The 271364-nt window shown below is 46.3% G+C and overlaps 4 protein-coding genes across 6 annotated transcripts; 2 read left to right on the top strand and 2 right to left on the bottom strand.

The window, feature by feature from the left end:
• Positions 1-20533: 20533 nt before the first annotated feature.
• TBC1D10A (TBC1 domain family member 10A) lies at positions 20534-65637 on the bottom strand. The gene is made up of 9 exons (XM_063144358.1): positions 65189-65637; positions 45267-45366; positions 33883-33990; positions 30999-31105; positions 29017-29131; positions 27542-27607; positions 26778-26967; positions 23862-24016; positions 20534-22844 (listed from the first exon to the last, which is right to left on the bottom strand). The coding sequence occupies exons 1-9, from the start codon at positions 65635-65637 to the stop codon at positions 22455-22457; spliced, it is 1680 nt and encodes a 559-aa protein (XP_063000428.1). The 3' UTR covers positions 20534-22454.
• A 10580-nt stretch (positions 65638-76217) lies between these two features.
• Positions 76218-103069, top strand: TMEM233 (transmembrane protein 233). The gene is made up of 3 exons (XM_063144353.1): positions 76218-76442; positions 92788-92922; positions 102977-103069. Exons 1-3 carry the CDS (start codon positions 76218-76220, stop codon positions 102986-102988), a joined length of 372 nt encoding a protein of 123 aa, XP_063000423.1. The 3' UTR covers positions 102989-103069.
• Positions 103070-116418: 13349 nt separating this feature from the next.
• Positions 116419-130358, top strand: PRKAB1 (protein kinase AMP-activated non-catalytic subunit beta 1). 3 transcript variants are annotated; one of them, XM_063143899.1, is made up of 8 exons: positions 116419-116486; positions 120855-121020; positions 122094-122260; positions 125186-125279; positions 126902-127016; positions 128618-128751; positions 128994-129062; positions 129144-130358. In XM_063143899.1, the coding sequence occupies exons 2-8, from the start codon at positions 120868-120870 to the stop codon at positions 129219-129221; spliced, it is 810 nt and encodes a 269-aa protein (XP_062999969.1). In that variant the 5' UTR covers positions 116419-116486; positions 120855-120867; the 3' UTR covers positions 129222-130358. The 3 variants fall into 3 exon arrangements, with proteins under 3 accessions (XP_062999969.1, XP_062999967.1, XP_062999968.1); XM_063143897.1 differs by having other exon boundaries at positions 120799-121020; XM_063143898.1 differs by lacking the exon at positions 116419-116486 and adding an exon at positions 116715-116731 and having other exon boundaries at positions 120799-121020.
• Positions 130359-134368: 4010 nt separating this feature from the next.
• CIT (citron rho-interacting serine/threonine kinase) lies at positions 134369-270600 on the bottom strand. Its single transcript, XM_063144223.1, has 47 exons — positions 270505-270600; positions 269507-269648; positions 266441-266613; positions 263035-263136; positions 260656-260798; positions 258401-258494; positions 253464-253667; positions 250745-250898; positions 243385-243565; positions 230352-230454; positions 229344-229487; positions 227818-227937; positions 226976-227146; positions 226193-226246; positions 223333-223386; positions 220669-220809; positions 219829-219954; positions 209803-209898; positions 205132-205248; positions 202848-202957; positions 200115-200289; positions 196775-196972; positions 192299-192352; positions 183355-183552; positions 176261-176454; positions 172176-172311; positions 171086-171190; positions 169062-169202; positions 168793-168900; positions 167477-167639; positions 167024-167188; positions 159898-160035; positions 156827-157007; positions 156527-156618; positions 154611-154715; positions 153353-153522; positions 151010-151090; positions 150681-150816; positions 149338-149477; positions 147513-147605; positions 144906-145014; positions 143464-143592; positions 140873-140953; positions 137539-137617; positions 137244-137420; positions 134959-135262; positions 134369-134614 (listed from the first exon to the last, which is right to left on the bottom strand). The coding sequence occupies exons 1-47, from the start codon at positions 270598-270600 to the stop codon at positions 134591-134593; spliced, it is 6201 nt and encodes a 2066-aa protein (XP_063000293.1). The 3' UTR covers positions 134369-134590.
• Between the last annotated feature and the right edge of the window lie 764 nt (positions 270601-271364).

Raw genomic sequence — 271364 nt, 5'->3', positions numbered from 1 at the left:
GGGGGTTGGATAAATTCCTGGAGAAGAAGGCTATCAATGGCTACTAGCCCTGATGGCCATGTGCTACCTCCAGTATCAGAGGCAGTAAGCCTGTGTGCATCAGTTGCTGGGGAGCATGGGTGGGAGGGTGCTGTTGCACCGTGTCCTGCTTGTGGGTTCCTGGCTGACAGCTGGTTGAGGGCCAGACCAGATGGACCCTCGGTCAGATCCAGCAGGACTCCTTAGGTTCTGATGCCCTGCGAATGCTGATTAGCCATTGAAGGATGGGATGTACATTTCAGAAATGAATGAAATAAATAAGTCATCTCCAGGTGTTTCCGTTGCAAACGGAGAGGAGGAAAAGTGGTTGAGTGGAAGAGAGCAATTGTTCCAACTATTTCAGGTTCTTTGAGACTATCTCTGAGTAAATGGACTGACGATGATGGCTTACCAACTTCCTTGTAACTCCAGAATTAAACAGGTCCGACGAGTATGAAAAACAGCAGCATATCGAGGTAATTTTAGACCCTGGGCTTAGTGGTTTTACAGGAGAGGGGATGTGGCTGTTTAGGTGGTAATGCAGCCCTTCCCCCAACACGATGCACTCTAAATGTGTTGGACTACAACTCCCATAATCCCCAGATAAATGCTGGCTGGAGGTTATGGGGGTTGTTGTCCAACACAAAAGGAGGGTGCTGGGTTAGGGAAGGCTGTGGTGAACCAGCCCTGCAGCTGCCTTTGGAGGTTCTCCTGCCCCAAAGACTTAGCCTGACGGCAGCACAGCTACGTAGGAAAAGAGTCACCTCTCTCGGTAAAGCCGAACAACGGAAAATTTCAGCCCTGTGGCCAAATTTTGTGGAAAGTTACAGCCAGTAGCGACAGGGCCGTTACAAACACAGGCATTGTGCAATTGCATAAAGAAGTAGCTACTATCTAAACTAAAGTTATATTTCCAGTAAAACCAGGTTATCAGCTATGTTGTATCTAAACCAAAGAAATGCCAGTCCCATTAACTCAAGAGGCAAAGACCATTGTTGTCTTTTAGTCTACTGCTGCATCAGTGCGTAACGAAGGTGTAGGGCCGGGATCTCTTCTCGATCCTCCCAGAGTGCAGGACACGGAATAATGGGCTCTAGTGACAGGAAGCCAGATTCCGGCTGGACATCAGGAAAAACATCCAGACTGTTAGAGCAGTTCGACAATGGAACCAGTTACCTAGGGAGGTTGTGGGCTCTCCCACACTAGAGGCATCCAAGAGGCAGCTGGACAACCATCTGTCAGGCATGCTTTAAGGTAGATTCCTGCATTGAGCAGGGGGTTGGACTCATGGCCTTATAGGCCCCTTCCAACTCTACTATTCTATGATTCTATGAATATACCTGATTTCCCCGACCTGGTGCCCTCCGGATGTGCTGGAATGTCACCTCTTAGTTTTAGAAGGCCCACTTACATTCTGCCGACATTCCACTGGCCACAGAAGGATCACTTGGACTGGCTGTGTTAACAATGAACCCCCCCCCCCAAAAAAAATACCGTATTTCTTCGATTCTAAGCCACACTTTCCCCCCCATATAAACATCTCTAAAACCAGGGTGCTTTTATTATTTCTTAGAATCAAAGCTTTTTTTTTTCCTGTTGGTGGTACTGAAATTAGTGTGCGTCTTACAATCAATGGCATCTTTATTGTTTTACTCTGTACAGCACCATGTACATTGATGGTGCTATATAAATAAATAAATAAATAAATAAATAAATAAATAAATAATAATAATCTTAGAATCGAAGAAATACGGTAGTATCTCCTCCAAACCCTTGCTAAGGTTTTGTGCCAGTTTTGTGCCGTCACCCACGAATGGGTACTGATACAGCGCATGTGGGGTTTTTTAGTACACACACACACACACACACACACACACACACACACAAGAAAAGGGTCATATCTCCTCCAAACCTGTGCCAAAGATCCCAAGTTTTGTGATTGGGATCACACATCCCAAGTTTTGTGCCACCACCAAAAGCGTGAAAATGACACGTCTGCAAGTGGATCCTGGCAAAGGGGGGGGGGAATCCAACCCCCACCCACTTATCACCTCCGAACCTAGGCCAAAGTTTTGTGCTAGTTTTCATGCTAGTTTTGCTTTCCACCCCATCAGGGCTGCTGCTACCATAGAGGCCACTCAGGCGGCTGCCTAGAGCGCCAAGCTAAGAGGGGCACCGGGCGCAACACAGCACACATGCACATTGGCTGTGAGCCAGCCCGGCCCGAGGATTCAGCTGGGCCTGGGTGGGCGAGATGGCGCCCCACGCCCGCCCAGCCGAAGAGAAGCCAGGGACGCTGGCGTGGGGGTGGGGCGGCTCCACGTTCGGACTTCCGGAACGCGCCCGGAAGCCTGAACGTGGAGCTGCCATCCCCACCCCAGCGTCCCTGGCCACCCCCACCCCCAGCACTGAAGAAGATGGGGAAGAAGAAGAAGAAAGAAGAAGCAAGAACCAAGCAACAGGTGGTGGAGAAGAAGAAAGAGAAGAAGTGAGTGGTAAGACTGAGGTGTGTGTGTGTGTGTGTGTGTGTGTGTGTGTGTGTGTGTGAGAGAGAGAGAGAGAGAGAGAGAGAGAGAGAGAGAGAATGAGAATGTATGGGTGAATGGGGTCTTTGAGTGAATGCATGTGTTCATGCATGTGTTTGTTTGGAGTGAGTGATGCTGAGTGTGTGTGTGTGCGCCATGTGTGTGAGTTGGGGGGATGATTTGGAGGTGATATTCCTATTAAATAATGCATTTTAGACCCATAGACATTCCTTGGCATGACGTATTTCTTGCACTTTAAAATAAATTTAGCAGTTTCAAGTTTTGTGCTTCTTATTTTTTCCAGGAAACCTATGTTCTTAAAAATCAAAGTTGGCATTTTGGGGGCGGGGGGGGGGGGGGCGGGGGGGTGGTGGCTGAAAGTAGCTCACCTTGCCTAGGGCGCAAAATAGTCTGGCACCGGCCCTGCACCCCATATATTTTTGGGAAGTAGTTGTATTTTAAAATTGCTTGCTTTTTCAAAAATCAGGGCTCCTTTTTCACCGATTCACCAAATGTTTGTCTCTCTCTCTGCACCCTGCAGCCCCTAAATGAAACAGCATCCATCACTGGGCATACAAAAGAGCATTCAAATCAGAATGCAGAAGTAAATGTTTGCAAGCTAAAAATAACAATAATGGCACAGAGAAAAGCATTTGGAGTTGTGCAACCTTGCCATTGATTATCTTATCTCTTCACTCGAAACACCTAATTATTAACTTGTTGGCCTCGTTGGCTGCGTGTTTCCAGATGGTCCCGGTTTATTTATACACGTGTTGTGTTTGCAAAAGACGCTCTGAGTGGCGTCACCCCATCTGACCCTCATCACACCCCTTCACGGTAAATTGGCTCGAGGGCGGGCGACTGGTCCATAGCTAAGCAGTGAGACTGAAAGCTAGGTGGGAATTCGAACCCAGAGCAAGTGCAACACACTGGCCCCATTCAGAAGATACCTTAAACCACGGCTTTAACCATACTGAATAAAGTAAAAAGCCTTATTCACTGTGGTTAAAGCCATGGTTTAAAGTGTCTTCTGAACACGGCCTGGCTTTCTGGCTTAACCACCATGGTTAAAGCCGTGGTTTAAGGTGTCTTCTGAACATGGCTTGGCTTTCTGGCTTAACCACCATGGTTAAAGCCGTGGTTTAAAGTGTCTTCTGAACATGGCCTGGCTTTCTGGCTTAACCACCATGGTTAAAGCCGTGGTTTAAAGTGTCTTCTGAACATGGCCTGGCTTTCTGGCTTAACCACCATGGTTAAAGCCGTGGTTTAAAGTGTCTTCTGAACATGGCCTGGCTTTCTGGCTTAACCACCATGGTTAAAGCCGTGGTTTAAAGTGTCTTCTGAACACGGCCTGGCTTTCTGGCTTAACCACCATGGTTAAAGCCGTGGTTTAAAGTGTCTTCTGAACATGGCCTGGCTTTCTGGCTTAACCACCATGGTTAAAGCCGTGGTTTAAGGTGTCTTCTGAATGGACCCACTATATCCCAGGTGTAGGGAGCCTTTTTCAATCCGAGGGTCAAATTCAATTTCAGAGAGGCTCTTGGCAGTCACACTCCAGTGGAAGGTAAAAGGGGTGGAGCCAAAAAAATCTGCATATTGTAGCTTCCTGTTCTTTTTGGCAGCAATCTAGCCTTCAGGGAGGCATTTTAACCTTTTAGAAAGGAAGAAAAATGACGATGACAACAACAACAACCTACCTCGCAAGGTTGTTGTGTGGATAACAACGAAGGAGGAAAAGAACCATATACACCGCTGTGGGTTCCTTGAAAGAGGAAAAATGGTGGGTTGTAAAGGCAATTATAAATAATAAATAAAATGAGATGTGGTTAAGGGAAAGTGTGCCTCTCCCACACTAGAGGCCTACAAGAGGCAGCTGGGCAGCCATCTGTCAGGAATGCTTTAGGGTCGATTCCTGCATTGAGCAGGGGGTTGGACTTGATGGTCTTGTAGGCCCCTTCCAATTCTGCTATTCTATGATTCTATGAAAGGTGCATGGGCCTCTGGTGAAGTCTAGAGGGCCGGATTGGGACCCCAGGAGGTCTCATCCCACAGATGCTCCATCCCAGCTCTATCCATAAAACCAGTTCACAGTGCTAATGAGAATCTGTAATTCATAGAATCGTAGAATAGTAGAGTTAAAAGGGGCCTACAAGGCCATCGAGTCCAAACCCCTGCTCAATGCAGAAATCCACCCTAAAGCATCCCTGACAGATGGCTGTCCAGCTATATCTTGAAGGCCTCTAGTGTGGGAGAGCCCCCCCCCCCAGGTCATTGCTTCCATTGTCATACTGCTCTAACTGCCAGGAAGTTTTTCCTGATGTCCAGCTGGAATCTGGCTTCCTGTAACTTGAGTCCATTATTCCGTGTCCTGCACTCTGGGAAGATCGAGAAGAGATCCTGGCCCTCCTAGATGCACTATAGGAGGCCTTGATTTGACCGACAATCCGTGCTCCGCCACAGGCATTATTGCACTTACTTTCAGTACACTTTTTCTTTTAATGTCTCTTAATCAAAGCTGGGTCTACTTTTCTGTGCTACCGAAATAAAAACCGAAGGCTGTCATCTTATGCACGCTTACCTGGGAGAAAGCCCCACTGAACACAGTCGGACTTATTTCCGAGTAAACGTGAAGTCAGGCTGAACGTTCTGTGCCAAGAAGAGCTAAATCCTGCAGCCTTTGTCAATGATGCAAAAACAGCTGAGAATGCAATTGCGTTTTTCTTGTTTTGCGTAAGAAGTTTGCAAAATGATGTTGGTTTGCAGGACTGTTATTTAGATACGTTTAACATTTCATGTTTGCCATGGTTCTCGCAGCGGGCTCACCCCTGAAAGATTTAATCAGCCAACCTTTTCGGTTTCTGTGGTTTACCAGGCGTTACACTGGCAGTTTCAAGCACGTCTCTGGGTGCTCGCAGGAATTTTTGAAAAAGAAAAGAAAAAAACCCTAACAATAAGATTCTTCAGAAGCTGGCATTACGTGCTTTTTCTGTAGCCCTGTGGAATTCAGGCATACACATTTGCCTGTTCATAGGTAAGGTGGCCAACTTCCAAAGAAAGAAAGAAAAAGGGCTCCAGTGCTTTAACTGGTACACGACAAGAGAAAATTCAGCCAATGGATGTTTTTACCGTCACTCTATCTCCATCAGGAAAAGTTATTCATGTTGAATTTCTGGCTGTGATACAGCGGGTTACAGGCACAACAGCCTGACAGCAGCGAAGAAATTGGCAATCCCAGGAACAGCAGCCCAAACTATAGAATCGGAAAGTTGGAGGGGAGCTCAGAGACCATCTAGTCCAACCCCCTGTGCAGACCAGCCCTGGCAGAGAGCCATCCAGCCGCTGCTGAAATACCTCCAGCGAAGGAGAACTCACCACCTCCCGAGGCAATCGGTCCCACTGCTGCACAGCTCCTACTCTTAGGATGTTTCTCCTAATGTTTAGCCAAAGTCTGCTTCCCTGCAATTTCCCCCTGTTGATTCTCGTCTGGCCCTCTGAAGCAGGAGAGAACGTCGGCTCCATCTTCTGCATGACAGCCCATCAGATATTTGAAGCCCGCTCTCATGTCTTCCTATTAAACTTCTGTTCTCCAGGTGCATCATAACCAGCTCTTTCAATTGTTCCTCAAATGGCTTGGTTTCCAGATCCCTCGCCATCCTGACTGCTCTTCTCTGGACCCACTCCAACAGAACTGGGTGTGGTACTCCAAATACAGCCTGACTAACACAGAATGGAGTGGAATTCTCTTAATGCAGCCCAAGATTGCATTCTCTTTCTTAGTTGCCGCATCACACTCCTAGGTTGTATTTAGCTTGTGATCCACTCAGGGCCGGTGCTACCATAGAGGCCACTCAGGCGGCCGCCTAGCGCGCCAAGCTAAGAGGGGCGCAGCGCAGCACTCATGCGCGTTGGCTGTGAGCCGGCCCGGCCCAAGGATTCAGCTGGGCCTGGGCGGGCGAGATGGCACCCCACGCCCATCCAGCCGAAGCGAAGCCAGGGACGCTGGGGTGAGGGTGGGGCGGCTCCACGTTCAGATTTCCAGAACGCGCCCAGAAGAGAGAGAGAGAGAGAGAGAATGTATGGGTGAATGGGGTGCACGGGGTCTTTGTGTGAATGCATGTGTTCATGCGTGTGTTTGTTTGGAGTGAGTGATGCTGAGTGTGTGTGTGCGCGCGTGTGTGAGTTGGGGGGGATGATTTGGAGGTGATATTCCTATTAAATAAAGCATTTTAGACCCATAGACGTTCCTTTCCAATTTGTTTGCTATAATTGGCATGACGTATTTCTTGCACTTTAAAGTAAATTTAGCAGTTTCAAGTTTTGTGCTTATTTTTTCCAGGAAACATCTGTTCTTAAAAATGAAAGTTGGCATTTTTGGGGGGTGGGAGTGAAAGTAACTCACCTTGCCTAGGGCGCAAAATAGTCTGGCACCGGCCCTGGATCCATTAAGGGTGCAATCCTGTGGATTTTTAGATAGAAAAAAAGCCTTACAGGACTTTTCCCAGTCTAAATATGCCTAGTATTGCATCCTAAGAAACTTAATAGGGTCAACTTGCGGTCTAAAATCTGACTAGGAGGCACCTTTTAATCTCACCATAGACACTGCTTTTTATATGAATGCATTTTCGGTTCTTGTGCATATTGTTCCTGTCAGTAGTCCGGATCACAGATCTCAGCATTCATTCACACACACCTGCCTTCCAGCATGCTATCAGATGTGGGACCCCTGGAGCAAATGACATCAACGCTGCAGCATCTGCCCCGTTTTTTTTAATTGCATTCCAGGCCACGACCCAAGCTGCAGGGTTTTGTTATTTTTTTACGGAGGAAGCTGTAAACGGCTTGGCCCTGATGTGCTAGGAAAGGGATCTTGCAGAGTTGGAAAAACTGAAAAGCAAGGTGCAACCAAAATGATCAAGGAAAGGACAGGACATTGTTTTGGGGAGGGGGGAGCCTAACACGGGGCGACATTTCCTGCTCCTGGTCATCTGGTGCAGTGTCAGCAGCACCCAAAACAATCAGCAGTTTTGCTGTTGAATTTTGATGACAAAGTGCTGCAGAGACTTAAAATGGACAGATTTGGTTTGTTTTCATGTTTTTAGCGCAGATTTTTTTCTGGCCACACCTCCAAAATCCAGCAGCACAGCAGTAGCAGAAATGCAAGCTGGGGTGGGGGCAGAAATTCCCCCCAGGACCTACTAGCATTGTCTACCCCTAACCACCTTAAGGGTCTATAAACTTATGAATGGGAAGGATAATGTTTTCACCCTCTCTCATAACAATTGTTCACGGGGGGGGGGGGGGGGAGAAGAGATTAACAGTAGATTTGGGAAAGAGCAAGTGCTTCCTTTGTGCACAAGGCAAAATTAACTTGTGGAATCCACCGGTACAAGTTAATAGCTTTTAAGCGGCTCTTTAAAAAAATGTACAGCCAATCCTACACATGTTTAGACAGTAAAGAAGACCTACAATTCCATGAAGCTGGAAACCAAAGGGGTCATACTGTGAAGCTGATTGGTGAGAGATTCAGGACAAATCAAAGGAAGGACTTCTTCACACAGCACACAGTTAAACTATGGAACTCACTACCACAAGATGGAGTGACAGCCACCAACTTGGATGGCTTTAAAAGGGGGTTGGATAAATTCCTGGAGGAGAAGGCTATCCATGGCTGCTAGCCCTGACGGCTAGGTACTACCTCCAGTGTCCGAGGCAGTAGGCCTAAGAGCCTCGTGTGGCGCAGAGCGGTAAAGCAGCAGTTTCTGCAGCTGAAACTCTCCCCACGGCCTGAGTTCGATCCCAGCGGAAGCTGGTTTCAGGCAGCCGGCTCGGGTTGACTCAGCCTTCCATCCTCCCAAGGTCGGTAAAATGAGTACCCAGTTAGCTGGGGAAAGGTAATAATGGCTGGGGAAGGCAACGGCAAACCACCCCGCTATAAGGCCTGCCAAGAAAACGTCAGTGAAAGCAGGCGTCCCTCCAAGAGTCAGTAATGACTCAGTGCTTGCACAAGAGGTTCCTTTCCTTCCAGGCCTATGTACATCTGGGGACCATGGGCAGGAGGGTGCTGTTGCACTCATGTCCTGCTTGTGGATTTTCCATCAACAGCTGGTTGGCCATATGTGAACAGAATGCTGGACTGAATGGACCCTTCGTCTGATCTAGCGGAGTTCTTATATTCTTACGTTAGCCAGGACAACTAAATAGTATCTCTACGCAAAGAGGCAGCCTAAACTCTGGGAAGCAGGTGCTTTGGGAAAACTAAAGCGGAAAGGGTATTATTGCATTCTTGCTCTGCTTGTGGGCTTGCCAAAGGCATTAAGATGTCCACTGTTGGAAACAGGTCACTGGGTAAGATGGACATTGGTTTGAACCAACGGGGCTATTACAATGTTCTTCTGCTCCTGTTTTTGGGTACTCCTGGCGGCACCTCCATGATGCTCTCGAAAGCTGGTACCTCCTAACACACATTCCTGGTTGTGTCTTTTTCCCTAATCCCTGCCAATCATTAATCATCCAGGGTAGGATGTTTAACCAAGATGGGTTACTTATTGCTTTCTCCTATCTTTGTAGCCTTATCCTTTTTCTATGATTAACCTGTACTGCATCTGGACCGCCGCCATCACGACACAATTCACTTCCTCAAGGTAAATAGACCATGAGCCGGCGTGGTGTAGTGGATAGGATGTTGGACTGCGATTCAAGAGAACTGGGTTCTAGTCTCCATTTGGCCATGAAGCTCACTGGGTGACCTTGGGTCTGTCACTGGCTCTCAGACTGACCTACCTCACAGGGTTGCTGTCAGGGTAAAATGGAGAGGTGGAGGACCATGAAAGCCATCTTGGATTCCTTGCAGGGGGGGGGGAGTCAAGAACGTAAGAAGAGCATGCTGGATGAGAGCAAGGGTCCATCAAGTTCAGCACTCTGTTCACACAGCAGCCAACCAGCTGTCAACCAGGAGCCCACGGGCAGGACACATGTGCAAAAGCACACTCCCACCCATGTTCCCCAGCAACTGGTGTACACAGGCTTGCTGCCTTGGTTACTGGAGGTAGCATATAGCCATCAGGAGTAGTAGCCATTGATAGCCTTCTCCTCCAGGAATTGGTCTAATCCTTTTTAAAGCCAAATTGGTGGCCATCACCACATCTTGTGATAGTGAGTTCCATAGTTTAACTACACGCCATCTGAAGAAGCATTTCCTTTGATCTGTCCTGAATCTCCCACCAATCAGCTTTATGGGATGACCCCTTTGGATTTGTGTTATGAGAGAGGGAGAAAAATTATGGGAGCAGGAGATGGGAATTAAATGCATGTATGTATAAATAAATAAATAAATGGTATGTGCTATAGTTGTGTCTGTCCCACAGAATGAGGATTACAGAATTCCGTTGCGGAACTCCACTGCAACATTCAGGGAAAGGCCAATTTCAAAGAATAACTGAGTTTTGGTCCATGTATTGGTTCAAAAGTGTGAGATTAGGGGAAGTTGCACTAAAATGCAAATGGAGCAAATTTCTTTCCCATGTGAGGAGACCAGAAAGAAGAAGGTTGCACCCGTCTAGACAAGAGAGGCGCAGTTTTGGACTTCAAGTCCCAGCATTCCTGGCCATTGGCCATGATGGCAGGGTCTTCTGGGAGTTGAAGTCCAAACAACTGGAAATCTACCTTCTGCCCACCCCTGGACTACAGTTTTTGCCAAAGAGACCGAAGGAACCAAATTCTTGCAAGCTTAAGAACCTAAGAAGAGCCCTTCTGGATCAGACCGAGGGTCCAGCTACTCCAGCACTCTGTTCACACAGTGGCCAAGCAGCTGTCGAACAGGGACCAACGAAGCAGGACATGGTGCAACAGCCCCCTCCCGCCCATGTTCCCCAGCAACTGGTGTACATAGGCTTACTGCCTCGAATACTGGAGGTAGCACACAGCCGTCAGGGCTAATACCCATTGATAGCCTTCTCCTCCTAACCCTGGCAAAGGCAAAAGCGACACAACTTGGCAAAAGGCTGGATATGGCAGACAAAGGAGAGAAAGGGAGGGGAGACAAAGATAAAACCAAGGTTACATCTTTGTTCAACAGGGTGGAGGGTTCCAAACAACTCCCTTGCCCTCCACGGCCCCGTTCAATAGATAGCTCACAACATCCTGGTTAATAGATCTCATGTTGGCCTTGGTGACTTATTTGGACTGAGATGAAGCAGTTCTGAAATGGGGGTGGGGGTGGGGGTCAGGAGGGCCTGAGAGAGGGAAGACCATCATTGGTTGCACCAAGAGAATTGAACCGCCCGGAGAGCTTCGGCGATTGGGCGGTATAAAAATGCAAATAAATAAATAAATAAATAAAACAGAGAGATTGATTATTATTTTTCCTCGCAGAGATTATGGTGGAGGATTAATACGTCTGTGGCGAGAGAATGTGTCTCAAACTGTTGTAAAAGAGTGCTTTATTTGTAACTAGCAAACCGACCCGGCTTCGCACGGGTGCAGATAGGGCGACATTTGATACAGCAAAGCCTTTGGGCTGAACGACGCAGCTGCCTGAGTGAAGCCATGCCTGCTGGTATCCCTAGACACAACCCCTGCCATGGTGCACACCTATATTTATTTTATATCCCACCTTTTTTCCTCCAAGGAACCCAAGGTGGTGCACATAATCCTCCTCCTCCCCATTTTATCCTCACAACAACCACCCTGTGAGGTAGGCTGGGCTGAGAGTCAAGACTGGCCCAAAGTCATCCAGTGAACTTCCATGGCTGAGTGGGGATTAGAACCCGGATCTCCCTACTCCCAGTCCGACACTGTAGCCACTGCACCACACTGACTCTATAGTCCCAGAGAGAGGGGTCTGTCCACTCCATTCCCCTGAGGGAAGGCGACCCACAGCAGGAGGTAGGGGACAGGCTTAAACTCCCCCAGTGAGTATGGATGTCGGAAAAGGCCACAACAGATCCAAATGAATTCAGATTTTTATGAAACCGACCTGCGGATTCCTCAGCGGACTGGCTTTTTCCGAGTCACGTGGATTCTGTGGACTGGGTTTTGTTTTTTTAGTGTTGGGGATGAATTGCACTAATTCGCATCAGTGCTGATGCATAGTAGCACTGATGTGAATTAGTGCCAGTAGAACAAAGTTCTGTTAAAAACAAACCCCCAATTCCAACAACGAATGGACAACAAACGAAAAGTGCTTGACAATCTGTGAAACGCAGATGGAATGGGTTTCTCGGAAACCATCACATCTTTACCAGGGAGTGCACCTCACCTGCTCATCACCGTCGTCCCCAGCTGCTCTTGTTCACCTGCGAGAGGCAGGTGAACAAGCTGGTTGCAATTGGGGGGGAGAGAGAATCAAGTCCAGGGGGGCTTTTGTCAGGGGTCCCCTGCTGGGGTGTGGGCCCTCAGCAGCTGCCCAACCATGCTGACTCTTGGCGCCAGCCTGCAGGCAAGGTCCCCACCCCCCTCTCCGCAACCTCCATAGATTAAGACCCGATGATTTCATTTTACAGAATGTTTGGTTCTCCAGCCAACAGAGAAGGATTGGGGAAAGAGCCCCCTCCCCACTGCCCCCCAGCAGGAAGAGGGAAATGACTTTGGTGACATGTCATCTCTGTACCCAGCTTCGCCCACCTCAACTAACAGCAGTGCAAAGATGAGATGAGAGCAGAGCAAGGAATTGTTGGCAGTGAGGCTTTGGGGGCAGAGGCCCAAGGCCCCTCTCAGCCGAATGAGCAGGAGTGGCCCCCAAAAACAGCAGGGCTGGCATGCCACAGTTTGAAGACTCCTTGCTCTTGGTCTTCCTCCTCCTCCTCTTCATTGCTACCCCTTGCTGGCTTGACAGGAGCCCAGCCGACCTGTCCTGCCCTGGCCAGGACTGCCACCCATGGCTGCGTCGTGCGCCGACGCCAGCCCTGCCCACGGGTCTTTCATCCCACCTGGGAGAAGCAAAACGTGCTCTGAGAATTCCCTCCTGCCCTCACATGTCCCCCGAGTAGAATGTCACCATGGACGCCCCGCTGCTCTGGATTAAGGATTAAAACATGAGCGGAATTTGTCCGGCGAGGGAGAGAAGGAGCCCTGGCGCACGTAAACGCCGCCACTTCAAAACAGAGGTCAGGGGCGAGAGGGCGAAAGCTGGTTCTTAATTTCCCATGGGGCCTAGGCCTGAAAACATAAGCATCGCCCAAACGGGAGTTGCTTTGAAGGCGTCCAGAACGGCTTTCCCTAATCGCGACTCACAAGAACGGGACCCGGACACAAAACGTCAGAAAGAAGTGGTGCCTGTGGCAATCTTCTCGGACCATTCGAGCCCCGGCACCTCTCGGTTTTATTAAAAATGATTACGGGGAAGTGGGGGGGGAGAGGTGTGACAGTCAGCATCTGCAAATGCAGATGTAGTTTAACACAATGAGGACTGGAAGCACGGCTTGATTAAAATGGGGGCAGGCTACCAGGGGGGCCCACTCTCAGTGAGTCAACCTTCTCACCATCAATGTGATCAGCTGCTGTTTCTGGTCTTCTTGCTCATCACGGCTACCACTTGCTCGCTTGACAGGCAGAGAGCCACGGAGCAACTAGGCCGGAACTGTCAGGGTTGGAAAATTTACCTACAGAGGGTTAAGCCCCTGGAAGAAGAAAAAATGGACTTTGCCACAATCTCTGGATCCACGATTCTCTACAGGTGTTACACATCATTACTGGACTGTAAAATGTCAAGGCCTCCTGTCTCAACTGTTAATTGAATAATTGGCTGATGAAACAGGGTGCAATACCTTGTATGAAAATGTATATAAAGTTGTACAGATGTAATGGTGGTGCGGGTGGATGCTGGATGGTGATATTTTGTATGCTGGATGATTTTGTACAGAAGACGTTATGTAGGGTGACCATATTTTGGAAACCAAAAAGGAGGACAACATGGTCGGCCCCCAAGGGGGCGTGTCCAGCACCAAGGGGGCGTGCCCACCCGAACATAGCCTTGGTCACATGTCTGATTTTACAGCACACATTTAAGACAAATCTGTTCTACAGAACATCTTGATGTTAAAATCACTGAAATAAAGAACAAGCGAGAGATTCAATGTATCTGAAATTAACTTCACTCACTCCTACTTTTGTAGCTTTTGCTGTACTTTGAAGCTTTTGCTATACTCTGTGTGTTACATTCTCCCCTTCCCTCAAATATCTTTTCTGACTGTATCTTCACTCATTGCAAGCTGCTGTTGTTGTTAACAGGGTTTGCTACTGTCTTTTGTTAATTTCATTTTTTTTAAAAAAAAAAAAAGCTTGTGTATAATTGTCACAAGTTTCTCTACTCTAACATTAGAGTGGGTGTTGTGGCAGTGAACACCACTTTGCCCATTCACACTTCTCACTTATATACATTAGCTTCTCAAGGCTTGTGCGTTGGCACCACTTCGCACATCCAGACTTTGAACTCCTGTCTACTTCCTGCACAAACATGCGACTCTGAGACCCTCTTCCTAATGCCCCGTGTTTCATGCCAGCACCATGGGGCTAAATTACAATAGATGTTTCTGGGTTGTCTGTGCAGCCCCTGTTGTCTCTCACTCTAAGTCATTGCAGACAAACCAAAGCCTCCAGCCTCAAACAATCTCTCTCTCCCCCACCCACCCCCCAAAGTCTCCCAATGGTCCAGCTAGGCTGCACACTTGTGGCTCGGGACATTGCTTATTGCAGGTTATTTCTTGGTCATGTTTGGTGACTCTTACATTATTATTATAATATCCCGCGTTTTGCCCAATTCTTTACAAACCTCTGCCACCAGCCGCCTCCACCTCCTCTCCTCTTGCACAACTTTGATGCACTCTTAAAACACTCTGCGTGGCAAGCCAGCCTCAGGGCCAAGCTACAGGTGCATCTGGGTTGCCTTCAGCCTCTCTCTGCTTTATGCCAGCCTGCCAACATTTCCAGCCTGAAATAATCCCCCACCCCCCTCTCTCTGCCAAAGTCTCCCAACGGTCCAGCCAGGCTGTGCACTTGGACCCTGTGGCTGGGGGTAGGGCAACAGCTCATAGCTTGGTTGTATCCAGTGACTCTTTAAAAAAAATAAAACTCCGCCAGCCGCCTCTGCCTGCACCAAAACTGGACTCTGAGACACTCTTAAAAAGGCTCTGTGTGGTACAGCAGCCTCTCAGGGCTCAGCTACAGCCATCTCTGAGTTGTGTCTTCAGTCCAACTCTGTCTCTAAGAGATATGCCAGCCAGCCAAAGCCACAAATCTATCTATTTTTCTCTGGTATGCACTTCAGATGTTCTGCATTGCATCCCAGCAGTGCAGTCAGAGCCTAGCTCACAAATGTACAAAGTGAAGTGGAAGGGAAGTGGTAGCGAAGCAAAGCAATGATATGCCAGGTTCCAACATTCACAGCAACAGGGCATCCGCAAAGAAGAGAGCCTCTCTCTCGACTGGCACCCTACTGTTGGTCGTGAGAGTTTTTCTCTAAAGATGACCCTCATCGCCCATGATGTGGAAATTTGAGAAAAATACCTCTGGCCCATTCTGTTTTGCCCTTTGGGCTGCTTTGACTGACCTCTCCTTTCCCGCATTTTGATTTGTGGATGCCTTGCCTCTGCTGAGCTCCAGGTACCCGACTGCCCACCAAATCTGCAACAGGAAAGGTGCCCTGCTTGTCCAGGACTTCTTACTTAAAGACTGGAGATCCCCTTAATGCCAAGGGCTGAAACTGCTCAATGTGCAACACTCCAAAGAGGAGGTTTGACAACCTGAGTTTGAAGGATATGGCTCCAGCAGTTTTAAAAAACAATAATTTTGAACTTTTAAAAAAATCCTAAAACTCAATGGATGAACAGATCTGATTCAAACTTGGCATGACTAAATCTCTCCTTAAGAGCTATCATGGTGCCAACTTTCAGCCCTTTATCTTTAAAAATGTCATTTTTAAAAAAGAATAATTTTAAAACTTCAAACTTTTTTTTAAAAAAATCCTAAAACTCAATGGATGAACAGATCTGTTTCAAACTTGGCATAGCTAAAGTCCTTGTTAAGAGCAATCATGGTGCCAAGTTTCATCTCTTTATCTTTAAAAATATTTTTTTTAAAAAAATTTAAATCCTCCAATTTTTTAAAAAAATCTAAAAATCTATGGATTAACGGATGTTTCAAATTAGGTATGGCTAAAGCTCTACCTAAAAGCTATCATGGTGCCCAGTTTCATCTCTTCATCTTTAAAAACGACGATTTAAAAAATAATAATTTTAAAACCTCAATTTTTAAAAAAAATCTAAAAAATCAATGGATGAACATATCTGTTTCAAATTAGGTATGACTAAAGCCCTACCCTAAGAGCTACCATTGTGCCAAGTTTCATGTCTTTATCTTTAAAAATGACAGAGTTATAAGCATTTTTGTTAATTCCCATTAGAGCTGCTCTTTGGCTGGGGTAGATTAGGAAAATCCGATTTCCTCTCCCCCTCCCGGATTTGTTACCAAAAACCCGGACAAATCCGGGCAAATCTGGTCATATGGTCACCCTACGTTATGCCTCAGTAAAAAATCTTTACTGAAGATACGCTATACGTGTTGTGAGTATATTTTCTTCTCTGAGGGGCAAGAGCGCAATATCCATACAGAAGAATCAAACACTGAAGCTGCTGTGTTACTGCTTAAATCTCTGCTAAAGTCAATTCCTGACAGGAACATCTCCTGCTCCTGCTTCTCACCACTGTCGTTGCCTTGGCCTGAGTGAGAAGCAGGTGGACATATAGGTTGCAATGGAGAAGAGGAGCAGCAACTCCTAGGAGCCTGGTCAGTAGGACCCTGGTGGGGTGTGGGCTCTCGGTAGATAACCAACCATGGTTATCTGGACAACCATCTGTCAAGTATGCTTTAGGGTGGATTCCTGCATTGAGCAGGGGGTTGGACTCGATGGCCTTATAGGCCCCTTCCAACTCCACTATTCGATGATTTTATGTCTACCTTCATTCGGATTCAATCCGGATTTCCCCCCCCTCCCGGATTTGTCATCAAAACCCTGGACAAATCTGGGCAAATCCGGTCATATGGTCACCCTACACAGTATTGTTCTCCTAAAGTATTAAAGTGTAAAGTCCTGCTAATTAAAACTATAGAAGTGGAGGAAACCGAAACCTGTCATGAAATCCACAATGGAGAGAAAATACATGTGGGCAAGTGGGATAACTGGACAGCCATCTGTCAAGTATGCTTTAGGGTGGATTCCTGCATTGAGCAGGGGTTTGGACTCGAGGGTCTTATACGCCCCTTCCAACTCCACTATTCGATGATTCTATGTCTACCTTCATTCACTTTGCATTTTCACACAGATTTACCTAATTTCCTACTTTCAAACCAATGTGCTAACCGAACCGCAAATTTAGCCTTCGAAATTCACCCTTCTCCAAAATTTGCAATGGAGTTCTCCGATCCAAAAATGCGTACAAAAAAAAAGAGGCATTAAGGAAAAGTGCATGCAAAAAATGGATGTAGTGAGATCAATGCTCAAAAATGCATGCTATTAGGATAAGGGCTTGCAAAAATACTTCTATTAGGCCAAGTTATGTACAAAGAAGCATGTATTAGGGAAATGCCTGCCAAAAGGCGTATTGATTTTCATAAGAAGATTTTTTTAAAAAGAAGTATCTCAAAGTTCAGGATGAATCGGATGACAGACTGGAAAAATTCTCAAAGTTCAGAATGAATCTAATTTAAGACTTGAAGAATGAGAAACGAAGAGGAGCTGAAATGGACAGCTTCATTCTTTCCTTTTTATTTTATTAGGATCACAAAGTTCTGAGCAATATTCACTATGTTGGGCAAAACCAGTGGGGAGGGGGAAAGAATGGGGCAGGTTGTATCCCGTAACACAGAGGTGGGGAACCTCAGGCCCAGGGGTCAAAACTGCCCCTCCCGCAGCCATCAAGCATATGAGATTTTCTTAGCTTTTGTGCAGTTTTCTCCCCATTTTAAAAAGTTTAAATTACTCCCGTAAGGCATAGTTATTCACCAATATTTCCTCCCAGGAGTGGGAATGGGGTGGAAAGGAAACTGAGGCACACTGCATCACATGCACACGTGTGCGTGCGCACATCTGCGAGTGTGTGCAAAACATTGTAAAAAAAAAATATCATCCCCAAATAGGGATAGAGATTTAGCAGGGACTAGTTAAAGGAAAAGGGGATTATCCCTTGTAAATAAAAGGCGGTTGGCGTGTATGCAAAAGGCCATGAAATGGAAGCAGATCCCAAGCATAGACAAGGTAAGAATGCTGATCCAATCACACAACAGCAGGAACTGCTGATTATGCGATCTTTCTAGCGACCTATGCTAATCTAACACCTCTTCGGGGAGAAATGTAAAGCCCTGATTAAATCAGAATTGCATAGAGGGGAATATGCTGATACATTCTGGTTTAGCAATATCACCCCTGGAGCCTTCCTTTGAAATCTTTTGATTGAACGGCTGTTTCAAGGAGAGCTGCAGAGGCTGCCATGGTGAATGTCATTATTCCCCCCCACACACAGCACAATTGCTCCGGCTATTGGGCGGTATAGAAATGTAATATATCAATAAATCCAAAATGGAAATGTCTGTCTTGTATTTTGATGCTACCTTTCCTCTAAAGCAGCCTTCCCCGACCTGGTCTCGTCCAACATCACCTAGACGCTGATGGGATCCAAGCTAGCAGCCGGTAACTGACCAAGAAAGGCCTTGGAGTTTGTGGTGGACATGTTTATGGTGGTGAGGCACCTCGAAAGATTTCCTGTTGAGGCAGTATGTAAATCCAAGGGGGTGGGGAGAGAGAAATAAAGAGAGGCGACAAAAGAGAAAGTGAGAAAAAGAGAATCAGAGAGAACAAGAGTCGGAGAGAGAGAGTCAGAGAGAGAGAAAGAGAGAAAGTCAGAGAAAGAGTCAGAAAGTCAGAGAGAGAGAGAGAAAGTCAGAGAAAGAGTCAGAAAGTCAGAGAGGGAGAGAGAGAAAGTCAGAGAAAGTCAGAGAGAGAGAAAGTCAGAGAGAGAGAAAGTCAGAGAGAGAGAGAGTCAGAAAGTCAGAGAGAAAGTCAGAGAGAGAGAGTCAGAGAGAAAGTCAGAGAGAGAGAGTCAGAAAGTCAGAGAGAGAGAGTCCGTCTTAAAGCTACGGAGTCCCTGGTAGTTCTTCCTATGAAGACTTCTGCCCAGGACGATGTGAGGGAACCCACCCCCTTCAACGACCATGCAAAACGGTGCACAAAATCTGCATTCAAAGAAAAATATATGCCTTCTCCAAGGATTGGTTTTGGCTGCCCTGGATGGAAGGGACTGAAATTCTTCTGACAGATGGTCTCCAAGTGCTCTGGGAGGACTCCGTAGAAAAGGTGCTTCTCCAGCCGAAGTCTGTCTTCCTCGGATTTTTCCAGCATCATAAATTTCTTCTGGCTACATCCAGAGGAGAAAAAGACCCAAGCAAAAATTAAGAAGGGGCGTTGTCTCTCATCATTTTGGGCTTGTTCTGCTTCAGGGAGAGATTGAAACGAATGGGAGACGCACAGTAGTCCAACTGCTCTTGGATCGTGCCCTTTGTAATGGCGTACTTGCTCATGCGCAGCTGCTACATGTTGATTTCAGGGTTTTGCCCTTTGTAACAATTTGGAACCAGGGGACCTAAAAAATCTCCTCCTCCCACATACTCTTACTCAAAAGTGTTCTCCTTTTTAGAGTACACCTAGCAAGTGAAGTGAAGTCAGATAGCTATTAAGTAGAGGGCCTTCTCAGTGGTGGCACCACAGCTGTGCAATAGCCTTCCTAGACAGGCTAGCCTGGTGCCTACATTGTGATATTTTCAGCACCAGATGAAGCCCTTTTTTATTCACCCAAGGCTTTTTAAACAACACGGGTCTGTAAAAATCTGGGCTTTCAATACATGATTTGTGATCCACTGTGTATCTCCCTAATTTATTTAATGTTCTCTCTGTTAAAAAGTGGAGTTTTTAATGTTGCATTTTAATGTCTGTGTTACTGTATTTTAATCTTTGTTTCTATGAGCTGCCCAGAGACCATATGTTATTTTTTTTGGGGGGGGGTGCTACACACTAAGAGAAATCTAATAAATAAAAACATTTTTCTTGCACAGGTATCCATTCATTTCAGGGCAGCTCTTGCGCAGGTGAACCATAACTTCACAACTAAAGTTATGCTACCAGCTAAAAGATGTTATCAGTGTAATAAGCTCCTCTCAAAAAGAGGCAACTCCTAGGCACTGTCAAAACATATGTTTAAAAGAAACATTAGCTGTATTGAACCCCCAGCATTTAGCCAAATTAAACATTCTCTTATTAAAGAGACATTGGGCCTGTTCAGACAACATGCTAAGCCATGGTTAGGCCGCTAACCCTTTTGCAGCAAATGTTAGTGAGCGGGTTTAAACCGTGGTTATGGAGCCACCATGGTTAGGAATGGTTCGCATGACATACCAAGCCTTAAGGTTTAGCTCAAAATGCTTAACCACCGTGGCTTAACGTGTCATCTGAACGTGGTCAATATGTCCTTGGGGGAGCTATACAATAACAGAAATCTAATAAATAAAACATTTTTCTTGCACAGCTATCCATTCATTTCAGGGAAGCTCTTGCACAGGTGAGCCCTAACTTCGTAACTAAAGGTATGCTACAGGCTAGAACACCTTGATTTTAAAACGGAAGGGGAAAGCGTGCAACTCACAAGCAAATTAGGTACCAAAAACCGTGAAATGTCAATATTTCTCCCTAGGATCAATCATCACTTGATGTGTAATGTCTCCCTCTAGCGGCCAGTCCTTAAAATGCAGAGTTGCTTGTTCTGTTTACATACGACCTTTCTTCCAAGGAGCTCAGGGTGGCACATGAACGGTTCTATCCATCCCCTTTTTAACCTCGCAACAACATAAAGCATTGCTTCAGCAACGGAGCGCCGACGGCAGGGGCTAGCCAGGCTGCCGCAAAACACCCTCCCTCCCACCTGGCATCCCTTAAGAGACAACGCAAACCATTTACATAATTCTGGTTTATTTCGCCTTTTGTACAAAACTATTTCAGCAACTGATTTTCTTTTCTTAAAACACACACACACACACGAAACCCACCCGTCAGTCACAGTCTGGTACTGTGAAGAGTCCCGTCCCCCACCCGTCCCCCCGGACATACACCCCTGCGTTGGCGCTGTGGGCCATCGGTAAAGTTGGCAGCAAGAAGTGGCATTGTGCTCCTCCCAGCCCCAATCCTAGATACTGTTGACAGGGCTGCAGGAGGGGGAAAGTATTCTTGAGCCTCCTTCATAAACCGCAGAGGATCCCAGATCTTTGCTTCGGATAGGGATGAAGCTGTTGGCAACCACCGCCTTCAAAATGGGGAAGGAAGGTCCAATCTCAGCTTGTAACAGGCTACAAAGAAGATGGGTGGTGGCAGGGCTGTGGAACCTGTGGTTTTATGGGTGGGGCCTGACAGTGAAGGGTGGCAGCAATCAGCCCCCTTTGCCCTCTGGCCGTTCAGGGCTCAACTTTCACTTCACCAACGGCGGGGGGGGGGGGCGAGTCCAACTCAGCATTGCTGCCATCACCTGAAGACTGGGAGGCCAAGCAACGAAAGTGACCTTTAGTGTCGGGAAACCGGCTGCTGTGGGGATGGGAGCCGGTGGAAAACCAGAGCAGAGGCGCCGACGGTCAGCTTGAGCCGGGACTCGCACCTAGGACAAGGCACGTCGGAACCCACACCCCACTGAAGCCAGTCCAAATGTCAGATTTCTGCAACGAAAGAAAAGCTGGTCCCGAAATGGATGAATTTAGTGATACAGCAACCTTCTCCCTATGTGACGCCCTCCCCCCCAAAAAAAGTTGGACTGCAACTCCCATCATCCCCAGTTCATGCTGGCAGGGGATGATAGCAGTCGGAGTCCAAGTCTTCTGGAGAGCGCCAGGCTGGGGGTGGTGGGGAAGGTTGTGATATAGCATTGTAAACATGACAATTTGGTCAAGAAAGCAAGAGTAGCTGCAGATACACCTCAGAGCTCTGCACTTTATGATCTCCGCCGTCGGCGGGAACATTCCTTGGGTGAGTTCTTCCTCTGCTATAGGGTATGTGTCATAATTGGCCGTGTGAGTAATAGGATGAAGGACAAATCCAGCAGGCCATCGGATTGTTCCCGTGTAAGGGGCAGGAAAAAATGGAAGCACCTGAGGAGGGGGGCTAGGCCCCTCCAAGCTTAAAGGATTGCCAAGGCCGACCCAGAGCAACGCAGAGTAACTGCCCTGCACCCAAGAAGCTCACCTGGAGAACGTAACTGTGAGGAACGAAGGCCTGGAAAGGCTAGCGGGAAAGTAACGTCAAACGGAGCAGCACAGCTGCCCCCCTGGATACAGGGCACGCCCTGAGCAGCCTTGATTGCACTAACAGAAGAGCCAGCGATTGCGTCAGGAGATCGAGGAATGAACGCGGCCCCGTCCACTGGGACAGAGGGGGACAGCGTGGGTGGAGCCAGCCGTCACCCCGGCTCCTGTTTATTCCCGGCAGAATGCTCGCCAGCCTGTGCCAAGCAGCATTTGCGAAGCGGGGGTGGTGCGTGCAGCACACACACACACACACAAAAAGCCCCTGTGTTTCTATACTCGCGAACTCCACGCTGAGAGTGCCACACCGCCACCGCGCACCCGTGAAGACTCCCCTGCAGCAGAGCTCGACAGCACGTTCGCTCTTCAGAACTCCCTACCCAAGACGCCAAAGGCGTATTCGGTTCCTTTCCCCTTGGCAACCGGGCGCGTGCGGGACACCGTGACGTGCGTCCCGAGTGCCCGCATGGAAACAGCAGATACCCCCAGCATCCCAGCTTCCTGCCCCTACCCTGGCACAGTCCGGCCGACAAGACCAACTGCGGGAGCAGGCCTGGGTGGGTGGCCTGGAATGTGCAATCGTGAGCTTTACAGGTAAGTGTCCTCGCTCTCCCGAGAGCTGAGGCTCTCCTTGGACTGGTGGCGGAGGAGGGAGGACTCCGGCAAAGTCTGAGATCCGTTTTCTTCGGGGATGGGCCCGTTGTCCAGGCTGCCCTTCCCTTGGCCCTCTTTCTTGACCCCCTTGGGCAGTTTGCTCTTGCGGCCCTTGGGCGAGAGGGTGGCGCCCGGGGGCAGGATGATGGAGGGGGAGGGCTCCAAGGCCTTGCGGGAGCAGGGCTCAGCGTCGCTGATGGCCTTGGCGCCGTGGAAGCGGGGAGGGGACTTGCACTGCGGCTCCCCGCGGGTCTCCTTCCACTTCTTCAGCTGGATCAGGTGCTCCCGCTCGATGTGACGCTCCGTCACCTGCAACTCTATGATCTGAAGTCAGAAGGAAAATGGCACATCCAGGACGCGCAACTCAAGCAAGGACGAGCGTGGAGGCGAGGGAGGCAAGGTCAGCCCTCGCCCCAAGCTGAAAGGCAACTTCTTCGCCGCCCCTGTCACTGCCATTCCGTAAACCCCTAGTCCACATCGGCTCCTGAGCACTGTTCACCTGTGACTCCAAGCCATGTGGGAGTAACGTGGTCAAGTGGGCACGGGGCCACACACAAAAGCCCTGCCCCCCCCCCCCCGAGAGCCCCCTCGGCTCAGCTTCCAAGCCGCGCGTGCGCAGTGCAAAGCTATGAAGACCCGAAGCGCGTTCAGGTGAATCCACTCAGAATGCCTCCCCTCCCCCGAGACCCCGCAGGATGGGAATCCCTGCTCTATTGGGGAGCAGTCACGAAGAAACTCCGGACTTTCAGCTGATGGCGCTTAGAACCGCCCTCCGGACGTTTGCGCATTGGGTAGGACATGTGGGGCCAGTTTGCATGGGGGGGGGTGTCAAGAGCACGGGGAGGCGAACTCCTGGCCTGCAGAGGGGCTCCCGCTTACTTCTGGAAGGCGCCTGAAAGCTCTTCCAAAATGAAATCTCAAAGAATTTGCCCACCCCTGCCGTGGGGTGATCTTGGACGGGTCACTCTGTCTTGTCTGCTTCACAGGGTTGTTTTGAGGATAAGATGAAATACTTATGCAGTCCTCCGCTCATGAGAGCAACGTACCAGTTACAAGTGTAATCTGGAAATTAAAGAACTTGCATTCCTGGATAAAAGATGCTTCCAGATGAAGCTTTTATCCTACAATTGCCCAGACTCCTTCACCCACTTTTATAAGATGGTGCTGATGTCGTCCATCACTTGTGCCGGCCCCGACGCCTACTACCTCGGGGGAACTGAGGCCGCCATCAGTGCTTAGAGCCGCACTGGTGAGAGCAGCCCTTTCAGGGTGACCTATTTACAGTCAAGTGGAGAGAGGACCCTCACCCCCTCCCCTCCCCACCCCTCCCCTCCATTTTACCTCTTGAACAAGGAAAGTCTCCTGCATGAACTTGGGGTTCAGCGCCCTCAGCCTCTCCATGGTCTCATACTGCCCCTGGCAGGACTTGAGCTTCTCGGAAGAACCCAGGGTGTGTTTCAGCAGCACCAGGCCCACGCGGAAGATAATCTTGACGCCTGGAAAGGCAGAGCCGGACACCAATGATGCCCCAGTGGGTGGGAAGCCCGTCAGGAGGCAAGTTATGAGTCAACCCAGCCACCTCCCCAACCCCAGGACCCTTGATGAAGTATCGTCTGGGGGCAGGAAGCCCCATTATGCCGAGAAAGCTGAGCAGATCTTGGCTTGGCAGCTGCCCATCCATCCATGCACTGAATGGCTCCAAGCTCCCCCCAAAAGGAAGAGCCGGATACAAGCTAATCAACAGTTCTGCACACAATCCCGTGCATGCGCTTGGGAGACAGGTCTTCCCTCTTCCTATCCCTGACGAAGACTGTAAGTGAAAGCAAAACATAGGTTGGCATGTAAGAACCAGCGTGGCAGAGCGGAAAGATGGAGGATCTCAAGCAGAAGCGCAAGAGCTCAGCTTCAAAGCCTATAGGGCAGGGATGGAGGAACATTTCAGCAAAGAGGTTCTCCATCCAGCCTGGCAGCTTCTTCCCCTGGCCACTGAATGGAAATGCTCTGATCTCTGACCCTCAGCTGATCAGAGGGATCTTTCTCAGTGCTTAATAGACAAGAGCACTCAACCCTGATCAGCGATAGAGGCTTTGCCCTGCAAAGAGAGGGCGGGGCCAGGGGAGGGAGCTGCTGAGTGATCCAGTCCTCCTTCCTGCTGAGGCTTGTCCTACAGAAGCCCATCCCTGCTTACTTCTGAGTGGACACGCAAGATTGTCCTGCTTATTTATGAGTAGACATACTACTTATGCTTACTTCTGAACAGATGTAAACAGGTAACAATGGGATCAGGGTGGGAGGATTTCAGGCCCCACGGACTTTCACCTGGGCTCCCGCTTACTTCTGGAAGGTGCCTGAAAGCTCTTCCAAAATTAAATCCAGCTCTCGGGCTCAAAGAATTTGCCCACCCCGATATGGGTGATCTTGGACTGGTCACTCTGTCTTGTCTGCTTCACAGGGTTGTTTTGAGGATAAGATGAAATACTTATGCAGTCCTCCGCTCATGAGAGCAACGTACCAGTTACAAATGTAATCTGGAAATTAAAGAACTTGCATTCCTGGATAAAAGATGCATCCAGATGAAGCTTTTATCCTACAATTGCCCAGACTCTTTCACCCACTTTTATAAGATGCTGCTGATGTCGTCCATCACTTGTGACTCTCCTGTTTTCTCCTCCCTCTTCTTTCATCGTTTTGCTTATTGGGGAAAAAAATTAAGGGGGAAAAGACAGAATAGGGGCACAAATGCCTTCTGACTGGAAGCACCTAAAGGTGCAGGTATGTCAACTGCCAGCAGGTGGCAGCATTTCAATAGGATTCAGCATCTCAAACCTACAAGTAGCGTTGTCGGAAGAATCCGTTACATAACCAAATGAGTTTGGATTTTTATGAATCTGACCCGTGGATTCCTCAGTCTTTTCCCCCTGTCGGGTAGGTTCTGTGGCCTTGTGGGCTGGAATTTTGTGCAAATTTCGTCATTTCGAATTTGCACATTTTGAGGGGAAATTGTGCATATGCACACGTGCGAATTTGCGAATTCGGAAACCAAAAAAACCAGATTCTGTTGATGGGTGAGCAATGGAATGAAAGATGGCCGACAATGACACAATCCGTACATTCCTACCTACGAGTAGGGATGTCGGAGGAATCCGTCCTGGAAGTGCAGCTTGCCAAGCTCCCATCAGCTTGGCCCCCTGGACTTGACCCCATGAGCTGGCCTGAGTCAACTGGCATCGAGTCGGGCCAGGCCGAGGATTTTCTGGTTTGTGTGTGTGTTTTTAAATAATAAATGGAAATTTGTGGAAATTGCAGCTGTAAATTTGCACAGGTTGCGGCAAATTGTGGCCACAATTGGCACGCCATTATATTTACAGGAAACAAACCTAAAAAAGTTCCCAGGTTTCGGGGGAAATCCACAGCTCGGCTTGCAAGTGAGAGCCACTGCAAAAATCCGACAAGCCCGAAAAGGGCCAGATTTCCCAGCGACGGACATTCCTACCCACGAATAGAAGAGGAAGGCCCGGAGCACGAGCAATATTTTGCCAGGCGCTCCAAATCTGGACCTTCCTGTTTGCAGGACTTGCCCAGCAGAGGGAGAAGCTGTGGGGAGAATAGAGAGAAGCACCCCAGACCTCAAAATGGGAAAGGCCCAAAGGAAACGGGGGCAACCCCGTTTGACCCTGCTCTTCAAACACCCTCCACATCGCACAAGTCTTCTGGGACGGGAAGCACCCCAAAGGGATGGTGGCAGCCCTTGCAGGACGGCCTCCTCAGGGTTCCAGGCTCACGAGCCTGGGGCGGGCACACGGGAAGACGCACGGTCACAGAGCGCCCCCTCGCCTCCCTCCACAGCCCCCTCAACTGACTAGGATTGCAAAGGAGCTCAGAACCCCAAGAAATCCACAATCTGAGAGGCTACTCTGTATAGACAAAGGAGGGAAATTGACATGGGAGCAGCATCCTTGGATGGAAGAATAGGAGGGAGCCATGGACCCCCTAAAAGAACTACGCAAGTGATGCATAAAGCCATCAGCCTGTCGGGGTCGTAACCAAGGATCCTGGGGCTGAATGCCCCTTTGATGGGATGAAATGTTTGCTTGAGGAGCCAGAGGCACAAGGACACGCTTTCAGGTGCTTACCCCTGCCCCCCCTCCCCCCGCCCAACGCAGCTAGCCTGCATACCCCACCGCCACCACACCCCGCTTAGGAGTGGCCACTTAGCGACGCCAACTTGAGCTGGCCGAGAGGGGGCCGGGCTGGTACCTTCGCAGAAGAACATGTCCCAGACCCGCAGCACGGAACTCCAGGGCAGGGTCCGGGAGAACGCGCACATGAACCACTCCGTCATGTACAGGATGGGGTCGATCTTCTGCTTGCTCAGGTGCTTGTAAGCCACGGGAGAGACCCGATGCAGCAGGGAGAAGAGGATCTCCCCGTCCAGTTGGATGGCCTCCTGCGTGGAGAGGGGGAAGGAACTCGGGTCAGGCTGGGAGCACAGAGGAAGGAAGGAAGGAAGGAAGGGGCCGCGGATGCCTTGGGATACCTGCCCCCTTCCTTTGCATCCATTCATCTCTCTCGGCCACGGGTGGGGAACCTCAGGCCTGGAGGCCAAATCCAGCCCTCCTAGAGTTCCCCAGGTCATATTCCCTTCCCCTAGCCAATCCCTTTACCCCCAGCATTTCTGCAGTTCACCCTGCCCCCCCCCCATTCTAAAAAAGTTGAAACACCTCTCCTAAGGCTTAATGACGGGCAGGAAGAGCTTTGAACTACAATAGGCTGGAGGTGGTGGGGTTTTTTTTTGTATTTTGCCCCAGCCGCTTTCCCCCCCCACCCCCCGGAATGTGGCCCCCAATAGCTTCCCCCAATTTGAACTCGGCACTCGGGCTGAACGAGGTTCCCACCCCTGCTCCAGGCGGAGTTGCCTTTTCGGCTCGTCGGTCCCCTCACAGGGTGACAACAGAACTTCCGTCCCAAAGGGGAGAGAGAGAAGGCCGCAGGACAACACTCTGGGGGCCCTTGTCACTCACCAGCTTCTCGCTGTAGTAGCCAGGAAGGTACTTCTCACAGATCTGCACAAGGCACCAAAAGGCTTGCTGATGGGCGGCGGGGGGGGGGGGGGGTAGAAAAACAAACAAAACCAAAGAGGATGTCATCTTAAAGCACAGGCCTGATCAGTGCAGCTTTCCCCTTCTCTGCCACTTTGGATGGGGAAAAGCTGCCTGGGGTGGAATTCTCCCTCCTGTGCACTTCTCCAGAGAGCTGCTTCCTAAACTTCATTCCCTCCCATGCAGGCAACAGCACAGAGAAGGCCTCAGGCGTACATACACTGGAAGTGGCAGCCGTGTTGGGCAGAGCAACCCCCACGCCCACCCTGGGGGCAGAAATCAGCAGGGATGAGCTGCTACAACGTGCCTTTGTACATTCACGTTTGGCGGGTGTCCTTTCAAGTGCCCCCGCTGCAGGTGTTCCAGCCGCTCCTTCCTGTCTCCCCCACCTTCCCCAAGCACCACTGATCAAACTCAGTGCCCCTTCCACCCATTTTAAAGATCGGGTTTTTCTTTTTAGACACAGAAAAAAGCCAAGAAATCCGATCTTGGGAGCTCCCCAGTCCTGCGTGGCTCAGCTCTTAGATGCCAAGTTGGGGAAGGCTGCCCTAGTGGGTAGGAAAGGTGTCCACTAGGGGTGTGCACAGACCCCCCGATCCTCTTCGCGTCCGATCTGCAAATTACGGATTGGGCCCGCTCCGCCCCGCCTCGATCCACCTAGGGGCTGCTCTGCTCCGCTGCGGAGCTCCGGCTCCGAATCGGAGCTCCACAGTGGTGGGGAGTGGCGCCAGGTAAGGCCCCCCTCCCTCCTCCCCCTTACCTGTGTCCGTCCCGGCCCATCCCAGCTTCACTAGAGCCTGCGGCTCAACCAGGCCTACGCTTCCTGGTTGAGCCGCGGGCTCTAGTGAAGCTGGGATGGGCCGGGACAGACGCAGGCAAGACCTCCCTCCCTCCTCTACCTTACCTGCATCCGTCCACGGTCCCGCGGCTGCTTCAACTGAGCCCGAGGACTCAACCAGGAAGACCAGTCCTCAGGCTCAGTTGAAGCAGCTGCGGGACCGCGGACAGATGCAGGTAAGACCCCCCCCTCCCCCTTACCTGACTCTGCCGCTGTCGCCACATGGGTGGCAGCAACAGCGGCAGGGCCAAGTAAACTCCCCTTACCTTTTTTGTGGAGCTCCAGATCAAGGCGAAGGATCCGCCTTCACCTCGATCCACTCCGCAATGCTCCGCGGCTCCCCCGATCCTCTTCGCCTCCACCTTAAGGGGAGGCGAAGCCCCCCGATCCGCTCCTCCGGTCCAAGGAGAAGCGGCGCACATCCCTAGTGTCCACCATGCAAGGCTGTCACCTCCTGGATAACGGCACCTCCAGAAACCCACCAAGGAAGAAGCTCAAGTCACCCCACCTTGCAAAAAAACCGCCCCCCAATGTAACAGCAGGATGAGACGCCGCCTACCTCTGCCGGCATGTGCATTAGCAGCACTGCAGCAATGGGAGCCTGAGCCTGGCAGTAGCCCTCCTCCGGCCGATAGAGCGTGTAGGCCTTCAGGACCCGGAACAAATCCTGCTGCCTGCAGAAAGAAGCACAGCCCACATCACGAAGGGGAGGGCTGAGGGAACGCAGGAGGAGAAGGGGCCCTGCCACGCACGGCTGGAGTTCAGGCCCTAGAACTGCATGCAAGGGTAGGAGAGCGGGCGCATGTGGCTGAGAAGGACTGAGCTGCTACTTAAGAAGGCCTGGATTCCAATCCCACCTCTGCCATGAACCCAGGAGGTAGGAAACGTGTGGCCCTCCACTGGATTTAGCCTACAACTCCCATCAGCACTAGATGGCACAGCCAATGACGGGAGTTGTAGGCGAAGACATGCGGAGGGTCACAAGTTGCCCACCCCGCCTTAAGCAAGCCACTGCCTCAGCACCACCCCATCGACAGTATCAAGGTGAGACAGACGTGTCTCACGGGGGTTGTTTTAAAGGCGATTGCTGCTGAAAGCGCTCTGGATGCTTGACGCCACTATTAAAAAGCCTTGTTTTTACAGCAAGTTTCAAGTTGGCCTAGCTGAATGAACCATGCATGCTAACCCGAAAGGATTCTTCTTCCGCTATTTAGGAAGGAGGTGCGCAGTACATACATACACGTGCAACGAAATATAAGCCAACTCAACAGTACCCTCTGGCATTAGGTACTGCCAAGCATATCTCTAGGGCTATACGAATGCCACGATTCCATGGGAGTACAGAAAAGGTGCAAAATCTGCTCCTGGGTGCAAAATCCAGCTTCTTAAGAAGCTTCAGTTGCTTCCAAGGCAATCACAAGAACTGTGGGTGGGAGTTCACACTTGTTTGGGTGTTGCGTGTTCAGAGGAGGGCAGCCAGGAGGATCAGGGGTCTGGAAACAAAGCCCTGTGAAGAGGGACTGAAAGAACTGGGCAGGTTTAGCCTGGAGAAGAGAAGATTGAGGGGAGACATGAGAGCACTCTTCAAATACTTCAAAGGTTGTCACACAGAGGAGGGCCAGGATCTCTTCTCGATCCTCCCAGAGTGCAGGACACGGAATAACGGGCTCAAGTTAAAGGAAGCCAGATTCCGGCTGGACATCAGGAAAAACGTCCTGGCTGTTAGAGCAGTACGACAATGGAATCAGTTACCTAGGGAGGTTGTGGGCTCTCCCACACTAGAGGCCTTCAAGAGGCAGCTGGACAAGCATCTGTCAGGCATGCTTTAGGGTGGATTCCTGCATTGAGCAGGGGGTTGGACTAGATGGCCTTGTAGGCCCCTTCCAACTCCGCTATTCTATGATTCTATGATTCTATTTCTTTTATTGTGTTTATAAGTGATTTATGTTATGTTTTCATTTAGATTTTGTTGCATTTTGTCGCCTTGAGTTGCCATTCCATTTTCGTATCCTTGAGAGCCGCCTTGAACTATAGGAGGATTGGCAGGCCATACATATTTTAAAGAAAGAAATGCAAACAGACGGACGGCAGCAGCTGACCTCACCCGTCTTCCGAAAGGCAAGAACCACCAGCATATTTGCCCCAGGTAGTACTTTTCCTCCCTGCCCCAGACAATGTCTTCCTCCACCACAAGTATGACGGTTATTTCAGACATGCCCAGAGCTGCAGGTTTTTTGTATGCCAGGCCTCCCTAGGTGGCCAAGGCAACTTCAATAGCTGGCAAGGAGTTTCCTTTTAGTCCTTCCCATGCGGCCAAGGGGGTTGAGTGGCACAGAGGTTGCAGGTGCCAATGATGCCATGCTAGGCAACCTGCAACAAACACCTAAAGGAAAGCATTGAAGCTGGCCAGGCGCCAAACCCCAACGGGCAGCACTGGGCTGCCTCCACAAACACGGATCAGCCTGAGTTCAGGAAAAGACTAGTGATTCCACAGTAATACACAGAGCAAGAGAGAAGATGGAGAGGTGACATCCGGCTTACCCGTGGCCTCCACGAGCAACAAACATTTCGTGGAATGGAAACTGCCTGTGGAGATCGCGCTCAATCACATCCAGCCACTTGGGGTCTCCCGGTGCCACGTCCAGCTCCTGCGGATCAGACAGAGGCATCACTCCAGGGGACAACAGACATTTTTAAAAAAATTAATCTCAGTAGGATAGTTTCCTGCCAAGTTCCAAAGCCATCCACTCTTGTTTGGAAGGGCCGTTTCAGCATGAACCGAAGGGGAGGCCTACAGGTCCCTGAGCAGAGCACAGTCGACGACTACCCAACAAGAGTGAAATAAGCAAAACGAAGACAGGCTCTCAAATGAGAGGGAGGTGCTGACATGCTAGGCTCAAGGTTAGAAGATTGAAACTCACGCCATACCTGAAGAGGAGCAAATATGCCGCCAATTTGACACCGGAACAGCTGAAACACAATATCCCAAACCTGGAGGGAGATACTAGCTACCAAAGAGATCGTACGCCAGGGATGGGCAACGGTCCTCCAGCCAGGTGTTTCGGCCTACACCCTTCCATCACAGACACCAGTGGAGGGTGGTGGCTCAGATGTCGGCAGGGTGGTGAATCCGCTCCAGGCTTCAGTCAGAACTCTAAGGGAGCTCCTTTTCATTCTCCCAGCATTTTAACAGTCTATAAATAAATTTTAACTTGGTGTTTTAAATTTGTGATTTTGCATTGCTGCTGTTTTTATCTGGTTGAGCTTTTATATTGCATTTTATATTATGGTTTTATGCTGTTGTTTTATACTTTGAATGTTTTCAATTTTTGTGAACCGCCCAGAGAGCTCCAGCTATTGGGCGGTATAGAAATGTAATAAAATAAATAAATAAATAAATAAAACAGCACATCAGCTGAACTCCAAATCCATGTTTGGGTGCGACATCCATGGAATTGGTTATATGTTAATACAGAGTGGGAGGCAGCCTTGTAGTGGACTTTGCCCTTGAGAGACCCTGAAAATGAGCTGTTAGGCTCAGACCAGGAGCCAAACCAGGACGTTAAATGTTAAACGGAGGTTAGCATTTAAATGTGAAAGGTTAAACCCAATGGCCAGGCGCTCGCTTCCCCCTCTCTGCCAGAAAGAACCTGGGACTGGAGAGCAGAAGAGAAGCACACCCTGGCTTCTGCCAGGAGACCCCGGGCCTAAAGAACAAGAGCAAACATACCAGCAAAGGAAGATCAGCCGGGTCTGAAGTGCATTTCAATGGCTGCTTATAGCTCACCGTCTTGCTCTGACCTCAAACAACTGATCTCCCTCCTCTTTCTTTCCCTTTCCATGTGTGCACCACCCTGAGAAGTCAGAACAGGGCTCTTTCTCTGTCTTTGTAAGCGCGTGCCACATGGGGAGACAAATTCCAGTCTGAAAAGCGGGATAAAAATGCTGCAAACCAATAATAAAATGTTGAATGCAGCTTTGCATTTAATGTGCACTTAAAAATGCAAACAGCAGCTTTAGGAGACTGATTTTCAACAGCACCTCACTGGGTTCGAGCCCACAGGACCGTCTAATCCACTATCCTGGATCAGACGGCCCTGTTTAACCAACCACTAGAAAGCTCACACACAGGCCAGGAAGGTAACCGCTTCCTCCATTCAGCCCCCAAATCTACTGTGCAGACATAGAAATGCCACACACCAGTTTTATTTATGCATCATGGACCTCTCCTTTGTGAACTGGTAAACCCTATCTAAGCTGGGGCAGGAAGTATATTGGGCAGACCTCTGTGTGGTTTGCAATGGGTGGGCAAGGTTTTCTGATTCCAGTCTTGGACTAATCGCTTCTCTCGCTGCGTTCCTCATATGAAAAAAAATATGAGTATTTGACCCATTCTTTGCTAGCTACTGGAATTCATTGTGGTAGAATCCCTGATCTGCAGAACTCAAATGTCGGGAGACATGATAGCACACTTCAAATACTTGAAAGGTTGTCACACAGAGGAGGGCCAGGATCTCAACTCGATCCTCCCAGAGGGCAGGACATGGAATAATGGGCTCAAGTGACAGGAAGCCAGATTCCGGTTGGACGTCTGGAAAAACTTCCTGTTAGAGCAGTACGACAATGGAACCAATTACCTAGGGAGGTTGTGGGCTCTCCCACACTAGAGTCATTCAAGAGGCAGCTGGACAACCCTCTGTCGGGGATGCTTTAGGGTGGATTCCTGCATTGAGCGGGGGTTTGGACTCAATGGCCTTACAGGCCCTCTTCCAACTCTACTATTCTATGATTCTAGGGTTGCCTTTGAGCATGCCATGTACGGCTCACGGGGGTGCTGTCCATCATTTATTTTTTTTACTTACATCCCACTTCTTGACTAGTCCTCGAAGTGGCTTTCAATCTTTAGAAAACACAGCAGATACAAGAGCCACAGGCTCAAAAAACCCCAAAAGTAAGTGAGACAACCAGCTCCAGAAGCCAACATATTCCTTCCCACAGGGCCAATTATGTCAGTTGATCTCATCTGACCCTGTTTTCTTTGGGGGGGGGGAGAGGGAAGGGGGGAGTCCAACAAGAACAGGCCCTGGTCTCCTCTTTGCCTGCCCACCTTGCTCTTTACAGTGCCCCTGCTGCCTGCCCTCCAGACTCTGCTATTTTGCACCTGGCTCTGATCAGTGGACCTCAAGGTTCTAGCAAAACAAAACAGTGCAGAAGCCTGAAGCCGGCTCAATCCCGCTTTAAGCTACTGACAGTCACCACATCACGTTGAAGCAAACTCCTTCCCCGTTGCGTAAAGGAGTGCTTCCTTCGATCTATTCTGAACTTGCTGGTGATTAGCTTTCGTGAACAGCACTGCATTCTCGGCCTGGGCAAAAAATTAAAAGCTCCCCCGTTCTTTCCTCCTCTCCACCGCGGAGTGTCTTACATCAAATTTTCCAGCGTTCTGCTCCAACTTGACTTTGCCTCCCGAGAGGTACTGCCATGCCCGGCCCCGCAGAGACGGTGGGATCCCCTTCTGGCATCTCAGCCGGATCTGAAAAGGCAGAGAAGCCATCACAGAGATGTGACTTAGCCGCGCACATGCGCACCCAGAACATATGATGAACACACACACACACACACAAAGAAAGAAAGCAGAGCGAGGGATGTCAGCGGGTGAACAAGGGAAGCTGGAGTCCCTTCCCTTACTTCTTTGTCCTCTTTTTGTTCTCTTAAATTCATTAGGAAAACGTACAAATGCATAGGAAATACTAACTTCCATATAATACGTAAGCTACAAAACAAAGCACAGTTCCTTGTAATTGACCTAGTAAGACGCTGACGCAAATGAGTATTTGTCAAAACATGACACCATTAGCAGCACCATTTAACGAATCACAGAGAGAATTTGATACGTGATCAGTCGCAGGTCTCTCTGTAACACAAGTGACTTGAGAACCTGCGACAGGCCTCAGAGAAGCAGTTATTTAGGACCCACATTTTATTTAACCACTCACTTTTGCCAGGCTTAGATTCCGCCAGGTGGAGTGCATAAATCGACAAGTGCAACATACTTAAATGTTTGATACAGGCTGCATTGGAAAATCACACCAAACTCTGGTTTAGCAAAATGTGAATGAGCCTAGCTTCGCCCTGGGCTCACACATTCCCCTCTCTTCCTCTGGCATGGCTGCAAAGTGGAGCTGAGAAGTTTCTGCTTCTACATCCAATTAAGTACAGCTTGCTGTCTTGTATGAACATCAGAAGTGCCCTGCTGTATCAGACCAAGAGTCCATCTAGTCCAGCACTCTGTTCACACAGTGGCCCACCAGCCATCGGACAGGGACTAACAAAGCAGGACGTGGTGCAACAGCACCCTCCCACCCATGTTCCCCAGCAACTGGTGCACACAGGCTTACTGCCTCGAATACTGGAGATAGATGACAACCATCAGGGCTAGTAGCCATTGATAGCCTTTGCCTCCAGGAATTTATCCAACCCCCTTTTAAAGCCATCCAAACTGGTGGCCATCACTACATCTTGTTAATCTATAGTCAGTTTCAAAACAAGTCAACTTCAATCTGTGGTTTACAAAGCCGGCTTATTTAAACTAACCATACTTAAGATTAACCACAGATTGGCCCCATTCAGAAGACACCTTAAACCATGGCTTTAACCACGGTGGTTAAGCCAGAAAGACAGGCCGTGTTCAGAAGACGCTTTGAACTATGGCTTTAACCACAGTGAATAAGGCTTTTTGCGTTATTCAGCATGGTTAAAGTCATGGTTTAAGGTGTCTTCTCAACAGGGGAGGGGGCATTGTTGAGTTCAGACAACACAGCAAGCTATGGTTAATCAAAAGTGGATGTGAAAGCTTCCAAACTCCTCCCAGCTGCAGAGTAGAAGTTTGTGTGTCTAGGCATGGGGGGGGGGATGACGCTAGGGTTGTTCACATTCCATTAAAGCAGGGGTGCACGTGGACCTTACCTGCTCCTAGCGTGGCTCCTGAAGCCAGCAGGGCCCCACGCAATGATCAGTGGGCTTCAGGAGAAAAAAATCGCCCAAGATCACTTCTTTTCTCACTGCTAGTAGGGGCAGAGAAACAGCAATCTCAGTGGCAATCTCTAGGGAATGGGAGTGCCATTGACATCTGCATCCTCCACAAATTTGACTGATCCCATTTAAAGCCCTCCAAGTTGGTGGCCATCACTACATCTTGTGGTAGCAAATTCCACAGCTGAACCGTGTGCTCTGTGAAGTAGTACTTTCTTTTACCTGTCCTGAACCCCACCCATCACTCAGCTTCACTGATTACTCCAGGTTACAGCATTATGAGAAAACTTCCCTCTACCCACTTTTTCCACACTGTACATCATTTTATACACCTGTCATTTTAGGCCCCTCTTATTTGCCTTTTTTTCTAAGCTAAAACGCCTCCTAAGGAAATGTTTCCATGTGAGAGAAAGCCAAGCTGATTAAGACATGTCAGAACTTGATCATCCGTCTAAAAGGGGAGGCAGGATTAGGGAAGTGTTTGAAATAGTGAAATGGTTGGACGTGGATCACAGCTTAAGTTGTTCAAGCTTTTCACGCATATAAGATGCAATATCATTTTATTATCTGTGTAATGTAATTATTACACTAGGCTTAATATAGGTTTTTAAAAATAAATAAAAAATGATCTAAGCCATCTTGTATCTCAGGCTTCCCCAACCTGGTGCCCTCCAGAGGCTATCAACTTCAACAACCATCAGCCCCAACCCACATGACCAATAGTCAGCAATGCTGGGGTGTGTGGCCAAAAACACCCAGCAGGCACCAGGTTGGAGAAGGCTGATGGAAATGATTTTGATAGAAAGGCAGGAGAGAGAGAGAGAGAGAGAGAGAGAGAGTGTATCTGTATCTATATCTATATATCAGTTTTTGCACATTTGGTCTCCAGAAGGCAAGAAATGGCAAAGTAGCATCTAAAAAAGAGCCAACATGTACACAATCACACTTGCTCTTCCTAAGAGAAATTACGTTCCTTGAACTATTAGAAATACAAGTTTGATCCTACTCTTGTTTTGCTGGGAATTTTCTTCAGATAGGCAACCTCTCTGGAATCCAGAAGTTCACCTAATCTGCTGACGGCTAGAAGGGGGGGAAAATCCCATCTTTTGCTGACAATTGTCTCAGTCAAGCAGACAAACTGGGCTTAAGAGAAGAGGGGAAATTCCTGGATCAAAGGAGGAGGCACTTAGCGGCCCACCCGACGGCTTAAGGCAGCCTTGCTAAATACTTCTCCTAATCCTCCTCTGCTATGGGATGGCTGTGGGCCCAAGCAGCTGTGTGAAAAAGTTGGAAGAACTTTTTTTTTAAAAAAGGCGTTTCATACTCCACATAATCAACAATTATGAGGCCAGCTGTGCTGTAGTGTTTCATCTCCTGCCCTCCACCCCTTTCAATGTTCTTAATAATCATGTTTTTACTTCCGAAGCCATCAGGGGTCCGATTTACCACTATTAAAATTAATGGGAAAGCGAAACAATTTATGGATTAGATTTGTACCCTGCCTTTCTACCAAGAAAAGCGACACTCAAGGTGCCCACCAAACACTTAGGCTAATCAGAGGGCATGTCTACACCAGCCCTATATCCTAGGATCATCCTGGGATCCTTCCTGTGCATCCAAATGCCACACAGGGGGTCCTGGGAGTAGGCAGGCATTCTCCTTCCATTTTCCTGGGATAACTCTTAGGTGTAGAAAGGGTCAGAGTCTGTTCTATAACCACCAACTTCTCAAATTAGGCTAGGAAAAGCTTTAGCTGTTTGCCTGTGCTATAAATTGCATTTTAATGTACTTATCCCATTTCTACCTTTAGAAAAAATAAATAAGCTGTGTGTAAAAAAGAAAGAAAAAAGAATCACACGAGTACTTTTTACCCTAGGGGATTAATTCTGATCCGAATTGGCTTTATCTTGACACAGGAGTTACTCTCATAATGTAAGTTTACAAAATTGTTTTCTTATTTGTAATGTTCTACTGCGGAATAAATCCTATTAGACGATTGGGGTGCATTGAAGCCCTTCCATTATTTACTACGTGCCCAAGGAATGGGTTTTTTTTCTACTTTCTCTTCTGCTGTGGGGTCCAATGTACTCAAATAATTTGCTTGCTAGACCACAGATGGACAGAACCTAGATCTCCAGATGTTTTGAATGTCAACTCCCAGCATTCCTGACCATTGGCCAGGCTGGCAGGGGCTTTTGGGAGTTGAAGTCCCAAACAACTGGAAATCTACATTCTGTGTTAGATTATGTTTTTAGAATACAATACCAATAAAATCTATTTCTTCTGTTTTAATTGGAGTCATTTTGAAATTAAATTATAACCTTTATTTCCAGCTAGGACTTTTCCAGGAGTCTGTTGTACCCCAATAGCAGATTGATGCTTTTAAAAAAAGTGGTTTAGGACTAAAGGATGTAGGAATTTGCACTTTATTTCTAAATAGAGGGTCTTTCTTACTTTGCCCACTGCCAGATGCGTACAGGTTACGCACAGGACCAAACTAGCGGAAGGATGCATTCAGGTGTGTCACAGGCACATTAGAGCTGTCCCCTAAGAAAATATAATGGGGTCCCTTCAGAAGGCACTCCAGTGGGGCAAGGCATGCTGGGATGTGGGCGGGAGAGGAAACAAATCGAGTCCGAGGCGACATTCATGGGAAGGAACCGGAAATTGCTGGGAAAGCGTAAGAGAAACGTGAAGCTCTGGGGAAGACTGAGGAGTCAGCAGTCTAGGCAGGGCCTTGTTTCTACAGTCCACGTCAACGAGAGGCAGCAGCAGACAGTTCGCTCTACGCTCCCCCACCCCTTCCTCTGATGTCTGTGGGAAAAGGCAGCTTTCACTGCAAACACCAAGGGCAGTTTTGGAGGCAAACGCCCGCTTCCTGCCAGGCAACACTCTCCCTTCATGATCTCTGTGCGTGTGTGTGTGTGTGTGTGTACACACAGACACACACACAAACAGAAGAAGCCAGGGACGCCACACACACTGAGGAACGGACGGCCTCGGCCTGCAGGAACGAGAGACAGCCTTTGGAAATCCTCTGGCGTGGGGGCCTGGAGGGAGCACCTCAAGCTCCCAGTTTCGGCCCACCCTGGCAGGCCACAGAGCTGACTGGGCTTGCCACGAGGCTGGCAGGCTGGCAGAACACGCACCAGCGGGGCGCCCTGCCAACTCTTCACTCTCGAAGGGGAAGTGCCTGGCGCGGTCTCAGAAACCGACATGGGAAACGGTCCGGAGCTCCAGCCGCGAGGCCTCCGTGCGCCACGCAACGCCTTTGGCACTGCACCCATGCCGAGGATTTAAGCAGGATTAGGCACAATTGACCCATGTTGCGGAGTCTGGCTGCCTCTACTTGCTGAATACAAGTTACTATGCAGAAAAACAGAGGCAGAGGAAAGGAAAAAATTGGAATAGGATATGCAAAACCTTTTTATATAGCCTATCCAAGCATTCCAGGCAAGACAGGTTTCTCGGTGGACATTCTTATGCAACTTTGTACTCTATCTCCCCCCACCCCCTGGCAAATTTTAAACAGAACAGGTGGGGGGGGGGAGCAAGGAGGTTCGGGTAGGCCTGTACTGCAAGTTAAGGAACACAGTGTCTATTTCAAAATTCAATACCTGAGACAAATACTAAAGCAACCTGGCTTCTTTTGCTTTTAAAACAAGTTGCTGGTCCCCATGGTTGCAGGGAAAAGAATAGAAACCAAGGAAGTTCCTGGACGGGCCTCCTGCACCCTGGAGTGGGGAGGCTGTGCCCTTCCAGGCATTGTTGGACTACAACTCCCATCAGCCCCAGCCAGCAGGGCCAATCGTCAGAGATGATGGGAGTTGGGATCTAACATCTTGGCGGTGCCAGGTTCCCCAGCCCCGCCATAGAAGCTACTGGTCTGCGCCCTACATGTTTGGGCAAGTCATACCAGTTGCATGTGTGCAAGCCAACACACTGGGTCTCTATCAGGTTGGTTCCACTTTCCCTGCGGTGGCACCAACCCGACTGTGGAATGCGCTCCCCTTAGAGGCCCGATTGGCGCCAACATTGATTTCATTTCGACGTCCAGTAAAAACATGGCTTTATAACAAAGCCTTTGATGGTTAAGCTCACTGGCACATTGTTTTAACTGTATCTATTGCTTTTAAATTACATATTGTTTTAACTTGGATCATGGTTTAATTTGTTTTTAACTATGTATATTTATTGTTTTATACTGTATGTTTTTATCTGTACGCCGCCCTGAGATCTTAGTGATATAGGGAGGGATATAACTATTTTAAATAAATAAATAAATAAATAAGTATTCGTTTTCTAGCTACATACACTTTTTTGGTATGGTTTTTATCCTTTCATGTTGCCCTGAGCGGGTTTTGCCCTTAAGGGCAGCCTAAAAATAATTTTAAGTGTTTAAAAACACTTCCCTCACTTGGATCATACCGGGGGGGGGGGGGAGGGTTCTTCAGCCTACTCCACTCCAATTCCTTTTGGGCTGTCTCAAAGCAGATTCTTCTCCTGCGTGTAAATGTAACTCAACCTTATTGTATGTTTCTCCAAGTGGGATTTGGTGTCTCCCTCCTCGTTGCTTTTCCACTGAGCGGTGTCAATGGTTTTCCAAAAGCGGGTGTCTACACGCCAGAAAGATTATAGCTACTTCTGCGGTCACAGACACCACACCATGCTCTGTGCTTAAATGGGGCTTCTGCAGCAGGCAGCTGCCAGCCAATGACTCCCTGGAGCAGAAAAACAGGCGTAGGCCTGCACCCCCACCCACCCCACCCACCCCAAAGCATTGGGAGCGCTCAAAACACTGACTGAGCAATGCTATCCAGCTTGGCGATTTCAGAGGCAGGAAGGAAACGGAGACAGGAGGAGCTGAACTGGATGCGGCTTGTCCAACCCAAGCTCCAGCGGATCGGAAATCAGATGGATTCTGGATCCAGCTCTGCAAAGGCGGAGGTGGGGGGGGAGGGAGGGAAGAGGACCCAAATGCACAGCAGAACAAGGACACCGGGGATTCCTGGGTACAGAAGCGGAGTAACCACAAAGACTGTATGTTTAAGCAAACCCAGCTTGTGGGGCCGAGGCCAGGCATGAAGGGGCTCCCCAGAAACAGGAAATTCTTAATCTAGCCACAGTTACTTTTGACGTATTTGATCTTGCTTTAGTATTTTAATTTCTATTTACTATTTTTCTAAGTTGGGCCACAAGAGAGAGACTGGAGGACCTACGAAGGATCTTATGGCTATGCTCTCCTGACGAAGTATCTTGATCCTTCGCAGTGTTCCCTGCACGCCTATGGATTTCTTGTGAGGTTGATCCACTACTCGAGAGAGCTTTATTACTGCCTACAGCTTCACTTGATCAGGAGTAAGCAGGCTGACCAAAAAGATTGCTGTGAACCAGGTGAACTACCATGAAAACAGTGGTTCTGTCCACACCACTATGAACACAGTGCCTCTGCCCACCAGCAATGCTAAACCATAATTTGGCATCTACATGAGCCACTTTGGGTTCTTGCTCTCCAATGCAGGCTAAGGCTTCTCTGTCCTCTCAGGAAGCTTAGGGTTATGTTTTCAGTATTTATTATCTACTAGTCTAGTCCCCGGGACGCAGCTTTAAGACTTACACCTCATGGCGGTTTTAGTTCCTCTATTTGTATTATTTATTTATTTAGAACATTTATATACCGCTCCCCATTGAAAAATTTCGGAGCGGTGTACAAGATAAAATGAAAATAAAAACAGAATAAAACAGTTAAAACAAAATTTAAAAGAAGCAAAAACAGATTCAAGGCTGCATATTAAAGAAAGGCTTCTTGGAATAAAGATGTTTTCAGGAGGCGCCGAAAGGAGTACAAGGTTGGCGCCTGCCTGACCTCCAGAGGCAGGAAATTCCACAAGAGGGGGGCCACCACACTGAAGGCTCTTCCCCTGGTGGACTCCAATCGGAGGATGGATCTATGTGGAACCACCAGGAGCAGGCCCTCGGATGACCTCAGTGACCGGGCAGGTTGGTAGGGGAGAAGACGCTCTCTCAGGTATCCTGGTCCCAAGTTGTTTAGGGCTTTGTACACAAGTACAAGAACCTTAAACCTGGCCCGGTAGTGAATAGGCAGCCAGCGCAGTTCCTTCAGCAGAGGAGTTATATTTGTATTCCATTTTATGCTGTGTTGCTATGTCTATTGATTTTATGCCATGTTTTAGTATTATGTTATTTTATCTATATTGTTTTATTATTTTGAATTGAACTACAACGCCTAGAGAAATCTATTTTATGAAGCACTGAAACAAATATAATAAAACCCAAGACTGCAGACCACAGAGCTTGAAGGCGATGTTTGGGTAGTTCAGATGGCAAACCATGGCTTGCATTAAACAAGAAGCAACTGAATATGAGCGCATTGAGGTGGGTGGGAGTTCATGACCTGCAGTATGTCTCCATTGTAAGAACAACGTTATGTCTCAATGAACCTAGTAGGTCTTAGACATTGTCTTCCCATCCCTTTCTATCATATGGGGATAATACGGTCATACCTGACAGGGCTATTTTCAGAACTGAGATAACCCAGAAGTGCTATATAAATGCTAAATAAATAACAGATCCCGCACAGAGAGAGGGGTGAGAGCCACTGATCTTGACAGGGATGGCATTTTTTTGCATGCATACACAGAATCGAGAGGCTGGCCTGAATCCAGAGACTGTTATCTTGGGATAAATCGACAGTATAAATGGGCCCCATTCGAAACAAAAGGACAACCTGGGATTCCCAGCCTGGGTATAGAAGGGAGTTGATTCAGAATAAGCACTGCTGATCCGACTGGATTCCTTTCCAAGTCTTGGCTGCAGACACAACAATTCCCAGCAAGGTCTGTGGGGTGGACAAGTGAGGGCAGTGCTAAGAGGACTTTGTGGACGCAGGCAGGCAGGGGAATACACCACAAACGCTGAACCCACATCCTGAGGAGCAGCAGGAAGCCTGTTGCAGACGGCAGCAGTTAAGGCTGCCTTCAGACAAGAAGCAGAGACACAGAAACACAGGTTGTGGCAAGGCAAGGCACAGCACCCCTCTGGTGATGCATCTTTATTACAGGCATATGCAACAAAGAACCTCAATTAAGCAAGAGGGCTGAAATGCAGAATTTTCTGCGTTGCTAGTCGAAAATGACCACCGGGTAACACGGATCAGCCAGCCCCAACCAGGAAAGCACACCCAAATACAGCATACTGATTTTGCTTCCCTCATAGGATTGATTCCTATTGCGAATGTTGCTTTTTAAAGCTGCGGGACGTTATGGCAAGGGCTGGGATGACACAGCAAAGGAAGGGTCAGTAGGAACAGTGGAACAAGCCAGGCGGTGATTCTGGACCCATTGGCCCCTGTGCTGCCATTCAACTGCTGGACAGGGTGGATTTTAGAACAAAGCAAAAACTATTTGCAAAGCACTTGCAAGTGTTCAAGGCTCATCACACGCACTGATATGAAGCCGAGAGAATGTGGTTTGCCTATGGCCACCTCATGAGCTCATAGCACAGGCGAGATTCAAACTGGTGACTCCCTCATCCATGTCTCTTAGCCAGTGTGCTACACCAGCTGTGGTTGTTTGTTTGATTTTATGGCGGATTTTGTTTTTAAGAACTAGCAAATGGATCCGGCTTTGGACAGGTTGGAATAGCCCTTAGTTTAACAGAGCAACGCCCTCAAGAAAGCTCACACAGTTGTCAAGAGTTGCACACATTGTGGCCGCCTGTCTGAGCGATGTCCGCTGGCACCCCTAGGCATGACCCCAGCTGTAGTGCACCCCTATAATTCCCCTGAGAGAGGGGTCTATCCACTCTATTCCCCTGAGGAGAGGCTGCCACAGGGAAGTCTGCCCCTACAGAATGAAAATATTACTGCCGCTTTCAACCGCAGAGACACAATTAAATTCATCAAATTTAATAAATGCATTTCAAAAACAAAATAACCCTGAGCTGCACAGCCCTGGGGGGCCTTTCGCATGCATGCCAAGTTTCAGGTGTCTACGTTTCACTTCCTTGGTGTTATAGCACTGACAGAGAGATACAAATCCTCTTTTATTATTATTATTAATAAGTTTGTTATGTTGAACATTGCTTTTTAAAAACAACTCGGTTTAATACGAAATCAGATTGCACTTTAAATTCGACACCTCTTAAAAACCCAATATGTGATCCATCACTGAATTAGACCTCGCTTTTTCTCCATAGACAAAAATAGGAAACTTCTGAGGCAATAATAATATGATGTAATAGATTGTGGATGGTACCAAAGTTGTGAATATTTGTAACAGCCCTCCTCAATCTAGCGCCTATGCTGGACTACAACTCCCATCACCCAGCCACACAAATACTGGGTATGTTGGCTGGGTATGATAGGTGTAATAGTCCAACACATCTGGAAGGCACCAGGTTAAGGAAGGCTGATTTAAACATGGCCATTTGTTTTTTAGGAAGTTTAGTTGGACATAAGTTTAGTTGGACATTTTGTTTTTCTGGCTTTTTAAAAGCTCATGCATTAGAGCATTTTGTTCCCAGCCTTTTGTATCTTACCTCTCACCAATCGTTCTATCAAAGAACCTGGGTCAAAGAAACAAAAAACCCACTTTTTTCACCCCGAGAAAGACATTTGTTTACAGGCATTTTGTTATTATATTTATCATCTACTGTAAGCTTTAAGGACACTAAAGAATGTAGTGGTATTGCTGCGAGTAAATTGCATTGCTAACAAAAATATTAATGTTATTAGCAGTTGAAAATTGTAGTAATACTGTTGCGTATAAATCTTAGTGCTATGGTAATGGTAAAACGCAAAGGTAATACATAAAATGTCACAGTAGTATTATTGGGAATAAATGTTATTGCTATGACTAAACCACGAACAAACCAACAAAAACAGTAATTACTAGTAGTTTTAAAAGGTCACTACTAGTATGCCAAAAGATGGATAATCTGCGACAGGCAGGAGACAACGCGTCACTCTTACAGGTGGGTATATATGCCTGCCCGAGACCTTAGATCTGTTGGAGGAGCCCTTCTCCGCATCCCACAAATGCAACGTATACGTTATGATGGGACAAGGGAGAGGGCCTTCTCCGCTGTGGCACCCCGACTGTGGAATGCCCTCCCCTTGGAGGCTCAATTCTGATTTTATTTCGACGCCAAGTAAAAACATGGCTTTTTAACAACGCCTTTGATGGTTAAACTCACTGGCACATTGTTTTAACTGTTTAATTGCTTTCACTGCTTTGAAATTATATATTGTTTCAACTTGTTCATGGTTTAATTTGTTTTTAACTCTGCATATTTATTGTTTTATACTGTATGCTTTTATCTGTACGCCACTCTGAGATCTTAATGATATAGGGCGGGATATAAATGTTTTAAATAAATAAATAAATTTAAATAAATAAATATGGGGATAGAGGGAAAGCGAGGTCTTAGCAATCGTTATGAAATTGTTCCGCGTCCCACCTAGACAGCTTCTGCGTCCCACTGGTTGAGATGACCACTACACTGGAGCACCATCACAGCTTGAGCCGACTTTAAGCCCAGTGTCTTTCAAACACTGTCTGCCTTCCGACACTCCAGCCTCAGCGCTCCCCAGCCACCGGGCAGCACGTAACACAGAGCAAAGCCGAATCATGCAAGAAGCCTTGCGCAGAAACAACGTCCATAAAGACGGAGAGAAGAATGACGTCGGAGCAGCCTGAGCCCACACGCTTTAGGAGCGAGAAGGTGAAATGGCAGCAGTGGCCGCCAGACCCTCACCTTTTTGTGCTTCTTCGCCATCCATTTGTCCCAGTTGTTAAGCATATCCAGCCACTTGGACTCCCTCTGCCTCAGCACCTCCAGGGGCACCTCCTCCAGCCTAGGAAGGAGAAGGAAACAGACCCGTTTACTTGACTGAAGAGAGTCATCCTCCATCCGAAACAAGCGTTGCTCTAGGGATACGCTAAACCAGCCATCTCCAGACAGGTCCCCTCCAGATACTGCTAGGCTCTATCAGCCACAGCCAGCATGGGCAACACTCAGGATGATAGCAGTTGTGGTCCAAAACATCCAGAGAGCACCAGATTGGGGAAGGATGGACTATGCTCTCTTTCCTGTTTGGCCTTAGGCCGATGCTGGCAGGCAGCATGCTGTTGATATTTATTTATTGATTACATTTACATACCGCCCCATAGCCGAAGCTCTCTGGGCGGTATACAACAGTTAAAAACAGTGAACATTAAAAGCAAATATACAAAAATTTTAAAACATAAAAACAGCAATATCATTTAAAACAGCGGTCCCCAACCTTTTTGGCACCAGGGACCGGTTTTGTGGAAGACAATTTTTCCACGGACTGGGGGTGGGGGGTTGAGGGGATGGTTTTGGGAAGCCACGCCCCCCGCCCCCCCCCTCCAGCATCCTGGCTTCACTTCGGCTGGGCAGGCAAGATGGCGCCCTGCACCCAGGTACGCTGGGGTGGGGGTGGGTGGGTGAAAGCAGCTCACCTGCGCGGCCTGGTTCCTAACAGGCCACAGACCGGTACTGGTCCGTGGCCCGGGGGTTGGGGACCCCTGATTTAAAACACTTCCTAGCCAAACAGAATAGATTCTCTCTCCAAAGGCATTGATTTAATCAGCACCTAGGTTATCGATTTCAGGCGATGCAGGAAGGAGATCTGGGAAGAGACCCAGATTGTACATACAGGATGTCCACCCCAATGTCACAGACCACCACCAGGGTCTCCAACGTGGTGCCCTTGAGGAGCGATGTGCCTACAGAACCTCTTTTGCTGCCTGCCAGGCTCCCTGACCCTTCTGATTTTTTATTTTATTTACAGTTTGGCTTGGTTTTTAATTAAGAAAGAATGTTTTACCTGGGAGGCTGGCCTCCAGCACCATCTTTATTTGGATTCAAAGGAGTGGTTTTGTGCTTCGGAGCTCAGATGCCACCCCTGCCTTGTGCTCGGTTTCTTGGGCAGGATAGTTTTCTTTTAGCCCCACCAGTTTGCCATCTGGGAAATGGGTGCTTCATCACTGGCCACGCCCACCATGGCAGCCATTTTGCAAAGGCACCCACAACACATAAAATTCCAGAGGTGCCCACTGACGCAAAATGGTTAGGTTCCTCTGTATCAGACTGCACACAAAAGCTTAGGGCACCACCATTTCCCAAACTTCCCTTCCCATAAATGATCTTTTGGAGGCACATATCACTTTTACACCCACAAAGGATTACTCTCAGAGTGCACAAGAGGGAGGCAAGCTGAAAGCATACAGAGATGCACGCCTGAACGCTGAGCAATTCTGGTGTGCCAGGAGCAGCTGAATGATCCAAGAAAACCAAGGCAGGAGGATATGATAGAACCGTTCTCCCCTCCAGCAGAGGAAACAAGGCCAAGAGCAGTGATTTACGCAGAGATATGTTGCACAGCCCCTTCGGTGTGCAGATAACCCTGAGTTCACAAAAGCCCCCCCGGTATCAGTTTATCATAGGGACGCAGCGGTGCACCCCACCAGCTTAGTGAGGACTGGCCGAGGGAAAGTGCAGCTGAGCGACGTCAGCAGGTTGAGAACGGGCTTGTGAGGGGAGAAAGTGGCCTACGAGGTAGGGAAAACGATCTAGAATAGGCAAGAGGTGAGAAGCACCAGGCTGAGGGGAAGGTGTATGTTAGAGACTAAGGAGGGCTGAGGGAAAGATGGCCAGGAAACAGTTAATTGGTTGCATTGATACGGTTTTAGCAACTAAACATTTCCCCGACCACAGAAGCCTTTCACAGTTTCTCCCCAATTAGTTTATCTATTATAATACTTTTATACCTCTTGACATCTTAAAAACTTAAAATGAAATGCAAGGTAACAAGATATTGTTAAATACTTAAATATTAAACTGTTAAAAACATTACAGCACCAAAAACAATAAAACAGGGCAGGAGCAGAGACCCTTACAAGCCATGAAAGCGTGTGTGAACAAGGGCGGTTTCAAGAGGCGTTTAAAACTAACCACCGGGTCCTGCCTCTCAAAACTCATGATGGAGGAGTATTTCCCCCATCCCCAAATGAGGAGCATCTCACAGAGACCAAGGGAGTACCGGATCTCCGCTTCTCCCAATTTCCCCGAGGGCTCATTTAATCTCTGTCCTGTCCTTACTTAAGGGAAGCTGAAGCAGGGGAGGGCAGAAGGTATATATCCTATACTGATGGGTCACCGGCCACCTTCTGGCACATCACCTAGTGGTTTGCTGGTCGCTGGGATCCTGGCAAAGATGGACTTTGGTCTAATTCAGCAATGTATTTACGTTCCTCACCAGGAGTGCAACCTCAGGAAAGGTTAACAAAGAAGACGCAAATAGAATACACACATTTTGCTCAGTTAAACACCCATTAATCTTTGTAATCCGCCCAGAGAGCTTCGGCTATGGGGCGGTATATAAATGTAATAAATAATAATGATGATGATAATAATAATAGGATTGTTGTTGTTATTATTATTAATGAATTTGTATACCGACCCATAGCCAAAACTCTCTGGGCAGTTTACATAATATTAAGACACTTTAAAAGAATATGCAAACATTAAAAACCACAAAAAACATACAATATACACATACATTTAAACCACTATAACAACTTTAAAAACTATGAGCCTAAAAAACAGACCCAGGCTCATTTCGTATTGTTAAATGCCTGGGAGAAGAAAAAAGTCTTGCTCTGGCATGGAAAAAATAGCAATGCCGGCGCCAGGCAGGCCTCATCAGGGAGATTGTTCCACAGCTGGGGGGGGCACCACAAAGAAGGCCCTCTCTCTTGTTGCTGTCCTCCGAGCTTCCCTCAGAGTAGGCACCTGGAGGAGGTCCTTAGATGTTGAACGCTATTTGGTTAACAGTAGCGTACCAGGTGCTGACTAAACCAGACTCTGCTTATATAATAGAGATAATATGCACACAAAGGTACCTAAAGAGTACCTTTAGAGTATCATCTAAAGCAGTGGTTCTCAACCTTCCTAATGCCGCGACCCTTTAATACAGTTCCTCATGTTGTGGTGACCCCCAAACATAAAATTATTTTCGTCGCTACTTCATAACTGTAATTTTGCTACTGTTATGAATCGTAATGTAAATATCTGATATGCAGGATGTATTTTCATTGTTACAAATTGAACATAATTAAAGCATAGTGATTAATCACAAAACAATATGTAATTATACATATTTGTCAACACGCCGGGCACTCGTATGTGGACGTATCTGCATGTGGGCGGACCCTCCTGGAGACGGATAGAGGAGCGGTGTCTCGGTTCCTAAGACCATCAGAAATATGTGTTTTCCGATGGTCTTAGGCGACCCCTGTGAAAGGGTCGTTCGACCCCCAAAGGGGTCGCGACCCACAGGTTGAGAACCGCTGGTCTAAAGGTACCTAAAGGTCTAAGTACCTTTAGACGATACTCTGCTTCTCTACATCTCCTATGCAGTTGTCACGGATCAAACGTCTTCTGCTGAAGAGATCTCTGAATCATTCTCTACCAATATGCAGATTAGGAATTTGCATGCTGAGAATGAAGCAGCAACATTAGGGTATATCCACCCTAATGACTTAACTGTTTTAATAATAATCTCTCTCCCCAGGGAATCCTGGGAATTGTGGTTTTGAGTATGCAGAGATTTGGGGGGTAAGCTGTGCCTCCCAAACCACAATTCCCAGGATTCCTTGGGGAAGTCTTAACTGTTAGAGTGGTATAAAGCCAACTTCAGCCATGATTCTGAGAGTGGGGTTGGAGGTCCTCAGGCTTTCAGTCTGCCCCCGTTTCCTTCAATGACACCTTGCATCATAAATTGAGATATGCAGGAGCTACAGCCCCTTCCATGCTACATGGTGCCATATGTGTGGGGCTTCCCACAAGTGAGCAAAGCCATGTTTAAGCAGTTACCCAGGCTAAGCAAGAAGGTAGCACTAGTTTATATACAGCAAATCAGCTGCAGGCAAAGCTTTTAGAAGCTGGGCCGGAAGATCAGGAGAAGGCAGGAAGCAGACAGAATGAACGTGCCTGCCTCAGAGCTAAGCCAAGCAGAGAAAGTGGGAACCAGCGGATGTGTACACTTATGGAATTGATAGCACTGAGAAAGCCACAGTCCAGTTCTCCCGTTCCCGGCCTCTCATAAATACAGAAGAGCAGCAGAAAGGAAAGGCCAGCACAGGCTACATTATGAAGCATCCTCATGTTTGGAAACAACCCACAGGATGCTTAGAGGAGGAAGCTGGCTCTGTACTGACAGTTCAATGGTTTCCTTTAAGCCAGGGGTGCAGGACCTCCGGCCCCGGGGCCAAATCCGGTCCTCCTGTAGTCTCAAGCTGGTCCGCTGGTATTCCCTAGATGGCCACACCCACAGGGATTTCTCATCTTTGGCACAGTTTTTCCCTATTCTAAAAGGTTGAAATGTTTCTCTTAAGGCTTAGTTACCGACAGTCAAAGCTTTAAGCGACGCTATGCTGGGATTTCTAGTATTTTGGCCCCACCCCACTGGAATGCAGCCCCCCACCTCCAAAATGGAATTCAGACCTTGGGATGAAAGAGGCCCAACACCGCTGCTTCAAGCAATGCAAAGTAACTCTGCAGCCAAGCTATACTGGACGAGCTCAGATTTCACACGCAGACCATTTCTTCAAGTTTACAAGGGCTACAATATGCACAGTTGGGCAAGGATGACTTCACACAGCATCCTCCAGGACTTGAGTCTCACTTTCCCCAAAGGGCATGACAAGAGGGGGAGCCTGGCAGAGGTCCTGCCGATGTAGCCGGCAGGACCGGCTACATCGGCAGCCGGGGGGGGGGGGGAGAGAGAACCCAGCACGACATGGCTGGGCAGGATACAGGAGATGATGCCTCGCTTCTTACCTCCAGTCACAGAACTGTTCTGGGAGAAAAGAGATGGGAAGAGTTCAGATCCTCCCATGGTTAGATTTGACTCACCCTCCACTGCCCCCCCTCCCCCTTTACAGGGAATCAGCAGTGACCTGATTTTGACACAGAAGCCTGCTGCTGTAACATCTCATTTGGCCTTAAATTGTCTCAGAAAACATACTTGAAATCCTCCCGAGAAGTGGAGATTTTTCCACGACATGGTTCCAATCCAGATGCCATCCCATGTGCCTCCAGCCATGAGGCAGCAGCCAAAACCTGTAGTCCAAAACATCTGGAGGGCACCAGGATGGGGAAAGCTGGTTTAATGTGAGTCCTTCAAGTGCTATATCCCAAGGTTTCTAGGAAGATTTTAAAGCAGCTTTCCCCAACCTGGTGCCTAACACATCTGGAGGCTTCCAGGTCAAGGAAGGCTGTTCTAAAGGTTTCCAGATTTTCCTGGCTCCTGTTGAGCACATAGTATCAAGCTCCAGAGCCTACATCGGCTGTTTTCTCAGTGTAAACTGAACGAGTGTTCCAGTATATTTACCTCTGAGGGGTCAGGCCTGTATATACGGGGCGGGGTGGGGTGAAGGAAGAGGCCTGAAATCTTTAATCCAAGACCACGGTTTCGTGTTTGGAACGGGATCAACTGCTTGAGGCTCTGCCTGAAGAAGCCTTTGTGTACCACTACGATCAGGCTAGACAACTAATCAGGAGTCCAGGGGGTGCTGGACAAGGTCCCCTTTGTTTTCATACAGGGGCTGGATGGAAAAAGCGCTGTGCAGAACTTCACAGAGCAGTCTGAAATCGGCAGGCACATATTCCCAGTGGCTTTCTGGCCGTCTGACGGAATTAGAGTAACTCTGGCTGCTCCCGGTCTCTTCAGCTCCATCTTTGCTGTCCTTTGGCCAGCAGGAAAAGATGTTCTTGTTCAGACATGCTTGGGCTTTTAAGCCAACGCTGAAGTAGGTTTTAACTTCACGGGTGTCATCGATTTCTTTTCTACGGATGCATTTTTAGCTGCTTTGCTTTTAAGTTTTAATTCCAATTTTGCATTTTATCTTGTATTTCACGGCTTGTCAGCCACCTTGAGCCCTATTTGTCATGGAAAGTGGCATATAAAATTTAACAAACAGCAGATGGCAAGATTGAATCTAAGCACATTGCTCCATGTGGGCTTAAACTGTGCCAACGCCATCAAAAGTGGCTGCCACAACACTCCTCCGTGCCTGCAGTGGTGGAGCTAAAGCTAACCTGGTTGACCCAGCCTTTAACCACCACTTCATCCCGCTGGAAAGAGAGCTAGAGCAGAGGCTATGGGACAAGAGTCAAGAAGCAGCAAAGTCACCATTTTACTTCTTGCCTCTGCCAGCCATTGGCCTCAGGCAAACCATTATTCTCTCAGCCTCAGTGCACACACTCTCACCTCTGCAATTCAGGAATAATAATGATCTACCTTATGAAGGGGATGCTGGACTGAATCTCCCCATAGGGTCGACGGGAGTTGCAGTCCAACAACATCTGAATGGCCACCAGTTGCCCACTGAATTAAGGTATTACAACAACTGGAAGAAGAGCACAGTCTGGTGTAGGCTGCCTGCGGTGGCAGGAAGAGGTATTTAATCCCGCATCTTCATCAGTAGGACAGCTAATCCTTTAATCCACCACAGTAGCATTCACGTGGGTTTGTGGTAAAGGTACATGGGATGTGAACGCGAAAAGGGCCTCCTTCGCTACTCATGTCCGGATTCATTTGCTTTAACTTTCCTGCAAGTAAGGAACCATATGTTTCTCATTTCCTCTCCTCCACCCCACCCACCCTAGATAACCATGCTGGGGCTAACCACCATTTGTTGGGCTCATGCATCTCTTTCTTTCCATTGCAGTTCATCGTTCGTCATATGGGGCAAGCTAAGAAAAAATGCCAACTCTCTCTCTGAAGAGATCTGAAGTCAGTTGTAGTATCCCCTCCAGAGAGTAGATTCACACACACCCTGATCAACCATGGTTAAGGGGTACATCAGCATAAACCCTAAGCATGATAAAATCAGCCAGGGTTGCCGCTTAATCCTGGATTTGAAATAAACATTTAACAGTTACGTCTGTGCCAGTCCACAGTCATGAAACCGGCAAGCCGACCGCCTGGTCTCCAAGGCAGGTAACTCAACTACGCTTGCCTGACCTTCCCAAGAACTTTAAGCTCACACATGTTGGTTTAATAATATACTCCTCATCAGGTTATAAACAGTTGGAGACACACAGCCTAGCACAACTGGCTCCATTCCAGGCTTGATTACCGGTTCCGGCCAAGGAGGCAGCCAAAACCAGACAGCCAAAAATCTGTGGATGTGGCAGAGGTTCTAGGAGCAGGGAGCCAAGCCAAGTTGCACAGGGAGCAGTGTCTTCATAAGTCACCCTCTTGCAGTGAGGCTACATCTAACAGAACCTGCACAGCTCAACTTTTTGCCAAAAAAGGAGACACAAGTCTGGAAACAAGCAATGCTGCCAAACCAGACCAGAATATAAACGGTGCACCCGGGAGGAAGCATTCCACAGATATCTAGCAGTCGGCCAGCTCTTTGTGCAAAGGGTGGGGCTGGACTGGCTGAGAACTCAGGAGTCTGGGACACAACTTTCCATCAGCAATTCAGTGTCTAAGGGCCAGCAATTCAGTGGAATTCCTGGAAAATCCAGCAGCTCTAACTGAAACTGAAGCTAAGCTGTAAACAAGGTAGCTTTCATTCCTGCCAAACCTCTTCCCAGTTGAAAGCCGCCTCAAAGTTTACAGCTCTTCAAAACCCAGGCTTCAGTTTCTGTTAGACCTGCTGAATATCCCTCGACTTGCCAGCCCTTGGACTGCTGATGGAAAATTGGCATCAGACCTTCCCTCCTTCTCCAGAAAAAAGAACCCAGCCACCTTCAAAACCAAGTCCAAATAGATAGGCCTTACAAGACACTTCCAGAAAGATGCTTAAGATTCAGCTCCTAGGCACAATGGCTACCCATGCTTTTCCCATTCAATGCAGGCATTTGCTTCACTTTGTAGAGCAGGGAAGATACCTCCATTTCTAATCTCGATCTTGAAAGAGAGTGATGTCCAAGCGGACTTTACTAGATGAAGAGGGTTTATTTAAGTTTTCATCCCATCCTTCTCCCAAGAATCTCAAGACTTCCTCCTTTTTAATCCTCCCATTCACACCAGTAACCTTGTGGCTGAGCGTGGATTTGAACCCAGGTCTCTCTAGACTAAATTCAACAAACTAGCTCTCCCTAAAGTGGTTTTGAATCGGCACAGACTACACATGGGTGGACTGAGAATGTCAAGTCAGAACCCACCTCTCTCCATACCACAACCCTTGCCTGGATGCAAGTAGCCACTTCCAACCAATGAAAATATCAAGGAAGGTGGGGGCTCAGGTGGCTAGCTTCAGCCGAGAACACTAAAAACAAACTTCCCCCAGAACATGTAGGCAACACCAAAACCACTCACCCACCCACGCCCACACCCACTTCACAACAGCTACAGATGCTCCCAGCAACTTGCTGTCTCTCCTGCAGGAGGGAGACACTGGAAGGAGCCAGATAAAAGCTGCTTCACAACAATACTCAAGCTGCAGGCACAGCAATGCACAGAAATCCTACACTCGGTTAGAAAACCAGTTCTGCAATAACCCAAAGTTGGCGTCACTTGCCAAAAATGGAAAAGCAAGATCCTGAAGCTTTTGACAGCTGCCACAGAAGCATGAACTGATTCATTCCTCACCTAAACCAGGAGATCCCCATTCTATTCCTCTTTGCTTAGCTGGTGAAGATCATTCTCCTGGCCAAATGCCCGATCCAGCCATGGATTTTCCCAATTTTCAAGGCTCAGCTGAAACCATATGCTCATCCCTAGCTTTTGCTGATGGTCGGGCCAGCTCAATTTTCACTGTGCCATCAAACACTAATGAACAAAGACAAAATTTGTCCAAGCATTTCTGTCGAGGTTATTCAGGGGTAAGACCTTGACTTCCTCAAGTTCTCTCAAACATCTTTTATGTACACCCGTGTGGGAGGAAAGCAAGGCAAGGTTCACCTGAAGCTAGCTAGCTAGCTAAACTCATCAGGATATATCCAGTACTTTAAATTGTGCATCAAGGTAATGCAAAAACAAACAACCAAAGTGAAATTTTGCTACACAATTCTGTGTAGCAAAAGATCTGTACAATTTTGTGGTGAAGCAGTGATTGGCTGAGCTGCCTTAATGTCACAGAAAGGCAAGGCAGGCAGCACAGTCTCTAGCTGCCATTGGTTCAGCTATTCTGTACTTTGAGGATGCAGAAAGGCCAAGGAAAGGAGGTGCAGAAGCAGTGCAGGCCGAAAAAATGGAAGCCTGAGAAAGGGAGGATGTAGGAAAGGACGAGGAAGCTCCAGAAAATCAGCTGAAGAGGTGAGAAATCACATTTGAAATCAGACAAGTCTTTGGCTGAAGGCCTTTGAGTGGATCAGGAACGTCACTGCCTATTCTTGGACAACAGGCCAACAGCACTATAAAGTCTAGAGCTCCCTTGGCCAGTGGCCTAATGAACCAGCTCCTATTAGCCGATCAATCTCAACCACAGCCATTGCAGACCGTGAATAGTTTTTTAATTGCAAGCCGGCTGGCGGCCACATTTAAAATGGACTTTGCCTTTTGCAGCGGCTTTGCTTGATTCCATCATCTTTAAAGTGTTGCAACTGGGCCAATGCTGGCATTGTGGGGTAAGAGTCAAAGAGAAAGAATGGTTAGGTCCCAAATATTATAGGGATGCTATAATTTAACTCTCCAACTATGACTCGGGAGATCTGGGTTCAAATCTGCACTCAGTCATGAAGCTCAGTGGGTGAACCCTAAGCTACCTTTTCCAAGGGTGTTGTGAGGATAAAATGGAGGCAAAGGGAGGACCTTGCATGCTGCCTTGAGCTCCTCAGAGGAAAGGTTAGATGTAAATTATTATTATAAACCGATTGCAGTTACAAAAGCCAAATTATCAAGACAATCAAGGTCTCTTGTTATTGTTCTAATAAATCAAGGCTTTAAAAGTCTGATCAACAGAACCTTGAATCAAGCCACTCTCTCGTATGCCTTTCCAGAAGACGGGGAACGGGGGGGGGACGGGGATGGGGACGGAGGGACCACATGCCAACAAACGTGAAGAAATATGAGAAATGTTTCAGCCTGGTGACCATCTGAGGTGGACTTATTCCAAACCAGATTTTCAGTTCACCCAGCTGCATATCGTCTACTCTTACTGGCACTGCTCTGCAGAATCTCAGGTAGACAGCAGATTTTTCCCATCACCTGCTAGCTACAGACTTTAACTGGAAAGCAAATCTCAAGACCTTCCATGAGCAAAGGAAGAGACACTAGTACAACACAATCTTTGTTTTCCCCTTAGCCTTCGCTAGGCTTAAGGGGTATGGCCGCCCTATCAACAGGACTTCTCCAAGGTATGACCCAGAGACCTCCCAAGGCCTAAATCACTTTCCCTTGACCCAGAGGCCAAGCAACAATTAGTTGCTAGAATCATAACCATCTAGACCAACCTTCCCCAACCTGGTACCATTGGCATGAGGGGTGGGAATTATGGGAGTTGTAGTCCAACACATCTGAAAGGTACCAGGTTGGGGAAGGCTGGTCTAGAGTAACAGGCCTGACAACCGGCCCCAAAACCAGAACGCTGGGATCTAGGAATACCATTTTCGTAGCCTTTTCTCATGAGCTAGGACACATCTTCCTTTGCCAATCTTGTCACCTGTCAATAGTCTTTCCCTAAATTAAGCTCAAGCTTTGCTATAACTTCCGACTAAAGCTTTTGCCCTCATTCCAACAGCTTGCCCTCGCAACCTGAACTTCCTTTCTTGATGGGCCCCACCTTCTCCGGCTCCTGCTTTCCTAGGCCCATGCTTCTCCCCCCCTCCCTGTTTCTCGTGGCCTATGATTTTGCACAGGGGGCGGGTGGGGCTGGGAGAGAAAACAGCTATTAATGCCCCAATGTCCCACTAATAATGTACTGGCTTTACTGCAATACTTTATAGCTTGGTTTTACAAAATGATCTTTGTCCTACTTTTTGAGCTATCAGACTGGCAGTATAAAAAAAATGGTAAAAGGAAAAAGGTCGGTTACACAGCTTACTTCACTGAATGGCTGGTCATGGTTGGAAACCAGAGTTCTGTTCCCAGCTGTACTACCAAGGGTGTATGTGATCACTTTTGCAATAACGCCCCAGCCCTGTTCAGCACAGTTTAAAGAGCCAGATGGCATTTTAATGTGGAATGAGAGAGGCCTTGTTTTGACCTAATTTTAAAATCTCATTTCGCTCCCCCCACATAACATCTCCCAATCCTCATCATCCTTTTAAAAAATAGCAGATGCATTAGGATACATCTTCCTCTGGTTTCTGCTTCCCGATAGGGAAGAGAGAATAAATCCAATCTAATAAATCCAATCTAAAGACATCTTATTTTCGCAATACGTACAAGTATTGCAAAAACATATGGGGAAGGACAAATCCCACAGATGCCCAGAATCTGAAATCTCACTCTGCTTCAGGGTACATGTACCTTCAGGGAGAGAGGTTTGCCCCACCATGAAGGTACATAGGTCTCAAAACTGGGGGCTGTACCTTTTGCAGACTACGCCTGACCTATTTCTGATAGAGAGACTTAGGAGACAGCAGATTCTAAGTTTCTGCCAAGGTGAGGCAGAGTTCTGCCTCAATACATTTGAGTCAACCTTTCTGCAGGCCTGTTTGACCAGTTTTAGTTCTATAAATGCCACTCACAGTGAAACAAAGACATTTTCCCCAGGTTTTCTTTTAATAGCTAATCGCTCAGGAAAGTCCTTTAATTGGGCACTGATGGTTAAAAGATATGTGTGCTTAGTTAAAAGAGCATTGATAGCTAGTGGCTATTAGTTACTGAGCACACACTCGCTGGAGAAACACTGTTTGGCAGTTAGAAAGGCAAGAAATGTATGCAAGAAGAATGGGCAAGCATGGCCCATGTGCTTTCAAAGGCCAGCGCCAGGTACTTGCCCTCCCTGCTGAGAAAGGAGGACAGCTCAATTAAAGGAGGTTTGGTGTGTGTGGTCCACTTGAGTCTCCTCACATTGCAAAAGTATTGCTGAATTTACCTAATTTATAATCTACAGCTTAGCAAAGAACAATGATTCCACCTCCACCCACCCTAAGCATACATCCTAGTTATAGACGAGTTCCCTGGTGTAGTTCATGGAAAGGCCAGAGAGACATGCATTAAGAATACTTTCAGTATACCTCTCAAAAATTCTTAATTTGGCCCCCTGTTCAAACTTCCAGCTGCTGAGGTCTTCCACAACTTTTCCCAGGCACCCATCCAAGCCGGATGCATTTGGTTTCTGTCACAACTGCATCTGTTCTTCCCTAATCTTTGTTTTTCTTGCTCCCTAGCCCCTTTGTCACTATCTTTCCTGGCAACAAAGATTCTTCGGACCAAAACAATATTTGAAGCGCAGAACCAGTCATCTGGAACAAGCATTGAACCCCTTCCAGCAGACAGACAGGATGTTACAGACTGTGGACTCTATGTTTTAAAATATATAACTATGGGAAGTCTTGATCCACGATGGCCAAAACTGTGCAACAACGGGGAACTTATTTGTGTGAGCTAGGCAAATTAAACTAATGGGCAATCTCTTTTTTGCAATTCTGCTAGCCATGGGAGAGGCACCACTGAGAAACTTGACTGTGTGCTCACTAGCTAACAGCCAGCAGCCATCAATGCATCTTCTAGCCAGCCATGGACATATAAAAAGGAATTCATCTAGCTATTAGTTAAAAATCTCCTGCGGCTTTTGTGATTTCACCAAGCATTGTTGGACACACTTTTTAAGCATATATTGGTAACCATAAAAGATAGAAATTTGGACTCTTTTATTATTAAACGGAAGCTGAGCTCTAGGAAACTCTTGCACAATCATGCCACACACCACCCTGGATACGGATTTGGTTAAGAAAATGATCACACAGCCGTCAAGCTTTCAATTGTTGGAGCTAAATTTCAGTTGCTGACCCTCTTTTCATTGCCAGGGCTCAAGCTTTCGAATGAAGCGCTAGTCAAGTGTCCCTCTGGACACATGCGATGTTCATGTCCCCTCAGTACTGGGAAGCTCAGGTTTGTCAACAGCCACTTGTCTGCGCGCCTGAGGCAGTAAGCGCTGGTCACCAAGCAAGGGAGCTTTGATCATGTTGAAGAGAGCTTGTTGCTGGGTTTTGTGTTGTTTCCTTTCAGGCTGTTGATGGGTAACAAGGAACTAACGTCAGTATTTGTTGGCCAAAAGAGGCCTATTAAACATTTGTAAGCCAATCAGGGTTGCAAACCAGTAAGGTTTGTGGAATTACTCACAAGACTGAGAGAGCTCAAGTCTCAGTTGCTCTTTTTACCAAGTCGGCAATTTCACTTGTAACTGCTACACCAGCAGGCTTGGGATGTTCAGAAATGAAAGAGTGCCACAGAGAAACAGAGTCTCCAATTAAAACACCATAACTGTTACAGAATCATGAAAGTAAGGTGGTTTCTTCTAGCCTTTGCAGCAGCAGAGAGAGACTCTGACCACCTGGGCCACACGATAAATGCTTCAAAAGCATTTCAGGAGTCACCAGAGGCCAAGGTTAAGATCAAAGGCAACATAGGCCCAGCAGTTTATTTTGTGCCTTTTGAATGGAACTTTAAACCCAATCAGGCAAGACATGCAAATTGCGATTGCATTGTTTTAGTTTTAAGACAGACTTCTGGAAAAAAAATCTTAGGAGTTTAAGATCCTCAGATACACATTTTGTGACTCAAAATAGGTTTCCTTATTTTAATAAGTCTTGTTTTTAATCAGGCTTTTAATCTCTCAGGGGCACTTTCTTTTGCACTGAAATCCGAGGCACGGATTGTACATTCAAGAGGATCCACACTGGCTTTCTTGATTACTTCGCACAACCATGGGCTGACATCCTCTTGCCGTTGCCCAGTTATCATTGCCTCTATGCCTCCTGCCTTCCCCTTCGCCCAGTCAGTCAGAACTCAGGGAAGAGTCTCTCTCAGCAATGACAACACTTCCGGGATTCTTACCTGACGTGGCAGCAGTACTGCTGACTGCACCAGGTAACCTGGACCAGGTAATCTCCACCCGCAGGACAACACCGCCGTGCTCGTATATTGACAGGGGAAGGAATCAACGTTGCATGCGAGTGGTGGACGCGTCCAACCCAGCGTGCCCCAGCAATATCCAATTTGAGACTCAGTACGCTGCCTTAAGGCTCAAACAACAAGGATTCGTTTCCCAGTTGTCCTTTCCTTCTAGGTGTGCTTTGTGCAATAACGCACCCTGTCAGGGAGGGAGGCTCCTGCCCTTGTTCATATGGTAAAACAACAAGAGGGACCAACTCTGGCACCAGCAGGCTAGAGAAGTGGTTGCTGGCTTTCTCCTTGGCTCGCACTTATCACCTTTGCTACATATTCCAGATACTCCTCCTGCATGTTACAAACTCTCTTGGCCTGACAAAGCCTCCCACAGACAGCGATGCTCGCTCTGTCTACACCCCCCACAACAGCTCTCTAAGCCTAAACCTCCACAGTTGGCTATCCGCAGGTGCCAAATATTAACTCCTTGGAGCAACTGCATTAATTCAAACAGGCCTCATAAACAATGTTAGTAGGAAATTATTTATTACGTTTCTATACCACCCCATAGCCAAAGCTCTCTGGGTGGTTCACATAAGATTAAAACAATTAAAAACAATATACAAAATTTTAAACCACAAAACATGCAACATATATCTAAAAACAACTATAAACAACTTTATAAACAACTATAAAAACAGATAGGATTTATAAAGCTCATCACATATTGCCTGGGGAAAGAGAAAAGTTTTAACCTGGAGCTGAAAAGATAGCAATGTTGGTACCAGGCGTGCCTCATCGGGGAGATCATTCCATAATTGGGGGGCCACCACAAAGAAGGCCCTCTCCTTTGTTTCTGTCTTCCAGGCCTCCCTCAGAGCACCCGAAGAAGGACCTCAGATGTTGAACGTAGTATATGGGGAGGTTCATGTCGGGAAAGGTGTTCCATCACTTTGCATCGGGCTCGGAAACATACAGGCAGCCAGTGCAAGTGGGCCAGAGTTGGAAAACTGAGCTTTATAGGAAACCTGACCACATTCCAAGATTCCTCCTCATTTCATGTGGGGCCATGGCAAAACCCAACAAGTCTGGAATGATCCTCAGGGTATGATCCTTAAATGAGGCTGGACATTTGCTCCCCCCCCCCCCCAGCTCTCCCACTCTTCTTTTGCATGGAGCAGCTAAGGAAGCCATGTATTTATTATTTTGAACACTCTACCACTCACATTAAAGAGGGGCATTGAAGGTGCCATGCCCAAGTTACCCCAAATTCCTGGAGTCAGAAGTACGCATGCTCTGCGTAAATTCTGTGTGCTCTACCAGCAGCCAGATGCAAAGGGTGCAGAAAGGGGTGTCCTGGAGTATGAAACACTGACAGAAAACCATTTTCTTACTCTTTTGTATGCTTTGGCTAGACTGTGTTTAAAGTGTTGAATGCTATATTTCAGAGTTAGGTCTGGATGTCATGCTGTCATGAATAGGTATCGTCCAACTAAAAAATAAGCATCCAGATGACTTTCAACAAGGAAGGTAGTAGCAGAGGTTTTTTGTTGCTAAGAAGATACAAAATTCTTTCTAGCTAACACATCCATTGATACCCTTGTGTGGAACATCAAGAGGCAGAGCATGGACACCTTTTAATATCTAATGGGCGAATAGGTTCAGGAGAGAAGAGATGAGCAAGACATTTTCTCCTTTCTCACCCCATCCTCAATGCTGACATGGTCAAGAGGTTTTGGATACAGGATCTAGTCCTATATTCTGCAGGCTCTGCGCTCCCTCACGTTAATAGGCCCAATGTAGGAGAGCTAATCTAAACGTATTAAAACAACAAACAAGAACTGTGTGTTTAAGCAGCAAGGCTACCCGCTCTCTCTCCCCCAGGCAGTGCCTCGCCCATTTTGTGAAACTCTTGTTATTTTTAATCCGCCCGCTAGCCTTCTGTTTGTCTGGAGGCTGCCTACTCCCTCCCTCCCAGGGCTGTGAATAACTCATCAATTTCACTTCTCCATTTCCAATAGCAAACGTGAAATTGACAAGCAAGGGTTTTGCAGGGGTGAGGGGACTCCTTTATGGCAAACCAGGACCCACTTCTCATCCCAGCCTTTTTAACAGGAGATCCACATTTAATCTTACATCTTTTTCCTTCTCTTCTGCTGCTGCTTGCCTCCTCATGCAGCCCAGCTAGAACTTTCACATGGTCTACTGATGTGGACGTGCCCAATAGCTGCCTTTTATTAGATTCCTTCATCCAACACTGGAGCATGCCTATTTTCTCATCTTAAATCTGCTTCTCTCCTGAAAAGCGGCATTTTAAAAAAGATGGAAAAGAAACCTGGGGCACCAACACTGAAAAAAGATTTGGAGTAGCTGCACAATGCTTGCTGATCAGTAGCAGTAGGATCCCTCTACCTGGAAGCAACCTCAATCCAGCTGAGGTCTATTTGTATCCCATCTATGACTGAGGTCTATTTGTATCCCAATTGAGATTAGGAAGGGAGGAAATAGGGAACAGATTCCAAGAAATACAAAGTGAAACACAGTTGTCGTGTCTGTGATGCAGCATACAAATTGCTTTACAATAATTGTCTGTGAGATAGGCTAGCTGAGAGATACAGACTTATCCAAGACAAATACCCATGGAATTTCATAACTCCAACAGGTATTTGAACCTGATCTTCAAGGCCTTGCACCAGATTGGCTCGGCCCACTGACTGGAACAAATTTCACTTCCGTGCCTGGAGGAGGACTCCCACCCACCCACCTAAGTCACAGGCTGAAACAACTGAAATTACAAAGCATAACTTAGAACAGATTTAAAAAATCCCACTGTGGGGAGAAAACAGGGCAAATTAATACTGGGTGGGATGGAGGGGCTCAAATGGTGATTTGGAGAGAACCTAGGGAACTAAATTGAGATTCCATGTGGGAAATTTGGATGGCAGGTGGGGATAGAAGACTCTCCCCCCTTTAGAAATCGCTTGACTTGGGGGTGGCGAACCACAGACCCCAGAACAGTCCCCAAGGCCACCACTCGACACTTTAAGGTATTGGAGGCTAAACTTTGCTCAATGCCAAACTGTAGGAAATCCAGCAGATGACAGAGCTCAGGATAGGTCCCTGGGCAGGCACAGAGGTTCCCATTCAAGGAGCATATCTAGGAATTAAGAACGCCCTAGCAGAGGGGTAATCGCTCCAAACTATGCAAAGCCAAGAATATCTTAAGAGGTTGTTGTGATTTCAAGAGACCCCACAGCAGGCCAATAGTGTCTTGCTCGCTCCCTTGCCCACCGTTTGGAGAATGAGATCAAGGCGCCCCAGAGAAGGGGGAAATTGACAGCCGAGACCCATGCCCCATCCTACAATTCTCCCCACTATGCTTCTCTCAGACAAAAGTCCCTCTTGGCCCCAGAACAGGGATTCTTCCAATACTGCCAAATGAGACGCCCTTCTTTGTGGTGGCCTCCCCAACTGTGGAACAATCTCCCTGACGAGACACACCTAGAGCCAAGATTGTTATCTTTTCAGCACCAGGTCAAGACTTTTCTCTTCTCCCAGGCATTTATCAATATGAAATGAGCCTGGGTCTGGATTTTTTAGGCTCACAGTTTTTAAAGTTACTATAGTGGTTTTAAATGTATGTGTATATTGTATATTGTGTTTTTGTGGTTTTTAATTTTTGTATATTGTTTTTAGTGTCTAAATATTATGTAAACCTCCTCGAGAGCTTCGGCTATGGGGTGGTATACAAATACAGTACCCTATTTCTTCGATTCTAAAATGCACTTTCCCCCCCATATAAACATCTCTAAAAACGGGGTGCGTCTTAGAATCGTGGGTGTGTCTTAGGGGTTTTATTTCTGTTGGTGGTACTGAAATTAGCGTGCGTCTTACAATCGATGGCGTCTTACAATCGAAAAAATACAGTACCACCACGGCACAGCAAGTTTGTGATACAAAATGCCTCTTGGTTTCTTGGGGGCTCTTAGGCCGTTTTGCTTCTGGAAGTGGTGGGTAGGCGGCCTCTTTTTTCCACCCTTCAAATGTTCGGAGGCCAAAGGGCCTTTAAGAGGAAGAAGTTCATCAGTTGCAACTCCTCCCATCACACTGCTGCTGCAGCAGCTGCCCTGGAGAAAATTTTGTTTTTTTCAATCCTCATTACAAAGTACTGACGAGCTTTTTTAAGGGCCTGAATCCAACAATCCCAAATCCACATCCTCTTTATTTCAGGGCCTAGCGCTCAACCCTCAAATCCCTTTCCAGAGTCAGAGCTCAGAACTGATGGCATGCAAAGTAAGAAAAAGAAAGGGTATCTGAGCATACAAAGAATGTCTATCCCTCTATGAAAGAGACCAGCGATGGGGCTTCCTACAGGCAGGCTAGAACAGAACCGCAACGCAATACTTTCTACCATGCTTAGATAAAGCAGGTCTCAAAATGCAGAAGAGTGTCCCTGCTCATAGTAAGAGTGACCTCACATCTGGGGTTACAGAAGCACCCCTCACCTCTCCCTTTCCCAGCCAGCCAGAGGCCACCCCACCTGTCTGGCCCAGTCACTCTCGGCTGCCAGGAGGCCTAAACCACCAAAGCAAGAGCACCCCTGCCCATGAGAAGAGCGTCTTGCACTCCTCACATCTGGGCTTGCAGAAAAATGCAGCTCTTCACTGTTTACCCTGCAAGACAATCCCTCATCCACCCCTTCCCCTTAGGGCCATCACTCTCAGACACAAAGAGATTCAAGTGCCCATAACAAAAGCGCCCATGCCCATGGTAAGAGTGCCCACCCACTCCCCTATATGGGGTTACAGAGCCTTACAGCCACTCCTGCCCAGGCCACCCACCCACCACTCCCAGAAACAAAGCCCAAGAGCTCTCAACAAACCAAGAGTATCCTTCCCCATAACAAGAGTGCCCATGCCCATGATAAGAGTACCCACCCACTGTCCAGCATGGTGTCACAGAGCCTCACCACCACGCTTGCCCGGGCCCGCAAGCCAGCCACTCCTAGAAATGAGGCAGCCAAAGAACCTCCAAGAAACCAAGAGTGCCCCTGCCCATGGCAAAAGTGCTCCTGCCCATGACAAGAGTACCCACCCACTCCCTAACATGGGGTTACAGAGCCTTACAGCCTCTCCTGCCCGGGCCACTCCCAGAAATGAGGCAGCCCAAGAGCCCCCAACAAAAAAAAAAGAGTGCCCCTGCCCATGGCAAAAGTGCTCCTGCCCATGACAAGAGTGCCCACCCACTCCCTAACATGGGGTTACAGAGCCTTACAGCCACTCCTGCCCAGGCCACTCCCAGAAATGAGGCAGCCCAAGAGCCCCCAACAAACCAAGAGTGCCCCTGCCCATAACAAGAGCGCCCACCCACTCCCTAACATGGGGTTACAGAGCCTTACAGCCACTCCTGCCCGGGCCACTCCCAGAAATGAGGCAGCCCAAGAGCCCCCACCAAACCAAGAGAGCCCCTGCCCATGCCAAGAGCGCCCACCCGCTCCCTAACATGGGTTTACAGCGCCTCACAGCCCCCTCCCGGCCACCCGCAAAGCAAATCACTCCCGGAAAGGAGGCGGCCCCAGCGCCGTTTAGACACCAAGAGCGCCCCTGCCCATAACAAGCGCGCGCCCGCCACTCACGGCGCCTCCTGCCCGGCTCCGTCGCCGCCGTCGGCCACCAGGAAGCCGAACTTGTCGACGCGCCGCTCGCCGTCGCTGCTGAGGCTGCCGCCGCCCAGCGAGCTCCGCGAGTCCATCTCGCCCGCCGCCCCCGACGCCGACGCCGCCTCGTCGTCGTCGTCGCCCTCAGCCAGCGGGGCGCGGGGCGCCGAGCCCATGCCGTTGGCGTGGACGCCGCCGGAGGCCGCCCGCCCGTCGCCGCCTCCCTCGCCCGCGCCGCGGCTCTTGGCCATGGCCGGCCCGCTCAGCAGCGACGGCGGGCCCGGGAAGGGAGACGAGGCGCCGCCATCGCCGCCCGCCGAGAATCGCCTCAGGAGCCGCTCCGGCCGGGCCGCCTCTGCCTCAGCCGCTCCCGCCACGCCCATTGGCTGAGCCGTCGCCCCCGAGGCCCGCCCCTGCGCCGCGGACATTGGCTCTCGGGCGCGTGAGTGACGCGCGCCGCCTCCGGCTCTGGAGGGGGCTGCTGCGCTTGAGCGAGAAAGCGAGCGGCAGCGACGCTGTTTGGCCGCTCGGGCTGCCAATCCAGGACTTCCGACCCGCCCTCTCCTTTACCTGCCAGCACACTCGGCCAATTGCGCGTTGCTTCTCCTCCTCCCGCCCCCTCCAACAAACTCCGCGTTGGGACTTTTCAGTTCAGTGGTGGCTGGTGGCTCTGATTGCAGCGGGGCTGTAAATCCATCCTGGGTTTCGGTCAGAACCAGCCAGGACTCTAAATTATCTATCTAAAGTAATGAAACTATTTTGAGGTGTAGGGTTCAGCACCTTGCATATCTCCATTAGAGTTTTGGCTGGTTCTGACTTAAACCCAGAATGAATTCACAGCCCCACCGCAATCGGAGCCACCAGCCACCACTGATTTAGTTTCAATTCCTCCCCGGGTGGCAAACTTTGGAGGAGAAACGCGCATTTTGCAATAGGGGGAGGGAGAGGAGGAGATTTTCCAGTGCTGCAGCTCTAGAACAGCTGCAGATCAAATTAATTCAACAGCATTTATTTATTATTGCTCTTGCAACATTTGGATGTATTTCCTACAGCTGTGAAATCTCCTGTGGCTATCTGGATGCTTATATATATTATGATGCATGGATATGTTTTATTATACGATCTCCCCTTTTTTCTTCCTTTTTTTCTTTTCTTTTGTGGCTCACCCCCTTTTTTGTTTTTTGTTTGCAAATAAAAATGTTGCTCCTTAGCAAAGCAGTGCATTTCGCCCCCTGGGATAGGGCGAGATCCACAGTGGATCCAAACGGCCCACCCTGTAATTGACATGGGAAATTCTACTAGCAGCATTAAGATGAATGGGAGCCATGCATCACCTACCCAAGTGTCACTGCGTTTTCTTCCCAGTAATAAGTCTAATTTAGGTATTCAAGGTTTAAGTGTAGAACAAATATAGACTTAACTGTTTTGGTTGTTCAGATAATTTACTACATTAGCATGAATTTTCGTGGGGTGCAACCCAATTCATCAGTTGCTGTAAATAGAGGCTTTGAGTCTAATCAGACATCAAGCAGAAGAAATTGAATAAACCTGTCAGTGAATACTTTAACCTCCATGGACAAACCATCAAGGACCTCAGCATGGCAGTTCTAAAGAAATTGAAATCAGGGCTCTTTCGTGGCTGAGTTCGGATGACACTCTAATCAACTGTGTGTGTGTGTAATAGGAACAGAATGGCAAACAACCATTGATTGGCGTATTCTCCAAACTCAGACTGTATCTAGTCTAGAGTGACCATATGAAAAGGAGGACAGGGCTCCTGTATCTTTAACAGTTGCATAGAAAAGGGAATTTCAGCAGGTATCATTTGTATATATGGAGAACCTGCTGAAATTCCCTCTTCATCACAACAGTTAAAGCTGCAGGAGCTATACTAGAGTGACCAGATTTAAAAGAGGGCAGGGCACCTGCAGCTTTAACTATTGTGATGAACAGGAAATTTCACCAGGTTTCCCATATATACAAACACCTGCTGAAATTTCCTTTTCTATGCAACTGTTAAATATACAGGAGCCCTGTCCTCCTTTTCATATGGTCACCCGAATTTATTCACTCTGGAGGGCAGGGCTCCTGCCACTTGAACTGTTGTGAGGAAAAAGGAATTTCACCAGTTGCTGCATGCATACCAATAACACCTGCTGTAATTCCCTTTTCTATGCAACTGGTAAAGATACAGGAGCCCGGTCCTCCTTTTCATATGGTCACCCTAATATAGGCTTACTGCATCTGAGGTAGCACATAGCCATCATGACTAGAAGCCATTGATAGCCTTCTCCAGGAATTCATCCAAGCCCTTTTTAAAGCCATCCAAATTGGTAGCCATCACTACATCTTGTGGTAGCGAATTCCATGGCTTAACTATGCGCTATGTGAAGAAGTACTTCCTTTTAGCCGAAACTCTCTCTAGGCAGTTTAAAACAGTTCATAAAATAATAAAATCTAGCATAAAGATATAAGTATACTAAATTTAAAACAATTTAGACACTAAAAACAGTTTCAATAGAACCCTAGACCTGTTTAGATGGCTGGCTTAAGTATCTCATCCAACCTTGTCCTCCTTTCCATATGGTCACCCTAACATAGCGGGAGTTAATGAACAGTATGTTTTGCCCTCAGACAACTAGCACCCGTAACGACATGGGCTTTACTCTAGTATTTCTATACTGCCCCATAGTTGAAGCTCTCTGGACAGTTAACTAGGGGTGTGCACGGACCCCCCACTCCGCTTCACTTTCAGATCCGCCATTTTCGGATCGGGCCGCTCCGCCCCGCCCCCACTCCGCCTGTGCCCACTCCGCTCCGCTCGGAGATCCGGATCCGGATCGGAGCTCCGTTCCCCACCCATAGGGGGGGGTTACCGGGCCCTGCCGTCATCGCCGCCCATGCGGCGACGGTGGGAGAGCCCGGTAAGGGACCAAGGGAGAGGGGGACCTTACCTGCCTCCATCCGCGGTCCGTCGCCGTCTTCAATTGAGCCCGCAGTTCCACCAGGAAGCCTGGGCCGCAAGCGGCCCAGACTTCCTGCTGGAACCACGGGCTCAATTGAAGACGTTGACGGACCGCGGACGGAGGCAGGTAAGGGAGAGGAGGGCCGGGGGGGGGGTGATTACCAGGCCCTGCCGCCGTCGCCGCATGGGCGACAGCGGCAGGGTCCGGTAAACCCCACTTACCTTTCCGGCGGAGCTCCGGATCGAGGCGAAGGATCCGCCTTCACCTCGATCCTCTTCGCCACGCTCCACCGACCCCCCAATCCTCTTCGCCTCCGCCTTAAGGGCAGGCGAAGCCCCCCGCTCCGCTCCTGCTTCTACGGTCCGATTAGAAGTGGAGCACATCCCTACAGTTAACCTATAAAGCCCTACATGGCTTGGGACCAGATTACCTGAAAGGCCATCTTCCCCCATACTAACCTGCCCAGGTTTTATGATCTTTAGGGAAGGGCCTTCTCTCTGTCCCGCAATACATGGGGCTGCCTTTGAAGTCGGTTCAGAAGCTGCAGCTTTTGCAAAATGCAAGAGCCAGATTGATAACAGGAACCAGAAGTTTCGAACATATAAGACCGATTCTGGCCCGCTTGCATTGGCTGCCTGTACATTTCTGAGCTGGTTCTAACCTGTAAAGCCTTACATGGCTCAGGACCACAATATCTGACGGAACGCCTCTTCCAATATGAATCTACCCATACCTAGGGTGACCATATGAAAAGGAGGACAGGGCTGCTGCATCATTAACAGTTGCATAGAAAAGGAAATTTCAGCAGGTGTCATTTGTATATATGGAGAACCTGGTGAAATTCCCTCTTCATCACAACAGTTAAAGCTGCAGGAGCTATACTAGAGTGACCAGATTTAAAAGAGGGCAGGGCACCTGCAGCTTTAACTGTTGTGATGAAGAGGAAATTTCACCAGCTTCTCCATATATACAAATGACACCTGCTGAAATGTACTTTTCAATACAACTGTTAAAGATACAGGAGCCCTGTTCTCCTTTTCATAAGGTCACTCTACCCGTACGCTATGCTCAACATCTAAGGTCCTCTGGGTGCCTACTCCGAGGGAAGCTCGGAGGATGGCAACAAGGGAGAGGGCCTTTTCAGTGGTGGCTCCCCAATTACGGAATGTTCTCCCCGACGAGGCTCGCCTGGCGCCAATGTTGTTATCTTTTCGGCACCAAGTCAAGACTTCTCTCTTCTCCCAGGCATTTAACAGCATATGTTGAGTTTTTAACTGACCCAAAATAGTTGTTTTACATGGATATTGTATGTAATCGGTTTTATGCTTTTATGGTTTTAAATTTTGTATATCAGTTTTTAATGTTCAGTGTTTTAATCTTTGTGAACCACCCAGAGAGCTTCAGCTATGGGGCAGTATATAGATGATGATGATGATGATGATGATGATGATAATAATAATAATAATAATAATAGGCCCATGTGGGCCTAATTCCAGTCTCTGAAATTACCTGCCACAGGAGGCAAGATTAGCTTCTTCTTTGCTATCCTTCCACCAGCAGGCAAATACGTTTTTATTCAGGCAGATCTGTGGCATGCAAAATGGCCAGGTCCCATTTCTTCCTTTTGCTGTGTTTTTAATCTGTTTTTAAGTTTTGTTTTAATGATGATACTGTTTTTCAAACTGTATTTTATTATTGTTAGCCGCCTCGAGTGCCATTTCTGGTGAAAAGGAGGGATGAAAAATCAAACAAATAAATAAATGTACCACCCGGATGACGGGCAGAAATTCAGCAGGAGAAACTTTTGCCCTACGTGCATCCTTCTTGGGGGAAAAGCGGCTATCCAAAGAAATGTTGCGAGATGCTGCCCCCTCCTGACTAAATGGTGCCCCGAAGGCCTGAAAGCTTGGAATATATTGTTGCACGTGTCTGATTTCCCTAAGCAGTGAGAAATTTACGGGCGTAGCAGTGGACGAAGAGTTAAACGGAACGCCATGGCATTTCTGTAATACTGGTATAACGCCCATGTCGTCATAGGGACTAGTAGTCCTGTCCCTTTCCCGCTTTCTTGCCCCCCAGTTCCTTCACCGCAGAGGGGATCATGAATAATACAAATGTGGACCAAGCATAGGGAAACCCCCCCTCTGAAATTTGCATATGCCACAGCCCCCCTCCCTCACTCGCCTGCCACGATTGGCTGGCTCTGCCTCGCTAGGGCCTGCCTTTGCACAATACTGATTGGCTAGGGTGACCCTATGAAAAGGCGGACAGGGCTCCTGTGTCTTTAACAGTTGTGTAGGAAAGGGAATTTCAACAGGTGTCATTTGTATATATGGAGAACCTGGTGAAATTTCCTCTTCATCACAACAGTTAAAGCTGCAGGAGCCCTGCCCTCTTTGGTATCTGGTCACTCTAGTATAGCTCCTGCAGCTTTAACTGCTGTGAAGAAGAGGGGATTTCACCAGGTGCTGCCATCATGCAAATGACACCTGCTGAAATTCCCTTTTTCTATAAAACTGTTAAATATACGGGAGGGTGACCATATGAAAAGGAGGACAGGGCTCCTGTATCTTTAACAGTTGCATAGAAAAGGGAATTTCAGCAGGTGTCATTTGTATATATGGAGAACCTGGTGAAATTCCCTCTTCAGCACAACAGTTAAAGTGCAGGAGCTATACTAGAGTGACCAGATTTAAAAGAGGGCAGGGCCCCTGCACCTTTAACTGTTGTGAAGAAGAGGAAATTTCACCAGGTTCTCCATCTATACAAAGAAATGACACCTGCTGAAATTCCCTTTTCAATATAACTGTTAAAGATACAGGAGCCCTGTCCTCCTTTTCATATGGTCACCCTACCCTTTCCATACGGTCATCCTAGATTGGCTGAGCAGGGCTGTCCATCATACTGCTGACAGAGAGGCTGCCCTGCCTGTTTGGCCCCAAGGCCATTAATTGCTATTAAAGCTTGAGCTTTTTACTAGGATGACCGTATGAAAAGGGCCACAGGGCTCCTGTATCTTTAAAAATTGCATAGAAAAGGGGATTTCAGCAGGTGTCATTTGTACATATGGAGAACCTGGTGTAATTCCCTCTTCATCACAACAGTTAAAGTTACAGGAGCCCTGCCATCTTTGGTATCTGGTCGAGAGGGCAGGGCTCCTGCAGCTTTAACTGTTGTCATGAAGAGGGAATTTCACCAGGTTCTTCATATATACAAATGACACCTGCTGAAATTCTCTTTTCTATGCAACTGTTAAAGGTAGAGGAGCCCTGTCCTCCTCTTCATATGGTCACCCTACACCTCTGCAATAAGCTGCCATCAGGAGTCCACCAAGCCCCATCCTTGCAGGCTTTTAAGAAGCCTGGTCCTCCTTTTCTTCTGTAGAAGAAAACCAGAACGACAGGTTTTCTTCCACAGCCCACCTGATCAGCTGAGCTGTGGTGAAAAGTGGATGGGGCGCCTGCAGGCTGCTGGGCTGCACAGCACACCTCCTGTGTACAGAACTGCAGCCTAAATGTAATGCCATTTTGCCCTGCGAAGTGCTGTTCCCACATGCAGATCACTGTTTGATGCTGCAGCCACATCTCCTGGTAAACATGTATGCATGAATCAGCTCACCCTGTTGTGTCTCTGTTCAGTAGCAAACCCTGGTTCATAATTTCTAGAAAAAGAGGTGTCCCACTTCAAATCTGTCTGGAACCAACAACCTGTGTACTGCCAGCCCTTCCGCCTAATTTCCTGATGTGCACGGACTCTCTGCTCTTATGCAGTCGCATAGGAAATGCACTGTGCATCTGCTTGGGTCATTTTCATTAGGGCTGTGCACGCCCTCCCCAAACTGCTTTGGATCCCGATCTGGACCTTCCGGATTGGGCCTGAACCATTTCAGGCCAATCCAGACCTCCCCTGATCTGCTCCGGAACCGGGCTTAGGAGGTCCAGATTGGCCCACTCCGGATCCGTAACGGAGTGGAGCACACCCCTAATTTTCATCTTATTTCATATATTTCAGGATTGAGCATGCAGAAGGTCCAAGATTCAATCCCTAGTATCTCCAGATACAAAAGAGGGCAGGGCTCCTGCAGCTTTAACTGTGGTGATGAAGAGGGAATTTCACCAGGTTCTGCACGCATACAAATGACACCTGCTGAAATTCCCTTTTCTATGCAACTGTTAAAGATACAGGAGCCTGGCCCTCCTTTTCATAGGGTCACCCTACCCCCACACCTCTGTAATAAGCTGCCAGCAGGGGTCTGCCAAGCCCCATTATTTATTTATTTATTTATTTATATAGCACCATCAATGTACATGGTGCTGTACAGAGTAAAATAGTAAATAGCAAGACCCTGCCGCATAGGCTTACATTCTAATAAAATCATAATAAAACACCCTGAAAACATGGAATTTTACTTTGGCCTTCCCTTGATATACTTGCTGGTGTTGCTGTTTTTACTGTGTTTTTATGACATCAGTTTTTATTGTGTTTTTATTGTGTTTTTATGACTACGTCAGTTTTTATAATGTGTCTTATTATTGGGAGGGCTCCTGCCCTGAAAGTCAGTCAAGAAATATATTGTTATTAATTATTATTGTTATTATTATTTAATAATAATATAGGGTGACCATATGGAAAGGAGGACAGGGCTCCTGTACTTTTAACAGTTTGATTGAAAAGGGAATTTCAGCAGGTGTTATTTGTATGCATGCAGTGCCTGGTGAAATTCCCTCTCCATCACAACAGTTAAAGCTGCAGGAGCCCTGCTGTCTTGACCAGATTCAAAAGAGGGCAAGGCTCCTGCAGCTTTAACTGTTGCAATGAAGAGGGAATTTCACCAGGTGCTGAATGCATACAAATAACACCTGCTGAAATTCCCTTTGCTATGCAACTGTTAAAGATAGATCAGCCCTGTCCTCCTTTCCATAGGGTCACCCTAAATAATAACAACAGAAGCAAGGCATGAAGACAATTTCACGCCTGTGTTCTATGCACCACATGGCCTCTAAAAATGGCTGTTCCACTTAGCGGCCAGAGGAGGGCGAGAAAGATGATGAGCTTATGGAGAGGAATTGTTGAAAGAGTTAGATACTCTTCACCTGCAAAAAAGCCGATTCAGAGGTGCTAAGTTTTATTTATTTGGTTTGATTTGTTCCCCCGCCTTTCTACCAAGAACAATGACACTCAAGGCAGCTTACAATCATAAATAAAACTGGATTCAAACCACGATAAAACGCATGCATTAAACACACAGTTCAAAACACAGCACTAAGGGAATAAAATTGCAAGGGATGTAGCATAGAATGAGGGAACAAATTTGCTTCCTGTGGCTCCGGTGGGTAGAACCCCAAACCAACCAGTTCAAACATCAAGAAAGGAAGGTGGGGAAGATTTGGACTAAACTTTAGGGAGAGCATCTTGATGTTAAGAGCCTGCTGTGTAGAGAAGAGTAGGCTGCCTCAGATTATTATTATTAATAATTATTATTATTATTATTTGCTTTTTCAGCTGGATTGTTATGTCTTAGGGATGCTGTAGCAACCAGGATTGAGCAGAAAGTAGATCTCTGGCTGCGTTGGACTTCAACGTCCAGCGTAGAGGTGTACAAAATTATGGATGGTGTGGAAAATGTGCATGGGGGGCATTTTTCCCCTTTCCCATAATACTAGAACCCAATGGGGTCATCCCTTGAATCTGATGGGTGGGAGATTCAGGACAGATCAAAGGAAGGACTTCTTCACAGTGCAGAGTTAAACTGTGGAACTCACTGCCACAGGATGGAGTGATGGCCACCCATTTGGATGGCTTTAAAAGGGGGTTGGATAAATTCCTGGAGGAGAAGGTTATGGCTACTAGTCCCAAAGGCTATGTGCTACCTCCACTATTGGAGGCAGTAAACCTATATACACCAGTTGCTGGGGAATATGGGTGGGAGTTTGCTGTTGCACCATGTCCTGCTTCGGTGGTCCCTGGTTGACAGCTGGTTGGCCACAGTGTGAACAGAGTGCTGGACTAGATGGACCCTCGGTCTGATCCAGCAGGGCTCTACTTATCCTTGCAGAACTAGCTGGGCTTTTCTCTAGAAAAGAGAATTTTCTTGCAATGCTATAGTTCGGTATCAGAGACAGTATACCCATATATACCAGTTGCTGGGGAACTTGGGTGGGAGGGCGCTGCTGCTGCTGCCGCCCCTTTGTCCTGCTTATGGGTTTCCCATGGGCAACTGGTTGGCCACTGTGCGAACAGAACTCTGCTGGACTAGACGCACCCTTGGCCTGGTCCCGCACGGTCACCAGCCTCCGCTGGCTGCATACAGTGGGGGCTGGACTCAGGGGCGGTGCTACCATAGAGGCCACTCAGGCGGCCGCCTAGAGCGCCAAGCTAAGAGGGGCGCCATGCAGTGCAGCACTCATGCGTGTTGTTGGCTGTGAACCAGCCAGGGCTGGCCTGAGGATTTAGCTGGGCCTGGGCGGGCGAGATGGCGCCCCGCGCCTGTCCAGCCAAAGTGAAGCCAGGGATGCTGGGGTGGGGGTGGGGCGGTTCCACATTCGGACTTCCGCCTGGAAGCCGCCCTCCCAGAGCCGGGAGGCTGCCACTGCCGGAAGAAGAGGCACGTGGCGAGCTTGACCCTGGCTCAAGCCAGCCTCTACCTTACTCCCGAGGAAAGGGCACCGGGTCGCCTCGCCTCTCTCCTCAAACAGGCCACGATGTCCAGGCAGGCGGGCAAGCGGGACTTCCTCTCCCTTCCCCCAGGAAAGCTAGGGACTTGTGGACTCCTCGCAAGGCAAACTCCTACTTCCCGATCCTGCGCGCGTGGATCAACGGGACTTGCATCCGAGAAAGCGTTGCACCAGGAGGCACCAGTGCGGCCCGATCCGCCTATGCCTCCTTACTCGTAAGCCTTATTCCCCCGAGTAAACGTGCGGAGGGGATCGGGACGCCAGGATGTATAGTGGGTTGCGTTCACACGGAAGTAAGTCCCGGTGAATTCCAGACGGCTCGGTCCCAAATCGAAGTGAGACAGTCCCAGCTCTCCACTCCGCGCACACGTTCGGACTTTCGCGCAATTTGGTTGGGGGATGCAAGTAGCTCGCCTTGCCTAGGGCGCAAAATAGTCTGGCACCGGCCCTGATGCCGTTTGGAGATCCCATCCAAAGGGATCCCATCCCAACAAAGATCCCATCTTTGTTGGGATGGAGATCCCATCCCAGCAAAGCCCTATGAAGAGAGACTGAAAGAACTGGGCATGTTTAGCCTGGAGAAGAGAAGACTGAGGGGAGGCGTGAGAGCACTCTTCAAATACTTAAAAGGTTGTCACACAGAGGAGGGCCAGGATCTCTTCCTGATCCTCCCAGAGTGCAGGACACGGAATATCGGGCTCAAGTTAAAGGAAGCCAGATTCCAGCTGGACATCAGGAAAAACTTCCTGACTGTTAGAGCAGTACGACAATGGAACCAGTTACCTAGGGAGGTTGTGGGCTCTCCCACACTCGAGGCATTCAGGAGGCAGCTGGACAACCATCTGTCAGGTGGATTCCTGCATTGAGCAGGGGGTTGGACTAGATGGCCTTGCAGACCCCTTCCAACATTGCTATTCTATGATCCCACCCCACCCAGCCTTTCCATCCCCCCGGCTGGCGCGCGGCCTTAAGGCGCCGGACCTCTCCCCTCCACGCCTTTCCGGAACCTGATTGGGCCGAAGCGTTCCGTGGGACGCGAAAGCGGGCGCCGTTCCCCCAATCAGACGCCTCCGCGCCCGCCCCCGGCCGGACCTGCCGCCACCGCCGCTCCCAGAGCTGGCTCAGTTCCTCGCGCCTCCTCGGCGTGGCCAGCAGCGCGTTCTCCTCTCCGAGCGCGAACCCTGAGCGTTGGCCCGGCGCGGGGAGGGCTCGCCTGGGGCTGCTGCGCCTTGGCCGCCTGGAGCCCGGAGGAGGAGGCGGCGGCGGCGGCATGAGCTGAGGTCCGGCGGGTCTCTCCCTCGCCGCGTCCGGCTGCCCAGCGCCTGCCCGCCCGCCCCGTCGAACTTGGCCCTGCCTCGCTCGGAGCTCATGGAGGGCTCCGCGTCGCCGCCGCCGCCCGCCTACTCGGACCTCAAGCTGGCCAAGAGCAGCAGCGGCAGCGCCGAATTCCAGCCCCACGGAGACGAGGAGACCCCGGGAGTGGAGGAGGGCGACATCCGCCGCGCGCCCAAGAACTACCTTTGGCTCAGCATCTTCTCCTGTTTCTGCCCTTCCTACCCCATCAACATCGTGGCCTTCGTCTTCTCAGTGATGGTGAGCCCCCCCGGGGGGGGCGTCTGCAGGGGGAGGCACCCCAGAGGGTGAGGGGGGAAGGGTGCGTGCCCCACCGGGACAGGGTTATAGGGTGACCCTATGGAAAGGAGGACCGGGCCCCTGGATCTTTCAAAGTTGTGTAGAAAAGGGGATTTCCGCAGGTGGCACTGGCATGCACGCAGCACCTGGTGGAATTCCCTCTTCATTGCAACAGTTAAAGCTGCAGGAGCCCTGCCCTCTTTGGGATCAGGTAGATAGCTAGCAATGGCCTCCAATTCTGTCTGCTCGTTGAAGGAATCAGATCTCCCCCCCCACACCCAATTTCCTGCTTTTGCGCAAATTTGCTCTTGTGAAAATGCTCACAAAATCTGCAACCCAATGTGCATATGCATGTTTCGCTTATGGGGAAATGTGCATTTTTTGGCTGGTGTTTTTTTTTAATTATTATTATTTTACATATTTTTTCTATGAAAAGGTTCCGGAAAGTAAACAAATAAAAAGACATACAAACACCAGTCTGCAAGGCTGCGGAATCAATGTGACTCACGCTTCGAGAGATACTGCTGTCTTTTGCATCTGGTCGGTCTAGCTAAAGAGGGCAGGATTCCTGCAGGTTTAACCGTTGTGATGAAAAGAGAAATTCACCAGGTGCTGCGTGCATGCAAATGACACCTGCTGAAATTTCCTTCACTACACAACCGTTAAAGATACAGGAGTCCTGTCTTCCTTTTCATGTGGTCACCTTAAGTTTATCGGAGACACCCCACCCCAGACTTTTGTGTTCCCCTGTCCCAACGGGGCTCTATGTTTGGGGTGAAGGGGGTGGCGACACTCTGTGTCTCCCCCATCCCCTTGGGGCGGAGAAATCCCCCCACAACCTGGATCCAATGTGCAGCATGCCACGGGAGTTTCTCCTGACACAATCTCAGCAGAATTTGGAATGTCCGGCCTGCCCTCTGCCCCAGTGAGCACCAGACACCACTGGTCACTGCAGGGTTATCGTTTGGTCTGGACCTTGGGGGGGTCAAAGTCCTGGGCCCCACAGCCCCGAAATGACACCCACAGAGTGGCAGGGAATGCAGGTGTCCGAAGCAAACTTGTTCCCCTAGTTGTCAGGGTGCAATGAGTTATGGGAATTTAAAATGCAGAACTGCACATGCTCAGAGTTTGTTTGGTTTGTTTATTTATTTATTAAAAAAATCAGGGTTAGCTGACAGTTTCATTGTTGTTTGATGTTCTAATGTATTGTGAATGCGGGAGCAGTTTTAAGGCATGGCTTGGTGGATAGAGAGGTGAGGGAGATGTGTTAGTTGGGTACTCACAGTAGAAGTAATATGCACGGCTATCTTAATGACCTATTTAGTCCAGGGTCTAAAACTACTCAGCTGCCACATTGCCCCAAATGGACCCCTCATGCCCCAGGGAAGGGGGTGGATCCTTTTTTGGAAGGACCCCTCCCCCTGACACGCACTCCCTGGAACACTTCTTTATGGAAGACCAAACCTTCCAAATTATCTCCTCCACGGTCTTTATATCCCAATCCACTGCGTGTTTGCTCAAAAGGAATACAAATGGGGCTTACTTCTGAGTAAGTGCGGATAGCATCGACGGCAACCCAATCTTCTGTTTCGTATTACTCTGAAGCAAGAGAGTTCATCAGGTGCTTAACTCTCTAGGAAGCGTGCCTAGGATTTCAGCTACGCAGCCTAGCAACCCTAATATTCTGAGTTTACTCGGGAATAAGCAGCAAAGAGTGCTTGGGCACCTTAAAGTCAAACACATTTATTTGGCCTTGAGGTTTTATAACCATTAGCCTCTTCGTCGGTTGCATGAAGAAATGAAATGAATAAATAAACCTCACATTGGCAGCTCCATATACAGAAACAAGTGGCAAGCGGAACTCGCTGCCTTCCCCGACTTGATTTGGACTACAACTCCCATCATCCCCAACCGGCGTGGCCCTTGCTGTACATCTTGAGGGCATCCGGTTGGGGAAGGCTCAGTGTGTAAGCTGTGTTTGGAATTGTAGCCTTTTGTCTGGAGTTTTGCATCTGTTATGTGGATTCTCTAGTGTGAACGCACTGCTTTATTCTTGCTGCCTTGTTCATCTCACGGTTTCTATGTTTCTGGATCTGTGTCCCCTTTAACTATTATCTCCTTTAGCATGAAACATCAAAATCTATTTGGTTCCCCCACCCCCACCCTAGAATGCTACCAACCAACCAGAACCAAGCCCAAAATGGTGGCTCAGGAGCAGGAAAATCAATTAGCCACTGCACCCCTATTAGCCATACAGACCTATGTGTGAGTCACCATAACAAAGGATTCTAACACATCATTCTGAAACTGACCAGTACAGCTGAGCTGCTCAAAAGCAACCAATTAGTATCCCTATTTTACAGAAGAGGAACACTGAGGCTGAGTGATATGCCAGAAGTCTTTAAAATCCCCTTGCTTTTGTTAAAGTCAGAAGCCCTTGGAGATCCACTGCAAATCTACTGGTAGATCCACATTATTGTTGTTGTTGTTGTTGTTGTTGTTGTTATTATTATTATTATTATTATTTTATTTATATAGCACCATCAGTGTACATGGTGCTGTACAGAGTAAGACAATGAAATAGCAAAACCCTGCCGCATAGGCTTACATTCTAATAAAATTGTACTAAAACAATAAGAAGGGGAAGAGAATGCACCAAACAGGCACAGGGTAGAGTAAAACTAACAGTATAAAAGTAAGATCAAATTCAAGTTTTAAAAGCTTTAGAAAAAAGAAAAGTTGTTAGCTGAGCTTTAAAAAGATCTATATTCTCCCCACCTTGCTGTACGGCACCTAACACGCTACAGTTAGGAATGTTAAAATAGTAAAAGCTGCACTGTGTGAGAGAGTCCCAAGACATTTTGGGTACCTGAGGCTGAAAACCTAAATGTTCCCTCCTCCCAGCCAAGGGTTAAAATACCAAATGCCCATGTGCACCCCCAAATCTGCTCCCCCCCCCCAGCCTTGCCCTGCTAAGTAATAGAACATATTCATTAACTTTAAATCAAAGCATGCTTATTTATTTATTCCTTCATTCCTTCATTCTGGTTTTATTCAATTTTAAACTTGTAGGTGTGCAATCCTATACATGTTTAGATATGGGTGGGGGAAGTCCTACAATTCCCATGGCTAGCTAGGGAATGCTGGGAGTTGTATTTATTTATTTATTTATTTATTTATTTATTTATTACGTTTTTATACCGCGCAATGGCCGAAGCTCTCTGGGCGGTTCACAAAAATTGTAGGACGTTTTTTCTGTCTAAACATGCATAGGATTGTGCCTTAAGGGTTTCATCTTCTCCTTTATGGTGTTGCATTTTAGGGTTTTCATTTTTGTGAACCAACCAGCTGTTAGGCAGTATAGAAATGTAATAAAGAAATAACTATTTTGGAGGTACAGTTGTGTACTTTCCTCTTCTTTGTGTACCAGTGTACACACATCAAGGGATGTGAATTCCACCCACCTGTGACCACTGCATGGACACCCTGATTTCCACTTGTTTAGGCGTGTTGCTAAACTTCTGCATTCGCACCCCACTTTGGGCACAGGAAGACCTCAGACCTGAAAGAGAAGCAATGTTCTGTAATATCTCTTTACTAAATAAAACATTTTTTCTTTCTTTGGAGAGGATTCTCAGAAGTGGGTATAAGGGGGCAGTCCTATACACATTTATTTGGGAATAAATCCTGTTGAGTTCAGTGGAAGTAAACATACATAGGATTGCACTGTAAATATGTATATTGTGTGTTGGGGGGGGGGAATACCATTTATTGCCTCCTTCCTAGAGCTCTTCTTTCTGTCCCTCTTTAAAAAACCTTTTGCCATCTGCTTGCAATACATCCAGCAGCATCATACTGCTGCTGTATTTTGGTGCGTGTCACTTTATAGACTTTTGCAAGTTTAGAGAGTCTCACACATAAGTCTCAGGCACAATCTAAAGGATAGGCAAGTGAGTCAACATGTAGCTGAATGAGGTCACATGTTTTAAAAAGTTCTGAAATTACTCCTCCTCCTCCGGCTGCATTCCCAACTTTGCATGCAATTTGCACTCGTCCCTCTATTCATAAAAATGAACACAAGATAGGTGGGGGAAACTGAACTGCTCTATTAGTTAATTAAAATGTTTAAATATAACATTTTTATTTATCCCCGATTGCCCGAAAGGGCAATTTGAAGCGACTAGTCCATAGTAAGGAATTATGAATGGCCATTGGAATCTGGAATGAAACTAAATTTAATTCTTGGGGATGGATTATTATTATTATTAGTAGTAGTAGTAGTAGTAGTAGTAGTAGTATCCCGCCTTTTGCCCAATGCTGGGCCTCAAGGTGGCCTTACAAAGTTTAAAATATACATGGGGGGGGGGGGGGAAACAAAACCATAAACATTTAAAATACACAACAAAATTATAAGACATTAACATAGACGGAGGGCCAGATTATTCTCCAAAGGCCTGCTGGAACAAACAAGTTTTAGCCTGCTTCCGAAAGCCCATCAAGGAGGGAGCCAGCCTAGCTTCCCTGGGAAGAGAGTTCCAGAGCACTGGAGCAGCCACCGAGAAGGCCCTCTCCCATGTTCCCACCAAGCACGCCTGTGAAGATGGCGGGACTGAAAGAAGGGCTTCCCCAGAAGATCTCAAAGCACGGGCAGGCTCATAAGGGAGAATACATTATTTCAAATAACCTGGACCTGAGCCATATAGGGCTTTATAGGTCATAACCAGCACTTTGAATTGTGCCTGGAAACAGACTGGAAGCCAGTGGAGCTGTTTTAACAGGGGAGTTGTGTGCTCCCTGTAACCTGTTTAGGTGTGGTACATCAGAGGAGGACAGAAAGTAAATCGCCAAATCTTTTGGACTTCAACTCCCAGCACTCCTGACCATTGGGCCATGCTGAAAGGGGCTTCTGGGAATTGAAGTTCGAAACATCTGGAGGTTTATCTTTTGGCCAGCCCTTTGGGAGATCTCTGGAAGCAGTTGAATGGGTTGGAAGATTTTTGAGATCCCTTCTTCTGGAGCTGAGGCAAGTAGGAGTTGACTCATTGACTTGGTTTGTACAATCATTGCAGCCCATTGTAGCTCAGTTCAGACAACATGTTAGTCAACGCTGTGTGAAAACTCCACTCACCCCATGTTGTGTGGGGAGAAGGGGGTTCTCCCCACACAACATGGTCTAACTCTACTGCTGCGTGACTGTGGGCTACCATGGAGTTGAGTAAACTCCACTGGGGCGTTTGGTTGACAGTTCCTCCACCCTCTCTCCTGCCCCGGTCCTCCAGATGGTATCCCATCAGCCATTGCTGCAAAAAAAAACCCAATCCTGGCAGCTCTCCTAGAGTGGCACTCACTCTTTTTGCCGCTCTTACCAGGGAACTCTGTAGTTGGGTGAGGAAGTAAATCTACCTCATAAACTTTCACCTGAACAGAGTGGTTCAAGATTTTTGAGTGCAATCCTATGCGTTGTTTAGACAGAAATAATCCTATAATTCCCAACATTTCCTGTCTTAACATGAGTACGATTGGTCCCTTAAATGGATAGCTAATTCGTGCTTATTCCTAATCGTACAGCAACACAAATCCTGGTGTAGCGATGAATTTTGACGTGTAGGCGCTCATGGTTACAGCCCTCATAGCCACACCTCTGGAGAGTCCCAAAATTTATTTCTTCTATTGTTACATTTAGATCCCGCCTTTTCTCCTCTTAAGGTTGGTGAGGCTGGGAGTCAGTGACTGGCCCAGAGTTTCCCAGTGAGCTTTACGGACAAGTGGGGACTAGAACCCGGGTCGCCTGGATCTCAGCCCAGCACTGTAACCACTACACCACACTGTCTATCGGCTTTGATAATCCATTGCAACAAACTAGCTCTTGCACTTTTCATCTTTTGTATAGCTAATGGGCCTTAATTGCCCATTAAAGCGAAGAGGCCAAGCCAGTGCAAAATACTTTGCATTACAACAGGGAAAAATGTAGAGGTGCTGAGAAAATTCATTCCTCCGCCCCCAGCTGCTGTGAAGATGCCAGTTCAGCTCAGAGGGAACATGGAATTCAGAGGAGGGGGTGGCTGTTCCGGCTACTAAAAATGTCCCACTGTTGTGTCCCTGTGAGCCCACTACACCACTGGGGTCCAAGGATCATGAAATGAAAGTGGCCGGTAATATTTCTGTGAACAATCCAAATGTCTGCAAAATGAAAATACCACCAGCCCTGTGCTATGGCCGTTGCTATGCATGGATTCCCTTTTGCCAACCCCGGTTTTTCACATCCCCTGTGACATCTGAAGGGGCCCGTCGTGTGGGGCAGGCAGGTGGGCGAGCTTTGGATTAGATGATATCATCCGTGCGAATTCTTCTTTGGGCGTTGCAGTTCAGGTGCCAAATGCACTTGGCAGTGTCCATTGCTTTTGCATATCCAAAGCTATGCTTTGGTAGTAGCCACAACATCCAGCAACAGTTCTGGGCTCCACAATTCAAGAAGGACGCAGACAAGCTGGAGCGTGTTCAAAGGAGGGCAACCAGGATGATCAGGGGTCTGGAAGCAAAGCCCTATGAAGGAAACTGGGCATGTTTAGCCTGGAGAAGAGAAGATTGAGGGGAGACATGAGAGCACTTTTCAAATACTTAAAAGGTTGTCACACAGAGGAGGGCCAGGATCTCTTCTCGATCCTCCCAGAGTGCAGGACACAGAATAACGGGCTCAAGTTAAAGGAAGCCAGATTCCAGCTGGACATCAGGAAAAACTTCCTGACTGTTAGAGTAGTACGACAATGGAACCAATGACATAGGGAGGTTGTGGGCTCTCCCACCCTAGAGGCCTTCAAGAGGCAGCTGGACAACCATCTGTCAGGGATGCTTTAGGGTGGATTCCTGCATTGAGCAGGGGGTTGGACTCGATGGCCTTGTAGGCCCCTTCCAACTCTGCTATTCTATGATTCTATGATCCAATGTGCAGCTCAGACAAGAAACTGTAGACACATGGAATCCATGAATTTAAACATTGTCCACGAACAGTAAGAGTTTCCCAGTTCACGCTGCAGCTGCTGTTGGCTCCAACGAACTTTATGCATGGAATTTCTGGGCAAATTAGTCACTATTACTACGATCCTATGTATCTCTACTCAGAAGTAGATAATGGGACTTACTCCCAGGTAGGGATGCACGGATGTTGTAAAATCTGTTCCATCTGCATTTCACAGATTTATGAGGTGTCTTTCATTCTGTTGTCTGCTCGTTTACGGAATCGTGTTTATTTCCAGTTTCCCAAATTTGTGCAAATACGCACTAGCGAAATGGGCAAATCCCTTCCAAATGGGCAAATCCCCCCCCCCCAATGGCACGTTTTCATGTTTTAGCCTACAGGGGAAATGCACATTTTCAGCAGTATTTTTTAAATGTTACTTATTTTTACACGAGTAAATTTGCTTTCAATTCCGGAAAGTAAAACACCCAGTTCACAGATTCCGTTGCTGATTTCTTCAGTATTGCTGTAAACCGCCCAGAGAGCTTCTGATCATCAAGCAATTCTTTTAATGTAACATTTTTTGAATCTGCGTTTTAAGTGCTTAGTGGTTATTGTTCTATGTGTATTTTAAAATGTGTGTATTTTCGACATCCTGGATAGGAGTGCAGCCTACCCTTTTACAAACTAATATAAGTCTGATAAATTTAACTGTGGATTTAAAAATACAGCATGTACAAAACGTAAGTTAAAGAACCACAGTGCCTCGAGATACAATGCTAGAAAACAACAGTTGTGCACACTTAGTCAATTAAAATCTAGAATTAATTAGAGTGGACAGCAACCACTGGAAAATATAGTTGAAAACTATACATCTCCCTACTGCAAGTTAATGAAATGGCTACACAATATACTTTAGTGATCTCCAATTAACCATAATGCATTTTGGAGGAAGCAATCTTAGGTGTAGGGTGTTTATGGTTTCTGAGCAGATGTATATTTATTTATTTTATTACATTTCTATACTGCCCCATAGCCGAAGCTCTCTGGGCGGTTTACAAAAGTTGAAAACAACAAACATTAAGAACAGATATACAGAATTTAAATGGCTGCTGAATGGAGCTTGATGCCTGTTATACAAGTGGTCTATGTATTTTTTGCACTTTTATTCAACCCTTTTCTCCAAAGAGGTTCTCCCATTTTTATTCTCTCAACAATCATGTGCAAGGTAGTACATCTGGTTGAGCTTTTATATTGTATTTTATATTATGGTTTTATACTGTTGTTTTATACTTTGATTGGTTTTAATTTTTGTGAACCGCCCAGAGAGCTCCAGCTATTGGGCGGTATAGAAATGCAATAAATAAGTAATAAATCAAGGTAGATCACAGAATCATAGAATTGTGAAGTTGGAAGGATCATCTACCAGCCTTTCTCAACCTGCGGCGCTCCAGATGTGTTGGACTGCATCTCCCAGAATGCCCCAGCCAGAGCTGGCTGGGGCATTCTGGGAGTTGTAGTCCAACACATCTGGAGCGCCCCAGGTTGAGAACCACTGATCTAGTCCAACCCTCTGCAATGTGCAGGAAAACCAGTTAAACCATCCATGAGAGGTGGCTGTCCAGCCTCTTCTTAAAAACCTCCAGAGATGGAGAACCCACAACCTTCATCGGGAAAATGTTCCACTGTTGTACAGAACTTACCATCCGAAAGTTTTCCTTATATTTAATCGGAATCTATGTCGCTGTAACTTATAGCCATTATTTTGAATCCTAATCCTTCTGTGGCCATAGAAAATGGTTCTTGACCTTCTTCCCTGTGGCACCCTTTCATGTACCCAAACACTGATAACATGTCTTCCTTCAATTTTCTTTTCTCTAAACTGAACATCCCAAGTTAGGCTGAACAAGACTGACTGGTCCTTGGTTACTCTGTGTGCTTTACTGCTCTGTGGTATCTTAAACCCACTTCTCTCTGGTTGAAGTCTAACCCTTTCTATTGCCTATGCCAGGGCTGGGCAATTTCTGGCCTTCCAGATGTTTTGGCCTACAACACCCATCAACCCTGGCCAACATGGGCCCTAACCGTGTGTGTTAGTCTGTTATTTTCTTGGCTCTATGTCCTGTTTGTATGGTTCACTTTATGTTTCAATCCAGAAATGGTCTCCCAACACAAACCTCTGTCCTGTACTTGAACCCAGGTCCTCCAGGATTGGGCCTAGTAAGGTACAGGTAGAGACCATCGGAGCCTGCTTCAGTTGGAACCCCCTCACAGGGCTAACAGCTTCACTCTGTGGGGAAGATGAAGGAGCTGTTGATCTGCCCCTGCATTGGGAGATGAGAGGATAGAGCAGGGCCTTCCCAACAGCCTGAACAGTCTCCTTAAATCCTTTTTATTTTCTCCCTCTTCCCTCCTCATCCCCTTTCCTTGTGTGTCATGTCTTTTTTAGAATGTAAGCCTGAGGGCAGGGACGGTCTTCTTTACTGATCAATTGTAACCCACTCTGAGAGCCTTTTTGGCTGAGGAGCGGGATAAAAATACTCTAAATAATAATAATAATAATAACAACAACAACAACAACGTCAGTGGAGGCTAGTGGCTCCAATTTTGGCAGGACTGTGGGATCATTCTGGGTTTTAGTCAGAAACAGCCAGAATGCTGAAGGAGCTATCCAAGGTGTTGAACGCTATCCCAAAATTCCAGTTGTGGCAAGCAACTGGCCCACCACACGTGAGGCTCCGCTGGGAAGAGGGGTAGGCAAAGGTGGTGGGGGGCAGGTTGGCAGCAGGCGGGGCCCATCAGCAGCACCATGCCAAGGGCCGCTACAGCCTGGCACGGGACCCGTGGCGGGATTGTGTGTGCTCCATGCTTTTCAGGCACAGTAGCAAGTAGCAGTGTGAAATAAATCAGCGCCTGTGATTGGCAGAATGCATGAAGCCTCTGGATTGGATGGGGTCAGGTATAAATATGAGGAATCTGCTCTACTTCCCTTTCTTGGCCTGCAGTGCGGTGCCCTCTGCCCTCCAGCATGGGCTGCTGATCTTGGGGGCACGGAGCTTGAGGGGACAGCCTTCCATGCTGACTTTGGGGGGTGTGTGTGGCTTGCCTGTGGTAGAGTCCAACTCTGACTTTATTCCCAGGGACTGCACCACATGGATTGACCAGCCCTTTCACCTGGTGGTCGTGATGTGTCTCGCGGCCCTGCGTCCTTTTTCTCGCTCCAGCCACCTTAACTGTGCGCTCTTGCGTGATGTGAACCCCTTTTCTGGCACGTGGGCAATGGGGATTTCGAAGTTTCAGAACGGGGACGGCGCCAGACTATTTTGCTCCCTAGACAAGGCGAGCTACTTGCACCCCACAAAAAATTGCCAACTTCAATTTTTAAGAACAGATGTTTTGCAGAAAAAATAAAAGCCACAAAACTTGAAACTGTTCAGTTTATTTTAAATTGCAAGAATAAGTAATAATCAATCTTTGTTTATCTTTTGCAAATACAAAAGAAAATGGTTTGGCACACAAATCGTTTTGAAGTCGGTATAATGCTAACCTCCGCCATTGGCAACACAACATTAAAACCTTTTACTTCACACACTTTTAAGTACTGCTCCCCTCTGAGGTCTGTGCCCTACGCGGCTGCGTAGTTTGCCTAATGGTAGCGCCGGCCCTGTTTCAGAACCCACTCACCCCACTTTACTTTTGCAAGAAAGCCATGGTCATATGGGGTTGAATTACCTTCTGCAGCAAATGTAATGCTCCCTCTCTCTCTCGCTATTGATTATAAATGTAGCAGGGTGGGAGGCGTGCGCGTGCGCATGTAGAGAAATGGAGACACTGAGCATCAGTTCCAAGAGAGTCCATTTAGCAAACCTAATGGACTCTGGTGCATTATTTAGGCTGTGGGAGAAAGGCCTGGATCTTTCGAAGCTCTGGGATACTGAGAGGTTTGGAGACTGGCCAGAGAAACAGAGGCACGTTCAGTCTGGGAACGGCAAGTTGATGGAGTGGAGACAGAAGGTACTGGCTAACAGGAGTGTCTTTTCTCCCCACCTCCCACCCCCCACCTCTGGGGAGCAAAAGCTTTCAAGCTACAAAGGTTCTTGAAGACTTCAGGAAGCACTGAGAGAGTTCCTTGATATTCATCTCTTTGATCTAACATGGCAAATGCTGTTTTCTTGCTCTGAGAATTAATGGCCCACAGTGCTTAGACACAGCAGCCTCGGATTAACCATTATTATTATTATTTATTGCATTTTTATACTGCTCAATAGCCGAAGCTCCCTGGGCGGTTCACAAAAACTAAAACAATTCAAAGTGTAAAACAAACAGTATAAAAACATGAAATAAAATACACATTAAAACGAATTAAAACATACCATACATGATTAAAACATCCTGAAAACATTCTAAAATTTCACTGGATAGGCCTGCCGGAATAGATCAGTCTTTATTGCTTTTTTAAATTCTAAAAGACTGTCAAGTTGACGAATCTCCTCTGGCAGGCTGTTCCACAGTCTGGGAGCAGCAGAAGAGAAGGTCCTCTGGGTAACAGTTGTCAATCTAGTTTTGATTGACTGAAATAGATTCTTCCCCGAGGACCTGAGTGTGCAGGACGCATTGTATGGGAGAAGGCGATCCTTGCACGTAGCCTGGACCCAAATCATGTAGGGCTTTAAAGGTGATAACCAACATTTTGTACTTCGTCCAGAAACTAATCGGCAGCCAGTGAAGAGATTTAAGCAATATAAGCACGTGCTTAGGGCACCAAGAGAAGGGGGCACCCCAGAGGACCGGTACCATAGCGGTAGCCATCTAATTTTAAGGAATTCCAGATTAAAAATCATTTTCAATAAATTTTTGCATTTGCATTCCCCCCCCCCTTATAACAGTTTTATTTTAAAAGGGCATAAACCAGTGATGAAAATTTGCACTTTTTTTTCTGTCGCCCTAGTTATAAGTACGTAATTGTCTTACATTGCGTGCTGGTATTTAGTGTTAAATAAATATTAAGAAACAATTTACATTTAATATGGTGGTGTGTTCTGGCGTCGGGGATGGCCTTGAAGAAAACTGAGTTTTTAATGTCTTATTTCACCTTCAGCACTTATTGAGTCTTAGGCCATTTCTACACCTGCCTTTTTGCCCAGGATCATCCCGGGATCATCCCTGTGCATCCAAATGACACATAGGGGATCCCAGGAGCAGACAGGGATGATCCCTCCATTTTCCTGGGATAATCCCTAGGTGTAGAAAGGGCCTTAATGTCTTGCCGGATAAGCAATGGAAGGGCCAAGAGGGGACCATTACTGGGCTGTGCTTAGGGCATCGGCTAGCTTTAATCCAGCCCTGAGAAACAGGCCAATTTCCATCAGCCACTACAGCAGCCTTCCTCAACCTAGGGCGCTCCAGATGTGTTGGACTGCACCTCCCAGAATGCCCCAGCCAGCTGGCTGGGGCATTCTGGGAGTTGTAGTCCAACACATCTGGAGCACCCCAGGTTGAGGAAGGCTGCACTACAGGGACGGCCGACTCCTCCATCTGCACCTGCTCTTTCAGGCTCTCCTCGTACCTTCTAGGAACGGGTACAGCCTTGTTTTGTCTGCACTTCATGCAAACATATTTGCGCTTCCTGAACCAAGCCGCAAGCCAAGACACGGCGACCCTTCTGTACTTCTCCGAATTTTGTGACGCACTTCTTCCATCCAACGCGGATATATTAAGGGAAAGCAAAGAGACATCGCAGTCATGAGAATAACGATCAAATGTACATTAGAGGAAGAAATTGCTTTCAAAAACGCATCCATTAGGGGCAATGCACGCACGAAAATGTGTCCAAACTTTTGTGCAGGCTTTGGATTCCTCCTCCCCGCAAACTGACGTGGAAACGGAATGAAACAAATTTAAGATTGGGTAAACGAGAAATTGAAATTGACAGATTTATTTATTTATTGCATTTTTATACCGCCCAATAGCCAAAGCGCTCTGGGCCGTTCACAAAAATTAAAACCATTCGAAGTATAAACATGATATAAAATACAATATAAAAGCACAACCAGGATAAAATCAGCAGTGCAGAAATACAAATTTAAAACAGCCAAGTTAAAAAATCAAATTTATAGACTGTTAAAATGCTGAGAGAATAAAAAGGTCTTCACCTGGCGTCTGAAAGAATATAGTGTACGTAGGTGCCAGGCAAACCTCCTTAGGGAGCTCATTCCACAGCCAGGGTGCTACTGCAGATTCATGCATTCCCCTACTCGGGGAATAGTGAAACTTCTGATCTGGATAGCACCCCTTTTCCTGTGCTAGATGGGACACAGGCCACCCCCAAAAAGCATGTCTAGGCTTTTCTACTTGGTGGACAGTAGAATCATAGAATAGTAGATTTGGAAGGGGCCTCTAAGGCTATTGAGTCCAACGCCCTGCTCAATGCAGGAATCCACCCTAAAGCATCCCTGACAGATGGTTGTCCAGCTGCCTCTTGAAGGCCTCTAGTGTGGGAGAGCCCACAACCTCCCTAGGTCACTGGTTCCATTGTCGTACTGCTCTAACAGTGAGGATGTTTTTCCTGATGTCCAGCTGGAATCTGGCTTCCTTTAACTTGAGCCCGTTATTCCGTGTCCTGCACTCTGGGAAGATCAAGAAGAGATCCCGCCCTTCCTCTGTGTGACAACCTTTTAAGTATTTAAAAGTACTGAAGTATTTTCCTTACACTCAGTAAAAGAATTGCATGGAAGTCTTGGCGGGGGGGGGGGGGGTTTCCTTCATTTTTCACCAACAGGGTGTCTGGCAGTCTCTTCAGTTGGCCAGACAGGCTGTGTCCTGTTCAACAGAAGAGCTGAGGGTGCCGATGTGGTGCAGCCCTTTCCCTTCCTTCGCGCCCCCTGATTGGCCTCCTCCAACGCCTACCCCCTCCCTGCTGTTGGGTGACCGCCTAATCACGTAGCTGTGCCAGGGGCCCGCCTTCACACAACACTGATTGGCCGAGCAAGGCTGTCTGTCATCCCACTTGGGGAGGGGCTGCCCTACCGGTTTGGCGGGAAGGAAATTAATTGCTATTAAAGCTCAAGCTTCAAACTTTTTTGAAGTTTCAACATTTTCTGCACATCTACGCTGCTCAAGCTTTAGACTACAACAAAAATGAGCAAAGAATACCTCATGTGATTCAGTTATTACTTTCTTTCTTTCTTTCTTTTTAAGGAAAATACTTCTGAAAATACATAATGGAAACCTGAGCCCCCACACCATGTCTCTTGAGGCCTCTGATTCAATTAACATTGTCTGGGACTCTCTCCTTTGTTCATGCAGTAGATTAGACTGCTGCCTGTATATTTAACCCATCTATCATCATGTCTCCTAATAGCAACCTCAGTTCTCTGAATGCCATTTTTTATGCACCAAAATGGCACCACCCACCCACAATACAGGAGGAAGCAGGAGGCTTGTGGGAAACCCAAGATTTGCATCAACATCATCATCATCATCATTATTATTATTATTATTATTCCACCTTTTCCCCAATACTGGGACTCAAGGTGGCTGTACAAAATAAAAAATGTACAGTTAAAAACGATAGAGATATAGAAAAATTAAAAATTTAAAAATATTTAAAATATGAATCATTTTTAAAAATCTAATATATAGACAATGCATAAACAGAGGTCCAGATTCCCCTCCCCTCAAAGGCCAGCTGGAACAGAAAAGTTTTAGGCTGCCTCCGGAAAGACACCAGGGAGGGTAGAAAAATATCTTTGGGAGGGGAACCTTTTGGGGGAAGACCTCGCCCAAACCCATCCCAATGAAGATTAAGCATGGAATGGTTGGCTGTGTTTTTTTGGGAGAGAAACAGAGAACAGGAAGGAAGGAAAATGAAATAGAGTGTCTGGAACAAGGGACTTCTGATGCTGCAACGTTTTGTTGCAGGACCCACTTGTTTTAGCGTAAACCCTACAGCTGCTTAAAGAACAGTCATTTTGAACAGCTTACAATATTCATCAATTGCCTACAGTCCAACTTCTGCTTTCTGGGATCTGACCCTGGTAAAATCATGGCTCCGCTTTTGTCTCAAACTTTGCCTTTTGGAAATGACTTGTTAAAATTTAGTTAGCGTACCTGTAGTTGTTATTTTCCTCAGATTTCCTCTTTCCCCATGCATGAGCTTCTAAGTTTCTAGTGCACATGCATGTGAGATGTGTATGCATGAGTAGTAAGGTTTTCCAGGGGTAGCTATGTTTCAGCAAAAACTTGATTGAGCTGTGTGGGAGCCACTCCATCCACAGATCTCTCAGTTTCCCTTTCCGAATGTCCCTGTTGATCAACATTGCACCCGCTCCACCTTTCCTTTCAAGTGGAATATTGCAAAATTCCACAGGTAGACTTGCACCATAGGGGTGTGCAAGGGGTGTGCCGGGTGTGCCCAGGCAATAAGCCAATTGTTTGGGAGCTCAAAGCGTGGTTTGGGTTCCAAAGTAGGGTTAGCACAAAACCATGGCTTGGTATGATGTGTGAACTGAGCTACAGAGAGGAGGGCTGCATTGAGCTGGGGGTTGGACTCGATGGCCTTAGAGGCCCCTTCCAACTTACTATTCTATGATACAGCATAAATAATTAAGACTTGCAGTTTAAAGATGGATTGAAAAACTGAAGATTTATTGGACTCTGCAGCAGCATTAAGATCCCTTTGATCTGTCTTGAACCTTCCACCAATTAGCTTCATGGGATGACACCATTGGCTTCTAATATTTTGAGAGAGGGAGACATGTATTTTATTGTTCACTTGTTCTGACATGTTGGTTATATGCTGTAATAAAGTGACTTGACTTGAAAACAGACAACAGTATGAAAACACAATATAGAAGTGTGTTTTTATATATACAAGCACAACCAGGATAAAACAAGGAGGAATGCAGAGATTTATACAGATTTAAAGTACAGATTTAAAACAGCAAAGTTAAAAGACTAAGATGCTACACTGTTAAAATACAGGGGAAACAAAAAGGTCTTTACCTGGCATCAAAAAGAGTATAATGTTGGTGTCAGGCGAACTTCTCTAGGGAGCTCATTCCACAGCTGGGGTGCCACAGCAGAGAAGGCCCTCCTCCTGGTAGTCACCTGCCTCACTTCCTTTGGCAAAGGCTCACGGAGAAGGACCCCTGAAGATGATCTTAGGGTCCGGGCAGGTACATACAGGAGGAGGTGTTCCTTCAGATAACCTGGCCCCAAGCCGTTTAAAGGCCCACACATGACAAAAGTTGTGTCTCCAGGAGAGTTGGGTTCCCCCACCCACCGGGAGAATGGTGATGTAGATTGGTTTACTTAACAATGGTTGCGGTTGCTTTGTTTTTCTTCCTGCAGGCCTTAAACAGTTACACTCAAGGAGACATAGACGGGTCAAAAAGACTGGGCCACACTGCGCTTCTGGTGGCCGTCGCGGCTATTCTGATAGGCCTTCTAATGATCGGGATCCTTTGTATAGTGCATTTCACTACGGTAAGTAAGATTTGATCCTTTCCGGTTCGACTTTTTATGAGCAAGTTAGGTTGCTGCCTTATACTGTGTCAGAACATTCCTGGATTGAGCTCAGTATTGCCTGTGCTGACTGGCAGCAACTCTTCTGGGTTTCAGACGCTTACGTTTCCCAGACCTACCTGGACATGACCATAGGCGTGCGCAGCACATTTCGTTAGGGTGTGCACCCAGGGAATGTTTTCTTAGAAAAGTGAACATTTATTGCCCCAGTGGGTGATTAGGCAGATGGCGCCCACCATGTGCCACAGCTTAAACAAGCCACTGTGGCTTGTTTAAGCTACAGTGATGGTGCAAACCGGGCCGTTATCACAATTAGCAACAGTTCCCTGTTGTCCTGTTTAACCCTACTGCCCCTGTTTTGGGAGAAGATGTTTCAGGTAATCAATCAGAATCAGATTCAGAACTAGAAGACGCAGCACCAGACACCAGCCAGCCTGTACCAGTGGGGGAGGAAGTTCTCACGGGCAATTCCCCAGCTGGGAGTTAGCCCTCTCCAGAGCTTGTCTCCTCAAGGCCAAATCCTACACACTCAGTGGGAAGTGAGCTTTCTTTTGGGGGTGAGCGTCCCCACAAGCTAGCTGATGCTAGGGTCCGCCGGAAGCTGTAACGCATGGGGCGGAATGAGGGTGTGAGAAAGTCGGTTCGATTACGCCAGAACCTGCCTCCACACCAGGCGCTCTGAAGTTACGGGCGTTTGGGAAGTGGCTTCCTATTCTTCTTGAACAGACAATTGTCTTGCTTAGTTTGCATAGTTTTGCCTAGGGGGACGTTTCCAAGAGGTTAGACTCTCTTCAGGTAGAAGAGACGTTTGTTGCTAATTAAAGGTTTGTAGATTACTTAGCAAGCCTCGTCATTTGCCTCCCATCGATGAAAGCAGGAGTGTTCCTGAGAAACACAACACCTGGCACAGAATGATACTGGCATCTATGGACTACCAGAGGCTAGAGCAGCCTTCCCCACACCTGGCACTTTCTGCATGGCCCCGTTCAGACAACACGCTAAACCATGCGGTTAAGCAGCATGGTTTAGCGTGTTGTCTGAATGGGCCCTGTATGTTGGATTGCTGCTCTCCATCATCCCCAACCAGGAGGCTTGTTGGACCAGGCCACTGGAGCCGATGGGAGATGAAGTCCAACACATTTTTTTAAAAAAAAACTTCTGCAATTTTCCCATCAGAAGCCAACTGAGCACAGCACTGATTGGCCAGCACCTGTGCAGGTGACAAGAACTGCCCTTTCTTTGGATCTTTGAAATAGTTCTGCCTTTTGTTCTTTTAGAGGGGTATTAAGATAGCACATGGTCAGAGAAATGGATGTTGTCGCAAGTCACAGGAGTTGCCAGATAAGCAGCGGTTAGAATCATCAATTAACAGTCCAAGGTCGGAATGCCAAAAGTGTCCGTCAGGAGGCAATGAAAACGGTACAGGTTTCAGGAACGCGCAGAAGAATAGTTGAGGTCTTTCCAGGGTCAGATATTGTCCAAACAAAGTCAAGGAGCTGGCAGATAAGTGACTGGAACAGAGCACCAAACAAGACCATTGCCTCCAGCAAACCTCCAGCATCAAAGGCTCACCTTATATTGTGCTGCTGATGCCTGAATGCGGCCAGCATTGCAGCTAGCTCCTGTGAAGGGCTCCTCCCCAAACTCTCCCAGGCTCAGCTGTTCTCTATCACAAATGGAGGCACAACGGATATATGCTCAACAGTGGGGCGAATCCCCCTTGGATAGCGCCCTTAGAGTTCTGCCTAAAACCCAGATGGAGGGCCTGATTTTTCTCCAAAGGCCTGCTGGAATAAAAAAGTTTTAGCCTGCCTCCGAAAGCCCATTAAGGAGGGAGCCAGCCTAGCTTCCCCGGGAAGAGAGTTCCAGAGCACCGGAGCAGCCACCGAGAAGGCCCTCTCCCATGTTCCCACCAAGCACGCCTGTGAAGAAGGTCGGACTGAAAGAAGGGCTTCCCCAGAAGATCTCAAAGCACGGGCAGGCACATAAGGGAGAATCCGGTCTTTCAAAGCCAGAGTCCTCTGGTCCAAACACAGCCGAGAGGCGTGCGCACCTACGGTTTTGTAAACCATGGCCTGCAAAGCCTCGAATAATCGTCTCAATGGTGCTGTTCTTATCTTTGATGCAGGATTATGGTGGCACATGATCCGTTGTCAAAATCTGTGTTTGTTTTTTATGCCTTATGAGCGTCTGCCTTTTTATTGCTGAACATCCCTAAAAGAAAAAAAAGCATTTTTTTTCCCAGCCAGAAGGAAGCCACCACAAAACATACCTACATCATTTCCAGGATGACACTTGAGGATCAAGGACAGTGTAGTGTAGTGGCTAGAGTGTTGGCCCAGGGGTCCGGAGATCTGGGTTCTAGTTTCCACTCAGCCATGGAAGTTCACTGGGTGACTTTGGGCCAGTCACAGACTCACAGGGTTGTTGCTGCCTTGAGTTCCTTGGAGGAGGAAAAGCGGATATAAATGCAATAAATAAATAAATAAATCCTCTGCTGCCCGGTCTCATCTTGGGTGCCGGACAACCTTAGCTGGTGGTTTGACATCAGCAACCTATCGTGCTAGCAGATTGAGTTACCAACTGTCCCAAACTCACACAGGGAGCAAAGAGAGGGAACGAGGCATGCCAACGCACATTGAGACGAGCATAAACTTTTGACCTCTCCTTGTTTTTTTCTCTCTTCCAACCAGAGCTCCCAAGAAGCAGAACGACCTCAAATAGTTAGGCCCGTTCACGTTAATCGGCTTCATTGCCAGATTAAACTAATACAAGTTTTAGTTTATTAATTGCAGGGGGGGCATTTTTAATCCGTAAAGTTTGCCAATTGGTTACAGGGTCTTCTCAGATGCAATAGGAAATGGGACGAGATTAGATTATCTTTCCTTCTGACGTTAAGGGTGCAATCCTATGCAAGTTTAGACAGAACAAAGTCCTACAACTAGTTGTAGGACTTTGTTCTGTCTAAACCTGCATAGGATTGTGCCCTAAGTGTTGTTGTTTGTTTAAATTAAATGAGCATCCTGCACTTTTGTGCACATTTAGTAAAAGTTTTGCTTATCAAATGTGAATATTTATCTCAAAAAGTACCCTAGACTGTGGTTTTGGCAGCCTTCATCCGATCATCCAATCATGGGTGGAACTGGGCATTTAAAAGGGATGTTCAAGAATTTCACTCCACTTGCGCAAGTGCGCATATGCGCACGTGTGCAACCCCTCCCCACAAATTTAAAAAAACTGTCCCTGCAGAATTAAAAAAAAAAGGCCAGTCTGCTGTGGAAAAACACAGATCAGATCTGTATAAATCCAAATTTGTTTGACTCTGTTGCAGATTTCACCAGCATACCTGTAGCTAATGCTGGTGGGCTTGCAGGTCATGCTGCTAATTTAACAAGGCTTCCCCAAGAAGGTAAAAATTGAAGGGATGGGCTGTGATGGATCTCATGGTTTGCAAGCAGAAGGTCCCAGGTTTGATCTCCTGGCATCTCCAGGTAGGATGGGAGATAGGATTGCGCCCCTGGTGACTCTGCTAGACCAGGCAAAGCTGGCTTCAGCCCACACCCTTGCAGCCAGGTTTGACTGAAGGCATATCTCAGATACTTGGAATCAGAGTTTCCCTCTGCAGCCAATTTCCCACTAGTGTCTGTTGCCTTCCATCGACCACCAAGCCGTGACGTGCCGACGCCTGAAGTGGAGGCCGCTGTGCCACAGCTCAAGGCAGCCCACTTTGCAGCAATATCGTCCCACTGTCAACAGCAGCACTTTCCCAGCGCCTCCTCTGGTCCCGAAAGTGCTTTCAAGCCGGAGAAACAGATCCGTCTTTTCATCACGAGTCATAAAATACTCTGTCCTGCAGCCGGTGAAATGAGGTCACGCCGGTGGAAGTGGTGGGATTGCTTCACATTCTCAGCGAACCCAGTCATGCAACACCGGGATAGCTTCAGAGCCTGCCTTATTTATTTATTTTATTACATTTATATACCGCCCTATAGCTGAAGCTCTCTGGGTGGTTTACAAAAGTTAAAAACAGTAAACATGAAAAACAAATATACAAAATTTAAAACCATCACATGCCTAAAAACAACAATATCCTTTTAAAACATGCCTTTTCTCAGCATCAAAAGAATCAAAGGTTTAACAATGACGAAACTTAATATCCTTTATGCAAACCAAGGCAGATTCACTTGCTTCCCTTCCAAGTTTATTTATTTATTACATTTATATCCCGCCTTTTTTCCTCCAAGGAACCCAAGGCGGCATACATAATCCTCCTCCTTTCCATGTTATCCTCACAACAACCCTGTGAGGTGGGTTGGGCTGAGAGTCTATGACTGGCCCAAAGTCACCCAGTGGGTTTCCATGGCCGAGTAGGGACTAGAACCCAGATCCTTTAACTCCCAGTCCAACACTCTAGCCACTACAGCACACTGACACAGTTCTCTCTAAAGTGGACATTTTTGTTTTTATTAGGATTGTGAAGGTTAAATTATTAATCTATTAAAGACATTTTAATTTATTGAAAAGGTCTCTCCGGTTAAACTGGCAGCAGATTTTAAATTTCTAAGAGAACAGTCCTATAGTCCCTAGACAGCCAAAGGATCATTCAGATTCCTGGATCTGAGGTCGGAGTCAGTGCTCCGACCTCGGACCCAGGAGTCCAATCCCCCCTCCACCTCACCTCCCAGTGGGCGTAGAAAAAACTGCACCGGCTGCTTCTCTGAGGTCACAAACACGACCTCAGAGACTAGGGAAAGGGGGCAGTTCTGTGGGCGGGCAGGGAGGGGTCGACATTTGAAAGTCACACCCCAAACCCGAAAAAGCAATTCGCAAATTTCGCAACTTTAGCAATGCACCATTTCCCACTTGAGCCTATGGGGAAATTTGCACAAATTTGGCTCTTTGTGTAAATGTGGACTCTTTGGGGTGCACCTTTTTGGTTTGATCATTTTGGTGTTCGTTTTGCACAATTTCCCTGGAAACGAACACTGGAAACGAGGCGAGCCGAATCTCAGCGAATCAGAGCAATTGTGAACACTGCTTGTTCGCCCATCCCTGGGTTCAGGTAGGATTGGTGTGGTGGAAGGAGGAGAAGTAAATGAAGGGTACTACTTTAGGCAATTGGTACTAAGTTCTTTGCAGGATCCGACTCTTGGCAGAGGTGCAGGGTTCCCGGTGATTTGGGTAATTGACTAAAATGGATGTAGGGTTGCCAACTGGCCAGAAAACAAGGACTCTGGGCTTGCTCTTGTGTCTTTAATGGCAGCTTGATGGGGAGAAATCTATAGAGAGAGGTTATTGCAGGATGGAGATCCGTTTGCTCGCTTGCTAACTTTGGCACAATTATTCTCTATGGGCCTCTCTCCTGGCTTGGGTATCTCTATGGCAAAACTTCACTTTGTATTAGGAGTTCGAGCGGAAAACTGATTCAGTTTGAGACCAGAAGTGCCTATGAGGACTGAGATGATATACGGCTCTGGTCAGGTCCATCCAAAGACATTCTGTTTCCTGATTCAAAGGGCAGTAGTAGGTACCTTTTCCCATTCTGTGTACAAAAGACTGAAGTGGCAGCTGAATCCACCCAGCAATGGGGCAGCATCTGCCCACCTCGGGGGGGGGGGGGCAATGGGCAGATTACATGGTACACAGAGCTCTGTCCACTCAGCACCTGCCACCAGAAGCAGCTGCCTCATTCTGTCTTATGGTAGGGCCGGCAATGACGTTAATCTGAAAGTACTGAAGCAGGAAGACAGGCAGGCATAAATACAGCTGTGATTCAAAAAAGCAGTGCGTTCGGTTATTGGCTCAGTTCAGACAACACAGTAGCCAATGCAGTGTGGAAACTCCACTCAACAGTTAAGTTTTTAGGACCCACACAACTGTTCTAACTCCGCCGTTGTGTGACTGTGGGCTACTGTGGAGTTGAGTCAATTCCATTGCAATGTTTGATTGACAGTACCTCTGCCCACTCTCCTCTCCCGGTCCTCCCGATGGTATCCCATCAGACATTGCTGCCAAAAAAAATAAAAATAAAAATCCCAGCAGCTCTCCTAGAGCAGCACTCACTCCTTTCGCCGCTCTTGCCAGGGAACTCTGTAGCCAATGGGAAAAGTCAACTCAACACAACGGAAAACTCCACGGAGCCCACAACATGGAGCACAACAGCGTGGATATTCTGCGTGGAGTGTTTTCCCAAAAAACTCCGCCGTGGGGTGGAGTTTTCCCGCCAGACCACACATTTCTCAATGGTGGTGTAAAAACTCCACAGTGGAGTTCTAAACTGAGCCATTGGCTTCAGACTTCCGCTTTCTGAGAGTCCTAGATTTCACCTTTTGCTCTAATGTTCCACTCAGGTGGTTGAGGGCCTACCAGTGTGGAAGAGAAACTGGGCCAAACCAAAATGAATGAGATCGTCGCTTCCACATACACAGGAGACTCCCTAGATACCCCAAAGTATGTAGGTTTTCGTTTTGAAAGAGAAACACATAATTTTAACCAAAAAATAATGACAAGGATCTGTGAGCTTCCAAGTCTTATGGAATGTTGAAAGCAGCTGAGCTTATAAATAGGATTAAAATAGAGTAACTCACCCTATTGCCTAGAGAGGAGACCTCTTGGTTCCTAAACCCTTCCACCCTTTTTTCCTTTTCCTCCTCCACCCCCCAGTCACGGGCTGGGAATTCAATGCAACACTATTTTGCAGGCTGCCAGGGTTTTTTCTTATCATTCCCCCATCATTATATTAATTATGGATATGTATTTGTATGTGTTAGTCACTTTGACACTGCTTTTTGCTGTAGGATAAAACACTTTTCATCAATAATAATAATAATAATAAAAATAATAATATGTAAAAGACAGCATGACTTGGCAATGCCTGTCATGTCCGTCTAGAAAAATGCCGTGAGTGAGAAATAATAATAATAATAATAATAATAATAATAATAATAATAATCCTAAAAATAATAGTGAAATGCTGCTGTGCTTAGCGTTGTGTGACCAATTCCTGTTGAATTACAGAATCTGGGAGGGGTCAGTGTTCTCCTTATTTATTCATTCATTCATTTGTATCCTGCCCTGTATCACTGGGATCTCAGGGCGGCAAATTAGAACAAGGTAAAACAGTAAATATGCACCGCTAAAAATGTATTAAATCATTGACAAACTAAAACCAGTAGAAAAGTTTAAAAGCAACAAGAACAATTAAAACAATTAAAACTACGTGCAGCCTTGGAGAATTTAGCCTTCGAAGGCTTTAATCAAAATCCATGTTTTAACTTGGCGTTGAAACAAAGGCAGCGTCGTCGGCAGTCGGGCCTCAAGGGGAGGGTATTCCACAAGCAGGGTGCCACAGCGGAGAAAGCCCTCTCCCTTCATTCTTGGTCTCTGAATTCAGTTCTCCTACGCACACTTGGGAGTGTTATAATCAGTGGGATTTGCTTCCAAGCAGAGGTGCTTAGATTTGGGCTTTAAGGAGCAACAGGTTTAAACCACAGCCAAAAGACTGTATATTATACATCAGGAGATATCTATATTTCTAGGGAGGAATGACCCGTTTCTCTAATTCACATCTTATTTTGTTCATTACGTTTCTATACTGCCCAATAGGCAGTGCTTTCTGGGGGCCTTGCTAGACAACGGGTTAGCCCGGTGCGAGGCCTGGGCTCGTCCCTGTGTGTCCAGATGACGCACAGGGGATCCCGGGCTCAGGCAGGGGACAAACCTCCCTGGTCCCGGGGTAACCGGCACCACTTGTGGCCCGGCATTTCCAGCGGTCTCGGGCTGAGCCACTGCATTTACTTGCAAGTAGCTGGGAAAAGCGGCGGCCATCAGGGCAGGGTGGGGAGATGGGGGGGGAACAGAGCCAGGGGGGATGGGGGGGGAATGGAGCCAGGGGGGATGGGGGGGAAATGGAGCCAGGGGGGATGGGGGGGAATCAGAGATCGCGGGTGGGGGGAGAATCAGAGATCGCAACTAGGGTGGGGAAATCAGGGGCAGGGGGAGCGGGGAACCCTTTTTTCAAAAAACCCACATGCCTACCTTAGTCGCTGGTGCGCTCCTGCGCACCCGGCCCCTTTAAGATATTAAACAAAATGGCTGATACGACGGGGCTTTCCTTTACCCTGTTGCGTCTCACGTGTGGATAGGAGCGACAGCCCGCACTGCTTCTAGCACGGGCTGGCCCCTCCACACGCCCGGATTTTCAGGTAGGTCTAGCAAGGCCCTGGGTGTTTTACAAAGATTAAAATCATAAAAATATATGATAATATTATATAAAACCATGATCTCAGCTTTCGGTGACCAACCAAGATAGAGATCTTGGGTTTGTGGTGGTCTGCCCGATGCAAATGTCATCCCAGAGTGCAGCTGCTGTAAAGAAGGCAAACTCCATGTGAGGCGTAATAAGAAAAGGAATTGAGGGGAAATCTGCCAGTATCATACATACGGCCTTTATACAAATCTAGGGTGTGACCACACTTGGAATACTGTGTACATTTCTTGTCACCGTACTTTTGTTTTTAAAGGTATTGTAGAGATGGAAAAGGTGCAGAAAAGGGCAATTAAAATGATCAAGGGGCTTGGAGCATCTCCCCTATGAAGGAAGGTTACAACAGCTGGGATTGTTTAGCTTGGAAAAAAGGAGGCTGAGGGGAGACCTGATAGAAGTGTACAAAATGATGCCTGGGGTAGAGAATGTGGATAGGGAGACATTTTTCTCCCTCTCTCAAAATGCTAGAACCCAAGGGGGTCATCCCATGAAGCTGACTGGTGGGAGATCCAGGACAAATAAAAGGAAGGACTTCTTCATACAGTGCATAGTTAAATTATGGAACTCACTACCACAAGACGTGGTGACGGCCACCCATTTGGATGGCTTTAAAAGACGGTTAGATAAATTCCAGGAGGAGAAGGCTATCAATGGCTACTAGCCCTGATGGCGATGTGCTACCTCCAGTATCAAAGGCAGTAAGCCTGTGTGAACCAGTTGCTGGGGAGCGTGGGTGGGAGAGTGCTGTTGCACCATGTCCTGCTTGTGGATTGCTGGTCGACAGCTGGTTGGCCACTGCGTGAACAGAATACTGGAGTGTTGGACTAGATCTGCCTTCCTCAACCAGGGGCGCTCCAGATGTGTTGGACTGCATCTCCAGGGCATTCTGGGAGTTGTAGTCCAACACATCTGCAGCGCCCCAGGTTGAGGAAGGCTGGACTAGATGGACCCTTGGTCTGATCCAGCATAATTCACCTTATATTGTTACATTTATAGTGCATAATCAGGGTTTATGGGTGTTGTAGTCCAAAGCTTCTAAGGGTACCAGGTCTCATACTCCTACTCTACATCCTTGCCTTTAGCAGCATCTTGAACCACAGACATCGCTTAATGATCTCTGCAGAATAAGCTCTTAAAAGCACAGGAGCAGGCCAGAGTGCTCCTTTCTTGTCAGCTGGCAATCCCAGTGGGACACCTTCAGTTCCTGAGGGACACCTTCTGCATTCTCAATTACCGCTCGCCCACGCTTTGCTGGTGCCACAAGGTCAAATATCAGTGTCTCCAGTAATGGCCCACGGCGTGCCTGATTGCTTCTCCCATGTGAAAGAGGGAAGGCTTTATGAAAACATTAAAAAAGAAAGGGAAAAACAACATCCCCAAAGCCATTAGCAAACAACAAGCCATTTCCTGACAATCAGGAATCCATTGATTTTTGATTTTTTTTTTTTTTTTTTTGAGATCCCCATGATGCATAATTCAGCGTTAACTGGCAAGGAGATGACAGCTGCCTATGGAAACTTAATGCTTTGATTCCAAAGTGCATCAAGCCACTAATGCAGTGGATTGTTTGTTTAATGGGAACAAGAACCATTAAATAATGTGTCCATTAGGCTTTAGGATGAATAATTTAAGTATGCAATCAAACTTTCTTCTCTCTCCCTCTCTCTCCCCCCTTCTCTCTTTCTGCGTTCCCCTCACCTCTCTTTGAACAAAACAAAACAAAAATCATTATTTTTAACGCTAATGCAGCACGCCTTCTGAAATACAAGACTTCGACGCGAAGGGTTTCCATCTTCAAACCTCTGGGAAAGGCCCAGGGGATCTCTGGTGAGGAAGAAGAAGAAGAAGAAGAAGAAGGGAAACAAGGAAAAAGAACAGATCCTGCAGTCCAGGCGGTTTGATTTAATCCTACGAGTCAACGCAAGTCGCCGATGAACGGACTGCTAGTTATCGCTGGTGCTGTGTGACGAGACGATCACCACCCAAAAAGAATATTTCTCAAGGAATGCTCTTAGAGGGCACCACTTCAGGTGCTCTTCCCTGCTCCCCCCAAGACCCGCCCCCCCCCACGGCTCCGTTTTGATGTATGTCTGCTTCCTCTGCCTGCAATGAAGGTGTTCGCACCCGTTTTTATGTGGGACGTCTCCCAGGCCAGAGCCGTTGTCCGGCAGGCTCAAGTTTCCGGATTGATGTCCGATGCCAGAGCTGAGCCGGAATGTGCTGGGCAACATGGGCGGCCTCCTGGTGACTTCTGGGTAAGCGGTGGTCCAAAAGGCCTCTCTCAGGACATGCGAGGAGGGTGCATCCGCACATGTCCAGGCACACGCACCCAACCTACCGCAGCTGCACTCACGTTCCTGCCTGTTCCTGAGATGGTTGCTCATTCTCAAACAGGACAGGGCGGAAAGCATGGCGCCGAGCAATGTTATGTTTCGAAGGCCCGAAGCCTCGACGCCCGTCCGTGAGTGACCGTGCTCCCCTTTCTTCCCTGCATTGACTTCCCTCCAGTCCAACTATAAGAAAAAAACCCTTCCCTTCCCTCGCAGGCTACTACGTAATTTCTTTTTCCTGCCGGAATGCGTTCCCGTCCTCCTATTACAGCATCCGTAATGCATCTGTATGTTCAATAGGGGCCTTGGCCCATTGTGAATGGTTCGGCGGCATGTGGGAGCCAGCGGACGATGCCTTGTCCCCGAAGTGAGGAATGAGTTAGGGTGGCGGTGGGGGCCAGCTCATGAGTCGGGGGACAATCTGGCCTGCTCCTGTGCCTTTAAGGATGACTTGCTCTGAAGACATCACCAGGCAGAGCATTTCCCAGCTTGGGGAATTAGTAAAACCACCCCCTAAGACACGGGTGTAAAATCTCAGGCCTGGGGGTCAAATCCAGCCCTCCTGAGGTCCTAACCAGCCTTCCAGAATTTGCCAGATGACCCCATACCCCATTTCCTGTGGCCACTCCCCCTTTCCCCCTGACTCCACCCCTCCAACCACTGGTCGTTTAGTGGCTTCCTGGCTTTTCTGCAGTTCCCCCCCCCCCCCATTTGAAAAGGTTGAGATGCCTCCACTAAAACTTAGTTACTGGCAGTAAGAGCTTTAAGCTACAATATGCTGGTATGTTTTCGTGTTTTGGCCCCGACCCATTTTGCCTTTGGCCACACCCACCACAGGAACGTGGCCGTCCCAGAAACAGAATTCAGCACCTGAGGGTGGCAGAAGTTCAACAGTCCTGCGCTGAGGACTTTGCACATCCGTCTAGCTGCTGATTAAGGCACAGCTTCAGCGGCCCCCTTGAAAAGTTGGCAACCTGGGGGCGGGGGCCGAAAATTGGGGAATGAATGTTTAATTAGGCTTGAGTCGGTGTTTGGGTACCATGGAGGAAACGTTGACCTCTCTCCCCTTCCTAACCGCACCGGATCCTGGAAAGTTTGATCCTATATGAGATGAGCAGGATTTTCCGGGGGCGGGGAGGGGAGGGTGTATTTCCAAGGGGGGAAATCTGAAAAGCGTTAACACCCCTTCCACTCAGTACCAAATACTTTTTAGGGGGATCTCAAGGTCACAATAAAAGCTCGCGAAGGAACGGAGGGTAATAACGAAAGCCCGCCTGGGTCTGATTGTGGTTTAGACGAAATTAAAGTCATGTTTGAAAAGTGGGGGAGGGAAAGAAAAATGCTCTCACACAATAAACTTGTGTCAGTTTGTACATTTCGTGGTTCAAATCGTTTCTGTGTTTCTGGGCGCTTTGCGAAATGAAGCGCTCTCCCACCTGCCTGACGCGGGAGAACTGGAAAACGTGCGTAAAGGAGCAACCGAAATGATCAAGGGATTGGAGAGCCTCCTCTGCAGGTGGGGTTTTGAAGATTGGGGCAGAAAAGGCGACCAAGGACGCAATCCTATGCATGCTTAGATAAGTCCTACAACTTTTTCCCAGTCTAAACATGCAATAAGTTTGCACCCAAATAGCATGAACTGATGTCTGTCCATTCAGATGTACGTCCCATTGAGTCCAATGAGTCTTCTGTGGCTGGTTGAGGGATGCTGGGCGTCGTAGTCCAACACATTTGGAAGGACTGGTTGGGGAAAGGACTGGTGACACCTGGCGGCTTGCCACATCCTGTCCCACCTGGATGGCGCTGGGCAGCATGAACACAAGGTCTTTGTCTTCGGCTGCTTTCTCCCAAGGCTTTTCCATCCTGGGGCCCTCCAGATGTGTTGGACTACAAACCCCATCATCCCCAACCAGCAAAGCCATGGCTGCAAAGGGCTCTTCGACCTCCTCCGAGCAAACAGAGGCTTGGCCAGAGTTCTCCCTTTCTTGGGAGTTGCTGGGTCCACACGATGTGCTAACCCACATTAGTTGGGGCTGTTCAGACAACATGCTAATCCCCACTCAGTGGCTGAGTGTGGGCTGCTTGTTGAAGTACGGCTTAGCGTGTTGTCTGAATGTCTGCCGGGCGGCTTCTTAACTATGCAGTGTGGCTTATTTTTCTCAAACAAGCCAGCTTGACAACCCATGGTTTGTTGTTGGATTGTTCAGGGTGATTAATAAACCACAGTGCATGGTTAACAAACCACCCTGGATTCAGACAACATGCTAGCCCATGGTTCAACAACAACCCTCACTCAGTGTGGGTTAGCGTGTTGCCTGACCAGTTTCAGAGGTTGAGAGTGGTTGGTGGTTGTACTGTGGGTTGTTGTGTTGTCTGAACACCGTGCATTTTCCGCAGGGTGGCTCATTAACCAGGCACCGCGATTTATTTTTCTCAAACAAGTCACCTTGCTTATTGTTGGGTTGTTCAGAGTAGTTAACAAGCCGCCCTGCGTGGTTAACAAGCCGCCCTGTGGAAAACGCACTGCATTCAGACAACACGATAACCCACAGTTCAACAACAACTCACACTCAACACGTTGTGCCTCTGTCTCCATTTGCACTAGGGAGAAGGGCGTTATGGAGCTCTTTGCCCAGTGACCTGGGGAGAGCCTCCTTTACGCTACAAGACAGATGTATTTCCATTTCACAGATGAGGATCTGAGGTCGAGAAAGAGCAAGTGCAAACCCTTCATGGCAGCAGGAGTCCTGTGGCTGTTTCGCATTGAGAATGTAACTGCTCTGCTCATTGATGACCCTTCTCCACGGAGCCCAAGACAACATACAGGATCCTCCTCCTTTCCATGTTATCCTCACAACAACCCTGCAGTGTAGGTTAAAAAGCAGCAACTGGCCCAAAGTCACCCAGAGTGGGGACTAGAACTCGAATCTCCCGAATCCTAGGCCAGTACTCTTAACTACTAGACCACGCTGGCTTTTATACTATGATTTCGCATTTCGACTTTTTGTAATGTCTGAATTTCAGTTACCTCAGGCTGCTGCAATCCTCAATGGAGTAAGCCCCATTGAACTCAATGGGACTTCTAAAGAGACACTTTTCGTTGTGACGAATTGATTTCAGAGGGTAGAGGTAGGCCTGGGAAGGCCCTGGTTCAAATACCCACTCAACCATGACACCCAGTGAGTGAACGCTGGGCCAGTCAATAACTCTCCACCTAGCCTACCTCACAGGGTTGATGTGAGGATGAACAGGGTAAAGGAGTGAGAACTATATATACCCCTGCCTGTGCTCCTTGGAAGAAAGGCTGGAGAAAGATCTAATAAAGAAACAAAATACCTCTTCCTATTTTTGGTTGAAGGCAACCAAAAGTGTGAATACCTGTGTTCCCATGCGTGGGCCCGGGGCTGTATTTTTGCTTCTGGCTTCAGCTGTCTTGTGACAGTTTCTCTCCCACCTCATTAAAAAAATAATCTCCTTCCGGGAGTGCCTGGGAGGGAGTGCTCCTTCCCAAGCACTCCCGGGCCATTCTCAGTGCCTGGAAGCCAAGTTCTCCCCTTCCTCCTCCTCCTCCTCCTCCTCCTTAAACACTTTACAGGCAGAGACAGATGGACATTGAAATCGCTGCCCTCAGCTCTTCCATGGGGTTAAGCATCTCCCAGGTCTCCGTGACAGCTGGCTTCTACAAAACAGCCGTGTGTGTGTAATCCTGATATGTAACTCTAGAGTGGGGTCTTCTAAATATAAGAGATGAGGGCCCGGTGGACATTTAAGCCACAGGCTGCAGACTTTTCCTCCGCTGAGCAAAGCTGCAAAGGATCACCAAGAAGACAAAGCTACAGGTGAAGCTCTTTCCACCCCTCCGCGGTGTTGCGCCCTCAGCACTTGCTTCTAGACATGGCGTTTACATCGTTATTTATTTATTTAAAACATTGATATCCCGCCCTATATCATTAAGATCTCAGGGCGTCACACAGATAAAAGCATACAGTATAAAACAGTGAATATACACAGCTAAAAACAAATTAAACCATCTTTAGCCTTTGGGGCTGTTCACACAACACGTTAACCCATACTCTGTTTTTTTTATTGTGAATATCAACAAACAGAAAATACGTCGTGGAAACCGTACACCAGACGTGTATATAGAATTATCGTTTCCATCGCCTGTACCGTTCCAAAAGAAAAAAGGGAGAGTTATACAAAGGTTTCAAGAAAAGCAGACCAGATATCCATATATTTATCCACTTGCAAGTTGCGTCTATTTAACACTCGTTCAAAAGTTGATAATGTTATTAGGTCCTTGATCCATTGCATTATGGGAGGTGTGAATTCATCCTTCCAATGTGATAATATAAGTTGTTTGGCTGTCATAAGGGCTCTGAAGATCCATCTGTGTAGACCAGGTGTTAATTTCCAAGAAGCTGGTAGGTAATTTAGGAGGAGATGCACATTATTCCATATTCTAGATTGTTTCAGTACAACGTTCATCCTTATTATAACCTCCTCCCAAAAGGAAGCAACTACTGGGCGTTGCCAAAACATATGAGTTGAAGAAGCATTAGATGCATTACATCTCCAACAGTTATGGAAGTTAGACAAACCCTTATTGAAAAGGCGTCATGGAGTCCAATAGACCCGAAACAAAAATAATTGCTGAATAAGACACAACCTAAGATCCATAGAAGCTTCAGATACAGATGCTAGAGCAACTGTCCATTGGTTAGGCAAAATAGGACACTCCAATTTTCTATGCCAATCTGGTCTTAAACTATGGGTATCATACCCATAGTGGTTTGTCGAGTGTGGATGGTTTGTTGAACCACAGGTTGTTTGTCAAACCGTGGGTTAGCTTGTTGTCTGAACCCAGGACCTTTTCCGCAGGGTGGTTTGTTAACTGTGTAGTGTTTTTTCGAACGAGCCACCTTGAGAAGCCGTGGTTGGTTGTTGGGTGGTGAACAAGCCACACTACGTAGTTAACAAGCCACCCTGTGGAAAACGTCCTGGCTTCAGATGTCACACTAACCCCCAGTTCAACAAACAACACACAGTTCAACTACTCAACCACTGAGTGTTGTGCCAACCCAGTTTTCGTGTGGCTTGTTTAGAAAGAAAGAAAGAAAGAAAGAAAGAAAGAAAGAAAGAAAGAAAGGGGAGGAAATGGATCAGGGCCATGGTGCGAGCAAATCATTAAATGACCCCACACATGCCACAAGTCAGATCTGGTTCAAGGGACCCTGTGCCTGCTACTCGTGAAACAAAAATCAGTAATGGAAGCACTAAAGACCTGGGTCATACCACATCTCAGCTGGCACTGAAACATGCGACGTCCATGCATTGTACATGTGCATTTCTGCGGGCATGTCTGCCGACAATGCCTCTGTTATGTTCAGGGCCGGCATTAGGAGCATCTTGTGAGTTCGCATGACACAAAGGAATTCATTGCCATGAGGTGTGGCGACGGCAGTCACCAGCTTAGGTAGCTTTTAAAAGAAAAAAGAAGGCGGCAAATTGACTTGAGAAGAGGTCTATCAGTGGCTATCAACTGTGATCACTACATCAAACTTCCATTTACTGGGGCAGTGTATCTCTGAGTGCCAGATGTGGGAGTGGAGTTCTGATGCCCCAATGCTCTACTGAAGCAGTTGGACCAAGGGCAAGAAAAAAGCAACTAAAATGAGCAAGAGGCTGAAGCATCTCCCCTAGAAGGGAAGGTTACGACAGCTGTGATTGTTTAGCTTGGGAGGGGAAGGAGGCTGAGGGGAGACATGGTTGAGGTGTACAAAATTAGGCATGGTGTGGACAAGGTGGATAGGGAGACATTTTTCTCCCTCTCTCAAAATATTAGAACCCAAGGGGATCATCCCATGAAGCTGATGGGTGGGAGATTCAGGACAGAGGAAAGGAAGGACTTCTTCACACAGTGTACAGTTAAACTATGGAACTCACTACCACAAGGTGTAGTGATGGCCACCCATTTGGGTGGCTTTAAAAGGGGCGTGGATCAATTCCTGGAGGAGAAGGCTATCCATGACTACTAGCCCTGATGGCTATGTGCTCCTGCCAGTATCAGGGGCAATAAGCTGATATACACCAGTTGCTGGGGAACACGGATGGGAGGGTGCTGTTACACCCATGTCCTGATTTTGGGTTCCTGGCCAACAGCTGTTTGGCCACTGTGTCAACAGAATACTGGAGTTGTTGGACCCTTGGTCTGATCCAGCAGGGCTCTTCTTGTGTTCCCAAGGGTCCAATCCAGCTGGGTTCTTCATACATTATTCTGTCCCAGCCTTCCCGAAGATGGTGCCCTCCAGCTGGGTTGAACTGCAACTCCCATCATCCCTGGGAGGGATAGGAACTGCAATCAACACATCTGGAAGGCACCACGCTGTTAGATTCTTTTCTATTCATGCAGTCTTTGGAAGGATTGTGCATGTTTTCCCATGTATCTTCTGTGTTCCAAATATGCATTAAATTCATCCTCCAGCTGCCTGTGTCCTATTCTGGTTCACCACCCCACACATCACATCGCATCACATGAGCATAGGAAGCTGCCTTCTACTGAGTCAAACCCATCTAGCCCATTATTGTCAGCACTGACTGGCAGCTAGGGATGCTAGAGAAATCTGCAACGGAACCAAATGAGTTTGAATTTCTATGCATCCGCCCCTTTGATTCTGCAACAGGCCAGCTTTTCCCGAGTCACACAGATTCTGCAGACTTGCGGACTTCTTTTTTTTACTTTCCAGAATTTTATGCAAATTTAGCCATAGAACAATTTGTAATTTATTTATTTTTTAAAAAAAACCTAGTTGAAAATGTGCATTTCCACCATAGGCTAAAGCATGAAAATGTGCATGGGATTTGTGCATCATGAAGGGGATTTGCGCATTGCGGTGGGATTTGCGCATTTTCGCAAGTGCGAACTTCTGCAACTGTGAATTTGCACAATTTTGGGAAATTGGGGAGGGGGGTGAAATCCAATTCCACCAATGACAGAACAAAAAGCACCTGAAAAATCTCCAAAACACAGATGGATGAAACATATTTTGTAAAATCTGAACATCCTCACAGGAGTCTTAGGCATGATTCTTTCCTGGTCTTATCTGGAGATGTCGGGGATCAAACCTAGGGCCTTCTGCGTGCCAAACAGGAGCTCTACCACTGAGCTACAGCCCCTCCACTCATAACTGTTGAAGCATAGCTCACATGGCTTGAGTGGATGAATGTTACTGGGCTGTACCATCTCAGACAGCTTCCCTACAGAGTGGGGGGCACACTTTGCGGAGACAACAGTAGCTTGCCTGGGCTGAGGCTCTTCTCCCTATCTCAGCTGGTTTTCTACGTAGGGGGAGATTTTGATATTGGAGAGCTTTCAGACAGGCAGTGCTTGCCCCTCTGGGCAGTGTGCAGTGGTCCGGTCCAGGGACAGTTTTTACCACCTCATCTGCTTACAGTTTTTCATGCAATACTCGGAGGAAGGCCAGCGTTCATCGTGCATTACCTGGGCGGCGTTACCTGTGCTTGGCTTCTGTTCAGAGGGCAGACAGCTGGAGATTGTTGGCATTTGGTAATATTTGGTTTACTGACCCATACACAAGGGAAATAGCATCAGCAGCAGATCTAACACCCTGTATAAATCCCCCATGGAGAGGTCTCTGCACCCCTAGAAGTCTTAGCTCAGCCCAGTGGCGGCAAGTGGATCCACTCTGGATTTCAGTCAGAACCGGTCTTCTGCACCTTGGGCAGCTCCTTTAGAGTCCTGAGTGGTTCTGACTGAAACCCAGAGTGGATTTATTTATTTATTTATTTATTGCATTTTTATACCGCCCAATAGCCGAAGCTCTCTGGGCAGTTCACAAAAATTAAAACCATTCAAAGCAAAAAACAAACAGGATAAAAACATGATATAAAATACAATATAAAAGCCCAACCAGGATAAAATCAGCAGCAGTGGAGAATTACAAATTCAAAATACAAATTTAAAACTGCCAAGTTAAAATTAAAGTTATAGACTGTTAAAATACTGAGAGAATAAAAAGGTCTTCACCTGGCGTCTGAAAGAATATAGTGTAAGTGCCAGGCGAACCTCCTTAGGGAGCTCATTCCACAGCTGGGGTGCCACAGCAGAGAAGGCCCTGCTCCTGGTAGCCACCTGCCTCACTTCCTTTGGCAGGGGCTCACGGAGAAGGACCCCTGAGGATGACCTTAGGGTCCGGGCAGGTACATATGGGAGGATACCAGATACATTTGCATTTCACCGTCTGTCTTCTCCAACTCAAAGATTAGGTAGGAATTGATGAGAAAGACCCTTCTCTCCATGAGACCCTGCCAGTCAGAATAATCAATTCTGGTCTGATCTTGTATAAGGCAGCTTCCTATTTATTGCACCATCTAGAAAGGACACTGGACGGATTAGATCGCTGCATCTCAGAATATACGGTGACATAAACTGTTCCTGGGATACCAAATCACCCCCTCTGTCCACTGAAGTGTGTGTTATGCACTTTGATCCTGGTCACTGAATTTAGCCTAAGGATGTCAGGCTGTGCTCTTCAAAGAACAAAACAAACAATTTATTTATTTTATTTTATTTATTACATTTTTATACCGCCCAATAGCCGAAGCTATGAGTAATAGCCGAAGCTAGAAACAAGCATGTTTCTAGTCCTTGTGATTATGAAGAAATGTGTAATGGCATGTGCGAAATGCCTGGTGGGATCTCACATGCCACAGGGTGGCTGAACAAGATCCCCAGGGTCAGAGGGCTTCCATGATCTGTATTGGCCATGTAGGAGATCTGGGGTAACGTCATAGTAAGATACTCAGCATGAGATCCTATGCATGTTTAGACAGAAAAAAGTCCGATGACTTTGGCTGCTGGGGCATGCTGGGACTTTTCTCTCCCTAAACTTGCACAGGATTGCACGCTAAGCCAGACTTCCCCCAGCCTGGTGCCCTCCAGATGTGTTGGACTACAACTCCTATCATTCTCATGCTGGCTGGGGATGCTGGGAGTTGTAGTCCAACACATCTGAAGGGCACCAGGCTGGGGGAAGGCTGGTATAGGCCTTTGCACCTCCCCATGAATAGCGGAAGCACAAACAGTTATGCAAAACAGTAGATATTTTCGGCTGCCTTATTGCTGCAGAAATCCTGTTTGAGCAGCAAGCCGGTTCTGGCAGAAGTTGCTTCCTGCTGTTCGCCTGCGACCCCAGTTCCCTTCTCCTCCTGAAATGACCCTCCAGCAAAACCTGGGGACAGCTGTGAACGGAGGGCTGGACTAGATGGACCCTCGGTCTGATCCACCAGGGCTCTTCTTACGCGCCAATGTTCGGTGGTGGTATCCCAGCTCTGGAACTCTCTTCTGGCAGAGATTCCATTGTTCCCCCACACTACCATCATTTTTTTGGTAAAGTGCTCTTTATTTCTGCAGGCTTTGATGGTAAAGGAAAGCATTTAATTCGTGTTGTTATTATTATTGTTTTGAAACTGATGATGGGTTTATTGTATTATTATTTGCAATTTTAATGTTGTCTATATGTGATGTGATTTCCTGGAGAAGAAGGCTGTGGCTACTAGTCCTAATGGCTATGTGCTACTTCCAATAGCACAGGCAGTAAGCCAGTGTGCACCAGTTGCTGGGGAACATGGGTGCTGTTGTCTATTTTGTGGGTTGCTGGTTCACGGCTGGTTGGCACTGTGCAAACAGAGTGCTGGACGAGGTGGGCCTTTGGTCTGACCCAGCAGGGCTCTTTTGATGTTCTTAATGTCGGAAGCCTCTAATTATATCTCGCCTCTCTCAATGCCAAATGGTGTCACAGAGGGAAGAGCCTCCGCCAGAAAGGCCATTGCCACTCGCCTTTCCTGCTCCACGTGGGTGCTCCTGTGCTGCTTGTAGGCGAGGCATTTGGAGGGGGTGGTGAAATATCATCTGGCCGCTTGGGAAGTCGTTAAACTGAGTCAACCAAAGAAAAGGAACAGCTCGTATTTAAAAGCCATCCCAGAGTTCCCAGGCTTACCGAAGTGTGATCTTGCAACATGCACGGCTTTTGTAACAGAACCTCTCCTCTTGCAACTGCCATCCAGTTCTAAAACGCAGCTGAGGCCTGTCCCTCGTGAAAATGACTTCCGGTGTCCCATTTCCCTCTGGGCCTATTGGCTGCAGTTTGCCTCTTCTACTAGCCCTGATAGGACAAGCATTAAAAACAACAACAAAAACAACCATATTTCAATGAAATATGGTCTCCTTTTCTCGATTACATCAATGGTACAGATGTGGCATCCAACTCTGGTTTAACAAATCTTCCTCTGACCACAGTAAATTGAAGGAAACAAGCTCAGTTCGGCATCTACAGAAATCGTGTTTATGTATTTATTAGAAACGCTGTCTGACTTGTATGTTTTTATATATATTTTTAACTTTTTTAAACCGCTTTGTTAAATAGAATTTAATAAATAAATAAATTAAAAAAAAAAAAAAAACACGTAGAGCAGGGATGCACAACCTTTCAACTCAAGGGCCGAATTCCATTTTGGAGATGGCTTCGGGGGCCACATTCCAGTGGTGGGCGGAGCCAAAGACAAAAAGGGTGGAGCCAAAATGCCAGTACCGTATTTCTTCGATTCTAAGACGCCATCAATTGTAAGACGCACACTAATTTCAGTAACACCAACAGAAAAAACACATTGATTCTAAGAAATAATAAACGCACCCGCGATTCTAAGACGCAGCCCGGTTTTAGAGATGTTTATATGGGGGGGAAAGTGTGTCTTAGAATCGAAGAAATAGGATATTTTAGCTTCAAGCTCTTACTGCCAGCAACCTTGTATTTGGAGAGGCATTGCAGCCTTACAGAACGAGGAGCAGGGGAAACTGTACCAGAACCAGGAACTCACCCAACGATTGGTCGTTTGAGAAAAGGGGGCAGGGCAGTGGAAGGGTGTGTGGCCATCTGGGGAATCCCAGGAGGGCCAGGTACGGTGCTTGGGTCTGAGGTTCCTCACCCCCTGATACAGAGCATTTCACACACATAGAAATGTGTAATTGTGCAAAGCAGCCTCTACTAGACATATACAATTGTGCAAAATTAAGACAAGAAGCCGTCACCCACACTATAAATAAAAGATGGCTCTCCCCACAACAACAAAATACCCAGTCTATCTCTTCCCCCACCCCCCAATAGATGTTCTGTGCCTTTAGCAGCTTTATGGCAGGCAGAAATTCAACAGGTGAAGTTTTTTTATTCTAGATTATAAGCCTCCTAGACTAGCACTTTGGCAGAAATGACACTGCATCTCTATTGAAGGAGGAGCTACAACTGTTGAAATTCTGCCTTCTGTGCAGTATTGTAGCATCCTTATCAAAATCTGTGGTGTGACCACAGTGTGTGCACGATTCTGGACCCCAAATCTCTAAAAGGACATTGTAGAGGTAAAAGCAAAAGCTGCAGAAAAGGCCAAGCAAAATTTTGAGTAGAGGTCTGAAATGCCGTGCTTAGAAGGGAAATCTAAACCGTTTAGGGCTTTTTTAGTTTAGAAAATAGATGCCTACAGGGCAGATGGGCCTAGAATTAGACAACTCCTATCATCCCCAGCTAGCACAACCATTGGCTGTGGAAGATTTAAGACACCACACATAAAGAGCATTGATGCAGAGGAGAAGTGGGGGCGGGAAACTGAGCTATAAGTCAGGAGATCCCTAGTTCAAGTTTTTCCTTCGCTGTACACTCACTAGGTGGCCTTAGGCAAGTCGCTCCTTCTCAGCCTCAACCTCAACCTCCCCAGCTGCAATATGGGGGATAACGATACTGATTTGTATGGATTGCAGCCATATCATGTATGTGAAGTGCTATACCAATGTTAAGCATTATCCCTGGAGAAGGCAATCCATGGCTACTAGCCCTGATGGTTATGTGCTACGTCCAGTATAAGAGGCAGTAAGCCTGTGTGTACCAGTTGCTGGGGAACATGGGTGGGAGGGTCCTGTTGCACCATGTCCTGCTTGTGGGTTGCCGGTTGACAGCTGGTTGACCACTGTGTGAACAGAGTGCTGGACTGGATGGACCCTCGGTCTAATCCAGGATGGCTCTTCTTATGTCCTTATAATCAGTTTATGAAAGTTGCTTTCTAAGATATGGTGATGGATACCAATTTGGATGGCTTTTAAAAAGGAGTTTAGACAAATTCATAGAAGATAAAGTCTACCAGTCAAGATGGTTAGTTCCAGGTTTATGCCACTGTTTGCTGGTCTCTTTATTCGTTACATTTATATTCAGCCTCTTCCTCCAAGAAGCCCAAGGCAGCTTACATGGTCCTCCTGCATGGCCCTGTGAGGTAGGTTAGGCTGAGAGCCAGTTAGCTTCATGTCCGAGTGGAGACCAGAACCCGGACTCCCAAGTTCCAGTCCAACACTCTAACCACTACACAACACTGGCTCTCAGTGTGGTGTAGTTGTTTTCTCAACAAACCTGAAATGGGTTAGGCTGGCAATATAATAAATGTGAGAGAGTTTCTGAGCATGTACAGAGTTCAGTTCTTCCCCCCCCCCTCCGTTGATATGAATCCCCACACATATGTAGTATTATTTAGGGCGCGAGGGACGGAAGGCGGTCAGAACCAGTGCAGAGCGGCTGCAATTCCCCTTGCAAGAACATCGAGCCGTGAGATGAAAGCGCAGGGGGCGGAAAAGCGATGCGGCCCCTTTAAATCCGGCCGGCAAAAGGGCGCCTCTGCCCCGCCCATCTGTTTCTACTCCACCCGCCCACCCACCCCTGCACGCGCATGCGCATGCGCATTAAGAACTAAGCGGCCCACTACGCCTCCGGGCCTGACCGGAACCGGAAGTACCTGCAGAGGCGGTTAGGGAGAAGGCGGAAGTAGCGGCGGTTGCTGAGGAAGCCCTGAGGCGAGAGTAGCGGAGCCAGTAGCCGGTGAGCCGGGACCGCGGGCGGGCCAGTCAGTTGCCCTCCTCCTCCTCCTCCTCCTCCTCCTCTTTCCGTGGCAGAAAGCGGCCGGCCGGGCCTCGCAGCCTTTTCCGCCTTAACGCGGGGCTCCTGAGCATGTGCAGAGTGTCATTCCCTCACGGGCGGCACTCTTTCCCCTCAGCGTTAACCCGCTGGAGGCGGAGTCCGAGGGCGGGGCTCCGGCTTCTTCACCCTCACAACAACCCCGCGAGGTAGGGCAGGGCAGGGCAGGGGGGAGAGGCTGAGGGGATGCGACGGGCCCAAGGTCGCCCCGGGGGCAGCCCGACCCCGGGTCCGCGACGGGGATTATTAGAGGTGAGCGGAAGGTCGTTCCCGGCGCCGCGAGGCGGAGCGTTTTCGCCTTCGGGACGTGGAGCCGGTGAGGGAAGCCCGGCATCGTCTCCCCCAGCCTTTGTGGGTGCCGTGTGAGCCAGACAGGGAGAGGGCTGGAAGCGGCGCGCGCGTGTGTGTGTGAATGGGGGCTTCCCCGTGTCAGCCCATTGCAGCAAAACCCGTCCAGGGCAGCTATAAAGGATTTGCGCCGGATGAGCTGCCCTGACGGACGTGGGGCTCCCCTGCCCCCCCTCTTTTCCTCATCCAACTGAAGCCCCCCAAGCAACCTTGGGCGGGTCTCCTCCTCTTAGCCTGACCTGCCTACCTCGTAGGGTTGTTGTGAGGGTAAGAAATCCTACAAAGACACTGATGAGTGGAGAGAACTGATTGTGTGTGTGGGGGGGGATCCCTCAAAAACTGAGCGGAAAGAGCTTCTGTGAGTGGGAAGGCAGATCAGAAGAACATCAGAAGTGCCCTGATGCTGGATCAGACCAAGGGTCCATCTAGTCCAGCACTCTGTTCACACAGAGGCCGACCAGCCATCGGCCAGGGACGAACAAGAAGGACACGGTGCCACAGCACCCTCACACCCATGTTCCCCAGCAACTGGCGAACACAGGCTTACTGCCTCGAATACTGGAGATCCTGCATCCAATGCTTTAATGTGGCCAAAGTTTTCCCGGGCTAGATGGATGAAGTGCTGTCCTCAGTTGGCAGATAATAATAAAAAACTGACCTCCTAATTTTTATTTTGCCATTCCTCCAAGGAGCTCAGGGTGATCCCACTTTCTGCCTGTTTTTGATAATGCTGTATTTATGTTGTAACCTTCTCCATGAGGGGAAGGCTACGCTATCTGGGATTGTTTAGCTTGGAAAAAAGGATGGTAAGGAAAGACAAAGGTGTACAAAATTATGCCTGGTGTGGAGAATGTGGATAGTTAGACACTTTTCTCCCTCTCCCATAATACTAGAACCCCGCGTATCACATCCCTTGAAGCTGATGGGTGGGAGATTCAGGACAGAAAAGGAAGGACGTCCTTCACACAGCACATAGTTAAACTGTGGAATTCGCTACCACAAGATGTGGCGATGGCCACCCATTTGGATGGCTTTAAAAGGGGCTTGGATAAATTCCTGGAGGAGAAGGCTATCAAGGGCTACTAGAACTGATGGCTGTGTGGCTCCTTGGGAGTCACTGGGTATGTTCTGTCCTCATTGAGTTGGTTTCTGTGTTTGTGTGTGTGTTCTTTAGTTTCTCTTTAAATATAAACATATAAGCTTCTGTATACCTGAGGGGTCCCCATGCAGAAACCGCTTATTTATTTTTGGGTTAGCCTTTTCACTACCAGATAGTTGCTCGACCACCTAAATAGACAATACACACACACACACACACACACACACACACCTGCGAGCACAGAGGAAAAACAGTGAGACCAAATGGCCATAAAAGGCAAGAAGTACTGTCTGTAATACTACTATGCAAAAGCAGTTGCCAGCAATAGAGACCGCATCTTTTTACCTGACAACTGGTGTAACACAGAGTGGAGGACAGGCAATTGCTGCCTGGATCCACTTGGAAGCAATGAGATGCCTGAAGCTAAGTGAGACAAGCTCCCTGCTCTTCTTTCGTATCTGGAAGTTGCCTGAAGTTACTCTTGGGGCATTGGAAGCAGGGAGCTCAGCACGAGAAGCAGGAAGCAGAAGCAACCTGAGAAGCAGGTTGACTCCCCTGCTTCTCAGGTGCTTCAAGAGTTTAGGATGATTTCAAACAAATCCCTTCCTCTGTCCTGAATCAGGAGGGGAACTGTCATTGGCGACCACAGATTTTGGCTGGTTACCAAGTGAACCAAGATGTGTGCACAGTGATCATTCACAACAGCTTTAAGAAGCGATAATTTCCCAGATTCGTTTTGCTAATTCAATGTACCACCTTCAGTGGGGCAGATAACTTCTAACTCTTACAACAACCCTGTAAAGTAGGCTGCTATTATCCCCATACTGCAGTTGAAGCTGAGAGATGGTGGTTTGTCTAGGACAAGGGTGGGAAACCTCAAGCCCAGGGTCCCAAGCTGGCAGTCTTGGGGTCCCAAACCAGGCCTCCGGGATGCTCCAGATGGCCACGCCTCCTTACCCTGGCCCCACCCCCTTTCCCACAACCACTGATTGATGTTTTCTCAGCTGTTGTGGAGTTTTTCCCTCCATTCTAAAATGTTGAAGTGCCTCCCTTAAGGCTTCATTACTGGCAGAAAACGCTCTAAGCTACAATATGCGGATGTTTTTTGTATGTTTGGTTCTGCTCCTTTTACTTTTGGTCCCACCCAGCTCCCAAGAACTTCTCCAAAACCGAAAGCGGCCCTCTGGCTGAAAGCGGTTCTCCAGCCCTGGTCTAGGCTGCCCAAGTGGGCTCACAGCTGAGGTGAGGTCTGAGCCTAGCGACTTCTCTTAGCCACTCTGCCACGAGTTGTAGGCGACTTTACCTACAGTGATAGGCTAAAGCAGTGGTTCCCAATTAGCTAAGTACTGCGGACCCCTTGTTTTTCAAATGCCAAGCCATGGGCCCCCTAACTTTTGAAAAAATTTTTATATCTATGGTAGTTACCTGTGCGAAGCAATTTTTTTGGAGAAAATAAGGGGTAGCCCCTAATCAAAGGATTTTAGGTATACTAAAAAACAGACCATAAAATTTGTGATATTTGTGAGATTACCACGCAAAATAACAACGATTTAGTTAGGAATATAAAGATGAATTTCATTTTACTAACGTCTGGTTTACAATTGAACAAATTATGACATGTCTAGCAGCTACTAAACCTAAATGCGATGGGGAGAAATTATGCCTCTTTTTGTCCCGAATAATCCCTTCCACATCCGGTTCAATATTTCCTACTTTTAATCTCAAATCTGGATCGACATCGAGCTGATTTCTATGTTTGTTCTTCATATAACAAAATGTCGAAAATGTTTGTTCACAAAGATATGTGGAACAAAAGGGAACTAGATGTTTCAAAGCTTTTTTACCTAACTTCTTATAATCGGGAAAAACCTTCACCCAGAATTGGTCCAGTCTATAGTCTTTGAAAAATGATTTCAATGAACCATCACAAGTCGCGTCAACAAGGGCATATCTTGCTCTTCCGCTGATAGAGTTGTTACTTTTACATCACCACATTCAAAAGGATTCCTTCTCCAGGAGTTTTCAGGATTAGGTGCAGGGAAGTCATCTCTGAAGCTAGCTGCTAAATCTCACAGGTGCTCAGTGATGTTATATTTTGCTTCTGGTAGGAATTCGTCATCAGTGGACTCCAGAAATGAATGGTGAATAGGTGAATGGTGCCGCGGACCCCCTGGGTGGGTTACGCGGACCCCCAATTGGGAACCACTGGGCTAAAGCACTTGGGATCCTTTCAGTTTAGGGGGGGAAAACAAACGTTTTCATCCTGCCCATCTTCAAAAGGTGACTAGCATTCCTGACTCTGGGGAAGAAGAAGTGAGGGAGGCCGAGAAGTGAGGGAGGCCAGTTGGATTCCCCCCACCCCCACCCCTAGGCTCACTGACATCATGACCCTGTGAGGAAGAGGGGGGAGCAGGGCCATCCCATCAGCTCTGCTGAACAGTCTCCTTAATTTCTTTTCCCCTCTTCCCCCCCACCCCAATCCCCTTTCCCTCCTGTTTCATGTCTTTTTTAGATTGTAAGCCTGAGGCCAGGGACTGTCTTCTTTACTGATTGATTGTAAGCTGCTCTGGGAGCCTTTTTTTTATTTTGCTGAGGTATGGGATAAAAATACTATAAATAAAGTTCTTCTCCCACACGTTTTGTCCTCGTGACCACCCTGTGTGGTAGCTTAGTTATTGCCGTTTTTCAGCCTTCCCCCCCCCCTTGTAATTCTCTTTCATTTCGAATGTTTATTAGAGCAGTGGCTGTTTGTTTATGTCAATTGTGCAGCGGCTGATTGTTTTGGAACGTAATTAATTGCGGTAATTGGTGGTGGCTGCCTTCAGAACCTAAGCAGCAATGGGGAACACAAGCAGCGAACGTGCTGGAGTGGAACGCCAGGGAGGCCATAAGACTCCTCGAAGAGACAGCTCTGGGAAGGATGGAGACAGGCCGAAGATCTTGATGGACAGCCCTGAAGACGCCGACTTGTTCCATTCTGAGGAAATAAAGGTAGATGTGAGCTTTGGCATTGGTCCTTGTAAGCTGGCAAAGCCTTGCAAAAAGCATTTACGCTTCCATATCGAAGGATATGAGGCGGCTCTAGTTTATGGTTTCAGAACCTTCTGGAAGCTCTAATGGCCATTTTGTTTACTGATTATAAATAGTGTCTGGAAATTATTACATCTGTGGTTTCTAATGTGGGTATTTATTGGATTTTACATACTGTAGAACAGGGGTAAGCAACATTTTTGGGCCTGTGGACACTACCCAAAAACGGTTGCCATGGGAGGTATGGCTAGTCACAGAGGGCAAGCAGCCTGCCCAAAAGGCTTGAGTCCAAGGCAGAGGTGGGGTCTGAGCCCCAACACACAAAACGACTCCTTTGAACCCACAGTTTTCAGTGCCAACAGAAACCTGTTTCACAGGCACTTCCTATTTCACTTACGTGTTGTGAACTACACACATTACAGCTGAAAACGCTCATGGATTTGAGGAGCAATTTTAAGTTAAGTTCACCCCACTGTTTCCCCCCCGTATTTTAGTTAAAACAGTAGCACGCTCTGCCACACCAAATGTTACTTCCATCAGTCCAGTACTGTCAACCCACTCTCCAGAGAATGAAGGCGAGAGAAAGGGAAGATAATGGTATGTAAGGTCCCTGCAAGGAAAAGTGAGCTGAGGGGGAATGAAATGGTTATGTATCTAGTCCTCATGAAGTTACAGAACCAAGGAGCAGCGTTAATCACTAAAAGCTCAGCGAAACAACATTGTTTTTACCATCCATCTAAAGGCCAGCAGCGAGGGAGCCATCTTAACCTCCCTGGCAAGGGTGCAGCTGCATTAAAGGCCCTGTCTCAAACCCCCACCATCCTCACCTGGACTTACAACTCCCATAATCCCTGACGATTGACCATGCTGCCTGGGGCATGGGTGTCCAAAACTTCCGGAGGGGACCAACTTGGCGTAAGCTGCTCTAGGAAGTGGAGCGCATAACAGGGCCTCAGAAGTCGCCAGGTGCCCTTTTGTTCATTTGTAATAATCATGATCAAGTTTCTTTATTGAGAAATGTCTGACGTTCCTAGGCTCCCATGGAGAAAGAAGAATTCCTGGCTTGGCAGCATGATGTGGAGGTGAATGATAAAGCTCCCACTCAAGCACGGCCAACTGTCTTTCGCTGGACCGGAGGTGGCAAGGAGGTTTTTTTATCCGGCTCTTTTAACAACTGGAGCAAGCTTCCACTTACACGGAGGTAAGCCTCTTTGCAGCTGGCTGTGTGAAACCTTCATGTGCGATCTTGGCAGCTCCAATTGCATTATTATGTAATGAGGATGTAGTTCAGCCGGGCCTCCATAATTCCTGCAATTCCTCCCAAGAATTGGAGGTGCAGGGGCCTACAAGGCCATCTAGTCCAACCCCCTGCTCAATGCATTGAGCAGGGGGTTGGACTATAGTATTGAACTTTGCTTTCAAAGCAGCAGGGCTGAATCTTACAAAACCCAACCGCTCGGGCCGTTGTATGCTTGCAAGCGTGTTAGGCAGTTGTTGTTTCTTTTTTTAAAATTGTGAATTTAACAAAACAGAACAGAAAATAACCCGTGAAAAAGAAACAAGCACTACATACATAGGAATGTCATAATTTTTTCATCACTTATTATTATTATTATTATATTATTATTATTATTATTATATTTATTTGTATAAATAAATGTATTTGTATAAATAAATAAACTATTCTATGATTCTATAAGTATGCTTTAGGGTGGATTCCTGCATTGAGCAGGGGGTTGGACTTGATGGCCTTATAGGCCCCTTCCAACTCTGCTATTCTATGATTCTATAAGTATCCCACCTTTTGCCCAATACTGGGCCTCACATATACCATTCATAAAAGAAGAAAAGGAGAGAGTTATGAATAGGTTTCTAGAATAATCATGAATAGGTTTCTAGACTAAATATCCATGTACTTACCCACTTGCAACATCCGTTCAAATGTTGATAGTGTTAAGTTCTCAGTCCATTGCATCATGGGAGGTGATGCTTATACAAATCTCTCACACGTTTTTCCAATAGCCAAAACTACGAGAACTGGAATCATTGATAAATTTGGGGGGGGGGGGGGGTTTGCAATCAGTCAAAAACACTTAACTGTGATCTATTCAAATGTTTTCAAAGCTTTACTTGGAAATGATTTTTATTTGAATACTTGTAAATATTTTAAGGCTTAAAATTTAAGACCTAACAGCTTAGTAGCATAATTCGAAGGGGAAAACTATCAACATAACAATTACAGTGCACCAAAATTTGTTACGTATGCATGTATGCTTCTAGGGATAATCACCTGGAAAGAGATAATTACGATTTTTAAACTGTCCAGTTTGGCTTTTGGGTCCATTCATTATGTTCCTAGTTTATTTTATGAAAGGATGCGTTTTTAGAAATGGAAGAATTTTCCATAAGGGAAAAAGTAGCAGCAGAAAAACTTCTGTTGTTAAACTGTTCACACCCTCTGTCACTGAATGCACCTCAGTTCTTGAGAGTTGTGTGTGTGTTTCTGCTTGCACCAGGTGATGTTGGCAGCTGAACTGCTTGGCGTGGTAAGAGCCGGAAACAGTTTTTGCTTAGGCCTGGCTCACCAGTATGTGGCCCAGTTCAGCTGTAACTGGAAGTCACGTGAAAGAGCCAAAACAAGCTTTGGGCGCTTTCCTTCTCTCCTGTTTTTCATGGCTGTGCGGGGATTAGAAGTTTTTGCCCCCGATTTTAAACAAGCCTCAGTTTCTGTGAAGTCCAAGCTCCAGGAACTGTGGTTTGTTGAAACTCGACTTCAGGCATGGGGATCATTCAACCCATGGGCCTCATCTGGCCTGCAAGGCTCCCTTGTCTTTGATCTATTTTTATTTAGTTTGTGTCTTGGCTGCTGCCAGACCCGGCTGCATGCTTTTCCCACGCTTAGGTCATTTGCAGAGTGGCTTCAAAGCACCAGCAGCCATGGGTTCATGAGGACCAGAAGCCCTGCTTTGTCTCAGCGGGGGTCTTTGCTAATCCTTGGCTTTTTGTAGCCCTGGTCATTCCTCGGCAGGGCTTGGAAGTAGCAGGGTAGAGAAAGCAAGATTACATCTTACTCTTCTCTGGTGCTACTGCTTGGTCACAGCTGAAAGCTACCTGCGGATGCTCCCATTTGGTCTAAACCTCAATATAGAGAATAATTCCCTGCTACGTTGGGGGGGTGGGGTTAAAATATCATTGGATTATAAATGAGTTTTACATTTACATTTCCCTCAAAAAAATGTTTTCAGCCTTCCTTCTGCATGGAGGCATTGTGGATATTTGAAAGCGTGTCTTTGGGTATTACTTGTGGCTCAGGCTTCTGGGTGGTATCCACGCTTAAGAGTAATTCAGACTGAACAGTGGGTGACATCTGATTGTGGGGGGCTGCAGGTATCTAAAAGCGTTACTCATTTATTTATTTACAATATTTATATACCACTCAATATCTAAAATAGATTCCAGAGTGATGTACATAGGTAAAAGAAACAGTAAAAGTATCCAGTATCAGAGGCAGAAAGCCTGTGCACACCAGTCGCTGGGGAACGTGGGTGGGTGAGGATGCTGTTGCACTTAGGTCCTGCTTGTGGGTCCCTGGCCACTGGCTGGTTGGCCACTGTGTGAACAGAGTGCTGGATTAGATGTATCCTTGGTCTGATCCAGCAGGGCTCCTCTTATCCTGGAGGTGGGCAGTTCTCTGGATCTGGGCTTTTCTTGCAAATAGTTCAGGACCAGGCAGACTTCAGGTTTGTGGAGTCTACTTTGTTTGTTTTTCTACTAGAAATGAGAGATCCACTATCTGGAGCCAGATACAAAAGACATACACTTACAATGAAAGAACTCTGAATCCCGGGGTTTATTTTGAGTATCAGAACTGAATGGAGCTCACAGTCCATTTATTCACTCCTGCTTACTCCATGCTTTCTTCATTTCAGCAGCATAGTTTAGGGCAGGAGCGAGTCGTTTTGCTGCTGCTGCTATTAAACAATCCCGACTCAGAAATCCGTCCTGAACTGCTTCAGTTCACCATGAGATCTACCAGCAGATCCCAATCTTCTTTCCACCCTCCTTTGTTGTATCAATCCATTTTAGAATAACGGATTACTTGTGTGTCTCTCTTTCTCATTCACAGCCACAAAAACTTTGTAGCCATCCTTGATCTCCCAGAAGGCGAACACCAGTATAAGTTCTATGTGGATGGTCAGTGGACACACGATCCGGCGGAGGTAACCTTGCCTTGCTCATCCGCTGCCGCTGTGTGTGTTGAACTGTAATTTTTATGTTTGTGTTTTTGTAATGTTGCAAGCTGCTTGCTTGGTGAGGACAGTGTGCCCTGAAAGGTGGGTTGAAAACGGGTGGCTAAAAGTGTGTCCTGCCTGGCACATTGACAAGCTTTGGACATGCAGGGTGAAAGTTCATCTGTGGCAGAGGTAGTGAAGCTGTGTTCCTCCTGCCTTGACTGTGCTGGCTGGAGCTGATGGGGACTAGAGTCCAACTGCGCTGATTCAGGCTGATAAATCTGTGATGACCTTTGCACACCTGAAGACATCCCTTGGACTCGCATCCTAAAGACTTTTGCTAGCATGTGTCAATCAGCTCCAACAATAAGTGACACAGCTAACTTTTCTTCCTGCGTTGAACATATGGACCAGTAGACTGATCCTCTTCTTGAATCCACCCACATCCTTGGCTTGGCAAAGCAAGGCCTGAGACTAGCGCTGCAGGCCATAGATCAGATGCGGGGAACCCCTCAGGCTTGTTTTGTGGGGGCCCCCAAAGTGCTGCACTTTTCCCCTTTAAAACAAGACACGCTGTCAGTGTGCTCTTTGTTTTAAATCAGTGGTTCCCAAACTTTTTCAGGTAACCGCCCCCTTGGTTCCACAAACTCATGCCCAGTGCCCCCTACCCTACACTATAAAAATCATTATTCAGAATAACGGTTTTCAACGACCCACTAAGGAAGATAACAATAAAATTCAAAACAGTAACAATTAATTGAATATTTATTCAAAATCCAATTACATTTTTTTTAGTTTATTCAATTAAACATAATTGATGAACTTGATCCAGTGATATCATCTTTTCAAAGTCTGATAGTCTTTTAGCAAGAATATTAGATATCACATTTAGTAACTAGGGTAGAGGACCTCACTATTCTGTCAATTCTTAATATGATGGATGGGCTTGATGAAGCGATACCAGTTTCCCAATGTGTGGTTTGAAGTCACTTAACATGAGTCTTAAATCACCACGTTTAGTAATCTGGTGTCGATTTCTTTGCTTGGAGAGAAGTAGGCAGACCACACTAAAACCACATTCCACCAAATATGATGTTGGAAATGCAACCAGGAGCTTCTGAATCATTCTCCATAGTGCAGGATAGCGATCAGAAATTTCCTTCTGTAACCAAAACTCCTGGTACGGAAAAGACCACCTTGAGTGCCCCCCCTGCTGCCTCTTTACCTCTTAACGCCCCCCTATGCAATCCCACCGCCCCCAAGGGGGCAGTACAGCCCCCTTTGGGAACCACTGTTTTAAATGATGAATTGTGCTCTTCTGGGAGCATGATTTGCCTTTAATCCAAGGATTGGTACCATGAGATTTTTTTTAATGAATTCTGTGGCGATCTTATGTGAGTGTCCCAGTGCAGATGGAGGGGGGGGGGAGAGGCAAAAATGGCCTCCCTGGACACTCCAGAGTTGCCCACCCCTGTTCTAGATAATAACAAACCTCAAAACTCCCAAAAGCTAAGCCATAAAGCCGGTGCCAAGGATGCTACATTCTGCAGTGAGCAGAGCTGTGTTGGTTCGTATTGTGTTTTCTAAGCTACCTGTCTGTTTCTTCTTAGCCTGTAGTAACCAGCCAGCTGGGGACTGTCAACAATGTTATTCAGGTGAAGAAAACAGACTTCGAAGTATTTGATGCTTTAATGGTGGACTCGCAAAAGTGTTCTGACATGTCTGGTAAAGTATCTGCAAAGTCTAAAAGGGTGAGGGGTGGGTGGGCTTTTGTCCCATACTTCTGTTTACCACCTTGAATGTGGGTACTGTGTAATCTGGGCTCCAGGATTTGGTGGTCAGGCCTCACTTCTTGAGGATGTGACATCGCTGAATACTGGTCATGTCCTGCCAGAGGCGATGTCCTGCACACAAGAGTTAACGCTACAGGACATTCGTCTTGTAGACTCGCTACATTTCCCTGGCTTGATCAAAAGACACGGGAGATCTTTCTGCAAAGTGCAGAGATGTCGTCTTTGCGTCGCCTTCCCCAACGGCAGGAGATGCATCGCTCGTGAACCCGGCGTAATTGAAGGCTAGGAGGCAGGCCGGTGGCCCTGTGTCAGCTGCCCACTTCCTGGGCAGCCCATGAACTCAGGGGGACCCGCAGGCAGTCTCTCTAGAGACTGCTCCCCTCACTTTACCTCTGGTGGCAAAAAAACGCTTGAGGGGCCTTTCCTGTCTTTTGCCCAGAGATTGGAAAAAGGAGAAGCGAGCTCTCAAGATGCTTTGTGAAATACAATATTTGCATCCTGAGATCTCGCTTCGCCTTTCTTCTGCCCTGGCTTGGATGCTCTACTCATTTTGTTTTCAGCCAGAGATTACCAGGGGTGGCACTGTGGGTAATTTCTGGCAGGAGAGGTGAGACAGGCCCATGCATCTGCCACTTGGCTACTTACCCTAGCAAAGCAGGAACTTACAAGGCCAGTCTGTTTCCACCATCAGCCTTCTTGGCTTTCAGTTCTACCTCAAACTCCCTTGCATTTTTTTTTTAAAAAAAAACACTATCTAGGGCAAAAAGGCGCTCTTTGGTTTAATTTCTTGACTGGCTCATAGGAGGGAGGGAGGCTTAATCCCTTTGCATGGAGCGTTCAGCTTCGTCAAATAGGTTGGCTCCCACAAGCTTCCCCAGTCCGCAGATTCCGTGTGACAGAATGGCCTTTCTGGCAGTCAGCAGGCATTCCAAAGGTAGGTTCATTGCCAGGGCTCGGCTGCCAAAGCCTGTTCAGATGCTACCTTCTAAGTGTCCCCAACATCTTGTGAACTGCCGAGAGTTATTATATTCAGCGGTATATAAATGCCACAAATAAACACTGTGCCCTCACACGTCATAGAATCATAGAATAGCAGAGCTGGAAGGGGCCTACAAGGCCACCGAGTCCAACCCCCTGCTCAATGCAGGAATCCACCCTAAAGCATCCCCGGCAGATGCTTGTCCAGCTGCCTCTTGAAGGCCTCAAGTGCTTCATTTGGCCCCGAGAAGCAGAAACCAATGCCGTGTTCTTACTCAGGGAGCTAAAGAGCTTTTCTTATGGGACTCCTCAAACTCCCAGAATTATTGTCAGACATTTTACCCATTCCTGGGTAACACAGGAACAGAAGCCTCGCTGAAATTCCGCTCATTCCTCGTTTTACATAGGTTCTGCCTGTCTGCTTTTGTTCTGGCTCAAAGCTTTATGTGAATCAAACTGCTGTTTGAAATGGGAAATAGTTGATAGTACTTTCTTTCCCCCCGAATAGGCCTTGGTTAAACCAGGTTAACATTTTCTCTTTCTCCCCCTGGGCAGAGCTGTCAAGTTCACCCCCTGGACCCTACCACCAGGACCCCTACATTTGTAAGCCTGAAGAGCGATTCAAGTCTCCCCCCATTCTTCCGCCACACCTACTGCAGGTCATCCTAAACAAAGACACTGGGATTTCGGTGAGTACAGAAAAGTGCATTCTTTAGCAATAGGCTGCAGGTCCAGTCAAAGCTCTTGCAGAAATCAAAACACCTGTCCTTGGAGACGATTGATGCGAAGAAAACAGGATGCCTGTGTATCTGGCAGGTGTGCAAGAAAGGTCCTCCTGTGAACCTGACTTTTTTTTGGTCTTGATTTAAAATTCCTAAAGAAATAGCTGGCTTACCTGTCTCTTCCTTGTCGTCCTCTTCCTTTTTTTTAGTGTGACCCCGCTCTGCTTCCTGAGCCTAACCATGTAATGTTGAATCACCTCTATGCGCTTTCCATCAAGGTAAGAGCAGTTCACGCTTGCCCCCTTTGCCTTTACTTTGAGGGTTCAGTCTGCTGATCTGTGTCCCCCTCTCTTCCCTAGGATGGGGTGATGGTGCTCAGTGCCACCCACCGTTACAAGAAGAAATATGTGACCACCTTGCTGTATAAGCCCATATGAATCACGACTGGGCACCCGGACTGACAAAGCAACTGAGGGAACCAACCCAACGTGTGCCCTTTGAAACAGTAGCAGACTTGCTGTCAAATCATCCTGGGTTTTTTAAATTTTTGTTTTATTTAAAAGAGCCCCAGTTCGTTGAATTGTTGCCCTGCGTGCTCTCTCTCTCTGGATAAGGTATACTCCGTTTTGCCAACGGAACGTGAACTGCTCTGCAATCCCTGCCTGCAAAAAATTGAGGACAGTCGAACCGCAGGGTACATTTAGCTAAGTGTGGGAGTGTTTTTTTTAAATCCTTGAATAGGTCACTTGGAATAGGCTACCGCTGCTGGTAGCAGGCACCCTTAATCATTATGTTCCCTAAGTAGCAGTGCTTTTTCATACGCCAATCGTTGTAAGAGAGCCTTTTCTGCTCTAGCTCTTTTTGAACTGAGATGCTATTATCACTTGTTCTTTATAACTTCTCCCCCACACCCAATAGTTGCCTCTGTAATCCAGATGTTTGCCACTCTTCATACTGCTGGCAAAGCTAATCCGCGTTTCTCACTTTCGTCAGAAAGTGCACTTGACTGTAACCGGCCCAGCAGAATTCGGTTGGTGGGTCTCGCGTGCCTAGTAGCAGAACATCAAAGTGGTTCGGCGAATCCCATGTTGCTGTAGGGCTTTGGCCCCTAGCTCACTGGCTCCTACTAGCCCATCCCCTGCCACTGTTAATCTCTTGGGAATAGCTTGTGGTCCGTCCGTCCCCTACAGCTATTCTAAATCATGGGAAGATCCATTATTTCTTCAGGGGGCAGAGGTAACAGCTGACCAAGGGACCAGCCCAGCTGTGAGTCTGTTGCCCACCTCTTTCCCCTCCCAGGCTGATGAATGTGTCAAGGCCCTAGGGGTTCCCAAGTCTCCTAAGGAGTGTGCCTTTTAGCCAACGGAGCCAACGTGGTTTTGCCCCCCGATTTCACAGCAATCCTCAGAAGCCTTCCAGCAGTCCTGTTGCTTTGAGTAGCTAAATGGGGGTATCACTATGCATATTTCAGAGTGCTTTGAGAAAAGTATTTCACATCCACTCTAATCTGTATCTGCTCTTATTATTGGTCCTCTTCAGAAATGAGTTTTTATAAATAAATATATGGAATAAAATAGGAGTGTTTCTTCTGCACTTTCCCATCCCCAAAAGGTACACGTCTTTTCCCCCACATGCAACCTGCGTTGCCTATGCCCCGCTGCGGTACAACACGGGAGAAACGTCTGCAGCTTAAGGCAAGTTTCTAAAACGTTAAGCATGTATTCGACAAGGTCAGGTTACAAATTGCTGGAGGCCAGCAAGATGCTCCTCGCTTAGCATGGGTAACTGTTCAAAGTGATAGCTACAGCCCAGACCACGCTTGTACACCAAACTACCAGCCGGCACATGTAACGGTAGCAACTATCAATGCTGTAACAGCTTTGGAAGCTCTTCCACAGAGCAGTCTTTTTCCATCCCATGGCTTTGAGCTTACCCACCCCAGAAGGTTTGACTATTCAAAGGGTGGACGGACAACAACACAGCAAAGGTTGTTCAAAGTGTAAAGTGATGCACTTCGGGGCAAAAAATAATAACCCAACATTTAAATTCACATGCACTGATGGAGTTGGAACAGATAAGTTTGATGAAAATGCAGACCAAGTGTGTGGCAGTTGTGGAAAAGTCTGGTTTTGCCACTGCCCCAGTGCCTCTACTTAGCCTTATATCCTGGCTCTGGTGGCTCCTAACATACGCTGAAAGCCTTGTGACCCTTTGTCAGGTAACAGCTCATAAGCCTTGGGGGTAGTTGAATGAGACTTCTAGTGATCAGGGATGAGCCTTCAGGGGCCTACGTCATCAGCTGTGCCCCCTTCCTATCAGTAGCAAAAGCCGAATTATGCATCGCTGCAACACTCCGGGAGTGTATAAACCGAGAAATGCCGATCTGCACCAAGCCCTGCTTATCCCAGCCTTCCTCCACCATTTTCACGGTACATTCCAGTACTCCTAGAGCTAGTGACGATAGGGTAAAGCGAGAGCAGTGTACCAAGGCTGAGAAAGAAGAGAAGGAGTGATTTTTGCCAGTTCCCAAGAACCATACTCTGATTTTTTAAAAAAAATCTCATCACGGACAGGACCGAAACAATGAGTCTTAAATAAGTATATTTTGTGCACAGTCAAAGAAAAATAAAGGAACATTTGTAAACAAGCTTGCAGTTCATTTATACATTCAAGATTAGGCACAACAGAAGTCAAAGCAGCTTGGTTTTTAATGCAGAGCATCACTATGAGCAAGATGTAGACCAAAGGGGGTGGAGGGGGGGGGGGGGTTGCTTACTGGTAACCTGCCCACAGCAGGCCAGGAGAAGGTTAGGTGCACAACTCCGCAGGAGAGCTCCTGCAAGCTGATCGTTTGTAATAGACACACACTATCCCTGTAGAAGAATACATCAGACCCTGTATAAACTGGCTTAATTTAAAAATAGAAGTATTTACATAGTAGTCTGAACTTGCATTCTCTTGCCTAGTGTTAACTTGTTTTGAGATGTAATTAGGTTTTATTTCTTTTTTTTAAAAAAAAAACTGAAGCTTTGGGGCGGAGGGTGTTACAGCACCAGGTAAGGAAAGGTAGTTGAACGCTTCCCCTGGTTATTCTAGGACACGGCTGCCGGAGTCGGCTTGCTCCTATCTGCCTGCCGAGACTGCTGGCTTGTTCAGCGTTTAAGAGGGACAGACGGCTTAATGATGGGTACGGTGAGCTTTATAACAGGCTGCCGGGTGCGGATGGTGACAGCTCAAAGTGTAACAGTTCCTGGTGCTGTGATTTCAGGCAGCCTTGTCCTACGTTAACGGGGAGCTCACTCACGTGTCTTCCGGTAACAACTGCTGCAGCTGAGCCCTTACAGAGCCGTTTATATTTCGTTTAAAATATTCAATATCCCACCTCTTTTTGCCTGACGACAGGCCTCCAAGATGGAAGACAAGAAGTGAAAATTAGTAGATAATAAATAGAAGATCCTCTTTTCGTTTTGTTTTAAAGGCAGGGGTGACTTATGAAGGCTGGGGAGGGGAGGTGTTGGGCAACGCCCCCCTCCCCACGTGCCTCAGATGTTGCTGCTCCTGTAGGAAGGAAAAGGTCACTGGATCATGCCAAGTCAGTAGAGTTAATTCATTTTTATTTGGTTACTGTTCAACAAGTTCAGTACTTTCCAGGTGGAGCGTGAACGACTCCGGTTGATTCTTCCCCTCACCTGCAATAATAGAAAGGCGATGAAGGCAAATTCTATTCTGTCATAATGCCTGAAGACCTCATTTATGCTAACAAGCTTCCGCTTGCGAATTTAACGTTACAATATTTCTTGACGGGATCCTGGGGAATTCGGGCGAGGCTCGTTTCCGTGGTGGCTGAAGACATCTTTCCACAACCACCGTTAAAACAAAGGGCTAGTGGTTGAAAAAAATGCACACTTTACAATAAAAAAGTAGAAACTGATTTGATTTCCTCTTTTTTTCTTCTTTTTTTTTACGAATATAAAGTTTCTTGTAAATATGTACAATCCTTTGAGCTATTCTATAGCAGGAAGCATTTCACAAACAAGACACAAGATATACACTCTCAGGACTCGACAAGCCGAGTTTTCAGGTCATGAGGGACTTTTCCATGAGTTGCAAAGACCTTAAATACCTTTCAGGACACCCAAACCCAGAGGCAGAAATCTCAGCATGTTTCCTGACAAACCATCTGATATAAAATAGCCCGATATGCAATAGACCAGACCCTGTTATCCACAAAAACCCTCCAGAAGGGCACTGATGAAGCAAAAGAGATTTAGGCACCTCTCCAGTAGGGCAGCACCAGCTGGCAAAAGGGACAAGCAGAAGAGAAGGGTGGCGTTGCTCTTGCCAGCTTGGAGAGAGAAAAATTGGCAGCTAAAGCAAATCGAACGGCCAAAGCCTAACTTGGAAAGTTTTTTTTTTAACCTGCGTGTTCAGCAGCACCCAGGAGTGAGAAGCGATAGAAGGCTTGCGGCTGGAGGCAAAAAGTGATGGAGGAGCGTTTGGAATTTGCCAAAGCTGTTTTAATTGCCTGTCTCTAGTGCCTAAGAGGGGTGTACAAAAAGTTACAGACCACACCACAACGTTTCTCTTGATTTCTTTTCTTTTTTGGCATGGGGAAGGTTTTCCTACTCCCGACTCTTACTTGTAAGGGGTTATTCGGACTGGCCGAGTGCCGCTGGCACGACAGCGACAAGGAGGCATCTCCTTAGCTTGGCCGTGCTGCAGCACAGTGGCACGTTTTGCCACAGGGTCCTGTCTAATGCTGGCTGGCGATGGAAATGGGCGTCGGGCCTCGAGAAGTTCTGTGGCCGTGGAATCAAGAACCATAGCTCGTTCTCCTTCAGTGCCAGTTTTCCCCAGTAAACAATGATGGTTATTGTTGCAGCATTATCTATAAAGGCTTCAGTTTAGTTAACACGGGAGGTACAAGATACAATATCGAGCAAAGCAACTGAAAAGGAGACCACAGCCGGGATGACGGTGGTGCCATGAGCATGCAAGGAACTGCCATGCAGAAAACCTGGGCGGGGCGAGGGGAGGGGCTACACCTCCGGACCGCTTGAGGGCAGAGGGAGAGAGGAGTGGATCGTGACCACATTCCGCGTGATCAAGGGATGTTTGGGGATAGTTTAAACAGGACATTCCCTTCCCCGTAACCCGGCTGACCACAGAGCTGCGCTTACAGCTATTTTTTTTTTTTTTAAAAAAATTGTCTTCTTCGTTTTTGGAATATTAAATCCCAAAAGGTTTTGGAAGCAGATGGACTGATTTGATCAGGGTTTATCTAAAGCTCTGCAGCTAGAAGCTGATGGATGCTGGGTACCGAGACACAGTCGCCGCGACCTCTGCTGGTGACAAGGGCCTTTCCAGCATCTTTTCCCCAAATGCTGATAGCCACACTTTTCAGACTTGGGTTAGATTCCCCATCTGACTTCATCAATGGGGCTGGTAAAAGGCTAAAAGCGAAGTATAAAAAGTTCATGAACTGCTTTGAAAGAGCAACGGTAGTACAAAGTGCCCGAAAAGGGATTTTGGGGGGGGGGAGGCGAGAGAGAGAGAGAGAGAGAGAGAAGAGAAGAGAAGAGAAGAGAATAAACCCAACTGCAGGAAGCTGTAGGAAAATAAACTGAGATGCAAAAACCATCCTCGCAAGCAACTTGAGTCCTGGTGGATTGGATCGTGTTGCCAGAAACATTCCGGGCCCAGTGCTATGGGTCGGGTTGCTGGGCAGCTACGAAGCGTGTGCGCCTCCTCAGTACATTTCCTGGGTTCTTCCTGCAGTTCAAGGTCAAGGGGAGGCTTGTGTAGCTTATACCGAAGACTGGTCCCAGACCTGTTATGGAAAGAAAAAGGACGCGAGCTTTAGGAGATGCCTAGAATAACAAGCATCGTTTTCAGCAGTGCTGGACTGAGATTTGCAACCTGTTCCAGTGGTGCAAGGAGGTGACTATTTTCAAAACGCTGAGCTCCACGGGACGTGCAAAAGGCTCCCCGGCGAGCTAGCGCACGGAGCTCCCTGGAAACGGGGCCCACGGAAGAGATTTTTCCGGCAGGGAGGGCAACATCGCCCACTTTGCGATTTCCTATCCAAGGTGACTTTACCCAGTGACAGAGCGGTTGTTTCTCTCCCCTGGAAACAGCGCAGGGTGGTTCGCCCGCCCCTTCCTTACGGCTTACCTTGTTGACTTGGGAGAGGGGAGTCCGCGCGCCCCCCACTTGCATCCGTCCCCTGCTGCTCTCCTCGAACAGCCTCCCAGGCGACCTTTCCCTGCGGGTGCTCAGGACCCGGCCGGGAGATTTCTCCCTCTCCAGCGGACGCCCAGGAGACTTGTCCCTGCGGAGTTCCGTCCTTCCCTCTCGGTAGCGGTGGGGTGTGCTTGGCTCCCGAGGGTGGCTCGGACCTTCCGGAGGCCCAGGGCTGGACGCAACCCGCTTGGTTATGTGCTCGTTATAGGTCGGGGGACCTCTCTTGTTTGGGCTGCTGTCATTCAAAAACAATGGACGCGGACAGCTGAGTGACAAAAACCTTAAAGTTACATGTTTATTTACAACAACACAACTCCCCTCCCCCCCCCACCTTGCTCTGCAAAGCCTGGCAGAATAAATGGCAGCCCTCTCAAGGAAGTTACTCGTCCCCTTCCTGGTGCCCGCCAAATGTGTTGGGCTGCAACGCCCCTCGTCCCCGCTGCCTCAACTTTTTCAACGGCTCAAGCCTAGGTAGCCTGACTTCCACCCTTTGCACTCCACTGAAACAGCCTTCGATGAAATTATAAAGCCAAACAAACAAAACACGAAGTCGCTGCAGGTCTCTCTACTTTGACCCGTCCGCTGCTTTTAACACCGCTGATCTCGGTCGCGTTCTTCCGCTTGGCATCCTCCACATCTCAGGGTTTCTGCAACTGTTCTTAGGTGGTTCTCTGTGTACCCACTGAATGCAACCTCCTCCAGGGTTTTCCTTGCCTTTCTGTTAGGGTTCCGCAGGGCTCTATTCAGGATCTCCTACTATCTTATAAACGCCAGGTGATCTTATTCATTCTCATAACTTCCGGTATTACTTTTATGGTGATGGCATCCAGCTCTACCTCCCCATACCACAGCAGCTTCTTCCTGATGGTCCTTCCTTGCTGTCTCATCACTGTCTTAACATCTTAACAACTCCATGTTTGAACTGATGACCTTTCCTCTTAAGCCTTCCTCTCATCAGCAACTCCCTTTGGCCAAGCACCCCCCCCCACACACACACACTCTGCAGAGCGCTAAGGGGGCCGTGGCGTCATCTTTTTGTGAACCGCCCGGAGAGCTCCGGCTATTGGGCAGTATAAAAATGTAATAAATAAATAAATCTTTTATTCCTTCCTCTCCTTTGCTCCCTATATCCAATCTGTCATCAAGCCCTGTACAACCCTGTAAACATCCATTCCTTCTGCTACATTACCTCAGCTAAAACTTGGGTCCATGCTCTGAGCATCCCTTGCCTTGACTGGAAACAAAGTCCTGCACTCTGGGAGGATCGAGAAGAGATCCTGGCCCTCCTCTGTGTGACAACCTTTTAAGTATTTGAAGAGTGCTCTCATGTCTCCCCTCAATCTTCTCTTCTCCAGGCTAAACATGCCCAGTTCTTTCAGTCTCTCTTCACAGGGCTTTGTTTCCAGGATGATCAGGGGTCTGGAAACAAAGCCCTATGAAGAGAGACTGAAAGAACTGGGCATGTTTTGCCTGGAGAAGAGAAGATTGAGGGGAGACATGAGAGCACTCTTCAAATACTTAAAAGGTTGTCACACAGAGGAGGGCCAGGATCTCTTCTCGATCCTCCCAGAGTGCAGGACACGGAATAACGGGATCAAGTTAAAGGAAGCCAGATTCCAGCTGGACATCAGGAAAAACTTCCTGACTGTTAGAGCAGTGCAACAATGGAATCAGCTAACTAGAGAGGTTGTGGACTCTCTCACACTAGATGCCTTCAAGAGGCAGCTGGACAGCCATCTGTGAAGTATGCTGTAGGGTGGATTCCGGCATTGAGCAGAGGGTTGGACTCGACGGCCTTATAGGCCCCTTCCAACTCTACTTCTCTATGATTCTATGACTACTGCTGCCTTATTTTGAAGGGCCTCCCCTGATCACGCATCAGTCGCAGTTGTCCCATAATTCTTCTTCTTCAAAAAAAGCACACACAAAAAACACCACTTGCCTCTCCCATCATTCTGTCCGTATGACTCTCCGTTCTGGTCTGCCAACTGTTTCCACATCCAATAAGAGATTCCTGGTCTTTGCTCAGCCATGACCCATTCTAATCAAAGCGCTACTTAACTATACGGAACTGCAAATGCTCCTGTCCTTGCCTGGTTACTGTGCTCCTGCCATTCCACCAGTTGCCAAATTTCAGAGCCCCCTGGGACTCTGCCTGCCTTCCCCCCGCCCTCCATGTACCCTGTCGGGGCTGTGTCAATAACCCTGCTTCCTACCTGCGTGTGGAGGATCCTCGGTGATGTTCATTGTTCGATTCTTTCACCAAATTCCCCTTGCAGCAAATGACTCTTAGCTTGTCCTGGTAGGAAGAGGCCAGGTAAATGGCTCCCGACGAAATCGCTGGCCCCAGGTAGCGAGGGCTGGGGATATCCAGGTGAGCTCGAGCTGGAGTGCTGGGTGGGAGGAGGGGGGGGAAGCGCGTGTTTAGAGCGGGGCGGCAGCCCTTGCAGCGAGGCCCAGGAGCAAGGCGGGCCTCCACAATTGCGGAAGGCGAGTGCTGAGCCCACTTACCCGAGGGAGGCACGGGCTTGAATCTCAATCACTTCCAGGGAGTTGAAGTGGGTCACAAAGAGGTACGGCTCCCTGTAGGCTACGACAGGGCCGGGAACAAAGAGGCAACGTTAGCAGGAACTAGGTAGCGAACACGCAAGAGGGGGAGGAGGGAGCAGGAGGGCTTCCAAAGGCCGTTCTGGACCCTTGGGGAGTGCCCCTCCCCTTGAAGCAAGGAGGGAGGTCCAAACGTGAGACTGACTCCTCTGAGGGACCCCTTGCTCTCCTGGACAGGAAGACCAAACACGGCGAGGTAAGCAAACAGAGGAACTCTCAAGAAAGGGAGTGGACAGGACAGCAGGAATTCCCCAGGGGTCCAATCTATCCCCCTCCACCATGGATGCAGCAAAGACAGGAGCCTGAAAACAAAATGGCCCCATGCAGAAACCAGTGGTGGGAAAGATGGCCATCGGAAGCCACCAAGGACAGGAATTTACTGCAAGACTATGGGATTAAAGGACATGTCCAGGGGGTATTCGTAAGTTTGTCAATTTAGATGTATTCAGACAACCACAACCACACCCGGTGCCATTTCAAGCTGATAACCCAGCCTTAAGGAAAGACCCAGCTAGAGGGACAAAGCAGACTGGAATAGACCCCCAACCCTAGCTAGGATGTGTCAGGAGGGGAACAGACACCCCTTTAAGGGAAGGATGCCATTGAGAAAACTAGAGGGCTGAGCTCTGTCTAGGCCCTGCTTTTCTGCTACTCGTTAGGGCTGGTGTGCGGGGACTGAATCTCCAACTCTTTTGAGGAAACTGTCTAGAGCATCCCTACCAACCTGGTGCCCTCCAAATGGGTTGGATGAAAACTCCCTGCTCAGCACAGCACATAATTTAACTCTGGAATTTACTACCACGAGATGTGGTGATGGCCACCAAGTTGGATGGCTTTAAAAGGGGACTGGACAAATTCCTGGAGAAGGCCATCAATGGCTACTAGTCCTGATGGCTATATGCTACCCTCCAGTGTCAGAGCCAGTAAGGCTGTATACACCAGTTGCTGGGGAACATGGGTGAGAGGATGCTGTTGCACTTATGTCCTGCTTGGGGTCCCCTGGTCCACAGCTGGTTGGCCACTGTGTGAACAGAGTGCTGGACTAGACGGAACCTCGGTCTGATCCAGCAGGGCTCTTCTTGTGTTATTATGTAAATAAAGATATTATTATTAGGTCGTCCAACCCCTTTGGAGGGTACCAGGTGCGGGGAAGCTGCCCTGGCTACTGATCCAAGGAGAGGGGTTCTCGCAAAGGCATTAGACGGCCCTTTGGAAGCCAGAGTGGGGGACAAAGCTTTTCTGTAATCGTAACATTCACAATATGATTGCAGGATGTTTGGCAATTATACAGGTGCAATTCTATTTCGAATCCAATTTGGGTTCTCAAGCATCCCCTTTTCTCTCACTCACATCCTGACCAAAAAGTGACCATGCATAGTTACAGAGCCGCTGACTCTATGCCCAAACCCCTCAGATTCTCCACTGGAGACCCAGTGTCTACGTGCAAAGATGGATTATGCAAATCTAAGAAGCAAACTAGCTCTGCCCCAGAAATGTTCTTCCATTTGCTTTCAGGTAATCCAATGGTTGAGGGGTGTGTGTGTGTGTGTGTGTGTGTGTGTGTGTGTGTGTCACTTACACTGGGATTGAGTTCCACAAATTTATTAATTTGTGGAACTCAGCCCCAGTTTTAAAGGGGAGGGCCTTAGATCCTTGGTCAGCAACCAGTTTTACAGAGGATTGATTTGAGGAATCCAAAACGGACCGCTAGCAATACCACTGCCAACACTTCCTCCACATCCTTCTCTTTTCTCTGGGAAAGCAACTGAGTGTGGGGCTGGGGCTGGGCCCCACAGAGTCCCCTCAAGTTACAGGAAGCCAGAATCCGGAAATAGGTACTGACTGTTGGAGCAGTACGACAATGGAATCAGTTGCCTGGTGAGGTTGTGGGCTCTCCCACACTGGAGGCCTTCAAGAGGCAGCTGGACAGCCATCTGCCAGATATGCTGTAGGGTGGATTCCTGCATTGAGCAGGGGGTTGGACTCGATGGCCTTGTAGGCCCCTTCCAACTCTGCTATTCTATGATCCCTCTTCTAAAGTGCCCCACCTTTTTGTGCTTGTACTGCCAAATATTATTTATTTATACCGCCCAATAGCCGAAGCTCTCTGGGCGGTTCTCAAAAATTAAAACCATGAGGAACATGATAAACAACCAATTCGGTTGTTTTATTATGCTCTTCATGGTTTTAATTTTTGTGAACCACCCAGAGAGCTTCGGCTATTGGGTGGTATAGAAATGAAATAAATAAATAAATAAAATAAATAAATAATTAAAAACCCAAATATTGTATTGGTTCCAGACAAGCACATGTCAGCACTGGCTAGGACTGCCCTCATTATTGGCATGCTTGAAGTGTTTGTGTGCACACATGCACCATTCATTCATTTGCACATTCCAACCACATGGAAAAGCAGCAAACTACCCATGGGGGGGAGAGAGTGATCTTCCCCTTCCTGGGAAGTTCCCTGCTGTGTGGTGATAAAGGGAGCTTCTTTCTCACCATAAAGCAGAGAAAAAGACCTTTCCTTGCCTGAGGAGAATAGGCAAGGCCTGTAGTGGAGGGGTTGGTGGGCCAGATAGAGAACCCCTGTGGGCCGTATCTGGCCCACGGGCTGGAGGTTCCCCATGCCTGATTAGGATATTATGAGATTTCTAGTATTACCAAACTATCCCTCTCTCTAAAAGGGATCTTTCGTGGTTGAATGTTTATCACTTCAGAAGTAAAACAGAGCCACACTCCATACTTGGGGTATGTATTCCCTATATATGCAAAAGTTTATAATTTAGAGCAGGGTGGGGGGAAAGAACACAGACATCTCAGAAAGGCCCTAAACATTTGAGGCCCTTGTCTCTCCTAGGTTAGTAGAGGCAAAATGGAGACAGGTTGTTAGGAGTGTTGTGGGGTGGATCAGGAAAGACTTGGATCCCTTCCACTGCTTAAAATGGGAGAAAAATTGTTCAAATAAAATAATAATAATCTGCAACTGACAGGAAAACACTGCTCTTCCCTCCCTTCTGCTTTGCTTTTGCCAGTCTAGCAGGGCTTTTGATGAGGACAGTTCTTCAACCTATAGATATTGGTTGAATATTACAATACCATTAACTTCTCTTTCCTGATAGGTTTTGCTTAATGTTACCTGATTCTACAAAAGAACGTCTACAACTCCCAGCATTTCAAAACACTTGGAACGAGATGTGAGCACAGCAACAACACAAGGAAGAAGTATAATCCTTACCAAACGCTAAAGGCAGACGGCTCCATTTCAGGTCATCCGAGCGACTGCGTCTCCCGTAAGAGTCTACGAAGACGCCAAACTCTGCAGGGAAAGAGAAAAACCTGAGTTGTTATTCTCAAGAGAAGAGGAAATAGGGAGACTGCCGGGAGACCAGAGTCCGGTTATTCTTAGTGGTGGCAATCTCCTTTTGAAAGGCTTATAGCAGCAGCTAAAGATGTAGATTCATTATCAAAACTAAGCACAGGGCTGGGCATTGCCAGCACCTGATATAATAGGGGTAGGCAATTACTTGGGCCTGTGGGCACATTTTGGAAATTTTAGAAACTCTCCTGGGCACAACCATAAAACGGTGCCAATGGCTACAGTCACAAAGGACAAGTAACCCACCCAGAGGCATTCATGGGACACCAAGACGGCAGCAGCTAAAGGCTCCCACTTCGCTTTGAAGCAATCCCAGCTGCCAGTAGGGAAATATTTTAATTTTTTTTTAAAAAAAATACAAATTGGGAGGAGTAGGATGTTTCTGTGGGCACCACATGGCCTAACCCTGCCCTAGAAAAGCCCATCTACTGCTCTGGGCTCTGGAGAAATGGCAGCTATTGATTAAGACATGCAAGGTCTCAAGAGACACAGAGTATTTAGGGACTTTATGCCTTGCCTTTCCAATAAACAGTGCTCAAGGCAGCTTACAGAAATTAAGAGCAGCAATACAAACCTTACAAACACAAAAATAACGAACCACCTACAACACCCCAAGAGAAGACATCAAGCCAAAGAACAGAACCAGAGAATGAATATCACTGAGATGTAAAGAACACAAGAAACGGGCTGGGTATTGCCTTTCTAGGAGGAGGGCTTTCTCCGCTGTGGCACCCCGGTTGTGGAACGAGCTCCCCAGAGAGGTCCGCCTGGCGCCTACACTATACTGCTCTCGTCGCCAGCTGAAGACCTTTTTATTCGCTCAGTATTTTAACACTTAATTTTAACTTAAATTTAAATTTTACTGTTCTGACTCTGTATTTTAATCTTATAATCAACTTTGCTGTGTGGTTTTATCCTGGTTGCGCTTTTTATACTGTATTTCGTAATTGTGTTTTTAACCTGTTGGATGTTTTTTGTGGTTTTAATTTTTGTGAACCGCCCAGAGAGCTTCGGCTATTGGGCGGTATAAAAATGTAATAAATAAATAAATAAATAAATAAATAAAAGGTACTGACACCCTGTTCAGACGACACGCTAAGCCACGGTGGACAAGCATTTTGAGCAAAACATTGGGCCTGTTCAGAAGACACCGTAAACCCTGCTGCTGGTTAAGGCTTTTGGTTAAGCAGCAGGGTTTAAGGCGTCTTGTACGATGCGTTTTGCTAAACCTTGACTAACCACAGTCAGACCGTCTGCAGCAGGGTTAGCAGCTCTAACCGCGGCGTAAAGCGTTGCTTGTGGTTAGTGCTAACCCCAGAGAACCGCAGTTTCACTAACCACAGAGCCCTGAAGTGTCATCTGAACAGGCTCATTATGGCTTAGCATGTCATGTGAACCATTCCTAACCATGGTTTAAACACGCTCACTAACCCTTTGCCTGCAGAAGGGTTAGCGGCCTAACCATGGTTTAGCATGTCATCTGAACAGGCCCACTGTTGAAAGATGGCTCTCCTTAGGTTCCCTAAGCTGCTCTCATTCTAATTCTAGTAAGAAAGGGAACGTTCCATAGAGTCACCTGCGGCACGGGGAAAGTAGCATCTCTGCCAAGCCTGCTTTCTTCAAAGGTTTGAGGCTGCTTTAAGCCAGCAGGGAGGCTCACCGCCAGAAAGGAAGCAAGCTGCATGGCACAATTTGAACTCTCCCAGGAGGCCACGGAGGGCCCTGCTCAGATCATCTGCTCTCCTCCCAAGAGCGCTCGTTCAACAAGGCCTCACTAGTGCTCTCCCCAACACAGGGGAGCAGTACAGTAAGGATGGAGGCCATGGGAAGACCCATCACGCACAGCAGGTGCGCCCAAGTGTGTCCCCTCTCACCTCTCGGAACAGCAGAAGGCGGGAGAGTGCCTTAGGAGCAGCTGGCAGAAGATCTCAGGACCGTGGTATCTGCCCAGCCTCACTGACTGCTGGCACCAGGCCTGTACCCTCAGCAATTCTATACACTCACACACAGATCATGTTTTCCAAGCCCATCTCCATCTACGGTGCCCTCAAAAGATGAGGAGGGGCCTGAAACACACTGAATTAACCCTTCGATTGCTGTCATCATCCCAATAGCTGAGTGGACACAAGGAGTTTAATAGTACCCAGAATGAAAAGGAAAGGGGGTGGAATCTTTACTCAGAAGAAGTAAGTGTTCTGGCAAGAGCCTCTCTCCTTTTTTGAATCTTACCAGGACACTACTGAGTACTAAAATGCTACAGCACCACACGTGACATAGCTAAAATAAGATTCTCTGTGCCTTGTTGCCAAAACCACTCTTCCCCACCGCAGGGATCACGTGCAACAAGCTGTGCTTGTGAAGCCAAGAGCAACGCAGCTATGCGTTGGACTGCAATTCCCATCATTCCTAGCCAGCGTGGCAAGTTTGGGGAAGGTTTGTGCTTGACTTACCATGAAAGCAAAGCAGATATTCCTCCCTCTGCCCGGTAGGATTCACCTGGATGATATTGATTGGGAAACTGTTGGTGGATGATGCAAAAACAGCAGAAGCTAAGGAATGGTCATTCTTGTCCAGGAATTCTGAAAAAAAAGAGAGAAAAAGATCAAGGGGAAAGAACCTGAGATCAGCACACCTTTCGTTTTAGCACAAGCAGGCCGCTGCCCTGGAAAGTCTCACAGCCTGCTTTCTATAACCTGCTCTACCTTCCCGACCTCGACCCTCAGTATGGCAGATGAAAACACAGAGATTTCCCCCTTCCCCGCAGTTGCGTGTGTATGGAAATCAATTTATTGAAGGCAACCAAATACAGGTTTTAGCCAATTACATACACAAAAGTAATACAAAGAGTATAAAAGTGGGTCGTATGCAAAAGAATAGATAAAATGTTATGCAAGGACTGTGCATTGAGAAAATAATCCCACGCTGGCGATCTCTGACCCTCTCTGAAAACCATTGTTAGAACAAAAGAGCAGATTTTCACGGGCTCCCCTTCTTCCTTGCTTGGTGAGGCAGCAACCTCCAGCAACAACTAGGTAGGAGATCACCAAAGGCCCTCTTGCCAGGGCACCCCCAGACCCAAACAGGCACACTTTGCCTGAGTGAAATCATTGCCCCCCATCAGTACAGCACAGGGTAAAACACAATCCAGCCAGCCAACCTTGACCCAATGCCAATGTTTTGCAAGAGCCTAGAGGAGGTGGTGGTGGGGCTTCTCCGGCGCTTTTTCCAGATCTGAGGAATTAGCTGTCAGAACAGATCTTAGAATCATAGAATAGCAGAGTTGGAAGGGACCCAAAAGGCCATCGAGTCCAACCCCCTGATCAATGCAGGAATCTACCCTAAAGCATCCCTGACAGATGGTTGTCCAGCTGCCTCTTGAAGGCCTCTAGTGTGGGAGAGCCCACAACCTCCCGAGGTAACTGATTCCATTGTTGTACTGCTCTAACAGTCAGGAAGTTTTTCCTGATGTCCAGCTGGAATCTGGCTTACTGTAACTTGAGCCCATTATTCCGTGTCCTGCACGCTGGGAGGATCGAGAGGAGATCCTGGCCCTCCTCTGTGTGACAACCTTTTAAGTATTTGAAGAGTGCTCTCATGGCTCCCCTCAATCTTCTCTTCTCCAGGCCAAACATGCCCAGTTCTTTCAGTCTCTCTTCATAGGGCTTTGTTTCCAGACCCCTGATCATCCTGGTTGCCCTCCTCTGAACACGCTCCAGCTTGTGGAGCCGAGAACTGGACGCAATACTCTAGATGAGGCCTAACCAGGGATAGAAAGGAAGAGTCCATCTGCTGGACCTCAGTAAAAAAGCTCTACTACAGACCTTTGACTGAGTCCCACTGCTTCTCCCGCAAGTATGACCCCTTAAAAGCAGTCTTAGGACGCGATTCTTACCTTCGAGGGTATACTGTTTCATCTCAATTTCATAAAACTTGTTTGTTCCAATGATGATGCTGTAACTGGTGAAATGAATACAGCTGCAGGGCTCCGAGGTTTCGATCTCCTGCAAGAGCAAAACCAGAAAGCACAGGCATCTAGGTTTAGAGTAGCCAGAGTCTGCTTCCTTACACAACACCCTCAGCATGGGTAGGCGGTCCTAGCAACCTTCACGGCTGCAGTCACATAATGCAACACAGATCTGGGATGTCTAGGCTTGGAAATGTGGCAGCTGCCTTTATTTATTGCATTTCTATAACGCCCAATAGCCGAAGCTCTCTGGGTGGTTCACAAAAATTCAGACCATTCAAAGTATAAGACAACAGTATAAAACCATAATATAAAATACAATATAAAAGCACAACCAGGATAAAATTAGCAGCAGTACAGAAATACAAATTTAAAACAGCAAAGTTAAAATTTATTTATAGTTAAAATACTGGAAGAATTAAAAAGGTCTTCACCTGGCATGTAAAAGAATATAGTGCAGGTGCCAGGTGAACCTCCTTAGGGAGCTCATTCCACAGCCGGGGTGCCACAGCAAAGAAGGCCCTCCTCCTGGTGGCCACCTGCCTCACTTCCTTTGGCAGGGGCTCATGGAGAAGGACCCCTGAGAATGATCTTAGGGTCTGGGCAGGTACATATGGGAGGATGCGTTCCTTCAGATAGCTTTAAATGTTAATACCAGCACTTTGAATTGGGCCCTTTGCTGAAGGCTCACTCGATCTCACCTTTAGAAGCATGTGTCCCGGTAAAGATGGCTAGTTACTGCTACAGGGATGAGAAGGCATTTAAGGCCTTGCTCTTTAGGAAGTAGTAGTGATCCAACTTGTCAAGATTTCAGTATCTTTGTTGAATTATTGTGCCCAGGACAGACTGGTGTCACTGAGGTATTACAAATGGAGTTGTCTCACCCATTCTTTTGGTAACACATTCAGGCCCAGAAGGCCTCATATGTGCTTCTGTGAATTTTAAGACTATATTCTTATGTACTCTACATGAGGTGACCATTGCTGGCGTGGCCTGCTGGGCCTAACCAATGCCTTGCATAAATTGAACGCCCTCCTCTGAAGCTGGATATTCAAGGGAACATCAGCTGTGGGCGCTGACTATCACAGATGCTTATCTACTATTACTGGTGTTCAAACCCCTAATCAGTTTCTGAGGAATCCTTGGGGTTGCTAAAAGCACATGTGAAATCCAGCAACTGAAAACCAGAAGAGACGATCCTATACAGACTGGCTGATATAGGGTAGGGTATAGAGCTCCAGCTGTTTTGGACTTCCGCTCCCAGCCTTCCTGACCATTGGCCATGCTGGCAAAGGCTTCTGGGAGTTGAAGTCCAAAACAATTGGGAGATCTTGGGATTGTGGTGGAAAAGCTCAATGAAAATGTCCACCCAGTGTGCAGCCGCTGTAAGGAAGGCAAACTCCATGTTAGGCATTATAAGAAAAGGAATTGAGAATAAAACAGCCAGTATCATACTGCCTTCATACAAATCTATGGTGCGACCACACTTGGAATACTGTGTGCAGTTCTGGTCACCTAAAAAAGGATATTATAGAGCTGGAAAAAGTGCAGAAAAGGGAAACTAAAAGGATCAAGGGGCTGAAACATCTCTCCTATGAGGGAAGGTTACACCAACTGGGATTGTTTAACTTGGAAAAAAGGAGGCTAAGGGGAGACATGATAGAGGTGTACAAAATGATGCCTGGTGTGGAGAATGTGGATAGGGAGACATTTTTCTCCCTCTCTCAAAATACTGGAACCCAAGGAGGTCAAGCTGATTGGTGGGAGATCTAGGACAAATCATAGAATCACAGAATAGCAGAGTTGGAAGGGGCCTACAAGGCCATCGAGTCCAACCCCCTGCTCAATGCAGGAATCCACCCTAAAGCATCCCTGACAGATGGGTGTCCAGCTGCCTCTTGAAGGCCTCTAGGAAGTACTTCTTCACATAGTGCATAGTTAAATTATGGAACTCACTACCACAGGATGTAGTGATGGCCACCAATTTGGATGGCTTTAAAAGGGGGTTGAATAAATTCCTGGAGGCAAAGGCTATCAATGGTTACTAGCCCTGATGGTTGTGTGCTATCTCCAGTATTCAAGGCAGTAAGCCTGTGTGCACCAGTTGCTGGGGAACATGGGTGGGAGGGTGCTGTGTTGCACCATGTCCTGCTTGTTCATCCCTGGCCGATGGCTGGTTGGCCACCGTGTGAACAGAGTGCTGGGCTAGATGGACCCTTGGTCTGATCCAGCAGGGCTCTTCTTATTATCTACCTTATGCCCACCCCTGATATAGGGTCACTATGAAGTGCCTCGTCTCAGCCTATCATTGCATGAAGCTGACGCATGAGGATGGGACACTCACTTTTACTGAGCAGTGATGATGCAAATGCAGGGGTGACAAATGGGCAGAGAAGGGAGCATGGCTGTGAGCTAAGGGAAGAGCAGCAGACCATCTGCCCTCAGGACCAGCAATCAACAGCCTCTCCGTGGTGGAACAGTATTGTAAACTTCTTAGTGACATTTATATACCGCTGAATAGAACCCAGGGCTTACCTTCCTGATGCAGAACTTACTGAGGCTCTCATTGTAGCGCAGAACGACCACCTTGTTGGGCATAGCTGCACAGATGCACAGCCCGTTCTCAATCTGCACGTGAAAGACGACAACCTGTTAGTCCCGTTTTGTAAAACTACGGGGAATATTTGCTACAAGGGAGGCAGCAGCAAACAAACCACACTGGTTGTTTTGTGGCTGTGTTAAACAGCATCTGCTTGTACACATAAAGGAAATATCTGCCTTTCGAGCAATTTCTTTAAAGTATTTACACAATCATTTATCAACTTTTGCCTCCAGTTCTCATTACATTGATCGTGTCTTTTATGTTGTATGTGTTCCAGCAAGTCCCCTTGTGTTTTTTTCTCTATCCAACCATAAAGCACTTTGCCATCGGTGTTACTGAGAATATTCTCTCTGGCTGGGTTCACACAATATGCTAACCCACCCAGTGTGGGTTGGTGTTGAACCGTGGGTTATTGCGTTATCTAAACACAGCACATTTTCTGCAGGGTGGGTTATCGGGTTGTCTGAATGCAGTACACTAAGCATGCAGTGTGGCTTTTTAACCACCCTGAACAACCCAACAACAAGCCATGGGTTCTCAAGGTGGCTTATTCGAGAGGAAACACCCCACACTGCATGGTTAACAAGCCACCATGTGGAAAACGTGCTGTGTTCAGACAATACGTTAACCCACACAGCAGAAAACACGCTGTATTCAGGAAACAACCCATGGTGGGTTAGCGTGTTGTGTGAACCCAGCTTTTGTGTACAAGCCAGTTCTCAGCATTGTCACACTCTAGAGTGAGCAGGAACAGGAAATCCCGAACGGTGTTATGTTGATAGGAGAATGCTTGACTTTCAATGGCTGGAGTCTCCGGAGGGCCACTGAAGGAAACTAGAAGGCTTACACACACACCGTCATGTCTCCACCCCCGCTTTATTTCCCCCCGTTATTGTTACTATTACTTCTAATCTGCATGATGCTTTGCAGAGTACAAGGGGCTATGTTCCTGCCCCAGGGACCTTACAATCTAGAATTTAACAGAGGGAGAGATAACAAGGGAAGGGGAGACAGGGAAGAAATAGCGGTTGTGTCCGTGATACATCCCTAGTCAGAGACGGAGGCCCAGGAAGGCATGAGAGCCAGGAGGCAGTGCCAAAGGCTTCATGGGGACAGCAGGTTTCGAGGAGGGATGCGGCATCATGCAGGTGTTCTGCCAGCCAGCTGCATGCATCTGGGGCAGCAAGGGAACAGGCACGAGTGGCCACAATTCACTGGCATGGGGGAAAGTCCCCGGTTCTCCAGGTAGGGGTAGGAAGGAATCCTGCCTGAAACCCCGGAGAACTGCTGCTGCTGCCAGTCAGTGTCAACAATATTGGGCTAGATGGACCAAGAGAGAAGGCATGTTCCTATATTCTATATTCCTAAAGTCAAGGGACACACGTTGAGGGCAAAATTTGCCTTCAGGTTTTAGCCCGGATGTTAAGGGGAAACCACGGGGCAGGGAGGCGGCAAATAAAACCTTTCACATAAGACCCACCGGCATCAGCATCAGATGACCCCCTCCCCCGATGAGCCTCAATCCCCTGTTCCACATGCACTGGAAAGGCAAAGATCCAAAGGTTCCCTCTGCTGGCTGTTTACTCAATCAACCTGTTTGGTTGTTTTATTGTATTGGTTTTATGTTGTCCACCGCCCTGACGAAGAGGCGGTATACAAACGTCAAATGCTCTCGCCTGGAAACTCATTTGACTATCATCACCAACGTTCTAGGGATTGCTCCACCAACAGGCTGAGCCAGAGCTTGGGAGGACCTACCTTGCCAGCAGCAAAAAGATGGCATCCTTTCACAGCCTCAAAAATGTTTGGCGAGACGTCAGGCTGTGCCGGCAGGTGGGACTGGGCTAGGGACTGCTTCACTTTCTTCACATCGACGAGACACAGAGCCCGCTCTTCACCTGAGGAAGGAACACCAGAAATGCTTCAAGGATCTCGTAACGCAGGCCTGGGCCACCTGTAGGCCACAACTGCCAGCATCCGTCAACATTGGCTGTGCCGGTTAAGCTGATGGGAGTTGTAGGGCAAAACATCTGGAGGGCCACAAGCAGCCCACGCTGGTCATAGAGTCAGAGGAGCAGATAAACGCCTCTGGTCAAGCTGAGGAGCAAAATAATACAGGCCAAAGCTCACACACACTCAAGCTGCACTGTATCATTATGATTTGGCTCCGAGAAACACTTTATGTCTATGCGGTAGAGGAACATGTTCTGTTCACTGAAAATGAGGATGTTTGATTAACCGAATCTGAAGACAATAAGAACATAAGAAGAGCCAGGCTGAATCAGACCGTGGGTCCATCTAGCCCAGCACTGTGAATACAGCGGCCAGCCAGCTGATCTCTTCTCAATCCTCCCAGACTGCAGGACATGGAATAATGGGCTCAAGTTACAGGAAGCCAGATTCCGGCTAGACATCAGGTACGACAGTGGAACCAATGACCTAGGGAGGTCGTGGCAGCTCCCACCCTAGAGACCTTCAAGAGGCAGCTGGACAACCATCTGTCAGGGATGCTTTGAGGTGGATCCCTGCACTGAGCAGGGGGTTGGACTCGATGGCCTTATAGGCCCCTTCCAACTCTACTATTCTATGATTCTATGACCAGGGACCCACAAACAGGACACAGTGCAACAGCACCCTCTCACCCATGTCCCCCAGCAACTGGTGTATATAGGCCAACTGCCTCTGATACTGGAGGTAGCACATAGCCATGATGCAAGGGGATCATTCAGGATGACGAAACTGCATATGCAGAGTTCTGTATTGTTAAATACAAAAGAATGACCACTAGCGAAAACTCACACATTTCAACCCGCTCTTCGGTGATAATGAGGGCTGCACGCAGATGGTAATTTCATGGGTGCAAAAAAGCCACACACACAGAATGCAATATTGGCCACAGAATTCATCACCATATAATTTCAGCTTTCTTTTGTTTTTGAAAGGAGCAAGTTTCTAGCCCATATAGTTGCCAAGGTATGTTTGAAAGGTCCCAGAAGCCAGGAGTTGCTGAATAAGATTTCCAGCAGTAAGAGAGGTGATGGGGGAGAAATTCACTAGCAGATAAACTTTTAAAAGCCAACAACTGCTTTCCTGAACTCTACCTGCTATCATGAGCAGTTTTTCCAGGTCCTTGATGAGGTGCACTTGGAAAACGGCACCGATCCCAGGGATGTGCGTCAAAGAGTTCTTCAGCACATTCAGGGCATACAGACCTTCCTCAGCACCCACCAGTACAACCTACAAAAGGGATTTAAAAATCCAATGGTCAAGAGCAATCAGAAGAAGCTGCACGGATGTTCAAAATAAAAATGCAGAGCACCAGCCGATGTAAGAAGAAAACATCACCCAAACCCTAAATAAATCCCATTTCCAGAAACCCAACTGCTTGTTGCCAAGTTTGGCAAAGCCACAGGTGACAGGCCACCATTACCTGGTCACTGAAGGGCAAGGTGCAGTTGATATCCAAACGGTCTTCTCCCTCTAGCTTCAGGAGAGAATTTCCAAGCAGCTTCTGTGCACGAGAGGGCAAGAGGAAGAAAGGGAGGATTAGCATGGCACACAGGAGTAGTGTGATATAAACTTATTTTCTTAATTCCAACAAGAAACTAGATTTGCCAAAAATGTCACCCAAAGTGGGCGAAAAAGGATGACTCATGCTCTGGATCTATTCTACTTTCAACAATCTGGGAATACACCTGTAACTGCACGGGTGTCCTGACTAGGCCTGTTTCTCTGAGGCTGGGGGAAGGAGTTTCAGGCGATCAACCACAATCAGATTCTGAAGCAGAAGAAATGGCACCAGAAACATAACAGCCTATAAGGGGAGTAGGGGAGGGGACTCTCACGGGCTCTTCACCAGCTGGGAATGAACCTTCGCCAGACTTTATTTCTGAAAACGTTAACAACACACAGTCCATGGGAAGTCAGTGTTCTTCAGAGGGGGAGGACACTTCAGGGCTAGCTGATCCCAGAGCAGGCTCAAACGGGCGGAGCTAAAAGAAGGCGAGAGAAGGTCGGCCCGGCTAGCTTCTCACCAAAAGCTTCTTCAGAACCAGCCTCCTTGAAATTAAAGCGTTCTAAGAAAAAGCTTTCCGTTTTTCTTGAAAAGACAATGGTCTCGCTTAGTTTGCATAGTTTTTCGCTTAGAGGAAAGTTCGTAGAAGTTAGACTCTCTTCAGGCGGGAAGAGGTGCTTATTGCCTGAATAAAGCTTTGTGGATTACGAGGCAGGCCTCTTCATTGTCTCCCAATAAGGCCGGAGGTTTTGAGAAACACGACAACGGCTACTAAAAAAAGAAGAAGATCAAGGGCATCCCCACTCCACCTTCTTCTTGGAAGGGCAGGATGGAAGAGCCCCTGGTGTGAAATCTGGGGCGCAGCTGTGCCCTGTGACAGCAACGCCCCACTCCGCAGAGGTAGAGGCACGCAAACACAGCGCTGTTTCCTCAGCTTAGCTGCTCTGGCACAGATTTGCTTTCCTCGGTACCCAGGGTCAGTTGTAAAGAAGTAGACTTTCTAGCTAGCACCAGAAGGCAGGTTATGTAGAAATGCACTACCGGAAGGCGTCGGTGCTGATTTTGTTCATTTAGAGCAGCCTTCCTCAACCTGGGGCGCTCCAGATGTGTTGGACTGCATCTCCCAGAATGCCCCAGCCAGCTGGCTGGGGCATTCTGGGAGTTGTAGTCCAACACATCTGGAGTGCCCCAGGTTGAGGAAGGCTGGTTTAGAGGGAGCTTTTGCATTCCTTCCGCTTTGCTCCTCACATGCAGACCCCAAATCTCAGGCTGATGGCCTCTTCATCCCTCCTCTCCTCCTAGGGGTCATGATGGCTATTTGTTTTTCTACCAACTGCCCTCAAGCAAGTTTAAATGTTTGCGCTCTGAGAAGGAGTGGAGATGGCTTTGGGAAATCGGCATCGAGCAGTTCCTTCAGATGCAAACCAAAAGAGCAGGATTCCCCAGAACCCGATCCAAAGAGAAGCTGCCGCGCGTGTCCAAAAGAGAGCGAATTTGCTTCCACAAGCAGCTTCTCCTCAAAAATGATGTGGGTCTGGATGCACCTGAAAAATCCAAGCTACTCCTTTAAAAAGCCCTTTACAGATGTTGTAGCTTAAACATCAGTTCTAGAAAACGGCAGAGCCGCCGTCTTACTTTAAATGGTGGCTCTCATCGAACACAGGTGGCCGCTGGACAGGTCAGGTAAGTTCCACGGGTGGCCTGGAGCACCAGCTCACCATCGCCCCAAAACAGCCCAAGGTGCTTTGGGCCTCTTCCTGCCCAAACTGGATTCAGACCGAAGGGGCCTGCTTCAGTTTAGGGTCTAGATTCAGATCTGGGGTGGTGTACAGCCCTAATGAAGAGCACCTGGATGGTGGCAGGGGATTGTATGTGGACAGGAAATAGGAAACGCCTACGTTCAAACAGTAGGAAGCGTTTTAGTCAATTTAAATTTAATTAAATTTCAACAACATAAAAAGTGCCCAAGTGCTTCTTCATCATCCCAATGCCTTTGCGCTAATTAGCCAGGATACAAGACGTGGGGTGGAGATGTCCTTCTTACTGAGTAAACCTGCCTGCACTGTTTTCCTTCCTTTATGGAAATTAAAGGAAAGGGGCTAAGGGAGCAACCCTATGCATGTTTAGACAGAGAGAAAAGAAGTCCCACAACTCTCAGCAGGCCCCAGCCAGCCATGCTGACCGGATCATGCTGGGAGTTGCAGGACCTTTTTTGTTTCTTTCTAAACATGCACAGGGCTGCAGCCTAAATATACTTACAGCATCAGCCTCCGCCTTTTCCCTGGAAACTCTTCCTCCAGCCACTATGGACTCCAGTGCGTTGACCCAACGCTGTTTATCGGGGAAGGTGGGGGCTAGCAAATAGAGGGTCCGGCCCGGCCAACACGTGGTATGCGGATGAGACTCCAGCTTTAAGATATATGGCACATCTAAGTCGTTGCCAAACAAAACACAAAACACACAAACGGGATTATGAAATGGTCTAAACTCTTTTGCTGGGCCGTTTCTCCTTTTAGAGAGAGAGCAAGAACGAGAGAGCGCACACGATCAGAACGCGAGCCTTTCACATTCGGAAGACAGATTCGCACAGGAAGTAACTGTCTAAACCAGCAGCGCTCCAACTGCTGGGCCCCCCACCCCCACCGCTCAGCTGACACGCTTTCAGAGCCCTGCGATGGCAAAACATCTGCAGAATTAGCACAAAGAAGGTATGCACATCAGAGTAAAACATATCCAGATCAGAAGAGCTTCATAAATAGGCACTCATCAAAGAGGAAAAGATGCTATTTTCGTACCCGAGCTTAGAGATTCCTCTGATCTCAAAGGAGGAACATGTTGTAATTGCCAAAAGGGGGGAGAGAGGCACTCTCTTGAATTAACGGTTATCATTTCTGCAAGTGCTGAGCAGACTACATTCCTCATAAACTCACTTATTCTTTATAAAGCCTTTATTTTGGCCCCTTAGTCCTCATCCTCAACTGAAATGAAATCTATGTATGTGTAATTGCATTACCCTTATCATCTTTGCCTCCCCTCTTTAACTCCGCTCCCACTGTTGAAATTGAGACCGTAAGCTCCACTGGGCCATGGCCTCTCTTTTCCGTCTACATGAAGTGCTGTGTCCAGAAGTTGGCACTAAATCATCGCCGTAGCTATGGGAAGACTAAACTCATTTGATCCAAACATAAAAGAGCATTTGGCCTTGCAGTTAAACCAAAGTCCCTGGTTTACTGGGCGGAAAAAGGAATGGCCGTATATAGCATGTACCCAAAAAGGCAGCATCTGGGACTAATTCCTGTGGAGGTTGGCTGTGTGAATTCAGACCAAGAGGTGGGCACAGATTTGGCGATGCACACCTCGGGGGATCTTTCCCCCTTGAATATTTTTGGCATGCTTCAGCTACAATCCTATCAATCCTCTTTTGGAGATGGTGCTCTGATGTGTAAAGCCCTCCCAGAAAGTGAGAGAGAAAGAACGTGGATGGTTAAGACATCCAATGGAATAGAATTTGTCTCACCTGTCTTAGCTGTATTTAAAAGCTCTGTTGCTCCCACTGCTCCGTGGACAGTAACATCGCCATCCGGAAGACACAGCTCAAACTCCTCCATGGGCCTTTGTCCAGCTTGGGCAAAGAGAAAAAGGACAAGTTGCTTACCTGTAACTGTGGTTCTTCGAGCGGTCATCTGTGCAGTCACACATATGGCTCTGCACCTGCACGGAGCCACCATCCAGAAGTTTCTATAGCTGATAGAGATTTTTGGCGGGAACCCTCCCCCAATGCTATACTACGCATGCGCAGAAGGGTTCCCGCCCAAATTCCCCAGTTCTATATAGACCGCCATTGCGGCAACATCGTGAGCGAGTTTCGCTTCTCGTCCAACAACTTGTATAGCTGTTTTCTTCTCTCTACTTCTAATTCTCTCTCAATCCAAAGGGAGAGGTGGGTAAGAAATAAATAAAAATATTATTATTGTTGTTATTATATCCCTTTTCCTCTCTTTCCTATAAAAGCTATAGAAACTTCCGGACGGTGGCTCCGTACAGGTGCAGAACCCATATGTGTGATGCACAGAGACCACGAAGAAGAACGAGAGACAAAGGTGAAGGGGAGATGAAAACGTATGTGAGAGAAAAAAGCAGAGAGAGATAGAGAGGGAGGGGGGAAATGGTAGAGGGAAAAGCCATTCCACACATTAGGCGTCATCTTAATGACACCCTAAGGACTTGGAACGAACATAAGACTAATAGCCAAGAATTGGAAAAATAGAAAACCAATTGTTATTAAAGAATGGTTTACTAAAGTGTGGCAAAATTGCACAATTATTGAAAATTAGTAAAGTAGTGAGGTTAAGAGATGGCAGACAACTGATCCCTAAATGTATAGAGGAATGGAAATCTTTTATTGATTATTGGAAAAATAATTATGATAGAGAAATTATTATATATTCTTGTTTTACTATATAATAAAACATTGCTTGGGAGATATGTGATATTCTGATCTTATGTACTATCTAATCTAAATCAGTTTACATTTAATATATTTTGGGATGTTTTGTGTAGTGTTATGAAAATTTTATTTATTTGATACAAAATTTACTTAATTTATTCTTAGATATTAATAGGTGTGTTATGCTGAGTGTGTTTTTGTTGAATAACTGAAATAATCAACAGGGTATAATGAATATGTTGTCTGGCTGTTGTATATCTTTTGTTGAAATAAATAAAGCACTAAAACCTGGAGAGAGAGAAAAAAGACTAATAGAACGTAGACAGGCATGATATTTGCTGTTGGGGCTTGAGGTGGAAAGGCTCAGGGGATTCCACAGTGAGAAGAACTGGCAGAGAAGCTTCCCTGAAAGGTGGCTGATTCACCACCCCTGATCTTCCTCACCTGTACTCAGCCACAGGGATGTATTGGGTGCATTGTTGGTTGTTGTAACGCAATGGCAACTAACGCCCCATATGTATGGCAAATGCACCCAGATTCCTTTGCTAATCTATGGGATTACATTGGAGGCACACAGTGGTCCATGTGCAACTGTAACCCCCACCTGGGTACCAATTCTGGCTTGTCGGAAGAGAGACAAGCTAGAGTTGTAGATTTGAACGTCATGCTGGACAGCTTCCCCGGTTGGTTTAACCACTCTTGCTGGCAGGAAAAACCAAGCGGGAGCAATTCAATCACATGAACCAACACAATGGTTCGTCGGGGCGAGGGGAAAAAAATCCTGAGTTACCATTGTGTGCGAACTGGGCCAGGCAGTCAGGTGCAGAAAGGCTACTTTGAGCAGAGGACATTTGAAGAGCAATGTACTAGAACATTAATCCATTTCCTGCTTCCACAAAGTTCAAAACGTTGTTCAGACAAAGGAATGCATTGAGGAAAGGCCATGTCAGAGAAGACAGCAAAGCGAGTCAGATAGAAGAGGTTACCTTCTCTTGCTTCTGTGTCATAAACAAGCACTTTAGTTCCTTCCAGAACTATATACTTCCTGTCCCAGCCCTGCTGCCCACGCTTATTATTTCTGAAAACACAGAAAAAGGACAAAACTGTATTAGAGGTTCCGTCAAAGCTTCTGGATTAGCGTGGTCAGCCAAGTCCCGTGGAATTTCACCAGCAACGAGAGGAACGGCCTCAGCGGATTCAGCCGAAGTCTATGGAGTGACTCCTCCTGCAGCAGCAGCGGCAGCAGCTCTGGGCTGGCATTTTAGCGCAGAGACTCACGTTTGTACCTTGACACCTTCATCCATCCTTCCAGCCGTAAACTGCTGCTCGGCTCCTTCAGCTGCAGCCCCGGAGAGTTCAATTTGTCCCGGCAGAAGGCCTCAGAGAAATGTGTGGCATATTCAGTAGGCAAGCCACATGTAGCTGGCAAGCAGGTGGAGCACTTGGGATGACACATCATCTGGCATTCTGTAGGGGGGGAACCCATTTAGAAACAACAATACAGCAAGACCGAAGCAATAATAATAATGCAAAACACAACACACACTCGCAAAACATTTAAATGCAGCAGAATACAGCAGCAGGTAATAGCCTAGAACAAAGCAGACCGTGCAACTTGGAAAGCCGATATGAGAAATGTCGTGATTATCAGGTGATAGGTGGATCAATGGCTAATTCTCACTTCATCTTTATTCTCCAAAATCAACAAAAAGTCTTGTAGCACCTTAACGTAATGGATTTATTTTTGCCACACGCTTTCGTGGGCACTGTCCACTTCATCAGACGCATGAGACGGACGCTCTCCACAAAATCTTCTGCCAGTATAAATTCATTGGCATTTAAGGCGCCACACGACTCTCTATTGTTTTTACTGCAACTGACTCACACAGCTGCAGCAGACTCATGTGGAAATTCTCCAAGATGAAATCCTCTGAATAAAGCTCACCAAGATTTACCTATAACATCTGAAGTCCATCTATAAAGACTGTTACTTTATTCTTCCGTAAGTGGGGGGATCATTATGGCATTATTGGCAAGTCATAGGGCATCAAGGCCTGAACAGGCTGTGTTTTTAGTCTCTCTTCGCAGGACTCCATTTTGTTTTTGCAGTGTAGGTGGGAAAGCACTGACTTGAAATGCAGATTGTGTGTCATGAAGTGCGAAACATTTTCCGGTAATTTGTGTATGTGTGTGGGGTGCTTTTTGTGGGTGTAGAAAGATGAACGAGGTAACTGAACTAAAAGAGAACAGGTACAGTTGCAGAAAAACAGAGGTTCTGCCCATTCAACTCCTGCCCCTCTCTAAATCAGGTAAATTTGACAAAGGCCAAAAACAAAACAAAAGAAACACTGCAACACATAGTCTGAGGTAAATGTATGCAAAGGGGGAAAATATAGTCTAAAGTAAATATATGCAAAGGCCAAATTTTTTTAAAAAAATAGTGTGAGGTAAATTTATTTATTTATTACATTTCTATACCACCCAATAGCAGAAGCTCTCTGGGCGGTTCACAAAAATTAAAACCATAGTAAGATAACCACCAGGTTAAAAGCACAAATACAAAATACAATATAAAAAGCACAGAGGGGGTGGGAATCATAGTCTGAGGTAAATATATGCAAAGGCCAAAAAATATATAGTCTGAGATAAATGTAGGCAAAGGCCAAAAAAAATTACCTTATGATCTGAGGTAAATGTATTGGATCAGCTATTGGGATGTTATGTGATGTTAAGACCTCAACTGTCCAGAAAGGGAGGTGTTTTTAAACTGTAAACATGTATATAAGGCTAAATTGGTAAGAAATTAATATTTATTTATTTACAAATATTTTTACCCCACTCTTCAGCTAAAAAAAACCAAGAGAGTTCCTGCCATTAGGCACACCATTCAGGAGACATTTCATAAAAAGAAAAACACACGAGGAGGAAAGGAGCAAACTCTGACACTATTTCTCCAAGTTGCAGTTGCTTCCATCTGGGATGGAAACAGTGTCAGGTAGGCAGATGGAATGGCTACTGCTAGATGAACAGGGAGGGACGAAGAGCTAACGGCAGCTGGTCTCTCAGTGCAGGTGAAGGAATGGGCCCTGCTCTTCTTCTCTCCTTGTGCTGCAGCAGAGTTAAGAGGAGAATCAAACACAACTGATTTCTCCAAAGAGCTGACAAAATAGCCTTCCTTCTCTCCCTCTGTTGCAGCCTCAATAGTCAAAACTGTCAGTGTGGTAACACTCTCACAGACCTGTTACTCTGTGTGTGTGTGTGTGTGAAAGAGAGAGAGAGAGAGAGAACAAGAACATGTGCAAGTCCTGCAAATTTACATGAGTGTCCATTTGTAGGAATGTAGAAACTAGTGTATTTTTGTGTTAGCTGAAGTACAATTAGCCCTCCTAACCCAAACAGGCTCTTCCCTGGGTAAGGATAAACTACGGTACTTGTGGAGAATGTAGATAGGGAAACATTTTTTCTCCTGCTCCCATAATACTAGAACCCAATGGGGTCATCCCATGAAGCTGATTGGTGGGAGATTCAGGACAGATCAAAGGAAGGACTTCTTCACACAGTGAAGAGATAAACTGTGGCATTTGCTACCACAAGATGTGGCGATGGCCACCCATTTGGATGGCTTTAAAAGGGGCTTGGATAAATTCCTGGAGAAGAAGGCTATCAATGGCTACTAGTCCTAAAGGCTATGTGCTACCTCCAGTATCTGAGGCAGTAAGCCTATATACACCAGTTGCTAGGGAACATGGGTGGGAGGTTGCTGTTGCACCTGTGGGTTCCTGGACGAGAGCTAGTTGGCCACTGTGTAAACAGTGTGCTGGACTAGATGGACCCTTGGTCTGATCCAGCAGGGCTCTTCTGATGTTCTTATAGCAGAGTGTTCCAAAGGTTGGGTGCCACCACTAAGCAGGCTTGTTTATGTTTTTTGTTCTTCTTATGTTCCCATCAGATGTGAAGGGGAGGAAGGTTTCAGGACGGTACTGTTTCTAGATCACTGGAGGCTGAACCTTTCTCACTGGATGGCCACAAATGCTGCCCAGATATTCAGTGGCAGGACATTTGTTTGAGGCACAGAGGATGGGGAAGGAGTCGCTGAGCAGGCCAGGCGGGCTTGTGACAGACGGGTCATGGCAAATTGTTCTCATTCCCTTCACTTACTGATTTATTTTCTTTCCCACCTTTCTACCAAAATATGGTGCTCAAGGTCTTTAAGAATAAAATCCAGACTGAAAGCAAAATCTTAATTAAAACAGAGCAGACAAACAAATACATTAAAAGCACATCCCAGATGGACTTATGGACACAGCATTTGACATTATTTTTCCCCCGCTCTTCTGTTCTCTCACGATATCCTTACCAAGGCATTTGGAGGCCTGCCGTCCAAAGTGCACAGTATCCAAGCAAACTGCACATTTTGTCGCTCTCATATTCAGCCCCACATTGAACCGGTGAGGAATATTATGATGCATCCGTTCTTTCAGGCGCCGATTAAATTCTGGAGGAAAGGAGCGAGTGGCAAAGCATTATTTTAAATAATGTATGTAAAAACATCAGCACTTCATTCCCCCTAGGTTGGATGATTTGGTACCCAGTCTAAAGACCTTAGGTGTGGCTGAACATGAAGAGGGAATTTTCCACTGCTCATTAAGCATATGCATATGCAAGGGGCCTAAGCATCTCCCCTACGAGGGAAGGTTATAACAGCTGGGATTGTTTAGCATGAAAAAAAGGAGGCTGAGGGGAGACGTGACGGAGGATTACAAAATGATGCATGGTGTGGAGAAGGTGGATAGGGAGACATTTTTCTCCCTCTCTCATTAAACTAGAATCCGGCATCATCCCATGAAGCTGATGGGTGGGAGATTGAGGACGGATCAAAGGAAGGACTTCTTCACACAGCGCATAGGTACATTATGGGATTCACTACCACAAGATGTAGTGATGGCCACCCATTTGGATGGCTTTAAAAAGGGGTTGGATAAATTCCTGGAGGAGAAGGCCATCAACGTTTACTAGCCCTGATGGCAATGTGCTACCTCCAGTATCGGAGGCAGTAAACCTATATGTGCACCAGTTGCTGGGGAACATGGGAAGGAGGGTGCTGTTGCACCGTGTCCTGCTTTGTTGGTCCCTGGTCGACAGCTGCTTGGCCACTGTGTGAACAGAGTGCTGGACTAGATGGACCCTTGGTCTGATCCAGCAGAGCTCTGCTGATGTTCTTATACCAACAGGAGTACATCGCCAATAGTGCCATTAAGATGAGAGTTTGGGGCTGAAGTACACCAGGGCTCCAGAAGTCCATACAACCCCAGAGTCTGAAACTACTTAACCACACCACTGTACACTGCTGATGGAGGCAGTGGAACAACAGTTGTAAGCTAACTGGAAAAACACGCATAATAAGGAGCACTGAGGAATCCAGAACGCTGCCTTATATCATGTCGGATTCATGGCCCATCTAGGCTAGCAATGTCCATCCTGATGGAGAGTGGAGCATTAGGAACCCCAAGAAGCTGTGTTATATTAAGTCACACTCTTTGGCTGAGTTTACACAACACCTAACCTGCGCAGTGTAGGTTGTTGTTGAACCATGGTTTAGTGTGTTGTCTGAATGCAGTGTTTTTTCCACCGGGTGGGTTATTCTGTTGTCTGAATGCAGCACATTTTTCTGTGGGAATGTTCATTGATCATGCTATGTGGCTTGTTAAACACTCTGAACAATTAACAACGAGCCATGGGTTCTCAAGGTGGCTTGTTGGAAAAAAATAAATAAACCACACTGCATGGTTAATAAGCCAAACACGCTGCGTTTAGACAACACAATAATCCATGGTGGGTTAGAGTGTTGTGTGAATCCAATCTTTGTCCATCTAGGCTAATATCATCCGTTCTGACAGGGAGTGGAGCATTCAGGTCCCCAGGACGCTGCCTCATATCAGGTCACGGTCTTTGTCCATCTGGGCCAGAATCGTCCATTCTGAGTGAATGGGGCTCTCCAGGGTCACAAGGAGAAAAAAATCTTTCCCATCACCTGTTCTCTGATTGTTTGAGCTGGAGATTGCAGAACTTGCACCTGGGACCTTCTGCAGGCAAAGCATTTGTTCTACCACTGAGCTATGGTCCCTCCCCATTTCATTCTCACATCTGCATGCACGGATAAGGGCGGCAGCCTGCACAGGTGAGCAGCGACACCTAAAACCAGCCCCTTAAACTTCAGCTCAAACAGGCCATGCCCCACGGAGAGATGACCGGATTTTGATACAATTCGCGATTTCAATACCAACACTGAATTATTATTCATTCAAAACCGTTTCTAGTTTGGCAGACAGATCATGTCATTCCTACAGCAGAAAAACAGTGTAGAAGTAACTGTTACATCAATGGGTATCGAACAGTACAAGCCAACGTGGAGTTAAAAAAAAAAGTGGGATGGTGAATTAACAGCAGGGCTTAAACGGCACTGCTGTTTAGCACTCGGTTTATACAGCGTTTAGCAGGAGAGCTAATATGTAGGAAGTATTCAGTCTTGGGGTGCACTGGAGTTAGCATCACAGGCCACCGGCTTCGTAATTTAAAGTTTGCAGATCAAATGATCATGATAATAATTAGCATTTCTATAGGCCTTTGAAGGTTCCCATAATTATCTCAGCATTCCTTATAAGGCTGTGTAAAGTAAGCCAGTATTAGCTCCATTTTGAAGATTGCGGGTGGGGTGGGTGGGTGATGGAGGCTAATGTGGAAAGCCTTTTCAAAAGCCGTAAAAGAGGTCAATGGCTGAGGAGAACTGGGCGCCTCCCAGATCTTCGCTCACACTCTTGGGCACAACAGTACAACAGCTCTAGACCACATGGCCGAATCACACGGACAAATACAAGGACAGACCTACGCTACCGGCAGACAAGCCGGACTTCCGACATTCATAAAAGGAAGACAACCACCATAGAGGGAACACTGAGAAGTACGAACATGTTAGAAAGCTGATACTCCTGTAGAGCGAAAAGGTCGGTAACGTAGGGTTTTTTAGGTGGCTTGAGGGTTAGCACCAATGACCCTGTTCAGACGATACGCTAAGCCATGGTGGTTAAGCGTTTCGAGCTCAACATGATGGCTTAGTGCATCGTGTGAACCATTCCTAACCATGGCGGCTACATAACCACGGTTTAAACATGCTCACTAACCATTTGCTGCAAAAGGGTCAGCGGCTTAGCCATGGCTTAGTGTGTCACCTGAACGAGCCCAATAGCTTTAAGTAACCTAGACAGAGCTTAGACTAGCTGAGGTGGGTGAGTTATTCTTTCTCCAGACGTTTTGGCTTGTTAGGGTGGCCAAAAGGACCCCCACTCAAAAGACCCCTTTTCTGGGGAAAGAGTACACCAAGCATTCAAAGGCTCTGCCACTATACCCATCCCTTCCCCCCTTCCATTAATAAAGAGTCATCGGAAATGCAGTTGGCAAGTTGATCAAGGTTGCTCTGCACTTTCTAACAGAACGAGTCCCCAATCTGTCTGGTCAAGGGTAACAACTTCCTAAACCACAGTTACCAGAGCCTTGGATCACCAGATTAGAGTTTCCATATTTCCAGACACTCTGGCGCACTGCTCCTTGTTATCACGAATAATCACCCCAACGGTCAGCAAAGTTAGCTTCGCCTGCCCTTGCATGGGGGTGCTTATCCGGTACAGTAAGTTACATAAACAGGGCATCGTTGTCACAATATTAGGTGTTGTTAGCTGTTAGAAATACTTTCATTTATGGAAAATGTAAAATTCTGCAATCAATAACGGATGGGAGGAGGGATGAGCCATGAGCTCGTCAGGAGGGGCAGGGGATGTTATAAAAGACGTTGGTTGTGGATGATGGGTAGAGAATCTTGCTTTTGATCCGTCGAGGGTGAGTTATTCTTTCTCTACACGTGTAGATCAAATGAAGTAGTCACTGCATCTGGACTTGTCTGGTTTTCCTGTTCCCTTCCTTTCCGGTTGGTTTTTTTACCCTAACAGGCTTACGACTCCTATCAGTCCTAGCCAGCTGAGCCAATACTGAGTGTTGATGGGAACTGTGTGCCAAAACATCTGCAATGCAGGTTGCCCACCCCTGTCTTAGGCCTAGATGCTGGCTCCAGGATCATAGGCAGCACCGCCTCTAAATACCATTGCTGGAAAATCACAGTGGGAGAGAGCTGTTGCCCTTGTATCATGCCTGTGACGGCCCATTGGGGCAACGGGTTGACGACTGTGGGGAATGGGATGCTGGCCAAGGTAGGCCTTGGGCCTGATCCAGCACGGCTCTTTTCCTGGAAAGTCAAGGGGAACTATGCAAGACACCTGCTAGCTGCCCAAGAGGAGGATTCCCGAAAGCCCCTTCAGGAATTTGAGAAAAGATGGCTGAAGGAAAGAACTATGGGAAAGAAGTTTCCCGTAGATTTGAGGTTTAAATCAGAACAATCCAGGAGGATGTGCTTTGATCCACCGGGAGGAAAGGAGCAGGAAGGGCCCATGGAAGAGATGAAGGCTGTACAACAGATCCCGGATGTGAAAATGAGATGACCGTAGCTAGGCAAGACTGGGAAGTCTCTGTTCCAAACGTATCACCAAGTGGAGTAAAAAAAAAAAAAAAAAAAAACAGTGGAAGTAACAAGAAATATGTCCAAATGATTGGAAGGAAGGTCGTGCAGGGAAAGGTCAGAAGTCAAGAGCAGCAGATGGAAAGTGATGTAACAGGCTCTGCAGGAAAGGTGATTGCTCACGTCATTCTGATTTAACGAAAGCCGGGGTGGTGTAGTGACTAGAGGGTTGGACCAGGACTTGGGAGACCCGGGTTCTAGTCCCCACTAGGCCATGAAGCTCATTGGGTAACTTTGGGCCCATCGCTGACTCTCAGCCTAACCTACCTCACCGGGTTGTTGTGAGGATAAAATGGAGAGTGGAAGGACCACGTTAAGCGGCCTTGGGTTCCTTGCAAGGGGGGAAAAGGTGGGATATAAATGTAATAACAATAAAATAAATCCTCAAAACTGTACTAGCAATTTCCACTAACAATTTGAAAGCAAAACTATCTCTCCTCTCTTCTCCATGCTACCTCTCTTCTAAAATTATTATTATTATTATTATTATTATTATTGAGAGCTGACCTTTGTGGGAAGCTATATTATCCTATATATTGTGGAGCAGCTGGGATGCCAAATATGACACACTTTAAGAAGCCACGTCCCGTCCCGTCCCCAGATCCGTATTCCTCCATGTACTGTTTACATACATACCCATTCCTTTAATCCTTGACTCTTTTCTACTCTCCTTATATTTGATTCATTTGTTCCAATGAGGTAAATGTGCAAGTTCCCAATTTGCTCAAGACATATAAGAATGCAGAAAGGTGCATCCTCTATCGCCATTAAGCTCCTATGAATTCTGCACAGGCATAAATCCAGGTTCCACAATCAGAAAAGATGAGATATTCAGCGGAGTGTACTGCTCACGGAATTTCAAAGAGGCAGTAAAAATGAAAATTCTTCCTTCGAGTATTCCAGGCGGCAGAAAACCTAGCTGTAAGCTGTTCTCCAGACTCGATACCTGTCCCAAAGGATATTCCTAACTCTTCAGCTTACACCTCAATATTCCCAAAATCTTAAGGCACAAAGTTTAAAGGTACCATGATGAAAGCCCTTTCGAGCAAGCCAGGTATCATGAAAAAGAAAGGAACGCTGCTGCCACCACCCTGCTATCACACAGGTTGCATTTTCTAAAGAGAAACTGCTATAGTTTTCTTTCTAGCAGTAGGAACCACAGGCGACTCAATCAAACATTCCTCAGTTAAAATCCATGTTAATTCAAGTCTAGATCTTCCACAAATACTGAAGAACCTTGAATATGTTGGGGTGTAGTTGTTTTTTGATGGGTGGGTGGGATGTTGCAACTATTAGGTGCATTAAGCTAACAGAAGATGTTTCAGATTCCTAAATCTGATGCGGCATTTTTATTATTTTTCCATCTAGCTAGAAACAGCCACTTATACCATTTTCATAATTCTAAAAATGTTTTAAATCCCTTTCACCTAGGTCTTGCACTGTGTAATTTTATTTAAACGTAATTATCTGCCTGGCTTTCAAAAGATTTTTAGACTACCTGCTAAAAAAACCCCACACCTAATTAAGCCCACGTTCAACCCAATGCTTCTCTGTACAAACCAAATCTTCTGATTGTTATTTATACGGCTCCATCGTTATACGGGGCGCTTTATCCCTTTCCTTAATATGCAGCCTTGAATCTCTGTTTTTGCTTCTTTTAAATTTTGTTTTAACTGTTTTATTCTGTTTTTATTTTCATTTTATCTTGTACACCGCTCTGAAATTTTTCAATGGGGAGCGGTATATAAATATTCTAAATAAATAAATAAATAATATAGAGTAAAGTAAGCCCCCCATCCCCCCCCCCAAAAATACAAGGCCCTACGCCAGCCTTCCTCAACCTGGGGCGCTCCAGATGTGTTGGACTACAACTCCCAAAATGCCCCAGCCTGCTGGGGCATTCTGGGAGATGCAGTCCAACACATCTGGAGCGCCCCAGGTTGAGGAAGGCTGCCCTACCCCAACAAGTTTACAATCTATACAGTTGAGAGGGAAGAGAATGTAAAGGCAAGGGAAGAGAAATGATGCCAATGAATGGTAAAGAATTCTAGCACAAGCCTGTGATTATTTATTAAGAATTAAGTCCCACTGTGTTCAATAGGGCGTGATTAAAATTCTCTCATATACAACACTGCACTGGCGCTTTTAAAGTAACAGGGTACAGAACTCCTCCACCCCTCTACACCACCTCCCAACAGCGAGAATCTGTGCTTGCAAAGGCTGAAAGTGTCAATCTATTTCTTATGTACTTTACATTGAGCCAGACCATTGGTCCATACTGCCACTTTGACTGGCTCAGTGGCTCCTCAACCCTACTACCAAGTATCTCTTCTTAACTAGAGATCCCAAGATTAGAACCTGGGGCAAAGACTCTTTCCGTCGTCCATTGAAACACTCCCTACAGGACAAATGGCCCTCATCATTGTTAGGCGTGAAATGGAGTACGGAGCAGTTTGCTAAAAAGTTTTACAAATATTTCAAACAGCTGCTGGGGTCCGCACCATCCCCAGGAGCAGAGGAGGGCGAAGAAGGCTTAACGGATGTGTTTCATTCTTTGCAATTGACTGACATTTTTCTCGTTGTTGAATCAAGATTTCCGGCTGAAGAAAAACAGACGGACGTCTTAGCTCAAAGCTTCGGTCATGACAGAAGAGGAAGTGATGGGAAAGAACCCTTCTATGGTCACAGTTCCGCTCTTTCTCAGACAAGTCCCCGAGCCTAGAACACCTATGTACGTGCCTGGTTTTATAGGAAAGCAGGTCATTTGGGGGAGGGGGAGGTTTTGGAGGATTCAGGGATGCGGATTCCTGCTCTCTGTAAGGTATTCTTCCCAAACCAACTTCGCCCCTTGAAGCCTTACCCTCTGGTGTGGAGGACTCCTTTCTGCGGCTTGAGGGAGGAGCGAGCAGGCTGATGGGCGTGGGTTGGTGTTCAGGTGACCGAACAATGGCAGACATGATGATCTGCTGCCTGGCCGTGGCAGGAGTGGATGGGTGAGGGTGGTCTGTGATTTTCCTATGGGCAGCTACAGATACACACAAACAGTTAGTCAACTCCTCCCGGCGCGAGGAGCAGCCGTGGCTCTACGTAACCTTTAAGCGTTAAAGCCTGCAGCGAGGGCGTTGCTATACTGGATCCTCGACAGCAAACAACAAAGGGGGGAGTGGGGGGAGAAAGAGAAAGAGACATTTCACAGCTACACGGAAGACACGAAAGAGGAGACACGTGTTTGGACTAAAAGTAACGAAACGAAAACGTGACCCTCCTCCTCCTCCTCCTCCTCTTCAGATGCAACTTTTCAGCGGCCCCCTACCTTCCTCTCGAGCAGATCTGAGCTCAATGCGGGTTTTCTGAAGGGCCTCCTCCAACTCAGCCGAACGGGCCTTCTCCTTCTCCAACGCCACCTTCAGCTCATTGTATTGCAGAGGAACCTGTGTGGGTAAAGAAGGGTCCTCTTTCCGTCGACTAAACAGGCCCTAGCAACAGAAACACACAGACAGCTCCTAACTCCTAGTAAGTGATGGTTTCTACTAGGGGAAGGGAAGGCTGACTAGCTGCAGACCAGAGGGTCTCGGGGGTTTCCTCATCTCAGTAAAGGGGTTAAGGGTAGTGGGGAGGGAAACCTGAAGGTTTCCCCCCCCACACACCCCATTTTGTTTTCAAGCATCTCATCCTGGCAGTTCTTTGCATTTCTCATCCAGCTTGACAAGAGACTGGCTCAGATCAGACAACACGTCAGTCAATGCAGTGTGAAAACTCCACTCAACGGTGGAGTTTTTAGAGGGTTCTCCCTCCACACAACACGCAACACAGCGGTTGTGCTGGAACTCTCCTCTGCACAGCATGGATATTCAGCGTGGAGGATTCCACCCCCCCCACACACACACACACAAAAAAACCCAACTCCACCGCTGGGTGGAGTTTTCCTGCCAGACAACATGTTTCTCAACAGCGGTGTAAAAACTCCACCGTGGAGTTCTAAAACCACCGTTGAGAGACGTGGGTGTCTGAACTGAGCCAGTGATTCTCCACCTCTCATCTCAGTAAACAAAGCTCTTTGGGCCTTAAAGCAGGAGGCCCCAGCCGTCTTGAATGACTATTACGCTTTTACTTACAAAAGCATCTCTGCACAGCTTGTTCCCACATTTCCATGTCAACGCTAGCACTTTCCCCAATTGTTCCAAACTGGTTAGCTCAGAGAAGGAATGCTATGAGGTCCCTATGCTGTCTTTATACTGTTTTCTTAACGTCAGGGCATCTTTGTCATTCAACGTGGCTTAGAGCGTGATCCAAAGTATGCTTAGACCAAAAAAAAAAAAAAAAGAGTCCTATAACTCCCAGCTGGCTAGCTGGGGAATGCTGGGAGTTGTAGGACCTTTTCTATCTAAACATGCATGGGATTGCGCCCTTAATGTCACATACCACATCTAATCGTTCAAGCCAGGATCCAAAGAGTTACTTTAGGTGCCCACCCACACACCTCCCAGTGGGATTTGGGAGAACATGGAACTAACTTGCAGATATTCTTTGGATGCCAGACTTAGATATTTACACCATGTGTAACTGCTTAATGCCTGTTAGTTAATGTTTGTTTGTTTGTTTATTTATTTATTTATTTATTTAGCTCACCTTTTTCTTTTTGGCTGGCTGGTCCATCTTTGCTTGCAGAAAGTCAATAAGCTTGGTTTGTTGTGAAATTGTGCCCTCCATTTTCACCTTTTCATGAGAATAGAGAACCTTTGAAAGATAATAATAATAATAATGATGATGATGATGAGAAGGAGAAACAGCTATCGTGAGAGATGCTCATTCACACACCAAAACGATACCAGTGGAACAAGTACGGCTTCCAGAGCAGCAGTCCAAATCACCCCAGGGAGCCGTTGCTTTCCCCTCACCTGGATATTTTCCAGTTGGTACTCCAGGTCACTTCGCTCAGTCTTCAAAAGATCTGCCCTGTCCAAAGCCTCCTGCAGGCCTTGAGTCAGTCGAAATATATGGTTTTTCTGCAAATCCATCTGCTGCTGCAGCTTTGCTTGCTGTTGATAAGAAGGCAAAATCCAGAGATGTTTTAAGAAATTAAAAGCCAGCTTAAACTGCCCAGCCATCTCCTCTTTCACTGCCAAATGTTCAGTCACCACTGCTTATGTCCTCTGAAGGTTGGGAGGCTGGTGTTTGGCTCTTTAGAAATAGGGCTTGTTGTTCCCATTGGACTTGAACTCAGAGCTGTTCTATCCAATAGGAAGAAAGATGTGGACTGTATCACTTCAGACATCAGGGAAGGGATCATATTTTTGAACATTACTCCCAAGACAAATAATTCTTTGCAAAGCACATCAGGTAGAGGATTACACATAACCCTCCTTCTTTGATATGCTATCATTCACTACAAGCAGGGTTTTTTTAAACCCGTACATATAGTATAACATAAAAACATAAGAAAAGCCCTACTGGATCAGACCAAAGACCTGTCATAGAATCATAGAATAGCAGAGTTGGAAGGGGCCTATAAGGCCATCGAGTCCAACCCCTGCTCAATGCAGGAATCCACCTTAAAGCATCCCTGACAGATGGCTGTCCAGCTGCCACTTGAAGGCCTCTAGTGTGGGAGAGCCCATGACCTCCCTAGGCCATTGGTTCCATTGTCATACCACTCTAACAGTCAGGACATTTTTCCTGATGTCCAGGTGGAATCTGGCTTCCTGTAACTTGAGCCCATTATTCCCTGTCCTGCATTCTGGGACGATCAAGGAGAGATCCTGGCTCTCCTCTTGTGTGGCAACCTTTCAAGTATTTGAAGAGTGCCTCATGTCTCCCCTCTTCTCTTCTCCAGGCTAAACATGCCCAGTTCTTTCAGTCTCTCTTCATAGGGCTTTGTTTCCAGACCCCTGATCCTCCTCCTCTGAACTCCCACCAGCTTGTCTGCATCCTTCTTGAAGTGTGGTGCCCTGTCTTTTAGTCTAGTATCTTCATTTCTTACAGAAGCCAAGCAGATGCCTCTGAGAAGCTCCCAGTCAGGACATGAGGACAACATCCTGCCCCTGCTGTTGTTCCCCAGCAACTGATATTTAAAGGCACATTGCCTCTGACCACAAAGGTGGCATGTAGCTGTCATGATCACCAGCCACTGATGGCCCTTCCATGAATTTGTCTAACATCCTTGCCATCAAGGTTGGCGTCCATCAACACACCTTGGGGCAACGAATTCCTTAACCATGTCAGGCTTACTGCCTCCAGGATCAGAAGCAGTAAGCCTGTACACACCAATTCCTGGGGAACATGGGCTGGTGGGTGCTGTTGCTCCGTGTCCTGCTTGTGGGTTCCTGGTCGACAGCTGGTTGGCCACTGTGTGAACAGAGTGCTGGACTAGATGGACCCTTGGTCTGATCCAGCATGGCCCTTCTTATGTTCATGTCCCTGCAGCTTGTGTTTTACACAGAATTCCTTGTTTGACAAAATCCTTTAACCCAGAATAACACAAAGAAAAGCTGAAGTGGTTGTACCTTGGGCAGTAGAGCATTATTAAGTGGCATAAATTCAAAGCTGTATTATTTTGGGTATCTCTTCAATAGCAGCCTCCTTTAATCAAGAAGAGTGGGGAAGTCAGTGTTCTGTGGTTAAAATCTGGGCAATTTAGGGCAGATTTACACGACACACCTACATTGGTTTTGTATCACTTTAACTGTGATGGTTCCCCCCCACAAAGAAATCCTAGGAGCTAAGTTTGGATGTGGAGAATTTTCTGTTAGGAGATCCCAACCCTCCACCCCATTTCCAAATTGCAGAATTGTAATTCCCATAGTGCACTAGGAAGATGGAACGACTATTAAACTAGTACGTCTGTAGTGTAAACATGTCCTGTGAACTGTTTAGCCAAGCCATCATCTCTCCGAATAAGGACACATTATGGGTTAGGCGTCACCTCTTCTAGAAGCCTCTGCTTGAGTTCACGTTCTGTCTCAAGCTTCTGTTGCAAACTACGAGCGTTCATCTCCAGCATCGCATGCTTCTTCTCCAAATCATTCAGCTAGATAGTTAGAGAAGATACACAAACAGATTTAGAAAGTAGAGGCGGGCCATTAAGTAACACTCCCAGTTCCAACCCTTCCATTCTTCACCTAGCGAAAACTCTTTGGCTTGCTTTTATTCCCTTTATTTTGACCAAAACTGTGTAGAGAGATTATTGCTGGCTGCAGCGAAGCTCGGGTCACTGTGGCTGCCCAGTGCGCCCAGCAACAAATTCTCTAAAAAGTTTTGGGGAAAGGAACACACAGGTCCCCTTCCCAGAGATCAGTTTCCTCCCCAGACCCTTAACTGGTGGCAGTGCCGCAGCAGAAGACAGATCCTGTTTCACGTTCCTTTTTAAACATTCCCCAGTGAAATCAAGAACACTGCAGAGTGAAGCTCCAAAGAGTCATGCCAATGAAGATGGTGGGTATGATTGTCTGATGCTCCACTACACTGTAAAAGGGTTGTTGTTTTTAAAAGGAAAGATTTGCTATGTTTTGAGGAGGCTGCAGGCCCCAGACCTGTCCCCCCTCACCCGGCCCTAATGGCATCACTGGTCCAGCAGGTACTTGCCTGTGACCTGCACTCTTAAAAGATGTCCCCCTTTCTGCTTTGCTGACCCATATGCCCGAGACTCCATCTGAGAACACCAGTGTAGTTCCATTTCTCTCTACCTTCAAAATCTCTCTTCAAGTCCCATCCTTTCTAGGAAAGCTTTTTAGCTCTCATCTCCAGCTGAAACAAAGCCTAAACACGTACAACTCCATCTGCACTTATCCATCCCATTAGTTCGGCCTCTCCCCTCGGCCGACGATCGACATTGAGATTTTAAGCTCCATGGATGCAGAGACCTGTCTCTAACAACGCTGCTCTACAGGACGCCATGTAGATGGATCCTGCCTTCTAAGACAATGACAACTGTCCGCAGCAAAAAGCAGTTCCATTCACTGCAGCTCAGCTAAACTACAGCGTATGCATAGAAGATTTTGTTGTTCACTACTGACCTTGTCAGAAAGACTCTCAGCTTTCAGTTTTTGGTCCTTCAAAGCTTGCTGGAGAGCTAAGATCTCTGCTTTATGTTCTTTAACAGCAAGCTCGACCACCTGTCGGGATTCGGTGATGCGCTGATCTGCTCGCACCCTGTATTAAAAATAAGGAGTGCACTTGCTTATATTTTCCCTGGGATCCCTCTTTCAAGGATACCAAGATCTCAGAGGGCTCAAAAATTAATAAAGCCTCTGATCTGAAGAACAAAATAAAAATTAGGAAGGAATTGCCTCAGACTTCCAAAGTTCTGTTTTTCAAAAATGCTATCCTTCTGCAATGCTCCCCGTACCACTCACATCTCACCCACACCTGCTGTGCTGACCGAGATCCAAGTTGCTACAGTGAGAATCTGGAATCAAAGCCTTGTACCATATGGTGGCACAGAATAAGGGAGTTGGCAAATAATCAGAAGTTCTGTCATCCAACTTCGTGCCCTTGGTAAGAATAAACAGGATCTGTAGCACAAACTAAATTATGATCATGACCCTGTGGGGAAGAAGAAGGAGCTGTTGGTCTGCCCCTCTATTGGGAGTCAGTGTGGTGTAGTGGCTAAAGTGTTGGACTGGGAGTCGGGAGATCCAGGTTCTAGTCCCCACTTGGCCATGGAAACCCACTGGGTGACTTTGGGCCAGTCACACAAACTCAGCCCAACCCACCTCACAGGGTTGTTATTGTGAGGATAAAGTGGAGAGGAGGAGGCCACCATGGGTTCCTTAAAAGAAAAAAAAAGAAGGATATAAATGCAATAATAAAATAAATAAAAATTGGGAGATGAAAGGGGGGAGCAGGGCCTTCCCACCAGCCTGAACAGTCTCCTTGAGTTCTTTTTCTTTTCTCCCTCTTCCCTCCCCATCCCCTTTTCCTTGTGTGTCATGTCTTTTTAAGAATGTAAGCCAGAGGACAGGGCCTGTCTTCCTTACTGATCAATTGTAAGCCTCTCCGGGCGCCTTTTTGGCTGAGGTATGGGATAAAAATACTCTAAATAAGTAATAATAAATAAATAAATAATAAATAACTAGGGATAGCTGAAATCCTCTCCCATCCCAGCTTCTGTAGCCCCACTTGTGGGCTGCGAAAGTAGGGGTAGCACTTGTCACCAGCACTCCTGTGGCCTCCTTGCTGCTGGTAGCCAACAGCCTCCCCACCGTGCCAAGCCCAGAAGGATGCTCCGTAGTCATATCAGATCACTCTGAGAGGGACTTGGAGAAAATAAAAATGGCGGCCAGCGGCAACAGGAAGGCTGCAGAACCCCAGTGGTTGGTGATTCCCAATCCACCAAAAGATAAAAGAAGGTAGGGTAGTATACACACACACACACACACACACAACACACGCACACACACACCCCTTTCGTTTGAACCCTGCAAATCCAGTCCCAACTTTGGCAGTGCAAAGCCCTCATTATAATATGCTAAAAGAATGTTTTGGTGGTGGGGATAGCTCTGGAGCTTTTGACTGAGCTGACACCACATCTTAGGCGAAAGCCTTTTTATTCTTCCAGCATTTTAACAGTCTATAAATAAATTTTTAACATGGTGTTTTAAATTTGTAATTTTGCATTGCTGCTGTTATTATCTGATTGAGCTTTTATATTGTATTTTATATTATGGTTTTAAAAGGGCTGTTTACCTGGTAAAACTTACATCCCCAAAGCTTAGGCAAGCATTTACAGCCCTCCGTTTTCAAACTATGCCCACAGCTGTGACGGATGGCAGATATCAGCGCACCCCTTTGGCCCTCCGTCTGTGTATTTGTGGGGCCCCAGAAATTGAGGATCTGCCTCATTATTTGCTCTTCTGTTCTTTATACTCTGAACCAAGAACCAAATTTTTGGAATCTATTCTGTATCAACTACACTTCTGTTAGACAAACACTTCAATACCACTTCAGAAAAGATTTTCTATCTCCTGTCTGACACTGACTCTAGGGTAATGCACAAAGTATCTCTTTTTGCCCTGGCAGCAATGAAAATTCGGGCAAGATTTATTACTGAGATTGCAATTGATTGTGCTGGAGACGCTCTTATTTAAACACAAATTTTATATTCAAATTATGCTTTTAATTGTATTGAATTTTATTCTTTTATTATGTATGATCTGCTCGTGATTATATGTAGTATTTTTATATTGTTGTTTCTTCATAGTGTAGCTATTCTGTATGCGAATGGCCTATCGCCTAAGCATTAATAAATTACTACTACTACTACTATTATGGTTTTATACTATTGTTTTATACTTTGAATGGTTTTAATTTTTGTGAACCGCCCAGAGAGCCCTGGCTATTGGGCGGTATAGAACTGCAATAAATAAATAAACAAATAAAGGGTGTTCATTTATTTAAAAATGATTTTTAACTTTTGATCCAGTTTTCTACAATAGTCATCAAGAGGGTTAACTCAGCAACTTAAAAAAAAAGATACAGACAGACAACAAGGTAATATAAAATCTAAATACAAGAGCAATGGAAAAACACTCAAAACTTTGTCTTCTTCCCTCTTCAAAAGCTTGTCTAAATAAAAATGATCTGGCTATGATTCCCAAAAGAAGAGCGTGCACAGTGCTCACCTCTCTGGGGAAGGGATGCTGAGGTCTGGGCACCACTGAGAGGGCGCCCCGTCCAGTCACCACCTGCCTAACCTGTGAGGGCGAGGACACCCAGAGAAAGGCCTCAGTTAACCATTGTACCAGAGACGTTGGAACTTCCACTGCAAAGGCCAAAAGCGCTTGGGGGCCGCGTTCTAGTGGTGGGCAGGGCCAACGGCGAAAAGGGGCATGGCAAAAGGTGAAAAGGGGCAGGGCCAAAATATCCAAAATACTAGCATACTTTAGCTTAGAGCTCTTATTGTCTTAGGAGGCCTTTTAGAATTGGGGGTGGGGAGACGGACGATGAGACCTGGGAAAGCAATATGGGCATCCGGGGGAACCTCGCAGGGCCAGATTTGGCCCCTGGGCCTGAGGTTCTACACCCTTGCATTATACCATCAGGGAAGGATATGGGGCCAGGTTATTTGAAGGAACGCCTCCCATATGTATCTGCCCGGACCTTAAGATAATCTACAGGAGCCCTTCTCCGTGAGCCCCTGTCAAAGGAAGTGAGGCAGGTGGCTACTAGAAGGAGGGCTTTCTCCGCTGTGGCACCCCAGTTGTGGAATGAGCTCCCCAGAGAGGTCCGCCTGGCGCCTACACTGTACTGCTTTCGTCGCCAGCTGAAGACCTTTTTATTCTCCCAGTATTTTAACACTTAATTTTAACTTAAATTTAAATTTTACTGTTTTAACTCTGTATTTTAATCTTATATCAATTTTGCTGCGTGGTTTTATCCTGGTTGTGCGTTTTATACTGTATTTTGTATTTGTGCTTTTAACCTGTTGGTTGTTTTATTGTGGTTTTAATTTTTGTGAACCGCCCAGAGAGCGTCGGCTATTGGGCGGTATAAAAATGTAATAAATAAATAAAATAAATAAATAGGATATACTAATTTGCTGGTCCCAGACTGCTCAGGGCTTTGGCCGCCAATTTGAATTGCACCCAAAACAAACCCAAAGCCAGTGCACTTACGTACTGGCATCGTGTGCTCAGGACAGCAAGTCCCTGTCAGTAGCCAGGCTGCCAAATTCTGAACCAGCTGTAGCTTTAAGAAGGCAAACCCCTGATAGAGCACATGACAGAACTCTTAACTTTGCTGAGGCGTGGGTGATGGCGGCCGCAGGATCCTTCCTCAAAGAGAGATGTAGCTAGTGCACTAACCACGTTGCTAAAAGGCACTGTGGGTTGCAGATGCCACCTGAGCGTCCAGGTACAGCGCAAGGCTCAGAAGCGCTGCCCAATCCCCACCTGACACTGTGGGAAGACTCCATCCCAACTGGCAGGGACAGGACTCAGTCGTGACGGCCGCTTAACAAAGAGGAAGGCAAGCATTGGTACAGCAGCCCGTGCCTGAAATTAGAGTCCTTCAGATGTGCCCATTTGTTCTGGGGCAGAACTTTCTTCCCCAACTCGTATTGCTTTATGTTACACAATGCATGCGGAAATAAAGCCCATACCTGCTTTGTTTCTCTGTATCTAACATTCTCTGTAGCTCCCGAACCCGGCATTCAAACTGGGTCTTTTCATCTCCCAGGACGTTTCTCCATGCCTCCCACTGGCGCTCCTTCTCCAGGAGTTCATCATTCAAAGCCTCCAGATCCATCACTTGCTCTTCCAGCATTGTGCAGGTTGTCTTTAAGGCCTCCATCGTCTAAAAACAAATCCTCTCATCATTTTTCCAAATTTCCACCTCAAAACCATTGCACCGCGCGAAAATAAAACGCCTTCATATCTGAGCCTCTCCAAGTATAATACAAGAACACAGACAGACAGTGTGGCTGGTGGTACTCACTCTTGTCCTGGGCCCATAGGCAGCTAAAACAAAGGAAAAGGAAGGATCAGGGCTATTTGGGCCTGTGGAGTCCTTTAAGGTCAACAGAAAAAGGGGTGCTATGAAAGCAAGCAAAATGCTTAAAAAAACAGGTCAGGGACAGGCGACCTGTGGCTCTCCAGATGTTTTCGCCTACAATTCCCATGACTTCTCACTGCTGCCTAGGGCTGATGGGAGTTGTAGGCCAAAACCTCTGGAGGGCTACAAGTTGCCCATTCCTGAACTCGGTGGCCAGGACTGGAGCAATTGATGCGACTGTACCAGTGGCTCAGAAAAACTCCATCCTAACCCAACCGTGACCTGTGCAAAAACAGAGAAGGCTGTGCTCCCTCTGGCCAACGTCTGTGAGTCTTTGCTCTGAGGATTTCCATGACTCAAGTACATTTGGAGTAGGCACTGATGGGAAAGTCAAAAATGACATCTGTGGACGTCACCTCAGCTTACCCACCTCGGCCTGGTCTCCACTAGAGCTACAGTTCATACGGACATGCCAAGCGTGGTCTAGTTGTGTGCTATACGATGATTTCAGTCATTGTGGCCTGAGGACATGGACAAGGTGTTTTCTTGATCCTCGCCACCCAGGGCCTATTACATCTAGCAAAAGGGGGTTGACCGACTGGATCCTCCTTACAAGAAGCAGCAGACCCAACGGCCTTGATGGAGGCAGATGTGAAACCAATCCTAAAAGAATCCTATTTGGAACCCAAGGATTGCAATAAGTATTGGCTCGTCGCAAATATCCCATTCCTGAGGAAGCAGGGGGCTGCCATGCAACTCCAAGGATTCTTAAATAATTCCAATTATCTGGATCCATTTCAACCTCGTTTTAGTGCAGAAACTGCCTCAGTCACCCTGATGGATGACTTGCATTGGGATGAGTGCGCTCCTCCAATTTTCCTGGATCTCGCAGCGGCCATCAGCTACAGTATCTGGTTACACTCTCTGGATTAGGAGCTGGGAATACAGTGGCTTGGTGGTTTGGCTGAGGGCCAGTTCCAGAAGGTGATGCTGGGGGTAATGAAACGATTGCTTGGCCCTGCAGCATCTATGCTATGCATCCTGCAGGCTTCCATCTTGTCCCCTCTGCTTTTCAACATCTCCATGAAACCGAGTGAGGTTATCCAGGGCCTTGGAATTGGATGTCGTCAATATGCAGATCACAAACAGCTTGGGCTCTCCCTTACATCGGATTCCAGTGAGGAAGGGGGACTTTTGTCATTGCTTGTAATCAGTGACACACTGGATAAGGGCCAACGAACTGAAACTCAATCCCATGTAGACAAAGGTACCATCGGTAAATGTCTGTCTAGACAGGCAGGTGCTCTCTAGCCCGTTTTGGATGGGATCAGGTCTACAGGCTCGAGGGGCGCATTGACCCAACTTCGTAACTGGGGGCCCGAGTGGCTTCCGGGGCACGGAATACCTTTCATCAGTTGCTGCTAGTGCACCAGCTGCAACATTTTCTGAAGAACGACAGCTTGGCCATAGTTAGCCATGCCCCGGTAGCCTCCAAGTGCTGTAATACATTGTGCATGGGGCTTCCTTTGAAGATTGGCTGGAAACTGCAGTTAGTTCAAAATAAATAGGAACAAAGGCTTAAAAAGCTTCACTGTTCAAAATGCAGGTGCTCACCTTTCAAACCTTGTACAGATGAGGATCTGGAGACTTTATGCCTTCTCCCGTATGAACGTCTATATTCTAGAGCATAAGGAAGTCTATCACCTCTTGTACTGACACCAACTTCAACTCCTACACAGCCAGGGTTGTCTTTAAGTAGTTGTGTTAACTTATTCACAACAGCATATGAGGTCAGCGTATGGGCAGCTCAGGTAGCCTGCATCTTTGTCTTGCCCGTGGCCTGGACTGAGGCTCCACCACTGAAGAGGCCATAATTGCCTTCACCCGGCTCAGCCCTGTCCTCTGAGGTTGACCATGGACATAGTGGATGAAACGATGCAGAACGCAATGGCCCTGTTAAGTGGATGGTCCTCGAACACGGCCAGTGGGAACCCGTATGTACCCCAAGGCCTTCTTTGGATGCCCATGCGATCCGGATGCCCGAGGCTGTCTTCTGGATGCCCGTGCAACTGGGGAAGAGGGGCTTCTCAATGATGGTGCCCGCTTGTGGGATTCTATTCCCAGGGAGGCTTATCTAGGCACCAGGCCAAGTCCATTTTTCTTTTTCCAGGCTTTCAATCGCTGATGAGTTTTTCATTATTTCTGATGGATTGCTTTAACGCCGTCTTCCACTGTTTACGGGCTGCTGTTTGGTTTGACTGATATTTATGATATTGTTTTGCAAACCCCCCTGATTTTGTTTTAATTGAAGGGTGGCACAGGAATCTATTACAGAGAATAGAGTATTTCTACTTCAAATCACAACTATGTCAGAGCAATAAATCTATGTGGCATAAGGCGATGCTTTTTCAAACTTTGTTTTGGGGAAACCAGCCATTTCTCCGAAGCTTATCAGGGCCTCCTCAACATGAAGCCCATTAGCCGCAGCTACATTTCCCACTAGCAGAGCCTTCCTCCGCACTGAGCGGTTGAAGAGAGGGTGTTGAGTGTGTCCGAGGTCAGACTCTCCGTTCACGTAGGATAAAAGTGAAGCCGAAGAGACTGGCCAACGCTCTACATGAACCATGAACTAGCATAAATGGAAACAGGACTTCTAAAGGGCCTAGTTGGTAGTTTGGGAGTGTGTTTAGATCCAGCATTATCACTAGAGGCAGAGGTGGAGGCGGTAGCACAGAACACCTTTCATCAGCTAAGCTGATATACTAACTACATCCTTATCTGGACAGAGATAGCCTACGTACAGTTATGCATGCTCTGGTAATCTTGCATCTGGGGGACTGCAATGCATTATACATGGGGCTGCCTTTGAAAACGGTCCGGAAACTTCAGCTGGTCCAAAATAGGGCAGCGAGAATGTTAATGGGGACTGGCCAACGAAATCATATTATGCCAGTCCTTTTCCATCTGCACCGGCTGCCAGTCCATGTCCAAGCCCGATTCAAAGTGCTGATATTAACATTCAAAGCCTAGAGAACTTCAGCTATGGGGCAGTATAGAAATGTAAATGATGATGATGATGATGATGATGATGATATGTCCGTCTAGAACAGTGGTTCTCAACCTTCCTAATGCTGCAACCCTTTAATACAGTTCCTCATGTTGTGGTGACCCCCAACCATTAAATTATTTTCGTTCTTCTCTACACGATCCATTGTCATGGGATGGTTTGCTAATGAAAATAATACATAACACTAGCTTTAATAATACAAAAGATGATACATGACATAGTTCAGTCAATACAGTTTCCTAAGGCCATCGGAAATATGTGTTTTCCAATGGTCTTAGGCGACCCCTGTGAAAGGGTCATTCGACCCCCAAAGGGGTCCCGACCCACAGGTTGAGAACCGCTGGTCTAGAAAACCGCCATGAGCAAGAAAGATAATGATAATGATAATAATAACAATAATAATAATGGCTTGGGGCCGGGGGAGTTAAACACTCGATTCCCCCAGCACTGCTGTACCAATTTATAAAAAAAACAGAGCCCCCAAGGCTGCCTGCCTTAGAGTAAAAAATATTTTTTTAGAAGTTGCAAAATGGCACCACAGATCTTCTACAGATCTTGCTTCACTCCTATCTTGCTGGAAAACATCCAGAAAGGGGGCAATTAAAATAATCAAGTGGTTGGGAAACCTTCCTCACATGGAAAGGTTAATTTGCTTTGGTCTTTTTAGATTAGAAAAACAAGACAAAACGAGGGCGCGGGGAGAACATGATCATGATTTACAAAATTATAAATGGGGCGGTGAAAGTGGGCAGAGAAACTGGCTTCGTTCTTTCCCCCCCCCCCCTCTGGAACCCAGGGTCGCCCATTGAAGCGGACTGACAGTAGATTCAGGGATGGTGGAAGAAAGAAAGTTTTCACACAGCACATAATTAAACTTAAGGAATGTGCTAAAGCTTGCAGCAACCATTTCTGGGTCTTCAAAGAAGAGAAGGACTGAACAGATTCATGGATAATATACGTCTGTCGACAACTATTTGTCAGGATGGATGAAAGCTATTTGTCCAGGATGGGGGAGCGAGCCCCTGAATACCAGATGCTGAGGACAAATGGCAAGAATCCTGCTTGTGAGTGCCCAGAAGCCCCTGGCTCACTGCCCAGGCAACCCCATTGCTGAAAACAGAATAATGGACTACAGAGAACGTGGTCTGTAGACCTAGACGCCATGTACGCAGGTCGTTAGCCAGCTATGTAGCTGGCTGAAGCAGGAGAGGAGGCAAAGGCGGCTTACTAGGCTGTTTGCTAAGTTGCTCGCTTCACCAGCCTTGATCTAACCCCAAAATTGAGGAAGCAGGAAATGGAGGTGGCCAACTGGGTCAATTGGGAAAATGTCCAGTGTACTCTTGACTGAAACCAAGGCCTGGTTTGCATGACACAAGGATGCTATTTATTGTGACATCCAAACCCAGTGAAGATGGGTAGCTGAGAGCGTGCCTTCTCCCCTACCAACCTGCCCAGTCACTGAGGTCATCTGAGGTCATCTCCCTACTCCCTCATGCGCTCCTGGGGGTTCCACATAGACCCATCCTCCGACTGGAGTTCACCAGGGGAAGAGCCTTCAGTGTGGTGCCCCCCCCTCCTATGGAATTCCCTGCCTCTGGAGGTCAGGCGGGTGCCAACTTTGTATTCCTTTCAGCACCTCCTGAAAATGGCATTGCTCCAGGAAGCCTTTCCTTAATGGCCAGCCGCGGTTCATAGTTCACTTTTCATTTTGCTTCTTTTAAAAATCTATTTTAAGGTGTTTTAGTCTGTTTTTATGTCATCTTGTACACTGCTCGGAAATTATGAATGGGAAGCGGTATACAAATATTGTAAATAAATCACTAAAAAAATAGCTAGGGTGGTTAACAAGCCACCCAGCAGCCCTCGAATAAGCTACCCATCCTCACTGGGTTTGGATGTTATGACAAGCCGCGCACGCCGAGGGTAATTCGGTAAATCGGGGCGGCACACAAGGGAGTGGTTAACAAGCTTCTTAACCACCCTTGTGCAGTGTGAACTGAGTCAACATGTTTCATTTCCGCTCACTTAAGAACTTTTGCACAGACTCAGGCCCCGTTCAGAAGACACTTTAAACCACGGCTTTAACCATAGTGGTTAAGCCAGAAAGCCAGACTGTATTCAGAAGACGTGGTTTAAGGTGTCTTCTGAACACGGCCTGGCTTTCTGGCTTAACCACCGTGGTTAAAGTCGTGGTTTAAGGTGTCTTCTGAACACGGCCTGGCTTTCTGGCTTAACCACCATGGTTAAAGCCGTGGTTTAAAGTGTCTTCTGAACACGGCCTGGCTTTCTGGCTTAACCACCATGGTTAAAGCCATGGTTTAAGGTGTCTTCTGAACATGGCCTGGCTTTCTGGCTTAACCACCATGGTTAAAGCCGTGGTTTAAGGTGTCTTCTGAACACGGCCCGGCTTTCTGGCTTAACCACCATGGTTAAAGCTGTGGTTTAAGGTGTCTTCTGAACACGGCCTGGCTTTCTGGCTTAACCACCATGGTTAAAGCCGTGGTTTAAGGTGTCTCCTGAACACGGCCTGGCTTTCTGGCTTAACCACCATGGTTAAAGCTGTGGTTTAAGGTGTCTTCTGAACACGGCCTGGCTTTCTGGCTTAACCACCATGGTTAAAGCTGTGGTTTAAGGTGTCTTCTGAACACGGCCTGGCTTTCTGGCTTAACCACCATGGTTAAAGCCGTGGTTTAAGGTGTCTCCTGAACACGGCCTGGCTTTCTGGCTTAACCACCATGGTTAAAGCCGTGGTTTAAGGTGTCTTCTCAACATGGCCTGGCTTTCTGGCTTAACCACCATAGTTAAAGCCGTGGTTTAAGGTGTCTTCTGAACACGGCCTGGCTTTCTGGCTTAACCACCATGGTTAAAGCCGTGGTTTAAAGTGTCTCCTGAACACGGCCTGGCTTTCTGGCTTAACCACCATGTTTAAAGCCGTGGTTTAAGGTGTCTCCTGAACACGGCCTGGCTTTCTGGCTTAACCACCATGGTTAAAGCCGTGGTTTAAGGTGTCTTCTGAACGGGCCCTCAGAAGAACAGCATAGTGAAGGGATGAGCTACCCTGCAGGTAAAGCCATTATCACTAAAAATGTGTATAAAAGAGCATTAGAAAAAAGGGAGCAGGATTAGACGGCTAAGGTGCTTGCCATCACATGGCATGGAAGAGCCCAAGTGCTGCACCCATCAAAGCAGCCATTCTAGAAAACTTCTAGGCCCTGACTTGGGGTTGAATGCTCCAGGATGGGCCATTCAGGACTGTGGGCCACTTGATTACTGCACCTTGTGTGGTGAGAAACTGTGCCAATAAAACTGGGCTGTATCCTCTACTGTGCTCCAAGGCGATTCTGTCCATTCGACCGTCTGGCCCTGCACTTGGCCACGATTATGGCCTACAAGTCCAATCCAGCCAAGAAAATCTTACATTTTCTAATTCTGTTGTCTAGACTGTGTGCCTCAATTGGCAAGAGGGGACTGGCGTCCCAAATGTTCCGCCTCAAGGCAAGGGGGTAAAAACTTCAAGCCCTTTCATTCTTCAGTGACGGAGTATTTGTAAGCACACAATCATCTTCACATTGGCCCCGGGGGGGGGGGGGGGGCTTAAAAAGCCGATCTTTAAAGGGTCACTTCTGAACGCTTACTTGTTTCTGACTGGTGAGCTGCATCTCTCGCTCCGTGATCTCGCGACGAAGGTGGTCGACTTCGCTTCGCAACTGGACCACCTCATCGCCGGCTCCTGACGCCTCGTCTAGCTGCTTGGACAGAAAGAAATTCTGGTTGTTCAGCTCCGCGTTGTCCTCACTCAGCTGGTTCAGCTGTTCTTCCAAGTCCGTTATCACCTAAAGAAAAAAGAGTAAGAAGCCGGAAAATCTCAGATAAATGGAGACCAGCCACGTCTTCTGAAAGTCAAACCCAGAAACCTAACCAAAGGGTTGCCGTAAAATTCATCACGGCGTCTTACTGACTGGCCACATGCCTAACTCTTACAGTAGAAACTAATTTGGCGCTTGCTTGAATATTAAGTTTAAACTAAATTTAATCTTCATGTACAAAACCTTTTGCAATATAACATAAGAGGAGCCCTGCTGGATCAGACCAAGGATCCATCTAGTCCAGCTGTCGACCAGGAACCCACAAGCAGGACACGGGTGCAATAGCACCCTCCCACCCATGTTCCCCAGCAACTCATGTATAAAGGCTTACTGCCTTGGATACTGGAGGTAGCACATATCTATCAGGACTAGTAGCCATTCTCCTCCAAGTATTTATTCAACCCCCTTTTAAAGCCATCCAAATTGGTGGCTACCACTACATCTTGTGGTAGTGAGTTCCACAGTTTAACTCTGCACTGGGTGAAGAAGTCCTTCCTTTTATCTGTCCTGGAGCTCCCACCAACCAGCTTCATGGGATGACCCCTTTGGGTTCTAGTATTATGGGAGAGGGTCAAAAACTTCTCCCTATCCACATTCTCCACATGCATAATTTAGTGCACAAAGTAACATTTTACTTTGCAGTCTATGACACGGGTTTGAGAGCGCACCGTTGTGGCCACAGCAATGAACTGCCAGCCAGCAGCATAAGGGCCCTGTCTCCACATCTGGCACATTGTGAAAAAGGGCATAAGCAAACTGATTTCTCTCTCCAAACCTTCCATTGCCCTATCTGAAGAAAGGGGAAACTAGCTTTCAAGGAAGAACAGTAAGGAAACAAATCCCGACCCCTCCCACAGTAAGATTTGGGAAAGACCGGATTCTGTTGTTAGCAGAGTTATGGACAACAATGAGAAATGTCCTGCAGCAAAACAGATTATAGGGGAAAGCTAATATAAGCATTCAGTGACTGAAAACAACAAGGCAGTGATGCTTTTATGAAATCAGGTGTTGCCCATTATTTAAAGCAGTGCTGTCTACACTGAAACACCTCACCCTGCTTTATGCCTTTGTATTCCACTGCACTTGTTGGTAGAGAATCATAGAATAGTAGAGTTGGAAGGGGCCTATAAGGCCATCGAGTCCAACCCCCTGCTCAATGCAGGAACCCACCTTAAAGCATCCCTGACAGATGCCTGTCCAGCTGCCTCTTCAAGGCCTCTTATGTGGGAGAGCCCACAACCTCCTTAGGTCATTCGCACCATTGTCGTACTGCTCTTACAATCAGGATGTTTTTCCTGATGTCCAGCCAGAATGTGGCTTCCTGAGCCCATTATTCTGTGTCCTGCATTCTGGGATGATCGAGAAGAGATCCTGCCCCTACTCTGAGGACTCCAACTTTATCATAGAAGAGCAGAGTTGGAAGGGGCCTATAAGGCCATGGAGTCCAACCCCCTGCTCAGTGCAGGAATCCACCTTAAAGCATCCCTGACAGATGGCTGCCCAGCTGTTTCTTAAAGGCCTCTAGTGAGGGAGAGCCCACAAGCTCCCTAGGTAACTGGTTCTTGGCATAAGACAGGGGAGACAGGGGGAATTTCAAACAAAAGAATAACGCTTTGTTTAGAATAGAAAACTACTGTTAACTTCCGAATAAGGAAAGTTCTGCTGCATTTTAATACCTGGTCACACAATCCTACCCCACACACATGATGCAACACTAGCTGTAACTGGCAGGAATACATTGGAAAAACTGCTCTAACCCTCTGGTCTTGTACTGGTGGTTGGAATGGCAACACCGGCAACATTTTCTTCACATTGGTGTAAGAATGGGAAGGGGGGGGGAGAAGAGTAGGTGAGAACCAACTCAAATAGGAAAATAAAACCCAGGTAAAAGTGGGCCTTAGATTACCACTTAAAGGTGAGCCCGTTCTGAAAGGTAGAACCACGGTTCCATCGTAAAACATGCCACCGTAATATGTATTTCTGCAGTGAAGAAGCTACAGTACGGGGCGTGGGCAGGTGAAGGTTCGTTTCCACATAACATATTGGCCCCGTTCAGACAACACGCTAAACCATGCTGCTTAACCACAAAATTCCGTTAACCATTTTGTGGTTAAGCAGCATGGTTTAGCGTGTTGTCTGAACGGGGCCACTGAAAGCTAACTGCACCTTCCAATGGATGGTTAGAGGAAGACATTGAGAAAAAAAATTAGGGCCACATCAAAACAGCGGCCACAAGCTGATGCACTTTGCTCCTGAAGATAACCATTGATCTACCAGGGATGGACAACTTGGGGGTGGGGGGAGCTCTAAATGTTTTCCATGCAAAAGGAGAGAATAGTCTCTGGATGCAGAAAACAATTTTATTGATGAAAAGGTCTGGGCTTTTCATCAATGAAGTTGTTTTCCGCACCATGAGACCATTTGTTCCTTTATGTTCACCATGAATGCTCACCTGCCTTGCACTTCTGGATGTTTTGGCCTACAACCACCATGATCCCTCACCATTGGCTATGCTTACTTGGGCTGCTGGGAGTTGTAGGCCAAAAACCTGGAGGTCTGCAAGTAGTCTAACCCTGAAAACGGATTGGGCATTCTTCCCGTAATAGATTGCTACTTTCAAGGAGCCTTACAGCTTGCCTCTTCTTCCTCTCTTCGAGAAGATGTCAACATTTATTTTATTTCATTTGCTACAGAGCACAAGGCTTCATCTTCCATTTTTCCCCTAGATACCAATTGCTTGCAGCTTTCAGAGTTTGGCAGAACAGTCGATTGAAAATGGCTCCTTCCTGGATATTAGGGATTTCTGTTAGCATTGAGCCATTTGGAGATTCACGAAATAATTCTGAAATTGCAAGCTGATAGAAAGGTCTTACTGCTCGCTATCAAAGCAGAACCTTTACACATGAACCCAGATTTTATTCGATTTCTAAATAGCTTGGACTAAGCACTGTGAATCGATGCTTGGTACTGAAAGCTCTCTCATGCTGCTACAAGCTGAAAGGGATTGGAACGAAATGAACAGAATATGCTTTTTTTTTAAAAAAAAAATCTCTCTTAACACACTAGAATTCATATTATCTAGAAAAACAGGCAGTAGAACAAAGGGCAAACAAGCATTTTTCTCATACAAATGCAGAGCTAGTTATGGAACTCATTCCCAAAGGATATTGTCATGGCGACTAGCATAGGCAGATAACCATTGATAGAGCTATTAAACCATGAAAAATAAAATGGAAGTGCTTATATTCAGAGGCGGTATACCTCTGATGGCAATGCATCATCAGTCTTCTGACTGAGTCATTTGGCTGGTCGCTGCTGGGGGAAGGTGCTAGACTCAAGGGTCCTTCGCCCTGATCTAGCATGGCAGGTCTTTTGGTAACAGATCCCCACCCACCAACATGCCCTCCGACCCTTCGTAGGCGAGAAAGTTAATGACAGATTATTCAATGCAATTTTCCACGTACGTATTAACTCCCAGCAGGGAGTTAAGCAATCATAGTCAAGCAATCATAATGCAAGGTGAGACATGCAGAGACAGATGCCTGGAGCAAAGCCTGGGTCATGGTGAGCAAAAAAAAAAAGTGGGAAAACAGTCAGTGGTTACAAGAATTAATCTGCCTCACTAACCAAAGGGAGAGTTCTAGGTTAATGGAGAGAGGGAACATGTAGCTTCCAACCTCATCTTGATACTTTCAAGGTTACCAACAACAGAAAAGTTGGGGAAGAAGCTCTGAGCTGAGTTTATCTTCATAATTCAGTCCATGACCCTGTTCAGACAACACTCTAAGCTATGGTGGTTAAGTGTTTGAGCTAAACATTGGGCCTGTTCAGATGACACTTCAGGCTCCGTGGTTAGCAAAACTGTGGTTCTCTGGGGTTAGCACTAACCACAAGCCGTGCCGTCGCACACAACACTTTAAGCCATGGTTAGAGCTGCTAACCCTGCTGCAGACAGTCCAACTGTGGTTAGCAAATGAGCAGGGTTTAGCAAAGTGCATCGCACCAGACACCTTAAACCCTGCTGCTTAACCAAAAGGTTTACGGTGTCTTCTGAAGAGGCCCACCATGACGTAGCGTGTCGTGTGACCATTCCTAACCATGGTGGCTACGTAACCATAGTTTAAACATGATCACTAACCATTTGCTACAAAAGGGTTAGTGGCCTAACCATGGCTTAGCGCGTTGTCTGAACAGGCCCTATACAGAGCCCTCAAATCTCATTGTAAACAACACTGTCATACAACAGTTAATGTTAAGGAATTCCAGGGAGGCCACCGGAATGGAATTCCTTCTTCTATAAGGATTAAAAGTCTGATATAAACTTGCTAATTCACTCCCAACTTTGACTCCTTAATGCTTTTGTTAGCTACAATGCTTCCTTTCCTACTGTTGTGCTATTTCACTAGATGTCTGTTTTTATGGATTTTAGATTTACGCTTTTTAGCCTATTATTGCTTTTACCAATAAATCGCCTTAAGAACACTTTCAGAAAGGCAGTTTCCAAAGTTTAAACATTCTATTATTACTTCTTTCCTAGATAATATTAAGGAGGAACCAACTGTACATTAACTATTGCTTTAAATGCAAAGCACTGGCACCCAAAGAACTATGCAGCTATTTCTGCTCGCATTCTACCAAAACCAACAAAGAATGGCAAGTGAATTTTGGAAATGGGAAAAGCAGGTGGATCAGTTCAAAAAGGCAGTTTGTGAATGGTAAGAAAGCCTGCTGCTCAACGGTCAGAACGCCATCTCCATGGGCGTGCCTCCAATAGTTCTCTGGATCTTGGCCAATGACTCCTTATATCTCTAGGGGAAATTACAGGTCCCACCTTGTAGGAAAGCAACACTTCAGCTGAGTCCTATCTCAAAACGCAACCACATGCAGAGCACTTGAGTAGATGCTATCACACTTTGAGAGTTTGTCTAAACAGGACTTCTTTTATTGGGGTGGATGGGGAAGCAGAAGACTGAATAATGAGAACGGAACATTTTAAAAGTTACAGATTAAGATTGCAGAATTGGAGAAGATAGTACTCATACAGCTCTACAAAAACAGCAGACACATCCTTTATCACCATCCACAACCCAATCTACGCAAGGAGAACATATTTAGGAGACTCATAAATCACCAGCTTGCTAATAACCACTCACCTGTGGCAAGCAAAACTTACCTACAGGGGACTAGGCAAGAAAAACTCAACAGAAACTTGATGTAGATGGTAGATGTGGGGAGTGAACCAGTACGTTTTGTGGGCATGAATGTGGAAGGCTACATGAATGTGAAAGGAAGCCTTCTAAAGCACCAGCAGAACATACACAGATTTTCTATAGAAATTGCAAAATAAAGCAATATTCTCCTGGGTGGTGTGGTGTGTGTGTGTCTTTTAATTCCACATTGCAACAACTCTACCAGCCGCTCAAAGCATAAACCTACGTTTGAAGGACAAAGGTTGTTTACAGTTTCCCCCCACCTGAGAGGCAGCAGGAAGGTGTGAAAGGTTTAAGAGGCTGCAGTATGTCTCGAACACGCTAGGTTGAAGAGTGAAAACAGAAAGGCAGCAGCTTTGCCTTGAATATCCACCCCAACAAGATAAACCATGCGAACCGGAGACAAACACAGAGACCAGTGCCTGGGCCGCTGAACACAATGTGGAAAGGGTAATTTTTTTGTAGCTTAGGGAGGCCATATCTTCACCTCTCCCAGGCTCTGGGGAACAGCATCATACAACAGACATATTGCTTGAGGAAGGGATATAAGCAGAGTTTCGGAGTCCTAATGCGTTATGGTCACTATATATATATACACACAGCACAATATGGTCGCATGACTCATACAACCTTACCCAAGACCAAACAGTCTTGGATTTTTATCAGACTTTTTCAGCTAGTAGAATGACTGCATGGTGCTACTTCCTCTGTCAAGAAACGTCACAGCAGGGGCTCAAAACAAAGTCTCCACTATCAATGTACCAAAGGTTTAGGCACGGCAAATAAAACAGTGAGGATCTAATGAGAAGGCTATGTTTAAACTTCCTAGGGAAACAACATGCACACTTTTCCCTTAACTGCACTGACTGAGACAAGCAATTGCTTGCAGAGCTGAAATGAGCATGTACCAAAGGCAAAGGCAGACTTGAGCAAACAGGAGCTGGCGTCTGGTGGATACGAAGCCGTAAGACATTGCTTAGCTTCCCATATTTGCTTTCTCGACCCTTACACGTACACCTCCATCCTATGGCTCAACTCAGCAGGTCGTTCAGAGACAAAATATTAAGCCGCTTATAGCAGGATCGCCTACTTGGTTCCGGGTTCAAATAAATAAAACCTGCACGCTGCGGATGTACATTCCGCCCCCCCCCAAATGGGTTCAAGATGTCCGTGCAACCCACAAAACATCACAACTTCCACCCATTAAAGGTGAGTGCATGCGTTCTAGTCCTATTTGTGGGCTCTCCCACAGTGCAAGACTATGGCATGGAACCAGAATGAGGACGCTGCCTCCTGTGCAGTCACCACTTCCTCTTCCACTTTCATAAACAACCCAAGGACACCTCGTTTGTTGAGGGACAAACAACCTAGGGTTTTAACCAAACAACAAACAATGGGTTCAGACTTTGTCCCTCCAACAACCCGGAGTTCTCAGTTCACATGTCTCATCAAACGACACAGGAACAGGGTTGTTTATGAAAGCGGATGCAGAGCAGAAGTGGCCAGCAGACGACGGGCAGCGCAAGCGTGTGGCGATTTAACCCATAGTTAAGTTGTTACCTGCGAACCGGACCTCTGCCTCCTCCCTCAGGAGCCAAGGCTGAGGGAAAACACCTCCAGAGGAAGTAATGAGATTTTGGAAATATGAATAAGATCCCGGGGTTGGAGGGAGCACATTTAGGTTAATTATGTTATGTTAAATGGAATTAAGTTAGAACATATGTTTATTAAATTGTTTATGTATTATGGGGCATTGTTTCATATTGTATTGTTGTATTGTTTGGATGTTTTAAAAATAAAAATTATTAAAAAAAAAAAAGGAGCCAAGGCTGCATTAGTAGCAATTTTGGGCCACTTGCTACATCTTCCTTATCCTTTGTCTAACACCTGTGGATTCGCCACTCGGGCACAGACCCACGTAAAGCCTGGGCAACCATCCAGACCCTCTCCAAAACTGTCACTGACCCGAGGAGAACAAGAAAAAGTTTCCAAGCATCCTTTCGGCTCCCACCAGCTCTTCTGTCAAACTCTTCAGCATAACACAGAACTGCCCTGTGAGCGGTTTAAAAATAAAAAATAAAGCTAACCAACGAGCCGGTTTCATACATGCATGCAGGTTACTCGATTTCCCAATGCTTGAAATGTAAGCAACACAACAGGCAGTTGAATGTGTGAATTGAAAAGCATTGCATTTGAGGTGATGCACCCATGTGATCGTTTCGTCTTCCGTACATGGAAATCACACTCAACGTGGCACTCATCAAGTTGTACATGCACACATCGGCAGTTGCTAAGTTCTTGGGAACTTCAAGAACGACGAATGATCTCTCTGCATGCCAGCAGAGAGATCTTTGGAGCCGAAAGCTTTGTAACATAGCTCGTCCTGCCGTACTAAATGATGTCTCAAAAGAGATCCCTCAGCTGTTGGCATGTGCTCATCTCTGGGAAGAAGCTAAGAATATGAAGCGAGGAGGAAAAGTTTGTGTAATCAATGCCCCTTCTGAGAGCTGTTTGGTGCTCTCTCATCTTGGGACTACAGAGGAGCTTTATGGTGGTATTTATTATTACTTTGGGGGCACATTAGCATCTCTATTATGAAGGGTGTTCAGCTCTAAGCCATTTTTCTGTATTTAAATGCTTTCCATCCTCAAAATCTAGAACCATAAAGAATTTTGAACGTGGACAAAGCGTTTGTTTTATGTAATAATATGTTCCTTTCATTGGTTGGTCCATTTATTCTGCGTGTGTTCTTGTGAACATGCATGCACGTGCAAGCTACAATCTCGAACAACATTAAGAGGAACTTAAAAGGCTGACTAAAATGCTGATGGCAAGGAAAGGAAATTGGAAACAAGCGTTTGCATGCATGATCTCTTGGGAAACTTTAGGACTGATTCACACATTACATTTTTCATACAAAGGGGACCTCTGTAAAGGAAAACAGCGTACACCCATGTATGCAGCAGTTTGCCCAATAGTATGATTTCCAGCAAATGCACAATTATATTGCACTTCAAATGGAACAGTGCATATGCTTTTTCCTACATAAAAGATGGGAGTGACACTACAGTAGCCTACCAACTTTTTGATAGCTGGTCTACATATTCAGGACATTTGGATCTGGCTAGAAGCCCTCCATAGCCTTTCCACCCTACAAAGCTAGGATATTTCCCTCCATCTGGAAGGGGGGAAATGTTGTATACACATCATTTGTTGCAGCTGCTACACCATTCTTATTAGCTGCACTGCAATGAGATTTTCAGATTGACTTCTTCAAAAACTTGTGGAACACTGTCAATTTTAAAATCAGGTCAAAACCTCTAAGCTGAGATTTACCTGAGATCCAAAGAAGCAATCCAATCCGTCCTGGTCCTGCTAACTCCTTGAAGGCAAAAAGCCTGTGTCACGAACCCTTGTCTTCAAGGAGCAAAACTAAAAAATAAATAGATTCCTTCCTCATCCTTAATTTCAAAATAATTCAATGATCTGTATTTAATACTCACTGTGCAGCTATTACGAAGGGCTTCAAATTTACGCTGGATTTCATCTCTATGTGCCTAAAGGAGGTAAGAAGTTGATCATCAATTTTTTCATACATTAGATTTAGAATCCAACAGCTGTCTCTAAATGAACTGCGGAACAATCTACCAGCAAGCAAAGTTTAGCAGGCAGATGCTGCAGGCTATAAGCGCTATCAGGACAAAAGAACCAGATGTTGTGTTGATTTTAAAGTATCCTCATGCTTCAAAGTTCTCAGCTACTGGAACTAAATGTACAGTTGCATGCACTGCTTCGTGGCAAATGCCATTCGTAGACAAAATGAGTCCTTTGAGGTGACCTCCAGAAGACAGTTTATAGTCTTTCCTTTTAGAGGTTCTTTACATTGTTTGCTGTACGTATTTATTTCCACATATGAACTAATACTTCATGTGACCTTTAAAAATAAATAAATAAATAAATCCTGCCCACGTATTAAGTCTTACACACACAAAAAGATTAGACAGAAAAGCCTACAGTGAAGCATCAGGCAAGCTTCCGAAGACACTTCCGTCACAAGTCTCCCTAACAGTCTGACCCTTTTCCCAAGGAACAAAAGTAAACCCAGCTAATTATTTCTTTGGGCAAGGGAAGTCTAACACATTGTATTTATTTATTTATTATTGCATTTATATCCCGCCTTTTTTCCTCCAAGGAACCCAAGGCGGCGTACATAATCCTCCTCCTCTCCTTTTTATCCTAACAACAACCCTGTGAGGTAGGTTGGGCTGAGAGTCTGTGACTGGCCCAGAGACACCCAGTGGGTTTCCATGGCCGAGTGGGGGCTAGAACCCGGATCTCCCGACTCCCAGTCCAACACTTTAGCCACTACACCACACTGGCTCTCACATGCGAAGACACGAAGCATTTCGTGTGAAGGCATGTGCCATTTCACTTGTTTCATAAGCAATGCGTGACGAAGATAAAGTTCATCTTCCAGCCAGTAGGAAGTTAAAGTTCATCTTCCAGCCAGTTGCCAGCAGTTTGGGGCTGCAGTAGAAAGACTCATGGGTCATTCATTGTTCAGCCGCCATTTTGTCTTTAGTCAGCCAATCTGCTTAGTACCCAAGACGCTCCAAGAGGAAAAGCCAAAGTTGGATGTGCTGGACTAGAAAATGAACTTTTTCTTCCACCAATCAAATGAGAGATTCAGACAAGAACACTTCCTTCCCAAACACCCAAAATCTTAAGAATGGTTGAATCATTAAGCTGAAACAGCAGCTCTTCCGAGGGAGTACAGATCTTAGACATACATAATTTCAGTGCCAAGTAAAATCATCTCATAAGGCAGCTCCCTGTCCTGATAGGCTAGAAGCCAGGTGTTCCAAAAATCTTCACGGATCTGAAAGGCCGCTTCCATCATGAGCAAGAAGAAATGGAACTGTACTCAAAAGGACAAGATAGAGAAGCGGTGGCCAACCTTTGGGGCAAATGTGTCAGAAGTCCAATGTATGAGACGGCACCACTTTAGTGGATACAGGTAGCTCCCACCCACCCCTGCCTTGGGGTAGTTCTGCCTCTTGTCTACTGAGCCAGACAACAGGCACATCATAAGAGAGGCCGGAAGGCATGCAGACCTCATTCCATAGGCATTTTCTGACAATGCCTATTCACATGAAGCTGCGTTATTTGTCCAGCCAACCCAGTATTGGCTGTTCTGACTGGCAGGGCCTCTTGGACTCTCAGGGGCTGTTCACACAACGTGCTAACCCACAGTCAGTGGTTGAGTGTACGTTGTTTCGAACTGTGGGTTGTTTGTCACTTGAAAGCAGCCAGGATAGCTTGTTAAACCGCCCTGAACAACCCAACAACAAGCCATCGGTTCTCAAGATGAAACATAAGCCACACTGCCTGGTTAACAAGCCACCCTGGCTGTGTCCAGTCAACACACTAACCTACGGTTCAACAAACAACCCACAGTTCAAAACAACCCACACTCAACCACTGAAATGTGAGTTAATATGTTGCGTGAAGAGCCCCACAGGCACAGTAAATGTGGGGAAAGACAATGCAATTACACTTCCTAGCTAACGTTGGTATATTTAACATTCACATTACAGAATGCAGCAGCACAAGTGCTCCGGTGAAAATCAGCCTATGCTCTAATAAGACCCACAAACCCTTACACGTCAGTGCAGAAATGCCACAACCCCCTGCCACATGTGCCACTTATGGCACCCATGCCTCAGGATGACCACCTGCGGGATACACCACGACATCCATGACTTGTACTTCGTTTTGTTGCACAGTGGGGTAGCACTCAGCTTGTGCACCATCTTAGAACGCCGAAGAGAAAGGACTTCCCTTCCCCAGGTTACCACCACCGCAAGCAAATCTTCTGCCGAATCCCTCAAGCCCCAAAGAAAAGCTGCAAAGGCAGAAAGGGAGTCCCTAGATGAAAGGAAAGCGGCATCCCTTTCATTAGCTTCCGTTGAGACACACACGCCACCCTACTTCCAACCTAGCTGGATACAATCACCGCTAAAATTGGCTGTTACAGCAAGAGACAGCTGGCAGCCGCAGCAGAAGTAAATCATCTGTACCACCCACAAATTTGGCAAATCTTGAATTCAGTTCCAACTTCTTAAAGCATACTGTTGCAAGAACAAGGTCTTTTACATCTCAGTAGCATATCGCATACATTTAGGTTCAGTTCAGAGGGGCAAGAGGAACCACTACCTTAATGAAGGCTTCACTCACCACGTACAGCAAGATATAAAATTGATACCTTTGTTAGGGAACAAATTTAAAGGCAGCAGTTTACTATAGTTTTTTTTAAAAAAAAAATTAGGGAGCACAGTAGCATAAAAGTATGCCATTAAAGAGAACCCTCCCAACCCATATAAGTCACAGCACTTCTGTGAAATGGGAACACACATCTGGGGATTGTAGTTTTGAAACCTGTAGCTAACCTCTTTCACGGACAAATCTGATCATTGGTCATACGGACAGAATGTCGGTGAACTTTCACAAAAGCAAAAAACATTGAGGCTCAATAGTGCGCTACATACGGGGAGTTCACATAGACCTGTTCAGAGCTACGGATCTTTCAGAGAATAGGCTTACAAGGTGGTCAAGAGTCTGATGGATCCTATCTTCAAACCTCTGCTTTTAACCAGGGTATTTTAACACTGGAAGTAAACTTGTTAGTGTAATCCCAAAGAAGTCACAAAATGCACAAAGGCATGTGGTGTTTCAGAATCTAAGTTAAGTTGTGGGGAAAACAGACAACACCTTGAGATCAATGCCAGCTTATAATCTGAAATCAAAGCATTGACTCGGGCTACAGGCAGGAATCCTACTGAAGTTACAGCAGCAGACGACTTTCCCCCTTAGGAATCGGAACACTCAAATCTCCTGACTTTTTCTTTCATCTACTTAAACTATGTTCCGGTACCCGAAGCAACAAAAGGACTTTTGATTCTCTCTGTGCACTTTTCAGAACAGGGGTGAACAACTCTGGGAATTCCGGGGGCCATTTTCGCCCCCTGGATACCCCCACTTGCGGGCCAAACCTCGCCCACCCGCAGTCACGCAAAAATAAATAAAAATAAAAATATAAAAACAAATAGCGCCCAAAGGGGCTAGTAGGTATGGAGGACTCAAAGGGCCAAAAAGGTTCGAAATGGCTGCTCTGGATGCATTTTTTTTTTTAACATACTAAAAAAAAAAAAAAAAAACTGTTGCAGGTTCCCGATTCCTGCTTTAGAACAAAGCAACCTGTCATGTTGAGCAGCCTCTTTCAAAAGATTGTTCACCAACAGAACATGTTCTGCCCTCTAACAAAAAAGGTCTGGTTGTGAAAGCCTTTCTATGTCCCTAAAAGCAACTGAGGTGGAGTTACATCTGTGCTCAAGATGGACTGAGTGGTGGACCCGTTCCAGACAAACCCTGAGTTGTGGAACCGTTCCAGGTAGGAAGGAGGAGTCTGGTGACCAAAAGGAAGATGCCACACGAGGGAATTTTTGTGGAACCCACGTGACCATCTGCATTTGACTAGCTACAGTCAGGTGTGCTTTTCTGCATGTGAAAAACGCAATTTGGCAAGTGGATTCCATTTTCAAGCTTCTTCAGTGTGCCTACACATGTCAAGCGGAGGATTTAACAGTGGCTACTTTTCTAGCCCCGAATTCCCCCTACCACCTGCTCAGGCATATTTCTATTGCTTTGAAGAGAGAAACCCAGACGTAGAAACATTATCGCATCTCCTGGGATCCTACTTCCCATATTGCAAACATTTCAGTTTCTCAGGAGCACATTTTCAACAAACATCAACATCAGCTGCGAGATCAAGCAAAGCAGGAACAGCCAAGCCAAGCCATCTGCAGAACATCTTCCTCAACCCAAGATATATTTCAATACGTCCATTTTAAAACTGAACCAGCGGATTGCACGCTTCAAGGGGGCAGCTCCTTCCGCCAGCCCAGAATCCGACAGCTTACCGTCAGAGCTTGAATCTCCTCTTCTGCCTCAGCCGTGGTCTCCTCTAACTCGGTTTTAGCCTCCCGGAGCTGACTTTCCAGGGCTGCACGGGCAGCCTGCAACCCTGAAATCTGAGATTCCCTCTCCTGGAGGGTGAGCTGCAATTCTGTCAGCTGCCGCTTCAATTCCAATTTTTGTTCTTCATGTTCAAGGCTTACCTGAAGAGTTTAAATAGAGGATTGAGACATTTGAACTTCAAATTGAATGCTTGCTTAAGACCTTCCAGCAGCAATGCCCTTCCCCTATCTGCATAGGATAAAGTCCCTGGCCTTTACACATAGACGTAGGAATGAGTAGGAGAACATTTCAATCTCCCTGGACATTCTGTTTTAGACCTGAAAGTTGCCATTCTCCAACAGAGAATTGTCCGAAGGAGATCCAGTGTGAGACAGCTGAAATGGAATAACGTAGTTTGATTCTATTTGTTTTGGTCTAAACTTAGACAATGGTTTCCCATTACTGGTTTTAATTCATTTAGCAATGCTAAATGATTGTGTTATCACAAACTAACACTATCATGAATAGTTACTATGCTTGTCTTGCATGCATTCAAGCTCTAATTCGGTTGTCACAGGCTCTACGTCTTGCATTTCAGACATCAGGACTGTGTACAGACATCCTAACAAACCATGATTTATCGTGATGGAATGAGCTTGGCCTCCCCACCCCAGGCTTATTCACTTCCCCCTCCCTGCTCCTCTGGTGAGATTGCAAAGAGATCAGAAACTTTTACTTCCATTTTTTTATTAACTGCAGTTGAATATGACACCTAAACCCTAAACTATGGTTAATATTAACCATGGTTTGTTGAAATAAGCCAGCTTCATACATCATGGTTTGAAGTTGGCTTGTCCCAAACAAACTATAGTTAAGGTTAACAACAGCATGTCAAGTTGTCAAAAGAAGCTGTGGTTAATCAAATATGGAAGCAAAAGCTTCTGAACTCTTCTTCATGGCTATGCTGGAGAAGCAGGAAGCCCATTTGATTCCTCTTTTAACAGTTGTTTGCACTGCCAAATGGGGATCACACTGATGAAGCGGACTCTAGCCCATCAAAGCTTATTCCATAATAAATTTGTTAGTCTTTAAGGCAAGGATGGGAATCATGTAACCCTCTAGATGCTTTGGCCATCAACTCCCATCATCCCCCTATGCAGGCTAAAGCTGTTAGGAGTTGTAGGTGAAAACATCTGGTAGGCCACAAGTTGCCCACCCTTGCTTTAAAGTGAAACAGAAATTTTGTTGTTCATACTTAAGAGTGTCATTCTGGAATTGCATCATAACACAAGACGACATGACTAGGTTTGCATGCATTGCTCAAATGCACACCAATGCATACTTTAATGTGAAGAGAATCTATTTCCACTTCACTCACACTCTCATTGCTTTCCATTGTTCCCCTTTTCCCTTGCAGTTTTATTATTATACGCAGATCTCCCTTATTAGCAGGAAATTCTGACTCCTTAAGAAATTCACATTTCTGAGTGAGAAATTGGGACAGAGGCATGTACTTCAAACAATGCTTGTAAAAACAAGTGTTAAAATTGTTACCAGTCTTGCTAAGCAGGCTATTAGCTTTCTCTCTCTCAATAGCATTCCCTATTTAGGCCGTGCAGTTTACAAAGCATTAGGTATACATCATTTTTGGAATCCAAAACTAATATTCTGGCTGTAAAATGTTCAGCATTTGGCATTGCTGAATAATTAACAACTATCACATATTTATGGAAGTAACTAGGTTAACAAAGTTTACGAGCTGTCACAAAGCAAACAGTTAAATACCTGGGGTAAAATCCAACGTAAGTCCTTCTTAGAGTGGACCCATTGAAATGAATGGGATTTAAGATATTCATTTAAGCCCCATTCAGTTCAATGGGTATACTCCAAGTAGGACTTATGTTGGATTTAACCTTGATATGGGGAGAAAAAACCTTGCTAAATTCAGTTATTCTCCAGATTCTAATTACAGGCTCTGTTCAGACAACACACTAAACCTTGCTGGTTAAGCATTTTGAGCAAAATGTTATGGCTTAGCGTGTTGTGTGAACCATGACTTAAGTGTATCTTGTGAACCGTTCCTAACCATGGTGGCTCCATAAACACGCTCGCTAACCACTTGCTGCAAAAGGTTTAGCGGCCTAACTCTGGCTTAGTGTGTTGCCTGAACAGGCCTACAGGCTCATCAGTCCTCTGTATGGATGCAAAGTCATGTCTAAACGCACAGCGGCAAAGGAATGAACGCCATTCAAAGAGGTCTAGCTGAATCACCTCAAGCAGCCCACCCCCTCCAATTTTCTGCCAGGATGAGGTCAGCCCTATGCCAAAGTTGTCTATATCCCCTTCAAGAAGTTCCAGGTATTTCATCCACTTAGGAGGCGCCACAATCAGAGAATCTCTGAGCTGCCGCACTGCTGTTGCTAACCAGGGGCTTGTCTATACAGCTTGTTTACCCCGATCTAAATGCGCATATTCACGTTTCAGGACACACGACGCAGCCGTCCATTCGGCATAGCGCCGTTTTTTTAATGCAATAATGCGCATATCCGCATTCACGATTTACCGTGAGTTTTCAATCACATCCGAGTTTGTACCACATTATGGCTATGTGTCTTTGGGGGAGTTAAATCGCATTTTGACATGCGGGCGGAGCTTTGAAGGTAAGACAAGGTGATTGGATGATTTTCCACCTTCCCACCTATCGTGTCCTCTGGCTGCCTCGTTCCTTCCTGCCGTTTTCATGTTGAATTAAGATGAAGCTTTTAAAATGAAAACAGGGGGGGGGGAACAGGCAGCGAGAGACAGGAGACTTGTTCAGTCCCCCGCTCACATCCTCGCTGCCCCATTCTGTGCCCCACTTGCTTTTCCTCCTATATGGGGAATGGACAGATACAGGTTTTAAAATGAAAACAAAGAGGGGTGAATGGGTAGCGAGAGACAGGAGACCTGTTCAGTCCCCCGCTCACATCCTCCTCTGCTGCCTCGTTCCTTTCCCCCGCTTCTATGAATCCGCGGAACTCCGCAGATAAGATTTATACCTTCATTCCTCTCTACTCTATAACATTATATATGTGATAATGCGATAATGCGCATTAATAACTGCACTATAAAAAAACCCAGGAAATAAATTGCTGCTGCAGTGTGACACTCTTTCACTAGATTCTTATCAACAAAAATTCGGGTTTATATTTAACGAGGAGCAATCCCATTATTGTATAGATGGGGGCTAAGTATTAAATACTAACGGTAGCAGCAGCATTACCAGAAGCAAGTATGAAAGCATTTTATTTTGATTTTTTTTACCTCTCGCAACCTCGTCTCCAGCTCCAACAACCGAGTCTTGTCAGTGTGGTCCTGATGGCTGATTTTGTCCAACTGTTCCTCCAGTTTATTGTTGTGGGCTTCCAGCTTCCCAGCTTGGGTTTCCAGATAAAACTTCTGCTGTCTGAGCTCGGAAATCATTTCTTCTTGGGCTTTCCTGAAAAGTGGGGAGGGGAAGGGGCGCTCTAGTTCGAAGGCCTGCTCTTTCGACTAGGGAACAAACTGAAAACGCCCCTCCCTATGCCGGGAGCCACCAGCTGAATGCATCCCATCCCCTCAATGCTCATTTGAAAGCTTGTCTAAAAATTAAGAAATGGCATATTAGTCACCGAGGCTGCTGGCAGAAAGCAGTCATGTCGGCCAGCTGCGTCTTGTCGACTCACAGAAAAAAACTGGGTAATTTGACCAGAGAAAATTGGCTAATTCCACAACTTCGCCTTAGAAGAAGGAGCTAACTGGTGCTACCATGTTGTGCCTTCTCTTGCTGTGCCCTAAAGGAATGGAGCTCGCCCTCTTCTAACCACTTTTCAGGATGAAGATATGCCTTCTTGCCAAGCCTCAGCAAGACCTTGTCATGATTCTAAGCCCGGCTGCCAGTATGAGACAATAAAGACCTCTGCTGTGTAATCCACAACGTTTTATTCAACAAACATCTCTTCTCACCTGAAGGGTGTGTGAACGCTAGGAGCTGTGCTCTAAGCTTAATCTGACTAACAAAGCCAGGCAGGTGCCTTCAACTCAAGCAGGGCTTTCCCCAACATTCCAACAGAGACTTTTCGTCATGGAAGGTCTTTCTTAAGACGCCTCTTGTGAGCCCCTACCGAAAGAGACCGCCTCCCAGCTCCTCTCAACTCTGCCCTCTTGACCCTGCGGCGGACTCTGGGGTACATTAACTCCAATGTCCCTTCCCCTTTGACAGGGGCTGAGTTCCCAGGAGGTGGGGAGTGGTCTCTGGGCCATCTTCATTCTCACAGATAAGCTGCAGGGAAGATTCATCCTTGACTCCTGAAGAGTCTTGGAAAATCTCCTCCCCTGCTTCCTGTGTTGGCTGGTAAATTTCTGGTCCTTCTTCTCCAGATTCTGGGTCTGATTCTCTCACACACACCGCAATCCCTTTCCCCACACCAGAGAAAACAAGCTTGATCCTAACAGACCTGGGGATTCCAAAGTAAGATTTTCAGAAGATCTGATAGCTGGGATACCTAGATATTCAGAGTGCTTAAATAACTCAATGGCTAAGACTGGAGTGGGGAACCTCAAGCCTGGGTGGGGGTGGCAAATCAGGCCTGCTGCAGTTTCCCAGATAGCTGCACCCCTTCCACCAAACCACCAATCATTTCACATGCAGTCGCCCCCCCCATTCTAAAATGCCTCTCCTAAGGCTCCGTTACTAGCATTAAGAGCTTCAAGCTATAGTCCACCAACACCTTTTGTATTTTCAGCCGCATCCCTTTTAAAAACCTCTGGTTCCAGCCTGTTTGCTTTTGACCCCACCCACCCTTCTCCAAAATTGAATTTGGCCCCTGGGTTAAGAGGTCTAGAGCAGCTGCGGGGGGTCACGTGCTATCACTTCCCCTTACCATGGTTAAGGCTTACACGGGCCGTATCGTTAAGAGGGAACTCTGGTTATTGGTAATCATGAATAAAGCGAGGGAAACATCAACTTTAACCACAGTGAAAGATGAGTAGGGGAATTCAAGCGAGGCTGCAGGAATGCACCCATAACCAGGGTGAAGCGATGAGAAACCATTACATTTGCACCAACATATTCAATGGCTGGTGGAGAAATTAACCAGTCGTTTCCGTATGGCTAGAGGAGAAATAAAGGAAGATAATTGCGTAACAACTTGGCATCCTTAAGGGTTTTTTGTTTTGTTTTTAGCACTGAATGCTGAAGATGGACCTCCAATTATTCAACTGGAGTTTTGGCATAGTAGATTCTAATTTGGTATAGAAACAGACCAATTAACAACAGATATAATAGTTTAACTGTATTATTTACAGGTGCACTGATAATATATGTGTGTGACTATATTTGACATCTGTTATAATTACTTGTAAGTTTTGGGGACTGGGAGGGAAGGATTGACGTACCCTTTATTGCTGGAAAATGCCTTATAAGCAATAAATACATTTTTAAAAACAAAAAAGACATTCAGGGGCTGACAATAAGACTAGCAAGTGGAGCTTAGAACTTGCCTTCTTCTCCTCTCCCATATAACTAAAGCCCCAGGGCTACCTTGAAGCCTGTAGCATCAGGAAACAGCAATTGTTTCCCTACTTAGAGCTGGCAAGTGCAAATTTCTTGTTTATGCCTACATCTCAATTTCCCTCGCTCCAAAAGTGCCTCAGAACCTGAACTAAAACTAAAAACTTTAAACAAAAAGGGGATCAGGTGGCATGCAACAAAACCAGGGGAAGATCAAGAACTTCATAGTTTAATCAAGTATCTCTGGTGAAAGGAAGCCTTCAGGCTAGCAAGCGTTAATAGCCGTAGTAGCCAGCTATGCAAAAGACAGCAAGTGGGATCGTCGAATGATTTTCCTTTCACTTAACCCCCCCACAAAAAAAACCAACACAACCCAAACCTCTCAAATCAAGGGCTCTTTGTGAAAAGCACAAAGAAGGAGTCGCTTCAGTGTGAGTAACCAGCACTCTAAACTTCTCCAGGGCGCTGCGAGCAAAAGACAGCTTAATAGCAGCTCTTATACTTACATGTTCCTCTGGGTAAATAGGCTGCTGTTTGCGGCAAGCTTATTAGCTTCAGACAGTTCCACTATTCTCTGTTCTAGAGATCTAATCTTTGAATCCATAGCATTGAGCATCTGAAAGAAACGTATCTTCTATTAATGTTTTAATCTTGCAAACCGCCTTGAGTCCCAGTACAGGGGAAAAGGCAGGATAGAAATATAATAATAAATAGTAATAATGCTGAACGGGGGCTGTCGGACTGTGTTCTGGGGAGCTCTGGGTTTCCTAGGATGCTTTGCAAAGGTTGCTCCAAAAGATCGTCGGTAGTAGCTGACAAGCTTCCTCAAGAGGCTACTTGCGTACCGCAACGGACCTTTTCTTGCAAGGCACAACCGCAAAGAAAGGATACTGTGTATTCTAAGACGCATTTGAAGTTCAGGGGAGGGTGATGGGGAGGGTCCAGAGAACACCCAGGACTCTATGTGAATGGTGGGTGCGCCCTACAACACACAGCAGAATACTCTGAAGGACTCTGGAGTTCCACGGCAAGGCGGAAGCCCTGTGGGCGAGTGGTTCCCCAGTCCGGGAGACAGGCTCATTGCCTGTTTTGGATAGGTTTGCACTCCCCTTGAAACTAAGCTGACAACCATTACCCAGAGGACCTTCTCTTCCGCCGCTCCAGACTGTGGAATGGCCTGCCGGGAGAGATCCGCCAGTTTAATAGTCTTTCTGAATTTAAAAAAAGCTATAAAGACAGATCTCTTCCGGCAGGCCTACCCAGTCGAATTTTAAGATGTCTTAAAAGATTTTAATAATGTATTGGTTTTATATTTTTAATCAGTTTTATATATTTTATATTTCTGTATTCTATGTTGTTCCCTGCCTTGATCCAGAGGGAGAGGTGGGTAAGAAATAATAATTATTATTATTATTATTATTATTATTATTATTATTATTATTATTAGGTTCGTAGTCTGGAGGGCATACCTAGATCCATCTCTGTCACTGGAGGCCCAAGTAGCCGTGGCGGGTCAGAGTACCTTTTGCCAGCTTCAGCTGGTTTGCCAGTTACGGCCTCTCGTGGAGAGGGATAGCTTGGCCATGATGGCACAGGTGTTAGACTGGATTACTGCAATGCGCTCTATGTGGGGCGGCCATAAGGCTGCTCCAGAAGCTAGAGCAGGTGCAGAACGCAGCAGCTCGGCTGTTGTCTGGAGCTGCCCTTTTCCAGCATGGAACTCAAACTCAATATGTTTATTGCTCAATCCACAGATCATTGCAACACATACAAACTTGACATTTTGCCATACTATACATGATAAAAATTACATATGGTTAAAAATTACAGAGCTATCAAAAACGTAACATGCATTACGTTTAGTAAGATAGTAAGATAGGAGCACAGCGGACACACAGAAACCTTTAATTGCTTCTCAATGACATTTCATTTATATCTCTGAATCTTTATAACAACACACACCGATAGTATCTAAAAACTTTGCTCTACATCTATTAGCTTTCACTGCAAATAGTGCAACCCTTTGTATAACATATGGGTTGGTTGAATATAATAGATAACTCAGTTTTTCCTTAGCACCCCAGTATTTCACTTTCTTTAAAAAAGGCTCTAAATAACTTTTCCTTATATCTATATATAAGGGGCAGTCAAATACATAGTGTGTTATGGAACTCCTTTGCTGAGGGAATTGCACTGACTGCCTATTCACTACCAGGACAGACATGTTAGCTTAGTTATCCCGACCAACCAAATATCATCTTTTGTATTGTGTCCAGTTCTGGGCACCACACTTCAAGAAGGATGCAGACAAGCAGGAGCGTGTTCAGAGGAGGGCAACGAGGATGATCAGGGGTCTGGAAACAAAGCCCTATGAAGAGAGACTGAAAGAACTGGACATGTTTAGCCTGGAGAAGAGAAGGTTGAGGGGAGACATGAGAGCACTCTTCAAATACTTAAAAGGTTGTCACACATCTCTTCTCAATCCTCCCAGATGCAGGACACGGAATAATGGGCTCAAGTTACAGGAAGCCGGATTCCAGCTGGACAACAGGAAAAACTTCCTGACTCTTAGAGCAGTACGACAATAGAATTACTGACCTCGGGAGGTAGTGGGCTCTCCCACACTAGAGGCATTCAAGAGGCAGCTGGACAACCATCTGTCAGGGATGCTTTAGGGTGGACTCCTGCATTGAGCGGGGGAGGGAGGGGGTTGGACTCGATGGCCTTGTAGGCCCCTTCCAACTCTACTATGATTCTATGATTAGGGTGCCTGAATGATGCTCCACGTACCGCTTTCTGTTCGGCAAGGATTTTGCATTTTTCCCGGGCTTCTTCCTCGTGTTTCCTTAACAGGTTCTCGAGCGCCTCTTTGTCCGCAAGGTCTTTTTTCATCTGATTGTCCAACACCTAAAGAGAAAGGAACAAGCTGTCTTACTTCATGCCTGGTGCCATTCATCAGCAATGGGACTGTTCGTGAGCAAGGGCAGCCCAAGAGATTTGGGTGCCTGAAATGGAAGGAAATCTCGTAGGGAGATGCCTTACACCAAGTATGACCAGGCACCCACAGTACCGCATGCACCAGGAGTGGAAATTTATGGCCCTCCATAAGTTTTGGCCTACAACTCCCATCAGCCTCCACCTTTGGCTATACTAGCTAGGGATGATGGGAGCTGTAGGCCAAAAACAAGTTGCCCATCCCTGGTATGCAGTGACTGGTGGTAGCATTTCTGGAGTCATCCCCAGGCCTACCTGGGGTTCAACCTGGGATCTTCGGCTTGCAGAGTGCGCTACCACTGAGCTATTTCATTTCCCCTTCTCTGTGTCACCTAGGGAGGGTCACAGAGCAGTGGTCGAGCGCATACCTTGCATGCCAAAGGCCCCACATACAACTCTTGCCATCTTCAGTTACAGGAACTCAAGTACCAGGGCTGGTAAAGAACCTGCCTGGACACTGCGATCAACATCTGGGGCCTTCTTCCGAGCGCCTCCTCCGAGAGAAGCTCGGAGGGTGGCGACAATGGACAGGGCCTTCTAAGAGGTGTCCCCCAGACTATGGAATGGAATGAGCTCCCCACTGAGCTCCGCCCAGCGCCAACACTGTCGTCCTTTCAGCACCAGGTTAAGACTGCCCTCTACTGCAAGGCATTCAATGGCATATGATGGGGCACTTATACCAATCGTCTAAACAGGTCTAGCATTTTATTGAAACTGTCTTTAGCTGTCTAAATTGTTTTAAATTTTGGATATTTAAATTCTTTATGCTGCACTTTACGCTGTATTTTTAATGCTCTTTTGGGATTATTTGTAAACCGCCAGAGAGCTTCGGCAGTTGGGCGCCGGTATAGAAATGAAATAAGTAACAATAAGAGCAAGAGGAGAAAGAAATAGGGAGTGAGAAGGTGAAAGGAAATGTTGCAAAACCGGTTCTGCAGCTTTAATGCCACCCTAGAGGCCTTGAAGAGGCAGCTGGACAGGCATCTGTCAGGGATGCTTTAAGGTGGATTCCTGCATTGAGCAGGGGGTTGGACTCCATGGCCTTATAGGCCCCTTCCAACTCTACTCTTCTATGATAAGGTTGGAGTCCTCAGAGTAGGGGCAAGATCTCTTCTCGATCATCCCAGAATGCAGGACACAGAATAATGGGCTCAGGAAGCCACATTCCAGCTGGAAATCAGGAAAAAACGTCCTGATTGTTAGAGCAGTACAACAATGGAGCCAATGATGGAGCCAATGACCTAGGGAGGTCATGGGCTCCCCCACCCTAGAGGCATTCAAGAGGCAGCTGGATAACCATCTGTCAGGGATGCTTTAAGGTGGATTCCTGCATTGAGCAGGGGGTTGGACTCCATAGCCTTATAGGCCCCTTCCAATTCCACTAGTCTATGATTCTATGAAAGGCAACAGCCTCAACCCTGTCAACCCTTGGCCATGGTGGTACAGGCATTGGTAACCTCAAGATTGGATTACTGCAACGCGCTCTATGTGGGGCTGCCCTTGAAGCTGCTCCGGAAGCTGGAGCTAGTGCAGAATGCTGCAGCTCGGCTGCTGTCTGGAGCTGCCCCTTTCCAGCATGTAACTCCTCTGTTGAGGGAACTGCACTAGCTGCCTATTCGCTACCAGGCCAGGTTGAAGGTTCTTGTACTTATATACAAAGCCCTAAACAACTTGGGACCAGGATACCTGCGAGAACGCCTTCTCCCTTACCAACCTGCCTGGTCACTGAGGTCATCTGAGGGCCTGCTCTTGGTGGTTCCACATAGATCCATCCTCTGATTGGAGTCCACCAGGGGAAGAGCCTTCAGCGTGGTGGCCCCCCTCCTGTGGAATTCCCTGCCTCTGGAGGTCAGGCAGGCGCCAACCTTGTACTCCTTTCGGCGCCTCCTGAAAACATCTTTATTCCAAGAAGCCTTTCCTTAATATGCAGCCTTGGATCTCTGTGTTTGCTTCTTTTAAATTTTGTTTTAACTGTTTTATTCTGTTTTTATTTTCATTTTATCTTGTACACCGCTCCGAAATTTTTCAATGGGGAGCGGTATATAAATATTCTAAATAAATAAATAAAGATGACAGTATTTAATTAGATGGGCCAATGATCTCCTGTAGCATAAGGCAGCTTCTTAAGCTCGTACACATGTGGCGTGCTCTCCTCTAATCCCTTTGGGACACTATTGGGAACTATTAAATGTGGCAGAGCGGAAGACTAGAAGACAGAGCGAATTAGAGCACAAGCTCTCTTGCACAATTCTCACTTGGATGAACAGGGGATGGCCAAGAGCACCACCAGCCGACGGCACCCCATGGGTCAGAAGTGTCTCAGCCACCTTTAATAGCTCCCCAAATTGGCTGCACAGTGCAACCGTCCCCACTTGCCTAATGGTAGGGCCGCCTCCATGAAAGAGTCCACGAGCAAAGGCTAGCAGAGAGTACAATATCATTAGACCTGGTAAATAGATTTCAATTAGAACGTATTTTTCCTTTGCGAATATATCCAGAGGTCTTTGATCACTGGCAGCAAAGCAACACAACACAGGCAATATTGAGAAAAGGGATTAATAATGGGCTGCCCAGTATAAGATACAGAGATCGCCTTTTTATGACATCACCTCAGATTGCATAGCGAATTAATTTACACCAACATGTATGCATGCATTAGCAACATCCACATCAGCTGGATCGTGATGAGGCTCTTTTACCACTGGAAAAAAGATGAAATTTAGCAATTTACCTGTTCCCCATTATCACACAGAACAAGTGGGTATTTCACATTATGAAAAGAATTGCTATTTTTAAAGTTGAAGGGGAATCCAATACCCACTAATGAAAGATTATGCAAGTTGGAGTCAAATTGTTCAGTCTTCTACCGCTGCTAAAACCAGTTACCACAGATCTCAATGAAACCCTACTCCTTATTTTCAAACCTGTGTCATCTTGACATCCACACATCTATTCAATCTTTCCATGGCATTTTTCTTTCTGTGAAGCCCACCCATAAAACTCACCAGTCACGTTTTAGTAAAAGTGTTTTCTGGAGCCCAAGAGTTTTTCGGCATATCAAATTATTAGCCCAATAGGGACATCACCATAATCTGGTTATTGTAAACATGGCATTGTGGTGTTACACACTGACTGATCGCTCCCGCTGCAAGCGAGAAATGCTCCATTCCAGAGTTGTCTGCCATGACGTGCAAACCAGAAACTTTTCTCATCTCCCCACAATAAGCCAGAGTTGGAACCCACGATTTCCTGGTCCGCACATCATGGTAAACAACCCAGGATGGAGTGTACACCAGCATGATGCCATATTCACAACAGCCCCAAATTTTAAATAATTGTTACAATTTTACACCAGCACTGCCCAAATTGTAATGAAGAGGTATTTGGGTTGGGGGTGGAATCAAGTACTAAGAATTGCCTAATTTGGGCTTAATTTTAGATGAGGGCTGTTCACACAACACATTAACCGACACTCAGTGGTTAAGTGGATTGCTTTGAACCATGGGTTGTTTGTTGAGCCATGGGTTAGTGTGTTGTCTGAATGCAGCAGCATTGCTTACCAATGCAGTATGGCTTAATTTCTCAAAGAAGCCACCTTGAGAACCCATGGTTTGTTATTGGGTTCTTCAGGGTGATTAACAAGCCACACTGCATGGTTAACAACCCCCAGTGATTGTGTTCAGATAGCACATGATAATCCACCCTGCGGAAAGCAAGCTGCGTCCGGACAACCCACTAACCCATGGTTGAACAAACAACTCAGGGTTCAAAACAACCCACTGAGTGTGGGTTAGCATGTTGTGATGACAGCCCCAATGTCTATAATTTCACCAAGATGTGTCATATAATTTCACCAAAGTGGTTCCGAAGTGTCCTTTGATTCACTACCAGTTTCCCCTACTCTGACACTTGACGAGTTACGTGCTCCATGCCAGCAATTCTTCCTTCAATTCCCTTTTTTTCCCCACCCTAGTTCCGCAGCCTTTTAGATTGAAAAGCTGTGGGTCAGAGCCCATCTCAGGGTTTTTTTTTAACCACATTGTATGGTACTGAGATCAGAAGGCACTTTATAAATACTCCACAACAATTCAAAAATACTTATGGTATCTGGGATACCCAAAGGCTCCGAAGCAAGCATCAATTACACCCATCCTAGATCACGAAAAAGGATGCAACGTCTCGGGGTTTTCACCAAGGAACAGATGCAGTTAAAATAGGATAGCTTGAGCCCAGAACTGGCTTCTGACCTGCAAAGCACTGGTCTCCTATCACATGATGGCAGATGGCAAGGAGGCACGTTTATCTGTTCCAAACACTCAGGGGAAAAAAGAACACCTCAGTAATGGAGAAGCAGGGAGAAGAAAGCAAAAGTATTAAAAGAAAGATAGGAAAGCATTAACTATTGGGGGCTTTATTCAGAGGGCTAAGCATCTTTTAAGTGTGCCTGGAGATAAAAGTTATCTTTACTTTGATCCGTTCTTCATACATCTGCTCTTTCTGTTTCAGGTGCAACTCCAGGTGCTGCGCTGCTAGCTGTGCCTCCCGATGCTTCTCCTCTAGTTCCTAGAAGCAAAGATTAAAACATATCAAAGCGTCAGGAAGGGGCAGGGAGAGAACACACCTCCACAGGAACAACAACACACACACACACACAAGCTGCTAGGCTCACTTCCTCTTATCATAGGGAGCAACTCCTGCAAAGGTTATAATTCTTGGGGCTTTTTGGTTTAGAAGAAAGTTAAGTTGTGGAGGACATAAGAACATACTTCAGTCAGCAAAAACTAGATTGACAACTGTTACCCAGAGGACCTTCCCTTCTGCTGCTCCCAGGCTGTGGAATGGCCTGCCGGAGCAGACTCGCCAACTTAACAGTCTATCAGAGCATTTAAGAAAGCTATTAAGACTGATCTCTTCCGGCAGGCCTATCCAGTGGAATTTTAGGATGTTTGAAAATGATTTTAGGATGTTTTAACAATGCAGATTATGTTTTAATTCAGTTTTATGTATTTTATATTTACTGTTGTTCCCCGCCTCAATCAAAATGGAGAGGTGGGAAAGAAAGAAAGAGAGAGAGAGAGAGAGAGAGAGAGAGAGAGAGAGAGAGAGAGAGAGAGAGAGAGAGAGAGAGAGAGAGAGAGAATTATTATTATTATTGCCCTGCTGGATCAGACCAAGGGTCTGGCTAGTCCAGCACTCTGTTCACACAGTGGCCAACCAGCTGTCGACCAGGGAACCCCAAGCAGGACATAAGTGCAACAGCATCCTCTCACCCATGTTCCCCAGCAACTGGTGCATACAGGTCTACTGCCTCTGATACTGGATATTCAGGTACCACTACGAAAGGCTAAGAAGGCATCTTTGCTAAGTGAGATCCTTGAATTTAAAGCCTACAAATGTAATGCCCTTGTTAGAGTAACTACACTTGACACTCTTCAGTCACCAAGAGCCCCTACTTCAAGGCCACAGTGCCACTGGATTCCTGCCTGGAACCCAATACTGGGCTAAGATGGCCACCTTGTGTGCCGTTCCCGTTCTCTCTCTCTCTTTGTGTATGTGTGTGTGAGAGAGAGGGGGGGCACTAGAAGCATTCAAGAGGCAGCTGGACAACTATCTGTCAGGTATGCTTTAAGGTGGAGTCCTGCATTGAGCAGGGGGTTGGACTTGATGGCCTTATAGGTCCCTTCCAACTCTATTATTATTCCATGTGAGAGAGAGAGAGTACTTTGTTTAAGTATGTGCAACTTCTGCAAATTTACATGAGTCTCCATTTGTATCAACATAGAAATGAGCTTAATTTTGGTTTGGACTTCGGCCAATTAGCCCTCCTATCCCAAACAAGCTCTTCCCAAGAGACCAATTTGGTTCCTACAGAAATCCACGTGTTACCAGTTTGGGCAATAATTGTAGCGCCTAGGATGTCACCTTGAAATTATCATTAAAATACAATATTTATTGATGATTTATTTATTAAAACATTTGTATCCGGCCCTGTATCATTGAGTTCTCAGGGCGGCATATTAAAAATATTTATAATCCTCTTTTCCAAGAGGTATGTCCGAAGTAATAGCAGCAGATATGGAAGATCCTTCCCCAGAGTCCAGGAGTCAAAGCTTAACATCAACAGAGACTCAGAGGCAGAGATAAATCACTGGGAAGCTTCTGCTCCAGCAGCTCCTACTCAGCTGCCCCTGCCTCTGTTGCCATAGCCACTGACAGCATCCACCTACACTTCCCAAAAAGCCCAGACAAAATGTATACTTGGAGATTCTCTCGTGTCTAGCTCTCATCTTCCAAAAAGGCAGACTCCAGATAAAGCAGAATCTATCCTTCTTTCGGAGAAATGGTATTGGTTATTCTTCCAGTAACAGAGGGACACAGGGACAAAAGAAGTGCCCTGATGCTGGATCAGACCAAGGGTCCATCTACTCCAGCACTCTGTTCACACAGTGGCCGACCAGTTGTCAGCCAGGGACAAACAAAACAGGATATGGTGCAACAGCAGCCTCCCACCCATGTTCCCCAGCAACTGGTGTATATAAGCTTACTGCCTCTGATACTGGATGTAGCACACAACCATCAGGGCTAGTAGCCATTGAGAGCCTTCTCCTTCAGGAATTTATCCAACCCCCTTTTAAAGCCATGCAAATTGGTGGCCATCACTACATCTTGTGGTAGTGAGTTCCACAATTTAACTCTGTGCAGTGTGAAGAAGTTTGTTTGTTTGTTTGTTTATTTATTTATTTATTACATTTCTATACCGCCCAATAGCCGGAGCTCTCTGGGCGGTTCACAAAAATTAAAACCATTCATAATATAAAACAACAGTATAAAACCATAATATAAAATACAATAAAAAAGCTCAACCAGATAAAAACAGCAGCAATGCAAAATTACAAATTTAAAACACCATGTTAAAATGTAATTATAGATTGTTAAAATGTTGGGAGAATGAAAAGGTCTTCACCTGGCGTCTAAAAGCATATAATGTAGGTGCCAAGCGAACCTCCTTAGGGAGCTCATTCCACAGCTGGGGTGCCACAGCAGAGAAGGCCCTCCTCCTGGTTGTTCCTTTTCTCTGTCCTCAACCTCCCACCAATCTGCTTCATGGGAAATGACCCCATGATGTTCTAGTATTTGGAGAGAGGGAGAAAAATGTCTCCCCATCCACCTTCTCCACACCATGCATCATTTTGTACACCTCTACCCGGTCTCCCCTTAGCCTCCTTTTTTCCAAGCTAAACAATCCGAGCTGTTGTAACCTTCCCTCATAGGGGAGATGCTCCAGCCATTTGATCATTTTAGTTGCCCTTTTCTTACCCCAAATCAGACTTTCAGACTATCTATCTAGACCATGTTGTCTACTCTGACAGTGGTATCAGGCAGAGATCATCTTCAGATCCTTTTAAACTGTGGATCCCAGGGACCTGCTCCATGGCAGACGCATGCTGTGCCACTGAGCTACAGTCCTTTCCCATCTTTCCACGCCAAAACCTCCCACCTTCAATTAATCTCTCCCCAATTATATTGTATCAAAAAACTGATGGTTCGGGGGGAAAGTAGCAAAGGGAGAATGCTAGACAAAAGGATTAAGCAGAACATTTCTAGCTGGGAAATAATTGCTGAATTTTCGTCACTTTCTTACCTAACCAGGGGTCTAGAAACATACCTGGTTGCAATTACACTGGCTAGCATTTTGTAAAAGGACCCTTTTATAGGCTGCATAGAAGAGAGGCCAACCAGCTGTTGACCAGGGATCCACAAGCAGGACACAGGTACAACAGCACCCTCCCACCCATGTTCCTCAGCAACTGGTGTCGTCCACTTCTAGACCAGCCTTCCTCAACAGGGTGTCTTACTGTGGTTTTAATTTTTGTGAACCGCCCAGAGAGCTTCGGCTATTGGGCGGTATAAAAATGTAATAAATAAATAAAATAAATAAATAAACCTGGTACCCTCCGGATGTTGAAGACTTCAAGTCCCATCGGTGCCAAGCAGGATGGCCAATGGTCAGGAATTCTGAGACCTGCAGTCTATAACATCTGGAGGGCGCCAGCTTGGGGAAGGCTGAAAAATGTAGCACGTAACCAAACCTTATGAAAGAGGATCCCCTTTTCTGTCGGTATTCTTTCAAAGCTGTTCGCTTTTTCAGAATTTGGAACGTGGCTTTTGCCAATTTGGACAGCTCCCCAAACTTACAGCTTGCTCCAGAAACATAGCAGCTTTGTCATGGAATTTAGCTTCCTTGACTGTTGTCATCAGCAACTGCTACGGCCCATCTCTTGCACCAGGCAGCGGGAACATTGTCAGCACCAACTAAATAGAGTGGGGATAATTCCCTCTGTTCTGAGGCCGTGCCGAGGCTGATTCATCAGGCTGATTCATGCCTCATTAAGCAAGACGGGCCTTTCACTTGTCTCTTACAGCCTTTCTAGCATCACCAATGCCTCATCCTTCGAGGGCCACTTCAGACGGTGCAGTTCTCTGACATGAAAAGCACCTCTTTGTAGGCGAAAGCATTGGAAATCGTGCAGATATTAGCCTGTCTATTTTGCAGCCCGTAACAACCAGGAATGCTCTCTGTGTTAGATAATTCAGTCCAGTATGAATAAATGCAATCTAGGCAGCTGATCGCTTGACTTTCCCAAGGTGTCTGGTCCCCTCAAACCCCAAAGTTTTGTTCACATCTTTTGGGTTTTTTTCTATAATACTGTGAGGTAGAAGATGTGGCTTTTATCTTCAATCTAGCTCAGCCTTCCTCAACCTGGGACGCTCCAGAGGTGTTGGACTGCATCTCCCAGAATGCCCCAGCCAGCTGGCTGGGGCATTCTGGGAGTTGTAGTCCAACACCTCTGGAGCGCCCCAGGTTGAGGAAGGCTGAGCTAGCTCAAGAGAACAGAATTCTGTTCTGAGCTGTCCAATCCTGGAATGTCAGCAGGAGGGCCTTTTCTGCTGTGGCACCCCAGCTGTGGAATTAGCTCCCTAGAGAAGTTCACGTGATACCTACACTGCACTCCTTACAGTGACAGGTGAAGACCTTTTTATTTTCCAAGTAGTTTAGCATTTTATCATCCTAGTGTTTTAGCTCTGCTGCGGTTTTAAATCGGTGTTTTAAATCACTGCACTGCTTTATTCTGGCTGGACTTTTATATAGTGGTTTTAAGCTTCCATGTTTTATATTTTATACTTTTTCAAATTTTTGTGAACCACCCAGAGAGTTTCGGCTATTGGGCGGTATAAAAATGGTGGGGGAAGGAGCCCCAAACACCATTGTACTGGTATAAGCAGTAAATATCAACTCCTCTAGAAAGATTTACGCTACAATAATTCGTATATATTTGGGTTTTTTTTTGTTTTGCTATTTTTCTGATTGCCTACTTAGTAGCAGCCAACCATTTCAGAAACAGATATTCTGGGTATTTAGATTTTACACACGCATGTACGTGTGTGAGCATATACCAAATCAATCAATACAAAAGTTTATTGAACAATCCTTCAGACCATTTCACACACAACAAACGCGTGTTAAAAACAAACAATACATGAAGAACATTGCTGTTTTAAAAAGTCTAAAATTAAGGTAATAAAATATTTAAAAAGATAAAAGTACATGCTCCTATTGAGGCCCCACATGATTTAAAAGCTGTTACGTGGCTCATTTAATACTTTTTTCCTTTTCCGTTTTCCTCAAACTGGCCACTTTAACCACAAAAAGGGCAACCCTCTGAGTCACAAACTGGTTCCTCATAAGAGGAAATTCAGCTTGCCCTTAACCATCCAGTTTCTCATACGCCGAAGAAAAGGAGACAAATAAAGTTCCCTACAACTGGAATATAACTGGAATTCCAGTAGAAAATTGGCTAGATATTCCACTTTGGATGCACAACATATACAAAGTCTGTGTTCTACTGGAATGCCCAGAATCTTCCTTGTTGCATCATTGGGCCCGTTCAGAAGACACTTTAAACCACAGCTTTAACCATGGTGGTTAAGCCAGAAAGCCAGGCCATGTTCAGAAGACACTTTAAACCATGGCTTTAACCATGGTGGTTAAGCCAGAAAGCCAGGCCATGTTCAGAAGACACTTTAAACCACGGCTTTAACCATGGTGGTTAAGCCAGAAAGCCAGGCTGTGTTCAGAAGACACCTTAAACCATGGCTTTAACCACGATAAATAAGGCTTTTTGCTTTATTCACCATGGTTAAAGCCATGGTTTAAGGTGTCTTCTGAACACAGCCCGGCTTTCTAGCTTAACCACCATGGTTAAAGCCATGGTTTAAAGTATCATCTGAATGGGGGCCAGTGTGTCCATTTGCTTGAATCAAAGATGGGTAAAGGCTATGCATTGACCCCTTTTCATTGGGAAGAAGAGAGATTTTTCTTCCTGAAATTGGGTTTTAGCCCTACATAACCATTTCATAGACCTTGTGCTTGACGGGCAGCTATGTCCATCTGTGCTCTAGTATCCAGTACTCTTTGTTTAAAGACATTTTAAACAAAGCACTGTGAGCATATACAAACACACTTTTGGGGCAACAGGATTGATGTAAAACAAAGGAACTCCAACCCGCTCAAACGTATTTCGCTTGATCAAGCAGCAAGAAAGAGATGCAAAATGCTCCTGCTTGTCTCCCAGGTGAACAAACAAACAATAATTTTGGGAACTCACTAGCCCAGCAAGTCGTATAGAAGAGAAGGTGCGTGCCATGGAAGAGATTGGATCTCTAGCAATTCTCTTTGGAGAAGGAAGAGTTACAGAGTGAGTAATCCTGCTCTTCCCCATCACAGAAGATGCAGCAGACATCTTTGGAACAGAGGCGAGTTTGCCAAGACTTCTGAAGCTGGGCTCTGCAGATTTTATTGTCACACAACTGAAACGCACGATGGGAGAGTTTACAAACACGCTGCGTTGAATTCTTAAAGCTTCTGTCAGAGCAACTGGGATTTTAATCTCTTTGACACGGCAAAAAGTAGTGTTTAATCTCTTTGAGATGGCAAGGAAAGCAGGGGAGCACTTGAATGACGCTGCAGAAAGGGTTTCCCACCAAATACCAGCTTAAGGTTAAATTTGGGAATGCCAGCAGGTAGATTGATAGGCAAAAGACCAGAGATTTTCCTAGAAATTGCATTATTCTTGATGGGTCAAATTAACCCCACTTTAGGTTGCCGCATCAAAGGCCGTTATAGCTATGTGTGTGTCACATGGCATAGCTCGTCTAAGAGAAACCATTCACTCGGTTGTGTCGCAGTTCTCCCATAAGCACAGTTCACTAGGTGGCATTGTTAAGGCTGGTTTGCTGCAATGCACTCTGTGTGGGGCTGCCCTTGAAGCTGCTCCGGAAGCTGGAGCTAGTGCAGAATGCTGCAGCTCGGCTGCTGTCTGGAGCTGCCCCTTTCCAGCATGTAACTCCTCTGCTGAGGGAACTGCACTAGCTGCCTATTCGCTACCGGGTCAAGTTTACGGTGCTTGTACTAGTGTACAAAGCCCTAAACAACTTGAGGTACAGTTGGAGGGGGCCAATAAGGTCATCAAGTCCAACCCCCTACTCAATGCAGGAATCCACCTTAAAGCATCCCTGACAGATGGCTGTCCAGCTGCCTCTTGAAGGCCTCTAGTGTGGGGGAGCCCACAACCTCCCTAGGTAATAGGTTCCATTGCCGTATTGAAGAGTGCTATCATATCTCCCCTCCAGCTTGTCTTTTGCAGCCACATCACACTGTTGGCTCATATTCAGCTTGCGATCTAAAATCTGTGGTCACAGTGGCTTTCTCCCTCACCAATCTGCTCGGCCACTGTGATTGTCAGAGGGCATGCTTCTCATGATTCCACATGGACCTATGGCCCGACTGGAGTCCACCAAGAGAAGAGCCTTCAGTGTGGTGGCCCCCTTATTCTGGAACTCCCTGCCATTGGAGGTCAGGTAGATGCCAACGTTGTATCATTTTCAGCATCCCCTCTAAATATTATCGTTCCAAGAAGTTTTCCCAGAATGACCGGCCATGGTTTAATCTGTACCTGCTCTTTTAAAATGCATTTTTTAATGATGTTTTTATTCTTTTACCTCATTTGTTCACCATTCCGAAATCCTCAGACAGGGAACAGTATAGAAATATTGTAAATAAATAAATAAATGAATGAAATTGATATATGGGTAGTATAGTCCAAGGATGGACAGAAGGTAGATCAGGATCTACACGCAGATTTACGAGTAAGGAAGGGGGCATCGCTAGAAGTTTATAAAATTATGCATGGTACATAGAAAGTTGATAGGGACACATTTCCCCACCTCTAAAATAATACTAGAACCCAGGGTCATCCAATAAAGTTGAATGGTTTAATGCTCCCCCCTCCCTCCCTCCCGAACTCCTGTTCTTTGTGTGTCATGTCTTTATTAGACTGTAAGCCTGAGGGCAGGGACTGTCTTTTTTGCTAAGTGTAAGCCGCTCCGAGAGCCTTTTTTGGCTGAGGAGCGGGGTATAAATATGATAAATAAATAAATAAATGGTTGGGAGATTCAGGACAGACAAAAGGTAGGATGTTTTCACCGATGAAATCATAGAATAGTAGAGTTAGAAGGGGCCTATAAGGCCATCAAGTCCAACCCCCTGCTTAGTGCAGGAATCTGTCCAGCTGCCTCTTGAAGGCTTCTAGTGTGGGAGAGCCCATGACCTCCCTAGGCAATTGGCTCCATTGTCGTACTGCTCTAACAGTCAGAAAGTTTTTCCTGATGTCCAGCCGGAATCAGCCTTCTTGTCCCTTGAGCCCATTGTAACTTGAGCACATAGTTACCCCATGGAATGCGCTACCACAAGATCCGTTGATGGCCACTGACATAGATGGCTCCCAAAGGGGATTAGACAGATTCACAGAGGCGGCTCTTATATTCTTATGCTCATAAGCAAGGGAAGAAGCAACAGCCCCTCCCCGCTGTGGTTCCCCAGCAACTGGAACATTAGGCATGCAGGCGCTGAACCTGGAGCCATCATGATTAGTAGCCATCAATAGTCTCATCCTGCATACATTTGTCATACTTGGTTTAAAAGGGAATTATTATTATTATTATTATTATTATTATTATTATTATTATTATTATTATTAAAAAGAAAGCTAGATGTCAAAGAGGAAGGCTCTACCTTCTCCCTGACTTGCTAGTTTTCCATGTGCATGGAGTTATTTGTATTGTTTTTATTTGTTATATTTATACAGTGTACAGGATTGCCCTTCTCTCCATTTTATCCTCACAGCAACCTTGTGAGGGAGGTCAGGCTGAGAGTCAACTGCCCCAAAGCCAACAACTGAGTCTCATGGCAGAGCGGGGACTTGTCTTCTGGTCTCCCCATTCCCAGCCCAACACTCTAATCGCTACACCACACTGCCTCTTTTGTATGGAGCAGCACTCCATCGTGTGAGTCTAAAATGTGGCATGCCCCTGAATGCAGGTATACCACCTCAGTGAGAACTGGGCTCCATGGAGTCATGCATATTTCAGAGAATGTGGGGCCTGTCTGATTCTACTAATCCAGAAGGACTGGTGAAAGACATCCCGTCGCCTGAGGTGGGAGAAGATACCACTGCCGTAGGGAAAGAGGAAAGCAAGCCACTGCCGGAGGGTAGGGGCAGCATGAAGTGCCCTGCCAGCCACCACCTGCCTTCCCCTACAAAACCTTGCTCTTAGGGCACCTTTTTCAGAGCGAGGCAATGACGAGGACGTGGCCCTGGAGGTGGCTGCCATCCGGGGTCACCTTCCTGACAATGCCTCACTCTGTGGAAGGACCCCCTCAGAGCAAGGCATCTGTGCAGCTCTCTTGCTGTGGCCTTTGGTGCAACAGTGGAATGAGTGCCTGCCTGTGGCTGATTCAGAGCGGCCAACAGGGCTGTCAGAGCCCCTGCCTCACTTTCAGAGGCATAGGGCAGTGGCCACATAAGGACTCCCAGAGGCAGGCACACGGGATCCCCTACCCTGCTCAAACTGCTGCCTGAGGCGGGGGATTCATCCCGCTTCATGAGAGGGCCTGCCCTCTAATACAGGTCTATGTATCACCCCCTGAGGGGACGGGATCAGCCTCTGATCCCTCCCTGGCAGGAGAAGCAGCTCCAAGTTAACCATCCAAGAACATCAAGGCCTGAATGCTGCTACTACTACTTATACAGCCATTCATGCATGTGTGATTTGCTGTCACAGACTACTGAAAAGGAGGAAGGCTAGACTCTTCTCTCCTCCATGGCAACAGCTGAGTCATGCTACATCTGCACATAAAGATGCTGGCAATGAACATTCAGCCCCCAAATCCAAGCACCCGGTTATCTGCATTAAATTCCTCCGGCAGGTTTCACCTGCCTCCAAATGCAGATATTTATCATCTGAAATAACTTTAAAACAAACTTCTTCTTTAGTATTTTAGCACTTCCCACTGACTTTTAAGTCGGTGCCTGCTCCCACCCACCCACTCCAATTTCAAAGTCTACCATTTTATTTTATTTTAACGATACCCACCAGAATTTTATCTGCCATCTGCTGGATCTGTTGAGACTTCGTCTGGATATCTTCTTTCAGCCGGTTCTCGCGGCGTTCCACAGTCTCCAGCCTTTTCACTTGGTTCTCCAGAGAATGGCGCCTTTCCTGCCCAACATTCAGGAGAGGAGAACTGAGGCTAAAGAAGTCTGAATGCGCTCACAACAAGCAGCAACAATCGCGGTAGAACCATTTCAGCACCCCATTCCCAAAAGAACATCCCCCCCCAACTGAACTCCAATTAAAGAGACTTCAAAGGGAAAAAAAGGGAAAACAAAAATAATTAGCAAACGACATTGTTGTTGTTGTTTTTAAAAAATGCAAACTTTTCGTTTGATGCAATTTATCCCAATTCAGACACAACAACGAAACCATGGTTTCCGGCAGGCCTACCCAGATGAATTTTAAATCTAAGAATTTTACTATGTTGTGCTGGTTATTTTAATATTGTATTGGTTTTATATGCTCTTTTACGTAGTTTTATGTATTATATTGTATTTAATGTTGTTCCCCACCCCGATCCAGAGGGAGAGGCAGGAAATAAATAAATAAATAAATAAATAAAAGTATTATTATTATCGCAAGCCACCATAATCCCCAGGCTTGCATGTTCCCTCTTTCCCTTCGCGTGCAAGACGGGACTTAAAGCTTTCATTCCCGGTGCAGTTTTAAACCAGAGTCTCCCATTTTATCCACAAACAAGGCACTGCAGTTTAGACAAACCACAGTTAACTAACAAGCCACGATATCACGCCAGGAACCTGGTTTGTTACATCAGAGCTCTGCCTTTAGAGTGCTTTGAGAAGTGAAGGTTTAGCTGACCTCTGCTTCCAGCAATTTCTTTTTCATGCCTTCGTTTGAGTCTTCCCGGTTCTGCAGTTTCTCCAGCTCCTTCTCTGCTCTCTCTTTTGCTTGGCGGATGTTCTGAAGGAGTTCAGTGGCCTCCGAGCTGGCTTTCATAGCCTTGAAGAATGGGGAGAGTGAAGCTCAATATTTTACGTGCTTATAAATGTCAGTATTTCACTAACAGTTCTATGGACAGCTTTTAAATGAGCACAGACCAAGCTTACAATAATTCACATAAACGTCCAGAAATTGATCTGTTAGATAGACTCTACACATGGTGCCCTTTGGACTTCAATATGCTCATGGACACTTCTGTTGGCATTGTGGGGGGGGGTTGTTTTGGGTTTTTTTAAATTATATTTGTTTTTGCTGGTCCCAGGCTGCCATCTTTATTTGGGTTGGGAAGAGTGATTTTGTGTTTCGGAGCTCGTACTGCACTCTGCCTTGAACTTCGGCTCTTGGGCTAACTGGCTTCTCTTTTAGTTCGCCTTTTGGGGAATGATTGTTTTGTGACTGGCCATGCTCGCCACAGTAACCATTTTATGAATGGGCAAGGCCCCCTCTTGTGGTAGCCATTTTGTGAGAGTGCCCACGGCACATTGCCAAAATTCTAAATGTGCCCAACGGCCCCATCAGACTCGAGACCTGTGCTCTGGAAGTAAACACACTTAGGTGAAAACCCTTAAGAAAACCTTAACGGGAGTCTCGAGTAAATAGCAAGGCAAATGAGAAGATCTTCTGACTCGTTGCACCATTGGTGCTTGACGGTCACGCTTGCTGGAACTTGTGGGACTCGCCTGTGACGTTTGTTGTCGCCTGTGGCAACTGCCATTGCTCCAGCCTACCTGGAGCACCAGCAGCCATCACGAGCAACGAATGGTCGCGAGAAGAGGACCCAATTGACGGGGAAGCTCAGAAGGCCAGCATGGTGAGCATGAAGTCTAGTGAAATAGATTATATTTGGGCCTAAGCATCACTCTACTGTCTAACCTTCATGAAGGACAACAATGAAAAGTGCTTCCCTGCCCAGCACAGGAACGACTCATCCTAACCTTTCCATGGGAAGGAGGAGGTGCCCATTTTAGAGTGAAATTACAAAAACTTCCCAGATGGACATGGAGCAGCCAGACAGCTAACAGCCTTACAGAAGCGTGATTCTTCCCACCTACTTCATATGACAGGCGCTGTCGCTCCTCCTCTTCCAAGATTCACGAGCTCGTGTATTTTAATCCTGCCACAGGCCCTTACTAATATATTGCTCAACATGCCCTCAGCAAACAAAGGACTAACTGGGAAGCAACTAAATCTGAAGCAATACGACTAAGAGCATCTCTTTGCAGAATTGGAAAAAGATATCTGTGAAAGAGTCCAAGGTTGTGATGTTAAGAACGTGTGAAGATAAGAAGAGCCCTGCTAGAACAGACCAACAATCCATCCAGTCCAGCACTCTGTTCACACGGTGGCCAGCCAGCTGCCGACCAGGGACCTACAAGCAAGACACAAGTCCAACAGCACCATCCCACCCATGTTCCCCAGCAGCTGGTGCACACAGGCTTACGGCCTTAGCTACTGGAGGTAATTGTTGTTTGATATTCGGATACTGTACACTTTTCATCTCTGCAGTTGGGAAAACAAAATGCCCCCACCCCAAAAATCAAACAAACTCAAAGTTACTCAGGGCTACCAAGATCTAAGTTCTAGGCTAAGGCTTTAATACCAGGTTAGCAAAGTGCATCGTTCAGTTTCGAAAGGAGATGATAACTTGAGGAGTGCAGGGTTCTTTTAGAATCCTAGTTACCTCGCTTGCTATAATCAACGAATTTCCAGCTCTTTGGAAAAACTGGTAATTTCACTGGTCAATTCCTCTTCTTACGGACCCATGGGAAGAATATGTGGGGTTCTCTCCCATTTCACCCCAGCCCAAGTAGAGAGAATGGTGGCTGGTTTCTGTGAGCTTCACGGCTAAGCAGAAATGGCCAAGTCTCTCTGGCCCAGATCCCAGCAGCCTTGGCCCTACACACTGGCTCCCTACAAGGCGAATGAAGTTCAAAGCTAGCATCTCCTTATCGCTCAGCACACCTCAAGATTGTTTCCCGGGCTGATCTGAAAGGTTCCACATTCGGGATACACAATTGTAGAAGTGCAGCACCGTCCACAAAGTTATGACTTGGCACTCACCCCGTTCTTGAAAATTAGCTCCAAATTAAGCCGTCGCAATCTGTCACTACTTCTGGGTTGATTATATTTTTGCAGCGTGGCCCTCAAGTGCTGACAAAGCTCACACCTGGTGCAGCGTGCCCAAATTGGCCTTCTAAAGTTAAATTTCTACTGAATAATCCAATTCTGGCTCCGCTTCGTTTTTAAAAATAAACATGGGTTGACATGTTTTGAAGAGGAGAAAGCACTGAGATCATCACGATTTCAGATTCCAACTCCTCCTCCCCCTCCCCTCCACTCTTCTCCCTTTCCTATCCACAGTACAATGACTAATTCTGTTTTGGAACATGAGACACTGTTCCTCCTTCCTCTGCATTGAGACTGGTGGGGAAGTCTAAAGAGGAGACATAGAAACTGCGTAGGGGGGGGGAGGGAAACTGCTCTCCCTAACTTCTAACTGAAAGAACCATCATCAAACCTTACCTTTGTCAGCTTCTCCTGGAGCTCCTGGATTTTGACCTGTTGTTCTGCATTGATCTACAAGAGAAGTTCAGGGAAGAAAAGGAAAAGAAACACACACCCACACATCCCTTGGAAGCTGAAGGAAGCTGCAGCACCATGTTTAACCTCATTTCTCAGTATTGATTTCCCTTTTGTTTCCTTTCCAATCTAACACTTATGCACTGCTCCACTATCTCACACCGACCATCATGGCATCAAGTGATACTAAGCACGGCGACCTTGCCCGAGCTAGTGCTTACCAGATGTTCTGGGCAACAACTCCAATTGTCGCAGGCCATTAGCCATGTTGACTGGTTCGGATGGGCCTGGTGTCTGCAGGATGTTTCGACGGCATTGCTCTAAGGGAAGACCGCTCTAACGTGGCGGGGGTGGTGGTGGAAGGGGGACCCAATCTGATTCTGACCAGGCTAACAAAATATTGCAGGGAATATACTAGGTTTCCATTTTCAAAGTAAAAAAGGACCGTGGATGGCTGAATCTCTTAAAGGAGAGATTCTTAAAGAATCTCTTAAAACATCTTATATAAGAATACGGTAGCGTAAGTCTTGCTACTCAAGATCTACCAGACCGATTTTGCTCGTTTTTGTTTTAAACTGAAGCTTGAGCAGTGTAGATGTGCGGAAAATGTTGACCGTTCAAAGCTCGAGCTGCAATAGCCATCGATTTCCTTTGCGCCAAACAGGCAGGGCAGCCCCTCCGCCAGTGCGATGACAGGCGGCCCTGCTCGGCCAATCAGTGCAGGAGCCACTATGCATGAGCCCCTATGGGGTGAGGGGATTGAGGGGCAAAAAAGGGGGGAAGGAGCAGGACGACTAGCGCCCACGGCGACATGGAGTTTACACTAGTTTGGGAATGGAGAGCACAGTACTGCCAATACGTCACCTTTGGAGTGAAACATCCTATTACTGTAAGGACTATGGGCCTAAAAAAGGCCATTTCGCTGGTTAGCTAAAACTAGTGTGTGTGTTTCTACATCCCTCCCCTCCGCAGCTCCTAGCCATGCTCACCTCTCTCTGTCCATTCTCAACTCTAATAATAATAATAATAATAATAATAATAATAATAATAATAATAATTTATTTATTATCCACCTCTCCCTTTGGATTGAGGCGGAGATCGACATTAGTACAACAAATCAACACATCTTAAAAATTCTTGATTTCACATTCATCTTGGTAGGCCTGCCGGAAAAGGCTAGTCTTTAAAGCGGTCTTAAATTCAGAGAGGGAGTTAATTTTACAAATCTCCTCCGGCAGGCCATTCCACAATCTGGGGGCGGCAGAAGAAAAGGTCCTCTGGGTAACAGTTGTCAGCCTAGTTTTGGCTGACTGGAGTAAGTTCTCCCCAGAGGACCTGAGTGTGCGGGGCGGACTGTATGGGAGAAGGCGATCCCGCAGGGAACCTGGACTCAAACCATGTAGGGCTTTAAAGGTAATAACCAACACTTTGTACTTTGCCCAGAAACTAATTGGCAGCCAGTGGAGTGATTTTAATGTTGGTGTAACATGGTCACCTCTAGGTGTACTGGTGACCAACCTGGCTGCCATATTTTGAAGTAGTTGAAGTTTCCGAACTAGTTTAATATCTCAGGCCCCTTCCTCTGGCCTTCCCCTCCTTTCCCCTCTGCCTCTTCCGGCACTGCTGCCAGCTCTCTTCCTCTACTTCTTTTAACCTGTTTTCTCCTAGGCCTCCAGCCCTTGGCTCCCCTCCTTACTGCCTCCCTTGGCCTTCTGTAGCATCTGAAAAGCCCAGCCAATGGCAGGCAGAGACTGCTCAGCCCCATTAGGGAATTAGAGCAGCTCAGCTTCATCACAGCCCTGCAGTTCAAGGTATATAAGAACATCGATACAAACACCCTCACACGTTCAATGGATGGGTGAGAAGAGAAACACGAATACAGCTATGGCCACACCCTCCCCAGCCCACACACCTGCTGATTACACAGCAGTGGATTTTGGCATCTGCGAGAAAATAGGATGGACATGCTTGACGGTGCTCCATACAGCTGGGAAGCCTAGCCAATCAGGGTTTCTGAAGAGGTAGAGGTGATGTGCATGCATGTCTTCAATTAACATGCAGGCGCCAGGGATGCGGGGGGCTGGCCAGCAGACATATCCCTGCAACCCTTTCACCATTCATTAAACCCATAGGGGTGTGTGGTATGAGTACCCCTACAGACAGAGTTGTTCCTGCCAAAACTGCACGTCACCCCTCATTCTCTATCAGATCCACAGAAATTCACGACACCTGAAATGTCATGAACAGTCTAAGACTGGCAACTACTCTCAAGAAGATAGAATGTTCATGAAGATTCTAAGACACCACTTCAGTTCAGCCAATGGTTTTTTTTATTGCCACCACCTACCTCAGCGATTCTCAACCTGTGGGTCGGGACCCCTTTGGGGTCGAATGACCCTTTCATAGGGGTCGCCTAAGACCATCGGAAAACACATATTTCCGATGGTCTTAGGAAACAGTATTGACTGAACTATGTTATGTATCATCTTTTGTATCATTAGCAAACCATCCCATGACAATGGATCGTGTAGAGAAGAACGAAAATAATTTTATGGTTGGGGTCACCACAACATGAGGAACTGTATTAAAGGGTCGCGGCATTAGGAAGGTTGAGAACCACTGACCTACCAGGAAATCCCTGTTGATTACAGTATATATTTTATTCTGACACTTTCATCTCATGAGTTCTAGGTCAAACAAGGGCCACCTGACTAAGCCCTATTTTAAAATCAAACCACCAAAATAAGGTATATTGTAATTATGCTGGGGTTTTATCAGGAGCAAATTCCCACAGAAACCTTACCTTCTCCAATTTGGAATACAACTCTCCTACTTCTGTTTTCCCTTGATCTTTAACCTTTAATGTAAAATTTAAACAAATGGATGCAACTCAGCCACAGGATTCATGTAAGTTATTGAAATTAAGCAATTCCTCAGTTTCAAAGCAATCTGTATTTTGGGGGGGTTCAGCAAGCATAAAAACATACAACTTTCAATAGGTCATGAAATGTTCTTTAATTACCAATATCCCCAAGAAATTAATAGGTTCAAAATAAAATAGCTGCAGTTCCAAAACACTCAATGCATCTTTTGTTAGCAGATCCATTATTTAGTTGCACTCATTAAAAGTGGTAGATAGGAAATTTACAAGAGTGGTTAAAACGGATTCATTCCCTCCTGAGAGGACAAAGCATATTGTTCTGATTAATTTGCACAGCACTAGACAAAAATAAGTTTGTCTTTCCCCCCCCTCTCCCCATGGACCTTAATATGCAGGCAAAGACACCGGACAAAGGGGAATATAAAATATTATTTTCTAGAACAGAATCTAATAGCTATCAGACTTCTGAGCAGTTCAGTTCTTTTTTTTATTATTAAAGCATTCCCAATGCACAATGTATTTTCTACTTCATTTCCAACCTAACAAAGCTACAGTGTGTGGAGAGAGAGAGAGCTCATGCAAAAAAATAATAATCACATTTGCCTATTTTCTATACATCGGTTGCAAGGTGTGAAGCTGGGTGAGTGTGGGGTTGGCCAAAATGGATTCCAAAACAGAGAATTCTAGAACCCTGACCTTAACTACCTTCTGGAGCCTGTTGTGACATTCTGTGGCTTTACGTTTGAAGTCTTCTGCAGCCAGCCGAGACTCCCTCAATTCAGATTCGTAAAGATCACTCCGCCTGCGAGCTGAAATAAGGTCCTCTTCTAACTGATTCATCATCAACCTCATCTCTTCTACCTGGGCTTGATACTCCTGTGGGAGGAAATGGGGTCTCACGTACTTCAGAGAGCACAAGGGGGAAATGGCGACCAAGTGGTTGAGCAAGGAAAAACAGACGGGAGAGGAAATGTATGCGTAGGGTGACCCTATGAAAAGGAGGACAGAGCTCCTGTATCTTTAACAGTTGCATAGAAAAGGGAATTTCAGCAGCTGTCATTTGTATGCATATCTCACCTGGTGAAATGTCCTCTTCATCACAACAGTTAAAGCTGCAGGAGCTATACTGCAGCTATACTGTGACCCGATTTAAAAGAGGGCAGGGCACCTGCAGTTTTAACTGTTGTGATGAAGAGGGAATATTACCAGGTTATCCATATATACAAATGACACCTGCTGAAATTCCCTTTTCAATACAACTGTTAAAGATACAGGAGCCCTGTCCTCCTTTTCATAGGGTCACCCTAGTATATGCACATATTGAAACATGTCATTCCCTCCCCTCACCCAAACACAGAGATTATGTCCCCTTTTCATTTAGAAAAAAAGTGGAAATCACACCCCAGGAGAGAGAGAGAATGAGAGAGAGAGAGAGAGAAGTTTTTATACTTAGCCAGCATCCTGGATCTATTCCTAGTGCAAGGACGGACTAGCACAAGCTAAGCAGATCTATCATCAACCGTTTTATTCATTGGAGCAACAGTTACCTGTTCTTTGATTTCCTGCAACTTCCGGCTCTGCTCTCTGATATCATGAAGGAGCTGCAGTGCCTTGTCATCCTCCTGAGACACTTCCATCCGAGCCTGCTCCAGACTTCGCTTTAAGCTCTGTAAAAGTGCAAGGTTTAAGGCATGCCCCCACCATTTGCATGAAGCTGTACCAAGAAAACCATCAGTCAAGGACAAAACCAAAGGCGGCAGCAAACTGGAGGGCTGGGTTCCCACGTCACGCTAACCCACGATGGGCGGCAGGCTATGCTGGAAGGTGGTTAGGCAAACAACTTACTGTGCTCCTGTCAGATGATCAGACAAACAAGTTACACAGAGTAGTTTTCTTTCACACACCCCTGCCACTCCACTCCTCCTCCTGTAGTCCTCCCACCCACTCAGGTAGGTATCCCTGCTTCCTTTGAGGCGGGAATAGAAGTCACTTGAGAGGAGCAGAGTGGCAGCAGGGTCTTTGGCGACCCTTGCTGATCAGCTCCGTAGGTGATTTCCATAACCGACGCTGTGTGACAGACAACGCGCTAACCCATCATAGGTAAAATAACCCTTACTGCAGGGTTCCCAGAATGGATTAGTTGGGATGGATTATTTGGGGAAAATAACCCACCATGGTGGGAGTGGAAGAACATCCCACAAACAATACGCTAACCCATCATGGGTTGTTGCGGAAAATAAACCATCATGGGTAAGCATGTTGTGTGAACCCCAGTCAAGGTTTGCATCTCAGCTTCTGTTCAACTTCAGTCTTCTGTTTCAACAGCAAGAATATCCCCTACTTTTGCTTCAATTAAATATGCTATGTTTAAAATATAGATATTGTGGACTGCAGTTTGAAGAGCTGACTGAGAACACCTGCAACAGCACTACCCCTGCTGAAGTACTGAATGAGCATGGACCACAGCTTAATAGCACCCACGATTTATGAATGCAAGGTCCCAGGCTCAATCCTTGCCCTCTCCAGTGAGGCCAAGGAAAGATCCAAGTCCTTGGAAAGTCACAGCCCAAGTGAAGGTCAACGGTCCTGGGCTCCATGAACCAACTGCAAAAGCATAAAGCAGCTTCATAGTTGGTCCATGCTAAGCTAGGAACCGGATCAATACAAGGAGAGCGTGTACACAGCTTCAGCCTCACTACCCCTGCCAAGGCAGCACCCGCAGAGAATGACTACCTTGCTTCGGATCAGGTCAAGAAGAATCCCGAAAAGCTCTCCCACGAGAAGACCAATATCCACCGGCGCTTTCTGCCTGCAAGACTCAAGCTGAACTTCCTTTTGCCTGCTCTGTCACGCCATCAACTCTCCAGCTAATTGATCAATTAAAACCACGTAACAGACTTACAGTGCTTTGCAAATTAACCGCCCCGATTTCATTAGACAGCTATCCTTCTTACACTCCCTGCGCCATATGCCAGGCCGAGACAACCACAGAACAGAGAGCTGCCCTGTTTTTTTTTTCCTGTTCTCAGACCAAGGGGAATGGGTGACTACAGGGGAACAGGGAGAGGCTCACACTGCATTCTGTGATGTAGGTAGCCAGGTCCTGCTCAAGGAGGGATCGCTGGGTCTCAGAGGCTTTCAGTTCCACCTCCTTTTGGCTGAGGACAGCCTCCACCTCCGACACTCTGCGGTGCAAGCGCGTCATTTCCTGCTCCATCTGCAACAGACATGGAAAGGTTTAGAAGGGCTGCCCCACGGCACGACGAGCCGACAGGGTCAAGGCACACCTTGGGAGGAAGCCTGCCTCTAAGAAAGAGGTGAGGGTAGAAGGCTGTTTAAATTGAAATACCATGGTTTCTGCTCCTGGGAATTCACAGTTCCTTCTCAAGGAAAGGCAGTAATTCTAAGTCACCCCATTCATTCAAGCCGTTTGTTCACATGCAGTCACTCTTCGAACCCCAGTTAGCAAAGAAGCCACAATCATTTTGTCACCTGATTATTATTTTTTTTCCAGAGATGGGTCACTTTAGCTTTATCCCAAATCCATCTTGGGCCAGAGGAGGGCTCCCCCCCATGTCCTTCTGAGAGAACAGTGGTCAAGTCCAGCACAGAATAGAAAGAGAAATAACTGCACTTTTTGTTTTTAAGTCCCTCAAAAACCAGAGAGGAGTTTAAATGTATTCCAGTGGGTTGGCTTTCAGCAACAGTTAGAAGGAGTTCGCTGCGAGTCAAGGAAGTGGCGACAGTTACATAAGCAGAAACGGAAGGACCAGGAAAAGAGAGAGAGAGATTTCGGAGCACTCAAAATAGAACCGGAGCAACTGATGAAGAAGGGATGCCGCCTGCTGGAAAACACTGCCAGTGCCAGGCCAAGGAAAGGTCTAGGTGGAATCCAGAGCTTCCTCTTGTTAAAATGAACGGATCTAGAGTATGACGAGGACCGCGCTCATCTCTCTCTAACTGATGAGGAAACCGCTCCGTCGAAGCTGTGAACCCATCAGCAGCGTCCGGCTGGTCCTCCGGCATACACGGACTGCAGATCCCTGGAGCATGGAGGGAGGCCGGCCGTGTAAATAAATACCTTGTGGCACTTATCCTGGGTGTCTTGCAGCTCTTTACTCTTAAGGAGGAGTTTCTTTTCCATGGAGTTCAGCTTGGCTGGGGAATCCAAACCCAAAGCAGACCTTTAAAAAAAAAAGAAGACCCTCCAATTACTTATGTATTTGAAGCTGGAAAATATAAGGGTCTACCTAAAAAAAAAAACCCATCAGGACCTAGTCAGGATGAGCTACGAGATAAAGAGAAGAATGCCACACCTATGGCAGCCAAACCACTTCGTGTTGCCATTAAACATCATATAAAGATCTGTTTTTGAGACAAGTTGCTATACGTGTATTTGTACAGTGGCCATCGCTATATGCAACAGTCCCTATAATGGCTGCAGTATATTTATTTATTTATTTATTTATTTATTACATTTTTATGCCGCCCAATAGCCGAAGCTCTCTGGGCGGTTCACAAAAATTAAAACCACAGTAAAACACCCAACAGGTTAAAACACAATTACAAAATACAATATAAAAAGCGCAACCAGGATAAAACCACACAGCAAAGTTGATATAAGATTAAAATACAAAGTTTAAACAGTAAAATTTAAATTTAAGTTAAAATTAAGTGTTAAAATACTGAGTGAATAAAAAGGTCTTCAGCTGGCGACGAAAGCAGTACAGTGTAGGCGCCAGGCGGACCTCTCTGGGGAGCTCGTTCCACAACCGGGGTGCCACAGCGGAGAAAGCCCTCCTCCTAGTAGCCACCTGCCTCACTTCCTTTGGCAGGGGCTCACGGAGAAGGGCCCCTGCAGATGATCTTAAGGTCCGGGTAGGTACATATGGGAGGAGGCGTTCCTTCAGATAACCTGGCCCCAAACCGTTTAGGGCTTTAAATGTCAATACCAGCACTTTGAATTGGGCCAGGACCTGGACTGGCAGCCAATGAAGTTGTAAAAGGACTGGCGTAATGTGATCTCGCCGGCCAGTCCCTGTTAATAACCTTGCTGCCCTGTTTTGCACCAGTTGAAGTTTCCGGACCGTTTTCAAAGGCAGCCCCACGTATAACGCATTGCAGTAATCCAAACGAGAGGTTATCAGAGCACAAGCAGGACATGGTGCAACAGCACCCTCCCACCCATGTTACCCAGCAACTGATGCACACAGGCTTACTGCCTCGAATACTAAAGATATCACACAACCATCAGGGCTAGTAGCCATGGATAGCCTTTGCCTCCAAGAATTTATCCAACCCCCTTTTAAAGCCATCCAAATGGGTGGCCATCATTGTTAGCATAACCACTAACAATGATTTCTAAATGGAGGTGGTTATGCTAACATCATGACTTCTTGTGTTAGTGAGTTCAATAGAAACCTGACAAAGGAAGTGGCGGGGAAGGCATGAAAAAGCGCTGAGAAGAGCCCCACATGGAGTTTTCGAGCCATAAGCACAACCCCAACTCAAAACCATCTAACCTAGAGGCCTTGTTACCAGCTGGCACACGGTTCAGTAAAGCATTAGAAGAGCAAATGGAGAAAGAGAACCATCCAGATTGGCTTAATAGCTTGAGACAGACACTGGCCCAGTTCAGACTTTGCGATCTTGGTATGACAAGCCATGGTTTATCAAACCAGGAAGAAAGCACTAGTCACGTGCTTCCACCTCACCCTCCCCTCGTGCACCCAGCTCTAGCAAAGAGAGCCTGGTTTCTTAAACCATGGGTGAGCAGACTTCATGCTTCCGAGATCTGCTCTGGGTTCTTTTTTTTATTAGAAGCGCAAGATCCACCAACCAGATCCTGGTGCAAAAGTTATACACTAAAAGAATTCTGAACCCAGGAATGTGTTTTGAGTACTAGAACTGAATCCTTCCATACATAAATCCATTCTGAGGCTCTCTTTTTTTCATGTCAACAAAATAATTTTGGGTGGAAAGTGTGTTATATTTTTTTTGTTACTGTTGTAAAACAACTGGCAGTCAGAAATTCTTGCTGGTCTACCACAATTCATCCCGAGAGCTACCTGTAGATCCAGATCTACTTTCTACCGACCCCAACTTAAACCACAGTTTCTTGTGTCAGGAGTCATTTTAAAAACAACATGTTCTCTTTGCCAAAGATGGGTATGCAACAGAAGGAGCACATTTTATACTTACTGTAGTTCCCCGCCTCGATCCAAACAGAGAGGCGGGTAAGAAATATTATTATTATTATTAGCACACCATTCTTTGTCTGTACAATGAACCACTTATTTATATTTATTTATTATTTAAAACATTTATATCCCACCCTATATCAATAAGATCTCAGGGTGGCGTATATAGACGAAGGTAGCAACTCTTTCAACCTCAATTACCAATTTTATAAGAGGAACAGCACTCTTTATAGGGATGTCCTAGGGATTGTATATCTATATGCTATCCTGTTCTGAATGCTAAAGAACAAGGCCCAAAAATGACAATCCTTAAGATTTATTTAAAGTAATTTTAGAATAGCAAAAACATGCCTTTTCCTTTTTTTTTAGAATGATGAATAAACTTTCATACAAAGTGTTCAGATATTGCTACTTGGCCTTTATTCCTCCAAAGTAATTTCTGTGTAAGCTGATGACTTTTATGTAAAACTAGAGATGCATCTCAGTCCTAGTCTAACATACTAACAGCTACACCCCACATTGCCTGGAGAGATCTTATAGCCTACGAATATGAACATTTGCTCAGTCCACCCTGTGCTGGCATGTAAACTTCTGAATCTTTCTTTTTCTTCAGAACTGGAGGCATCAATTGCAAGGAAACTTGCATAACAAGATCTAGATTAATAAAGGACATTTGTACTTTTTCCGATCCTTAAATGCATATCATAATAAAGAAACACACACACACACACACACACACACACACAGAGAGAGAGACAGAGACAGAGACAGAGACACAGAGAGAGAGAAGCTATTCTCAGAAGCACAAACCTATTTAACTAGGCACTTAATAAACCGGTTGTAGATCCCTGGAGCAAGGAGAAAAGCCAGCCATGTAAACAAGTACCTTGGGTAGTTATAATAGCAAATATTTACTACTACAGGAGACTGCAGACACACAAAGCACAAATAAAAGATATTTTCCAAGATGCGGGGGTAGTCTTACCAACTCACCAATGGGGAGCATTTTTTTCAATCTAGCGATCAGTTGCCTAGGGAGGTGGTGGGCTCTCCCACACTAGAGGCCTTCAAGAGGCAGCTGGACAACCATCCATCAGGGATGCTTTAGGGTGGATTCCTGCATTGAGCAGGGGGTTGGACTCAATGGCATTGTAGGCCCCTTCCAACTCTGCTATTCTATGATTCGAAGACCCGCCAAAAGGGTGGGGGCTTTCTCTGACCCCAAAGTTTCCCTGATTTTGGAGACTCCGAAAGACTTAGCGCAACATCAGAGAGAACACTCCTTTGCAGGATCCTGAGAGACTTGAATAGTGGCAAGACTTCTTGTCAATTTTAGGTCTTTCCAGGTCTCAAAATGCCCGTCTCCCTCTTTCCCAACTAAAAGCCTGGGAGGAAGGCAAGGGTTGCCCTCCAAAGGTTGCCCATGGTATTACAGACATGACGCTGTCCTCCCTCTTGGAGGAAGAGCAAGGTCAATGGTGAACATCAAGACCACCGAGGATTTGTGGAAGCCTGCCCATAAGTCACGTCCTTCTCTCAGCCACCATATCAGTATTTGGCGAACTGTCCCACCCACCATATAAACCATATTCTAACCAAGACACCACATGGGCAAATCAAAAATGAAAAACATTTAAAACGCCTGGGACACTTATTTGGTCTGGGACACTGACTTATTTAAGAAGATATAAAGAACAAGGCTCTGTAAACAAGTTTATTGAGAACTGGCCACTTTTTGTAATGTTTTGGCATTCTGAATTCATGAATGGTTCAAGCACAACGTTATCTGGTGCGATGGCATGGGATGCTGCAACTTTGATGAAGCTAAGCAGATCTAGGCCTGGTCAGTTTCTGAAAGGGCAACTACCTGGGAACCCCATGTACATTGATTCCTGCATTGAGCAGGAGGTTGGACTCAATGGCCTTGTAGGACCCTTCCAACTCTACTACTATTCTATGGTATGATTCTATGATATGACTCCTTGTGTTTGGCAATGTTGTAAGCTTCTTTTTCCCTAATACTTAACTATTTCTTCATAAAATTCAAATATAGGCCCCACGTTGTAAGCTAGCTTCTCCACCTGAAATAAAATCCAAGTTGAGGCTTTGCTGCCCAAGATTTGGTTATTTCTGACCCAAACACAGAATTGCTTAGCAATTCCTGGTTAACACCTAAAGAAGCTGCCTAAAACTGAGTCAAACCTTTGATCCATCTAGCCCAGTATTGTTGACACTGACTGGCAGCAACTCTCCAGGGTTTCCAGACTTACCTGGAGGTGCCGGGGATTGAACCTGGGGCCTTTGGCATGCTGAGCATGTGCTCTACCCACTGAGCATTGGACACTCCCCTATGCCTTTTCCTGTCTTATCTATAACCCCAAGCTTCCCTTCTCCATTCAAACGCCTTTTGGGCACATCCCAATCCCCCCTTTCCTTCGACCCCATCTTCCCGTGACCTTTTGCCTAGATACTGGGCTCCTGCTTTCCTAGGGCCATGCATTTTTCCTTAGTCCCTTCGACCTGCTCTGCCTCTCTCAAGGGTCAGCAAGCTTAGTCAATGGCAGCCAGCGATCCTTCTGCCTATCCTTCTTCTGAGACAGTGGGGCAGGAGCGGCCCCCTCCAGTTGTGGTTGGGACAACTCCCACCAGTGTCAGCCACTTTCTCTATACCAGTGGCCTTCAACTGGCAGGCCGCAACTCAAGAGTGGGTTGCAAGATCAGCCCAGATGGGTCACGGCAAAGCTGTTGCCACCATGTAGGTCAATTGTGAAAGTGGATCCCATGTTGCTGGTTGGGAGTCCGAGGCAGGCCTTGGGTCTGGACCAGTTGAAGACCACTCCTCTACATCATGCAGAGTTTTATAGACCCATATAATACACCTTTTCAAGATGTGATGACCAGAACTATACACGGTATTCCAAGTGTGGTCTCACCACAGCTTTGTATAAAGGCATTATGATGTTGGCCACTGTATATTTTAATTAGCCTTTCCCAACACGGAATTTGCCTTTTTCACAGCAACCATTCTCTGAGTCAACGCTTTCCTTGAGCTATCCACTACAAGATGACTTTCCTGGCTAGCTCAGCTCCACATCACACTACATGTAAAGTTAGAAGTTAGTGCATCTCTTTACACTTGCTTACCTTGAACCACATTTGCCATTTTAATGCCCATTTTCACCAGTTCGTAGAGATCCTTTTGGAGCTCATCACTATCCCTTTTTGCTTTAACGTCCCTAGATAATTTGGTGACCTCAGCAAAACAGGCCTCCTTACTGCTCATGCCTATTTATTTATTTATTTAATTTATTACAAAGCTCTCTGGGCGGTTTACAACAGTTAAAAATGGTAAACATTAAAAAGTATACAAAATTTAAAAACCATCAAAAACATAAAAACAACAGTATAAAAACAACAGTATCCATTTAAAACAACAATTCTGGGGTCCATTAAAAACAAACTTAATGTTGTTAAATGCTGTTAAAATGCCTGGGAGAAGAGAAGAGTCTTGACCTGGCGCCGAAAAGATAACAATGTTGGCGCCAGGTGAGCCTCATCGGGGAGATCATTCCACAGTCGGGGGGCCACCACCGAGAAGGCCCTCTCTCTTGTTGCCAGCCTCCGAGCTTCCCTCGGAGTAGGCACTCGGAGGAGGACCTTAGATGTGAGCGTAGTGTACGGGTAGGTTCATGTCGGGAGAGGTGTTCCATCAGGTATTGCGGTCCCAAACCATGTAGGGCTTTATAGGTTAAAACCAGCACCTTGAATTGGGCTCGGAAAAGTATCATATCAGTTATGAACAAGTTAAAAAGCACTGCTCCCAGTACAGATCCTTGGGGTACTTCGGCCATTGACAAAATACATGGTGGACACCATATTTTTGTCGCAGTGGCCATCTTCCCAATACAGCAGCAGGACTCCACTTGCTGCCACAGCACCAATTGATTTTTTTTCTTTAAACAAATGTTTAAAAGGGTGCCTGGGGCAGGTGTCAGGTACAGAAGGGCTCCCACATTGCTATAGACCCCCAACTTTGGAGATGACCCTACTAGCAAGTTATCATGGGGACTAAGACTTAGGAGATGTGATCCTATACATGACCACCATTACCCATAAAGCCTCTATGGAGGATGTTTTATACCTACTTTAAGCCCTCCAATATGTTCCATTTTCAAATAAGAAATATTTATAAAAACTAACTCCACAGCCTGGACATTCTCTTCCATCTCATTGTGAACTGCCCAGGGAGCTTCGGCTGTTGGGCGGTATAAAAATGCAATAAATAATAATAATAATAATAATAATTTTAAAAACCCACTATTATTTTGCCCAGTAACTACCAGCCTTCACTTACAAAATGTTCTGGACATTTTCAGCCTGGTCCTATGTTTACTGAGTGATGGATCCCACTTTGCAAGTCAATAGGACTTATTTACAAATTGGCATGCATATGATTTATACCATTAGCCTACAGTTTAGTATCCTTGCATGTTTGAGAGCCAAGCCCTAGTCTGTCTCTCACCCCTAGCCAGAGATATTTCTCTATTTAGTTACAAGACAATATGTTTTAAGCATGTTAGCAACCACTCAGTCTGCATGCCTGTTCAGGAACTATATGTACTTAAAAATGGGAGAGTAGATCAATGGGCTGAAATCTGTCTTATTTTCTTTTTGATTAAAATCATTATTTCAGCCACCACGACTACTCCAACCTGCTCTACAGCCCTTGGTGAACTATCCATAACCCACTTGAGACCTGGCCTTCTTTTCCTATACCCAATCAGCTGAGAGCCTGACGACACTTTCGATGTAGAACTAATCAAACACTTTTCAGAAAAGCAGCTGATTGAAGACACCACTAGAGGCAGTACTAGCTTGAGTACCGGCCCATCTCCCATAGAATCCATTTCACATTTAATAGCTCTTCTGTGCAATATAATCCAAATGCCTAAAAGCCAGCTGGAGAAGGAGGATTCTCAAGTCAGTCTGATTTTTTCTTTAAATGTCTTCCATGGAATAATGTATCGCCATTTGTCTTGTTATAGATTTCAGAAGTGATTAGGCTTTTACTGCAGTACACTTGAAGAAAGGCGACATTGTGCAGCCGGCTTTGCTCCTACTCCTTGTTTCCTGTGCAGAGGAACTCTTGCCGGAGTGCACAACTGCTGCTCCCGAGGGGAAATCCCCTTGTAATCTCCAATCACAGATCAGAGATAACAAAGGAATTCCTTTCCCTGCCAGCGCCACACCCCCACAAAAACCCTTCACCTCCAAATCAAAGAGAAGGGCTTACACAGGGGCCCTAAATGTCCGTGGGCTGCATGGGCAACTTCCATGGACCAGTTTAGATCCATGGGCACCATTGAACTAGAACTGATTTGGGGATCTTGGAGTCTGTAAACCGACAGGTTGGGGAAAGCCTGATCTAATGCAGTCTTGGCCCAGACCATTTTGCTGCCTGAAGCAAAGCTTAAATGGTGTGTATGTGTGTGCATGTGTATATATATTATATTGGCTGCTCCAAGTCTCTGGAACTCTGGAACTCCCTTCCCAGGGAGGCTAGGCTGGCTCCCTCTGTGCTACAGTATTGGAGGCAGGCAAAAACTGTTTTGTTTCAGCAGGCTTTTGGAACTACACTGGACCTGTGTTAATGTATTGGATTCCCCCCTCTCCTTTTAATCTGTTACTGGGGTTTTTTTAAAAAAAAAATTAACAGGTTTTTAATTTTACTATAGGTTTAATTCTATTTTAACTTTTGTAATTTATATTTATATGTTTTAATTGTACATGTCTTAATCTTGTAAACCACCGTGAGTCCCAGTACTGGGAAAAAGGAGGAATATAAATAAATATAATAATAATAATAATAATAATAATAATAATAATAATAATAATATTCTAGCACACACACATCACACACGTGTACGTACCTAGCTATCTGTTAGGTCCAACACGTTTGAAAGTCTTGATGCACCAAACATAAATTCCTGATGTCATCTATTCCCCCCCGCCCCGCCCCCCCCCGCCCCCGTTCACCTTGCTGCACCGCAGGGCTGGTTGTCAGCGAGTTAGCAACCTGGGACTGAGCTGTACCAACTTGAACTGTAGATGGAAGGTTACATGATGGAATGCTCCTCCCTACCAAAATAAATTCCCAGTACATAGAAAGCTAACTAATAAAAGAGGGCCTTTCCCTCAACATGCTTATTTCTAAGCCCAGGGAATTTATTTATTTTAGAGGGAGAAACATTCCATCACGTGAGACACCCACACACCAGGGGTCTGAAGTGGTACAGCCTAGACAACACCTCAGTGAGAATTCGGCCTACGATTACAGTGTCCTCATTCAGAAGACACCTTAAACCACAGTTGTAACCATGGGGGTTAAGCCAGAAAGCCTTATTCACCATGGTTAAAGCCATGGTTTAAGGTATCTTCTGAACACAGCCTGGTTTCCTGGCTTAACCACAGTGGTTAAAGCCGTGGTTTAAGGTGTCTTCTGAACGGGGCCAGTAAGTCTACAATGAGCTTTTTGATTCAGGAGTCCCTGCTCTTTCCCTTTCCTGTATTTTGCACCCAAAGCAACCTGTGAGCTTTTGCACCCAAAGCAACCTTTTCTCTAGCACTGCACTAATTTGCCATTAGGAGAGAGCATGGGTGACACTGGCCCCGTTCAGAAGACACCTTAAACCATGGCTTTAACCACGGTGACTAAGGCAAAAGGCCTTATTCACTTGGTTAAAGCCATGGTTTAAGATGTCTTCTGAACACGGCCCTGCTTTCTGGCTTAATCACTGTGGTTTAAGGTGTCTTCTGAACGGGGCCACTGACTTATATTGGTTCTTACCACAATGATTCATGCTGGAATCCAAGCCCAGTGTTTACGGAACAAATGGAATTTGGCTGTCATCAAAATCAATCAAGGCATGTGCACGGCTGCGAAATTTGCCAAGTTTATTATACGTACAATTAGCTTGCATGCTATGGCTTTTCCCAGTGTCAAATTTTGGATTCAGAGCTGCACCGAACCAGAAATCCTGGTCAATTTCACTATTTCTCTAATGACAGGCATCAGAGGGTACAACCTGATGCAATGTTAACTGGGTTAGGAACTAAACCAGATTCTTTTCTTAGTTTAGCAATAGGCAGGGGCACCTCTATTGTGTTCAGAGGTAAGGTTTAACCTTTCCCTCCCCAGCTGCAATCCCAATGAAAATCAGCCCCACACCCCACACAGACATGAGACTTAAGGCGGGGGGGGGGAGAATTCATTGGTGCCAACGGGAGTCACATAATTGGGGAGGAGAGAGGGCAATTTGTTGGAATTACGTCTGGAGGCCTGGGACAATGGTTAAGTCTCCACTCCCCACCTGCTGTGGCCCTTATGAAAATGGAGGCCAAGCAGAAGGCCTTCAGGGGGGGAATCTGATGTAGTTCCTACCTATACATTTAGTGTCATATGTAATTTGACCCTGAGCCTCAAAATAATCCGAATCTAAGCAACTCAAGGGGATCAGTGTTGAATCATAAATAGCCTCCCCAGCCTGGTACCCTCCAGAACTCTTGGGACTACAATGCCCATCCATCACACAGAGCTAAAGCAACCACTCTAAAGAACCTCAGCTGATAAAAAATGGTGTTGAGCAGCGCCTTTTAATAAGCAGAAATACATTATTATTTATAAGTCCTGAGCACCCATAGATATGAACACCTACAAACATTCAGTTTCTAATGTGAACACAAAACAGGCAGTCATCATTATAATGGTATAAAATAAAAAAAGGTAGCATATTCAAGACTGATAAATGAGAACAGTAATTAACACAACTCCCTCCAGATGTGAGGCTATCTCTTCATTTTGAAAGGTGAGCTTAGAAGCCACATCTATGCAGTGTCAGGGCTCTCATTTCATCTCAGTAAGATCCAGATGATTGAGAAGGATCTGACACACTTCCCCAGCATACCCAAAATTGTTTCCTGAATCTGGCACAGGGCGTATCAACGCTACAGATGACAACATCCACTATAGCCATTTCCTCTCCCTGGGGAACCCTGGGAACAGTAGTTCCGTGACAAGGGCCTGGGTTCTGTAACAAAGAATTTCCAGCAATCTCACTAAACTACAATTCCCATGATTCTTTGGAGGAAGCCATTTCACTTAAAACAAGTATAAAACCAATATATGTTTGCAGGATAGATATATTCTCGGAACTACAGTTACGTGGCAGACACAGTAACTGCGAATGGAATCTTGAAAGGTTCCCCCAAATGATCATAATAGACTGATCTTTATGTTACTTTTAATTACTTTTTAATGGCATCACCTGGAGATGCCAAGCCCCAATTAGAAGCAGGTAGCTAATTCGTTCCAACAATAAATGTTCCCCCAGAATAGCATTTCCACTACTGGAATATGACTACACGCATTTATATTTTTACTTTTCTCCTATTTGCTCTTGGAAGCAAGGACCGTTATGACTAAAGCTAAGTGCCAACTGAATCATTTCCAAGGCATCCTAAAAATTACGAGGTGTCCATCAGAAACTGCCTAGCAATCATGCAAAAGCAAGTTAGTCACAACACCCTCACCCCTACACACATCCATAGTTTTTGCAATACATCTAGGAATTGTATTGAAGTCAATACAGTCTTCAAGTTGCATACCCATGTCAGACAAGAAGAGTACCATTTGAAACAAAAATTATCCCATGGACTCCCGGCTTGATCACTAATACAGTATCAATTTCCTTAGAGTGCCATTGTATCACTCGACTTCCAATGTCACTAAAATGGCCCAGACCTAGAAAAGATGGACTGTAGATCTCAATCTTACATTTGTAATTTCAAATATGAACCATTCTAATTTTCCGGATGAGAAAATAATGTGGGTGAGGAGGGAGGGGAAATTTATCTCTGAATCTGTACTATTATTTATTGCGAAAAATAGCACTCGTATAGTCTTTTCAAATGTTCAAAGCACTTTCCATATATTATCTTGTCAAAATCTGTACAACAACCCTGCAATGTAGGCCAATGCTGTTAAAAGCATGTTGCAGATGGGGGCCTAAAGCCAACTGGTGATTTCCTGAAGGAGGTAATATTCAAGCCAAACTCATTAAACTTAGCCATTCTATATTTCTGCTAAAATTGGGGCAAAGATTTTACAACACAAATTGAAGTCCCTTGGCGGGAAAAGACATTTAGCTCATTCCTACCTTTTATATCAATGGCTAACCATTAGTCAATGTGATCTCTGTTCTCCAGTTTTCAACGTTGTTATAACTTTACCTCCCTTAATTTTTTTATTATTATTATTTTGTAAAGAAATAGTAGAACCCTAGGAAGAGCTCTATTGGATCAGGCCAAAAGTCTAGTAACCTCAAGGAAACATACAAGCTCAGCACGAAGGCAACAGCTCTCCCCTCTTCTTCGCCATGAGCATCTGGCGTTTCCAGAGGTAGACTGCATCTGAACATGGAGGTTTCACCCAAGAGCCAGCGATTGGCTCAGCCTCCATGAATTAATCCGCTTCCCAAACCCATTTTCCCATCGCAGAGGTCGGGTCTCGCTGCAAAACTGACAAACTGTTTCAAGATGCCCATTATAAAGAGGGAAGGTTTTCAATTTTGCCACCGGTCTTCCGGCTCTCGTTGGGAACACTGCTCCGGGTTTGGTAGTGCTTTTTTGGGGAGTGTCCATGCCAAAGCAGGAGACGGAATTCGTCAAGAGAGGCCGATCTCCTTGGTGCAGAGGCAACACAACCACCTCCCAATCCCCGCTCAGTAGTCCCTTGTCTTCCACCCCCGCCAACGAAACGGCACCTGCGAGTAGGAGGACACCACAGGCTTTCAAGAAGCTCCCTTGTAATTGCTGGCCTATTTAAGGTTCCTCTCTGACTCATAGCGCTGGGAACATCGTTGGTGCCAGGAGAGAAACCAAATTGGGTTTCCAAGCTTACTCTTTCAAGCCACCCATCGGGCTCATCAGAGTCCACAGCAGAAATACGGAGACCCAATTTGGTTAGACTTTCAAGCCGGTAATAGTGTTTGCTATGTATGGAGGCACAGGAAGAAAAGGAAAAGAGAGAGAAAAAGTACACAGAATCCCAAGGCAAGTTAAAAAAAAAAAGCCTTAGCATTCTTAAGCGTCTCTACTGGTACTTCAAAGATCATTCTCCAATTGGATGTGCTATACTCCTGCTTTACTTCTGAGCAGCAGCAGCAAAGAATCAGGGGCCCACCAAACCAGAAGAGGCAACATTATACAACTGATTACTCTTCACTATTCCTATTGTACAGGACCTTCTCTCTTCCCCTAGGACGGCCAACCGCCATGTACCTCTGCATCCTCCATCCTGCAGTTCCTGTGCCTCTTTTGATCATGAGTTCTGCCAATAAACTGTTCGCAATCTCGGTGGTGAACCCAAACCACTGGCTCTTTCCCAGATGAACAAACTCCTCACTTTGGAGGTGCTCCGGACCAACCTTGCAGACCTAGAGCAATGTCCCAGCCCTGGCCATTCCACAACGCTAGAACACACCCCATTCTCAACATCTGAAGCTCCCCGGATTTCCCCCCCCCCCCCCGAATTCCTGCAAAGCCATATACATAAGCGTGCACACACACACACACACACACACACACCTAAAACCATTCACTTCCCTGCAGGATGCAGCAAACAGATCTGAGCCAAAACTGATTCTAGTAACATCAGTCTCAGAACGAACATTTCCCATCGTGTAGTAATATCGGGGGGAAGCAATAACATGAATCACAGCTAAAGAGAAGCCTGAATCATCTTCCTGTAGCAGACGAAAGACCAGTCCATCCCTGGCTTCCCTCCCCCCACCCCCAAGTACACCAAAGCACGTATTTTCTCTTGTTCATCCCCTACAGACAGAAATTCCAACTTACTCTGATTGGAGGCTCCCCAATGCCTTGATGAAGGAGAACCCCACAAATGGCAAATCTTCTCCAGAAAAACCTGCAGGGCTCAGCTGGCACACAGAGGATACAATTCGTGAATTCTTCTCTGGTTCATCGAAATTTGAGGTGTCATCCTCAGACTTGACGGTAGGCACGAAGGGGGGAGGAGCTGGTTATTTTTTAAAAAGGAACATAAAGTGGAAGAAGGAATTAAAAAAAATTAGCTTCAGTTGGCTGCCAAAGTCCCTCTCGTTCAGCATTTTCAATGGCACTGCAGCTCCTGCTTTTAATCCTGCTAACACCAGCAGGCAGAGCCACTGCACTCCAACCTATTACAGCAACAAGAGATTAACCCTTCAGCTACCAACATGGCTACCATTCTGCAGGCAGACCAGCTCCTGCCGCTTTCCAGGCAGCCTGGGTCCTTCAAAAACAAGCCAACAGCACCCCACCCACCCCCAAAGAACATCCACCCCCGTGTCCACATTCAATCTCGTCTATTTGAAGAGACACTTCCGCCTGATCTTTCTGAAACAGGAAAGATCCATCTAAATCAATGAAGAATACCGGCTGCTCTGTACCTCCCGAAGGGATCCTGCTGAACGGCAGCAGGAGCGCCCCGGACCTGGAGGGCAGACCCTTGCCTCCCGTTCCCAAATTCGTCTTGCCTGGGTGAATCCTGCAGCTGCTCCATCACAGCAGCCCTTTGAGAATTAAGAGCCCCACATCACCACTGCCCCCGGCTTGCTAAACAGCCCTAACGGGACACCACTGCAGTCTAGCTTCAACGCTAGCCAGTCTTATCAAATCAGAAACAAACAAAAAGCATAATTTCCCCTTCAGCTGGCACCCTCTGATCTCCCGTTGGCCAGTGGCTTCGTTTTAGCCTCCCTCGAACCATTCCTGCAATTTAGCGACAAGAAAAACCTGCAGAAGTAAGTTTTCCTGAACCATGTTCAGCAGCAGAGCTGCTAGCTGCTCTGCGCGTATATGAGAGCCTCCCTTGTTAGAATCATGCACCTTCCTCGGTTTTAAATAGGCATTTCATCACTGGAAGTCATGGCACAACGCAAAAAATCAACCAGATTCGCCTTTCCCTCTCTCCCCTCATTTTGCACGGTGAAATAAGCATCCCTCCAGCCTGCTTGCTCACCGTCACAAGCTGATGGATATATCGTGTGCTAATGCCGTTACCATGGAGTCCGTATAGATCCGTAACTGAAGGCCTGATGGGAAGGGAAGCTCCGGGAACTAGCATTACAGGCCCTGCAGTGCAGGCTCCCTGCTCCTCACTCTGTGCATGCTCCGGAGTTTGCCCCTGCCTCTCCCCGTATCCCTGACAGATGCTGATACTTATCTGACAGACACAAGCAGAATGAGTCACTGCTGGAGCTTACGAGCTCCCTCTAGGCTGCCAGAAGCCTTTTGCAGCCCGGGTTTTTAACCCTTTCGGTCTCCGCTCAGCTGCTTTTAGAACCATCGCAAGTGACTAGAATTAATAAGCTGAAAAAAGAAAGGGGGGGAGGGAAACCCGCTTTCCTAATTCAAATACTTTGGCAGCTCTTCACATAAAAAGTGCTGACTCTCCTTTCAGGAGAGAGAAAAAAGTGATGGAGGGGAGCTAGCTGCTGCTCCCAGAGGTTAATAGTAACTAAGAGGAAGTGACAGGATGGATAGACTTCAGTGAGTGTTTTATATTATGTACGTTTGTTTGAAACACACACAAAAGAGAGAATAGTCTCAGGATGTTATAAACGGATTTATTGGGGGGGGGGGGGCATTTTGGACTTTTCTCCAATAAATGCGTTTATAACATCCTGAGACTATTCTCTTTTTGCGTTCATCTCGGATGCTCACCAGCCTTGCACCCTTGTTTGAAAACAAACAAACCTACATCAGGACAGAAATATTTTTGTTTAATTTGTTTCGAAAAGTTAAAACTGCATTCCCCCTTGAATAACGGTGTACATATGTATTATTAAAATACATTTTATAACATGGTATTATTAAAACACCTTCCTTTATCATATCAGATTTCAAGGCAGTGTACAGCATGCAACAGATAGAAAATAACCCCCCGAAATAATATATTACATACCAATATAAATCAGTTTCTAGGCAATACTGAAAATACATTAAGGGAAGCAAGATTTTGTAATCGTATTTCAATATCTACTGAGGGACTCAAAGCAGAATGGAAATCTCATTTTCCATTGGTTATCCAGTTACTTCTAAGTCTCCATTAGCAGAGATGGCGACTTGCATAACTCTTGCTTTTCAATTAGTTGCTAACACAAGGCTAAAATGATGAACCTAGCTTTGGGTTATCTCAAAATTCAAAAAGCCCATTGAAGATGGTTTCCTGTTTCATCTCTTAACCCGTGGGTTGATATGGTCACTCACTTTTCAGCGCTAACAAGCTTAAGGCAAACCATGGTTACCTTTAATCAGGGCCTGAAAATCAACTTTGAACCCTAATTTAAAAGCAATCCATGTCTTTCATTAGGACTGATATGGATATAACACCACACCATGGTTAACGTTAAGATGGGAATGGGGGCTAAACATAGGTGTTAAGGAGTAGGGGGTGCACAAGTCCATAGGGTGCTCTAACCTTTTAACTATCGTGAAAAGACAGGGAAACGCCTCATCAGCACCACATCAAGGGCATAATTAAGATGCAGATAGTCCACTCTGGGTTTCAGTCAGAACTCTAAAGGAACTATCCACGGACCCGAATCATATGCCCAAAATAGGTTCAGCACCCTGGATAGCTCCATGCAGGTGGCATCCAAGGTGCTGGCCACTCTCCCCCAGCTAGGTTCTTTAGAGTTGTTCTCCAAGGTGCTGAACCCTATCCTCAAAATAGGTGCTGCACCTTCGATAGCTCCTTTAGAGTCCTGACTGAATCCCAGAGCCGATTCACCGCTCCGCTGACATCGGAGCTCCTAGCTTCCGCTGAATTTGGGGCTGGAGCATCTCCCCTAGGAGGGAAGGTTACATCAGCTGGGATTGTTTAGCTTGGAGAAGAGGAGGCTGAGGGGAGACGTGAGAGAGGTGTACAAAATTATGCATGGTGAGGAGAATGTGGATAGGGAGACATTTTTCTCCCTCTCTCAAAATACTAGAACCCAAGGGGATCATCCCATGAAGTTGATTGGTGGGAGATTCAGGACAAATAAAAGGAAGGACTTCTTCACACAGCGCACAGTTAAATTGTGGAACTCACTACCACAATTTGTAGTGATGGCCACCAACTTGGATGGCTTAAGGGGTTGGATAAATTCCTGGATGCAAAGGCTATCAATAGCTACTAGGCCTGATGGTTGTGTGCTATCTCCAGTATTCGAGGCAGTAAGCCTGTGTGCACCAGTTGCTGGGTAACATGGGTGGGAGGGTGCTGTTGCACCATGTCCTGCTTGTTCATCCCTGGCCGACGGCTGGTGGGCCACTGTGTGAACAGAGTGCTGGACCAAACGGACCCTTGGTCTGATCCAGCAGGGTGCTTCTTATGTTCTTATGGAGCTGGCTCCATCATACCGTCTACAAGGGAGAGGGGGACGGACGGACAAGAATTGTTCCGAATGGCCCCAACCTAAGTCTTTTACTTCGTTTCCCATTGCTGCCTGCTGAGCCCACAGCAAGCAATGCACTCAGTGCAGAACAACCTTCAGATCACCCTTCTTTTTAGCCAAGCCAGTTTTCAGGAGTACCTGAAACTCACATTATCCATATTACACATGAGAAAAATTAGAGTACTATTATTACTGTTGTTACATCATTGATTTCTAGCCCACTTTATACAGTAAATTTAAAAAAAACTTGACAAAGTAAATTACAACATATTTTAATATACAAGGCAAATAATCAAACTATAAAAACCAATACTCTGTATATGAATTACTGAAACAAATGAGAAAGGAATAGCCGATAAAACCTCAGTGAAAGCCCAGACAGAGCTAAAATTAACCAATTGCCATTTGGAATAAATATGTCTTTAAAATCCCACTGAAAGCCAGCAAATTCTCAGGCATTCCAAATATGTGGGGCCAACACAGGTAAGGCCCTGTACTGCTACTCGCCAATCTCACAGCTCTTAAAGGTGGGTCAGAAGGCCTCAGTTGCTGACCTTAAAGCTTGAGCTGGCTTCAACTGTTGGCAATTGGTTGTCAGGCTCCTGACCGACCCAAATCCTAGGCTTGGGACTCCATGGACAACTCCCTTCTCCAAATGAAGACAGGGAGGAATCAACCAAAGCCCAAACCGAGCCTGAAGAGCCCCATCCCAGGGACGCCATGTCCCTCCCCACAACACCTCCAACACTCAAGTCCTGCCTTGATCCCAAATTCTCCTCATCTGTCCTCCCCTAGCCTGCGAAAGGAGCAATGGACCTGGTGAGAAACCCAGAGGCAGAATAGAAACATCCGTTTGGCTGCCAGATGGTTCTATCACCATGGTTCTACTCAAAGAAAAGGGTCTAACTCAGGAAGACGGAGAAGATCCAGCTGAAAGCAGTGACCCACTATGCAGCCTCCTCTGGCTTAACAGTTAACAGTTTGGTTTAGCCATTACCTCTTTGCTCATGGAATCATAGAATCATAGAAAAGCAGAGTTGGAAGGGGCCTACAAGGCCATCTAGTCCAACCCCCTGCTCAATGCAGGAATCCACCCTAAAGCATCCTGACAGACGGTTGTCCAGCTGCCTCTTGAAGGCCTCTAGTGTGGGAGAGCCCACAACCTCCCTAGGTAACTGGTTCCATTGTCATACTGCTCTAACAGTCAGGAAGTTTTTCCTGATGTCCAGCTGGAATCTGGCTTCCTTTAACTTGAGCCCGTTATTCCGTGTCCTGCACTCTGGGAGGATCGAGAAGAGCTCGATCCCAAGCTATTCATGGCTTTGCAGTCTCCCCCATTCACAGCCACAAACTCTGCTCCATTGCTAGGCTTTTGTTGGCTAGAAAAAACCATCAAAGGGCTCAATGCCTAGTTTTCATTCCAGCTTGTGAGCAACTACTCATTCAGTCACCTATGGCAACTAATGACCTTCCTCAAGATGAACAGACAAGGAAGCTTTATGAACACAGAGCCTCCCCCCTTTTAAGTAATACATGACTAACATGGGTGTTTGTTTGTTTTCTTAGGAAAATAACTTAAAGTGGCTTAACAATAAAATCACAAATATATAGCAACATAATGTAAAAACAACATAAATACATGTAAAAACCCTCAGACACAAAGCAAGAACAAAAATAAAACTTAGAGGAGAGCTGTCGAAGGGGAGATCAACCCTGATCAGTGCAAATAGAAGGGAACTCCAACAGCCTTCCTAAAAGCTGTCACGTTATGATAAGGGGACAAAAGGAGCACAAGAATCTAATCCAGGCAGGCTGCCTTGCAGAAGGCATTCCATAATATTAGTGCCTCAACTAAAAAGGCCCTGCTCCTTTTATTCACTGTGGACAAGTAACTTTACCAAGCTAATTTCTTCGCTAAGATGCAACAAAGAAAGAATGTCCTTTCTTATAATAATAATAATGATAATAATAATTTCTCACCCGCCTCTCCCTTTGCATTGAGGCGGGAAACAACATTAGTACAGGAATCAACACATCTTAAAAAACTCATGATTATACATTGTCTGACGGAAAAGGCTAGTCTTCAAAGCTGCCTTAAAAATCACATAGAGAGTTAATTTTACGAATCTCGTCCAGCAGGCTGTTCCACAGTCCAGGGGCGACAGAAGAAAAGGTCCTCTGGGAAACTGATGTAAGTTCTCCCCAGAGGACCCGAGTGTGCGGGGCGGACTGTATTTTAGGTCATCCTACTTACATTTAGGGAGGGTCAAAATGTCAACTTACTGTTTGACAAAGTTTGAAACCCACCCACGTCATTCCTGTTACATACATGCAGCATGTTTCCAAGCAAAACACAGAACAAATCCTTGACTCTGACCCATTTTAGTCTCATAGCACCGTGTCACCACATTTGTGTGGGCTGGTTCAGTTCAAACATCAACAGTCCCTTACTTCTCGCTTTTATTTGTTCCATTCCTATCTTGCCTTTCTGCCATGATGGAACCCAAGGGGGTACCATCATGGGGGTACCCAGGAGGTCTCCCATCAAAACTATGACCAGACCAAGACCTGCCCAGCTTCAGCAGAGTGAGTGCTTCAATTGCTTTTACATCAGAGATGAGGAACCCCAAGCTCAGGGAACAACTCCAGACGGCCATGCTCCCAACTACCAATGCTTTCCACAGTTCCCCACAAACACCCCATATTACAATTTTGAAAGGCTTCATTACTAGCAATAAAGCTTTAAGCTAAAATAGGCTTGCATTTTTTATATTTAGTTTTATTTGGGGCCCCACCCCCTTCGCCCCATCCATTTGCTTTGGCTACGCCCACCACTGGAATGTAGCTCCCCCAAAACTGAATTAGGCCCTGGGACTGAAAGAGGCTCCTGCCACGACACAGGCTCTGAACACCAGACCTCATGTCTGCCACCACTTATTATGGGGCGACACAGGCTCTGAACACCAGACCCGGCCGAGGCTACTCCCTGCTCAAGCCAAGCCCCACCACTTGGTACGTCTGAGGCAAGGGATAAAGCCCACCTTCCTCCAAACTATGCAGAGAAAGGGGTTCAAAATGGAGAATGGATTTTAATATATATAATAATGTGCTGTGAGTTATATCTGCTTAGGTGAATGATTGTCAGAGTGGGTGCTGAATGTGTAAACTTAAGATGATAAACGCCAAACAGACACGTGGGATTTTTGTGGTAGTTTTAAAACAAACAATCAAAATTTATTTTTAAAAGTTCATAAGCTTTGTTTCAAATAACAACATTTAAAAACCTTTTTGAAACCTTCCATACAATCCTGTCACTCTCACATTCGCGCTTTCCTTTTTCTCACACAATCACTCTTGAACTTTCTTTATTCTCAGTATTGAGTAATATACATCCACTACGTGCACACCACACTCCAAAGACACCACTCACTACGCTGACTCTCAAATTTCCCAGAACTTAAGTACCATAAATACAGAGAGCACTACAGACTCTAAGAGTACCTAACAAGTCTCCCTGAAAAGTTTTCCTGAAAAGAACAAGAACAAGCTATCCCAATCCCCTCAGTCCTTCCCTTATATATCACTCCTCCCCACTCCCAAGACATTCTAGCTCCGCCCACTCAGGCCAACATTCTACAAACCACAGACTTACAAACTGCAGACATACATTTGGAATTGACTTGTGGGGTGTAACGCCACAGCTCCCCGTCTCGGCTTTAGACAATGCACTCTGAACACCATTCCCAGATGTCATCAGCAAAGATGTTACTCACAGTTATGGATGCGACTCCAGTCAATCGTAGAAAAGAACGGATGACAGCAGAGGCCTTCATAATCTAGTCTCTCTTTCTGCCCACAGAGTAAACCCTGCACCAGATCAAGGAATTCGTTGCTGACTTTCACATCCTCAGGGAACTTCAGGAATCTCTGCAGTTGAAAGAAAAATAAATCTCTCTCCGCAGTCAAGAAAGCAAAAGCTGAAGGCCAGGATCCAAAGAGCTACTTTTGCCAAGCCAAACGGCTCACGTATCCCCAGTGGGCCATTTGAATTTGTACTTCTTTGAACAGCATCCTAGGATACTGTATCGCAAACTGCTTTTGAAAACTGCATTAGTTACAAAAGCAAGGCAGAGGGTGCTGCTTGAGACACAGTTCCAAACGTGCGTCAGGCGCACGAAGAGTTGCACAATTCTTCGGATCCTGGCCATTGGGTTCTGACATCCTTCAAAGCATATAACAATGACCATCCACAAAAGTGCAGGAAGGCCATAGAATAATAGCTGCAGAATACAGCTTCTTAAGCATCTCAGATTTCATTTTTAGAAATCATTTCTATTCCTTATGCAAACAGATGCTTGAAAGCAGGCTGGCAGCTCCTAATGAAATCTCAGATGCCAGAGAACTTGCCAAGAAAAAAATCCAGTCATTGGGGATGGGTCTATAGTACCCAATGTTAGTCCTACATAGAGTAGACCCATTCATTTCAATGAGTCTAGTCTGCAAAGAACACTACCATTAGTGTCCCTCCCCACAACTAGCAAAATCAGGCTAAATTATGCAAAGTAGGATAAACCGTGGAAATGTCCATAATTAATCCTAAAATCTCACTTTTGCTGCTGCAGAATTGGGGTATATGGCATGGAATGTATTTATTTTTAATAATGCAAAGTACAAACAGTTCTGGGTAAAGTTCCAAGATAGGATTGAATGAGGTTTGGCTATTGGCTAATCAGTACTAATTTCACAAAGTCCCAAAATTCCTGCTGCTAATAATACACCAGTCAATAACGCTTGAGGCACTGGTGGAACAGAAAATAACCAGGGAAAGCTAAGCATCACATATACATGCAAGATGTAGGACCATATTGTAAAAACTCTTGAGTGTAAGACAAGCTGAGCTGGATCAGACCAAAGACCCATCTGGTCCTGCATTCTGTTCCCATAATGGCCAACCAGCCACCGGTGAAAACCCCACCAGCAGGACATGTACGCAATAGGACCCACCCGCTTGCGTTCCTCAGCAACTGATATTCAGGCACATCATCGCCTTTGATGCTAGAGACAATACATTCCCATCCTGACCAGTCGCCACTGATGGCCTCATCCTCAATTGTCTCATGGCCATCATCATCATCATTACTATTATTATTATTATTATTATATTTATTTGTATCCCGCCTTTTGCCCAATACTGGCCATCACTACCCCTTTGGTATTAGCGGATTTAATTATGCACTGTGCAAAGAAGTCCTTATACTTCTGTTTATCGATTTGATTTCTATCTCGCCCTTGCGCCAAAAGAACAGCGCTCAGGGTTATCTCCTTCTATCTGTTCTGGAGCTCTCACCGTTCAGCTTCACTGGATGACCCTGGGCTCTAGTATGATGAGAGGGAGAAAAACATGCATACATTTTATACACCGCTATCATGTTCCTTATTTGCTTTTTCCCCCCTAAGCTAAAAAGCCTCAAACATTGTAACCTTTCCTCATAGGAGAGTTGCTCCCACCCTCTAATGCACAGGTAACCTCACAATTAGACTACTGTAATGCACTCTATGCAGGGCTACCCATGTAAGTGGTTCGGAAGCTGCAGCTTGTGCAGAACGCAGCAGCTAGGGTGCTCTCTGGGACACCTAGCTCTGCCCACATAAAACCAGTGTTAAAAGAACTGCACGGGCTGCCTGTTAGCTACCGAGCCATGTGCAAGGTCATGCTATTATCTTACAAAGCCCTTTAATTTGTTTTTAACTGTGTATATTTATTGTTTTATACGGTATGTTTTTATCTGTACGCCGCCCTGAGATCTTAGTGATGTAGGGCAGGATATAAATATTTTAAATAAACAAACAACTTGTGACCAGGATACCTAGCAGACCACCTTCCCTTATATACACCCAGGAGGCATATACAATCTTCAGAGGAGGCCCTGCTCGTCATCCCAACACAAAAAGAATGTCACCATGAAGAACCTCGACGGCAGGGCCTTCTCTGTAGCAGCCCCCACCCACTGGAAAACCCTCCCTCGTGCAGTTCGGGAGGCAGAAAATGTAATAACTTGTAAACGCCTCCTAAAAACATTTCTTTTTAAACAAACCTTCCCTGGACTGTAATTTATTCTGGTTTCATGTGATTTTAAAGTTGTAATCTGGATTTTATGGTCTTAGGTGTAAACTGCCCAGAGAGCTTAGGCTGTTGGGCAGTATAAATATGTAATAAATAATAATCCTTTTCTGCCCTTTTTCCAGCTCTACAATATACCCCTTTGAGGTGTAGTGACCAGAACTGTACACAGCAATCGAAGTCCAGGTGCACCATAGATTTGTACATGGGCCGCATGATATCAGCAGTTTTATTTTTCAACTCTTTTTCTAATTATTCCTAACACTGAGTTTGCTGCTGCTGCTTTTTCTTCACAGCAGCTTCACATCTGGAATATGCCCAAACTAAAAGAGCCCCACCTTCCATTGCACTGAGAGCAGCCCTGCTGGTACCTGAAAATTCATGATGTTGTTCAAGGTTTTGGTCGAGGTCCCTTCAGTAAATGGAGATTTTCCATAGATCATTTCATAAGCAACCACTCCGAGGGACCACCAGTCACATTCAGATCCATAGGAGCCCTTGTCATCACTGTTCAACACCAGGAGGACCTCCGGGGCCATATAATCTGGGGTGCCAACTGGAAGCTTAGCATTCACCTGGAAAATATAAACACAATTATGTGGAATCACAGTGTAATTATTACAGGTTATTCTAGTGTTAATATGTACCCCAGAAATCAACCATTTCTATGGAAGCAGAATCTAAAAGGTTTTCCACTAACAACTAAAGAACATTTGTATGTACTTTACGGGCAACCATAGCAAAGAAAATAATGGATTGCGTGCTTAACATAATAACTAAGTGAATGGAGGAGTCTGAAGTCTTGCACGTCTTGCACGACTGAACCTCTTAACCATGATTAAGAGATCATGAACACAGGCTGCAGGATTCCAGCTTCCTTCCTTCCTCCTAGCTACTTCTCCCCCCCCCCCCCTATATGAATTAGCCACAGTTAAAGAGTACATCTGCACCAACTTTAGCCCTGGCTAATGTTAACCAGGGTTCTATGTCTTCTTTGTCAACTACACACATCACCGGATGCATCAGGAGCCATTTGTAAGAGGAAGCAAGTATTTCATTCGCTAGAAAATGCATATTGAACCCAATCTTTACCAACAGCAGAAGCGATTCTAACCCACATCCTGGGTTGAATGTAACTGCGTCTCTTTTAACATGTATGCGGTAATCGTCCTGTTATAATGAGCCCTCTGAGGGGCTCTCCCACCAAAATATAAAGTAGTGGCTTCTACATACATTGCATATACAGAAGGACATGCGTTTGTGAATTAAAAGAAAATGATTTCTAGAACAAAAATCCAAAACTTCCTGGCAGGAACCTGAGAGCTTACAGAATATTGATGGCAGCAGGGGTGGGGAACAGCTTTCAGCCCGAGGGCTGAATTTCAGTTCTGAGAAGCTCTGGAGGGGGGGGTGCATTCCAATGGCAGCCAAGGGGGTGGGGCCAAAAATACCAGCCAATTTTAGCTTAAAGCTCTTACTGCCAGTAACTAAGGTTTAGAAGAGGCATTTCAACCTTTTAGAATCAGACTAGTAGAGTTGGAAGGAGCCTCTAAGGCCATCGAGTCCAACCCCCTGCTCCATGTAGGAATCCACCTTAAAGCATCCCTGACAGATGGTTGTCCTGCTGCCTCTTGAAGGCCTCTAGTGTGGGAGAGCCCACAACCTCCCTAGGTAATTGGTTCCATTGTTGTACTGCTCCAACAGGCAGGACGTTTTTCCTGATGTCCAGCCGGAATCTGGAATACAATGCAATATTTTGTAGCAGGGACTATTGTGATGGTTTCCAAACTATCCACTATCAGAGTACCCTTTCCAAACATATGGACAGACAGAGACATATTGATAGAGCTATGTTGACTCATTTGCCAAGGGACCCACGCACATCTCTGCCCTGTGTGCTGCAAAGAATTCTGGGAATGTAATGACTTTTGGTTAGACCAGACATTTATGGCTGCCTTTGCACAGAATCCTAAGCCAGAACTGCACACACCTTAATCACTCCCATTTAGCTCATCCTGCAAGCCGGCCTAGCTAAAGTAACCAGAAATTTACTGGAGCAGAAAAACCCAAAGAGTTTTTCTCATGGCTCTGCTCTCCCTCTAACAAGCAAAACTTTGGAGCCAGGGTCTGAAGTTGGCTTATGGATCCAAGTTTGTTAAAGGAGAGACATTCCATGGTCTGAGCTCTAATATAACACTAAGCTTTTCTACCTTGGTAAGTTTCAGGTTACTTTAGCTGCTCCCGCTTACAATAATCCAAAATTCTCAGCAATTCTTGTTCTAATGTGGTCAATGAGTGATATTCAGAGACACCAGTCTCATCAATGGCCAGCTTGAATTGCAGCTATGACCCAGAACACACTCAATGCTCTCCTGAAGGGCAGGGGAAAATTAGCAGCGGACATGTTTCCCTTCATAGAAGCTTGTTACATGACAAGCTTCCAAAAAAACTCCAGGTTCCTGGAACGCAGTTTGAAAACCACTGCTCTCTTACATAAATACCCATTAGTAAGTGTTGCTAGTTTATCCACACACGCACAAATCTCCAACTGGCTTAAAAATAAAAACCCAGCAAAGGAAAGAAATACTTTTAATTATAATGTTGCATTATTTTTTTAAAAAAAAATACCCGAGGTCAGAACATGCAAATCAAATCAAAAGAATAATTAACCAATACTCATTTTTATAGCAAACCATATCAATTGCATTAGTTTAGTTTAATCAAGAGGCTCTTGTTACCATCACAAGAGACAAACAGTTCTAACTGTAATCAGGAACACCATTATACACCAACCATGAGACCTCGGCTACCTAATTACCCATTTCAGGTTCTTCCGAAATTAGCAGCCATGCTATTAAACTCAAGGACCAGGGCAGGCAGCAGCTAACTAACTAATACTATCTGCTGTTCCAGGGTTGTTGTTTTTACTGAAAAGACATATGCCTCTCTTTAGGAATAAGTATGACAACTTTAAAAACAAACACAAACTTAAATGGAAAACCCTACTAATAATTAATATGCAAAACACATGGGTAAGAAATTTCAAAAACCTACACTTTTTCAATTTAACCAGATTTTATCTGTACTGGAGAGTTACTAAATTTGTTGTCAGCCAAACAGCTCTCCGTCACTCTAGTTTTAAAAATTCATGATACAGCAACGAAGAAGAATTTGGAAACTTTCACTTTTCAGCTAACAAACTGTGATTAACTTTTACCATGGTTAGCTTAAGAACAAGCCAACTTGAGAGCAGTGGTTTGAAATTGACCATAGTTAACGTTAACTACAGATCCTGGCCCAGCAGCAAAACCTTCTGAATTGCTCCTCCCGACCTGGAAAGAGGGGCAGGGAGGGAAGGGAAAGGGGAGGGGAGGGAGATGCACAGCCAGGATTAGGCTCACTGCAGCTCCTTCACATTGTGCTAAACCAGGCTTAATATAGCATTTCCCAACCTTGTGTCCCCAGGTGTTGTTGGCAGGCAGATTTAATTTTGGTCTAGTAGTCATTCAGGGCTAGTAAAGCAACAATCTATTGCTCAATAAAGGAGAGAAGACGCTTCCCTCTTACATTTCCTAATGCACATTTTGTATTAAGGTTCTTTCTTCCAGCTTTTGCTGTGTACCATTTTCAGACATCTTCGTTTCTACTAACCAAACACCCTGTTCTAGTCAGTCAGCTATGCCCTCCTCCAAGATACTCCATTCCACCTCCCACCCAGTTTCTGCTCCCTCTGCCTTGTCAAACAGCATTCCACGAGCACCATCTGTCTTCCCTGGAAGTTTTTGGGGTTCCTCTCCCCCTTCGGGTTTTGTACCACTACAAACCTTAGGATTCCCTGTTCAGATGACAAGCTAAACCACGGTGGTTAAGCTAAACATTATGGCTTAACATGTCATGTGAACCATTCCTAACCATGGTGGCTACATAACCACAGTTTAAACTTGCTCACTAAGTATTTGCTGCAAAAGGGTTACTGGTCTAGCCACGGCTTAGCGTGTTGTCTGAACAGGCCCAATACCTCCTTCCCATGCACGGATGGTGTCGTTTTGGCTACCTAAGGATCTACGCTCACCTTTGAACTTTGGAAATGAAAGACTGGAAACACACACTTCACTCTTACACCTCAAAACGTTTCACTTTCATTTTGGTATGAGTAAGGATCTACCTGTCTGCAGCGCTCACCCACTGCATGAGTCATTGTTCTGGGCATGCCCTCTGGTTTTGGAAGAAGGCAAGCCCAGAGCACTACGTCATGCAACCTTTCCCGAAGGCAGCCTGCTATATCTCCGCATGGGAAGCAACTGTATGTTTCAGTCATCCCCGAGGCAGAAAGGCGGCAGAGTTACCTGATCCCTCATAAGGGGTGACTGGAAAGTGATACGGCCATTGCAGGTAGCCTCCTCTGTGGTGGGCACTTAAGGATCATAGGACACTTCATTTTAAGTTCATTTCTTGCAGCACATTGGCAATTTCTCTCATCATAGAATTCCCTCCATCCCATCTGCATTCTCTAACACACACACACCCGCAACACACACACACAGATCAATTGTCAAGTGATGTAGGACCGTCATTTTCTAGTTGAAACAACAGTAATTTCGAGACAATCTTGTTTTCCATCCCAGTAAACATTACGAGTTAGGAATTCATCCTTGGCTACTTCCAAACACCACAACTACAGTTGAGCATTCTCTCTCATTACTGAATAGAATTTTAGGTTCTGAAAAAAGGTAATCTTCTGCCTGATCGTGTGAATGAAGTATATCAACTGTACAGCCGAAGCAATTCCCCATATTTGAGGAATTCATCAACAGGGGTGTGTCCCTCACCTTTCTGAACATTTAACAGTCCCACCCCATTTTAATTCTTGGAGGAAACGCTGTGTCTCTCGGGACACAACTTGGGAATGACTGCTATGAATACAATTTTACATCCCAATTTACTAAGGTTCTTTGAGGCAAGCTCTACTTTTAATGCTGAAAATACAAGAAATGAGGAGTTCTCATAGTCTTATGTCTGTGTGGCTGTTATATAGATCCTTTTCAGAGAGAAAAACATAGCTAAGTATCTGTACTGTATACATATTCAAAAATGAATATATAAGCATGGAAATTTATTTGATAGTAGCCTTCTACAGAAAAGTAGGAAGAGACCCCCAAATTCACATTGCTACCATTTCCCACAAATTCCCTTTTCCTAATTATTCATTTAGCAATAGACACAGTTACAATGGGCACCAACAGACAGCATTTGTTGTAAATGATTATTTTTCCCCACTTCATCTGGACAACCCAAAGATCTTGATTACCTTTTTATCCACTGTCATTTTGGCAGCTGAACCAAAGTCCACCAATTTGATGTGCCCCGTTCGATCAATGAGGATATTTTCTGGTTTAATATCACTGTAAGTAAACAGAAATCAATCCATAAAGCCCTGTTTATCAGACCACAAGCACTTCTCCTATCATATAACATATGATAAATATATTTAGAACGATAACAAATCAAAGGGATGTAGTCCAAGCCCCAGAACTATTCTGAGGCTAGCTGTCCACAAGCATATTGCAGAAGAGAGCAGGTGCCCTATAGAACAAATACCTTTAGATAACTCAAGCAAGTCACCTAAGACGACCTTCCACCTTGACCTAAGGTTGAAAGTTCTAAGCAAGGTTTCCTTTCCTAATTCCACTCCCCCAACGCACCCACAAACTGAGGGCATCTGCACTGGGCACAGTCTTGGTTCAATTTCGTTCACCTTCTGGATTTCAGGCATTAGAGCTACTCAGATTTACTTGCTAAAGGAAGAAGATAAATGTGAGTTGCTGGAACCGCCTAATGCAATGAACTACAAGGAAATGGACAGATGTCATATTATATATCTGGTCAATGCATCATGCAGCTATTAAGTTGCAATGAAGCATTACATGAATCTCGTAATGAGAGCGATTAAAGCAAACTTATTTTTGAGTGTTCTGAGTCTATCATGCGCTAAAGCATTGGGTCGATGCATCAGAAAGCCAAACACTATTTGGTTTTAATATATTAATGGTTGAATTTGTTTTAGAATTATGTATTTATTGTTCTGTTTTATATGTACGATTTTAACTGTATGCTGCCCAGAGATTCTTGTGATATAGGGCGGGATATAAATGTTTTAATAAATAAATATTTGTAAGAAAGCAGCTAAAACTGATGAAACATAAAATTCATATAGATAGATAGATAAAGATCCAGCGGAACTGTTCACACATAATACTAAGACACCAGAGGAGAAACAACCAACAATAATGGCTAACAAACTACCCCAAGGTAACCAGTGGGGTGTCTTACTGTGTTGTGTGTCAGGCTCCCCATGGTTTAAAATGGCTGCTCCAGTAAAAAAACAACATGGCAACCATAGGGTCAGCCGCCTAGAGCGACCACAACTTCAGAGTCAGTCTAGCCAGCACAGACTTTCTCGATGATCAAGATTGCTGCGCACTGATTACAAAGTCCAGCGCAACCCAATTCCTGCCATGGCAGCCACTGGGAGGACAACAGAGTAACCGGGGAGAGGCAAGGGAATCACACATCGCCACCTGGTTCTGCACGCAGCGTGGCCTGCAGGACTGAGGTTCCCCACTGCTAAACTAGAGAATTCTTCCATGAATAGAGCAACTGCTAAAGTACCGGGGGAATTTCAAAAGTGATGATGATATATCAATAGGACTGTCATGATCCCAAGCCCTCCCACCAAACTGAGAGACAACAAAGAGAATCACTGTGCAATCTACAAAGTCTTTATTCAGTAAAAAAAAGGAAAAAGAAAAAAAGACCTCTTTACACCTGAAGCGACCGTGAAAGCTTAATTAGCCAAACGAAGCAAGGCAGTTGCCTATCAACTAAATGGACTGTTTCTCACCGGGCCCGGCAAGCTTTTACCAGTCTCTTCCTTCAAGGAGGATCCTCTTGACCCAACTTCTGGCATGCAGCTAATCTGGTGGATCATCTCCCACCTCCTCTCAACTCCTCCCACTTGATCCTGTGGCGGATTCTAGGATCTGTCAATTCTGGTGCTCCCTCACCTTTCGACAAAGGCTGAGTTTCTCAGGGGGAGGGGGAAGTGAACCTGAGCCTCGTGATAGATAAGCTCCTGGAAAGATTCCTCCTGGAGAGCCTTGGAGGATTTCCTCCCCCTGCTCCCTGTCTTGGCTGGTCTTCTTCTAGTTTTGCCTCCAAGTCTAACTCGGCATCTGAAACCAAACCAGGGAGCCCGGGCCCCATATTGACAAGGATTTCCTGTAAAGTCCCCAAAAATGCTGGGCATGCTGAAACCCTTGGGCATGCCTAAAGGAGATTTTTGGATGCAAACTGAGCTCTACAGCAATCCTAGAATTACAGTAAGGTTGTTGCCTCCAAATGCAGCTACAACAAAATATCAGCAATTTCCAAAAATGTTCATAATTCTTAATGTTTAGTTAATGTTTTGTGAACCGCCCAGAGAGCTCCAGCTATTGGGCGGTATAGAAATGTAATAAATAAATAAACAAACAAGATAGGTGTGAAATGGAGGAACTCACTTACCGATGTGCATAGCCCATTTGATGGACGCTTTGAATAGCCAGAACTAGCTCTGCTAGATAAAACTGAACTGTGCTTTCATCAAGCTGATCCTCATATCTGTTTAGGAATGACAGTAGATCTCCTCCAGGCTCATATTCCATAACCTTTGCAGAATTTCAGAGTAATTAGATCACACAGATGAAAAGAAAATTAAGCTTTCTAAAGCTCTTATATTGCAAAAGACACACAGTATCAGTAGACGCATGAGTATTTAAAGAAAAATAGGTGTGTTCACAATATATCCAGCTGTGTATACAACTAAAGAATAAAATTAACTACATCTTTCTCGAGCTGGAAACCTTGTAATCTAATAAAAAAAGACATACTTTTTTTCCAGTTATAAGTCACTAACAAAAGCTCCAAGAAAGCATGGAAAAACAGCCTTTCTTAACACTACGCACAACATTAAAACCAGGACTCCAGAAAAACTAGCTACAATCAAAGTTTAGAAGCTGCACTCTGTAGAACATAATTAAAGCTAGGTTTTGGAATCTTAGGTAAAGTATTTTTTTTAATATAGCTTAACTACTACTGGTAAAAATGCTTTAATCAAGATAGATTAATCAACACTTTGCTGTTTATCTAGGCACTACCTGCCTATAGATGCAAGGATTGAAGAGAAACTACATCCATTTAAAGTATTGCTCAGTTATTTTACTCTTCACTGTGTGACAGATGTCATAGAAGACTTCATACTGTAACGTTTCGGAACTAGGACAGGGAAACAGTGTTTTTACACCTGAAAACTTCTCAATGCCTCCTGTCTCCATATACGAAAAGTCCTCCATGCCCATGAAGACACGGAACTGATGTTGCCCTTGACCTGTCTCACCATTCCCACAACGCCTTTGGAACATCTAGGGGCTGAGTCCCAGGCAGTGGTTACAATGCTAGGCTGTTAATGGTGCACAGTATTGGAATTATATTATACCTGAAAGTCCAACACTAGTTTCCAATTGCTTTCCAGGCACAATGCAAGGTGTTGGCTTTAACATTTCAGGCCCTAAAAAGCGTACGGCTGGGCTATCTACGGAACTGCCTGTCTTGCTAGGAACCTGTCCAGCTATTAAAATCTGCAGGAGAGGCCCTTTTGAGGGCAGCATTAACTACAGAGGCCCATTTGCGGGGCACGCATGAAAGGGCCTTCTCCTATATGTCTTCCAAACTATGGAATGCGCTCCCTCAAAAACACTTAACTTTTGTAAACCGCCCAGAGAGCTTCGGCTATGGGACAGTATATAAATGTAAATAATAATAATAATAATAATAATAATTCAGCGTTTAGACAGGGTGTCAAGATGCATCTTTTCCATTGAGATTTGTAAAACACAGTTTAATGTTCCACATTTACCCATTTTAATGTTCTTTATTTCTTTTATTTATTTATTTATTTATTACATTTCTATACCGCCCAATAGCTGGAGCTTTTATTGCTTTACTGTTTCATTGTTTTCAATTCTTGTACCCCGCCTTGGTAGCTTTTCAGCAGCTAAAGCGGCATCTACAGGCTAATAAATAAATCCCTCTGGTAAGTCTGTGTAACTGAAATGGTAAGAAATCCTTCCCTATTTACCTCTGCTATGATTCCCCCAGTCTTCATTTGCTGCTTCCCTGTGTCTTAGATTGTAAATCAATTGGGTCAACAACCTGTAAGCCTGCTCTTTGTAAAGCACCATAGAGAGATGGCACTACCATCATCATCATCAACAGTTCAGTCTCTCTCTCCCCTCTCCCCCTTGCCCACTACACATGCAGTGAGATCAGGAATAGAGTTCACTGCATCAGGAACAGCGCACACCTGTCCCCTCTCTGCCCCTGGCCACGCATACCAGGTAATGCCCAAACTAGAACACCCTACAGGTATTTCAACATCAGGTCTCCCAGTCCAAGCTTCTAAACACAACGAGGAGGAACAGAGAAGAACAGAAGTACACAGCTTAGCTTTCATCTCAAGGTGCACAGCGGAAGAGAGGCAAGAACCATTATCCACACAGGCCTGAAGGTGCCTAAATTCCATTCCAAATCACGCTTTAAAGAGTAAAACTTTTAAAAGCTAACATTTTAAAACATTTAAAGACAGGCTTATAATCAAAAAATGTAAATTAACAGCCAAGTGCTCTTCAATCTTGGATTCAAGTGTTCACTGTTCTGCTAAAGGCTCTTACCTTTCCTAACAGGAAGCTTTAACATTTAATCTAATTTCCTTCTGTAATTGCTTTGAAGTGAATGCAGCATAATCACACGCTATCCAACAAGTCCCCAGGAGTCAGGAACTTGCCCAGATTGTAAAGGTGAAAGCTATCAACGCATTTGAAGTGAGGTTCCAAACACAAAACTCACCAAATAAAGGTTCTTTTTGTCCTGAAACGCATAATGTAGTCGTGGAATCCAAGGGCTAGTATTCTGGGATAATATATTCCTCTCTTCCTCAAAGAATGATACCTACAGGTAAGGTATTAAGATTCATCAGAACCTTATTAGAAAAAAAAACCGGGGAGGGGATTGTCATTTTGCAGTAGTTACTTGCATCTAAAGTCAGAGCCTTCTAGTATTCAGTTTCTGGAAATATCAGCCTTTCAGATTTTTAAAAGCAAGTTTCTCATGGAAATGCCCGCAAATATGCAGAGTTGCATGTTTAGAGTCCCAGTGTTCGTGGCCTCCAATCGCGCTCCCAACCATACATCCCATTGCGCTGCACTTGCTCATACAATGCCTCTCCTCCTGACAAAAACTAAAAATAACCAAATCCGAGACTTTCACAAGAACAACTGAATAGAACCATGAATATAATATATGCAAATCTTTTTATCTGCATAACTTGAATGCAGAAGCAGCTTTCTGGAAATTACATTTCCTTAGCGTGCAGCTTGAAAGACGCAACGGACACTAACATATTCAGCATGCGCAGAAATGCCTGTCTCTTTAAAAAAATCCGATATACTTCCCCGTTACGTTTACCGAAGTACATTGGAAATCTCAACCAGGTTCCGATATACAAAAAGGGACATCCAAAGGACCCTGGGAATTTTAGACCTATTAGCCTGCTCTCAATAATAGGCAAGCTCTATGCTCGATTTCTGTCTAATAGACTAACTGACATCCTCAAGATCAGGTTTCACTTTTTACTTCTACCTTCCTGGGATGTTCAAAGGTGCTAACAAACAGCTCAGCAATTTCTGTGTATGTGCTGGACATGCCATGTCCCAACTCTGCCCTGAGAAAGGCACCGAGGTCTATAACACCATAAAGGATTGTAAGATCCATCTCCCCCAACCGCCCCGTACCCCAATGCCTCAGGGTTAAAATATGGGGATAATTTCCTATGAACATTTGCTATTTACGAAGCATCATGGGTGAACCCTGCTCCTCACAAGTAAGTCTGAGACGCCTCTTTATGACTGCCTAGCTTAGGTTACTTAGGCTGCAATCCTATACATCCTTACCTGAGAGTAAGTCACACTGAACTCAAGAGGATCTACCTCTGAGTAGACATGCATAGGAGCGCACTGTTAGAAAGAACTGTTTTGCTTTCTTAAGTGGCCTCCACCTGATCCCTTACATCTCCATCCATAATCTCAAAGAAGCTCACTTTGGAATCTGAGGCTTGACTGTATGAACCTGACAAACTAAGGATCATTCTCTCGCAGGCCAGACCATACTTCCAGGGCGATGTGCCTCGACCAAGGAAGGTAACGGGAAAACAGACTGAACTCACACAGCAATGCCTGGACATGTAGCTGCCCCCTCCCATGATGATGTTTATCCTGCAGCTCTTGGTGTTCCTCTGGCTCAGGAGGGAGGTGGTGGCAGATAAAGGGTTGCAGGCTGGCCGTGACCTGACGGCATCAGGGCAGCCTTCGAGCATTTCACTCACCGTTGATTATTGTGTCGTCCAAAACCAGTCAGTAAGTGCTTTAGGAGCCTTTAGCGGGGGGGAGGGGGCAGAATCTCAAGCCCGTGGCCAAAATCCAGTCCTTCTGGGCCCCCAAACCAAGCCTCCGGAATGCCCCAAACGTACTTGCCCCCAGCCCCTTCCCACCAAGTATTTGATAATTTCCTGGCTTTTATGCAGTTCCCCCCACCCCCAATTCCAAAAAGTTGAAATGGGCTGCATTCAGATGATGTGATAGTCAATGGTGGGGTAATAATTAACTCGACTTGTTTATCTAGGGGGTACTCCTCACACAACATGGTAGTAACCAACCGTGGTGTGGAGTAGGAACAGTGTTGAGTTGACTATTAGTCCACGCTGAGTTGACTCACTCATCCCCTGCCCTCTCTCCCCCCAGTCCATCCACACAACACAATAACCCAAAGTGGGTTAAATAACCAATTGTCGATTATTTAAACCACCATTGGTTATCATGTTGTCTGGACCCAGTCATGCTCTCTGAAAGCTTACTTACTGGCAGTAAGAGCTTTAAGCTACAATAGGCTGGTATATTGGGCGTTTTGGCCTCGCCCACCACTGGAATGTGGGCTCCCAGAGCTTCTCTGGAATGGAATTCAGCCCTCGGCTGAAAGAGTTTTTACACCCCTGCTTTAGAGTTTAGCATTTAACATACATCAGCTTTCCCCCACCTGGTATCCTCCAATGTTTTGATCTTCAAATCCCATAAGCCACAGCCAGCATAGCCAAAGGTCAGGAATGCTGTGGGTTGCAGTCCAAAACATACGTAGGGCACCACGTTGGAGAAAGCATGTGTAAAGGCAGAACACCCTGTCTTCCATCACTTCCCTGACCACAAGCACATCCAAAGTGTTCCCTCTTCCTCTGGAACAACTGCAAATTTACATCTGGATCCCATTTGGGTCTTCCTGGGAGCCGGACATTTTACTAGCCAGACCAATGGGATGCCTTCTTCCACTTGGAGGATCATTTCTTGCCCGTTCCTGTTTTAAATGTGCATAAGTCCATGAAGCTCATTGGCTCCTGCACCTCATATCTTCCTTTATTCGGGCAGGAGGAGTGAACGCTCCACTGTTTGACCGACATTCCTACATTTTCGTATGAAGTGAGTAGGGCAAAAACCCAGGCGTGAGAATCCCTAAATCCAGGTAATAGAAGGTATAAAGTAAAAGAAAATAGATTGTCTCTTTTGGTGAAGAAAAAGAAGGAAAAATTCTTAGAAGACTTAGAATTTCTGGTGTAGCGTATTGGCCAAGTATGACCTGAGAAGTATCTAGTTAAAATCTCACCTCTAGTTAAAATGTCCGACTCAGTATGTGGTCTAAAAGCAGCCTCATCTCATAGGGGTAAATAATACTAGTCTCTCTTAAAGGGTTGTTTTAAGGATAACCTAGCATGTACGACGTGAACTGCTTTGAAGTCTGCAAAATGTAATTAGACTTCTTCCAAGATCAGAACAACATACAAGATTCTTCCTCTCCCATTTTATTCTCATTTACCAAGCCATGTGAGATATATTAGGTTGATGGTGACTGGCTTAAGGTTGCCCTATGAGCTTCACAGCTGAGTTGGGAATTGAACTTGGGTTTCCTGGTCCAAGTCCGGCACTCTAGCCGCTGCACTACAATGGCTCTCACTTGGAATGGGGCCAATTAAACGACGTGAATTAATATAATTCATTCTCTCCCAAAATATACCAGTTCCTAATAGCCCACGGGGAGAGAGGGAGGGTGAGATGCACTACTCCCCTGTGACTGCAGCCCTGATGAAGAGCTCTCACGGCTATTGAAAGCTTACGAGCAATTTGGAAGTTAGAAAATCGGGAGAGGAACGTACATGATCCTGCGCCAAATTCGCCTTGACCATCACTTTCATGGCGTAGATGTTGCCCGTTGCCTTCTCGCTCACGACCTGCACGTCTGCAAAGTGACCACGTCCCACCAGACTCCTGACTTCAAAGTCCTTGATGCTAGGCTGTAGTTCCCGGAACTCTGCTATCGAGGCTGAATCTGTGCAAGATCAGGCAGGCATCTGACGTTAGGGAAGACGACAACAACACCAACACCGCACAGAATTTTACATAAATAACCTCGTCCATCTCATCAATGACACTGTTCCGACCTTCTCTCCTCTGTCCAAACGCCTGAAACTAAAACTGTGCACTTTTTTTAATCAATTTATTATTTCAAAAACAGACATAGCCTAAAAGCATTACATATAAACACAGAAAAAGAAAAAGAGAAAAGAAAACGAAAACACACGTCAAGGTTAAAGTATATTTTCGGCTCTCTACACATCAAAAATGTGAATTATATTCTCTCCTGGTTTAATACATTTAACATAATAATCACATTCTTTTCTTTCTTCTAAGTTAACTAAATCTCATACATTGAACCCACAGACAAATACCCCAGAACTGTTGTTTTTTAAATGGATACCGTTGTTTTTATACTGTTTATGTTTTTGATGGTTTAAAATTTTGTATACTTTTTAATGTTCACTGTTTTTAACTTTTGTAAACCGCCCAGAGCGCTTCGGCTATGGGGCAGTATATAAATGTAATAAATCAAATCAAATCAAAACCAAATCATTTTTCTCTGTCTCTTGCAGAAATTCTATCAGTGGCTTCCATTCCGATATAAATGTGGCTGTTGATTTATCTCTCATTATCGCAGTTAGTTTTGCCATTTCAGCCAACTCTAATATCTTCAATATGTATTCTTGCATTGTTGGCGTTGTTTCATTCTTCCACTCCTGTGCATATAATAATCTCGCTGCCGTTGTCATATACAAAAACGAAGTTCTCTCATGGTTCAGAATACGTGAGGCGGCTCCTCATAGCCCAACTCATGGCTCCCCTGCCTGCCTGCATTCAGCACAAAGCCCCTGAACTTGCATGCAAAGTCTTCCAGGGCCTCAGGTACTTTCTGTGTGTGCCCTTATCATCTGCATCTGCCCTCACAACCCTGTCCATGATGCTGACTCCTCTGCCGCTGCCCTGAACTACCTCAAGGCCTCCTGCTGCCATAAAAGACTCTTCCCTTCCCCCTTCCCCCCTCCTGTTGTCCGGAACTCGCTCCCAGACATTTCCACAGAATTGCCTTGCTTTCTTCTTTCAAATCCCAACTCCCATCTCACTCCTCCTACGAAACATTTGGCTTAAACCTTTTCGTCTTCATTCCCCAATGAAACAAAGCTTTAAGTACATGCAGCACCATTCATTCACATTTCCCTCCTGCTTTCCTCCCCACCACCTCTCTTTAAATTTAGATTGCCAGCTCCTTTCTTTGCTTGCATTATTCTGTAAAGTGCTATATATACACACTCTAACTGCTGTTGCTATATAAAGAATGACTTTTGTCTTCACAAGACAATACAGCCTCCCCAGCCTGCTGCTCTCCAGAAAGTATAGACTTCAACTCCCATCAGTCCAAGCCAGCATGGCCAATGGTCAGGAATCCTGGGACTTGTAGTCCAAAACACTGGAGGGCACCAGAATGGGGAAGCTGGAGTTAACACATCAAGACTTAACATAAGAAGAGCCCTGCTGGATCAGACCGAGGGTCCATCTAGTACAGCACTCTCACTCTGTTCACACAGTGGCCAACCAGCTGTCAACCAGGGACCAACAAAGCATGACACGGTGCCACAGCACCCTCCCACCCATGTTCCCCAGCAACTCATGCATATAGGCTTACTGCCTCGATACAGGAGGTAGCACATAGCTATCAGGGCTAGTAGCCATTGATAGCCTTCTCCTCCAGGAATTTATCGAACCCCCTTTTAAAGCCATCCAAATGGGTGCCCATCACTACATCTTGTGGTTGTGTATTCCATAATTTAGCTATGTGCTGTGTGAAGAAGTAGTTCCTTTTATTTGTCCAATCAGCTTCATTGGATGACCCCATGTTCTAGTATTATGGGAGAGGGAGAAAAGTGTCTCCCTATCCACCTTCTCCACACCGTGCATCATTTTGTACACCTCTATCATGTCTCCCCTTAGCCTCCTTTTTTCCAAGCTAAACAATCCCAGCTGTTGTGACCTTCCCTCACAGGGGAGATGCTCCAGCCCCTGGATCATTTTAGTTGCCCTTTTCTGCACTTTTTCCAGTTCTGTAATACCCTTTTTTAGGTGCAGTAACCAGAACTTCACGGAATGGGATAGCACAGAGCCACCGAGTTAAGAGAAGGAGAAATTGCACTCACAGGCCTTCCTGCTTCACCTCCAGCTCAAAACATATGAAACAAAGGCAATGGCAACATAGATGGGATGGACTACACATCCCAGATGCAGAGGCAAATTTCCATCCGCCAGATCAAAGGTGGGCCCAGCAGGTAATCCATTATTGCTGGGCTAATGCTTCCGTCCTACAACTTACACCCTGCAAGTCTCTGCCTCCATCCAGAGCACAGTTGATGATTCATAAGGAACATTTATGGTGCAACCCTATGCCTGTTTAGTCTGAAAAAAGTCCTACAACTCCCAGAATGCCCCAGCCAGCATGTGCCATTGAAGACTGCCCATATAGGAAGAAGCCATCAAGCTTAACTTTAGATCATGAACGCATGCATACCTCAAATATAAATGAATGAACGCAGGCTGCAATCCTACACGCAACTACTTAGAATGAGCCCCACTGAACACAGTGGGACTTACTTCTGAGTAAAGATGCACAATATCAGGCTGCCTGGCTCTTACCCTGGCAGCCGTTCAGTCCCTGGTGGGTTCCCCCCAATGCCAGAGGTTTTTCACCACTGACACAGGGTAATACACGTGCAAGCTCAAGACGCACCTCGTGCAGTTACTACATTGATTTTCTCTCCTGCAAAGTGAAGCCTAACAAGACCCTTATAGAATAAATTTGCTCTTGCATGTTTGAGATCGAAACAAATGACACATACACTTTTTCATAAAGCTGCCCACTTGCTTGATTTTCATTAAATCAGGGTTGCTGCATTCTTCAAAAAGCACCGTTAGGGAGTCCAAAACGCCTTCCCTGGAAAGCAGAGACATCTGCTGTTGTGCCGCAGAGGGTAGCTTCCCCTGGGAACAAAGGCAAGGAGGACCAGTGAGACAAGCTACTGAAGAAAAATATTTGTATACAATTCATAAACGCCAATATTTCAGAAGCATGCTTTACAACAGGGGGGAGTAGAAAGTAGATCTCCAGATGTTTTGGACCTCAGTTCCCAGTACTTCTGACCACTGGCCATGCTGGCAGAGGATTCTGAGAGATGAAGCCCAAAACATCTGGAGATCTACCTTCTGCCCACCTTGCTTTACAACAGGTCACTGTGCGTACATAAAACCATGTTCAGTTTCTTTTTCTTACTGTAGAGAAGAGGGAACCTGTGTCTCTACAGATGTTGTACAACTCCCATCATCCCTGACCATTGGCCATGCTGGCTGGAAGCCCAACAACTGCTGAAGGGACCAAAGGTTTAGGGTGAATCCTTGAAGACCCCAAAATGCTTCCACTGCCATCTCAAACTGCTGCAGCTCTATCAGCTGGGATTGGGGCCTTCACCGCAATTGTTTAAAAGCAGTCCAATAATTTTGGAGAAGACTAGTGAGGGCCAAAGTCCCGTGTCCCAACTCCGTGAAATGGCTTGCTGCCACACTCCACTGCCATGGAAACTGACCATCCACACCCCACTTTTGCTTCTGAAGTTGGCAGCAGAGGGGTGGATCGGTGGCTGATGACACCAATCCGTGGACCCAGTAGTCCAAGGGGCCACTAGTTGCTGATACCCGCAAGAGAGACACAGATAGCCACAAATATCTGGCCAATCAATACGTGTCACTCCTTCAACACTACAGGAAGTGTCATATTTGTCAATGGCAGGTGCTGATGCAAAACAAGCAATTGATAATCAATCTGAAATTTTAAGAACTTTACCTGAAAAAGGAGGTTGAGCCGAGAGGCACGGCCAGCAATGGGCTCCGTCATGCCTAACTCGGCAGGATTCCTCATTCCGTACTTAAATTTCAGCATCTTCAAAATTCAGCAGCAGAAGGCCCCCTCCTCGGATGAAAGTTGTAGCTTATTTTAAAGCACTGTTAGAATGATTAATACCAAGAGCAGGTTAGGAGATCTTTGGTGCTGCCTTTGAGTTTCCTACAATTCTATGAAATTCAACTATACCTTTAAAAGAAAGTATGCCAGTATACCAAATATACATACGGTTTGACTAATATGGCAAGAGACTCCAAGAAAGTTGGTATGAAGTTACATTTTTACCAGTTTATTCCTTCTGGAAAGGGGAACTGTAGGGAACTCCCCTCCAGAAGGGGGGAAAAATTAATATAAAAATCTCCTTTTATATTCGGAGGAGTTACATAGGAACATGGGAAGTTACCTTATATAGAGACAGACCATTGGTCTGTCTAGAGCAGCACTGTCAACAGTATCTGGGTTCATGCAGCACACTAACCCAGCCAGCGTGAGTTGTTGTTGAACCGGGGGGAGGGGTTATCATGTTGTCTGAACACAGCACTTTTTCTGCAGGGTTGCTCAGTAACCATGTAGTGTGTCTTGTTAACCACCCTGAACAACCCAACAAGCCATGGGTTTTCAAGGCGGCTTGTTGGAGAAAAAGAAACCACACTGCATGGTTAACAAGCACCCTGCAAAAACTTGCTGGGTTCAAACAGCACGATAACCCACCCCTGCAGAAAACGCACTGCATTCTGACAACACAATAACGCATGGTGGGTTAGCGTGTTGTGTGAACCCAGCCACTGACTGGCAACCATAGT

Source organism: Elgaria multicarinata, chromosome 18, assembly GCF_023053635.1.
Source record: "Elgaria multicarinata webbii isolate HBS135686 ecotype San Diego chromosome 18, rElgMul1.1.pri, whole genome shotgun sequence".
NCBI lineage: Eukaryota > Metazoa > Chordata > Lepidosauria > Squamata > Anguidae > Elgaria > Elgaria multicarinata.
Note: the sequence above shows the minus strand (reverse complement) of the source record. Positions and strands in the feature narration are given on the sequence as shown.

Excerpts from the sequence above, each read along its gene's own strand:
- TBC1D10A (XM_063144358.1), bottom strand. The coding sequence starts at position 65,637 with ATGTCCGCGGCGCAGGGGCGGGCCTCGGGGGCGACGGCTCAGCCAATG. Across the intron at positions 29,132-30,998 it reads GTTGCTCGTGGAGGCCACGG|GCAGCAGGATTTGTTCCGGG; the intron begins GTAAGCCGGATG and ends TTCTTTCTGCAG. Across the intron at positions 24,017-26,777 it reads GGACATGTTCTTCTGCGAAG|GCGTCAAGATTATCTTCCGC; the intron begins GTACCAGCCCGG and ends CTGCCTTTCCAG.
- TMEM233 (XM_063144353.1), top strand. The coding sequence starts at position 76,218 with ATGGAGGGCTCCGCGTCGCCGCCGCCGCCCGCCTACTCGGACCTCAAG. Across the intron at positions 76,443-92,787 it reads CCTTCGTCTTCTCAGTGATG|GCCTTAAACAGTTACACTCA; the intron begins GTGAGCCCCCCC and ends TTCTTCCTGCAG.
- PRKAB1 (XM_063143899.1), top strand. The coding sequence starts at position 120,868 with ATGGGGAACACAAGCAGCGAACGTGCTGGAGTGGAACGCCAGGGAGGC. Across the intron at positions 127,017-128,617 it reads AAAGTGTTCTGACATGTCTG|AGCTGTCAAGTTCACCCCCT; the intron begins GTAAAGTATCTG and ends CCCCCTGGGCAG. Across the intron at positions 129,063-129,143 it reads TCTATGCGCTTTCCATCAAG|GATGGGGTGATGGTGCTCAG; the intron begins GTAAGAGCAGTT and ends TCTCTTCCCTAG.
- CIT (XM_063144223.1), bottom strand. The coding sequence starts at position 270,600 with ATGCTGAAATTTAAGTACGGAATGAGGAATCCTGCCGAGTTAGGCATG. Across the intron at positions 253,668-258,400 it reads AAATGACAGTGGATAAAAAG|GTGAATGCTAAGCTTCCAGT; the intron begins GTAATCAAGATC and ends TATATTTTCCAG. Across the intron at positions 192,353-196,774 it reads AGGAGATTCAAGCTCTGACG|GCACATAGAGATGAAATCCA; the intron begins GTAAGCTGTCGG and ends TACCTCCTTTAG.